Source organism: Rhea pennata, chromosome 2 (assembly GCF_028389875.1).
Source record: "Rhea pennata isolate bPtePen1 chromosome 2, bPtePen1.pri, whole genome shotgun sequence".
In the NCBI taxonomy this organism is placed as follows: domain Eukaryota; kingdom Metazoa; phylum Chordata; class Aves; order Rheiformes; family Rheidae; genus Rhea; species Rhea pennata.
In genome coordinates this window covers 138,168,978-138,457,335 of record NC_084664.1, presented here as the reverse complement: position 1 = coordinate 138,457,335, position 288,358 = coordinate 138,168,978, and the positions used below count along the sequence as shown (strand labels likewise).

The 288,358-nt window shown below is 42.4% G+C and overlaps 6 protein-coding genes and 2 long non-coding RNA genes across 12 annotated transcripts; 4 read left to right on the top strand and 4 right to left on the bottom strand.

Moving 5' to 3' along the window:
* Nucleotides 1-64,547: 64,547 nt before the first annotated feature.
* Nucleotides 64,548-82,573, bottom strand: RRM2B (ribonucleotide reductase regulatory TP53 inducible subunit M2B). 2 transcript variants are annotated; one of them, XM_062570452.1, is made up of 9 exons: nt 82,497-82,573; nt 78,485-78,640; nt 76,255-76,371; nt 75,164-75,297; nt 73,933-74,027; nt 71,526-71,659; nt 68,358-68,462; nt 67,256-67,369; nt 64,548-66,789 (listed from the first exon to the last, which is right to left on the bottom strand). In XM_062570452.1, the coding sequence occupies exons 1-9, from the start codon at nt 82,533-82,535 to the stop codon at nt 66,637-66,639; spliced, it is 1,047 nt and encodes a 348-aa protein (XP_062426436.1). In that variant the 5' UTR covers nt 82,536-82,573; the 3' UTR covers nt 64,548-66,636. The 2 variants fall into 2 exon arrangements, with proteins under 2 accessions (XP_062426436.1, XP_062426438.1); XM_062570454.1 differs by lacking the exon at nt 82,497-82,573 and adding an exon at nt 78,750-79,383.
* A 4,646-nt stretch (nt 82,574-87,219) lies between these two features.
* On the bottom strand, nt 87,220-177,231 carry UBR5 (ubiquitin protein ligase E3 component n-recognin 5). Its single transcript, XM_062570451.1, has 59 exons — nt 176,857-177,231; nt 158,467-158,511; nt 157,884-157,965; nt 157,585-157,661; nt 156,650-156,769; nt 153,116-153,305; nt 151,797-151,956; nt 145,085-145,234; nt 142,905-143,116; nt 140,105-140,221; nt 139,913-140,023; nt 138,984-139,138; nt 137,314-137,431; nt 136,280-136,464; nt 135,289-135,398; nt 134,020-134,132; nt 127,051-127,194; nt 126,849-126,960; nt 126,499-126,653; nt 124,797-124,994; nt 123,493-123,703; nt 120,766-120,892; nt 119,385-119,536; nt 118,884-118,979; nt 118,319-118,442; nt 117,877-117,974; nt 116,854-117,002; nt 116,348-116,439; nt 115,255-115,401; nt 115,040-115,158; nt 114,827-114,953; nt 114,598-114,727; nt 114,232-114,392; nt 113,370-113,609; nt 112,483-112,606; nt 111,609-111,720; nt 109,866-109,997; nt 108,685-108,942; nt 108,045-108,313; nt 105,973-106,184; nt 105,366-105,596; nt 103,875-103,948; nt 102,982-103,154; nt 102,769-102,882; nt 101,990-102,210; nt 99,491-99,611; nt 99,270-99,368; nt 98,719-98,962; nt 98,015-98,126; nt 97,366-97,510; nt 96,980-97,110; nt 96,373-96,433; nt 95,907-96,082; nt 95,300-95,384; nt 93,954-94,109; nt 93,443-93,556; nt 92,194-92,338; nt 91,256-91,341; nt 87,220-90,160 (listed from the first exon to the last, which is right to left on the bottom strand). The coding sequence occupies exons 1-59, from the start codon at nt 176,916-176,918 to the stop codon at nt 89,948-89,950; spliced, it is 8,397 nt and encodes a 2,798-aa protein (XP_062426435.1). The 5' UTR covers nt 176,919-177,231; the 3' UTR covers nt 87,220-89,947.
* Nucleotides 177,232-177,353: 122 nt separating this feature from the next.
* Nucleotides 177,354-202,213, top strand: LOC134136634 (uncharacterized). Its single transcript, XM_062568549.1, has 5 exons — nt 177,354-177,390; nt 177,637-177,872; nt 200,158-200,277; nt 201,055-201,123; nt 201,338-202,213. Exons 1-5 carry the CDS (start codon nt 177,354-177,356, stop codon nt 201,563-201,565), a joined length of 690 nt encoding a protein of 229 aa, XP_062424533.1. The 3' UTR covers nt 201,566-202,213.
* Nucleotides 202,214-205,235: 3,022 nt separating this feature from the next.
* On the top strand, nt 205,236-209,762 carry ODF1 (outer dense fiber of sperm tails 1). Its single transcript, XM_062570450.1, has 2 exons — nt 205,236-205,654; nt 207,246-209,762. Exons 1-2 carry the CDS (start codon nt 205,365-205,367, stop codon nt 207,556-207,558), a joined length of 603 nt encoding a protein of 200 aa, XP_062426434.1. The 5' UTR covers nt 205,236-205,364; the 3' UTR covers nt 207,559-209,762.
* A 7,538-nt stretch (nt 209,763-217,300) lies between these two features.
* On the top strand, nt 217,301-222,362 carry LOC134137459 (uncharacterized). Its single transcript, XR_009957705.1, has 3 exons — nt 217,301-218,442; nt 218,831-219,033; nt 221,753-222,362. It is a non-coding gene; the product is annotated as an uncharacterized LOC134137459 (long non-coding RNA).
* On the bottom strand, nt 220,675-226,418 carry KLF10 (KLF transcription factor 10). 3 transcript variants are annotated; one of them, XM_062570447.1, is made up of 4 exons: nt 226,296-226,418; nt 224,156-224,395; nt 223,153-224,053; nt 220,675-222,218 (listed from the first exon to the last, which is right to left on the bottom strand). In XM_062570447.1, exons 1-4 carry the CDS (start codon nt 226,398-226,400, stop codon nt 221,962-221,964), a joined length of 1,503 nt encoding a protein of 500 aa, XP_062426431.1. In that variant the 5' UTR covers nt 226,401-226,418; the 3' UTR covers nt 220,675-221,961. The 3 variants fall into 3 exon arrangements, with proteins under 3 accessions (XP_062426431.1, XP_062426432.1, XP_062426433.1); XM_062570448.1 differs by lacking the exon at nt 226,296-226,418 and adding an exon at nt 224,968-225,184; XM_062570449.1 differs by lacking the exon at nt 226,296-226,418 and adding an exon at nt 225,003-225,184.
* A 19,362-nt stretch (nt 226,419-245,780) lies between these two features.
* On the bottom strand, nt 245,781-272,326 carry AZIN1 (antizyme inhibitor 1). Of its 2 annotated transcripts, XM_062570444.1 has the most exons (12): nt 272,025-272,326; nt 267,043-267,180; nt 259,177-259,374; nt 256,988-257,161; nt 256,546-256,718; nt 252,318-252,452; nt 250,585-250,666; nt 249,289-249,363; nt 248,073-248,229; nt 247,374-247,492; nt 247,058-247,272; nt 245,781-246,452 (listed from the first exon to the last, which is right to left on the bottom strand). In XM_062570444.1, exons 3-12 carry the CDS (start codon nt 259,276-259,278, stop codon nt 246,341-246,343), a joined length of 1,344 nt encoding a protein of 447 aa, XP_062426428.1. In that variant the 5' UTR covers nt 259,279-259,374; nt 267,043-267,180; nt 272,025-272,326; the 3' UTR covers nt 245,781-246,340. The 2 variants fall into 2 exon arrangements, with proteins under 2 accessions (XP_062426428.1, XP_062426429.1); XM_062570445.1 differs by lacking the exons at nt 267,043-267,180; nt 272,025-272,326 and adding an exon at nt 258,109-258,279 and having other exon boundaries at nt 259,177-259,264.
* A 5,769-nt stretch (nt 272,327-278,095) lies between these two features.
* On the top strand, nt 278,096-280,871 carry LOC134137457 (uncharacterized). The gene is made up of 3 exons (XR_009957704.1): nt 278,096-278,247; nt 278,678-278,767; nt 279,350-280,871. It is a non-coding gene; the product is annotated as an uncharacterized LOC134137457 (long non-coding RNA).
* Nucleotides 280,872-288,358: the final 7,487 nt, after the last annotated feature.

The following is a 288,358-nucleotide window of genomic DNA, read 5'->3' as shown; positions in this document are numbered from 1 at the left end:
ACAAGACAAATTTGTCATTCACGAGATCATTCTTCTCTGTACATCAGCTGGCAAATCTTCGAAAAGAGAAGATGCAGGGTAAGCACCAGGGTGCTCAGTTGTGGGACCATCAGCATTTGTGCAGAAACACTGTAGTTTTCATAATAATCTTGCAGCTGTAATAACTGAACTTCAGAGACAGAAACTGCATGTTCCTGGTTTTGCTCTGTCTCCCTCTCTGTCTGGTGTATATTTGACTTGATTTGTCTTCCTCTTTAGAAACAAAGTCAAATTTGGTCAAATATGGTCAAATTTAACAAAACAATTTGAGAGCTACCAGCAGAACTGACCACGCATTTTCCCTATCCTCATCTCTTTTCTGGTTTGCATTCTCTCTCGAATGACACTTAATACTTTTTTTTAATTAATTAATTATTGGACTATTTTCTTTATAAACAAGGCTTATTTGACTTAATCAGGAACTCATTTTCACTTGTACTACAGAAGTCCAGTCCCAAAATGGCAATAGCATTGAGGCAGTAAGTCTTTAGAAAGAAAGAGAGAACAAAAATTATGAAATACCAGAGTGTAAAAATCCTGATCAACAGTAGCAGTTTAACACATAACGATAGCACTTTAAAGCTTGCCTGAACTGATGTAGTCTGGACCACTTCATTTATTTAGGTGAAGTTAAACTGTAAAGGGAAAAAAAAGATGTTCAAGATTTTTTACCAGTTTCCCTCAAAGTGTCTAATACTGTTTTGTGCTGTAAAATAGAGAAAAGCAAAGAGGTTACTTTTCTAACATTTTGTGTACGGCAGATAAAACTTTGCCTTGGCAAAAAAAAAATGACGGTATTGTTTAATTGCTAGAAAAAAAACAAATAATATATAGGAGTAATTGTGTACAGTTAGAGTGGCAGCACAGATACAGTGCGATGTAAAGCTGCCTTGAAACAGAAGTTCCTTGGTGGCACAAAATACACAATGCCATTTCAGTTTGTTCGCTATAGTCTACAGCGATAATTACTGAGTTAGCTTGGGAAAAGTCTTGCAAGACTATAAATCACTCTTTTTGTCTACCATAAGAATCAAATAACTGTTATCAAAGATCATTCATTCCCTGTCACATGGTGATTGCTAATAAAAAATAGCAGCCAAGATTAAACAATGGGAACTAAGAAAAATAAATTAGAAGATGTCACTAGCCCCTTCCAAAGGCGCTTTTAGCCAAGCTTGGGATCGTTCCTATTATGTGTGCTAGGTCAAGAGCATCTAAGCTTGACGAGTATTTCCGCAAGGACATCTGCAGAGGTCTTCTGCAGTTGGAAAACGCGGCGCTCGCATTCAGCTCGGAGCCCCTGACGAAGTTAAGGCTCCAGGCCCGGCAAGCTGCGCGGGGCGAGAACAGCGGGAGCACGCTGCGTGCTGGGACAAACACGGGTCTCCAAGTGCGAGATGAGAAAAGCCGTCGCTGGAGATTTAAAACACTGTAACTGCATTTCTGAAACGCTATAGGACACATACTGCATTTTAATAAAAATCATTTGTTACTTTAAACAGAAGCAAGCGCAGCAATCTGCTACATAATTAACATCGACGCTTTCCTCCTAACTTCTGGAGATAAACACTGTGTTACAAACAGTGTAAGTAAGTTCAGAATTTCTTTATTAAGCTGCAGATAATTTCCTCTCAAAATAAAATAGTTATGCAACTGCATTTTGTATCCCTGTTCAGGACCAACTGCTAGACTGAATCAGTGTTTTACACAGGAACAAGATGTTCTGTCAAAACTATTAATACCAAATCTTTCAGGAAAAGGTGGACTATTTTGGCAGCAAATACTCATTTCCAGTGGAGAATAGTCCAAAAGGAAGTCAAAGATCCGGACTCCAAATGCAAAACAAGGAACGCTTGTAAACAGTCGAGACATATTTCCACTCTATGGAGAGTGAACCTGGAGGACTTTTAAACTTTTTCTTCCTTCATTCATATATAATCATATAAAGGGCAGTCAATTAAAAGCTTAAAACAACAACACAACTCTTTTTGAAAAGTGCTCCTTACTTAACAATAGCCAAAGCGCCGGCTGCTTTATAGGCCAAGCGAGTTGCGTTAAAACGATCTGCAGGCACGGAGGCCCCTCCTGTTCCCCTGGGAGCTGGGGTCTTCCCTCAGATCCAGCAGCAGAGGATCAGGGGGAGCAATGCTCTCCCACACCCACAAAACCCCTGTCCTGGACACCAGAGACCGACGAGGATCTCTGTGCCGACTGCTGGTACGAGCCCCTGACCTCCTAATCAAGGACTTCTCAGAAACTGATACGAAGCCGGGGGTCAAGGGTAAGGCAGTGTACTGGAAAAAGTGCCAGTGGCTGCAGTAACACCACCACAAGGTTTTTTCTGAACAGCTTAAGGCACTGCAATGTTTTGGCCATCTAGGCTGTAGGGATGGTTCAAGCAGGCTCTTCCAGCTGTGACACTGGCCACCACCTCAGACACACCGAGTGGCTTCTCCATGGGTTGAGTACAGTGCCTCTGTCAATAAAAGAAAGTCCAGCCACACAGAGTCTCCACAGCTGACACCTGGACAGTTATTTTTGCTTTCCACAGGGGAAGGGCAGTAAGAGATCACTGCTGCATGTGAACACAACAGCAGGCAGCCAGCAGCTGGGTTTGGAGCACCAGCAGCAGGAGCTCAGCGAGGCTGGCCTCCAGCCGGCCACCGGCCGCAGCCCTGCCCTCTGCGCCAGGGACCTGGTGCCGCAGTGCAGCCTCTCGACCCGCTAGCGCTACCGAGCTGGTGTGCTGATGGCGAAATGTTGAGCTATCCTGAATGCAAAGGAGGGGAGGGAAGTTCTGTTGATTCCTTGCTGTCCAGCATCACTGAAGACTAGGTAATAAAACCTTATCATGAAGGAATATAAGCAATGAGAAAATAACTTTTTTATTTGCAGTGTATATCCATCCGTTTGAAGGAGCAAGCAGACCTCTGTTGTAGGCAATGGCTGTTCAAATGGGCAGAAGCTGGGGCATGTGCTGGATGCTGGCTTGAATGAGTTCCTTAAGACACGATAAATAAGAGGATTCTAGGTTTTGTGTCTAACTCCCATTCAAAAATCCCATGTGAGTTAGTTCTGGTGGCCTTCCAAAAACAGGAGATTTTTATGAAATAAACTGAGGGGAATTCATATGAAACAACCAGAGGCACTCAGCAGAAGATAAGGATGAGCTACTGTTGAGTAAACTACCTTTGAATTTGCAGCTCAGCTTGTTCTACCCCAGCTGCCCTAAGTCCACATTTTTGTAAACTCCATCACAAAGGCCAAGTCATCACTAAGGAAACATGAACAGTCTCATTAACCCTAAATCATTACTTATGTATCACGATAGCAGGCACTCTCACCCTGGCAACATATTTTCGTCTATTTCCACTGTGTAGCCACAGTTAACTCCCTTCAATAGCTCTAAAGAGCACAAAGTCATAAAATAACTCACTGAAATCATTCTATAATTTACATTGTCTTACTTCAGATTTGCACTGCTGCCTTTAAAAAGAGGAATTTTCCTGCTTCTTAAAAATACTGCTGTGTGGTGTAATTGCAGTGAAGCTTTGACCTCTCTTGCAAAAAGACTGGAGGAGTTTTGTTGCTTTTTCTTTGCCTTTTTTTTTTTTTTTTTTTAATCCAGTTAAAACAAATGCTTTTAATTTTAACATGTTAGGACACTGGAAATTAGACATCATCACATGGTGTTACTAACACATTTTGCTTTCCTCAATGAATTATAAATTTAATATGTTTATCCAGCACCTATGAAACAGGTAGATGTGTGAATTCATGTACATGTTTACACTCCACACTGCAGCCATGCTGGGAAATACGGACGCGCCTGCTGGCACCTTGTATGGCCCTTTCAAGAGGAACAGTGTTATGGGGGAACCCAAAGAGGTCTTCTGTAAGTCTCAGAAAGGCCACAGTTCATACACAATGCTGAAAAACCATCAGATGGAACATACTTTTGGTATTAATTTTCATAGCTTAGTGGGTGGCTTCTCTCCAGAAAGGCCCCATGTCCACACTGCTTATGGAAGAAGCTACTGTTCTGCTGCTCAGTAGCAAGAGTTGTGCTCAGGAGGTGCACAGCAACCCAAGGGTGATGGCACAGCACAGGTGAACACCTATGGCACCACTCTATTTCTGTTTTATTTAAGGACAGTCAAATGGAGCCATGCTTTTATTGTATCCTGGATGCTCAGGAAATATCAATAATATTAATATATCGTAAGATATAGTGATAGGAAAGGGAAAAAGGAGAACAAATGGATGCGAGAAAGCAGCCTGTGAAACTTAAGAAACTTTGTCCTCGAATGCACAACACGACAGGGAGACACCACTCACAAAAACCCCTGCTGCTACTGTGTCTTCTGAAGCCCATTTCATGAAGCAGATTTTACAGACAGTGAAGAAATTTAAAAGGTTATGAAACAATTCCAGTTCAGTAAAGAGACAGTTTCATGTTTCTTCCTTACTTGTAGGGCAGCCTACAGCATCCTCCTCTATCTCTGAGGACTCACTGTAGCCTCTCGTAAGAACCAGGCACAACACAGCACGCTCTTCCACCTCACCAATGCAGATCAGAGAGTAAATCTGGTTGGAGAGCTGCCAGAAGAGAAATTCAGAGAGGAAGAAAGTTGGTATTTCCCTTTTCCTAGAAAGAGAGTCACAACCAAGACCAAGAGGCTGAATGTTCTACCAGATCTGTTATTCAGGCTGGGGACAATCTGGCTTTTTTTCTTGACAGCCAAATCCCATTAGCCTGCTTTTCAGGGGAACAGATAAATGTGTGACAAAGAAGCCTGAAGGGGGAAACAGAAGTTGGGACCACATACAATTATTTTCTACTTGCTGATATTCTAGTGAATACCACAAGCAATTAAGATATCCTGCTTATGAAGCTAATTTCAGCACAACCCTTTTTTAGTGCTACGATTTCCAACCGATATGCTGCACAGTGCTTTTCTGTTGTGCCATACCTAGCATATTGCCAGGACGCCATGCGGAGATTGACCACAAATGTAAGCACTCTGTCAACAAAACAGCTCAGAATCGTTCCACCAGCAGGAAACTTTACATATTCATTAGACATTAATTCTAGTCATTAATTCTAGTGCACAGATATCACAGGCTTTGAAAAGTGAGTCTTCTTATGTCTCACTGGTTAGCAAATGCTTCTCTAGTTGGCCATCTCTTCATCAAACAAAATCATCGTATTTAGTGAAACAGAAGAAAGAAAATTGTAACTAATCAAGTCTAATTCCATGGGTGGGTACAAAATCAATTTATTTAATCCACTGTGGAGGTCATAGAGTCACACTATTAAAGATCTTTTCACAAAGTTTAGATAACTGTGCTGTTTGAAGCACAATTGATTCTCCTATAATTTATCAAGATTTGATTTATTTATTTAGGTTTGTAGTAGGAGTGCTGTTTTAGGAGCATGACAGAAATGCCTGTGCAGCAGTTGCAGACTGAAACCAGGGCAAAGCTGAGGATCACCAAGCACATCTGAGCACCTCCATAGAAGCTGCTGAGTCTAGCAGCTGCCTGGTGAGTGCATGAGAAGTACCTGTTCTCTGCCTCCAGGACTACTGGGAAGAGTCCCTCAACACAGAGGAAGGGAAAGCATATGCTGAGGAGCTTATAGCAACAGCTTCCATCTTGACTCTTCTTCCCAGCAGTGGCCAAGGTGATACCTCCCCAGGCTCAGGGCATACTCACTGAAAACATTGCTTCTGATGCTTAAGAAGCTCTTCCATTTCAGTCACTACAACGGTAACCTGCTCTTGACCTGTCCCTCAGCCTCACCAGCAGAGTCAAAGTCCACTTGCATAGACTCTCTCATCTAGCTCTCCCTGGCTCTCTGACTTGGCTGCACCCTCCACCGCCCCATATCCCTGTCCCTTGCTCCCTCCTCCTCCTCTTCTCCATCCTGCTCCATGTCCATCCCTTCTCCTGCTACAGTTCTCAGCTGCTCCTTCACCTCCACAAAACTTCTTCTAGCTCCTTGTCTCCTTTGCCACTCCTCTGTACGCAGTATATTTTCCAGCCCCTTGAGCCTCCCTGTAATCTCTCTGTCTTCTCAACATTTTCTCAGACTGCTCTCCCTGCTCTGAATCTGGGAGAGAAAGCAGGGCACTGGGGTGGAAAGGATTCAGCAACTGAGAGCAGGAAAAGTGGGGAGGAGAGAGGAAGGGATGAAGTTTAAAAATAAAATATCTGAAATCAGCAATAGCCACAGAAATTGCTGTTGAAGAGAAGGCTGCCAACCTCCCAGCCCTGTAACTCATGTGCTCTTATGTCAAGGCAGACCCTGAAGGATAAAAATCAGTTCATGCAACTCACGAAACTGCACTGCAAGGTGAGCACCAGGAACACAAATGGCAAGATTAATGTTCCCAATACACATTTTAACAAAAGAAAGGAAATGCCTGCCCGTGCATCATCAGTTCTATCTCCCTCCTTCACTGACAACAGTCAAAAACTGAGACCTCCTTCCAGGGCTGGATAAATGCTGTCACTTTATATCATGCCTTACACTGCTGCTCAGACTGTATTTGCACGTGGCTGTGGATTTTCATCTGTTGCAAAGACTAGCAAAGGAGGGGGATCTCACACGGGGGACAGAGTTGGGGGAAAGAGGGGAAAAAAGCAAGGGACATGAAGAATGTGCTGCGCTACCACATTGAGTCACAAGCCTGGTATTATATGTTTAGAGAAAATGCAGGAATACACAATCATGGACAAATCTGGCCAAGAGGATAAGCTTCCACCCAGTCCCATGCAGCCAGCATTTCAAATTAGCTTTTGGATTTCTGCCATTTTAACCTTTACTTTCCATTTTAATGTTGTCCTTTGGCAAGTCATTATTCAGATAAATTCAGAGTTGTGTAACAGGTTGTCATGGTTTACCTCTGGCTTGGGCCACACAATTCGTATGTAAGCACACCAAGAGACACCCGCTCATCCACCTAGCAGCGTAACTCTTCTGCAGCCCTCATGCTTGTAAGCAGGCATTTTTTTCCTGCTCCAGTCAAAACTGTCTTCTTTGCAGCTGGGAAAAGCCAGTCAGCCAAAGGACATTGGTATCATCACAGCAAATACAACAGAGCACTGCACTGATGCATTATCGCTTACTCCACATTTTTAATGTGTTCTGGACAACAACAACAAAAAAATCAGAATAAGACTGATGCACTGGAATGTAGGCGGTGACCATGCATGGCTTTAAAATTAAATGTATATATATTTATATACCTGTACATAATTTCCAGTCTTCTACAGTTCAACCTTAGGCACTATGAGTTTGTGTGCAACCCTCACTCAGACCTGGCATACCTCCATGATCTATGTTTTGGGGCAGGAAAGGCAGGGAATTACGGCCCAGTACAGGAAGAAATATATTGCAGAGTTTGTTCCTTCAGCTACTGGCAGGAGAGAAAATGTACCACCATACTTTCTTTCCCTACCTCTCTAACCAGGGAATTGGCACTCACTCCCACCCTTAGCATGCAGATCGTAACGGTCCATGCATAGTGAGTATGCATACCGGTCAAAGAGACGCTTTCAGTCTCACTGCAGAAATCAAACCTATTGCTGATGTTCCTGAATCACAGAATAGTTGGGGTTGTAAGGGACTTCTGGACATCATCTAGTCCAATGTCCCTGCTCAAAGCAGGGTCATTTTTTAGCAGGTTGCCAAGACCATGTCCAGTCAGGTTTTGACTGTCTGCAAGGATGAAGACTGCACAGCTTCTGTGGACAACCTGCTCCAGCAAACCTACTCTTTCAGCAAAAATCTCGTGCCAGTTTGTCAGCATCTCCCAAGTAATGAGGTATCCAAGTGGTGATTCCATTGGGACCTCACCAATATGGTATTTTTTCCAGCTCATAAAATTATGTTTTGTTTTGTTTTGTTTTTTAATTTGGGCCAAAAAATCCACATTTCCCTCAAATTAGAAATTCTGAAAAATTTCTGAAAGAGAAAGTGCGCTCATTTCTGTATGACGTATAAATGTGTATGTACGTAGTACTCCAAAATCATACTGGTCACTACTGGCTTGCAGACTCCTGTCTAATGTTGACTCCCGTCCTGTTGTCCCTGAAAGGAGCTGTTTGATGCATGACTCACTTAAAAGTTTCCTCCCTCTACCAGAATAAGCATTTCAAACTGTTTTCCACAGGTACCAGTTTGCAGCTTTCAGAAGTGAATCATATTCAATTTTTGGCCCACCTTTTAGTCTTATAATTTCTTTAGTACGGGAAAGCAATACTTACAGACTGTCATGTGAAAATTTGACTTTATAATCCAGCAAATATTTGTTTTTAATTATGACTAAAGATGCTAAGCAAGATCAGACTTCAGGCCCCTTGGCTATTCCTTGCAGCTTGATTCATTGTGAGTAATCACTACACATTGTTTACAATTTCTCAGCCAATTTTCAATCAACATGAAATTGCAAACTGCTCATATAAGAGCCAGTCTGAATTACTTCTGCAAGCAAAATTCTCTCAGATGCCTGGCCAAGTTAAGCTCTTATATAACTCAGTTGAGGCTAGTGGATTTATCTTAAGGATAGATTTGAACAAGTGAGTCGAATTCCAGAGACTGACAAATCCACAGAATCGAGCAACTGCCTCTGCTGCTTGTTGCGCCCAATTCAGCAAATCTTATTCTCTCCGCAACTGTCCCACACTGCCAGCACTGCTGGCGCAGCCTGCTCCTGGCTTGCGCACGTGCCCTTGCAGAGCCCACTGGAGCAGGCTGCCTGGCTGCTCTTCCTCATGTGCAGGAGCTGCTGCTGGCCAGCAAGCTGCCGTGCTGCGGGCGGCACGGGAGTGGAGAGCAGCGCAGCCTTCCCCTGTGCCTCGAGCCCTGAGCTAGCTCAAGGGGGCTGCCACAGTTGCAGTGCCATCTTCATCGTTCTGCTAAAAATAACCCACAGCAAATTCATTTCTGCCGCAGAACCTGCTCTAGTAAAACTAGTTTGCTCATACATTATGGTTCTATTGCTGCTCACAAAGTGTCTTCCTACTTTCCCCCCCGTCTCCCCGGTATTTGACCTGGGACTGAAGGCAGTGCTATTATATCAAATAATTTCTCAAGATTGTTCTTCTTTTCCTTTACTAATGTTAACATTGCTACAGGTTTATAGTTAACAGCCTCAATGTCTCCATGCGGTAGGCGCTACCAGAGATGCAGACAGAGAACTGAAAGCCTTCTTTATAGGGCCAAGTAATTTTCCTAGTTAATTTAATAGAGCCTTTTTTCCGCTTCAGCCTTCTTCCTCCTCTCAGATAAATGATGGACTCAAACATACCCTGAGCCCACTTTTACAGACCTGCCCTGAGGAGGCCCACTAGAGCAGTACTGCTCTGCCAGCTCTGAAGTACCTTTCAGGGAAAGTATCCCTTTCCTTTCCACTGGCCCTCTTCTTTTTTTTCCTGCAATTCTTTTGCAGCTCTTTTCTCTTCCAAAAGCCTAAGCAGAGTGTTTATCTTCTTTTGGTTTCCCTCACCCTTCTCCACTACCTTTTCTGGTTCACTTTTATCTGAATATCTTTGGGAAGATCTCAGCAGCATGACTGCCACCTTGTTTTATCCTTTCCACCTCCAGAAAGTGTCTAAACTGTCCTCTGCCGCTACTACATCTGCTTTTCTGATTGCAGCATACTTACTAGGATTTTGATAGGGCTGAAGCATCCACCCTATGAGGAAGAGCTGCGAGAGCTGGGCCTGTTCAGCCTGAGGAAGAGAAGACTGAGGGGGGATCTTATCAGTGTGTACAAGTACCTGAAGGGAGGGTGTCAAGGGGACGGGGACAAACTCTTTTCAGTTGTCCCGTGTGACAGGACAAGAGGCAATGGGCAGAAACTGAAGCACAGGAAGTTCCGCCTGACCGTGAGGGGGAATTTCTTCCCTGTGAGAGTGACGGAGCACTGGACCAGGTTGCCCCGAGAGGTTGTGGAGTCTCCTTCTGTGGAGATATTCAAGGCCCGCCTGGATGCAACCCTGTTTAATGTGCTCTAGGTGACCCTGCTGAGCAGGGAGGTTGGACTAGATGATCTCCAGAGGTCCCTTCCAACATTACTGATTCTATGATTCTGTGATTCCAAATTTACTATCTTAGACGTGATAAGTTTACCACACTGAAATTAATTTCTGGTCACCATTATCCTAGCTCATATTCTCAGGCATTTTCTAGAAAGAATTTACAGGTAGGAAGCAGAGAATAGTTTCATAATGCCTGTAACAATATTCAGCAGCCATTCAAGAATCAAGACCAATGATTTCAAGCGCCCATCTTGAATTTCTTTATAGATCAACTTTCTGAAAAATGAAGCCATAAAATCTCTTAAAGTCAATAGTCACTTTTGAAAATCTTAAATCATAACAAGTCTTCCCGACTATTCTCAAAGCTATTTAGAAAAACAATTAATCAAGTTACACAGCATTTCTTCAAAGTAGGAAAATACTATCTCAGATATGGAGATCATAAAGTTTCAGTGAATTCTCTCTTGAGTACAAAGGAAATATGGGACACAGAGAGATTAAGTTATTTAGCTCAGATCACAAAAATCATGGTGCCTTTTATTTAGCTATAAAACAATTCTTTCCCAATTAGTCAATGATCAAGTCCACTTTGGAGGGATTACTCGTTCTCTTAATGAAAAAAATCTGCTAGCAAAACTTTCCTCATCTCTGCTACAATCTTGAGGGTGTTTAATTTCTTTTTTCTGTTTTTACATATGATGCCAAAATATTTCAGTGCTATTTTACTGCCAGATTCTCTCCTTGTACTTGGAAGCATTTCTTACTATAGTTCTTCACTACCTCTTAAAGTACTTCATACATTAATAGCACCCACCTCCACCTATTTTTTCTCCTTCTTTGCTAAAGACAGAAAGATAGAAGTACAAATTTAAAAGCCCAAATATTTAAATCATGTAAGCAATGTAAATACAGAGTACCAACATATTAACATAAGCAAGAACCAAATTTCACCTAATAGAATCATAGAATCAGTAAGGTTGGAAGGGACCTCTGGAGATCATCTAGTCCAACCCCCCTGCTCAGCAGGGTCACCTAGAGCATGTTAGACAGGGTTGTGTCCAGGCGGGCCTTGAAGATCTCCAGAGAAGGAGACTCCACAGCCTCTCTGGGCAACCTGGTCCAGGGCTCCGTCACTCTCACAGGGAAGAAATTCCCCCTCACGGTCCGGCGGAACTGCCTGTGCTTCAATTTCTGCCCATTGCCTCTGGTCCTGTCACACAGGACAACTGAAAAGAGTTTGTCCCCGTCCCCTTGACACCCTCCCTTCAGGTACTTGTACACATTGATCAGATCCCCCCTCAGTCTTCTCTTCCCCAGGCTGAACAGGCCCAGCTCTCGCAGCCGTTCCTCAGAGGGCAGGTGCTCCAGCCCTCTGATCATCTTCATAGCCCTACGCTGGACTCCCTCCAGTAGCTCCGTGTCTCTCTTGGACTGGGGAGCCCAGGACTGGACACAGCACTCGAGATGAGGCCTCCCCAGGGCTGAGTAGAGGGGCAGGATCACCTCCCTCCACCTGCTGGCAACACTCTTCCTAATGCACCTCAGGAGACCATTGGCCTTCTTGGCCGCAAGGGCACATTGCCGGCTCATGGTCAACTTGTCATCCACCAGCACTCCCAGGTCCTTCTCTGCAGGGCTGCTCTCCAGAAGGTCAGACCCCAGTCTGTCCTGGTGCCTAGGGTTATTCCTCCCTAGGTGCAGGACTCTGCACTTGCCCTTGTTGAACCTCAGGAGGTTCCTCTCTGCCCAGCTCTCCAGCCTGTCCAGGTCTCTCTGAATGGCTGCACAGCCCTCAGGTGTGTCAGCCCCTCCTCCCAGCTTGGTATCATCAGCAAACTTGCTGAGGAGGCACTCTGTCCCCTCATCCAAGTCATTGATGAAAAAGTTGAACAGTAAATATTAGGAATTATATGAATATTAGGAACTCCAGCTGTTTTGTCCTGTACAGACAGTAACATACAAGAAACAAAAATACCTTTGTTGTATGATCTCAGTAACACTCCACTACTCGGACTCAAAAGACCAGTGTGTTACAGCTCCAGTTAAAGCAGGTAGAAAGATTTCATATGATTATAATGGAAATTAGGGGTAGGAGAGAAAAGAACAGAAGTCTAGCCTTTAGCCACCCCAGAATGTTGAGTGTCAGAAATTTTCATTTCAGCATTTCTAAGATGAAATATTTCCCTTCATTATTTGTAAAGCTAGTCTGACTCAATTCAAAAAGGCAATTTCCACTTAAAATGACCTTTAAATTATTACAAGGGGGAAAATTATTCAAAAGGAGAGAAAAGACTTTAAGAGTTCAGTGAAGTAGTTCACACTGCCTCAAAGTAATCTCTTTTCAGGTTTTCCGGCTGTTGAAAAAACAGAGAGAAAAAATAATCTCTTTAAATTGGAGAGGAATTACATTTTCCAGTTTTCCTTTTCTTTTTCTTTTCCTCTTTTTTTTTTTTTGGGGGGGGGGGGGGAGGGGAGGGGGGAGCAGGGCAGCTCCGAAGTAGTAAATCCATTATTCACCGAAATATTCCAGTTCTTTCTTCTCTTGTTTTGGGGAGGCCCTTGGTACTGCCTGAAGACAGACTTATTTATTTATCTCCTACCCTTCTGCAAAGACAATCCTCTCAACCCTGCTGCAACAACCCCCAGCCCAGCAGTGACACCTCCAGGCTGCAGAAACACCTCACAGACAGGCCAGCAGGTCCACAAAATTTACTGTTCATCTCTTCTGGAAACATGTCCAGGGAGTCAGATGGTCACGTATCTTGGGTCCAGCCTCGAATCTCACTACATCAGTTTGAAGAATGCGTATAAGTGGATGGACGAGATACATCTGGACTTGATCCCCCCCGCACAGTCCCTCACCAGCTCAGTGGTCTGAGGGATTCAGGCAAATCCTCTGAAGAGTCTCTCCCCTCCTTCCTTTGTAGTCACTTTATTTCCACTTTTCTGCCCATGTTTCTTCCTCCTTTCCTTCTCCTTTTCACTTCAGCTCTTTCCCTTCTAGGAAATCTGGCCATCTCCAGATCCGTCACTGATCCATTCCTTCCACCAGATGACCAGCTGGCTCTCCCCAAAGATAAGATTTGATTTTTTTTTTTAAGTGCCTGTTGCAGTAACCAACTTTTTTATTCCCCAGGGGAAGAAGGAAGGAGAGGATGGAAACCTTTCACGCAAGCAGATCATGAGGCCTTTAAAAACCAGTGCGTGCAAGGGCGCCTGCTGACACCGCGTGCGGGTTTCAGCCCTCGCATACGTGAAACCAGCAGCGTGTCAGGGCTCTGCAGCGGCTCTGACGTGGCGCGGCTGCAGCCTGGGATGGGGCAGCAGGGACAGAGCTCTCGGCCTCGGCCCCGGCGCGAGCCGTGCCTGCGCCCAGGCACGCGGAAAGCAATCCAGATGGGCGGCAGAAAGGTAGGTTGCGTCCTGACATAGCTAGAGAGAAGCTTCTGCACAGCCTGAAATTTCATAGGCAGATTAAGCCAAATTAAGACTCATAGAGATGTTTCCATGGTAACCGTATATAAAACAATTATTAGGGACACCTCTGGCCATGCTTCTATATCTAGAAACAGCAGCTTGCTTCACTCAGGTTTGTTTAATTCAATCACTAGTATATTAATAATAAGGAAAAGGAAGAAAAATTCACTGGAAAGGTGGTAGATGCAAACATCCTTCAGGAAAAAAATAGCCTGTAGAGAGGAATCACATCAGCAGAGTGTGTTCTTTTATAAAGCTGCACAAGCCTAGAGCAAGGGCAGTATTTCTTTCTTATCCTTGGGTGTTTTCTGAAAAGAAAAGATGCACTGCTTACATATCATTACACAACTTGTAATTAGAAGAAATGTGCTTCCAAAGTCTAATTCCTTCCTTGCATAAATGACCTATTTCAATCAGTTTATTTACTTGTTGAAAAAGTACCTGTCATCTTAGCACATTTCCTACAGTCCTTTTCTTATAGGAAGCTAGGGATCATGTGTGTTTTTATAAATTAACATGCTGTAATTGGCAAGGGTTTTTTAAAATCTATATACGATATTAGACTTTATTAGAAAGAAATCTATCTTCCTCCCACCACATTTATACTGCCGATGAAATCAAGGGACAGCAGCATCTCTGACACTACATGATAAAAAATGGTTAGAAATAAGGAATGAAATATTCCATTGAAACTACATAGGGAATTTTAGCTAAGGAAAATTGCATTACCAGGATACTAGGATATAATGTCAGGATCGTGGTGTGGAACGTTAAAGACGATTTGAGACTTCAGTACTGACTTCTTTTTTATGACCTCCCTTAATGACCATGAGAAAGAGCATATATATAACTAGAGCTACATAACCTTCCTGTAGGACATAGCGATCGGTATGAGTGGATAATTAAATTGTTTCCTGTGTATTGTTTTGCAAAAGGACACTTTCTCTTCTAAGCATTGGGAGGTAGCTTATGAACATTAATGAATAAAACTATCAGAATCTCCAAGTAGATTGTGTATGGGGGAAGCGGCTCAAATGCAGGGAAGTTAAGATTATTTCTGGAGGGTTTCGCTTTGTTTTGTTTTTTATTAACTGTCTGTAATTCTGGGAATCAATCTTAAAAGACTGATAACGACCTTCAGGGCTGTGAAACCCTTCTACAGCCGCTGACTTCAGCTGGATTTCAGCTCAACAGCCACTCCAGATCTCATGGCTGTTATTGATAATACAAATATGGAGACTGAGCATAGAGGCTGAGCATTCCTGAAAAAAAGATTGTGTCATCTGACGTCTAGCAGCTAGAATTCAAAGTTAATTTTGAAAAGCCAACCCTCATCAACCTGCAAAAGGTCAACAGGTACTCAGCAGCAGGAGCCGAGGGCCCCCTGCACAGCAGCGATCTGAAGGCAGTGCTCACCACCCGGTCAGCAGTCCCCAGGGCGTGAAAATACAGACACCCCAATACCTGACGGCAATATGACTGCATAGGATCTCCCACACAAACGCAAAGCTTCCACTTACCCGCAAGTGCCTTTTTCAAATCGCTCTTCTGACCAAAGCAAAAAACAAATTGGAGCATTCACTGACACCATTACTAAACTCTATTGGTACATTTGCAAATATAAGCGTACTTTAAAGATACCTTTTTTTGCACTAAAAACAGCACTCCCTTAATGTAATACTTTCTTAATATATCTCCTTGTACTAACATGTTACTTTAAGCTCTCATTTCTTCTCTTTAATTACTTTCTCCTAAGGAGCTTTGCTTGCATGAATTATATTTGAGCCCTTGACTATAGTATTAGTGAACTCAAAGTCTCTGGATCATAGTTACATCTTCTTTGGGTATTTAAGCAGCATGTTAGCATTACCGCAGCTCACAATAGGCACACACCAGCCTTTCTGTGATGCTGGAGCTATTTTTCTATCCCTTCTTAGCTCATCTTTCTTCCATTCTGTGCACCCTTGCCCTGTCTTCACTACACTTTTTCCTACTCTGCTCTTCTTCTCCTAAAGCGTCTCTTCCAGCTTTCTTTTCATGAAAGCATTTATTTCTAACAGCTCTGTCTCCAAGACAGGAACCTGCATGGACTGTGGTACAATAAGTCAGGAGGAAAAGCTGGACAGAAAGCAGCAAGATAAATAATGGGGAAGTGCTTCAGTGCTACCATATCCACGGGCTGTCTGCTATGGTGTTATACCCTTCCGTCTCTGAAAACTCAGCTGTGTGTGCGCCTATGAAACCTAAACTGTACCCATCCTTCTTCACTTCCCGTGATGTGGAAAGTGCAACGGGAATCCTGGCAAAACCGACACTCCGCGTGGACTGACACCAATCAGTACCAGATCTATGAGGCACTGACGTTCCTGCAGTACTGGGGCCTCCAGTCTAATACCTGCTAGTCTGCAGCACCTGAATTTTGTTATTTTGCTGCAACGATCACAGTCTCATTCGGGTGGGCAGTGGGGAAGGAGGCCTGGAAGGCATCTCGTGCTCTCCTGGCTCCTCAGTAGCTAGAAACATCCTCCCCAGCAGTGTGCCAGGACAAAGCAAAACTGCTTTGCAGAAAGGACTAGTAGCTCTGAAAGTCCCAAGAGGACAGTGGGTGAGGTGTGCTGGAACTGTTGGACCTGTAGCTGTCAGGTACAGGCTGATGGACAGAGCTGGTCCCAGTTCTTCCAAATCCATCTTGCATTGCATCCCCCATCCCCAGAAGTGGGCAGAAGCCCGTAAGAACATCAAACAGGCTGGAAAGGGGGAGAAAAAGGAGTGTAAAAGAGATCCCTGCCACTTCTCCTCACACTTCTGCCACCCTTTGAAACCTCTTGAACTAAGAGCCTTCATAAAATACCTTCTTTTTTCCTCCTCATATCACTATCATTAAGGACGCAAATGCTTTCTCTCACTTGTGGATACTTGTGGATAATTAGCACAACTAATTTACTACACTCAGCTGAGGAACTCCATCTGCTGTGATTTTTCCCAGAGGGGCCTTCCTGGGGTGCATTTCACGTTCAACAGGCCCCTGTTCTTTAAATTCTACTGAAATCACCACTGGGGGAAAAAAAAGAAAAAAAAAAAAAAAAAGAGAGAGAGAGAGAGAGAGGAAGAAGGAAAAGGCTGCCATGTAATTCCTAAGTGGGAGATACTGTCAACCAAGAAGCTTTGATAATAGGAAAGAATCGATGTAACAGATTCAAATTACAACCCCTACCAGGCATTGTGGCACTGTAGATAGATGATTTTTCCCCCGTTTTACCCAGTTCAATGAGCTGAACTATTTCAATGTGGAGCAAGTATTATCCTCCCAAATAATATGATCCTCCCTGCAAAATAAAAAAAAATAAAAATAAAAAAATAAAAAAGGAAAGGAAAACAAAAAAACCCAACCCAGATCCTTCTCAAAGTGTTTATTTATATGGCAAAAACATTTTTTGAAAATAAACCAAAATATCAATTTAGTGAAGAATTTCTTATTAGCTCTAACATTCATCTTCCTTCCAACACTATCACCAAATGCAGATAGAATTAAGTATGTACGAAAAGACTGGCTTTGTGATGGGCCAATGGCCACCAGATTTTGCAGTGATGATTTAATGCACAGCATGCAGAGGTCTGCAAACCTACAATGCAACCTGCAAAGTTGTAATTAGTATATCTCACCTGTATATTTGCAATGGTATAACTGAGGCAGAGATGTATTTCACTCACACAAAATCTGGACAGAGTGTTTGCATTCTTTACAGTAATAAATAAATACAAATGAAGCCATTAAAGGAACTGCAAATCCTGTCTACAATGGCTATGTTCTATTTCTTTTTAAATATGAAAGGCAACATTATCCTTCAAAGACTTTTTTTTAGAATTAAAAAGCCAAACTCTGTTTCTTAGCTGTCTTGATGTGCTGATGATAGCTCCATAAACCTGTGTAATTGCACAAAATTGAGTCCTGATGTCTGATCTTGAGTATACTATTACAAAGAAATATTATGGTACAATTTTTAAACATTCACTCACTTCTACCAGGTATGAGTTTCTGATGGACATATCCTTATGCTATTTAATTGACAACCACTTCTGCCTTGCTCCACAAGCCATCAAAGACCAAACGTCAAGATACTCCGTTGGGCCCCCATTCAGAGGAGTAGCCCAGACCACCACCCTATTGGATCAGCCTTCAGGCTGCATGCACATTTATGCTATTTCATGTTAAAACCCTACCAGACAAGTTTAGGTCTCGATTCAGTGAACTACCACAGCTGCAAGCAAATGGATTTATACTGTAATATGTGGTAATGGCTGGAGAAGCACCTATCTACTCAGGTAAATAATATCATCTGATGGATCTCAGTATCTACAGGCATGCACATAAAATGTGAGCTGATCTACTATTTTGGCAAATCATTGTTTTGATCAAAATGAAACTTATATGAATAATTTACTGCACTAGTAATATGTAACATGACATATGTGGTTTTGCCCATAGTGTAAGAAAATCCAATTGCATCTTTCTTTTTACAAGAAAACAGAAAGTAATCGAACCCATCCTTCATTTTACAGTGAAAGATATAACAGACATTAGTGTTAAAAATATATCCTGAGAATTGTCAAACTTCGATTCTGGACAGATTTCTTCTCATAAATGAAATTCATCCTAATTTAATCAAATGGTTTTCTGCCTCTTGCTGAAATTTTAAGGACAGCCAGCACTCCTTCAGCAGCAGGGTTTCAGTTCTGGATCCACCCTGCTCACGGAGTTAGGCGAAGTCGGGTCTTGCCGGACAGCGGCTGTGGGTCTAGCGTCCCCTCTGCCCGCTCGCGCTGGGGCAGCGCTCGGCGGCTGCTCCCGCCCGCCCGGCGGCACTGCTGCAGTCCTTCGCTGGAGGGCCCAGGTACAGTCTGTCTACTCTCTTTCAAGAGCATTTTCTTAGCAGCAACTTCAGGCTGCATATTATGCAGAGCTGAGGCGATGCAACCGGGGAGAATCACTGCTGTGCCAAAATATTGCAGACCGGCATGCTAAGTGGATGTGAAAGATCACTGTCAGGAGGTTTCGGTCTTGAGAGACTATGCGAAGAATGAGCTTGGGAGCGCTTTCTGCAGCATTTTAATACTAAAAGGATTTACACATTTATTTAAGAAATCCTTCCACATGAAAAATCCCCAGTGCCTTTGAGACAGGATGTCAAGAAACCAGTCTCCAGCACCTAGATATAAGCCTCATTTCTGACACAGCAGTTTTGCAGGAATTCGGAGTCAACAATCTCAGCACAAAAGGGGCGGGTTTGCTTTTTTCCTTTGGTACAACAAGAGGAGCAAAAAGAAATACTTGGGGCCAGGGGGAAGAGAAATACCATAAAACAACAGTAGATACTATTTTTAAAAGAGTTTGAAGGAACCTGTGATACAAACACTAAGCAGATAATCTACATTAGTTGAGGTAGAGGAAATATGGTTGCAGGAACACAGAAAATGGACTGTACCATCGTAGTAACATTTTTTACACAAATGTTAAAAACAGTGACTATAAGTAACTCTGTCCACGACAACAGGAGTATTCTATGTTCTGCACTTCAGACAGGTCAACACACACACAAAATCCCAAACCAAAATCCCGAACCAGTGCAGTCATTTTCTATTATATCTCTCCACTCCATCCTCCCCTCCTTCACCCACCATGCGTATTTTGTGAAGTAGCGTGTGGCACAGAAAAGAGCCCAAACCTCCCCCCAGCAGAGACCATGCTTTCTGAAGGAGCTTCTCCTCCGGTCCCCATCCCTGGTGTTCCCCACCCATGCCTTGTCGCAACTGATAAATGCAGCGGTGGCTCGAGCCATGCTGCATCCATGGAGGGAGAGCTAAAGCAAAGAAAAGCAAACGAGTACCGTAAGGTTCAAAAGAAGAAGAGAAGAAGGTAGCTGTCATTATTAGCGCTTCTGTGCAAGGCTATTTCACCTAGCATATGTTGAAGACACCTGTAAAGAGTTCGGAAGTTTCCACAAAGATCCCCGCAAATCTAATTCTTGTCTAGTTGCAGAAGCAGTTCAAACAGTTTAAAGCTTCTTTCAATATGTTCATTCCCAGATTAAAAACAATCTCACCGAAGTAAAAGAAAAACCAAGCACCTATTAAATCCATTCGCTGTGATGAATCTCTACATCTGTGTCAGGTTCCCTCAGTTTCTATAATCCCGGTACTTCAGCCTGTCATTCAGTGATCTTTTTTTCAATTGTAGCTTCCTAAGATTAAATGCAGGTTTATCCTATCCCCTTTCACAGACATGTTAAGTTTCTGATGCTCTCATTTCGGGGTAAACGGAGGTCAAAGCAATCACAACTGATCCCGTATATCCTAAGTATATATACTTACTATATACAAAGACTCTTCTCTCGTGTTTGGTAGCTGCACGCGCTGATAATCTGCGTAAGTCACCGGTGGGAAAGTCACCCAGTGCTGCCAAGGAACGCGCGCGGAGCGGAGGGTCCGCGCGGGGCTGCCCGAGACCCGGAGCCTCCCCGGGCGCCGTGGGCAGCCGCAGCTTGCTGCGCTGCTCTGTCTTATTGCCCAGCAGTAAGGCATCCGGCTGCCAAAGCTCCTCAGCCCGTTCTGCAGGGGCGCTTTTACCTAGTCCGTTCGCTAGTCCTCTGAAAAAATGGCTGTTGTGGAATTGTTAAACAGTTTCTCGACTGCAAACTAGGCTGTAGAAATAAAACTATTTATGCCCCTTTAAAAATTCCTGATTCTTCCGTGCTCAATGCTCTGTTGTAAAGTAACCTTGCAAATCTTTTATTCAAATGTGATACCTGATTCTTTGAAACTGCCAGGACAAAACCGTATGAGAATGGTTCAGGTCAATGCTGTTTTCTCACAATAAATCATATTTGGATATTTACCACTTCATTCACCCAGTGGATGCAGGGGACTGTAAACAACAAAATATTTTAGAGCCCTGCGCAGTTGCTATTATTTTGTCTCATCGGTCCTCACACCGAGTAAATTGTCTTCGTCCAGAGCGGTAAGCATTAAAAACTTGAGCTGCTGTACACTCAAAAATATAGCGATTTTTTTAATTAGCCATGACGTGCTCAGCAGTGCTGTCTGCTGGAATGCATGAAGCTGCCTAGCAACAATGCAGAAAAATCCTATAATAAGCCAGAGTGGATCACAAAGAGTCTGTTAAAACGGGTGATCTCTGCCATAGTAAAGTAGAGATGGTTTCTATTAAGGATAGCAATTCTCAACTTGTTATTTTTATGCAATGAACTAAAATAACATTCATGAAGTATAAACACAATATGAGAAGGCCATCCATAATTAGTTAAAGCTTTAATTTTGTAGTACACAGTTTGCCATTCACATCTGTAAGCCTTTTGTTTTGCTTAATGGCAAAAACATTCCAGTTAGGGCAGACCTACACTGGAGTTTATACAATGCAGAAATCTTAGCAAATAGTCTGGAACAGATCTCAAGAAATCATTTAGTCCATCCCTATGAACCAAGTCAGGAGCAAATATATATTAAATCGTTCCTGATCAATAACGCTTTGATTATCTGCTCCCAGAACTTCCAGCCAAGAATATTGCATTATATTCTTATTATATATATACATATATATATATATATATTTCTCCTCTGCTGCTCTGTTCAGTTGCCTAAATCTCCTAACAATTAGAAAGCCTTGTGAAATCTCTAAATCTCCCTTGTTCCAACTTTATGTCCACTACTTCTTACTGTAACTGAGCAGACATAAAGAACGATACTTATTTTGTAGCAGCTTCTTACGTGTTTGAAAATGGCTATCATGTTCCCTCAGACTTTTAAGTAACCCCAATTTTTTTCAGACTTTCCTTATATAGGCCATATTTCCTAATTGAATTGCTTCCTGTTTCGTTTCCTGATTTCTCCAGCCTCTCTCAATCCCACGGTAGCCCCCGTCTCATAATCTCACACTATGGCTTGCATACTCAGTAACTGCGCTCTCCTGACCCAGTAACGACAGCTCTCAGCTTCTATCCATCACTTCTCCAGGTATCCTAGCAATGATTTCATAAGATCTTGTCCTTTCCTTTCCTGTTCTAGCCTGGGTTCATCTCCGCTTCGCTGCTGCTGCCCTTCGTGTTACTGAGCAGTCATAGTTGGACTTTCTGAAGAAAACTGGAGCATAAGCAAGCTGTTAAAGGTGCATTAAATGGGCCTGCTCAGCAATGGATTTTCCTCGGCACTGATCAGCAGGCCAACTTTTTACTCAGTCTTTCTCTTACAACGCATGTCTCTTTCCCTTAGACTTACTCCCAGATTATATCTATCAATTCTCCAAGTCAGCTGAAGATATTTTTTTTAATCCATTGTTTTTAATTCCACTCTTCTCCCTCCCATAAGTAACTCTACCATTCCTTGATCACTCACACCCAAACTGCCGTCTCTTCACAACCTCAGCCAGAACCTCCATATTTATCACGCTCAAACTGAAAAGCAATTTCCCTGCTGCTTACTTGCTTCACAATCCTTGTCAAAACTTTGTCTCTCCCTGGGAACTTGTAGGACAGTTTTTGTGTCTTGCTGTATTCCTTCCCTAGCAGATGTTTAGGCTAAATTCCCCACTAGCCTAGCCCCGTGCTTTTAATAATTTCATAAAGAAACTGAAATATCTCCATGGGTCCATCTTCCTTATTTGGTGAGCTATAGGAGAATCCTGACCCCCTTGACACAGGGTGTCATTTATCAGAAGACATAAAACATAGAAAATCATTTTTGTCAGAAAAGCGCAGTGGAATACCTATGCAATGACGACTGGCACTGTACAGCTCAGTATCTTGTGAACTTCCACACCATTAACACTTCCGTAACACCTGGTAACCCGTAATAAGGATAAACAGCTTGTTTCACCACTAAACAGTGAACACTTTTGTGATACAAGGAGTAAGCTACCAAAGGAAGATTTGATGCTTGACTTGCCAGATGAGTCAAGATTTAAAGCTTTTGTCTAAGAGCTCTGCATTTGCTTCAGTGAGAGCAAAGCTCAGTTTTCTTTCTTAAGCCATTTAAAAGCCAAGAGGCTCTGGGAGACCAAGTTCACTTGGAACACATTCAGGAAGTGCTTTCCAGGACCTTGGCAAATTTTAAGCCTAGTAGGGTTCCTGAAGACTCGTAGATCTGACAGAGAGGAAGGTATGTGGTCATTGTTTATGTCAAGGATTTCCCCAAGACAAGTTAAAAGCCATCATGAAAATTGTTTCCACCACCACATACATCTACACTCTCGGGAGATGGCACAAGCTGCACTTACGTGCATATACGAATATAAGCCTACTAAATACATACCACAGTTGCTCACAGAAAACTATGCCAAAACAATATAGTTGGACTCTCTAGCACTGTGACACCGTGAAATGCCAGAATTGTCAATTCAGAATTAATCCATCTTAAGCTGAAAGCTGATTTTACACGACTGAAATGCAAACACACAGTCGGAGGCAATTGGTCCCGTATGTGGTGCAGGCAGAGCCTTATGCTGGGTTTTGTACCTAGCGGAGCGAATGTGGATCAGTTCAAGGTAAAGTCAGATCACAAAAAGCAACTACCCATTCAATAAGATTAACTGAGAGTGATTTTGTGTCAGCATGAGCCCTGGCCGTACCACCTGGTATCTCAGCCTCCTTTACCTCCCAGAGCCCACCACTGGCACTGCTTGCGAGTCTCCATGTTCCAGCCCTGGAGCACACAGGACTTTTCCGTGTGGGTCCCCGCTGGTCCTCCAGCTGCTTCAGTCCTGTGAAGGAGCTCTGTGGGCGGCAGCTCTGACCACCCCCTGTCTGGGCAGCACCAGCAGCAGCAGGAACCCTTGCCAGCCTGGGGCTCTAGCTCTGCTGTGCTTTTTGTTTCAAGCACATGGGAAACTTGTGGGAGCTCTTCTGCCTGCCTTTTGTCAGCTCAGGGCGATACGCAGCATGGAGTGGACAGAGCCTAACCTTGTCACGTGATGAAACTTGCCAAAAATGACAACATTATTGCTATTTGGATTTACATACCAGCACCTATTCTGCTTAATATCTGAGTTCACAAGAGGAATAAGCATACTGTAAATGCAGGAGAAATGCCAACAGGAGGAAAACTTCAGGACAGCCAAGGCAGCATTCCTAGAGATCTGTGCTGAGCAACATATCCTTTATTTTTTGTGCCCGAGGACAAACACGCTCCCGATTGTGGAGAATGCGGCTGCGCTTGTTACTTGGAAGCTGCAGACCCTAGATGCCCACCGCTCAGCTGATCAGCTAACCAGTTCAGGGTGCCGGAGCCAGCAGCAGCCGCGTGATTCAAAGGTTGCAGAGTCCTGCGTCACTTCCAAGTAATGGGCATAGGAAAGATCATAAAAGCTTTTCTCGCAGGTGGGCTCCTCCAGCTGTGCTGGTGCTGCAGGCGAGACGCGTCCCTCCCTCCTTCCCCGCCGCTGCTCAGCACAAAGGCCTCACTGTCCTCCCCACGGCGCTCGCTCCCGCGCTCAGAGACCGTCGCAGCCTCTGAGCCGCCCCCAGCACCGACCACCTCAGACAGGAGCACCAAACAGCCCCGGCTCCAGATGCGAGGGGCCAGGTAGGGCATCGAGTTGAACAGCAGTGCTAGTCAGCTTTCTTGGAAGACTTCCCAGGGCCTGGCTGCTTGCCCAGAAAATGACAAAAACAAAATGTCCCACAGGCTCACTGATTATCTGTGCTGGTGGCAGCCTGCTCTGTGGGTTTTTCCTGGGAACTGAGGAAGACCTGGCTGGAGCAGACCAGCCATTTCCCCAACCAAACAGGCCTCAAACACAGAAGACGCTGGTGTGTTCTGCTGCAAAGTCACCAGGGCTGTCCAAGGAGAAGGCAGAACAGTTGCTTCCTCACTACCTTTAAAAGATAGAAAAAATACCTGGTTGCAAGGACCTCAGAGGCTAAAGTAGTGAACCAACAGTGCATTGGTAAAGACACTGCTGGGATGGTGAAAGTCTACTAGGTCCCTGACGAGGACAAGTTTTCCAGTACAGAATTTATGTTAGACAAGTTTCCTGTACAAACTGAAATCAGCACTGGCCATTGCATAATCTGAATATTTTTGTAGTTTCGGCAGGGAGCTAGGATCCTTTCAGCAGGCTTCAGGATAACAGTAAGTGACAGTTCCTGATGCCTCTGCAAAGAGGTCCCAGGAGCCGCGTGCTAAGCAGGAGGCCACCAGTACAGGAACACTAGCCACAGAAGTGCATCTCAGCTCTCTGGAGGGCCCCGTTCATCCACGTACCCGGGGACCCGACACCGCAGCCAGCCCTGGGCACCGAGCGCACAGAGAGGGCTGCCAGGGCCGTGCACCACTGGGCTGGCATCTGCTCGCTGCAGAGGACACGGCTGTTGGCCTCTACCCCGCCGCTGCGGCGTGAGCATCAGACACGTTTTCAAAGACTTAAGATCAGACAAAGTGAGTCGGACAGGAAGATGTACCATCACTGTTTCAAATTCCATATAGTTTTTCCAAAGGACTAAGTCATTTAAGAAGCACAATTAAATGGCTTTTGCAATTGCATCCTGGACAAACAAAATCCCTAGTCCATTCTTGGAAACAATGAATCACTTGATTGATGAAGCAATAAAAGATATTGGATTCATGTAACAGATTAACATAAAAACTTATCTCATCTTGGCAGAGCTACAAGCAATGAATAAAAGAATCTAAGAAAAGAATAAGTAATAGATAACCTCAGTACCTGGGACCCAAACACTGAGAAAATTATTCCTGCATTACACAAGCTGTAACATTCAATCCTTTGAAATACACACTTGTGAATGTCACACTGAAATGTCAAAGGAGCAAATTAAATGTTGTTGGCCAGATGTTTACATTTGATTTACATCCTTAATAATTACCTGATAGGAGTTAATGCAGTAGTTTGAAGATGGGTAGCACAATATAAATTCTAGGTGTTGGAACAATTATGACTGGACATCAATGCTAGGTTTGATAAATTAAATTCCTTCTAGCTTCTGCATTGTCTGTACATAGCTAATTTGCAGCTGCAAAGCCAGCATTTTTACATGAAAAAATAATCTTCATCTTTACACCCTAATTTATAAGGGGCTCTTGCAAAACTGCAGTTATGAGTACAGGAATATGTACACTTTTGGTCGTATTTCAGATTTCATTAAAAAATCCACTAGAACTTTTATTTTCATCAGCTTTCTTATTTGATTATTAATTTGACTGATTTCTTACCTTTCTCTCCCCCCACCCCGTTCCTCTTACTGGAAATAGAGCTCTGCTTCTGTGGCGCGTTCCAGAAGCAACAAGAAAACGCGGTTGCTCTCCACGGTCTAAGCGCAGCGGTCTGCAACTCCCATTAATCGCTCATGTCCAAACCTTCAAATTTGAATGCAAAGGCCAAAATTTCTTACCTGTGGCCCTCTTTTCTCCTCTCCAGGCAAATACATCTTGATGTGCTAACTTTCGGTCTGCTTCTGCTAGCTTCTTTGTACTAACCAAAGCAGTATATTTTTTTTTTCTAAGCCTGCTTAAGCAATGGGTTGCAGACACAATTCTTATGCCTGCATGTTTATTACAGCAAAGGGAAGTTGTGTACTCAAGGGCATTCCTTTTGTCGCTGGCAACATAATAACATTTGCTTAATTGTTTTTTATTAATGTTAATATACCCAGAGGCTCAGACTCGGCCTGCACATTTTTTTGTAGATTGAATTAAAGGAAAAATGAATCAGAGTTAAAAGACAGCTGATTAATTTTATTCACTTGCTTCAGGGGTTTTAAGCCAAATGGTCTCCACATCCATTTTTTCTTTAGAAAACAGATTTTACAGCCACAGGGCTAAGAGAAACCTGTCAGTAAGCCATTTTCATTGCCATGTGTCAAGAAGGAGAGCTATTTAAAACAATAAGAGGCATGGACGTTAGGGAAAGGTACTCACCCCCTGCTCTGTACGAATGGCAAGGTTATACAGACGTGGTTTATCGTGCCTCCTAGATCACAGTTTTCATAAAGCATTTTTAACGAAGCTTTCAGAACACCCCCTGGAGCCTGTTGTGCAGGACGGGCAAGGACATAGGCACAGCACAAACCTGCTAGAAAAGATTCCAATTTGCAGAAAATCCACCTTATTAGCAGGTCTGTCTCAATGCATGCTGTAATTTAAAGGCCATTATTGCACTGTTTAATAGGCTTTCAGCTAGTCAGAGTAGAAATCAGTCCTTCAAATAGATTTCTGATTTGGAAATAAGCATGCTTCATTAGAGAAGGCTCTACTGGATGTGTATTTATACAAAGCCTAGGCTGAAATACCAGTATGAGTGCAGAGTCAGTCTATATTGGGATATAGGAAATTCTGTCTGTTTATGAGTTTTTCAGAAGGATCTGGTCTGAAGGATCTGGTCTATATGCAAATATGGCAGGAGTTTCTGGCAATTCTACTTTGAATAATTTCTTCACCACTGCTTACTCAAAACCAGAAGGCTGGAAGAAAAGCAAGGCGAAAAGCTGAGAGAGAGGATTCTGTTTAAGTGTATAGAAGAGGGTGGTTAGAGCCCCTCGGTGTAAGCAAAAGACACAGCAGAGGTCTCCAAGAATGAATGCAAAGGCATGTCAGGATCAGGATTCGAACTTTTTTGCATCTCTTTTGTCAGCCTCATCCATAAGGGCAAGGATTTCCACCGAGTCAGGCCCCAACCCTACGCACCAGGGCTGGAGAAGGCTCCTGGGTGGCACTGCCCACCTTTGCCCACATGACCGTGGACAAGCGCTCCGTGTTAGTACCACTATGGTCAACTTGTGGTGGTCCTCACAGTTCATCTTAGGTACTTCAAATGGCCCTCACTCCCTCATCCCAGGTACATCAGCAGTTAATGACATATGGGTAAGGAAAAATAAACCAGGATGAAGAAATATTGAACTTCTGAGAGTAGATAAACTGCCTATTACTCCCTCAAATACCTTGTGAGCCTTTTTTCGGGCTTGTTCACATCCTGTCTTCCAGACAAACTGTATGTACATGCTGTGGGGCCTCGCACCTTGCACACGCCAGGTAAATGCGGCAGCACACCACAGCACATGAGACCTCTTCGTGCACCAGAGGCATAGTAAGACCAGCCATCCACCAGGTCAGCAACTAGCTCCAGGTGCAGCGAAACGAGTGAAATTCCTGGCAGGGCTCCGTCCAGCGGTCTGCGGCAGTCTAACAGTCGTGGAAATCTAGGCTGCGTTTGCAGTGGACAGCGAGAGGCTGAGAGGAGCCCCTCTCCCACTGCCCCTCCAGCAGCTGAGGGCAGCAAGGTCCCCTCCAAGCCCTCCTTCATGCAGCACCACCATAGCGTCCTGCTGAAGTTCTGCACACTGCCAACACGGTCACAGCGTCTCCGAAGCCCCACGGGACGTCTCCGGCCTCTAGCAGGAGATGGGTTCTCACACCTCCTTTTCCCTTCATGGAGACACTTAAGGCCTCTCTTCTACTAACTCTCCTATATTCATTAAACTTGGAGAAATTTAATATCTTTGTGGTGATTACTTCCACAAAATTTTGTTTGAAGTTTGTCAACAGTTTCGAAAGTGACTGTGGACATGGTAAACACACCCATTCTCAAAGCAAGCAGAAACCAAGCTGAGAATTCAATACACCCAAAAAGGTGTATGGAAAAGAGTAAAATTCAGGGGAAAACTGAACTGGGAAAATACTTCCCAACTGCTTTTATACTAGTAAATTAAATGTGCCTAGGATAGTCTCTGGCACTGAGGTCAGCTGACCCAGAAGAGCTTTTACTGACGCATTAAGGCTTTTAAACCTGCTCAGCCTCCAAAACAAAGTGGTCATAGCTAGATGTCTTTTGGGACAGCTCCTGGCCTGTTGGTGACTCTGGGACTGTGTCCAGGAGTCCCCTGGGCATGGTCCAGGAGTCACCAATGGGTCAGGAGCCACAGCCAGGCCAGGACTGCACGAGCAATGACCAGTGCAGGCAAGGGGCACCTTCGCAGCCTCAAAGAACAAGGACTTTCAAGGAGCTAGAAGTTATCAGATCCAGACACCTTCAAAAAAAGGGAGGAAACGTTAATTTGTGACTCTTACTTATCTTCTAGTTTTTGTTTCTGGGTTCATTTAGATAATACAGTAAAGCTTTTCTTTACAAGTCTTTAGGAAAGAAATTTACTCTTTTTTTCTTTTAGATAATAAAAGCAGAGAGCCTCATGTATTCACAGGATTAAAGGAGGCTGGTTTTAAGAAGCAAAAAAATGCCAGATACTGAGAGATTTATGATGAAACTGCAAATGAGCGCCATTGCTTTTAACCTGAGGAGCAGTACAACGGTGGTGTGGGAAACAGCATTTCACCAGAAAGCTAACAGTTAGGTAGTCATGTGGGAAAAGACCCTTTTTCAAGTGTACACCTAAGAGCCAGACTGAAGTGAAGAATGTTATGAGAAAGTTTGCTCCAAATTTCCTGACACCTGGGAGATTTAAATGATAGCTGTGGCTTCCCATCATGCAACCTCCTATAAAATTATCTTTTATTGTTATGCAGAGAAACACAGGATGAAATAGCAAGCACATGTATTTCTTCATTGGTGGAGCTCATGCTCTGAAGACCTCAAATCCTATTACTACACACAAAAACATCTTTCTACGACTAGCGAAACGGCCTGCCTTTGCTGATAGAGCTGACACTTCAGAATTGCATTGCCAGGTGAGAATCTAATTGTTCAGCTCATTTCTTATTTTTGGCTAAGTCAAAAAAAAAAAAAAAGAAGAAGAAGAAGAAGAAGATTAGAATTCACCATTGTCTTCCACGTATCTCAAAAACTCTGCCTTGAAATAGAAAGAAGTATGAAAAGTTTCAGGACAGAAGATTGATTTGAAAGTGTAGCAAGAAAGCAAACCCAGAGGTTCAGCATGGACATGTCAAATCAACAGCACTTTAAAGGAACCATGTGCCATGCCCTGGGGGGCTGCCTTCCTCGGGTGTCCCCCACCCTGCTCAGGACCCAGCTCCCATTTCATCCCAACCTGGGGCCGTCAGTCCTTGCCCTGCAATGCCGGTCCCAGAGGTGAGGTCCAGCCCTGCTACCACCAGCCCTGGGGAGCCCCCAGCCTACACGGTGCCCTGACACGGTGCTTTATTTTAACACAGGAAAGTTTGGCAGTCTCCAGGGGTTCTTCAACATGAGAAGCAATGTGTGTCAGACCAGAAAAGGATTATCAGATTGCGATCCTATTAAAAGACTGCATTCTGTAGAGAAGCATAGCTAAGCTTACTGTCTGTCCAGTAAATGCAGTCTGTGAACAGATGATTACAGAAATACTAATTACAATACTAAAACTTAATGAACACGAAGCAAAGGCATGCAGAAAATCAAGAGTCATATCAGTGTTTGCAGGAAAATATGTGTTTTCTGTTAAAGTTTTTTCTGGGAGAAGAGAAGCTCCACCGTAAGGTGGCATTTGGCCAGAGAAGTCTTAAACTTTTGTTGCAGTAAAAGACTATGTAATGTCATCCAAACTCTTAATCTTTGCCTCATATCTTTTATCTCTATTGTGAAGACTAAGTTCAGCTTCATGTTGCTAAATGAGAATGATTTCCGTCAGCATAACTAGGGTCAGGGTTATTTAACAAAACCGTTGTGTTTGCAGATGTACTCTGGCATTTCATCAGAACTTTTTTTTCCCTTCAATTACATTGCAAACAAAACAAATCAAAATGCAGGAATAACATGCTCTGAAAGAACAAAAAATGCAGCAGTTGCCCAAGTGGAGTGAGTTCCTTGCAGGATGCAAAACCATGGAGCTTGCCATGGCCCAATGGAGGAGCAATATTGCACCCATCTGCCTCTGTGCCTTCTGCACACCGTAGCATAAAGGTGTCTTACTTACTTACCCAGTAATTTTCCCCCATAATGAATAATATAGGATAGAGAGATACATGATGATAAAAATCCCATTTTCAAAGCTAGAGCAAAGGCAAGCCAGGCTCGCCGCTGCCCATGGCCCACGCTCAGCCAGGGTGGGAGCAGATACACCTCCTTTTTATTTCAGTAAGAGCTGCTCTCCCTTGTGTTCAGGCTGAGCTTGGCCTGAAATGCCTGAAGCCACACAGGGGCAAACCACCAGCCGGAGACATTTCTCAGGCCCAGCTGGAGGCTGCTGAGGTCCACACTTGCAGGGACCACCTGGCTTCTGAACTCGGAGAGTCAGAAAGAGAGAAATAGCTGTCGTTTTGAAACAGAAGACACAAGTTTCTGCAAGTCCTGGACATCCATCTCCCATTTGCTTGTTTAAATTGTTTCCAGCTGAAGATGCAGTCCCCCTGACAGCTTCTGAGTGATGGGGACTTCGTGCTGAGAAGCCTATGTGAACTTTGGCAGCGTTCAAACAGACGCTTTAAAACTAACACAGATTTGATATCTCCTAGGAACAGCCTTAGGCATTCTCTTTACGAAGGGAAAAAATGTGTCATGACAGAGCTCCTGTGCACGCTCACAACGCTAATATTGCTCAAAGAAAGCACAAAGCGATATGCACGCGTACAAGCAATGTGCACTGTCTGCCTCGCTCTTCACTGAATCACACTGGAGCAGCCGGGCGCAGGTCCCACCCGGGACTATCCCGTATGTTCAGGGTGTTGCTTACAGCAAAGGCTGACAAAACCGAAACAATCAGCTAAATAACGACCTCCTTGAATTTACCAGTTAACGGAGATCTTGACAGGTTTTCCAGTCTTACAAGACCACGCTGCTTTCAGTTGTGTGCTGCGGAGCTCTGACTCCAAAACACCTTGTTCACCCAGCACCTTCAGCTGTTGCGTAGTGAGAAGCGCGGTCCCTAACGAGAATGAAATACAAAGGAACAGCAAAGTTTATTTCAGCTAACAAGCCAAGGTGTACACATGGTCCGGGAGATTACCTATACTCCATCCACATACCACATTAAAAATCCACTCTGAACACTGAGAATTTATGAGAACTCACGTCAATCTACACTGTAGAGCACCTCACTCACTTTTGATACTGTATTACAGTAATATGCTAAAAACATTGGTAACATAGTTCCTTTTAAGGCTAATTTTCAAAAATTAGATTTTATATTAATAAGCCCTAGGCTTTTGCAAACTACCATTACCCTAAGTAACTGCCTAAATACATATTTTAACAAGTCAAGAGGACAGGGGTTATGCCAACTGCTAAAGTAAAATATGACTATCATTACAACAAAACCTATTTTCAAAATTTTGTAAGCTTACAAAATTTTGTAATGCTGTTACAAATAGTCCATTGATTTTATTGATTGCAGCATATTTTTGATGTTTTGCATCTATGAACTGTTAAGGAGTTGTTACAGCTTCCTCACAGGGATCCTCAGGGATCAGGAACTCTTCCCACCGCCTTGCTGAATGTCAATGATGCTCTGCCTCACGCTCATCAGTGGGAAACACCTCTTCAGGACGGACACGCTGCACTATTAGCTCCCATGCTGACCCATTCTGGCTGTTAGAGGAATACCCTGCTCACTCTGAAATGCTCTCGACCTCGTACAGGGGCAGCAGGCAATGTAAGACTAGGCTGGTTCTTCTACTTAAGCTTCACCACTCTCTTAAAAACAAAAAGCTAAGGTGTCTGCTTCTCTGAAAATCTCTATTAACAGTAGACTAATGTTATGATAAAGCAAAGAATTAATTTACCTACTACAATCCAAAGATTGACAAAACAAGTAATTGGGTTAGAGTCATTTGTACTTAAATAACAGGCTTCACATACAGCTACCTATAAAATAGTTCAGCTCAAGGATTGCCTCCTTGTTTTCTCCAACTAAAAAGGTAGTGAAACACCTACACAATTCTCACAGCTGGGATCTTTAGGCAAGACAGTCATCTCAGGTGTGCCTTAGGGGGATCGTGATTTCAGGACACATCTTGACATGCCCATTTTCTCCCTGGGATTCTAGCCAGGTTCAAGCCTTCTGTATTTCTCCAAGAATTTCCTGTGATGCAAAAATTCAGCATGCAATCAGAACAATCTGGTTTAAATATGGCTTTCCAACGTTATTGGCAGCTTCCACCTATCTTCAGATATTACTCTCTCGGGCATGTCTAGGCAGAGCCACTGCCTTGTCAGACAGTAAATAAAAATTTCTAAAAATTGGTTCAATACTTCACTATAAAAAGAATTGTTCACCTGTTACAAAGAAACACTTTCTACCTCATGGTATGGTGGGGTTCAAAATGGAGCACCTGCTTGCATAGGCCCTGTCATGTATCTCCTGCAACCACAAACATTAGCGATCACAGTTCACACAAAAATATGCCAAAGAATGCTTATCAACCTGTGACGTTAAAGCTGCACTATACATCTATCAGTCATAAAGATCAATCCTGTGATATAATCTGCATTAGGTTCATCTGGAGCCATGGAAGTTCAGCATTTCCCTGTAAGGATGCAATACACCACAAAATAAATACTTAAACAGACATATCCAGTGTGTTAGCTGGTGTCCCACTTACCCCTAGCTGATGTTCTGACTATATTGTCTTGTTCTAGCAGTATAACACTAATCTGCTGCAGAATACTCCATGTGGAGTGAGAATTAGGGTCTTTAATCAAATTAGATTACTTTCTCCTGGCATTGTCTGCAATTAACTCTGATTCCATTATAAGGGCAGCAATCTCAAGCAGAAAAACATTCTCAAGTTTTTTTCTGGTTTGTTCACATATAGGATATTCTCTATAAGCTGTGCTCAAGCAAAAATATTCTGTGCTCCCTGGAGCAACTGTTGTATAAAAAATCAGGCTTCTTGAATAGATTCTTACAAATAAGTATAAATGCGCAGACAGAGATGACTAACACCACAGCTTTGTGACATGAGTCCACTCACCCCAGCAAGGCTCTAACTACTGCCAAGAGTTGTCATTATCTATGTCATCAATCGTCACAGGATGAAAGAAAAAAAAAGGAGAGAGGTATCATTTTTAATGATACCGAAATATATGCCGAAAATAGACATTGTTTGTGAGGGAGAATCACAAGGTATTAACAGATGCTTGGAGCCAACAGTCCAGAATGAAGACACAGATACGGAGAACATCTGAGTCGGAACAAGAGTAAGGTTTTCTACCATACCTCCAGATCTGCCCCACACTATTTGTCAGTAGAGGCCTGGCCCATCCCTGCAGCAGGTACCCAGCTCAGCAGGGAGCACCTGAAATGGAGCTATGTTCTCAGATTTGTCATTACATCAGAGAGCAGTGAAACTCCAATCTGTAATGAGTCCCAAGGTCCACAAGAACAAACCATCCTTGCCACATGTCATCATGAAAACAAAGATGCTGATGACATATCATAATTTATGGAGACAAGGTCATAGGCAAGCTGCTTCTCATACCTATTTAGCCTCTGATGTCTTGAACCTACGAGCTATCTACTGCAAGCAGCATCCTGAGCACAGGGAATTCGAGAAAGCATTACTGCTACTCTTCACAGCTTGAGTCACCTCTGTATACATTACTGTATGGTACAGATGTGTCACCAACTACCACTTCAGCCAGAGTTAAAATCTGGTCCCAGAAAGCAAAAGAGGTTATTTCTGACTACACATTAAATTTCTGCAGTTAGAAGCTTATGAGACAATTTATAGGTCCTTGGTTCCAAGGAGAGCTGCAGACTTAACGTATACAAACCCCATACTGACTGCAGTTCTCTGATTCATAAGAACTCCGGTCTGTCATTAAAGAACAAAAAGCCCCCAAACTACCATTTTCACAAGTCTATATTGATTTAATGGGAGAAATAAATGGTTTGGGGAAGTGCTGTAGGAAGTGGGGCTGAATGATGGAGAGACACTCACGTGGGTTAACGAGAAAGGCACCTAAAGGAGACGTGCAATAAGCTATCGAGCGCGTTGCAGTTCCGATCGATGCTGCGCAGAAGAGAGCATCCCTAATGCTCATCGTCCAAATCCGGTTGCTCAGCCCGTGCCTCACCCTGAGCCTGCCGCGGAGCCAGCGAAAGGGACAGCCGCCAGGCCCGCTTCCTGCCGGGATGTCTACGGAGCTCAGCTCTAGCCACTTCCATCTCGGCCTCGCAGGCTAAGCGGAGAGGCGGCACGTCGCCCCTGCGAGCGGAGACGCGCTCCCCACCCCTGCTCTGAGCGAGCGTCCCTTACAGGCAGGCAAGATGCTCTGATCTTTCCAAAGACGTTTTTCGCGTTTCCTCCCAGCTGGACGGCGGGACGAGCTCCTGAGGACCTGCAGAGCGTTCTGCTGTTTAAAAATGACACGTTCCTGGCTAGGCTCATGCTCCACAGTTTGAGTTCTCGGACTGTATTCTTCTCTTGCTTGAACTGGGTATTCAGATCGGTATAATTCCAACCAGATTCTTAATTTGCACCATTTTAGGCAAGAAATTTATGAGGCTACTTTACATTTCATTCCTGAGGCCTAAGTGAGGAACTGTGATTTGTGTCTTTTCCCGTGTTATGTCTGTTAATAATACTTTTCCTCTCAGTTTCTCTACCCTGTGACCAAACATACAAGTTTTGCAAAAGCCTGCAGATAGGAGAATTTCTTTATCCTTTGCCATGGGGGCACACTAGCCAAACAGCAAAAAGGAGCTTTTTTTTTTTTGCATTCCCTCTTTTACACTATAATCCTTTGAAAAAACATCATTTTCCCTTTTTCCTTTTTGTTCAGCAGTGCTAAAACTCTAACCACCCTAAAACCAGAGTGATTACTCTATGTGTGGGGCAGTGAGGCACTACGAGACAGCAGAAGGGCAGAAAACAGTCATTCGGGCCCTTTAAATCAAAAGCCCCAATCCACACCAGCACTGAAGGTCAAACTGTTTTGCAAGTCACTTGGCAGCTACTGCAGCTCAAAAAGCTCCTTATAGGAAGATGTTAATTAACTTTTCAAAAAAGCTGCTACCTTGCTGGCTCTGCTTGGTCCCTGTGAGCTGAGGACTGCTCCCTCGCCTCGGCCGGCACAAATCTTGCTCCGTTGCTCCGTGGCGTCGTCCAGCACCAGAAGACCTCAGGGCAGAGAGCACATAAGCAGGTGCTGCTCAGCCACTGGTCCCGTGCTCGGGGAAAGGCAGCAGGGAGTGGGAGGTAGGAAAAGGGAGGGAAGAATGAGGAAGGGGAAAGCAGGAGGCATTAATTTTCCCTGAGGGTGTGATTTCTCCAGAATCCTTCTCCAGAATATATTTGCTTTATAAACAAAGAAGCAGAAGTGCAATGGGAGGAAAGACCTTAGAGACCACAGCGCTGGGTGAAGTGAAGTTGTCTGGAGAAATGGAGAGGAGGAAAGCTGGGGAGAGGCAGGCGCAGCTGGGGAGCAGAAGAAAAGGGGGATCTTCCTGTGCGAGGGCAGAGGGATCTGCGGAGCTGAACGCTGCCTGTCCCACGGCCGCGCGGGCGCCCACCGCCCCAGGGCCCACCCCAGGGCCCTGCGGTAGCACACGTGCACACTGCCAGACCAGACATTGCAGGAGAAGGATTTTGCTGGTTTATTTAGCATGGTGGGGACTGGTTCTCTGGATTTTTTTTTTTTTTCTGGAAATATATTCCTCTAGCTCAGGGAAACAAAGATGTTGTCAGAGTTACGGGGCAGTGAGCGAGTAGCTGCGTTTGCTTTTAGCTCTACTTTTTGCATTCCTGCCTACAGCTGTTAATAACATACTGCTTTTACATGATTCAAGCACTGACAGGTACAGAGCTGCACATGGAAATACAGAAGCTTAGAAAGAAAAGTGATTTTTCAAGGCTGCTTGAGAAAGATAATTTTTATCATTTTCATATAGAAACTCTCTCATCATTGGAAAGAAAGAAATAATCATACTTAAAAAAAGCAATGTAACAGCTCGCAGACCAGTACACACACACCTGGATAATTTGAAACATAACTTATTTTAACGTCCAGCTAATATTCACTCTAAGAAAAACCAACTGAACAAAAAAACTATATGTGATCGGGTACAATTACTACCTATAGGCAGCCATTGCTATTTCAGTAGTTACTACCGAAAGTCTGCCCTTGCTGGTAACACCCAGAGCCGTCTTCTTACCTCGCCTTACAGGCAAAAGGCCTGCAGCTGGGGGGATACTGCCAAGACAATTTGCTTGATGCAGAGCGAATGTTACATGCCTGCGTGCACGAACACACACGCACACAGACCAGGTCGCTGGAAACCCAGGCTTGTCAGCAATCAGCAGCAGGAGAGAGTTTTGTTTAAATACGTAGCTAGAGCTATACTTTTTGAGGGATTTCAGTTTTAATACATCTCCACTACCTGTTTTATCGCACTGTCATGCACATCCTTCTACGGCTCCATCTAGTCCATTAGCCTTTCTCCAGCAGCAGGTCCGCAGCAGACACGATCTCTCAGAAGCACACTTACAGGACAGCCCTGCCAAAGAGGCATTTCCAGCTCTACTGCACCAAGATCAGACACTGAAACACAAGAACTTAGAGCTACTTGCACACAGACACATTCATCTTCACCTGTCAAAACAGGCCAGTATTTGCTATGATTTCGTGACAGCTATTCAAGGAAATAATCCAAGCTTCGTTTAGGAATTTAGGAAAAAAACAAGAGAGAAGGGGGATAAGCTGGGACTTTGCTCCTCCTTCATGCTCTAGGCTCTGCACTTTGTGGGTGCTGTAAATGTAATCTTATATAAAGCAACTACAGATACTTTCATCAAGGCTGGAAATACACAGCCAGATTGGGGCCTCTGTGTCTCATCCTTTTTTGGCTAAAGGATGCATTGTCACACTCTTTTGCAGGAAGGTTGGATGCAGTTTGCCTCCTGCAGTCATCCTTCCCCCAGTGCACCCCTACTATGCCCTTCTTGTACAGCTCTTACTTAGAAGTCCTACTGTTTTTTTCCAAAGAAATTTCTCCAGTCTTTTAAATCATTTTCACCATCTACATTGCAAACACCTGAAAAATTCTGCTATGTTTTTTTAGGATTGTGAAAACTGAGTATAGCACTCCAGATGAAGATTTCCCATGAATTCATATGCTGGCATGACATTCTGGAGTCTTTTCTCGCTTTTTGGTCCAGCTTTTTGCTTACTTTCTTAACATGTTTTCTCATTAGGACCTGGATCAGCCCCAGTCACGTAAGTGGGGATATTTCCAAACTACAGAAGAGACTTTTACTGATATGCAGCTCTACCTACGTGCCTGCCCACTTCGTGGTTACTGGCTTCAAGGACAGCAGTATTTTGTCTATCCAAAGCCTAAGCTGCTGCGCCGTTGCCTGCCCCTTCATGATCATTACTGGTGGGATGGAGGACAGACAAGAAGCCGTAATAATCCTGTTGGCATGATCGGGCTGTCAGATCCTCCTTCCCCCCAGATGAAGCAGTACATGCCTGGACATAGGTACCTCTTCCTTGCTGAAAAGCAGCGTGGCCAACCAACTCTCCCAATGCCTCAATAAAAAAAATGGTGAACTCAGCTACAAGAATGTCTGATAGCTGATCTCTGCTGCCTCCAAAACACAGAGCGCGTTGGTAGTGCAGCCTCTTTCACTGTCTCTTGCAGCTGCTTCTATTCAAGAAAAGAGTGTGAGGAAACACAGTCCTCGCATGGAGTTTACAGCTCCACCCAGGCGTCAGGATACCACAGCGGTGGGCCCTTCAGAAATAAAACACCAAATTGTTATTATTTCAGAGTCAGAAGCTACAGCAGACTCTTAAACCACCTGCTGAATGGGCAGCATGGCAAAAGTTGTTAGTTTCTACCGTTGATAACAGTTGTTCTCAGCATTGCTGTTCGCGTGACATGGGAGGGAGCAGTTACACTTTGAAAAACACGTTAAACTTATCAAGCTAAAAGAACACTAAAATTAAATTGCTTTCAAAGTTGCGTTTTTTAAGCCTATCTACACTAGCAAAGGCTTTTGAACAGTAGAGAAGGTATGTGACAAGTGCTTTATAATCTTTACAGCCACTCAGAAAGCATAACACATTTTTTCTTCTCTCCTGTTAAAATGTCCTTAATAAACTGAAAATCGAAATAACCATCAAATATTTTATTTTTGTTCTTGTCAGATGTTAGAAAACCAGCTATCCCAATCACATGCAGAGCTTTGCAGATATGGACAAGTTTGCTGTAAGCCATCAAAATCGATAGCCCTTTCTCTTTAATACGATTTTTACTAAATTGATATTTTCACGGGACTTGCAGATATTTTTTGTGATGAAAAACACCAGTAATCACTGAAGGCCTGAGCCTGCCCCAGAATACTTGGTGAGATGTCAGGGCAGAGATCAGCAGGAGGAAGACCTGGTGGCCCATTTGCATACTGCGGAAACTAGTCTCATTGCAGTGGTGTTGCCACCTCCATGGCTTTTTGGAACAACTTCTGGGAAGGGTTTTTCTTACCTCACACTAAATATCAGCCTTCAGAAATCCTCATCTTCCTTGAAAGACAACATACAAAGGTATAGGATGTCAAGGCAAAATTTGAAATTTGCCTACATTTAAGTTAGGGCAGACAGGATCTGCAGCATCAGTAGTACTGAAATATCAGATTTCACAACTGAGCAAGCTCGAGAGCATTTTCACTGGAAGAAATTATTGCATTTTTATGAAATTTTGCAGTGAAACTGTAACTATTTCTAGCATTACTGAGTAATCTTGGTAAAATAAGGAATGCCTTGAAATTTTATTGAAATCGTAGGAGTTTAGATTTCTCAGACTGACTCAGGATCACCATGTACTTTAGCCTGGAAACACAAGACTATTTTCATTAAGAAACCCAGCGGGAGCAATACTAAAGACAATTCCTCCTATACTGAGTATAACAAGGGTTCGGTCGAAGACTTAATGAAAAAATAGTGGGAACAGGCAACATCTCATATTCATGTTTATCATTATTTGTTCAGAACCAAACAGATCTAAAACCCAGTACTGAGTAGCAAAAAGTAACAATCAGCAAAGAATTATCTGAAAATCACTTGCATACGCTAATACTTTACAAAACCAGGTACATTAGTCAATTTGGATTAGCCACACATTGTTAAGAACTAGATTGAAATACTAATGAAGACAAGATGCCTTGAATTTGATTTAGCTCAAAAATATCAGTTTCTGCATCTTCATCATTAGCAGTCAAGGACCAGTGGTAGGTAGGTAGTTCACCCATTTCAGCAGCACACCAAATTCAAAAGCACATTGACATCTTCCAGTAGATTCTGCTTCTAGATTTGCCCACGAGCCAATCAACTTTTTTTGTAGTGATCTCTGAAATTTTCATTCAGCACCTAAATTCTACTGAAATTTGCACCAAGGCGTCATGTCCCCGCATTTCCAATACACATGAAACAACTAAAAGGGCAAACACCACAAGGCACTGGCACGCGCTTATGTGAAACAGCATTTCATCTTTAGCAATCGGAATAGGCTATAAGGAAGAATTGCAAAGAGGTAAGGTCAACACAAGAAGGCAAGAAGTCAGGAAAAGTGGTGGTTAGTAGGAACAGGGGGGAAAGCTGCCCTGTACAGTAGGCAGACCAAGCTGCAGGTGTTTTCATCCGAGGAACGCAGGTTACCAGAACAAACTTCATGAGCCCCTAAGTGTATTTCTGCATATCTCCAGCAGAAATCTCTTGTGGTTTGAATTTCTGCTCCAGAGGGAATCTAGCAAACCCTCCAGCAAAACTGCAGCTAACTCACTCTTCCTATACAAACAATATCAGAATTATGCTTTCATTTATCTGTTGGTCTGAAGTGACACTTTTCAAGAATATCTTTATTATAAAGACTGTGTGCTGAGGTAAGGACTTCTTCATTTGTTTTTTCTCAAAGGGAGCATAAGCTTAAAACTAATGTGAAACAGCATCTTTTAATTTAATCAATTCTGTGGCATTTGTTCCTTTAGAAGTAAGCTGGGTTTTAGCATATGGGATCAAGTGCAGGGCTGAGCTTGCAAACTGATGCCCAGCATCTTTTCAGCACAAACTGCATAGCTCACTAGTAAATAAAGTGATTACCCATCTAAACACCATTGTAAGCCCCAACTTACAGTGCCTTAGAAAAAAATTTCTGTCTTGGATTGATTGTTTTATAGTTGTTGATTTAGGACCTTCTTTACGCTGCAGACAAGACATTCAAACAGGGTATTGGTATAGCTGATATTAAATGTCACTCTCACAGATCCGAGAGGTGCAATTCTAGGCTTCTTTTCTAGGGAAATTTCAGTATATTCTGGTTTAAGATGTTTTATTTTGAATTGTTAGAGGACTAAGCATCTATCTACCCCTTTCTTAATTTTTTAATAACAGCATTTTATCATGGAATACTTGCAGAGAAAGAGCAATTAGTCAATAAGCTCATCATTTAATAAGTTTAATAAGTCAATATTACAGTATCAAATTGCAAAGGCCAGCTGTAATGAGGCAGGCACATGGCGTGTTTCACATCGATGCAGCAGAAAACCGAGGTCTGCGGTAGGTGGTGCTCACGGGGGCGGCTGCCCCCCACACCAAAGAGAGCAGCTGCTCTTCAGAGGGCAGCAGGGCCGGTGGGTGCAACGGGCCAGGCGCTCGGCACCCTGCCGAGAGGCCTCCTGCCCACGCCGCACGGCCGCTGACCCAAGGTTTACTCTATTTGAGTGGAAGGTGTTTAGAAAACCATCAACCAGGTCTTTAAAACGCCCTGGAGGAGATGCACGCGGGAACTGCTACGCAAGCACGGAAGAGGCAGCCAGAGGCGGATCACGCGGTGCGTGAAAAATAGGACAACAAAGCAACAAAAAAGAACGAACGGATGCAGGGAAGAGGAGAACACTGAGAAACCGTGTGAAGAGAAAGACACCAAAATGAACGTTCATTTACTAGAGGAAGGTAAAGAGGGAAAAAAGAAAAGAATACACAAGTGGAAGAGGAGGATGACAGCACAAATTGTCAGTGAGAAACATTAAAGAGTGCGAAGATGACATAAAGATAGAGAGCAAGAAAGAATGTAGAAGAAAGTAATGAGTGGGTGAGTGTGTGGTGCAAAGAGAAAATAAGCCAACTAGAGTAAGCAAGGACAGAACAATTTGAAAACTGGTGCTCCAGCTGGGATAATCTTACTGCTCTTCCAAAGTCCGGATAAGTTGTCATGTACAGGGGAAAAAAGGGAAAAATAGATTAAAGAAACAAGTCTGTTTTACTGACTCAAAAGAGTTCCAGCCTTGAGAAGCATTTCCAAACAAAACTGTCCAAAGAAAAATTGCAAAGAGTGTAGGAGAGGAATAATTTACATGCACAAAACCATGACACATGCTGCAAACAAGACAGTGCAATGAGCAGCTTATCTATATATACATCAGCCGGTTTAACATCTGCAGATCCCAGGGAAAATGCAGACTGAGTCCATACTGACTACCACAGTGAAAACTACTCTCACTTTATTAACCCTTTTTTTTTTCAGTTACCTAGCAGCATCAGTCCTCCAAGAAACATGTTTTCCAGAGACGTAGATAAGGAAAAGCTCCACTGAACAGAAATTATAGTCCAGGTCCCCTGAATTTGGGGTCTGACCCAGCAGTTAATTCAGTGTTCGGCAGCTCCTCTGAACAGCTAAGGTTTAGCTTCTCTTCCTCTGCACAAAAATCCCTAACAGAAGGAGCATTTTGTGTGTACATAGACAAGAAAAACACTGACACCGAATTTTAGACTGGGCAACACTGCTTCACAAGATGACAGTGAGGGCCATGGGAGCCTGACTCATTTCAAATGCAACGCACAGATGGGGCTCATTGCTATTGCCAGTCACCCTGGGCCGGGTCCGGCTTGTTCTTCCATATCAGAAGCCCCTGCATGCCACCAGCATGCCCATCTGTGGTTGCACGAGCAGCGCGGCACCTCCAAGGCAGTGCCTCCAAGGGCTCCTCGTCCTGCAGGTGACTGCCTGGCCACGGTACTGCATGCCCAGATCCCCACACTCTGCACGCTAGCAGGGGCTCTCCAAAGCTGCATATCTACAGAAGAGACTGGTTCAGTCTTGCTTGATCTTTGCAGCTTACTCTTCGGATCATGACCCATTGGGCCACTGTCTGAGGAAATTGCGATGTCCTGCTAATGTCTACAGGAGTTGCAGGGTTTGCAATGGTGTCTGTGGGAAACAAGTCTGGAGACTGCTCTGTGGCAGACCTCTGCTACACCAGCTATGTGCTCAGGAAGACTTTCTCTCATGGCTGACCCCCACCACAGCAAGATGTACTGGCGTCACCCTGGGTTAGGAGCTGTATTTTTGGAGCTCCATGTCTTTCAGACAGAGGAGAGGCCTGTGTATTTTGTTTGCTTATCAAATGCATTAACAAAGTGTTGCTCATCAGGGTGTGGTGTTTCAGATAAATGTTGCAAGATCTGCATCGTGCAAGATGGCTCCAAGATATTTATGTGACATTTTGCTTGTGTCAGCTTTACTATATCTTTCTTCTTCTCACTCTCCAACCCCAGAGACAGAGGCATCTGCTTCAGAGCAGTGATTAGTGCTGGATTTCCTGTATCGTTCTTGTTGTTACGTGCACAGCAAGGTCCAAAGTGCACAGATGGCTCTAGCAGACATATCTTAAACCAAGCTCTCCTCAGTTTGTAACAGCTCAGGTAGTAAGGTGCTGATGATCGGTCTTACGAGCCATGTCCAGCAAAGAGTTCAAACTGGACTAGGTGCAGGAAAAAGAGTGAGTAGGATTGTCAGGAGAGATTAAAAGAGATTGCCTGGCTCAGCCTAAAAGAGTGAAAGCCGAGAGAGAACAGGACAGATAGGTTTTATATACAGCCCTGGAGGAAGGGGAATGCCAGGGAGTGAGAAGAGCTATTAAAACTGAAAGACTGTTTCAGCACAGGAAGAACATGGAAATAAATTGGCCATAAATAAATCTAGGAGGGAAATTGCGTTTTTAATAACTGGAGTGATGAGGGTCTGTGTTGAAAAAGCCTGTGAGTGGTGGATGAGGCAATGAGGACCACCTGACTTGCCTGCATATTTAGGGATATACCTTTTGCCGTGGATTCATCCTGACAATTTAAATTCAAGGAAAGTAAAGGGGCAGAGTTGATTGGAAAGAAAAACTCAGCAATCCTCAGATAATATAAATGAAACTAATCTTCAAAAAATAGCGTGCAAAGGCAACTCCTGTGGCACGTTATGAGAGCGGGCGGACGGGGACTGGCCGCCTGAGGAGGCGGGAGGTGCACACGCTTCGCCCCTGCGAAACAGCCCGGTGTGAGCCACCAGCAGGCCTTTTCTGCTCCGATTCAAAGCAGAGCCGAAACAGCTCTCAAAATGTGTACGTGCGGGGGAAAGCGGGTAAACACTCACCCTTTTATTCACGGTGCAATATTCAAATTTTTGGTGCTGGGAGCAGCTGTGACGGACCCCAGGTAAGACCGGCGGACGTGGCCGCGGTCAGCGCCCGGCTTAGCGAGCCGTGGCCGTATCCTCGAGCCCGACTGCGGCGAGACCCCGAGCCAGCCGGCGCCTCCGGACGGAGCTGCCTCACCTGCTCTTTAAAACGCGTGCGCCGAAAGGCCTCTCGCGTCTGGAGGGGTGACTCGCTGCCGGGCAAGGCAAATAGCTGCTGCCTTTAAACAGAGAGGGGGGAAAAAATAAAAGAGTGAAATTGCTGGGCGGCTGGGCAAGCCCTTCCCGCCGCCGGGGGTGGCAGCGTCCCCGCTCAGCCCCGCGGAGGTGGGGGGACCCTTCCCCTCCGCTGCCCTGCCGTGACTTCTTTAGTGAAACGTGCAGCGCTCCGTACCCACGCATAGGTGTGAACATGCCGAACTTTTTTATCAGTCGCAGTTACTAACACAAGTCCTCCCTCAGGTGCATAACCGCCTAACGTTAAAGGAACTCAAGGAATAATATCAACTAGCGTGCCTGGAGATCCAAAACTCATTTGGCTTCTATCGTGCTTAATATCTTTCTTCGTAATGACGTAATAATTTCAAAACCAACTGTTTTTGCAACGTCCTTTTTCACCCCAAGAATAATAAGCTTACATGAAGATGCTCACTACTGCTTCCAGTTCTTCTGCCAACTGCTTTTGAATTTGCCTTTATTCTTTGCAAATATTTGAAGGGTAGCTATCTCTTTGTAAACAAAACACTAGGCTTTCCCTGTTTGCATTGGCCAGGATAACTGTGTTTATGAATGTAGCTAAATGTCTGCTTTATGGCTATAAAATTCCTGCAATATTCATCTTTCTGCTGATAAACACATTTTTTGCACTTGAAAAGACAACAGAAAGACAATGACAAAAAAAAAAAAAAGAAAGAAAGAAAAGAAAAGAAAAAAGAACCACTCCAAAGCAGCATCTTTTGCAATAACTTTAAGTTTCATATCACTTTGGCATTACAATATTTCCATTCATTTCTATGCCAAAAAGCAACTCCATGTAATACCGGTATCCTACTCGAAAGGTCAAAATATTTGTTATTAAAGTGAGATGATGATTCTTGATTTATAACCTATCATTCATGATCCAGAAGGAGGGACTTGCACAGCTGGGTGTATGGATGGGTATGGCATGTCGGCTTCACGAGGAGCGGTACGTGGGGTGCTCTGGTGTGCTGGGTACACAGGTCTATGATACGCAGGGACGCACCGCCGTAGCAGCAGCGGTGCTCCCCGTCAGGGCACCTGCCCGGAGGATTGCTGTGGAAACCACACTGCACAGTCCCATCCCCAAGAAACAAGGGCCACGGATAGACATAAACCATGCCAGTATGAAGCCTTTAGATTGCCGTGGCTACGTGCCCACCAAGGGCCGGAGCGAGGGCACCCGAGCGCCAAGGGCTCCGGCCGCATGCTGTGGCTGCTCGGACCTTGTGTGCAGCGGAGCCAGTGAACCTGCAAAGATGGGGAATTCAGTGCATGTCCCTGGCTGCTGCAGGACGGCTGCTGGGAGCTACCAAGCTCGGCCATCTCGGCCTCTCGGCCTCCGCATCTGCCAAGCTGCCAAACCCTTCAAAATGTATCCTGCTGCATTAACCCTTCTCTTTTCCATGGTGTAGGTATGGGTCACTTCTGAGTAGCTCTTTGTAGCAAAGATGTTAAGATGTTTCTGTGGTCTTTGGAAACGTAAAATTCAGTGGCTCTAAAAAAATTATCATTAAAAATATGAAGGGATAGCAAGTACAATATTAAAGCACATGCAAGGGCACATCACTAGCGTTTTTTAATGACACATCTCTGCATCTCTCTCTGCAATGCTGAATGAGATCACAACAAAAGCTTCAGGGACAAATCCAAGTTTGCTCACCTGAGCTCCTACCCACCTCCAAAGTATGTTATCTCCTGCAGCTATACACAGGGATGTCCTAAAATATCATTTAAGCCTGGCTCCTGTTTCCTATGAGCAACATACCTTCAGAGGGAGGCACTCAATTTATCTTTAAATGCTCATTCAGTAAGATGTCATTTATGTATTCAACAGTTAAATATCCCAGGTATGATGTAGCTATACATGATAACTTCAGGAAGAGCCTTGACCAAAGAAACAAAGGATGGGTAGGTTTTGTTCAAATCTGCAATTTAGCATCGTGCCGCCTTTCATTTAGAGCCTGGTTTCTGCATACCTCTGGGAAAAATTTCCTGCAGAGTCCCTGAGCCAGGGACATTTCCTCTGAAGTTCACCCTAGGGCAGAACATCTCCATTTCATTATTAAATGGAGCTGCAATTTCATGATGGTCTTTTTGATAGCTTATCGTACTGAGTGTGACAAAAAGCAGTCCCTTGGAAAGCAGCATCCGATTATTAATACAGTTCAGCTGGCTAATCTGTTAGGTCATTTTTGTCACTGCCTGTCACCTTTAACAGCAGGCTGCTGTTCTGCAGATTTTGATGAGTATGACCAGTAGCAATTGCCTGATGAGAGGCTATAGCATGTTAATGTCCCAAATGGCCTCGCTATTTGCAGCCTGTAATGGGCCTATTAGTCCTCTTTACATTTATCCTCCCTTGCACATTCGGTAGCATTTGGAGCTGATACCCACTGGGTTCATTCCATAAATCTGCAGCTGGCTTCTTAGGCACTATCCACTGAAAACGCTTAATGGCAAATGTTCCTGTAAATATTTTAAGAAGGAAAAAAAAAGAATCTGTGCAAACAGAGATGTGGAGAAAGCTCTTTTCTTGCTTGAACAGTACACTTGTAATTAATTTGTAAGTGCATGCAGCAGTTAACATTATAAGGTAGTTTTGCATGGAAGTATCTTCAGTCGATAGTCCTGGATTTACTTTTCCAACTTTCACCCAATCTGTTGTTTTACACTAGCAACCAAGTGTGTATGAACTAAAGAAAAAATTGAAACACAGTACTGCAGTCATTAAATTTTACTGTTACAGCTTTGAGTAGTTACCATCTAGGGAAGGGGAGGTGCTTAATCTAAGAACTGAAATTAATTTGTTTTACATTATCCCTCAAAATGGAAAACTACTTTGGAGTACCAAGATTATTATCACATTCCCAGCATGCACATAAATGTCGCTTTCTGAAAGGCAAAGTTGGAACTGTAAACCACAAAAATCCAATATTGCTACCACAACTTTTATTGCAGCCACGTATCTTTATATTCTAGTTATTGCAGTTACATTATGATTTCTTTACCCCTTAAACTTCTGCTGTGTGTTCAAGACATGAAAGAAGATGAGGTGTCTGCCTTGGGGGGGGTTACGTGTTAAGAGAGAGAACGGATCTCACTGGGAAAGCAAGGGAAGTGCGCTCTGGCTCTCGGGGTTGGAGAGGTTGATCGGCAGAAAGACTGCCCTGCTGCGTTTCAGCTATTCTGCAATAACCTGCTGCTGCGAGCACTATTTTGGAATAATGCTTACACAGGGAGTTATTCCAGAGTATTTCTGAGAAATTGTTCTTTGGAAATGGGTAGGCCGGACAAGTTACTTCTGCAAATTGCCTCTTCGTGTGTGTGTGTTTTGGAAGAGAAATAAGACTTCTTTTTGACCTAAGAATCTAGAGAGAATAGGAAATGAGACTTGGAGCCAAAATTTGACATCTAAAGGCCATTCATGCTCTGTTAGCTAAAAGTTGATGCATAAACATTATTTTTTCTTTATATACAAAACATCAAGAGGCATATGTGATGACAGGAGCTTTAAAATAAGATTTTGAGCTTAAAGGATGGAAATGACACGAGGGCTTTAAAACTGCTGTTCCTCGTTACAAGTCAGGTAACCATTAAAAGATTTTTTTCGTGTAGTGATTAAGACTTCTCTCTGCCATCCATCATTATTCACTCATACCGCTACACAGTGGTGGGCTGTTAACACAGAAATACCTATAATCATTTCTACAATGCTAGCAGGGTAAATCTGAAGCGTGTGGGATGAAGTGCTATGGAAAGTGTATCACCTAAATGGAGCAAGGTAGCACAGCAAGGTAAAAACGGGTTAACACCAAGTGCTTTAGAGAATCCTAAAATATGCTAGTGAAATAGCCTGTAATTTTCTGCAGTGCCATAATGAAAAGATTTTGAAAATGACACTGTTTTCTTAATGTTTAAGGTCTGCTTTCAATAACAGCTATTTTGATTTGGCTATGTTTGTCAGGCCGAAAAGAAAGGAAATTGCTACTAATTTGCGTTAAGGTAGAGTTACGGGAAAACTTTCACCTACTCAGGCAGAGTTATGTAGGATTTGTTTTTCTTCAGATCACTTGCCAGTTCCAGCAAACAAATATTTAGAGAAGTGTTAGGCTCTTTCTTCCCGGGCTGTTCTCCGCCCTGAATACTCCTCCTACCGTTACTCTCCACCGTATTTCTCCAGCTGGGTAAAGATGGGAGGTATCCTGCACCCTGGTTAAAAACAGACGTGCTCGGCCCACGTGGCCACCAAGCTGGGAGCGGTATTCGCCCGGGCACCCTACATCTGGCCCCGGGCACCGCGCAGCGCGAGGGAGTTTTGCAGCGCTGAGGCCCCATCTGCGTGCTGGCGGGCTGCATCTCCACGGCCCGTGGGTCCGTCCCAGCTCCCACCGTAGAGAGGTCCTCCCTGGGGCAGGCTCCTTGTGCTCCTGCCCGTAACCAAGGTGGGCCAGCATGAGCCACCTTCCCAGCAGCAGCGAGGGGTCCGCCAGCAGCAGGTTCACTCTGGAGCCACCGCTGATGGCAGCCACCTCCTGCCTCCGAGTCCACTCGCACGGACTCCTAGAGGCCTCTCCTGCCCCGTAAGGTGTATTCAGCAGGCTTCAAATCACCACGGGAGCTTCTGTGGCTATTTGTCAAGTTTCTCATCCTAGCCTGTCAGAGGCCAGATAATATCGTAAGTTCATAAGAGGCAATTTGCACTTTTTGAAAGGTTATTGCATGAAATGTAGATGTTATCAGTATTTTCCATACTAAGCTGGAGTTTTTGCTTCACGTGTCAAGCATTTAGAGACCTGGTCTCTAAAGTACAAATTCTGACTTACGCAAAGAAGTCCTTGACCTCAGTGACTGTTTATTTAAGGTAAATCACCTAGGAATGATCAAGCTGGAGAGGGGAGGCGGGCAGGAGGAAGGTAGAAAAGAGCAGAACAAAAAGACACATGGACAGGGAGAGAGGAGGAGAGGAAGGAGTAGGGAGGCTAGTAGGGAGGCTAGGGGAGAGCCTCAGAGATCAGAGAAGGCAAAGCATGATCTGCCAGTGTAGCTACCCGGAGACGGAGGGACTTTCAAGCCAAATTTGGGGGGCATTGCCCTCGGGGAGGGTGCCATGTTCTAAGTGGTCTGTGTGCTCTGACTTTCCAGGAAAGCAGCAGAGGTTCACAAAAGTTCGGTGTGAAGCTGTTACATCTGCTTACGGTTGGTTTGACAGTAAAATCTGTCTGAATGTGGGTTTATTTCCTTTCTTGCTTGTCCTTTTACCTCCTTTTAGGACTGACCTTCTAGAAGAGGAAGACACGAGGCCAACAGTAAAGGGTTGTTAATCTTTATGATTCCCTGTTTACGTGAAAGAGAAGAAGCAGTTTCCCAGCTCTGAACTTGGGGAGACAGGAAGGTAACTAAACAACACATCTCCTGATGTGGAACTTGGTCTCCAGATGAGGCTGAGATGAGGGAAAGCGACAGAGGACACGGCAATGTTCCCAGACACAGGCAGACTGCAGGGTCGGAGCACCCTTCCCAGGGCAGACCCTGCTGGGGTAGGCAGGACAACATCTGTTGGATAGGAAAGTCCTCAGCTCCTGGCAGTAAAGAAGACATGTCTTGTGAGGGGCTGTCTTTGAACAAGAACTTTTTCGTGTAAGCTGGGAAGGAAAGTTGGGAAGGTCAGCTGGTGGTCAGTGCTGTCTCACAGGCAGAGAGGTATTCAGTAGTGCTGGGAGAAGAATGTGGCCGTGGATTGCCCTAGGCTGTGGGTCCCACACAGGTGTAAATTGCACTTACTGCTGTCAGTCGAGAGCTGATTTAGGTTCTTATGTCTGACACCTATCATTTTTTTTTCTTTGTTCATTGCAGCACCTTCCAAAAAATGAATATTTATGCTCTTTGATGTAAAAAATTCGCTGTGGCTAAAGGTCAGTGCTGCAAGCGACTGAGTGATTTCGGAGAGGTGCCAAGTGCAAGACACATCAGTCTGGGACCAAGTACGCTGTATTAGCTGTCAGAGTCCAGAGCTGCAGCCAAGCAAAATGGCAGCATCCTGGCCCTCCTGGTCAAGGCTAAGCCTTGTGCATCAGCCTTTTGGGGGGCTTAATTTGAAAACATGAAAAATCTGTCTCAATCCCCAGCCTTGGGATATTTCTGAGTGTGCTGTCATCTGTACACCCACTGTCAAGGGTTCATTTGCTGGTCTGACTTTATGGGAAAATTCTTGCTTAGGTCTGTTCCCTATGCTTTGATTGTAACTGCAACTCATTTCTCTGCTACACTTCAGACAGCATTCAAGGTTTATACATAAACAGAGGAAACTGCTACAGAGCCAGGGGCTCGAGAATATGCAGCCGTTTTTTGTGTAGATTGGGCCATATGCAGGCAAAACACATTTACTGCACAGGCACCCAAACTGTGCCTGAAAATTAGGAGGAAAAAATGGAGGTTTAGTGAGAAGAATAAAGATAAGAGGTGTAAGACTTTTGGATGGAGCCCTAGTCTCTCTGCACCCTCCTGGACAGTGTGAGCTCAGAGACCAACGATGTGGCACTGTGCAGCCAGGGTTCAGCCCCTGTGCCCTTGCATCAGCCTCTGGAGAAGTCTTTGGAGTATGATACGGGAGAGCAAAGAATGAGCAGCATTAATCTGGGGATACAGAGAAACAATAATACAGGAAAATCCTGGAACGCATGAGGTAAATACTGAATGCAAAGCACAGAGGTGCCTCCCACTCTCAGAGATTGTATCTCACATCATTGTATTGTCTTTAATCATTACCCAGGAGCTATGACATGCAGTGATCTACTTCTTCAGCTTCATTTAGGACTTACATGACAAAAAGTCTTATCAAAATAGAACCCGCAGGGACTGCAAAGCAAACAATTAAAGCTGAGTGTTTCTAATTACCTCCACCCGGGATGAACACATCACAGTGAATGTCATTTCCAATAGTGTCCCTACAAATGACAAAACCAAGTGTCTGTGAAGGGCACACCCCACCGAGTACCACCATGCATGTTCCCATGCATGTTCCCAGAACCAGTGGTGGTTTCCATGAGACACATCTCCAGAAGCTGCTAGCAAACCAAACACAGCATTGCCTCCTCAAGCAGCACTTGCCTGAGCTGTCATCACAGCATGATGGCAGTTGTCACAGTCAGCATTATTTTGCAAGAAAAATTCATTGGAGCAAAAGAATCACAGAATTGCAGAGTGAGGAAGAAAATAAAAACAATTGGGGATCCATTGCATCTCCAGCTGAATTCAGTGAGGACGGTTGCATCCATCTCTGTAGGAATCAAATCAGACACTTGTAGTCAGAGGCATTTTGATAAAAATGGCAGTGGACAGAAGTTAAGATTTATGTGAGTGTATTTGTTGTAATGCCTGTTTATCAGTCATGCACTGCTTTGTGAAACTTTGATCTTCTAGACTGAACTTCAGGGCCACACCAGGAACAAAAGTTTATCTTGCATGAAAACTGAGGGAATGAAGAAGGAAATGAGTTGCCATTACAGAAATTAGGTAAACCTTTCTAAGCTGTTTTATAACTCTTTTGAATATCTCTAAAGCACTAATTTCCTTGAGATCTAATAGTCAATAGTGTTCTAAACACCAAGGAACAAGATACCATACCCAACATGAATGTCATTAGAAATCTAATTGCCTGAAAATAAGCAACAATATAATAATATTATAACAGGATGCTCTCAAAATCTGCTTTCAAGTTATGATTCTTGGTGCCATGCCTTAACAGAGACTGGTCTCCAGACAGTTACTTCTTGAATATAGCAGCCCTGCACAACCAGGAGTGGATTGCACTGTCCACAACAACTGCTTTCCAAGTTCAGAAATACTGCTAGAATACTGCTTTGTAGATACAGCTATGATGGAAAGGCAGATTCACTCCTCAAACAAAGCACCTTTGCCGCTGCAAGTGCATCTACACTAAGGAGCCTTGCTATGTGTATCAGCAGGTCCCACACTTCACACCTCTGACCCATAGTTATGCTAACAGAAGTTTATCATGGCTTTTTTGTGGCTCTGAAGCAGGAGGATGACAGAATGAGGAATATCTAAGTTTCCCCAAGTAAATTAAATGTCTCCATTCTGTACTAAGGAAGAATGCAAAAATATGAGTTAAACTAGCCTAATTTAGTGCACTGAGCTGGAATCATAAACTCCTTGTTCTTGAAAAATACAAGTGTGTTCATAGACTAAAAGAAGTGATTAGTTTGCAGAGGGAGGGAACTGAGGAATGCCTTCGGGGGGGAGGGGGGTCCCTCAGGAATTCTTCCAGATGAAAACCTGACATGATGTTTTTCAAAGGTAGCATATTTATCTGATTCCATTTATAAGGAAGTTGTGACTAAGTCAGCACTAAAAGACAGGAGTTAGCAGAGACTGAGAAACCTAGCAGCAGGGTGGTAATTGCTTTCAAAAACTCAAAAACCAGTCTAAATGAATTCAACTCCAAAATAGTTTTTTTTTTTTTTTTGAGGGGGGAGTAGAAGCTGCCTTTCCTCACTTGCACATCACAGATTTTGAAGAAAATGCACCCAAGCTGCTAGGTGCTCCCTTAGGATCAGCTCCAGAGTGAGGACATCAGGGTTGCTTCTCTGTGATTGCAGTAAGGGATCTAGAAGCCATGATCTACAAGGAAAGGCAAGACCACCAAGGCTAGTCAGCATAAAGAAGACGAGAGAGAGAGAGAACATTAGAAAATTATTTAAATGCAGAAGAGACAGTGGGAATGAGTTAACCTCATAGCATGTTTTTTATGTTCCAGGTGAGTAAATAAAAGGTTTTTTTAATTTTATGAAAGAAGATTTGGGTTAGCCCAGCAAACTGAAGCTAATGAAGCACTAGACTGAACTGCCTGGGGACACTGCATATTCTGGTGGGGGAGGTTGGATTATCATGTCAGGAACAGGCTGGATTATCATTTCAGAAATGACAGAAGCAAGCTTAGTCCTCCCTTGGCCAAAAGAAAGGACTGAGTGACCTCTTGAGGTCCCTTGCAGTCCTATTTTTCCATGACTTACAATTACTATTTCCTCCTGCCCATTTTGCCCCACTGAAATAAAACCTGCAACAGAGCTGGGCAGCTGTACTGCAGCATTCCCATTTCTGGAAGACCAGATTCCTCTGCACAGACTATCCTATTCATCATTTTTCATCTTAAGCTGATATATTTCTCCACACTAGTGCACTAAGATCAAGCCTCTGCTGATCACTAATTTGCCAGCATACCAGCAGAACTGGAGGGACCTGTACTGATTTATGTCATATTTGTACCAGAGATAAGACTTGCAGTAAGATATTTATAGGATGTCTGTATGCATAAGAATATTATTGTGCATTGAAAATAGATTGTAGTCCAGAATAAAACAAAACTCACATAAACAGTCCTTATTCAAATATCCTATGGCACAGTCACCCACAAGACTGTCAAAGAGGGCCAAACACTTTTTGCTTAGGTGATCAGTAGGCAATGATGCCATGTGTCTCTGCCACGAAGGCAGGATTTGACCCTCTAGGGAGCCTGGGAGCAGCATGGGATGAGCTCAGTGGGGATGAGCTACCTTGGACAGTTCCCATGGTCCTCCTGCAAAACCATACCTGAAGAGGACCTTTGTCGGCCATGGTAAATCTACAATGAACATTAATGCGTTCCTGGCACTCCACTTCATGCAGCGGTTGGTGGTCTGTTGAGATCTTGTTTCCTCATGTCTTTATGAATAAAATGTAATTTTCCTTTTTTAGTAAATTGGAGTAAGCTGCTAAACCAGTCAAAGTATTTGAGGAAAATATGTGCTAACCAAGGTTTTAAGAAGATTAAAGAGTAAACCTCATAGATCACTGTTTCTCAACCTGGTCATCTGGAAGACACCAGGTGTCTGCTAAGAAACTGCAAATTAAACACAAAAGGCACAAGTGCCAAATATATATGCAAAAATGTAAAACACGGGGAAATTCTATGACTCTGCAAGAAAAATGTTAAAGTGGATTACTTTGCTTGTCCCGGGGTTTGTGTAATATGTTTTTACACTAACCTTCAAAAAGAAGGGACATTTGGACCATAACCAGTTGTACCATAACGACTTTGAAATTAGTTTCATGTGAGCAGGAAATTTATTTGAAGTCTGGTGTGAAATTAAATTATGTACTGTTAATGCAATTCCATCTTGTTATCCAGTACACACAGCTCTTCAGACTTAATCAAATACAGATATTGAATTTTAAAAAATGAATGTTACTTATTAACAACTCAGTTGAGACTTCACTTGAAGCCACAGACGCTTTTTTTTATCTTAGAGCCCACCAGAAAAGGACCTATAGCTCTTAAATACTTTGTTGGTGCTGCTGTTTACCATAATCAATTTTCACAGGGCTTGGACTATGTAAAGATAATGAAAAAGACCGTAAAAATAGGATTGATTTGCACTGTCTCCAGCCTAGTGAGAATGAGGAAATGACCAGCTGAGGCAGCCAGTTCCTGGCTGTTAGAGACTCCTCTGTTGTTCAGCTACTGCCCACCTACCTCAGTCCCACTTCAACTTAGCAGAGCAAATAAACCGCTTCAAAAAATCAGAACATCATCAGTGTTACTGTGCATGCCTGTCAACAGCTGACGCATCCTTCTAGTCCTTGCTTTACCTCCTGGGATATTAGGAGGAGAGAGTGGACCTGGGAGGGAACGTGCAGAGATAAGAAGGATATTGGAAGAAAAGGATTTTTTGGATGGAAACAAAGCACACTGAGATTATAATAACAACCAGGCTGAAAATTCAAACACATATGAAGTGTAGCATTATAGTTTTGTAAAATGACCCTGTAGTAATGGATATGATCTTTAAAAAAAAAGTCTTGGATAGAGTTTTGATAGTTAAATGGAAACTTTGCTTGGAAGAAATAAAGTGCTTCCACTAACACTCCCAGCACCAGTGGAACTCTCTGCTGATTTATACCATATAGCCAGGAACAGTTGAATCCTAGCTGACTTCACTTAATTGTATTTTTCTCCCTCCACAGAATACTAACATCTCCATGTGCCAAGGGAGTGGAATGATTTGGAGGGTTCCCCCCCCCCCTTTAGAAGAGAGTGAAGACTGGTTGAAATAGGGATACTTAACAGGTCACCTGCGACAAAAGTTGCCTGGTACCTTTCCAGTACCAACTCTAAAGGAGCAATCCCAAACACTGGAGCTGCCAAGGTAGCAGTGCTAAAACACAGGGAAGCGTGAAGATCAGGAAGGGCTGGTTCCCCCCACCACACTGCAATATGCACATGACATGTGGAAAGTTCAAGCACCTAGTGGGCTTTCCAGTGATGAAGTCCTTAAAACCAAAAAAATAACCTCCCTGAACACTTTTCATGTACCGGAGCAAATCTTTGCCACACAGTGGGTCTAACAGACCAGATGAGGCAGATATGACAGAGCTAATAAATCAAGATGTGCAGTGGATAACTGGAGAAAAAGGCACAACTTGGAATGACGCAGAGTGGGGCCGTACTGTGAAAGGAGATTTTGGAGGAGGGAAGAGTTTAACCAAGTGGGCACAAGCCATGTTTTCTCTAATGAATGGAAAGAGAATGAACGTGCTGAACAAGCAATGCCAGTGTGATAGTTGTAGAGCAACCACAGTTGTGGTTATCTTACATCTAATACCTGTAGTTCTTGCTCAATATTGCACTTGGGAAACTATTTGTGATTCACTTCTGGAGCTTTCCTCAGAGCTCTGCTAAAAGCTCCAGAAGTGAGTTGCAGCTGACCTGCTCCCTCACAGCACTGGTGGGAACAGCGATGAGCTCTGCCAGGGGTTCTGCCTAACAGACTCAAAAAGCAACAGCACAGCTACTTCCTTTCTTCTGGCTTTGGTGGCAAACAGCACTTGTCTTCTGGCCAAATGAGATTTGTAGGGTCAAAGTTTGCTGTATATCCACTGATTTCCTGGCTTCCCTCAGGTTTTCAGAGCACTCCTTAGCCTGGGGGCAGAACCAGTACCCCGACACAGCACCTGGTGCTGGGAGCTGGATGTTGCACCAAAATGCAGAAGATCAGTTTGTACCCTAAGGGAATGTAAATTAATGAAGTGTAACCTTCCCCTGATTTCTCCACTTTAAACATTCCATGAATCTTATTCATCAACGGGTGCAGTTTACCCAAAGAACCTAAACTTGTGTTGCTGACACACAGTGGATTTGGAAGAGAACCACATAAGGAACCACATAGGAAGGTGCAAATTAAACTAGGCTACATTAAAATTATTCTAACTCATGTCTTCCAGTGCTTGCATAATTAGCTTCCACTGTAGCTTCTGTCTCAACATTAACCTATAGCTTTCACCATTTAGGCTCCTAATGCAAGATTCATGTTAATAAGCAGGTAGAAGTGCAAACACGGTTTGATAGCATTACTATACTACCTCAGCAGCCACCCATCAGAGCTGATCCAAATTAAACTACGGGCCTGCTTGTAGCCCAGTGCCATTGCAAAGCACACAGCATTGCAGAAATGCCCTCAAAGCCACTTCCCATGGGCTGATACTGGCACTCGCTTGATTCCTCGGTGGGTCACATGAGAGCCGAAAGCTAGCACTTTCATTCAAGAAGGTAATTCATAACCGACATGTTGGGGAAGCTGGAGGACAGCCCAGGTGGTTTCTGAATGGGAAGCTTTTCCTGCAGCATTTCGACAGTGCGGCACAGAGCAGCGGCAGGAGACGGCACTGCTTGGTGTCTGGGAGAGGCACGAAAGTGGGGACCTGTGTTGGAAGGCATGGAGGGAGGGAAGGAGACATCAGGGTCTTCTGTGGCTTTTTCCTTCCAGCTTTCACAAATCACCCCTGAACTGTGTTGGTTGCTGAACAGAAAGTGTCGCCAGCATCTCAGAGCTGCTGGCTGCCATCTCCGTGCAGGAGGCTGTCCAGACCATTTGGGCTGGAAAGTGTCCTTGCAGGTCTATTTATAGGTCCATGCAGGCAATCACATTCACTTAGCAACAGCCTGCTACTTAAAGACTTAGTCCTAGACCACAACACATTTGGCCACAGAGAAAAAGCTCTGAATGAAAACCCTTTTCAGGTGGAAACATATCACATATGCTCTTGGAAAATTTGTCTCCTAACCTAGAAAAGCTCTCAAATACAATTTATGGGCCTGTAAATATTCCCTGACATGGAAAGGGCCCCAGGAGCTGAGAATAACATGTATGAGATTTACTGCAAGTCTTTTTACTTCAGGAGCATGGGACTATAGTAAAGTGCTTTCAGGATCTGCAGGGAATGGTAGTGGCAAGTGCAGGGAGATTGAGCTGCATCACCTGCTGCCTCCAGCCCAAGTCTGCTGGGGCTGCATTTAGGCAGCAGGAGCTGGCAGCTGACCTGCCCCACAGAAATAAACATGTGCCTGGAGGCACTTGCCCCTCCTGAGCTGAAATGTGGCTTTCTCTCTTAGGGTCTTAAGTTTTTGCTTTTTGTTAGAGGAATCAGAGAGCGGTCATAAAATGAGAACAGCCATTGCTGACAATTAGCTACAGATGGGGTCTTCAGGAGGTTCATGGAGAAAGGAATTAATCCAGTTTAATCCAACATTTTGAAGCTCCTCCTTTGTTAATCTCTGCCAGCTCTTATCCTCTTGCCCTGCTCTATGGCAACAGCTCGATGAGGAGCAGTCGAAGTTATGCCTGTGCTTGCAGCGCCAGATCACCACCACTGGCGTGGGAAGGCAAAGCCATGCCCACAGCCCCTGACTCTGTGCTGTTGGTCTACATCTTCACAGGTTTCTGTTTCCTTTGAAACACTATTTTATGGTACTCTGGTGTACACGCCTCATAAAAAGCCACACTCCTAGTGTGACAGCTTCTTCATTCAACTCAGCAGCTGCATATAGTATTTCTCCAACACATTTATGAGATTTGTGTGGATGTAGTAGCTAGTGGGAACAGCAGGTAAAGCATCAGATCTAGTCTTGGGCCAGGCACTGGTGGCAGCTACCTTGCAGCTCTGTGCTTCCTGCAGGCAACGTGCTGCTTCCCCGCACACATACACGTGTGCACACACTGCTAGTCAGAGAGTGTAAGAGAGAGAAGGAAAGTAATGCAGGCTGACCTCGAAAACCAGAGTTGGGAGTAGCAGTGGCTTCGATTGTGAGAAAGCAGGGAAAGACCGGATGGGCTCAGAGGTAACCACGTGCCAAGACAGCGCAGGGTGCAGGGAGGCAGGGAGAGAGGGTCTCAGCATCCCCTCAGTCTCTTTTTCAGTCTCCTGTTAGGGTTATTACCACAATATGGATGTGGGCAAATTTTGAAGCCTTTGGTCATTTCCAGCGAGGTCTGGCGGAGGGGTAGAGGCTTTGCAGGCATTGCGTCCCCCACGAGCTCACGAAAAATGGAGAGGCTGGAGGCAAGGAGAGCCGCTCCGTTAGTGCCCCCCGGGAGGAGGAAAATGCTGCAGGAGCTCAACTCTCGTGGAGAGTGGAAGGCCACCACGGCTGGGGACTCCCCACGTGGGCTCCCTGGCATCCAGCACAGCTGCAGCCCCTCCAGTGTCATCCCACTAAAAGCCAAATGGGCCGTGACACACCAAAACCCTGGGCTGCCAGGCTCCGCTGGCTGCATGGGTCGCACAACAACGAGTTGATCACGACAAGCACTCGGCATCTCCCTTGCTGGCAGCACCGAGCTCCCACGCACCCACTCAGCGGGCGTCATGTATGTGCAGCTAACTCCTTGTTCACATTGTGGAGGTGACTCCAAACACAGGAGACTTCCTTGCTTTTTCCACAAAACGTGCTCGGTGCAGGGCAGCTGGGAAAATATTTTAGGCCCTGTCTCATGGTCAGTTTACCAAAAAAATTAAGCAGGCTGGACCAGCTACAGGAACGAAACCGTAGGAAGTGGGCTCTAATAACACAGGGGTCTTTGCAAAATGAACCAAGAAATGTTTTTTCCAAGGTATTCATGTGACACAGTGAATGCAAAGCCTGTCCACAAACAGACCCATTACTCTGCTGAGTGATGAGCAAACAGGAGAGTGACTACCATCGAGAATGAAACATCTCTACAAGGACTTATCCCAACACACGTTTCTGGAGCAGGCAGTTACACATATGGTGAATGAAGCCATTCAGTTAACACTCTCACGGCTCCATTCAGCCTGATGGGCTAGAAGTTAACTCTATTTCCCTTTAAGTTAACTCTATCTCCCTTTAACTTCAAGGGAAAAAAGTGAATAATTGATAGGCAAGTCTCTTCTCATGTGGCAGAAGCAATCTCTGTTGGAGCTGAAGAGCAGTATTCCCCTCCATCGTCCGTTCTGCTGCAGACTCCTGGAATGGGTGGAGGATCATTGCAGGCCCCTGCTGCATTATCCTTCGTTTTCCCTTTCCGCGGGCCTCTGAAGCAGCCAAGGGAACAGAGCTGCAGAACCGCCCCAAGGCGTTTGCTGATGGTGACGGCAGGAGCTGCCCCGCTGGGCCAGGCCAGGCTGGGCCAGGCCATCCTGGGACCCCACAGCCTGCTGGGCTCTCTGCTGCCCGCTGGCTGGAGATGCCATTGCCGTGCCTGGAGCTGGCCCAGCTCTGGAAGAGCTGCCCCACTGATGGTCGCCCGCCTGAGACCTGCTTGTGCTGCCAGGCTCAGGGCCCTTCAAAACCAGGAAAAGTTAACCTAGTAGTAAACAGGCTGCAAAGTCCTATAGAAATTACATGCTGCAGATATGATAAAATGCTCAGTTTAGTAAAGAATGAAATTCTTTCCAAAGCTGCAAATTATCCCAGAGACAGAATTTAAAAGCCAACAGCAGAGTTAAAGCCTGGGGAATACCTATCATTGCCTGCAGTGCCACAGGAAGGGTCCCTTCGAGGCAGCTGGCCAGAAACTCAGGTCTGAGGTGCCTCAGCAGAGTCATCTGCAGCCACTCGAAGCCTCGGGAAAGCAAGCGCAGGACGCGAACAACTGCCCAAGTCTGTGTGCAATGTGATCAAGTCAGCTGCCTGCTGCCCTCACTGTCAGCAACGCATCTTTCGCCTTTCAGATTCATCCTACCCAGAGGCATGTCCCCACTGCTCAGAAGTGCCTGACCTTCCCTGGGCCTCGCCTGCTCGCAACCTTGGGGCTCAGAAGAGCCAGGGATGATGGAGAGCCCCAAGAGACGTCCTAAAGTACTTTCCTGGAGAGCCCCAGTTCAGGCAGGGTGGCACAGCTCTGCCTGGCGTTTTGCACGCTGCGGCTCAGCCAGGCAGCAGATCACCGTTACTCAGCCCGCTGCGGCACCTTTCCTGGAGAAAGGCACAAGGCCCTTGTGCTGGGACGTCCCCGCAGGCGCCCACGCTAGACCCTCCGTGCCTCTCTTCAAGACGCACTTTGCTCTGGCGTGGAGCAGGACCCTGCTCAGTTAACCCCATACTCGTGTCCTGAGCCAACCAAAGCCCCCACCACCCTCCCATCAGTGCCGTCAATCGTCCAAAATGCTACCAATTAAGTGAATTAATGCAGAACCAGAAGTTTCATTTCTTTGATGGTATCCCATCTTCCAGGAGACAGCTGACACACAGCCTCAGTCTTCATTGAATTAACTATTCAAAAATGACTGTGCAAGTAGCAAACAGGCCAAACTCTGAAACCCCCAGGCACAGGCCAGCAGAGGTTGCCGCCACGAGCACGTGATGGGTGCTGTGCAGGCTGTTCGGCAGCAGACCTGTAGACCCACTATGAACTGGAGAGATTAAACAACCTCTTGCATTTTAATTACTTGTTAGCACATCTTCCATTTCCTTGTAAAACGACTTGAATTTGATCTGTTTTTAAATGCTTTGAATTTGAATGCTGTTTTGAATTTTGAAATTTTGTTTGACACTGCCTCACAAGGAAGGGGTTGGAAAGAGTAAAATTTGGAGCTGTGCTGAGAAACTTTCCTGGGCAGCCAAAGTCTTCATGCAGCTCTGAATTTCAAGTTAGCTTGTAGTGCCAGAGGCTTTCATCAAATGAGTAAAATTATTTGCACATTAAGACTTGTTCTTAACACTTTTCCTGGCTCTGCCAACTGATGAGAAAAAAAAATCACATTAACTATTCTTCTGCTTGCCCAGAGTCTGCAGTGTGGCTTTCCTCTCTGAAAGGAGTGATTTATGGAGACTCCGAGATAGGACCTTACCGGCAGAGGAAAAGCCGCTGAAACTGCTCCAGCCGCACCGGTGCACAGACTGCTGCAGCCCGGACTGGAACTGGCACACGTGGGGCTTGGCCCACGGTTTGTCAGCCTCGCTGCTGCACCGCAGGTCCTGCACCGGACGCCGTTCCCCGTGTGCTTCAAGGCAAGGCTGCCTGGAAGGCAGCTTATGGGGAGCCGAGTCCAAACAAGGCAGGACGTCAGCGTGAGACACAGACGGAGGGTCACTGTACCATCGAACCGGCCACCGTGCAGAGCAGGCTGAAAAGCAGCCGCCCAGAGCTCCGGGCCACATCCCAGCAGCTCCCGGCTCTGCGTGGCCAGGGGGCAGGAGGTGCTGCGTGGCACTGAGGAGGGGCTTTTAGGAGCAGGTTTTGAGCAGGTCACCTGACAGCCCCTCCAGCAATGAGCACTGGGCGCAGCAAAGACTTCTTTTGACATTCACTGGGCACCAGAGGGACAGGAGCAAGAGCTGGTCCCCACTGGTGAAACCCTGGAAGCATCTGCAGTACCTTCTTCCTATCAACCTGCAAATCCCGGTGCTGCCGGTTCTGCAGCGGGAGGAGCCCAGGCCACCCGTAGCGCTGCCGACCACCCTGCACCGCCGGCTCGGCGGGCGGCCCGTGCCCGGGTGGCGAGCCGCCCCGCGCAGCGCCCGGCGGCTGCCTCCCGCCCTCTGCCCGAGAGCCCGACGGAGCCGCTCGCGGAGGCTGCGCCGTGCCCTTCGGGAAGGGGCAGGCACCAGCGCGGTGGCCCCGCGCCCGCACGGGCCCCAGGGCCCCGCGCAGCCCAGCGACGGGGCCTCCCGGCGCAGTCCCGCACCGACCGTCTCACCCCTCCGTCAGGGAGAGGGTTTGATGAACGACGGCGGTCGCCTCGCCTGCCCTCAGCTCTTCCGCTGTAAGCACGTGCTGCGCTTTCATAATCGCGTACGTCGCCGTACGTTGTGTACGTGCATGTGCCTGTATGCAGCAGTCCCCGCCGTCGTAGCCGCTTTTAGTGCGAGCGTGGGACTGTCGGGGGAGCGCCTCTCCCCCAGAAGGAGCTCTGCGGAGGCTGGCGGCGCGGGCAGGGGTATTTGCTGACTCGAGGGCTCCGCCAGGAGGGAAAGCAGCCCCGCTCGGCCGCCCGGGGCTGGACGGGACGCGCTGCGTGGGACGAGCACTGCGAGGCTGCGGGGGCCCCGCCGCACGGGCAGTTTCATTCCTCCAGAGGCAAGGAAGTAAAACGTGCCAGGATTATATTTGCGCGCTGCCAGCTGCCGGGCGCAGCGGCCGCTCCAGGTATGCTCTGCGCTTCTTCACCCACTGTAAAATAAAATCTCACCAATCCAGCAATACAAACTAGGGGCTGTCAAGAAGAGTTTACCAAAAGCTTGCTGATTGCTGTTGTCTGTTTTTTCATTCCCAGCAAGAGCCGGGGCCAGCTGCTGCCCCTCTGAGCGCCGTGCGCTTGCACGCAGCGGGCAGCTGAGCGGAGAGCAGGGCTGGGCACAGAGCGTGTCCTCAGCTTGTACTCGGGGCTCGGGGCTGGTGCTCATCGGTATCAGCTTTCCCATAGCCCAAATTTCTCTGCTTGAATGAAAATAGCGGGAGCTACAGAGGCAGGTTTGGACCTTGCAGAAGCGTCCTCCTTCTTCTGCTAGCCACAGCAGGCACCTGCACAGCGAGCTCGGGCACCCACGTCCCAACCCACTGCCGCCCCGGAGCTGAGGCCGCACGGGGACGGGATGCGTCACAGCATGCGCCCCGTGCCCGGCTCGTTTTGCAAGGGTAGCAGCCACCACAAAAGATGCACAGAGCCAAACCCAGGTAGCATGAAATAGGTGCCCCGGGCCCTGCCAGCCTCGACGATGCTCTCTGGGTGACAGCCGCTTCCTGCCTCGGAGCTTAGCTGTAAAGGTATTTGTCCCTGCCAAGACCTGAGCAGCTCTGGGTGCCTAAAGCAGCACAGCAGAAGTGCACAGGCTCAGAGAGGCCTTCCAGTGCCTCGTACCGAGGTGATTTAGGAATTCCTGCTCCTTTACGTGCCGCTTTCCCAGTTGCTGCAGCTCACAGGCCAGTGCATTAGCCCATCGTGCAGGTCATCTCCCTTCTTACCCCGTCCAGGGCCACGACAGCCAAGGAGCAGGCGCCCAGCCCAGGGGGCTGAGCCCCCCGCTGCACATGGGCGCACCAAGGTGCCCAGCCCTGCAGCTGGCATCCTCGGAGAGGGTAACACTTGCAGGGAGGTTGTGCAAGTGCCAGGGGAAGACAGCAGTCCAGGCAGGCCCTGCAGAAAGGAGCTGGCTTGGGGCACACAGCAATACCTCACGGGAGACTGGAGGGTGCTGCGCCACTCTGCTGCCAGCCCACATGCCAAGAGGGATGGCTCAGGTGCCACAAACGCTATTTGACCTGTCCCTCCACCACAGGATGGAGTCTGCTGCTTCCCTCGGGCACCTCCCACAGTCCACAAGTGGCCACACTTGCATTTCCTCTCGTGTCTCCTATGGATTAGTGAGGTCCCTGCAGAGGAGCAGCTGCTTTTACGTGCTCTGTGCTACCTGCCAAGTTCACGCTGCCAGCTTCCACAGGCACCTTCGGCCTGCGCCCCAGCGGGCCACCACGGGTCCCAGCAGGCAGGAGCTGCCCCAGGGCTTCGCTGCACCCAGCCTCAGCCAGCAGTCAGGAGAGGCTCGGGGTGGGGTAGGGGTGCAGACACGAGGTACATATACACCTCACACATACCATGTTACAACTCCTGGCCTCCTAGAGAAGATCACAGCTTCAACCACCTCTGTCACAGAGAACAAGAACATTTTAACCCTGAACAACAGGCAACAAGCTTCCCAGGCCACTAACCAGGGCAAGAGGTACCAGCGTGCCCAGGAGGGGTAGCTCCTCTCCAGCTCCAGCTATTCAACAGCACCCAGTGAGTGACATTACAACTTTGGAGTGTTTCTTCTTTGAATCTAAAGTGCCCCCCCCCACACACCCCAAGTGTCTCCCTGACCCAGAAAATTGAGACAAAATTTTCTTTCAGTTCCCTACACTGCAAACCCCATTCCCCAGAAGAAGAAACCTCAGGTGGAGAGCGCATCGTGCAAGACAGAATATGGAGCACACGGGCCTTTCTCCCACAACCCAAAAGCTGTGAACTCCAAGCTACTCTGGCATAGCCTAATTTTATTTTAGATTTCACAATAAAGCACAGAACTAGCAAACAAAGGTGTTTTCTTCTCCATGTTCAAGTTTTATTGAAACTATATAAATATTTTACACACAAACGGGGGAATGGGATTGTTGCCACACTTTGGTATCTCATACACATTTAGAGAACCTGAGCACATTCAAATATGAAACTTTTACATATTTTCTATACTTTCATCTTAAGTCACAACACAAAAAATGCTTTTAGTGACTATAAACAGGTTCCATTTCTCCAACAGACCTGTTTACAACATTTCTGCCACATCAACACAGTATTTGCAAAAGGTGCTGGGTTGCCTCTCCGGTGTCTGTAGTTCTTTTGCAATTGCAGGATGTTATTGAGTGACACCAGTTCTAGCTTTTTCTTGTATTCTTCAGGTCCGCCTCTGCCTCCCAAGTACTTTACAGCAATTGAGGCAGGCTGCTCTCTAAACAGCTATCCTGTTTTTATGCTCATTAAGAAATCATGATCTTTTGCTCAGACCAAATAAAAAGCAAAGGTCAGGTTTGCTGCTTATTTTTACCCCAGGGACAACAGTTTACTAGGAACCATGCTAATGCGATGGACTTATTTGACGGAATTCAGACAGGGAAAGAGGACTCATATCATCCGATCACCAATAATCCTGAACTGCCAGCTCACTTTACACCACGCATACTGAAAGCAGCACAAGATATTTGGAACAAAATGAAAGTCACTTATAAAAGCTATGAAAAAACTCTTAGTTTAATAAAGTAGAACCTCTTGTCTAGCTCATGTACACTTTCTTCACCTTTGAGGGGAAAAAAATAAAAAAGTGAGCATATCTAATTGCAAACAATCCACCTACAAGAGAGTACTATCTTTTTCATCCCAAGTATCACTACAGCGTATTAGCCATTCTTCAGCTGCTCCATTTTCTGCACGTGTTATCAGGAAATTAAAAAGTTTTCAGGCATTGGAACGCACTGAAAACCATACGGCAATCATCTGTAAAATGCTGATAATCCATACTACTTCAAGACTTGTTTTTAAAAGGGTCTAACACCTTACGCCAAAACCTCTTCTGCAACATTTCAATGGTTCACATTAAATATGCAATTCTGAAAGTACCTCAGTACATTACGAGGTTTCCTTACAGCTCAGGTTGTATGCTGGTAGTACCTCAAGAGATAATCCCTGGGAATGATATGCCTTCTTACACCATCAACGCTCAGGTGAAACTGAGAAGAGGAGAATATCAAATCACCCAGCACAATGGAGAGAGCAAAGCCAACACCCAGAGCCGGCTGTTCCAGTTCCCGATGCCGACTGCAACTCAGCCCAGCCACAGGCTGGCTAATAAGGCACTTGCTAAAAGAAGCAGGAAAAAGCAGGCTGCACAAGTCAAACCATAGGATGTGTTTTTTCTCCATTATTTACAGGCTTGCCTTCTTAAGGGCAATTCAAGGTACTCTGACCTGCTTAATAACAGCTGTAAATCAAATATGAATGATTTCTGTCTTAAATTTCTATCAGTAGGGATCAGGTTGGCAATCAGAATGAAAACTGCTTCAGACAGAACCTAGGTTAATAAACTGTATCCTTGGGCTTAATAAGGTCTTATAGCTCACAGCTTATTAACATCTTTGCACATTCGCTTACTACTCTTTCTGCAGCAGGACAAAAGGGAAAAGTATTTTTTCTACATCAGATCTATAAACATGAAAATACAAACCACAAAAATAATTTATAGCAACATATATACATAGAGTGATACCTCATCTGGTTTTCAGAATAAAATACCATAATATGAGGCAAATACGTAGCTTGCTTTCTTAAAACACTAATGTAGTCTTTAAAAAAGTAGTAGTAGCCAGGTCATTTTTTAAAGGCAGCAATTACAGCAGATGTATCAAAGAAATCTTAAAAAGGCCATCCTTTTAAAAAGTCTGAAATTTTTTTAATGACCCTTTTTTAAAAAAAGAAACATGACACACACCAAAATATGTTTACTCTGAAGACAAAGACCATGAAAAGCCAGGAAAAAAAATCCCAATAGATTCTAATTCCAAGAGAGGAAGTAGAGACAACTTCACAGCAAAAAATAAAAGGAGGAAAGGGAAACTGTCACCCTTTCTTTGTCAAGGTATCAAAAATCTGCATCCAGAGTGAAAACATTGTCCATTGTTTCTGCCATAACAGCAAAACGTTGATATTCTGAAACCCGCTTCTCAAAGAAATTTGTTTTTCCTTCCAGAGAAATATTCTCCATGAAATCAAAAGGATTTTCTGCATGAAAGACCTGGGGAAGATATAAACTATTACACTGGTGATTCTGAAAGGGCAACTTCACAAAAATACTAGTCAGACTCTTGCAAACTACATCACCCCTAGTTGTAATATGCTGTAGAATTTATAGGCAACTGCCTAAGCAAATTCAGTACTGTCACTCCCCAGGAGCTTGGTCCACAGTCAAGTTCACTCATGCAAGGTGCTTATTAGCCTCCTAGGACTGCAGCACTTGAGAAGCGCATAAGTTTCCCATTACAAACCTGCAGAGCAGCTGAAGGGAAACAATGGCCTAAATTGTTCTTGATCTTTTAAGTAACGAAGCACATATATGAATGCTGTGGTTTCAGCTGTCACTCACAGAAGAGTGCAAATGCTGAATGTGACCTGGTCCCAGGCACATTAAGAGAGTGCTTTGTGCTGACAGCTTTCCTGGGTTGCTCAAGCAGGCCAGCATTTCTGGCAATTCCATCTCTTACCTTTGAGAACCCAAGCTCCATAAGTAATCGGTCTGCAACAAATTCAATATATTGTTTCATCAAAGTGCAATTCATTCCAATCAGACCTACAGGTAACGCCTCCGTTAGAAACTCCTAGAAGTTAAAACAGAGATGACATTCAGAGAAATGAAATCTAAGAGTGGGAAAAGGAGAAGACACCTATCCTTCACAGTAACACGATTTGTGATACTCCAGGCTCCCCAGGCAGTTGCTTGAATAAATAACTACCATCACTGAACTCAACAAGTATCTCCTGTTTTGTTTCAGCAGTTGCTTGTATCCTGCTTTATTTTTAGTATCCCTTTCTGAAAAACACACAAGAATTTTAATTGGTGACTTAAAAAAAAATTCCCAAGCTTCAGTGAAAGATTTACCTCCAAGTTCAATAGAACCTAGAGACCTTACCACTGGAAACAGAAATAGACCCAGAAATCTCCAGTTTTGCTTGGCTTCCATCCATTATAGAACGACAAATCAGAGGGAATAGAGATATATGAGCACTGAACCAAGTCTTGTACATGCTTAGGCACTGATGCAATAACACCTGTCAGTGCTATACAGCAAAGCTGGGGTATTCACCATCACTGCAGGAGTAGGATGACAATCAGGGGAAAGTAAGCTACAATTGTACAAAACACTCAGCAGTGCAGAAACTGGTAGTTTAAGACTGTTGCCATTTCATGGGAAAGGACCTGACAGTAATTTCAAAAGAAGTCAGAACACAGTCCTGTACATTTGGCCAGAACAAGCTCTATGCCCCCACTGAGGACAAACAGGTACTAGCAGGGAGAGAGAGGGACCCTGGAAGGACAGAGGTTAACAAACACTTCTTTCTTGTCACTCAGGAGGAAACCCTGCTGTCAGCTTCAGCTTCTCAAAGTTACTTGACAAATGTATCAGCAAGTCTCTGCCTTTTGTTCTCACAGCTAAGAGGGAAGAGATTATAGAAGGCATCAGGGATCCAGGCCTGAGCCAAGTATTAAATATTAGAAATTCCAAAAGGTAAAAGTTAGTTTATTTTTTATTTTTGCACATAAAATTCCTCCTGTGCTGCCCATGGTCCTGTCTTGGCCAGACTTACCTGCTCAATTTCAACTGCATTAACAATGATCTCACGGACCCTCTCTTCTGATGGTCGGTTCACCAAATAGTGGAACATCAGACAAGCAAAATCACAGTGTAGACCCTGAAATATCAGAGACACCCCCCAAAAAAAAATCATTTTTTTCCCCATCTCCATAGAGTGTTCTTATTTTGAGGCAGCCTCGTTTAGGTTTAAGCTTCCTACTCTCCTTCTTCATGACAGTCCTAATGTTATTGCATGCAGCAGACCCACAAAGGCACTTATCGTTTACTATCCAATCAGTAACATCTGAAATACCATGCGTCTATGCCAAAACAGCTATCACCATGCATTTTTCTCCAATTCATTCAGATAAATATTTTGAGAACTGCTCTGCTGTAAAGGATTTTATGCAGAGTTCTGCTCGGTTCCTGCCTCCCATCAGGGAGCTTTTGCAGAAAGACTCCTGCACCAGGACCTGCAAAAGTATCTGTCAGTTAACATAAGTTGTTTACATGGTCTCAGCTTTGAGATATTTATACAGAAATATTCGTTTTAAATTCTTTTTATAGCATTTCTTCCCATGCTTCTCCTCACAGCATTTTCAAAAAGATCAGTACTGATTACAGTAACCAAATTTAAGACTAACAAATCATCTCTCCACACAGTGTGCAGTTATTGACAATAATCTGCTACCACAATATTCGTAAGTTTGTAATAATTAAGGCTACAGTACTCCAACACAATGCACCAAACCCAAGCTCCTGCATGGAGCTCAATAAATTACATTCATTCCCAAGATTTCCAGAAAAGCCTCCAGCCAGGATACAACAACATGAGGGGTCTGAGGGTGGTGGTACCCTGTGTCCTCTTTACTACAATATGTTAATTAAAGCACCACAAGAGCACATTCAGAGCAAAAACCAGACAAAAGGATTTAGCAGACTAGGGGCAAAGAGATAATCCAGTGCTATCATTAATAACAGTTAAAACCAAGAAGCAAAAGCTTTTTCACAAAGGCTATGAAATCTTCATGCTTCAGGTCATAAAGAAGTCCAAAACAAAGTAAGCTGGGAAATATTCCCCCTCTAGAAACTGCATTAACTGCCCATTGCCAGGCTTCCTGCTGTCTCATCTGGGCAATGGCACCAGCAGGATCCAAGACTCAACTGGCTCCCTGTCCAGCGCAGCCTGCTCACTGCTGCTCCCAGCAGCTTTGGATCGTTAAGAATCAGAGGCTACACTGACTCAAAGAAAAGGCTGGGGAGAGGGTGTGCAGCTCAATAATACCTTGAGCATTGAACATTTATCTATTTAGGGGCATCAGAAAATAGCTCACTGTGTAGTTTTCTATTGATGTTTTTTTAAATTTAGTTCTGCCGCTTTTCTAGCGGTATTCCCTGGTTTTCAATGCAGGTGCTTTGTGCTGTATGTCTTATTCCCCATAATTAATAGCTATCCATTTGGAATTATGTTGCTGGAGCTCAAAAAAAAAAAAAAGTCTTTTGATGCTGGACACTACAGAGAAGTACAGTTACATTGCTGTGTAAAGGATTTTATATCTCATTCATCTGCAAGTCATCTTTCTAACAAAGAAGTACTTCCTCACTGGAACGGATCAGCTCATAGTGACTCACAGAAAAAGAAGACATAAGAGAGGTCAAGGCTGAAGGATTGTTTGGTTTTATTTTCCAGTCATAACACATTCTTCAATAAATGTCTTTTCTTTAAAGGCATCTTATAAGATGCCTCCTTGCAAATAGTTATCTAAGCCACAGAGATTACTTCCATTGAGATAAAGCTCTTTATTCTTTTAGACCAACTATGGCAAGTTCAACCATCATCATGTTTATACTGCAAACATGACTGGTTTTCAGCTTCTTCAGTGCTGACAGTGCCATAAATTGTGTGGTGCCTTATAGACACGCCCCAGTCATAAAGAACTGCTGCCAGTTGGCAGACAGCAGCCGAGGAAACAGTGGAAAGAAAGCACAAGTCTTGCCACATTCAGTGTACTGGCATGTGGCTCCTCTGACACATCACATCTTAAGCTAAAAAGCTCTCCCCTCCAATGCAGGCTTGTAGCAGCTCCATCCCATGAGATCACAGCAGAGTAACATAAGAACATGGAGAGGAACAAGAATTGCTGCTTCTCCAGTAACATGCCTGCAGCTGGCCAAGCAATGCAGAAGGCCATCTACAAGCCCTGGGACCCATAACTGGAGGGAGACAGAGAGTGGGACAAAGTGGTCACTTCAACCTAACCAAAGTAGCTAAGCCAGAGCCTGGTTCAGAGTCACAAGCAAGCCAAGACCTTGCCAACGCACACTCACATTACAGTTAGAGGCTGAGCAATTCCAAACCCAGGCTTCATGCAGCCAGGTCACTGCCTCCCTTCATGCACAAGAAAGCAAGCGGGAAAACATTTATTCCCTCCATTCATTCCACCTTTTTGATCACATTAGGAATTTGTATATATATTTCTTCCCTTTAAATATATACATTTCTGTTGAGGGACACAGAGTACCTAGATCATTAGTGATGAACTCATTTTTTCCCCCCCAAGTCTGCTTCTTCCCCCTTTTAAAAGATTTTCTGAGAACAATCTGCTGCTTCACAGGATTCTAATCTTCCTACAAGTCAGTAGTTGCAGCTCCTGTGTCAGGTTGCAGAAACAGGATCAGGTACTGCTCTGTGGAAATTAAATCTCTTCTCTGGGCCACCTAAGAGGTGACATTAAAGCCTATTCAGCAGGCTAACCTGCAGAAGTACTAGGGAGTCCACCCTGCAGTTCTCTGGCAGGGTAACCAGGACCTTCTCTCCCATTAGGGCAGCAAACCTTCCCTGAAAAACTCTGCTACTGACTGGTAGGTGCTCTGGTTATCAGAGAACTCTTGTGATCTCCCTGCCCTTCAGCACTGCCAATGTTATAAGAGCTCTGTCCTACCTAAGGAACATGCCCCTAGGCACTGCCGGATTCTCTTTTTCACTGGTTCCTGTCCCACCACTGCTTCTGCACCCACTCACCTGCTTTGTCACCCTTCTGGCCTGTATCAGCTTCCCTCTCACTCTGCCTGCCAACAGCAGTAGACTGTTCTGCCAGGACTGTGGTATCTCTATGAAAAATTTCCACTCTACTGAAAGCTTGCTCCCTCCCCAGACAGTATGCAGGACATGACAAATTACCTCATCTCTGCTAATAAGCTCATTGGAGAAAGTCAATCCAGGCATCAGGCCCCTCTTCTTCAGCCAAAATATAGCAGCAAAGGAACCCGAAAAGAAGATTCCTTCAACTGCGGCAAAGGCAACCACCCTCTCACCTGTTTAAAGTAACACATTTGCAGTTAGGCACAAAAGAGTATATTGCTCGTTACCAAAACGCGCCGTTTGTATCAGACAGACCAATACTGGAGGAGAGGTAAGCCCGCTGCAGCACCAGGTGCTGTATCTGACCACATCTTTCAGCAGATAAAGGCACACAGGGCTTGCACATGCAACAGCACTTAACCACACACACACAGCGAGCAGAACAGAAGAACCAGGGCACCCACCGAAACAGCCGCAAGAAGGTCAGAAGGGAAAGAGCGTAAGAGTACAAAGTGGCTAAAGCAATTGTACTCCCATATCTTTCTCCTAAAAGACAGAAAAATGGCTACGTCATTAACAAACAGAAAGGAAAAGCCAACTTCCTATAAAACAGAAAAAACACCTTAACTTCTGCTGCTTGGGATCCTTCGTTAAAAGCAGTTTCTTGTAAGAGTGGAAAAACATGGAACATAATTCACTGAGACACACAAATAGCTATTTGTGCTATTATCCCACCTTTCATCCAAGAAAAATCACAGCATTATTCATCCCAGTCTCCTCTAAGTTCTTCCTGTTTTCCTACATGAATGTATTTCTTTAGACAACAGGATCTATTTTAAACAACACCAGAAGATCCCTAGCTATATTCCAAAGAGAAAGGCTTTTGCATTAAGTGCCAGTGCCTCTTCCTCATGAGACTTGTAGATTCTTCTGTTTGTTTATAAATAAATAAATAAATATCCTCAAAAAACAGGTATCACACTTTAACGAGACGCAAACGCCATCTGCTGGCTCATCTGAATAAAACTCCACTTACGAAAACAGCATGAAGAGCAACGGTAGCTTCTGTGATACTTTTAAGTTTGTAGGGAAATAATTTACGTTAAAACACTAAAAGTTTCCCAGGTTACATTTGGAGACGAGGAGTAGAAGACTGCTCATACAATAAATGGTGAATGAAACACAATCTTGACTGACATTTCATCTGACTAGCTATCCCACAAACGCATTATGCTGAAACAAAATCTCCCATCAGCAGCATCAATCCAAGTGCAATTCGGGATCTCTGTGCATGCATCCACAAAACAAATACAGAAATCAAACCCTCAGCATAAGAAATGAGCCAAAGCTAGAGAAATGCTGCTGCAGTCCTGGTACCCTGTCTGGAAGAAAACTCCAAGCAAGCAAGCCAGTCACCTCCACATAACATATCTCATATTCCGTATTTGTAAAACCTTGGTCCTAAGAACAACTTAAATATGGAAACTTTCTCAATAAGATGGAAAAATACAAGAGTAGAAATGCACTTTGAAAGAAAATAATTCCAAAGCATTTGGATAGGATGCAGGACATTTGGGGGAACAATCGACATTGCTTTTTGAGTTAAGAAACTTTCTGATTCCTTACACACCCTATGCTGATGGGAGCTTAATGAAAGAGATGAAGAGGAGACTTTGCACACAGCAGGCAAATCCAAACTGAGGGGAAGGCTCCAGGACAGGAGAATATATGACTACAAAAGGAAACCCACTCAAAGAAGTGCTGTGAACAACAGATGCTGAGAGTGAGTGATACTCAGATGTATTTTGTTAGTCTGAATCTCTCCATCTCCTACGCATTCACTAACATACAGAACATTTGGTTTAGGAAATCCACGACAGCCTGCCTATTATTCATTTCAACTACAACATATCTTTTAGAGTTAGCACTGCAAACTGGGTGCAGAATGCTAGAAAGGATGTCCTGTACCAGGCTGACAGAAACTGAACCAGTGTGGCAGCTCTGAGGTGTGATATGATACTGGAAGCATGGCCTCAAGAGCAAGTCAGAAACACTGGAGAGAGATGATTCCTGGATTTTTCCCAGGCTCAGTTATACTGTTGCAAAAAAAGGCTAATGTCACATGGGTTTTGTCTATGGGAGTCTCCCATTTTAGGCTGGACTTGTAAGACTTCAGCCATGCAGTTCAGAATATTAAAGTACAAGATAGGAACCAACTGCAAGAGAGAATCAGAAGTCTGAGGAACAAGACCTACAGGCAAAGATTGAAAGAACTAGGGTGGTTTGATATGAAGAAAAAAATAAAGAGGAACCTGCAAGCACTTTTCAAGCTGTAATTCCAGTGGCCATCACCATTAGTATATTGCTTTAGTTGAAGAATATATCATATAAGCTCACCAGAAGCTATTTCTAGTCCTTTAGTCCTTTAATTAAATCCAGAGACCCACAAAGCCACTGCATCACCAGCTGCATGTGCAACAGGAACATCTTTTAAGAGGCTACCCACCGAAAGTAGATTCTCTATCTTCAATCCATTTCAAAGCCCAGTCTGCTTTCTTCTTGACACAAGGCATTGTTTCAATAGCATTAAACAAATAATCCCTGTAAAGGGAAACAAAAAAAGCATCAAAATAATCATGCAAAAGTGATTTGTCTCTACAGGCTCCAACAGGCAGTGGAACCCACCATGCTAGGCTCAGAGCTGAATCAAATAACAGACAGTCCCTACCCCAAACGGCATATGATCTCTGATAACAGAGGGCACAGGGAAGCACATGTGCAGAAAGGGGAAGGGACTTACCAAGGCCTCAGAGGAGGTAAGCTGCAGAGATAGGAAGAACTCAGGCCTCCTACCTATCCAAGAAGTGCTCATCCACCGGGCCATGCTGCCTCTCACAGTTCAGGCCAGACGGTTGCTAGTCCCTGCTCAAGAAGCTAAACCTCATCTTTCCCAATTCCATGAAAATATCTGATTTTCTTTTTTCCACAAAAGGAATTGGAAAAAATTCCCACAAGCTCAGTCTCTGTTCCCAATGCCAAATACCTGAAAGAAAACCCTGCAATTCTCCCACTACCCTCGGGTCTTGGGGTTGCAGGACAACACTTCATCACACAGGATGCCACCCTGGGAAACCAGGCTTTGCCTGACCATCACCATAGTGGAGTCTCTGAAAGGAAGTGCTTCTTTTCAAATGTATTATCACTTGGACTAAGTAGGTCTCCAGGTGATAAAGGTCTCCCCAGAGAACTCAATACTTAAAAATAACTAGTTCACTTTGTATGGAAAAGCACCAATGATTAAAAAAAAAAAAAAAAAAAAAAAAAAAAGGAAGCAATACATTGGTTAGCATATATTACAAATCTTAGTTGGGTAATGAGCACCAAATTCACAGAGACAGATCCTTTGCTGATGTGAGAGCAGGCACCTCAGGAGCAGAGTAACCACAGGGGGCTTGTCTAATCTTTAACAAGATTTTGCATAGTCCGCATTTCTCACAATCAAAACTTTATACAAATATTAACCCACATTCTCAACACTCTCACAGAAGTTTGTTGGTCAGTAATACTTGTCTCCTCCATTTTGTGGATCAGGGAGGCAGACCTAGAAAGCTTTAACCAACTGTCCCAACTCCAACACTACGTCAGTGCGAAACAAAAAGCAGCTGCTGCTGCCCAACCACTGTGCCCCTGGACTAGACAACATTTCCCATGAGTCTATAGCACATTCAGAGAATTACCTTTTCTCGGGATCTTTGATGTAAGTGTCTATAAGCAAGCTGTACATCTCTGAGTGAACATTCTCAATAAGGATCTGAAAGCCATAGAAACAACGAGCCTCTGGAATCTGCACCTCCTGACTAAAACGTGCCACCTACCAAAAACAAAAAGTATGCCAATGAATACAGTAATACTGATCCTGCACAACAGTACTTACAAGGCTAATAGGAGAGAAAACCGATCTTTACCATGGAGAAAGTACAGGGACATTTCAGCCATATTAACAGCTATGTCAAAAGTTAGGTGTGGTGCAGAAGAACTTAAAGTAAGCTAGCTGAAGGTAAATATAACTGCTATGCATATTGCATAAAAAGTACAGTGAAGCATGATAGCACACATACACAGGAGGGGAACAGCAAAATACTGCAGCACTAAAAACTTCACATTGAACAAAGCCTCAGACTCGTTACTGAAAAAAATAAATAAATCATATGACAAAGGTATGTTCATGTGATACATACAAGCACACTATGACATATTCTATGTGTTCTAGATGCTGAAGATCTAAAATGAGTATTTCCACTTGGATGCCAACAGTAATCTGAGGTGAGACATTCTACAACTCAGAACCAATTCCAACAGAAAAGGGAAATTTCCCCAGTACTTTAGTAGCACCTACTTGTAGCCCAGAAAAATTCCAGGCGCCATCTAGCAAGGGCAAAATAGGTTTTGCCAAAACAAAGAATGTTGAACAGGACACAGCTCAATTCCCCTACTTATGCTGTAGCACAATTACATGAAGAAGCATAGAGTTTAATTTATTCATTGAGAAATGGAGACCAACGCTGTCCGTCAGAAGGCTGGACTTAAAAAACTGTGTCCAAGAATAATGACATTATTTGAAGCCTTGCTGACCACAGTTGACTGAATTTAATCGAGACATTCGTCCCAGCAGAACAAGCTGCTTATTTCCCTTGGCAAAGGTGAGATGCTGCGAAGAAAGAATACATTCAGTAACAAAGTTATAGCACTGATACAAGATAACCAAAATGAAAAGATGCTAGCTAATAAAAATGAGCAAGCATTTAGGCTCTCTGCAAAGTTTTCTCACCAGGTTTTCATTTACAATTCCATCACTGGCTGCAAAGAAGGCCAGAACATGAGAGATAAAGTATTTTTCATCTGATTTTAGCTTGTTCCAGTGTGATAGGTCCTTTGATAAGTCAACCTAATGAAAAGAAAAAGAAAAACATTACTGCCCCTTTATGTTTGTAATTTTGTAAGAACAAAAGCAGCACAGTCAAACCACTGAGGCAGGATTTTGGAGCCCACTGTCAAATCTTTACTTATAAAGAACTTCAATACATGTAAAATGTGCAGATACTGCAGTATGCCTGTTCCTACAACTGTAACATCATGCAATTGCTTTGCAGCTTACACCGCTCTCTCTACAAACGGGTGTGAATCTTCTGAAATACAAACTGAATATAAAACCCTTTAGAGTTCCAACCCAAGAAGGCCTAAAACTTTAGCAATGACACTTCTACTGAAAAAGAGAATTTAATTTACTTTTACATAGCAGCTTCCAGCATTTTGGGAAATAATTTGGAATTTAAGCAAAAGTATTAATTTTTGAATTATAAATAAATCAGATTTTGAAAAACATTAATATCTCTTTGGCATGAGTATGAACATGCATCAATTAGTAGAGATCACTTGGAAACACTTTAACAGTCTACTTGCAGTGAATGCTGATACTGCAAGAAACAGATACCCAGGTGTACCAAAAGATGCACTGATGGCATTTCTGCCTGTGACAGGTGTCCACCCTCCCTCCCTCCCAAGAATGGCATTGAGCAAATGCTGTGCAACTGCTCTCCTCTAGAAGACTGAGTTGCAGCAACAGTAAAAAAACCACAACTTCCTTAGCATAGGCCTTTTTTGTTTGTTTGTTTGTTTTGAGGGAATTTTGAACCACAGCATCAGTTAAGTAGGGCCAGATGTGAAAATATAAACAGACCTATAAAATTTTCTATATGTACATATTAAATATATATAACATATATAAAATGTATGTATGTATATACATATCTGTGTGTGTATGTATATGCATGTACAGGTCTTCACATATGTAAGTATATATAATGCATAGATACATAAACATAGATCTATATAAATTTTAGATCTGTGTAGTTTTCAAAAATACTATATATATATTCATACTATATATGCACATACCATATATGCCCAGACATATGTGTGTATGGCATAAATATATACATACAGCACACACATTTAATATTCTGTACACACACACACTCTCCTATTAACTTTTCAGTTCAGCTGGGAATGTGCCGACAGATGGTAGGACAGCATGAGAAGAAACCACTAATACAGTAAAAGAGCGATGCTAATCAGGCAAGAGTTTAAATGCTTCTTAGGGCTTAAGTTAACCTCCAGTGACAAAGGACAAGAACTTTCCCAGGCAGGGAATGGAATAACACTTCTACAGACAAACTCGCTTCATCCCAGTATGCTTTCTGGCCTATTCAGCGTCTGTCAGCGATTCCGGATCATCCATCAGCAACTGGAGATCGCTGCTCATGGAAGAGCGAAGACCACCGAAGCTCTGAGCTGAAGACCCTGCTCACCTGCAGGGAATCGCTGTAGCTCAGCGTGGCATGGAGAGGCTTCCATGCTGCACCTGCAGCTAGCTAAGGCAGCACTCCTCAGGTCTGGCTAGCCAGCAGCCTCAGGGAAAACAAAGCGGCTGAACAGACAGTTTGCATTATAATACAGGGACAAGAAGCAAACCAGGGTGCTCTGGAGTATATTAGATGGATTTTTAGCCAGTGTCCCCTCCTCCTTCTGGAAAAGAAGTACCTAATACTAAAGACCAGCATTCTCATAAAATCGCTCAGAACATTTTATATGGGCAAGAAGGCAACTGCACTCTGAGAACCAGAAAACTAAGGTTCAGAGAACACAGCACTCTCTCTGTGTGCACGTGTGTGCGTGCACGCACGTGCATGTGCACACACATATACACACACACATATACAGATCCCCACATTTGTTTTAGACTCCTTCTACAGTCAAAAAAGTTTCCATTGAATGCAGTTCCACATCAGCCTAAACCAGTCACCAAAACCAGGTCAGCTGAATCACCCTGTGGAAGCACCTTTCTTTCCACTGGCCATGGAGCCTTCCTCAGGTACAGACACCTGATGTTCAGTAGAATTAATTCTACCCAAGGTTACAAAACACAAACCAGCAGCAAAGCCAAGAATGAAATGCCAGGATCTCTGTCCAAGAGCCACCCCACCGTCCGCAGAGCTCACCTCTTCTGCTGTCCAAAAAGAAGCTTGAGCTTGTTTATACATTTTCCATATGTCTGGGTACTGGATGGGGAAGATGACAAATCGATGGGGATTCTTCCTGAGAAGAGGCTCTTCATTAGGTTTCAAACCATTTTCAAGGGCAGCCGGAGAGGAGTTCTGCAGACAGAGTGCAGTTTTGATTAAGGGCACCATTACTGCCTTCCTTCAGCTTCCCTGTATCATGACAGTAGGACCTAAAAGCCGCGCTTGTCACGGAGACACTCACCTGCCCCCCGCGGGGGGCCATGTTACCTTCTCCTGGAGCGCTTCCCCCCTGGCCCTCCATGCGCGCTCTCTGCGGCCGGGATCACTGCCTTTCTGCCTGGCACTACCTAGCACATTTTAAACAAACTGTCCTCCCGCCAGGTGCCAGGAAGTGTTCGATACTTCAGTGCAAAAGAGAAAATCTTTCTACAGCAGGAGGAGGAAATCACAACTGCACTCACAAAGCCCAGGAAGCTGGCAGCAAACACTGCCGTAGTGTATACTGCGGGGACACGTGCAAGGTCACCTAGCACTAGCTGCAAGCCCACATCTACCCACAGTTCACTTTCAAGGCTGCCTCAAGTTAGTTCAGTTGTTACATCAAAGCTCTTGGTCTATATGGACTTCCTTAAAAAAAAAAATGTCATTTGGATCACACCAATCAGTCTTGTTTGATACAGGAACAGCCCTATCTCATAGGAGGTCTGTTTGCCTTTAGGTTCACACAGACAATACAGCAATTTACCCCACCCTAAGGTGTCCCACGGGACACGGGAAGAGCACAGCCTAGGCACTCGGTACCATTCTGAAGTCTGTCTGGTTGCTATTCTCCTTCCTCAAAATGCCACCCCAAAGCGAGGTGCTTCTCCTTCCAAAATCAGGCAGCACTAAGCCCCTGCGCCTGGAGCCACATACCCCCAGGAGAAAGCACATCCCCAGCATGCACGCTCACTCCCCAGCAACTCCTGCACACAGCACTCATTCAGAGAGCAATGAGCCCAGCAGGGGCTGGAAGGGGAAGGTTGACATGTAGGAGATACACCAGGGAACAGCAGCAAGAATATGGCCATCAGGTCCTGTGATCAGTGCCAGACAGCATCCACATGAGACATGCCACCAAATGCATACTGAAGACAGATGTGGTGATGAGCTGCCACGATAGCATGCTGCAACCTCCCCCAAAAGTACTGTTGACCTTGCAGTTATCAAGAGCTTAACCAGCAGGACATCTTGCTAGGTCACCTCTGAGATCACACACATACTGCTGCAGAGAATAACTAACAATAAATATTATACAATATTTATTGATTAATAATTACTAATTGATATTTATTATTTTTAAATAATATTGATATGCTCTGCTTAACATCGTGAGAGGGCATGACTTTTGCACTTTCCAGGAATCAATGGAGGGAGGTATCGCGAGGGGAGAACAGGGGAAAGTTTCAAGCATCGCAGGGGATGACATAGTGACTGAGTGTTTATGCCCTCCGGGCCTGACATAGCTAGTGCTTCCATCTATTTCTGCACCAGCTGTCATCCTTGTAAAAGGCTACACTACAGGTTTTCCTTGTTAGTCCAATGCTTCCCTGAGCAAAATCCTTCAATACTGCATGGAGACTACCCATTAACTTTATTAACTTAAGCATAAGAGGATGCACTAGCAGCTGCTAAAGCTAGTCTTGATGTTCCTAAGCCATTCAAAAACCAGTGTGCTGGGCCTATAACATACAGAGATAATTTGGAAAATATTCTTAGTGTGTAGAAGTAAAGCAGAGCGCAGAAAGAACAGAAGTTCCAGCATGGCAGGAAAAGCGAATACTAACATTGAAGCAAAACATATGTGATATTCCTTATGACCTTCAGCAGCCACTGTGCCACAGTTCACAGACAGAGGGGTCAACACCCACCAGAAATACTGTGCATAGTAAAGACAGAAAAGTAACAAAAGAAGAAAAGGTCCATGAAGCAGCACATACACCCTAAGAGAGAGCCCTGATAACCGGGAAGTAGAAATATGGCTTCCAGAAGGTGATTCAAAGGGATCTTGTGACCCTGAGAAGGGCCACAAGGCAGAACTATAAAGTGGTGTGGATTTAAAAAAAATATGTATCTGAAGAAATGGATAAATAAAAGAAAACTAAAAAGAAAGGAAGAGTCAACCCCTACCAGATACATCATTCTGGAATCGCCTTTCAATCCACCTCCCAAACTATATAACCCCTGTGGGAGATGGAGGAGAGTTCTGCATGCTTGCTCCATTTTAGCGTTGTTGTAGCGTAGGTATGCTGCTGCTCGGCTCTGAAGTAGGTATTGTCTCTCCCAGCTTCTACCCCTCTTTGCGAAGTTTCATCTGAGTAATACTCATTACCTAGGCTGTCTGTTAACTCAGCACATTGGTTAGTACAATTTATCCAAAATTTCATGGAAAAAAATTCTCCTTTAGTTTCAGTTTTTAATACACATCACGTTCTGATTGCTGCCAGGGTTTCAGAGCAGTCCTCAGCCCTCCCTGCAAGAGCACAACACAATCCTGGTCCTACTTTCCTGGTCACGAGAGCGTTAGCAGAGTTGGCCCCTCCAGTTTGCCACAATATTCAGAAAGACTATGTGCTTCCTGCTTCCATCTAGCATCCTGCATCTTTTCCTTCATCTTACCGCAATGCATAAAACAGAGCACTTGTCACAACAACAAGGAGTATCCAACCTTACAATGAAACCACGCTACCTTCTGTTCATTCAATGTGAGCCAAACATACATCTCATATTTTGCAACTACTGGACATTCTCTGCTGATGTCAGTAAAACACCAACGCTAAGACCAACCAGTGGTACTCAAGCTGTTTCCAAGAATTTCAAATTCAGCAGACTAGCATGTACAACCATCACCCCACAGCAACAACTGTCAGGATGTATCTGCAAGTACTTAAGCTACACGCGTTAGCTAAAGAACAGAAGAAAAGAAAGTGCTGGCAGAGCTGCTGCAGTGATACAGCTCACACAAACACACGCAAGGACCCTCAAGATGCGCGAGGGAGGACAAGCTCTTCTGCACCCAAGAAGGAGGGTGCAGGTGTATCCCAGGAGCTCCCAAAGGCTTCAGTCAGGCCTGTGCGGTATGGGCTTTGTTAGGAGCAGGGCTTTCCTTACCAGGACGGCTACCTGCAATTCAGGGCACGACAGCTTCAGCCTGAATGGCAGGTGATGGTGCTGCCCACCAGAGGGGAGGAAAACAGGACTGCTGTGTGTCTAGGGCAAGCCTGGTTCAAAGGCAAAGTGAGTGCAGGTACATCAAATCATTGCTTAAAGAGGGAAAAATTAGGCTGGCACTTAATGCAGCACACTCCAGTTCTCACAAGCTCGAGTACGGCTGAAGCTCAACGCTTGGGAAGACCCTGTGGGCTTCTCTGCAGAAGACAGCTTACAGACCCACCAATTTCAGGCTGAGCTTTGGAGAGCCTTACCCGGGAGGAGGGATCAAGAGGAGCTCAGATGGCCCCCAGAGGCAGAACTGCTGAGGCCCACCTGGGCACCGGACAGGCCCGTCTGACACCACCTGTCTGCTGACCCCCAACGGGGCGAGCGGAGCCCGCGATGCCGGCAACAGACGGCTCCGAAAACGGCTCTCGACAGAGGGGCTGCAGGGGACCGCGCAGCCCCTTCGCCGCCAAGGCCCACGACGGGCGGCGCAGCTTTGTGCGCGGGCACCGGGCCGCGGCCGCCCGCCGCCCCCGCCGGGCGGAGCCTGCGGCGGCAGGTCCGAGCTGCGCGGAGGCCGCGGGGCCCCGCCGGCGGCGCGGCGGGCGCGGAGGCCTCGCTCGCTCACGGCGCGGAGCCGCGGCCGCCGCCGCAGAACGAGAAGCGCCGCTGCCCTCCGCCGCCGCCGCCGCGCCGCCTCTCCCGCCGGGGCGGCCCCGGCCCGCCGGGCCCGACCGCGGCCTGGGCGACCCCGGCCGCCGCCCGCGCCCGCCGCCGCCGCCGCCCTCACCCGCTCCGGGCCCGCCGCGCCGCGCCGCCGCTCGCCCATGGCGCCGGCGACTGGGCCGCGGCGGTTGAAGGGGGAACGGCCGCGGCCGCGGCCCCTCCTGCTGCTCCTCCGCGGGGCGGGGCGGGGCGGGGCGGCCCGGGCCGGGCCTCGGCTGCCGCCGCCCTCCTTCCGCTCGCGGTCGCGCAGCACATGGCGGCTCTCGGCGAGGGGGCAGCGCCGGAGGCCGCTCGGGGACGCCCGGCCGTGCAGAGCCCGGGGGGAGGAAGAGCAGCGCGGAAGGAAGGACGTCTGTATCCGCGTCTCCATCCGAGGAGCCCCAGGAGCGGCGCGGCTGCGGGAGCGCCCCTGGCTGCGGGCCCGCCCGCTCCGCCGCCAGGCAGAAGAACCACTAATGGTTTAATTAAAAAAAAAAATAGGAAAAAAAACACCCATAGACCAGCCTAAGAGACAGCAAGGGAAGATGAACCTGTGAGGTGCAGTTATTTGGTTAAAATACTCACTAGAATGTACGGATTTGCACATAAAAGCGATAGCTTTAACGGTCACGTTAAAAGGGCGTGAGAAAGAACAGCCAACGTATGAAAAGAAAAAAAGTCTGCAAGTTCTTCAAGCCAGCGCTGGCTCACAGAGACACGAGAGCGCCTTCCAGCCCGTGCTGTAACTGGTGGGCTCCTGCAGCAACGCCTGGCTTCAGTGAAACGTCCTTGCCCCTGTCCCCGGGCCTGCCTGCACCGTCCCCCGAGCGCAAGCAGCTCCAGTGAAAGGACTAGTGAAATTTGTTTTCATCTCTTGGGCTAGAATCGTTTCTCACAAAAATTTATTGGAAACATGGGCCAGGGAGCAGAAAGCATTGGAGTTTCCTCCTCTTTCCTCATCCCTACGCTAGCCGGTCCCTTTAATTTCATTTCTTTTAGCCACACAGGTCATGTATCAGAACAAATAGTCTGTAGGGGAAAAAAAGCAGCCCTACACAACGGGGTAGAGCCTGGTTTGTCACGAAGGCTTGAACTCATGGACACAAATCTAAAACAGCAATAAGACCCCAAGGCATATAAGGACTCAGGACAGTCAATGCAGAAGTAGGACTAAGCCACCCTTTGGAGGAAGAGCAAAGAGCCCCGAGCCCGGAGGAGTCAGGCGGGAGGAGAAGGGGGAGTTAGTGCCTGGTGTCCCCCAGGCTGCGGGGAGGCCGCAGAGCCACGTATGGTCCCTGCCGCTGCTGCACTGTCCCGGGCCCAAAGCCGAGGGCTGCCCAAACACCCCGAGCGACCCGCAGCCATGGGAAGGTGCACGCCACACTTGGACGATCATGAGCTCCAAGAGGTCTCCTACTGTTTTCCAGAAATTTAACTATAGTTTTGCTAGTTCTATGGCATTAAGTTTTTTTTTAAATAGACTTCTTTTTCCATAGCTGCCATAGCATAACTGAAATCTCCCCTCTCCAGTGTAAAAGTTTTAAGCATAGGAATAAGCAGTTGGACCAGGTCCTCAACTCATCTGGACCTTGTGTGCCTGCCTGTGGCTTTATAAGTGCCTTCTCAAGAAGAGACAGGGACAGCAGCTTAGGAAAGTTCAGTGGTGAGATCCGTGCAGTGCAGGTAGCTGGTCCTAAGCACAAGAACAGCTTTGTTTTCCTTCAGCTGAGTTTTCTGATGAGAACAGAAACACATGCCCAAGCATCACATTACTAAGCAGCATACCAGAAACATGTTAACAAACAGAAAATGAGAAAACATAGTTTTATACAGATAAAAGTACCTGTCATTATCTGACTACTGCTTTTGTTTGGTCAGCCTTTATATTTACTATGTATTACCCAAGGATACACATAAAAATTTCTTAATTTTCCAACTCACCACAGTTCCATACTTTAGAGCACTGAATACTACAAATTTCATTTTTGGTCCAAAAATGAACTGCTACAGAGCAATTCCAGTGGAGGCATTAGCATGGACAGATCACCTTGGTGTGCATAGTCCAAGACTGAGCTATGGCCCAGGAGCTCATGCATCTTCTCCTTAAAAAAAAAAAAAAAAAAAAAAAAAAAAAAAAAAAAAAAAAACCAATTAAACCCGTACAACTCTAAAGTGTACTAATGATACTTACTCTTTAATAAAATTGACCTGGTTATCAGCTTTCTTAATTCCCTATCTCTAAGCTGAATAATCTGCCTGCCTGTGTGCTGTTTTGAAATTCTCCAAATAAGGAGAATTATCCTTTTGAGTATTTGTCAAGATTAAGAACTACCATTAGTGAATATAATTAACAACTGAATGGACTTAAGTATTTTGAGAGAGCTTGTTAAAAACACACTTCCCCATCTAGAGATGCAGTGTCTATTCATCTACTGCTTGAAGTTTAATGTTATTCTAAAATATATAAAAGAAAAGTACAACAAAGTGTACCATGAAAGACTGAAGGATAAATAAAACTGCAGTTGGGTGTTCTGGCACATCCAACAAAAAATCCACCAACTTGTTATCTTTGTTTTATAAACATTAATTACACAATGAGCATGATACTGAAATATGAAAAAGCACTTACAAATCTGTAAAAGAGGTAGTTTACAGGCAAAATAAACATACACACGAAATACAGCACAACACAGAGGTTTGCAGGGCATAAGACTACTCAGCTCTCCCCGTACTATGCTTGGAGCTCCAAGCTCCAAGGTGGATGGTGAAAGCAGTCTTCGAGCGCTGGCTCCCAGGCGCTTGCTGGTTCAGTGACTGGACGCGGGAGCGTCCCTGGGCTCCTATGGTGGGACACGTGTCCCAGGAGCACGGGGAGGCCAGGGTATTCCTGCGCGGCCAAGGACAACTCGGGGACCGGCTTCCCAGGAGCCAAGTGCCAGGCAAGGTGCTGCACTGAGCTAGAGAGCAGCATGGGTGAAGGCTGCGCTGCAAGTCACTGCACCGTGCCAAAAAAATTACATGATATTGGGGGGGGGGGGGGGGGGGAGAGGGGAAGGAAGGTAGAGAAAGGAGGGAGGGAGGAAAAAAAAAAACACACACAACTCTTTGCAGTTCTACTGCTCTTTCCCAGAGACACTGACACATTAACACTTGTGAAATACTGAACTACCACAATCTGCAAGATAAGGGCCTAATACCAGTTTTAAGCCATGGACAAAGAAGGGGCAGGAGGGGAAGAAAAAAATCTCATTTTTTTTTTCAAGCAAGACAGCAAACTATCCTCTTAAAAAAACCCAATCCCACAGAAAACCCTTCAAAGAAAAAAAGAAGAAGAAAAAAAAAGAAAGAAAAAAGCTAATGCCCTCTATGCTTCTCAGTTCAGCAAATCTATTCAATGATAAAATACTCAAAGTTGCAAATTAAGACAATGTAAATGATTTCCAGCTAGGAAAGGAGACATCAATGCTCTGATGAAGCCAGGAACTCCTGCCAGGCAAGGATTACAATGTGATGCAAGTTAGCTTTTGAACACATGCAGATTTTGGTTGTGGAGCCTAGTAGTGTCCTTTCCCCACAGGCCATGGGAATTTCCAGCAGTGCGAGCTCAAGACTGTCACTAAAGCCTTCATATGACCAATATCCATACATTTTTCAATTTGCGTGTGAACATTCAGACTTAGGGATAAGCAAACGCCACACACTGAAATCTAGTTAATTTGGATTTGCAAGATTCTATATTTGATTCTGGCAGATGCACTACTAAAAAGGATTCAGAAAGCTGAAAAGTTCAGAAAAAAGTCAAGTTATATGAAGTCTGAAAATAGAAGGGGAGAAAAACCCTAGGAAGTTAGATAGCTGTAGCTCGGCCAAGCAATAGGAAGTCAGAGAAATAAAAATCAGTGAAGAGTACAGATGCAGAAAAATTTTGAAATGGCATTTACAGAGATTTATATACAGAGACATAATATGTAAGGTATAATGACCTTAAAAAAAAAAATAAGTTAGATCAGCAGGTAAGCTTCCTCAATGGAAGTTATTACTAAACTACAGAAACATCTTTCACGTGGCGTGGAAGATGGCACCAAAGAGGTATTCTGAAATAAGCCTCAAAAGTGTGTACCCTACAAAGCACAGCTGCAACAGGACCACCGCTAGCGACTTGCATACTTCTCCCACCGGAATGACAAGCCAAGATAGAAATTTTATACTTTCTGCTCTCTATGCATTCATTTTTGGATGAATACATTAAAGTAAGCTTTTGAAAAACAGCAGGTCTATATACAATTGTGCACTTTTAAATTTAAATTTAGGTTAAGGAGTTAGGAAAATGTAATTTCCTATGCCTCCTCAAATGACTGCTCTTGTACAAGAAGGGCATTGCTTTTGAGTCACAAACTTTCCAGTGAATGTTCCCTAATGACCAAAGGATTAACTCCCAAACAAAACAGCTGGAAAATATCACTTTATGGGAAAACGCCATTTCATTTTTCACTTCAGGAAAACAGTAACAAAGCTGCAGCATGCAATTTAGCTGCTGTGTTGGATACAGTTAACTGAGTAACAGAACCCAAGGTTAAGATTAAAGCCATGGCAAGTTAGCACTAAGGTATCAGTTTTTCCTAGATTCAGAATAGGAACTGATATATTGGTGGTAACATTTTATTAGTAGCTACCTTTGTCTCCTATTTCAGCAATTATGAACTGCTGAAGATTTAACTATAAAAAAATTAAACATTACAGAATTTTCCTTTAACTTCTCTATCACATCTTTAAAATGAACTAACAGAAGGGCTTAAGTCAAAGGGAGATGAGGTGTATGATTTTAATAAACATTTTTCTTATTAAAATCTTGATATAGTTTAAATATACCATACAGAGGAAAAAAAGCTATTTATAAAGCTACATACACATTTCAAGTCAATGACAGCATAAACCATTCTAGGTTCCCTCTCCACTTACGTCATCAAAATGCCTTGTGTGTGTATATATGGTGAGCTACTGTGAGTTAACCTGCGTAATTTTTGTCTAGCTATACATTACAGGATTTTAAAAAATGTTTAAGCTATATACAGAAATATATATACATATAACATATATTTATATGTTATACATACACATACACTTATATACATATACACACAATACATATATATATATATATACACACAGTACTTTACATTTATATATGGCCTTTCATCCAAGGATCTTGGATATTTTTTAAAATACATCATTAGGTCTCACAAAGCTTTGTGAGAAAGGGAACTTTTATTTTACAAAATGTAGATTTGAGGCCTATTCTAAAAACAGTTTCTTTTTTTGCTTTCTACTAACTTTACACATTTCAGTTAAGAGGCGTTTTTGGTAATGGAAATAATTACACCAGTTAGAAATCCAGGCATAAGGTTTATGTTGCTTTGTACCTTTATCACTATTCTCTTTAGAATATGAGAACAGCTATACATACCAGTATAAATCTCTATACTAATACCAGCTGTATCTAGACTTGTGTAGCTGTACTGCTTTTTTTTTTTTTTTTTTTAAATTCATACTAGCATAATAAAACCTGATATAATTTTGAACTTAATATACACCAAAGGTCACAACAATAAATCCAAAATAGACTCTAATTCCCATACATTAAAACTAACCTTTGTGAGGACGATTGATTTAGGAAGTATCAGTACATGCAGAAATAATTCTACATCTGTTTACTTGATTTATTTGCAGTTTAACTACACAAGCCTGGAACAGTCACCTTTATTTAGAAAATGTTTTCAGGATCAATTTGGCAAGTGGTGATCAGAACTTCTGACCTGTACTGTACTGCCTATCTTTAGCAACTAAATAAATTATGAAATTTTTTTAAAAAACAAAACACAAAGAAAAAAAACCCCAAACCCCACAGTTAAGTAAATTCTGGACACCCCCAATTAGCTGACTCAGTGAAAAATCCAGTAGAGCTTTGGCAGAGCTGAATTCCATACAGATTTTGATGGAATCTTACTTTAGCTCTCCCCAACGAAAAGAAGAAAATCACTAACATGGACTTAAAGGGTTACAGAAGCAGAGAAAGAGGGAGATCACCACAAAAACCTTTAATCTTCTATACTGCAGTCCACTAAGCTTTCAGATTTTTGTAATGATATAGAAAAAAAAAAAAAAGCTCCTTCCTTTATCAATCACTTCCTAGCTCTCAAAAAACAAAACCAAAAAATCCACCACCCTCATGCATTAGGGAAAGCAAGTCCTAGGTTATGCTCAAAGACTGCCCTCCCCAAAACCAACCACTTTAAAAGGGAACATACAGTAGAACCCACTACAATGCAGTTAAAATTTTATTCTAGCCTAAGGACCTTAAGGTTTTTCAGAGCAAGGCACTTTCCCTTCAAACCAATTCTGTGAAAAGAAGGTGTTGCCTGGCCCATTTCATTCAGGATTCTCTGCTAACTGTAAAATGTGGGCTGAATGTCTTCCGCAGGTCAATTTTTCAGTTATAAAATTCAGATTTTTCATGAACTACTGTGTTTGGTGTATGCTGTTAGCTAAAGTATAAATGGCTAAATAAATAAAAACTATTGTTTCTTCGATATGACTTGGTATTTTGTCTGTAATTTCTTTATTAAAAAACTGTAACAAGATACTTAAAAAAGGCTAGATACAAAAGAAGTTAAGCTGCTCACGAACATTAAAGTTTTCCAAAATGTATCTTCAATATCATGATCTTATAAACATTTTACAGTTACCAGAAAGTGCCCAGGCTGAGTTTACATAGTTAAGATAACGTAATACAAGTGTCTGGTTAGAACTGGTAGTGGAACAATCTCCTGACTGTCTGTTCACTGAAATAGGGATACAAAAAATGTTGATTGTGAACTATGAAATACTGTGCATTGGCCTCATCATATGTACAAAAAAACCCCCACTAAGGTACAGATTACATGCAAAATATTAGTGATGGTATCTGATGTGCCAGAGTTCAATGCAACCAGAAAAAAAATTGCAATGAAAGTGGTTTCATAAGTGAATGATCCCAAGTCTGAGATCTGAGTTGCCAGGAACTTTTTACAAGTTCAATATACATGATACACAACTGCAGCCAACCACAAATTAAACACCATAAAAAAGTTAAAATAAAACACAGAACATACTTAATTTTTTATTTCGAAATTCCCTACTCCCTCTATACAAGAACCTTTGCTGAAACACTTTCCACAAAGGCAGCAGTGAATTTTCAGAACATTTTACATATTTTCCCTCAGCAAAAAGATAAATCACAGTGTAAATTATATTGTTCTGCTGTCATCTTTGGCTGGGGTTAGGCCAAGAAGTTATTGACTAGCAAACTGTTACAATCAGATATTGCTAGTGCTCCTTCAGCCTTTACGTTACAAATTTAGTACAGGAATGTTTGCATTTTATCTTTAAAGTACCACCAGGGGTATGACAGCATTAACTTTCATAAACTTTTATAGACAAATGGAAAAATCTACAAAACTTAGCTAGTAATATTACACAGCAATACACACTTTTTATACTCTACACAAAACCAAAATTCTTGGTCTTAATGGCGAGTAACAATTTCTGTTTCAAAATCTGCTTAGAGGAATAGAGCGGGACATAAAGGCGAGAAATGCAAGTGTTTGCTGTAGGAAGATGTTGGTCATCTGGTGGTCTTATTGTGATTGAAGGCATAGGTTGGAATCCTTCCTCACTGGCAGGCAATGATGGACTTGATGTCCAAAAGTAAACCTGAGAAAAGATGGCAAGATTTAAAATTTTGCAGGCTTATAAGAACTCACATTGCATACAGACAGATCACCATTGTGGCATAGGTGAAAGAATAGTCATAGTATGTTTGACCCTTTGATACATCAACTGAACTTGGTGGTTATGCTACATGCTTTTGTAATAGATTTCCTCATTTCCTTTCCTCAGCTGCTGATTATGTATTTCTATCAAAAACAGAACTCAAAATGATCCCATATCAAGAAATCCTCAGTAGACTGTAATGCTCCCAATTAATCTGGGAGCAGGGTAATTACCATTAACACAAATTACACCAGAATTTTTTTTTCCAAACTAGTCAGTGTCTACAGAATATATTACTTGTACAGACAGAAGTCACCATTGGAGAGTATTTTGTTGTCTCGTGTGAAATACTGACTTGCAGAGTAGAGTCACTACCAAAGTGTAACCGCAAATATTCCTTAAGAAATACGCTCTAGATTTTCCACTTTTCAGATTAGTCCTTGCTTCCTTTTAGCCAACAGAGATAAAGCCTTAAGTAGCAGGAAGCTGAATAGTTTTAAGAAGTGAATGCACAAAATTTATAGGCAGGTTTTCCAAAAATAAAATCTCCTTGCTCTTTTATGCTTCTCATCAGCTTTTTCGTGAAGTGCCTTGAGAAGGAGGAGATAATATCGTTATTGGTATCTTACAGAGAGGACACAGCTGTGAAGTCATTGCCCTCGGAATACACAGAAGCCAAGAGCAGCTGATCCAGGAAGGGAATTCAGCCTCAAAGCCCTACTAGCTTACAACACAGTTGACTAACCCCCAGTAACTCTGCTTAAGAGCTACTACGCCTAGACTGTAAATAGCTGTAATTCATAACAGATTTGTGAATACAGGTAAGGACACACCACATTCACTTTCAGTTGCAAGTATGTCTAGGATTCACACAGTATGTTTCCAGAACTGAAAGTCTAATCAATCACAACTTCCCTGCTCTGACACTTTACCTTTCACATATAAAGTCTCTGTATGCAAACATATTTAAAACAGTAACGATACAAAACCAAAAACAGTTCTTTCACACATTTTCACAGTGAAAGAATAACTTACTAGATCTTGCCTTTCTGTCATACTCATCTTCTCAACTATGGACCAAAACCAACGCTTGAACTGCAAAAGCTTCTCAGCATTTTCTCCTGCGGAAAACAAAAATACATATAACTCGGTTGGTACACTGGACAATAAATATTTAGAGATATGTTAAAAAAAAAAAAAAAAAAAGTACTGTAAAAGTTGAGTCTCAGCTACAATCTCTCTTCTTCTTAAAGCCTGACTGAACTAGTTTGGTCTCCAGTAAAACTAATATAAACACTTTTGAATGTAAAGGCCAATGACATGAATCAGGACAAATCGCGCACCCCCCCCATCCAAAAAAGCCTAATAGCAGCTAATGTAGTTCTAAAATTATTTAATCATATTTCAATCATAGAATCACAGAATCAGTAAGGTTGGAAGGGACCTCTGGAGATCATCTAGTCCAACCTCCCTGCTCAGCAGGGTCACCTACAGCATGTTAGACAGGGTGGCATCCAGGCAGGCCTTGAAGATCTCCAGAGAAGGAGACTCCATCACCTCTCTGGGCAACCTGGTCCAGTGCTCCGTCACTCTCACAGGGAAGAAATTCCCCCTCACGGTCAGGCGGAACTTCCTGTGCTTCAATTTCTGCCCATTGCCTCTTTCATATTTATAATTTTACAGTTAGGTTAAAACTTACAGAAGGAAAGACATGCTACCAATAACACAATCCTCATATTTAATGTTAAATGATACCAAAGTTGGAAAGTGTGTTTTCCTACATGCACCTTGCCCCTCCCAGCTGAAGATAAATATTTTTCAAATGTGTCTAAAAAGCAGCAAGAATTTTATTATGACTTTCAGTGAGTCATTAAGTGAAGTCAATTTGGAGACAGTTTAATGCTGTTAACTCTACCCAACACAGCACAATTATCTCTGCAACTCTGTTTCTAAATGAGTAAATTATTTCATACCTGACTCATCATTGAAAGAGGTGAAGCTGATTAGCATTTGCACATTTACTTCACCACAGCCATTTACCAGAAGTCTGAAATCTTCTGCTGTTAAATCTTCTAATGAATTCTTTGGAAGTACATCCAGGAGACCCTTCCTCATTGCCTTAAATGAAAACCACAAGATCTACATTGTAGCCACATCTCTTTCAGATTAATCTAAAATGCATTATTGAAGTTCCATATGAAATCCCCTATCAACTCATTTGTAATTCATTATCCCCCTAGCTGCTCTTTTCTTTCTAAGCTTTACCATCCAAGATGCAAATTCTCTGGAACAGAGAACTGCACCAATCTGAGGTCTGAAAAATACTGTGTTAAGCCATGGGTTAGTATTAGGCATACAAAAGAAAGCAGTAACTGTATGAATTCATATTCTACCAACCAATAGGAGCAGAAGCAAATGCACTTCCTGTTGCTGAAAAGTTCAGATACATTGCTGAGTTACATCTGATTACATTTTATCTGATAATTACAAAAATGCATCTCTCATATTACCATTATTCAGAACTGCAGCAGGAAACCAAGGTCAGCAGAAATGACCTAGTTTGAACATAGTATCACATGACAGAAATCTAGCTGCAAATTAAGCAGTTCTAAGCATTGAACTTTTACAAACTAACCAAAAACATCCTTTTTTCTGTAATTTTCACTTAAAAATGGCTTCAAAAAGCAAATTTAATATAATTTAATATAGTTTTACGGTCAAACAATTAAAAAAAGAACAAAAATGTATGCATCATAACTGATTTTTTCTTTTAAAGCAAGGATACAATCAACTCAGAAGTCCAAGGTGATTTATGTAAATATTCTGGGATTTGTTTTTAATCTTTTTTTATAAAGTTAAAAAAAAGTCAAAGGTGACAAAGAGCTCTTATGACAAAGTAGCTGCTAAACACAATACAAAAATCTTCAGAGGATGCCTATTATTTAAGCTCAAGAAATGAACATATGTACTTTACCAATGACATTGAAAGATTACTTCTTTTAAACTCATTCCATAAAACAGAATTTATTCAAATACTTCTCTTCACAGTACTGCATAAACAGCTGTACAATCAAAAAAAAGTTGGGAAATTAGGAAGTCTTTTTAACCAGGCCATCAGACTTCTAAAAGAACCTAATTAGCAATATAACCATGAGGAAAACAATTACAGACTGGAATTACTGGTGGAGTGGAGGGTTGTTTGGTTTTAAACCAAAGACTTACATGCAGAGGTTGTTCTGCTACTACCAGCATTCGGTGTTCTGCATATTTCCGGACATATTCGTAAACATTCTGAGGAGTGACTGGTATATTTACACCATTTGAAATTAGTTCAACCTATGGCAAAGCAACAAGAACCATTTTAAAAGGAAAAAAAGCAACAAGTAAATGAGATTATTATAAGAGATATGATATGTTAAATAGTGATTTCTAACTTAATAATGCTCTTTTCACTCCAAAAACAAGCAAAATTTATTCCTAATCCTACTACTATTGGTTGGCTTTAGAGATTCTTTAGAATCAGCTATGCTGTCCCAGCTTTATCATTGGCTCTACATCACATTCAAGGAAAAATATCTCACAATTCAATGGCTAAAGAAACTTCCTCACATTGAATACAGACAGGGTAGAACACTAGCTTTAGCACCGCAGAAGAGCCTGGATTACATGTACACTACCACATGCTTAAGTTGCCAAACTCCTAAACCACCTAGACAAGTTTAGCTCTACTTACCTGCCCTCCACCCTCCTCCTTACACAGGTCTATTGCAAATGCTAAATCCATTGCTGCAAACACTGCATCAGCATCTGTACTCTGGGAAGCGAGGATAAGCTGCCGAAGGCTTTCATACATAACTGGATCAAAAAAGGCAAAATCATGCCAGTTCACCTAAAAAAATAGAGAGAGAGATATTTGAAACATACCACTTGTTTAAAAATATGTTCAAAATTATACAAACTGTGCCTAATACATACACACTAATATAAGGCATTGCATTACACACAATGAAGCATATAAACACTTGGAAACAATGCCAGCCCAACTCCTACATTCAGCCTGCTTTTGAATGTTCATAATCAAAATATTGGATTGAAGTACATTAGCAGAATATAAACAGACCTGTAAAGCCTTTTCTGCTATAAAGTGCACAGCAGAGGTTATAGAAGCTGTCTAAAAATCCTGTTAAATTTCTGTGTATCACTTAAATCAGTACAGATTTGATGAACTTTGACTGAAGTTGGAAATAATTTGCCTCAGTGCTCCGAAACACTGAAAGTATGTTCCCTTCCAATTTCAACATACAGCAGCAGTATGTGTCTGAAGACTGAGGGCCCAGTAGTTGTACATTACAGCTTCCAAGACTTAGATTGCCAATGTCTACTTTTTGCTGTTTTCTGAAGTTCCTTGTTCCTATGCCCTTTATCAGACAGAATGGAAAGCCCACCATTCCTTTCCAAACAAAATGTTCTTTCATGTACCCAACATTTAAATGCAAGAAATATACATTCAAGAAAAGCCTGAAGGAAAGCGTGCAGATGGAATCTTTTTTGAAAGATATCAGGGAATATTTGAAGGCATACCTTTTTACCATTAATCCCTTCTCATGAAAGATCACACAGAAGTTGGATAACTGGCTACGTGATCAGCATTGATTTTAAGAAAGAACCAGCAATAACAAATGTAGTTTTAAGTCTGTTACATGAGACAGAACTCACGATATTACTAACTAACGTACGAAGCATTTGCTACATAATCAGCGCTTATTGGGGGGGGGAGGGAATCCTGAAGTGTTTTGGCCAAAAATTTAGGTAATTATTGCTCTGAGTTAAATTATGCCTACACCTAAGACAAAATTTAATTATAGCTTAATTCTGTGAGTTCTCTCAAATACTGTGAAAAATGCCTCTGGGTAAGCTGAGATGCCATTTTCCACTACTTTCTAATGATATCTCTCTGAAGTCTTCAGTCTCAGGAAGGAATAGAAAGGGGGCAATATGCTGCTTCTGAAGAGATTCAAAGGCTAACCGATTACAACACTTCCAGTGGATCAATGCAGTTAAAATCTATGTTCAACTTACTTTTCTTCCAAGAAGAACTTTGATTACGTGTCTATTTAACGTGATGGGACATAGTTCATTCTGCAACAAGCACAACCCTAGAATTCTGAAAATAAAGGTTTGGTTTTTCGATTTGCTATAACACAAATTACATTAGAGATCTAGCAAACTTACATTAAAAAAGCCAGAATATTCTAAGAAATAAGTTGCAACTAGTTTTCCAACCCCCCAAAAGTGAATTACTCTTATACATCATTTCACTATATAGTGTTATCCCACATCATCATTTGTCAAAGAAAAGTGGTAATTCTCTTTTCCCTCTCCCATCAGTAAGACAGAACTAAGCATCAACTTCTTCCTCAAATCCACTTCCAAAGATCATTTACTACAGTATAAAACTTGCAGATTGTAAACTTGCAGAGAGTGAAAAAAAGATAAACTGAAAATTTAACAGGAAGAGAAACCTCAAACAGCTATATACAAATTCCCCACTGGATAGCTCCAGGTGAGAAATAAAGAATATATACAGAGTAAATAAATTTTTTGTAGCTTGGATCTCTGACATTCTCCCGGGCATTTTGTATATTCACCTCCTACATTTTTTCAGAACAGTAAGTTAATAACATACCTGCCAATGTTTCTGAAACAATTCAGTCTTGCTTCTGTGTTTTTACCAGGTCTTGGTGTATAAAAGCCTCGTTTTCCAGGTTGGTAGAAGAGTGGTGCATTATCATCCCCATCATCTGTATCATCTAATTCCATATCTACTACACTGCGGCTGGAACCATGTCGCTTTCTATTTTCCTGTTTCAAAAGTCAAAATAGCAATTAACAAATCTACTTCTGGTGACTGACCAACATCAGCAAGCTCTTCGCTACTAGCCCCAAAGGTTCAAGTTTCATTAGATAACAAGTCCAAAAATATTCCCTAATGATAATGTTTTATAATTGTGTTACTAATAAATTAAAGAGACAGATAACTAAGGAAACCTTTGTCCTGCATGATCAGATAAGGCTCTAGATGGTTAAGTTCTTTTAATTAACTGGTACAACTAAATCTTAAGTAACTTTCAATTGGTGAACAAATCCCTTACCTGCACTTTATCTGAAGAGTCTAGTAACCCAAGATCCAATATACTGTCAGCGCCATTCTCCCTTGACAGGGAAAGACAGGAGAAGAAAAGAAAAAAAAATGCAAATAAAAATTAATTTCACAGTAAGCAATTGTCATATCCTGGAAGCAGATGAATTCATTTAAAATATGTAAGTTCAATTTCTGAATCCTATGCATTGTAATAATTTGGAGATACTATTCCTTTATGCGACTATATTCTTCACATTCCTTAATCACAGCAGCTACATAAGTATGCAAGCTATTTTAGTTTGGTTGTAAGAGCAGTTTTTGCTCATTTGGATTTTCAAGCCAATTAGAAATTTGATTTTACATTTGTATATAATAGCCAATGCATTCATGATTCTGGACTAGGCAGTAACCCTTGTTTCAAGGAGCTTACAATTCAGAAAGAAAAAGTATACTATGCGGAAAAGAGGTGCGTTCTTGCTTTTGTAATGGGTCAAAAGTCATTTGTCCGAAGAAAAAGTCTACAACAAGGCAAGCTGGATGTGTCAAATGTATCACAGTTCAAGTGCCTTCCCGTAACATCAGTTTTCATCTTTTATCAGAAACTTTAATACTTTTACCTTCCGTGTGCAATAATGAGTTCCATGGCTTCATCAACTCTTGCTCTAAGGGAATCTTCACTAGCTAGTAGGAGAAGCAGCTGAGCAGGAGACAATTCCAACAACATTCCTGTGATTTTACTTGCAAAAGCCTGGTAGTAAAGAATTGAAATGTCTTACTATTCTTCCCCAGTTCATTTGGAATGTGTTAAGAAATGCTTCAAAAGCTAAATGATAAATTACAGAAATAAAATTTCAAGAAAATCCCAAAAGCTAACAAACTACTCCTACATATTCAAATATTTTACCTTAAGTTCATCAACAATGGACATAGAAAAATCATTTTCAAATGGAAAGAAGCCAGGACTAACTAATATCATTAAGTATGTTATATAGATGAGTCTTACCGGTTGCATTGCTTGTACTCGAGGGTAGAGCCTTTCTCCTAGGGCTTGTCTATGTGCTGGAAGAGGATCAGGATCATCACTAGGATTTCCTTCTGATGCTGGTCTAAAAGGCCGTGTGTCAATAGAAAGTTGTCTTCTAAAGTCCCTTAAAAAGTTACAGCAGTTTATACTAAATTCAAAGAAAATATGCAAAAATCCTCTGAAATAGTACCACTCACAACAAGATTTAAAACAGTATTAGCTTTTATGCTAGAGCAGTAGCATCTCTCATAGCTGCCTGGAGAGAATGATTCAGAAACAGAGAATCAAAATGGACCAGGAATTTTGCCCCTAACAATATTTTGGAAACATCAGCCAGACATGCCATTAGCAATGGCCACGTCGTTTCTAAACCACCCAAGAATTTTACTCTAGTACACAAGTTTTTACTGCTGTTTTAGCTGACTGAGATAAAATCCACCAAAGATGAAATAAGCATAATTTTTCTTTAAAGATTTAAAGTGTATATTGAATTTCAGTTACCTTGTTACTTACTCTTGAAAGTGATATAAACTAGTACTTTTAATTTAGGAAATGTAAGGATCTTTTCTGAAGATAACCAAGGATATTTAACAAAACATCTCTGACGAATTAAAAATGGGTCACTTACCTATCCCTATCTCTCCGAGAACCAGCTCGTAAGCCACTACTTCTCCGCATTTCTCTCTCTCGCTCCCTCTCTCGATCTCTCTCCCCCCTATTTCGCAATCTCTGCATCAGACCTGAAGGAAGAGAGAACTCAGAAGCATACACACCTTCATACTTCTCTCTCCTACCTAAGTTTCAAAGCAAGGGGAACACACTTTTAGAAGATAGCTTGAAAAGTATTAATGAGACAGAACCACTTCACTTTAAGTAGTGGTTTGGGTTCAACCAAGCTTATGAGAGAAACCTAAAGTGTTTGCAAGAACTTAAAATAGCAAGTCTTCAGAGTTCATATACGCACGCAAAACCACTGAAATGTATTTGTGACAGTCTAGATGGAATAGTCATACTAAATGCACACACCTTCTAGCAAAAATGAGACAATTACTATCTATTGTAAGGTATGAGGAGAAAGAGGCTCCAAAAAAGCCAAGAACAGCTAAAGCAGTCTCCTGTTCTGAGAAAAGCAAGAGCCTCTCGTTCCTAGGAATGAAAAAAAAAGCACCTATTCACGCCCTCAGAGAACTAACATACACAGTTTTCTTAATTCTTGCAGTTTCGCTTGTTAGATCAGCACAGAAGTCAAACAACTGTAAACATTTCAATGTAAAAAAGCATCCAAGGCTTTTACAAACACTATCTGTAGATTAACTGCAACATAACACTTACTTGTATGGGTACCCTTGTTGGCATTCTGAATGCAATCTAGATTTGGCAGTTTCTCATTTGACAAAAAAGCCTGTGCAATAGCAGTATAAAAGCTTCGTGCTACACCACTGCCTTCTCCAGGCTCATCCTTAAAGGTAACTTTTACTCTGTGTACAGCCATTGGAGTGGTAGCACACCTGCGACCAAAATGATTGTTGAGTTGCCTCATGGTTTGTTGAATTAGAAGATCTCTGTCCCGATCAACCTAATAAAAAAAAAAAAAAATGCAAAATACAGTTTTCCTCTCTTTACCAATCATCATACTGAAAACAAAAATTTCAGTTCCACAGAAAATCACAAGGAAGTTGCTGGAAACTTCTGCATAGACACAGCAAATACCAATTAGAGTACAAAAAAACTGTAACGTAATTACAAAACAGCTCATTAGTAAGCTTTAAAACGTCTGCTTGAGGACCCTGAAACACAGGTTCTCCTATCAAGTTTGCAGTGTGTGATAGTTCAGCTTTTAATCAGTACAAATTTGGAAAATAAAAGAAAAAAAATTATTTTACCTCCAACGTTAAATCTCTAGACTGCTGGTTTCTAAGCTTTTCCATCTCTCTGCGGAATTTTGATTCCTTTACTTCAAAGCCACCTAATTCAGTCAAGATCTTTAAAAAAATAAGTAAGTAAGTAAATAGATAGATAGATAGATAGATAAAATTTCAGAATAATGAGGGAGGGTCACATTTCATTTGTGAAAAGTATTGTCCTTACACTAGGAAATACATACCGATCCAGGCTCTGCTCCAACATCTTCCATGAACACTCTACCAAACAATTCTAAAGAAAGGCGCCAGCGTCCCAGTAGCATGTCATGAGATATAACCATGCCCATGAAGCTACACTGTGGCCTAGCAGGAGAAAAAAAGATAAACAAGCAGAAGTTAAATTTCAGCCACATTTTGTATACTTTTACTTTTACTTATCCTCTGCCTTCAAAATAAGTTCTGTTATTTCTGACGCCTGGAACTGGAATATGCAGGACTTCTATGTGTAGAGCTCAAATGCCAACATTAATTTGTTGGTTATAAACTGTGTGAGATGTTAAAGATAACCTATAGATCACTGTCCAATATTGGTAAAACCAATAGACTTCTGCAAGAATTTCAACGTAAGGTGTTTTGAGACACAGCTAGGGTTTCCAGATACAAATTGTACGGTTTTTGGTCAATGTTACTTAGCTTAATGCAAAAGGAACAGACTAATCAGATCTTGTAGAGTGACCTTAAGTCTTTTAATGCCCCAGAGTTTGGCTAACTAAAAATGACTTTTGCTTACTGAGCATTAGCATATAGAAGAATCACTGATAACTTGATTTGCATTTAACCCTCCTCACACACACACATGCGCGCACACACAGAAAAATAAGCCTAGCAGTCTAAACCTTTCTACATATACATACTGGAGTATTATTTCTATATAATACATGCTGGAGTCATTTTTTGATTTTCTTTCAATAAAACAAGCAAACTGACCTCACATCTTGCTAAGACATCTTCTCCAGATAGAAAAATTCATTCATTTAAACTATTGAAATTATTCAAATTTAGCAGCCTTCTAACACATTAACATCAGAATATTAGCTATGCTATCCCATATTTTCTATCTCAAGTGACAGAGGGAAAAAAAATTCTCTACGTGCCTTCCCTTTTTGTACGCAGAATTGCATTTCATTAGTTCCTTTTAACAGTACACCAGAACCTCGTACTGCCAGTCGTCTATTATGAATCCTAAAAGCTTATCAGAAATTCAGTGCTTTTCAGTACTATGCTATCCCAAATAACATATCTCAAATCCTGTAAACATAATTCCCTCTTCCTACAGCTATATTACTGTCTAAATGACTATTTTATCTTAATACTGATTCATGATTTTGCTTATTTTTGTACAATCTCCAAGTTTTAGCACTTACTTTATATTTCCAAATATCAAAAACAATTTTTTAGCATTTCTAGGGAGTGCTATGAGTACCTTTCATTCAGTGGAAGTTTTCAATTTACAAAGCATAGCCAGTATGTATATATTTTACATATACTTTATCTTATAATGTGCATGAAATGTTTTGTATCAGAGTGTAATGAGGATCTAAAGTCTCAATTATTCACATGCACATAGGCATGTAGTTCTAGGGAAAGCAAATAAGCTTTAATTTCATAGAACTAAACATCTTCTTTCCACAATAACTTGCCATTTGGAGTTATTTTTCCTTCCATTCTTTATTAAATGAATCCTTATCATTATTTTTCCATTTTTCTTAATTAGAGAAGTCGAATGCGGGTTTGCTAACGTCAGTTCAAAGAGAGTATTAGTACAGCATTAGAACTACTCTAGAATTTCTCTTTTTGCAAAATTTATGGATGAACATCAGCAGGCCAGAAATCTTCCTAGCCAGCTACTTCAAGCCTCTTGTCCACAAATTTATTGTACAATGATTATGTTGTTCTGTAATGACATTTATGTCAATGGCATGCCACTTGCATCTGAAAACTAAACTAAAAACAAAAATGTTGATTTCAATTGTTTACACTGTGTATACATATGTAAACTGTAGAGGAATATTATCAGGGAGGGTAGGGAGGAGTAACTTGCTAAAAGTATTTTTTTTTTTTTTTTGTATATGAAAAGCAGATTGTTTTCTGTAGATTAGACTCTCTTCTTTGCTTTTAATAGACTATAAACATTTTCTAAACTGCAGATTACCTGCATCTTTCTTTTAATTTGTATACAAAACCTGTGTGGAATAATAAGAAAAACAAAATTACATGAAACTGCTTAGTTTCAGCCAAACCACAAGTCTTGTTTCCAATGAGTAATTTTTCTAAAAGCATGCAACTTCATTGCTACATGGAATTTACTATTATTCCTTCAATTAAGGCCTTCATTTTAAAAATCTCTAATTCAAAGTGAGAACAGTTCAGTCCCAAAATAAATAGCCAGCATCACAAAACACAGAGGTGGCAAGCTGTCAATTCCTACACTTGACTTAAGTCAAAGTTAGTCTGCAGCATGAAGTTAGGTAGTAAGACACACTGTAGTTTCAAAAACATCTTCTTTCAAGTCTATTCAAATGTTCGTTTTAACACCTACCAAATACTAGTGGCAAACTCAAACTAAATAAAACTAATTACCCTACCCCTCCCCAACACCAAATCCAAAAAACTTTCAAAGTCTCAAATATTCTTCTATCAGTTTGGCAATATTTTATAGCATAATTTTTAACTCCAACTACCTGAAAGATGTGAGAGGTGGCCCTTCGCTTTCTGTCAGTCCAATCTCTGCCAACAAGCTGCTTTTCAGTTGTGCTGCAAGATCGTGTGCTGAAGGCCCTGGCTTTGAACTCTCGGATTCTTCTGTAGGCACGTTTTGTTCCTCCCCTTCCTTCTTTTGCCGATTCTGCATGCTCATAACATTTTTTAAATTGGCTGCATAAGACATTTTAGTTGGAAGAACCTAAACAAAGAAGTAAAATTTAATTGCATTTTAAAATCATACTTTTGCTTTTTTGGGACATATAAAATTTTCAAACAACATAAAAATAAGCACTGTAACTGCTTTGTTAAAACACAATAATCTCAATGTTTCAGAATAGTTTTCCAAAGCAATACTCCTGTTTTGTGCTTGTATTTCATACTCATTCCATTTAATGTTTAGTCTATAGGCAAGTCAATTCTACTGGGCTGAGGATGTAATTATTTGTCATAAAAAGACTCAAGTATAATTGGTACATCACTATTACTGAAGACACTACTGTAGCCTTTAAAATATTCGCTGAAATTAGATATCAGATTAGTCAGTAACCATAGATGTCTCACAAATTCAAAATGGATTTAAAATTAGAACATACTTTCTCATAACATGTACAAGCTTTTGTATTTACTGGGCTCTCAGATTATCATTTGAAGAAAAACACTTAAGGACTTTTGAAGAGAATCACGTAAAGTGTCTTTTTAAAGGATGAAGATACTAGCTTCAGTTAACTGTTCGGAATAACAAAACCTTTAAATCTACCTCAAGGCAGTTTCTATCCACTGTTACTTCCATCAAGCATTTCCCACTGTTGGCAGAAGATGAATATAAACCCTGACTTGGTCGGCCAAATAGGTCTTCTTTGCGAGCATTTGGCTGAAAATTAACAAAAGCATTCTGGGTAAATAATATACTTCAGTTAGAAATGAAAAAGCAAACAGGAATTATCTTCCAGAACACAATCTCTGATGTCACCTGTAACAGATGGGGCTGGTCTGCCAGGGGAATGGCCTCTGCTAGAGGAACCTCAAAAGGATTGGGTGGAATGCAGCCAAGGAACGTCATAGAGTCTGACCGTCGGAAAAATGGATGATTTTGGCCAGTTTCTGCTGGGAGGGAGTCATCATCCTTGTCGTTGAGCGTAGCACCTAAATATCAGAGAAGGTTTTACTTCCGTTTTCACTTACAGTTACAAAAACCGAAAGGATTTAAAAACGTCAAGAATTAAGGAGCTTCTATCTTAGCTATCTGATTGGAACAACAAGAATCTCTGAAAGTTTCTCTCTGAAAATTTAACAGTTCTACACAATGCTCCTGTATTTTTATTAAGTCCTTAAAAGCTGCCACCCTTATTTCTTTTATGGTAACAAAGCCGGTTACAAACTGACAACTATCCCTCATCAGTGCTCCTCCAGTGCTGATTGATGATTACAACTGATACACAGGAATAAAGTGCGAGAGCAAACAAATGAGGGGGAAGAGAGGAGGGAAGCCAGGGACCTTATATTTTGGGGGATGGAGTACAGTACAGAGTGTATTTACTACCAGTTTCAGCAGCAGCTTCATCAGATCAAAAAAATCAGTTTAACTCAGATTCAAATTTTAAATTCCATCATTGTGCAGGACTATTAGCTAGGGCACAACTTACAATTTTGAGACAAAGGAGACAAAGAGAGAGCACCAGAATGAAAACAGACACAGACCAATGTTTGGTGAAGTAAGGAGGGTAAGAAAGTCTTACTAAAAGCCAGCTTTAAAAGCACATTCTTTCACTGGATTAACATAACACATGCAAGTAGCAAAATTTATTCAAAGTCACAGCTAACTCAAAGGAAAAAAGAGAAAATATCAGATCTTGGTATACTAACTTTGATTAGTGTCATCATCATTTTCATGTTCTGAATCTTCATTGTCCAGACCCAGTTCCAAAAGTTCTCTAGTTCTAAAAACAAAACAAAATTTGTAATGTAGCAATCAATAAAAGCAACAGTATAATCAGTAAGGGTTCCTGAGAGCTATAAATGCAAATAAGAACTCACACCGAAATCACTGGCTGTCAAGTAGGTATGTTCCACTAGGACATGGCTTTCAAAGCTGTGCAGTTTGCAAAGCTTCTCATTACATACTTACGCTTACCATTTCCTCTAGTTTTAAGGCAACCTATAGATATCTACTTCCAAGTTTTACCTGAAAAGTTACAGCTTCGGACAGTGATGGGCAGTTTTGTTTAAATATGCCAATATAAACAAACTAGGAACCTCAGATTAGGGAAAGAATCATATAGTGAATACCAGTCTAGAATTCACTGGTGTTGAGTTCAGTTTATCCTAGAAAAAATAGCTGCACTGACCATAGTGTAAGTCAGTGAGAAGTGTACTGAAGAAATTGATGTAATTGTTTAATAGAACAGGTCAAGAACTTTGATCAGTAATTATTTATGGCACTTCAGGCACTGTGAAATACATATGAAAATTAGATATATTCTGAAGTTGTAAGAGGTCTCAAGATATCTTTAGAATAATATTGGAACTAAATCAGTCTAAAATATAGATAGCACATACATATCACAGTCACTAAACTTTGTAGAGAAAAAGAAAAGGTAACTTTGTAGAGAAAAATCTGTGATACTAAAAATTCTGGGCAGGAAGGTGCAAAGATTTGCATTTTATCTAACCATAGACAAGGACTGTTCAGATAAATAATGGTGTAGACTATCAACATACAGACATGGCTGTGATTATTAACTGCTGCTTCAAATTGAAGGACATTAAAAAAACTCTGTGAGCTTAAACAGCTGAGTCTGTTATCTGAAGAAGTTTATAAAACTCAGGAAGCATGGAAATAAACTGAGCAATGCTAATCATTACTCTTTGGTAAGAAATAAAACTTAAAGGGTTATAGTTGAAAGAGTAGATTCTCAACCTAATGACATTTTCAACTACTGATTTCCCTGCTGTGCATTAAATAATCAGTTAAGTCTCAAGTACCCACAACTAAACAGAAAATACAACTCCTGCGTCCTTTACACTAAACTTCAAAATTCTCTCCATCATTCTTAACATGTTTCACAGAATTCTTATTTAGTCATTATCACATTAAATATGAGCAGCAGATTGTATTTTAGAGCTGATAAAATGTCCCAAGTAAATCTTTTAGAGGCACTGTCATGGAATTATACACCAAACTTAAGTTTCAGTGGTAAGAAAACATTTTATAACAGTCACCATTTGAATGAGACACTGCAACTGGCCTAACAGTCTTCAAACGTATGAGTTGCTGCATAACAACCCAAGTACTTGAAACAAAGGGCAAATGCAACTTCTTCAATACAATTTTTTTCTGTGAGTCAGCCTAAATACCTTTTCCGTTCCAGCTGAGGAGTATCCAACGTCGTCTGTTGATTCATTGCTTTAATCCAATAAATAAGGGCTTGAAAAACATATGCTACATGCTTTAGCGAACAGACGTCTAGAACAGGAAGAACATCTGAGTGCTCATCATTGTGAGAACGCATCAAAGACAGCGCATAGTTCAGGAAGTCACCACGTGCTGACATCATTCCCTGACGGGCACTGAGTAAAGTAGCACGTCTAGTGAAAGGAAAGAATTGAATAGAAAGATTAGGCACCAAATCTTTCACATATTAAGTCTGTGTGTTTCAAATATGAAGGTGAAATCTCAAAAACATAAAACGTAGTGTGATAACAAGAATAACAAATATGGTTTTACGCTTTACTGTGTATTAACAGCTCAAGTGCTAATAATATAAACAGTTAACACTCAAGATAAAGCTAGTAGTACTTCAGAGTAAATCAAATAGTAGCAGTAACACAGGAATCCATCTTAAATCAAAACAACTACACTGCTGTATTTAAAAATTAAATTCCCCAAATTTCAGTGGATAAAAGGATTTGATTGTAAAACTAGTAATTCATATCATATTCAACATTTCAATTATTTTCATACCTTCTCCCCTCAAGTGTTCTTAAGCTAGCTTCCTCACGGGCTGTCATCCTCTCCCTTCTCGCAGAGTTCTGAGATGCATGGAGAGGATGATTCGGATGCCCAGGGTCACCAGCAGATGCTAATGCAGAACCATAACGCAGTTGAGCTTCTGTAGAGTCCATGATACTAACCATCCAGTTCCAAGTGGGAATGAGCTTTTCTTCTACATAATTCTGCAGAAAATGAGATGAAAAGAACTTAATTGCAATATAAGTTCCACCCTGATTAAGTTCAGTCTAATTTTTGACATATAAAAGGGCTGTAAAACCACATTCAAGAACAACTTACAAACTAACTTCCTTACAGTTCTGCTGAGAGATGATTTACTGTAGGGGTACGCAGCTCTCATCATTTACATGTTGCCTCTAAGCATTCTCACCACCCTTCTTTTTGGATGTATCTTCTGCTCCTCACCTTATGACCACACATCAACTCCCATGTGTACACATTCGAGGGATTTTGGTCCAATTCCTGACTCTCTGCTGGCTTTAACCCTCATCCTATCCTGTTACAGTGTTCAGCATTTGGGTACTTCACCATCAGTACTAAGAAACTTATTCAAAGACGACGATAAAGTTAAGACCCACACAGAAAACTGTATCTGCATACAAAACTCTCCACCTGTTAGTTTCTTCTTTCCTGTTCCCAATATAGGCTCTGTAGGCTGCTGCTCTTGCCATTTCCTAAATCCACTGATCTGTTTATTTGATCTAACACCAGTCTGGCCTCTCCGTTCATCCACATTCTGGTTTTCCAAACATCCCTCTTCCTTCCGTATCTATTAAATGAAGCATGCTGTCTCAACCCCGTTTCTGTATCCAAGTAAAAAAATTCAGCTCTCAAGCTTTCTTAGGCTAATACAAATACTTCTACCTCAACTGGACAGCTCTCTTCTGTAGACTAAAATAGCAAAGAGTTAACCTTTGCAAAACATCTCTAGTCAGTAGAGAGAATCACCCACTAATAATCTCCCAAACAGAAATTTTTATACTAAATTCAGGCCGCTAATCCACATCTCCAGATTATTTCCCCTCTATACACTAACATTACATTCAAATATTTATATTTTTATATATATATCTTTTACAAACACTCAAGTTCCTTCTGTGTTATCATTCTTTGAATATTGCTTCTTCCTATACATGTCAGACACCAGTCTTCCTTTCCAAATAATTTCCCTAAAGATCTATTTTACACACACTTTCAAAAACCAATAGTCAAGAGTACTATCAAAAACGTGCAAGTAACAGGGAAAGCATGATCTTGTCTTTGAAACAGGAGATGGGGTACACTACCTTTTGGAAATCTTTTATCTTATTTAATTGTTTAGCCCTCACTAACATTCTTCTTTAAGTTCAGCAACTCAGTTCAAAAAACAGAGCAAGAGACAGTTCACTAGTATCTCCAAAGCAGTCAAACTTCAATTGAAGAATTATGAAATATTAACAGTCAGACTCGTTCAAATAAAAAAAATCCTTTTTGAAAGGATCTAGAACGAATGTGAAGAATGTGTATGAAATAGAAAGCATTTGAGGGAACCAGCAACTACAGCTATTTCATCTTACAGCATCTCTCACACTAGGAGAGGCTGGGAGCTGGGATTGTTTAACCTTGAGCAACAAAGACTCAGGGGACGGGGGGGGGCACTTATCAATTCTTTATCTGAAGAGAGGTGGAGGACGATACAGATTCAGGCTCTACTCAGTGGTACCGAGCGAAAGGGAAAGGGGTTATAGGCACAAATTGAAATACAGGAAATTCCTTTTAAACATAAGAAAAGCCCTTTTTTTTATTGTGAGGGTGGTCAAACACTGGAAAAGGTTGCCCGGAAAGGTTGTAGAGTGTACATCCTTGGAGATAATCAGAACTTGACTGGACCTCACCCTAAGCAACCTGCTCTAGCTAACTCTCCTTTGAGGGGGAGTTGGACTAGAGGATCTCCCAAGGTCCCTTCCAGCCTCCAAAATTCTATGACTCTACCTAAACAAACCCAATCATTGAAATTTTATCCACGAAGATTTGTACGCTCTTACCTGCAAGTTTACTGCATCTTGATAAGTCAGCTTCACTGCAGCAGGAATCTGGGAGTACACTAGATGATTGTACTTGGGAATCAGACCCATCAGATCAGATATCTGTCGTATCACAATACTGTATGCCCTTGCTAAGCTGCTTGCAGAAGTTAAATAGCTGCTTGCATTGCTGGCTTCAAGAGCAGCAGCTGCTGCTGCAGCACTTGTACTGATGGTACCACTCCGGCGCAGGTTTGATGGATCAATGTAAATCAAGCCTGCTGAACTTGCTAAACATAAGACAAGGTATGACATTAATAAAATTATTTAGCCTTTGCTACGTATTTTCTGTATTTACCAACATAATTCCTAGGAATAAACTTGTATACAGTACTGACATGACAACTCTGCTAATAAAAAACTATTTGCTCAAGTAAGCACATTTATCATCTCAAGAGCTAGAAGAGATGCTTCATTTTGTTAAACACAAAACCATAATTGGAACAGTCAAAATACACCATCTCTGTCTTCCTAAGACAAGTAGGTAACATTTCATCCTTAAGAAAGAAAAAAAGAAAAAGAAAACCAACACACACACGCGTGCGAGAGGAACAAAGCCAGAGTTAATAAGCATTCATGAATTCATTTTACTCAGACTTGCCTGCTGGGGCTGATGTACTAGAAGGAGCAGTGCTAGTAGTTCGCTGGTTTTGAGTATTACGAACAGCCCACTGCATTGAACGGGGAGCTTGGGCAGCACCATTGGCATGTGAGCTATTTGTGGTTCGTTCCAGAGGTTCATCAAGCATGAAGGTCTCCTGCTCTATGTCATCACTTTGACTGCTGCTGCTATCAGAATCACTGGAATCATTTGACTGAGAATCATCTTCAGAAAAGAATGCTGGAACACTGCTAGCTCCTATAAAAGGAAAATAAGCAATAAACAGCAACTGCCAACTGCTCTGGTGTACACAAATAAATGTATTGTGACATTGTTGTAAGCTTGTTCATGCAAACAAACTACACATGCTAAAAAGATTCAAGTACCATCGCTGCAAGTCTTTATCATCCTTATGACATATGGCTAGTTTTCCGTAATAGTTTCAAGAAAAAGCAGTCAGATTACATTTTAAAATTAAAGTATTTCTTTTTTTTTGAAAAGTCTTCGCTTATAAGTGAGCCTGATTCTGCACTCAGGCAATGACTCCTAAAGATTTGTATTTCCAAACTGGAAGGTACAGCAGCTGCTTTCAGATCTTAAAACTACTAGTTAGGTTTTGTATTAAACTGTATCCAACTTCCAAACTAAAAATGACTGAAAATATTTCATTTCATAAGTGTGCCAAATAATCTCTCACTAACACATGCAAAAACTCCCTAAAAATCAAATAAGTAGATAAGGTCTCATCTTAACTCATCTTTCTTGCTGAAAGTTCTGCATAGTTCTTTCCATTTACAGGTTCAGAAAAAGCAAAGGAAAAACAGAAAATGTGGGGAAAAATGGAGGTGGGACTGGGGAAGCAAGGTGAAGAGAGAAAAAGAAAGGGAAAAGATTACAAGTGAAAGGAATTTGTTAAGATGTCATGCCCAGGTAATTCTCCTTCTGTCCAACCTAGTCATGAAGTAAATCATTCCTCCAGTATATCTTTGGAATGCTGAATACAGTCCAGATCCAAAGGCAAAGGACAGTATCACTTTTTTTTTGTTTGTTTTTTTAGTAGAGTCAGTCCTGCCCTTGTTAAAGCTACATTCAAATCACTAAAAGATTTCTTTTTCCTGTACAACTTAATCCTAATACCTAAATTTAAACAGCTAGATTAAACACAAGATGATGTGGCATACCTGCTTCTGACCCAGCAGTAGCTGCAGTGACAACACTTCTGCGCCCACTAGCATTGTCCTGATTACTGTGGTTACTCTCACTGTCACTTTCTGTTTCAGCTGCAGCCAGCAGATCCAACTCCATATCACTGCCTATAAAAACAGTATCAAAAACATCTCATGTTTAAAAAGAGAAAGATTAGAATGACTGTAGTGTCTCAGATAAGACACTAAATCCACAGCCTCTTGCTACAGCAGAAAGTAACAGATATGCAGGGAAAGGGCATAAAAGCAATGCAAGCATACTTGCAGCATTCCTTCCCCTTTTCTAGCAGTTAGCAATACCTGACCTTCAGACTACATCTTCCTCTTTATGCACTGGATAACCCTTCACAAAAGTTTTCTTCCTTGAACTTGGCTAATCCTGAACTCCTTTATACCTCTAGCATTCACAGCACCCCATGGCAATGATTTTAATAGTTACACATCACACAGAATCACTTTCATTTGTTCTAAACCTGCCACCTAGCAGTGTCTTTAGTTACCTCCAGTTATGCATTGCATGTAATCAATCCCTGTTCAACATCTCTACCTAATTTTATATACAACTTTCATCTTGTTTCATACAGAAACCAGACCTTAGATTACACTTACAAAGGTTAGTTACAGAAAAACATCAAGAACCTCAATGCCATCTCACTCTGTACTACACATGTACATTCAACAGAAACACCGAAAAATAAGACATATTGAAAAATAAGACTTTATGAATTCACAATTAGCCACTCAAGCCAAAAGACTCCTTCACTTTCTTTGTGTACGTATATTAGGACAATTAACATTTAACTATTTCAAATGACTAACCAAGGAATATCTGAAAACTTAAAAAACAGAAAAACCTAATTAAAAAAAATACAGTTTCTATTCAGGCTTAAGTTTTGAGAATTAATGTTTCAAATAATCAGAAAATGAATTAACACTGTACTGAGAATGGGTTGACTGGAAACATGATGCATAGTTAAAAAGAGCAGAAGGTAAAATTTTTTATCATAACTTTGAGCCATTTGATCCCAAAGTGACAAATACCAGGTAAGTCACTGATGGCAAAAACTCTTACACATAACGGATTAATTCTGTCCATCAGAAAGTTCATCTACAATTTAACAGTATATGTATTTTAGTTGTCAGACCAATCAATGGCTCAGATTCCTTTTGAGAACATATTTATACCATAACTACTACTATAACATTAACCATACAAGACCTAGGTTTATTTCCATATCCTTCAAATAATGCATGTCAACAACATTTTAAAATAGCAAATACCAAAGACAAAACAGATATTGTTAACAAAACAGATGTTAACATCTGGTTTTTATTCTTTGGTACCTTAATATTTTCTCCTTGTGCACAGAGGGAAAAAAAAAAAAAAAAAAAAAAAGAGTTTGTGCCTGCCTACTATTATCCATAATTTTACTCATCTCTTTTCTAAGATGTGCAGCCCTATGGCCTTCAGTTCTCTTTGCTTATGCAGGTATCCTAAATCATTACCACTAGTTTACCTCTGAAGATCCCTATTGTTTCTACTGCACAGCTTGTTCATCCTATCAGTAATTTGCATGACTTATATTATACAATAAAACAGTTTTTATCTCATTCTTTAGGCATTTTAATACTGCCATTTTAACACTGCCATCTCTTGCCATGTCTGATTTCCTGATTTTAAGATAAAATCATTAAAGGATCATTACAAAATACACATACCATCTTCATCATGCTCATCGTGCTGTCCTTCTGCTTCAGCATTTTCTTCACCATGTTCTTCTTGTTCATCATGATGATCCTCTTCACCAGCTACCCCCTCAACTACCTCAACCTAGAAACAGCATTATAGGTTTATGATACTGTATCTTCCATATTTCTGTATTTCCAAAAACCCAACATAAGATTTGCTTTAAGAATTATGAAATCGGAAAAAATAAATCTATCTATTGATAGAAAAATCAACTTTTAGCTGCAGTAGTTGTACGTATTCAGAGAGAGCAGCTGAGGTATAGGATTTTATGTAATTTCATTTTACAATCCATAGCATTACGAAAAAATCCAGGGTCACAAATACCAGAAAATCTATGACATTAGACTTTAATGCTAAGGTTGACTAAAAACTTAAGATCAGTTTCTAGATATTGAAGAATCATCCTTCTGGTAAAAGACCCTCTTGTTCTCTAGTGGAACCCACATAATAGCAAACATATGCTGAAAAATTGTTAAAAAGTGTTTTAACAGGAATATAATGTAAGATTATATGCAAAACAGATGAGATGTGTTTATCAGTATTCTAAATCAAATTCCAATTCTGTCAAACTTAAGGCATTTAGTAATACTGAAATGATTAAATATTGTTAAATACTGTCCCAAACTACAGAAAGATAAAACTACGTTGATTATACAACAGAACGCGTACGGCACAGTCAGACTTTATGAAGTACTACAGTGCTATAGGGAATAGTCTCAACATCTTTGGTGAACTGAAGTCCTTGATGCATGACCTGCTGCTTCAGATGTGAAAGCACGTGCTAATGCGCTGTAATGTGCTGTGGCATTACATGCCATACTGAGAAAAATTAAGAAAGCTGACCTCTTCCACATCTGCTGAAACTATATCGTCTTGTTCTTCATCCCTGCCACGAACCGGCTGTGACTGGCTGATACGTCTTTGCTGAGGATTCCTTATGATGTAGGATGACTGAGACTGACTGGAACTTAAAAAAAAAAAAAAAAAAAAAAAAAAACCACACACACTTGTTATAAAGAGAAAAGCATGTTCAGGAAGCAAGTGTTCAAATTCCTTTTCCAAAGAAAATCTAAACACATGCTGAAAGGGTTAGAAGAACTAAAAGATTCTGCCAGGTTTATCAAGAAATTAGGATCAACTTCTTCCTAGATGGGAGAGTGGGAAGGGGTAATAATCCAGTGACAGCAAAGCTAAGTTGAAATGATCACACAGCAGAACTAGACTACCTAAAATCTGAAATTTTCTCAAAGCCTGTAAAGATACTCCACGCTTCCTGTGTAAGCATTTCCAGAGAGCAGATCACTTATATTACTGCTGGCAAAAACGTTCACTGTATACTTCTGAGAAATAGCCCCAAAAGAGAAAGGCAAGAGGAAATGGACATAAATTAGAACCTCTCATTAGATAAATGAAAAAAAAAAATTTTTCCAAGATTTTTTTTCTTGAGGGTGGCCAAATATCAGAAAGTCACCCCAAAGCCTTGTGGAATTTTCAGGCCTGGAGAGATTCAGAACTCAAACAAACAAGGTCATGAGCAACCAGATGCAATTGAGGAGTGGGACTGGATCTGATGACCTCTGAAGGTCCAGATCAATCTTAATTATTCCATAATTCTGTCAGTAGGAAAGCATTTCCAGAATGGTTGGCAGATAAATAAAAAGCTAACAGAAAAAAACAAAACCTCCAACTTTAACAAGGCTCAGTAGAACAGAACATATAGTGAAATTTACCTGCTAGACTGGTCAGATGACGGCCTAGGTGGTAGAGGCTCTACTGAAAACAGTTCTTCACTTCCCTGCATGGCATCTATACTAGTGCTAGCAAGAGTAAAGGGTGCTGTAGGACGTGCAATTCCCATCCTGACTGGAATAATTAGAGATTCTGCTACATTGCACAACTCTTCGACAGCATAGGGCAATAATGCCTGGAACACACGCTTACATTTTCCAATTGGCTGTGGAATAAAATTGCTGGAAGGAAGGGCAGGGAAAGAAGGAAAAAGAAAGGTCAAATATATCTTCTCTTCCAAAAAAAAAAAAAAAAAAAAAAAAAAAAAAAAAAAAAAAAAAAGAAAAAAGAAAAAAAAGAAAGGAAAAAACAACACACTTTGATATAACTAAAGTTTCTCCAAAATTCTTCATTAATACATACATATAATAAATAATATATACATGTATGCATGCATGCGTCTATGTGGGGGTTTGTAGTTGTGCAGTCTGCACAGTTATTTAAAAAGTCAGTTAAAAACATGAATTGTTCAATAATTTAAGACTAAAACTGTCTATCTAAATCTATCATTGACAAAAAAACCCTAAAATTTTGATAAATATGTAAAAAGCCCTACTTCCCGCAAACCTTGTAATTTTTAAACAGAAAAGTTCATTATGCTACTTTAAAAGAAGGTAAGCTTAACAAACACTATTTAAAAAGTTGCATGTGATATTAGCAGCTACTGTCCAATCTTAAGCTATATGCTTTTCACACAATGCTGCCCACAGCATTCAAATGGTTCTGCCTATTACAGATTAGCATCAACTCATTTATAGAAAGAACTAAAAGCAAAACAAAACACCCCCCAAAGCACACACTTACTTTTTCTTTTTTGAGGAAGCCATTTCCACACTAAGAATGACAAACACTCTTGCCACAGAACGCAGGAATCTCATTGTAACAGCAATAGCTTCTTCTCGACGTCCTGGTGTGTATTTGTTTTGCAACTCCTTTACCAAAGTACCCAGCAAAGTATCTAAAAGCTATTGAAAGAGGTGATTACAACACAATAAGGGTATGTAATTTATAAGCTTGAAACAAGCAAGAGTCAAAGGCAGATCATTGCCTTAACAGTATAATAATAATAAAAAAGTTAATTTGAAATTGGTCTCTTAAATGTACCACCCAATATACATTTTAACGTCACATTATTCAGAAACGTATTTAAACATGACTAAGAGTGCTTACCAAAATATCTGCTGTACACTTGACAATAAGGCAGTGTGTGAAACAGTCCAAGCGAATAGTTCCACTTTGCTGATTAAGGTAAACTTGTTCTTCAGGCAAAAGATGACCTATCCTACTGCTTGCACTAAGACTTGGAAAAAACAAAAAGAAAAGGATAACGTTTATTTAAGTGAGTAGGTCTCAAATGTCAGATCAAACTTTACATTAACAAGTATTTGTAAATACACACGGGTCTTTATTTTCCTGGGAGCCAAACATGATCATAGACTTCAGTGCATTCCAGTCTTGCAAAACACGTTCCAAAGCAAGCTGGGCAAATCGAGGAGGTTCTAAATCATGATCAGGCATATCAGAATCTAAAGAAACAAATAAAAAACAAAAAATGAGAAAGAGATACAGAAACACAGAATTTGCCCATTTGTACCAGTGAAACAGCTCCTACCTTCAGGATTTGCAGTTTTACGATTACGATCTTCCCTAATTCTAGGTGGTCTGTACTGGCAGTGTTCCACTGTTTGCCTGGCAACTGTCTGTACTAAAAACAGCAGAAGATGTTCTCCCCTATAATACAGAAATTGATTAATGGTGACATAATATACCATGTATTTTAAAATCATAAACATCATGTTGCCTTAGTCATTGAAAAGATTAATTTACCTGCTATTTGGCATAGTAACAAGATTTGTTGTGGTAAGCAGTCGATAAAGTAGATCAAGGCGAGCAGATTTTTGTCCTGCAATTAGTGTTTTACACTTGCACTTTTCCCAGCAATCACAGTAGGCTGTCGGGGATGTTCGTTTGAGCCTACAATATACATAAAAAGTAAGTTGCAACACTGTTCAAGTACAAACCAAGTATGTTATAAACAGGCTGAAGGTGTTTGTGTAAAATTAAGATTTCTACTAGAGTTTTTAAAGGCACCAAAACCTAGCTTAAAACAGACATTTTAAGTGGCTACACTTGGCATTTTCTACTCTATTTCTACAACTGATTTTATGAAGGTAGTTTCACTGTAGAGCTTTTCATAGTGTCTTAATAAATCTCAAAAGACTGTTGGTTTCTCCCCAAAATAGCCTCCAGACAAGAAAGTTAAATTGAAAATTTTTTCCTCATGCAATAAAATCTCAGTAATTCTTATGATGCCAGGAACATATTTATAATTTAATTTGTTAGCTTATTACAGCTAGGATACTATTGCAGCATCAGTTATACCCCGTAACAGGTACAAAACATCTGCAGTTTCAAAGCTTTGGCCACGTTGGGCAGAAACATCTTAACTGTACATTTGGTTGTTAGTTCACTTCTCCATCTATTATAGTTGATCTTGGAGGTGAATATGCTACACTTCTTTCTGAAACTTTACAAAAATGACCTGTCATCAGGGTTCATCGGCATCAAACTTTTAGAGGTATCCAAAATGAAATCATGGTATTATTTAACTATATATTTTTCAAAATAGTGTTTATTCATTAAACACTGAGGGTATTACAGACCACCTTATTCATATACTCTAACTCTCCAAAGAAAGAAGTACAAGATTGCTTCATATTACTCTCACCTTCAATCCTGACCTACAAAATAAATCTCACAGATCAGAAGGAAATGAAATTGACATATCTGAAATATTTTATTAATCTTTCGTTCTCTACTATCTGAAGAATTTAATGAAAAGAAAGTTATTAGCCATCAGTAAACAAATGAAACACCAAAGGATTAATTTTTTTTTTAAGAAACAGAACAAGATACTTACTTGCAGTCATGTCCTTTGTGGCAAACCCTTGCACATTCCGTGCAGCAACAAAGAGATTCCAGTAAGCCACATGTTCGGCACTCAAATATATCCTTAAATGAAAAAAGCAGTTTTACCAAAGATACCACAGTTTTCTCCCTGCAGCATATGCTATCTCACAACATTTAGAGTTACAATAAAATTTCACCTGTTCAAACTGATGGATTCACTTCGAAATAAATCAAATTTAGAGGGTGAAATTTTGTTGTTAGTTAAGTCTTTAAAAATACAGAATATTCCTCTCCATCAAAATTTTTGTCAAAGCTAGCAAGACAGAAACCCCCCAGCTATTAGTAGTAACATTTTGATATCATAGTCAGCTTCAAGAGTTAAAAGCAATTGAGGAAAGTAGTAACTATCCCAGACTATTAAAAGTTACAATCATTAAGATATTACAACTTTAATCATTTAAAAACTAGATTAGTAGACTAATATTTTACACAGGGGAAAAAAACTACACCCCTTACTTGATTAATATGTTCTGCACCAGTCCACGTAAAACTGCATGTATCATTACAACACAAAACATACAAAGGAGAATCATCTGGATTTGTACCAGAAGGACAAACCATTCCCATAAACACATCATCTTCTTTTTCACTTGAAGTTGCTTCAGCTAAAAGAGGAACAGAACACTAGTGTTTATTTAAAAAAAAAAAAAAAAAAAAAAAAAAAAAAAAAGGAAAGGGGGAAGGATCCCACACAGAGCCCACCCTTGACTGAAGTTTCTCATTATTCAAACTTATAGTTCTGTATGGGGTTTTATAAAGTGTTCTTCATATTCTTTTAATGAAAGTTTTCTGCTTGCCACATTACCGTTATTTCTTATGGAAGCAGCTTCAAATTCATGACTGTGAAGTACAATCAGCAGCTCTTCCTTAGCTATAAAATCACTGTTATTCTAATCAGTTCAAGGGATCACCATTTGGAAAGACTAAAAATAATTTACAGGCAATATTCTTATAAAGAATACATACAGTCCTACAGATCTTGTCATACCACCATTCTAATTTGGTCAAGTTTCTCCTCAAGTTCAACTTCACATATTTCCCTTATGCAATAAAATTTCAATAGTCATAAAATAGGTGTTCACAAAAAAGTCTTTACAGGAACAGGATCTAGCTCTGCAGATTGTTTTGTCAGGTCCTATTTTTTAATTCAAAGAAAGAACTTTCAAGATAATCCACTGATGTTTGTAAAGCAATGGAATGCTTAGAAGATTATGAAGTACACAAAAGCAATAATAATTACAGAACTCCATCTTTATATATATACGCGCTACACAACAGAAAGATACTGGATAATAGTAGGAGTTCCAGAACATGCAGCAGTAGACCCTGTTCTGGAAGAAGTGTTTACCACCATCAACAATTGCTCAGGCACACATAATTCCACATATAAGAAGTATAATTAATAATATTATTTATATATATTCTAATGTCAAACTTTAGAAGGAAATAATACACTAATAAATATTGAAATTTATTTACCTTTAGCAATTTTCTGCGCAGTTTCTAGAATTGTAATTGCAGCAGGATATGCCCTGCCACTAACTGCTGACATAAACGGCGTCATGCCTCTTGCATCCCTAGGAGGTAAAAGGAAAAAAAAAAAGAAAAAAAAAAAACAGAACACTGATTTTTGTTACAATAGGAAAAGTAGGAAACAAATACATCAGAACATTGCTGCGACACTGTCAGCCTTGTGCAAAGAGAAAAAACAGAGTGAATAAGCACTCTTTATTTCTGTGAAATACACCTACTTTAAAGGATGGCAGGACACAAACATAACCAGTAGTCAACATTTAAAATTCTCCACTATAAATAATATGCCTTTAAGTAACTTTTTTTTTTAAAAAAAGGTTTTTATGAGATAAATTTCAGGTGATAAAACATTATAAAGGACAGGGAGAATTCATTTGAAAACCCTTACTTGGCTGACAGCAATTCTCGAAGGTAGGGTTGTAAAACAACACTATCACATAGTAATTTCAGTATGAAATGAGCATTTGCCTTCCGATCCTTTGATTCCACTACAGATGGTTCAGTAGAAGGACCTGTAGTAAGAAAAAAAAATATATATATAAACAGTTTTCTCCAAAATGAGCATTTATTAAAAGCAAATAATTTTGCTTTTAATAAACTGAAGGGAGTGATTAATTGGTATCTTGACTTTTCATGGCTTTGCTAGTTTCAGCATCACTTCACTCAAGTATTTTAAGTTTCAGTTCCAAATTTCATTCTGAAATACAGGGATTAAGCCCAATTTCATAATGATTGTTCTATTTTCACATATATGTCATAGGTAAAAATAGGTTTTAAGAAAAATACAGCATACAGCTTTATGCACTTTCTGTACACTTGTAAAATTCTGTTTCAGTCCAATCTCTTCATTTGGAAAGAAGTGTTTGCATACGCAAAAAGTCCATATAAGCAAAGATAACTTTTGAGATCACTTTTCCTTCTGAAGCATAATCATGCAAGCAGTGTGTTCTCACCTGGTATAGTGGAGGTGCTAGGTCCTTGGCTGGTGCCAGTCGCTGCTGTGGTAAGAGATCCCACAGCGGGGGCCAGGATAAAATCAATGTCACCATCTTTCAGTAAACAGAACAGCAGGATGTACATCAATACATAAAAACATCCCTAACAACATGCTCTTTCTGCAGTGTCTAACACCCTGCATGTTTTCTGCAAATATTTAATTGGTACCCTTTCCTACAAACTACCTCATTCCTAGACTAACATCAGTGTAACCAGGATTACAAAACATACTTTGCAGAAGACTGGCAACAGCATTAGAAAGGTAAAAGCGCTTCTAAATCCAGAAAGTGAGTCTTCAGTCAACTCTTAAGCAAGTCTCACTGGCTCAGTAACATTAAATATTTTAGTCTCATGCTGAAATCTTAACAATTTACCTTAAAAAATCATTGGTACCTTTGTTAAGTACTGTGATACTTTAAGTAATTTTACAGTCTAGTTTGATACAATAGCAGACTTACCTGGATCCATGGCAGGAGGATCTGGAACCCAGCTGGGAGGAGCTATTGGAGGAGAAACTGGATCCTGGTGATCACTTGATGAAGCACTAGCTTCATGTCTACCCAATCCAGCAGCTCTCAAGGATCTTCTCATCATTTCTCTTAATCTCAAACTGATTAACAAAAATGAGGCAGAAATACTATTTAATTTTCATTTATAATTAGACAGAATACTAAAGCAAAGTTACACACTGAAAAAGGAAACCAAATTTATTTCCCACTCTCTTCAGCATAGAGAAGAACAAGCAAGGAGGTATTTTTCATTCCATTTTGTCACAACAGAATACACTAGCCTTTGAAGAACAGTCAGCTAACAGTGAATCAAGGCATATTTGAGCCCAGTACACATCTACTATTCCTCCTCCTCAGTCTTTCCCTAGTCACTCCAGCATACCCTTTGGCAAGAAGTAGCAGCTGATGGGCATTACCAAAACTATATACCTCAAACTTGTTGCCAGGGGAGTTAAACTCACACAAAGGGATTTGTTGTTGTTGTTTAAATTTAACTTCAAAAAGAGAATTTTATGAAGAAATAGAAAGGGACCTGAAAAATTTAGCATTGAAATGACTAATTTGTTTAAAGGTATGCAACATGAAAGAACTGCTTTATTGAGGATGGTCATAAAACAATGCTAAGAAATTCTTTATCATCATACTGGAGGGAAAGGTGGTAAGACTAACATAGAAGCAGAAGAGCTCCATGTGATACCAGCAAAGAGGTATAAACTCAAAGGTGTGTTCTGGGGTTTTGGTTGTTTAAGTGCACTTGCTCGTAAATAACAGTCAGGCCTCCTAGAGGACATAGCAGGGAAACCTCAACCCTTATCTCCTGTATCAAAAAGATCATTGGGATGAAAACTGTAGCTTAGAAAGGACAAAGATATTTCACATGAATTGCTTCAACTACAGAGCTAAGTTCAAGAATTAAACAATATTCTCATTCAGAGAGCACTGAACTGACAAGAACTCAGTACAGATGCCTTTAAGTTCTGTTGACATGAAAACCACCCAAGTTCAACAGCAGAACTTACCATCAAATTTCCTCCCCCCCACCCACTCCTCACCCTTACAGAGAAGTATTTCCGCTTTCGCCTGAGGAAGGAACCTCATCCACCCTAGAAAACCAAAGTAATTCAGAAACATCCCATTGTCGGTGGCCATGCCAGAAGAGGCTCAAAACACGCCCCCACCCACCGCTGAGGCCTCTGTCTGGTACTTGAAGATATGAAATCTGATTTTGAACTGGCAATAGAACCTATTCTTAAACTGACTGAAGGAAAGAATTAAGAGAATTTGGTAAATAATACTGAAACGAGCAGACAGAAAAAGTTAGTCAGTTTACCTTCTGCTGCTTGATGACCCTGCCCGATTTCCCGGACCATTACTTGACACAACTGAGATTGCATTTGCAATAGCTTCAACAGCTGACAGCCTCTCAGCAAATGTATTCCTTTCAGAGCGCTCTGCTTCTGAAAAATTAAGAAAAACTTTGATGCCAAAGTTTCATTTAGGAATAATTCATCACATCTGGACTCATAAATAGTCCTCAAAATAGAAACCCTTGAGAATGACCCCTCAAACTATGCATACATACATATATGTATGCATGTATATATAAAACAGTTCTTTTCAGAGATATTTCACCTATCATTTATGTAAACTAACTGAATTTTATCTATTCTGTTTATGATAAAGCTAGCATTCATTTTTGAAAATCCATCAACAGCAAATGCCCTGAGTTTAAGTGTAATTAGCTGTTTTGCTGCCTTATGAAATCTGCCCTAAGTCTTCAGAAAAAACTCAGTTTTATAGACATTCAGTAAAGATACTAAAATTTAATATCGGAATTCTAACAATTTAAGTTGCTTTAGACATGTCTTTTGAATCTGTCTTCTCAAAGATCCTTTCTACTGCCTACACTGAGCAAGTATCAAAAACCACAGAACAACAAAGCAACCCTTCTCTAGCTTTGCATGTTTGGGCCCAATTTTTCTGCAATTTCTTTATCCAACTCCAGGTGAGCTATGATGAAACTAGGAACAGGATCTCAAAGCAAAAAAAGATTTATCCATATCCTCAATATTCCCCTTCTGGCATTTGAGGAGGAAGTCACATGAAGAATGAAGGATCTCAGGCAGGCACTAGGTGAGAAGGGGTAGTAGGGTTTATAATTTTTAAGGAACATCATATCTAGAGTCTTGAATTGAACCTATTAATCCTAAAATTGATCTTCTTTGCAGTTTAACTTACAGACAGTAATATTAGTCACCACTGCCCTCCAGATGATGCATAGAAAATAAGTTTATCCTCCTATCAATTGCTAGCAGTTTCAGTGGAAGGTGAACGTGCTTGGAATCTAAGGATATGAATCCCCTTTTAAAAACAGCTTTTGTGAGGGGAAAGAGAGAGGCAGAGGGGTGTTAAGAGTCTATCAGGTTCACATTTTTCAATTTTTTCTGTTTTTTTGATTTTGAAAAGATAAATTACATCCAAATGAAGCTACTCAAAGAATGTCAAGGTTGCAAAGACAAGCACTCAAATTAGAAAAAGTCAGATTAAGTTTGCCCATGCATCCTTATGTCAGCTTCCTCATGCGCTTATAGTAAAACATAATTTTCAATTACATGGTTGGTTGGATTTTGTTTGTTGGGGTTTGTTTTTTGTTTTTTTTCTTCAACAAGACCCCTGCCTCAATCAGTGCACAGGATGGACGACACGCTAAAGATGAAGGGTTGTATGATGAGCAAGCCGTTTGTGCCTCATTTGCTACAACAGTTGTAAGGTGCATAGCAATGCTGCAAGAGCCTGGAAGGGAGAGGGGGAAAACACTGTCTTGTGTTTAATGCTACTAAACATCACTTGGGAGAACTGAATTCTATTTCTGTCACATCTAACAGCACACAACTTTGTGAAACAAGCTTTTACAGATGATCATGAGACATTTTACTCATTTTTGGACACTAAACAAGTACCTGACTCACAGAAATGGTTGACATTCACAGAACAACTAAAGTTACTATTAACTCAGCTCCGGAATAAAGTGTTTCAAAAAACATCCACTCAAAACAGAGATTAGACACTAGACTTCTCAAACAGAACTAGACTTCTCAAACAGAACTCTCAAAATAAGCTAATACTTTTGAATACATAAAAACTTCAAACTACAATACCCTCAAGAGATGAGCAAGTTGTAGCATTATCCTCATTTTATAAATAGGGATGAGGAACAGTTAGATCTACAAATGACTAAAATTCAACGACAGCATCATACAAAATCCAACAAGGAAGTTTATTCATTATTCATTGCAGGGTGTGTATGGTGTGCAGTAAGTAAGGAATGGGGCCACACACTGAATGATGAGGATAAAAAGAAATATTGAATAGCTACCCATTCGGTGAGCACCGTCCATCTTGTGCACTGAATGAGGTAGTCCTGTGAAAAAAATAGTATGACGGTGTAATTAAAGACCATATCACAACGCATACCCATGTATAGTACATGGGTAAACTTAATTCTGGTATTTCCTAATTTTTGAGTGCCTGACTTAGCAACCTTGATGTTCTGTTAACATACTTTTCACATAATAGTATTTAACAGACATTTTAAATGGTGTCTCTGCCTGGCTTAACTAGTTATTCGTTCACATTTCTCAATATATATTGCAAGTAAACATCTCTTAATGGAAGCATTAACTAGAACCCTTGAAAAATATTAAATATTCTGTTAAAAACTATTATTGACATAAAGAGGGGAAAAATACTTGCTTTCATCTAGAATTAACATGTGGATGTGAAAAGTTTGTCTCTTGCAATCAATAAAGATAGCCTAGTATTGATAAGTATCAAATTCCTATAAACTCTTGTGACAGTTTAAAAAAGAAAAAAAAAAGGAAAGGAAAAAAAAAGAAAGAAAAAAGTTGTCCCAGCACCTTTGAAAGGTTAGGACACATTTTAGGTGCTAAATATTAAGATACTCATATCTGAAGAATGCAGTCTGTATTTACAAAGTTCTTGAAAATGCATTAAAAAATTATTTTCAAGTTATTTTCATGACATTGTTTGAGCTCACCCTCTTCCTCTTTTGTTTCTTTGTTGCTAGTTGGAAAGCATACAGACACACAAGCATGCAGAATATTGCGGTTTCCATCACATCTGTGGCCAAGGAACGTCTGCAGCACTTGTGGATTCTGATCCAAGACAACTGCTTGCTCAAGATTCATCAGGTACTGTCTGCAAGCCTCATAGTCACATCGGAGAATATGCTGCATTAAAGTTTGTTTCTGTGCTCAAAAGAATAAAGTGATTTAACAAATGAAAACACAGATTGCAGATATACAAGTATCTTAAGTACTTTGAAAAAGGAATAGACTGGTCTAAATCTAGGACATTCTCTGGCAGTCAGTGCAGGATCTATGGAGAACAGTCATCATAATCTCAAATTATCTCACCATTAAAAAATGGAAAATAGCATTCAGACCCTAACAAATCAAGGAAAGGACATGCTTAAATAGCAGAAGCTATCAGGCTCACAAAAGCATGCCTTTCGCCTCACAGTTTGGTTCTTAAGACAGATTTCTGATTTCACGGCTACATATAAAATGGGAAGAATAGTACAATTGAAAAACTAAGATGTCAACATTAGCTTTGTTTACATATTTATTCTAAATAAATGATATGCATGCTGGGAAGCGAAGGAATAATAGCTCCCACACCCTCCTCGGGTCTGTGAGGCTCACCCCATATAACAAGCTTTCCCACAACAGTTAAATAGTCCACTGTGAAATAAATCTCAGTCTAACAGATACACAATACCTCCTGGTATCAGTGTAGCACAGAGCAGATGTAACTTATCTGCACAAAATCACTGACTGATTTATACAAGCACGATACATGAATTCACAGCACAACTGCCCATACAGCACCACAGATGACTACAGAACTTCATAGCCAATTTAAATGAAAATTGTTTCGCTCTCACAAGCATTTATAGTCAAAAAAAAAAAAAAAAAAAGACGTACAGAAAAAAGTTGTTGTACTCCACAAGTCCTGTTGTTGTACTCCTAAAACTTATATAAAACTATACACTGGTAGTATGCAGATGAAGACAATAGTTTTTAAAGTAATGTCTAAACTTAATATTAGTTAAAAGTCTGATCAAGTTTTATACTGAAACTACACGTAACCAAAACATATCTTTCATTTTACTACGTAAGTTTGTTTGTACTTTCATGTATATAAGAGACTCCTCAGCTGACACTAGTTTCTTTAAAGCAGTATAAATACAAATTCTAAACACTTATAAAACAATGCTTAAAAAAGCTTAAAGCAAGCAGCAAATGAGCACACTACGACGTATTAAAGAAAGTACTTTACCTCAACAGCCATAATGATTATAGCGGCTTTCTTCTTGATGGTTGAGTTAGCAGGAAGATTTGTTAAGGAATGAACACCCATTCCGAGACTACTAATAGGTGGAAGATCAAGCCAGTCAGGGTCTCTTATCCCACCCATGCAGTCTTTTGCCATTGGATAGATAGTACCATTTCCATCTCTAAGAATAATAGGAGATTCCTATATTTGGGGGGGAAAAATAACATTATATCTCCACAATTTATAAATATTATCCTTCCCAAAAGGTCCACTTCTGCTTGAATCCCTAAAAGGAGTCCAGTTTACCCAAAATTCTTGTTTATTCCTTTGTCTCCTATCCTTACAAATGGCGCAGCATAAGAGAGTAGATTCCCTTTCTCAAATGCCTGGAGCATGCTTAGCATAGTAAATACTTTTAAAAGTATCTTAATTGAAATTTCATTAGAGATGTAGGTACCTAATGTTTCATTATGACATACACTTAGCTTACTGAAATACATCTACAGAAACCTGAATATATAAGATGAAACTTACAAGCTGAGTTACTTTGCCAAAAATGTTCCCTTTAACTGTTACAAACAAAGAATATTGTTTATATGGAAGTTAATAAAATGACTTCGGTATTTATTCTAAATCCTCCTCACGTATGCCTGCACTGTGAAATCAGCTGTATAATCAGATAAAATAGGATGCTTAAAAATGGACAGTAGAAAGAATTGCACAAAACCTCAGTATTATTTTTAATATTAAATGCAGATTTTGGGGGAACATTTCCATTTGTTTTTAAGTGGGTCAAATGAATGTGCACTCTCTTCCAAAACAAAGATAGCAAGTTTAGAGTAACACAGGAACTACTCTGTCATATTTTTTAAACCTTTTAACCTCAAGGATCAAGACTTTGAATAAGATTACTACAAGTGTTTAAGTGAATTATGTTGCTACTCCCCTATGTGCCCTAGCAGGAAAGGCAGACAGAGGTATCCCGAGCTGCATTAGGAAGAGTGTTGCCAGTACATCAAAGCAGGTGATTCTTTTCCTCTGCTCAGCCACGAGGAGGCCACACCTGGAGTACCGGGTCCAGTGCAGTGCTGGGCTCCACAGTACGAGACACACGGAGTTACTGGAGAGAGTCCAGTGAAGCACTACTAGGATGATTAAGTGACTGGAGCATCTCTCATATGAGGAAAGGCTGAGAGAGCTGGGATTCTTTAGCTTGGAGAACAGCATGTGTATAGTACCTGAAGGGAGGCTGTAAAGAAGATGGAACCAGATTCTTCTCATGGTGCCCAGTGACAGGACACGAGGCAATGGGCACAAACTGAAACACAGTAAGTTCCATCTGAATATAAGGAAAACTTCTTCACTCTCAGGGTGACTGAACACTGCAGCAGGCTGCACAGAGAGGTTGTGTAGTTTCCACCTTAGAGATGCTCAATAGGGAAACCTGCTCTAGCTGACCCTGCTGGAAGAGGGGAGTTAGACTAGACGATCTCCAGAGGTCCCTTCCAACCTCAACTGTTCTGTGATTCCGTGATTTCCCTACCCCTTCTTCCAAAATATTAATGGTCAGTGAGTCTTTCACAACCCATTGAAAGAACTATTTTCTGCCAGTCTTTGGAAGAGCCTCACAAAAGCTGTACCATGCCATCTGAAGATGAAGGAAGTGAAACACAGTGAGGTTAAATGATTGAGATGCAGAACAAACCTGTCCAGCTGTAAAAATGGCAACACTTCTCTCATTCTGACCCAGGAACGCAATGCTGCTAGTAGGGAAATTATTTTCCTGTTCAGCCTTTCCTGTAGCAAGGTCAAATATACAGTATCGAACCCAGTTCCCAGTTTTCAGGACAGCATGCACTCCTTCAAAAATACATGAAGAGAAAGGTTAATCCCTTTGCTGATGGCATTCAGTAAAAGAACACCTAACTATTCACCTTTAAGGATTTGTTAATATCAGTGAAAACAGCTATTTATGTTAGTTTGGCAGCTGCAGTTTTCCACTAGGGAGGGAGGCAGGTAATAAAGAACACAATGGAATATCTTAGTCTCACTTACCTTTTGAATCTACATTTACTGCTAGAATCTCTGTTTTTTCAGGAATACATAGCTTTTTAGGAGTCCTTTGAAAACAGTCGGGAACTTTTGGAGTTCCACCAGTCTTTACTACCTAAAAACGTATGTAAAATTTAATAGGCAGTTTGCACGTAGTGCTAACACTCCAAAATACTGCTTGTTTTCAAGCATTTCAAAGACATACCTGCAGTTCATCTATTCTGAGCAGCCTACAATCTTGGAGAAGAGAGGAAGGATCAGGATCCGAATTAGAACTGCTCTGACAGCTTGCATTACTGGAGGTGCCTGGAAATTTCACAGCAACATAAGCACCATCCACTTTTAGCACCTACAAGCAGAACACAGTACAGTTTTACTAAAAGTTTTGAAAAGAGACTGAAAATAGCTTAGGCTGATTTGCTTCAAAATAATCCAGATCTTTGTCAGGAAAAAATAAAGTTTACAAAAAACAGTGATAAGATTCTACTGCTCTTTCTTGGTAGCCTTGTTGCTTCCGCTGATATCATTGAACACTTAGAAATGCAGATTTCTTAATGACTTCGTGAGCATCCTGAATCTGATCAAACGTCTCTCCAGTTCATCATTCTACCTCTAACAGGAATCCTCACCAACTGCTAGAGAAGCTCATACTGATACCTTCCTGATACGTCCTTCCAGCTTTCACCTACTAGAAACTGCAGGACAACTTTACACTTAATAACCTGTATAGACTCTGCTTTTGTCTGATCACTTTTTGAAACGTTGCAGCAATGATTTCCAAACATCAGCAAACATTCAACTAAAAAAAAAAAAAAAAGAACCTACACTGAGCTTCTAACTTTATTAGGTGTTATTAGTTCTTATATTACAATAAACAGGAAATCATTCTTTATTCATTTTTTCCTATTTAAGAATTTTTAAGCCTCTATTGAAGTCTTAATGCACATTCCTCAAGATGAGGATACACAAAGTATTGTTTTATGGATCCATTATCTATTCCTTACATTCAATGAAGTTCTCCACTCAGTCCCTTAGGATCACAGGATACAGACACATATCCAGACATTTCATGTGCGTCTTTCCATCCTCAAAATAGAAATGATTTTTTTCACAATCGCTTGAGATTCTAAGCATCTCTAAAGAGATGTTGTCACGTATACCTAATCCAAACTGTCAAAATGAGTTTCCTTGATATAGAAACATCTTACAGTATCACCAAATAGCAAGGCCCTTTGAGGTACCGGTTAACACCATAACTTCCTCAAAACATAAGCAAAGCTAATAGAGGGGAAAGGGCAAAGACGATGTTTTAATTTTGAGAAGGAAAAGATCTTATTATGCTCTCAAGTCTTGCACAAAACTAGACAAAAGCAACCATCGACCTTGGTTAGGCCTTCGTTTCTCAATAATCTCTAAACAAAAAGAAATAAGTAATATTAAAGAACTAGATGTGACAAACTTCATTTCAGAGGTTTCCCATAATAAAAAGCAAGTCTTCAAAATGTTACAGGTAACAAACATTCAGTCATTTCTGTGTTTTCTCCCAACTTCTCCAGCTAGCTGTAGCCTCAAGTCCTCTAGAGAAGGGATGTACTGACAGATGCGAAGGTTATTAGCTGATTTTTGTAAAAGAAACAATACTGTAGATTGAGTCAGAGAACTTGCTCCCCATACACTGGAACTTTACTCTAGTAGCAGAGTTTCTAGTGACATGCGTTACAAACAGCTGTAAGAATATTGCCTAAAAGTTTCAAAATTCAAATCTAGTCAAGAGATTCACAAACATTAACTCTGATCTAGAATATACAAAGACAGATTTGTATGGAGGTTTACAAGACAATATCCTAGAGAAAAATACGTTTTGGTCAAAGCAATACAATCAAGGTATTTCTTCCACCACTACCCCCATCAAGGCCATCAGACTAATTTGTAAGCCTGTGATCGCATGTTGAAGGTTCAACCACAACTCCTGGTCTGACATGGAGAAGTTTTTTTGAAGTGACTAAAAGCTGTTGGAAAAGCCTTTTAAATCTGTGTGTCTTCTGAAAACAGATGATTCTAAATGGTCAATGTTTAATAGGACCTATGAAATCTGCTTTGTAAAGCTTCAAGTTGATAAACAAGGTAGGGGGTGGGGGGAGGAGGAGGAGAAAGGAGAAAAGGAAAAAAAAAAAAAACTTATTGCTAATTCAAAGTGTTTTCTACATGCTTTCTGGCTGCTGTTAGTGTCGCTACCTAAATCACCTTTCCCATGTTAAAAGAACCATGGTAGATTCCAGCCCTTAAATTCTGCCAGCATTTCTTTGAAGATGCACACACTAGAATTGGTTTCATTTTTGGTTAAAATAATATATATATATATATATTTTAAGAATGTGGCAAGCAACTAGGAACTTAAATAGAAATTTGATAGCAACTGCAGAGAACACAGACTCAAAGGCAAAGATGCGTTGTAATGGGCTGCCACTAAACAAGATAAATGAGCAGCATTAACATTCCTCTAACTGAAATGTACCACAAGTCTGAATTCACTGAAAAACACATTAACAAGAATAAAGCAGAATAAAATACAACACAGAGCTTAAAGGATTTAGACACACCAGCTTATAGAACCCATGTGCTCGCACTGCTCACATTGCTAATGCAACTTTTCACCATCTGTGCACTTTCCAAAAATTTCAGTTAGAAACAAGCATTTTACACTACTATATAGGTAAGCATTTGCCTTATCAGGACCAAATTAAAAGAACTGAAACAAATGAACAACAAAAAAAAGTTTAGCATCAAAGCAAAAGTTTAAGTCAGTTTTTCCAAAAGCAAAAAATTTTACAGCATTTTTCATTACAGTATAACTGTATCTTATCTTTCATTTTAATGGAAAAAAACATGTATTGATAAACAAATATCTGAAAGATGAGTGTATTCATTATTTCTTCTATCTTCACTATCTGTTCATCGCTATATTCCTTTAAAGCATTATGCAAAAGCAAAATTGAAAAAACAAAAATGTCACACTGATGGGCAGAAAGCTTTCAAAGAAAGTTCTTTCCTCAAAATCAAATGAAGACAGGCTGTGAGCCCTGCTTCTCCTCCACCATCTCCTCTAAGGTTCTTTCTCTAAAATTACTTTAATGATAGGCTGAGTATCCTCTAAAAACAAGGAAGATTACTACCAACATTTGAACTGTTTTTAATTAAACTCGTTTAGATCTATTGATAAATTACAGAATTTTTCCCTCTCCAGAATCACCGTATTTCCTCTCAAGACATGGCAGCAGAAGACCAAGAAGAATGTATGTTCACTTTCTTATCTTCTGCTTGTTAGAATAGAAATAATTTTAATACTAGAAAATGTTTCTACCTCTACTCTCAAAGTAGAATGAGCATTTCCAAAGAAATATTGACAATTGTAAAAACAACTCAGCTTCAAAGGATTAAAAAAAAAAAAGAAAAAGAAAAAAAAAAGAGTCCTACAAGAGATTAGATAGCTTTTCTAGCACTGTGACTGCCTTGAGCTCTTTCAAGTCATCCTTTTGATTGGAATGCTTCAAACTCAGAGAAATGAAACCAAAAATAAAAAAATCAAGTGACTGACTGAAACAACATATTCCAAAGTACAAGTTAAGGAACATAAACCATTCAATCCAACTTGTGTTGCACAAAATCCATAGGACTGGGTAAGATTTCCCAGGTACAGGAACTTCAAAATTGATAATATATGGAAGTCTCACCTGATCCAGGATAACTTTGATGAACAGAAGCAGTTTGGGGAGGCCTTGGACACTGCCAATGGAAAGCCTCTGACCAAAACGAACCGCAGCTGCCAAAGAACAAGAAAAAAGCAGCTCCAACCCAGGTCCCCTACCCTTTTTTCTAACAGTGGTTCCAGATACCATTTTTAAGTCATTCCAGAACAAGAAATCCTGAAGCTAACGTCATTAAGTAGATATCCCAAAGTGCATGGGACAGGCACAACTATCTTCTATTCCTTTGGTATCAGCTAACAGTAATGAAGGCTTATTTCAGCCCATGCCTTTCCTAAGCTACACTGGAAGACGACAATTCCTTCAGATTTCTCAGAGCAGCCGGCCTGTTTGTACCAATGCAGACAACAGAAGAGACAAGTACTAGGCGTTTCCGCTCCAATAGTCTTTCATTAGGTGGATCATCTTATAATCATTATTTCCTCCATCTAATGATGGACTTGAAGGAATAAAGGCTTGGTTTTGTTCCAAGTCCATGAAAGTATTTAAATTGAAATGAGATCAGAAAATACACTTCAAAGAGAAAGATGACTAAATCCGAGACTTTATCTGGTAGGCTCTTCAGCTTTCTTGGCTTCTTTCAAGAATACACCAATGTAAGCATTTTCACCACCCTCTGGGCATTTGTTCCTTTGGCACCAAACAATCTCCATCTATGATGCAGTGTGTAAAATGCTGGTTGTACAATCTACTGGGGTCAGAATTACCACAAGCACTGACCCTAGAATTCAGTGGAGGGCTGTCAATATATCAGGCTAAGTACAAGTCTAAAGAAAAAAAACAGTATGTTAAAACTTGAGACCATGTACTTGCTTCACAAACGGAACTTCAAAACATTTGATCTAGGAAGAATCTTAACTCTCTAAGCACCTTCTGGAGTCTTCATAAAGTTTTCACATACATCTAAGACTAGAGGAACACAAACTTTCCAGAAATAGTTATTTTTTGAGATACACACTGAGCTCTAGTAAGTTTCCAGTAACCTCCTATCTCTAAATTCCATATCCGGAAGCATTAGCTGACATTTCTATCTCTGTACCACAAAGTATTACTGAAATACTTTTAAAAGAGGGTAAACATTTTGATAAAAAGCCTACGGCTATTTCACTTTATTCTACATAATATAAACCTACAGAATTTCAGAAGCTCTGGCCGCAGGTAAGAGGACAGCAATCAATTCTTTGTTCCTTCAATTACTATTTCAGACTTGAACCATTATGTAAGGCAAGATTTTTGAACTAAAAGATGAACTATTTTAGTACAATTCACTTTACACTGTGGTCAAAGTACATCTGCCAAATTATCAGCCAGTATTTCTCAAAAGAAGTCTCATTATTCATGTGGTCGACCAGTATTTTACTTAACGACAGCAATCTCAGAGAAGCTAACTATTGTGCTTTCGATACAACGCCTTGTAACATGAAGTACATAAAATTCAGAACAGTGCTTCAAACCCTTTCCAGTTTTCGGAGATGCCAAAGGTAACAAACTCCCAGGTTACATGGGAAACAGTATATTGTCATGCAGGGTTCTCAAGCCACTAAGGCAATCCATAGTGAAATATCAGAAATGTGAATTTTTATGAAGTCATTCAGTAACCAGAAGTCATGGAATATCAGATGAAAGTATTCTGGAGTGTTCCCTAAAAGGTCTGGACTCAACCCAGGAAATTTTAAAACTCTCAAGCCCATTTGACTATGGTTTTGCAGTATGAACATCTGAATATACTCAGAAATTACTTACGCAAATAACAGTTCAGGTTGTTCAAAAGTCAAATCATCTTTCTGTTCAATTTGACTTAAAAATAATAATATTAAGCTAAACTACTAACATAACTGTTTCACAATGAACAATATTAGCTGTTCTGAAGGCCCATAAGAGAATACTGAGAACGGTATCCTCTCTGTAGACAGCAGCTCCTCCAACCTTTTTCATATAATGGCAGCACTGAACCAAAGTACAAATAGAATGTATAAAAGGGTATGAACTGTATTTCTGTTCCGATCTGGACATCACTAGGTAAAGTTTTTACAGTTCTGTGTGCTGGATTCTATCTGAACTTCAAAGTTAGTAAAGCATTGCAAAACTGTAACAGGAAAAAAGTAAATGACAATATACATCACTGGAAAAGTATAGCACACTTTACGAACGACAACAAAAACATGCATCTTTGTCATAACTGACTGATACAGAATAGATCAGAACTAGTAATGCATTCAGAAGACAGCAGTATTAGCACTTCAAAGCACTGCATGAAAATATTTGCATATCAAAATTTAAACTCATCTACATTATAGTAGTTATTCTTGATGCAGCCCACTAAGCAAGACACCTTTACAACTGCACACAAAAGTAGTAAAACAGTCCCTGTCCTGAAAAGCTTAGGATCTAAAACAGGAAGGACAGATAAGGATAACACTGCTTGCCCAAAGCTGGTGAGAGAGGCAGACGATTATCTCGGTGACATCAACTAGATGTTAAAACCTCACATATAGATGAAGTGTTTTGGCAAATTAAGTTCTTCATACGCCCCTCTAAAGAAGTGACCTAAACAAGATAACGAAAATTCATTGTGGATCTCCTCCCTTCAAAGATGCTTTTCTGTTTTGTTTTTAAATCTTCCATGAATGAAGTAGAAAGCAACCTAACCTTTTCATTTCCTAGAAAAACTGTGCTGGATTTCCTATTTTTGAACAGCAGGGCATTTTGACAGTATTAGGTCTAGATGACCTAATCCCTCCTAATATCACACAACAATATAGAAGGAGAAATGGAGTTTGGAAAAGATTTGTCTTCCTCCATGGCACTCTTAGTCATAGCGAAGGCTTACTAGAGAGAAAATCATGACTTTGAGGACCAAACAAACAGACTTTTTGTATTAATTAAATCAAATACTTCTACATTTATATTATTGGGGGAAAAAAAAAAAAACCACTAATACTCACCAGTAAGCACATTATTTAGGTCTAATCAAAATATTCCTGTTCTCTGATTGCAAGATTCACCTAAGCATTCAGCTGATATTTGAAAGTCACAACAGGTAACCCTCCACAGTTTCACTGGACAAACATGGCAGCTATTGTTCTTGTCACTGAAAAGCTTTTTTTTTTTAATGTGAAATCACATCTGGGTTTCATAGCACCACATTTCAACTTAAAGGAAAGCTATTTTTAAGATTCAGCATATTTTACTCAGAACATACTCCCTTGATTGCTATCATGTTGTTGCACACACAAAAAAACCACAAAAAGGGTCATACAAGTAAGAAACAAGACATGCTCAGGAGTCACCCCAAACTAACAGTTTACAATTTACAACGTATAGTGTATTGTATGCTTTACCAATGAGCTTAACTAAAAGGAAAAATTAATACAGCTTTAAGATGGTGGGACAGAGTATTTTAGACAAACCTTGCCAACAGGAACATTCTTAACATCTTCCACAAACACAACTTCCCTCAGAGACCACTGCTCTTCATTCACTTTCTCCTCCTCTTTTGGGGCAGGAGTAGATCGTCGTCGTTCTGAGACAAAAAAGTAATTAGAAAAAAAATTGCACTTAGAGTAATTGTGATATAGTAAGACGTGTTTCAAAGACATTATCTGAATAGCAACTACAGCTCCAAAACTCCAAACCACTCAGGATCAAAAATTAAATTCATAACATGCCTAATTTAGCATAAGAGAAGATCTTTAATCTCCTAAAATGAGTTTCTTTAATATATTATCAACATATTTAAGGAAAAAAAAGCAGAAAATTTTTCAACTATCTGTGATGCTAACTTCAAACAGTAGCTCAAAACGCCAACCAAAGTTAAACATAGGGAAGTTATAGTTGAAAGAACTACAAAACAGAAGGCCTCAATATCAGAAGATTTTACTAATATTATAAATCAGTACTGCACATCTGAGTATAACAGACTCTCATTCATTGAATGAGGCCAATTGATTCTCTAGCTGAACAGTTTTTAAAACTGCAGCATGGGAATAACTACAAGGTACAGTGCCACAGACAAGACTCCTTCAAATGATGCTACTGTAATAAACCCTTTATAAGATGTACACATTTAAATGGAAGGGAAAAAACAAATGAACAAAAACACCCGAAGATGCATCAAAAATCAATTACATCAACTCAGGGCTCAGGACACAGAATTCTAATATAGCATTTTAGATCTTGAAGACCAACTTACACTATAAAAACTTTCCTGACTACTTGTACATGCCCAGTAAAGAATGTTTGGTTTTAGATACCTAATGTAACAAGGATGACCAGCTACTGCTTTGCTCCACTGAAACTGACTTTTAAGGCAAACTGTGCAAGAACATCTTAATCTTGAAAGGAACTTTCCCAACAAGTTCAAGTTGGGTTGTAAACAAGCTCACTATCGCATTCCAGTTAAACGTTAAAAAAAAAATTTTTTATCCTGTCTTACTGTTGATCAGCTTCTGACTTTGCACAGAACTAGGCATTATGTTTACATAGTTACACCCTACATCAAGTAGTCACTACTTTTACACTTAAGTTCCTTTGTATATATATTGTGGTTCATTGTGAAAGGTCAAAAAGGATTTTTACCTTCCTCCAACTTCTGAAATTAATACCATATCGTTCTAGAACTGTCATTTTTTAAAACATCTTATCTGCACAAATATTCTACACTATGAGCTATTACTTACTATATGGCATTGATGCACTGCTTGCTATTGAGGATGCATCACTACAGGTAGAAGCTGGGGATGGAGGAGGACCCATCTCAGTTTTCACTGGTTCTTGTTTGCTTTCAGGCCTAGAATAAGAAGTGTTACTAAGAATAAAGAAACAAGAAAGTGAAGTCTCTTCCACGACAACAAATAGACTATCATTACGTCCAAGCAACCAGACATATTTCACAGCCTGATTTTTATAACAGAAGTATTTTTTTTGGCAAATACTTTAATTAAAATAACTTCATACTTTGGAACAACTGTCCTAACCAACAAGACTATACATCCCATATTTCAAATGGTGTTGTACTACTTAATCAGGGATTAGCTTTGTAACATTAATGGAGCATAAATATTCATATTTTATTTTTTTATATACATATATATATACATATATATATACATATAGTTGCTATGTTTGTATGTCCTCAGATGTGTTTTAGCTGAAGACAGAAAGAATTACTGGTTTTATATAGTCATCTGAAATTTTGAAATATGTAAACTTTAACCTTTACAGAAAGATTTAACTGACAACTGTCAATCCAAATGATTTTATTCAAAGTATGAAGGGGCTGAAAGATGTCTCACAATACTATGAAGAGCTTGAAAGCAGTTAACTTCATGAACAAAACCACTTTCAGTATACTCAAATATGAGAGCTTGGAAACACTATGAAACACTGTTGGGAGGTGGGGGGGAATACTTAAGTCTTCCTCTAATATTCCTCTTTCAGCTTAACATTTCCATAGTTATTTCAGACAACTGAGACACCTTTCTTGCAGTAAGTACTTTGCACATTTAGCAGAGTTTAGGAGAAAATTAAGAGCCTATCAAGTTTCAGAAAGCTTAAAATAACAAGAAAAACCCTTCCTTCCATTTTTTTAATCAATCAACAATCAAAAAGAATATTAAACACGTGTTCTGTGGGTGTACACACGCATATCTTTTCATTCAACACACTTACTTTGCCTCAGTAGTTTTGCTAGCTTTCTCCATGTTTTTCAAGCTCTCTGGTGACCGAAGCTGAAATCGACAGCTATCATTCATGTTCCAAACAGATTCCATTAAGACACCCACTTTAGGAATTCCAGCATTGATTGAAAAAGCAACTGCTCCAGCATGATAGAGGGGGTTATTTCTTAAACACACCTAAAAACAGAAGTATTTATTTCTACGAGAGCACTGGATTATACTGAGGAAAATCATACGCATGCATTTTCTTGGTGAAATATGTAGCATTTAGAAAAAAGGAAAAGAAAACCTATGGAATTGGGCGACAAGGAAAGTCAGCATGATATACTGTGCACTTCGCTAGAAGATAGAGGCTGTTGTACAACTGGCATCTGAAAACAACAGCTTTAGAAGTGCAACTGTTTAATATACAGTATATAGAGGCTCAGTTCAAAAAGGAACAAATCAGCTAAAAATGAAGACTCATCCCAGAGTGGATTAGAATGGACTGGGAACCAAAAGCAGCATGCTCCCTGGAAGGGAGCTGTTTCCACTCATACTAGTCCTAGTAATCATCACAAGAAGAAATAGACTTGTTTCAGCTATTAATGTTTTTTGGTAAAGAATTCTAACCAAAGGTCTACAGTCTTGCATGAATCAGTCTCAGACCCTAGTCTTGCAAGCAGTTAAATGCCAAGTAATTTACAAAGCTAAATGCTCTTAAGAATGTCTCTATACTTTCTCGAAGTACAGAACTGGTAGGAAAGATGCAGAAAAGTTAGAACAAAGGTTTTTTGTATGAGTATGGTTTGTTTCTCCATGTTTATAGTACTAATTACACTAATAAAAGATTAGATACATTAACAATATACATCACTTTATTGTCATATAATTAAAATGCAGTATTTTAATTCCAGATTATTTAGAGAACTCCTATGTATAACAGGAAAGGAGCCTGAATTGTTCTTAAACAAAGAAAAAAGAGTTACAAACTGTAGGTTCATCATATAACACTATAAACATGTCACATACAACAGCTGAACTTGCCTGTGTTCCAACAGTTATGTTTGGCATCGAGGAAATACCAGCACTAGATTTGGGCTTTTTATTTTTTGCTCTGGCCTTTTCTAGCATTTTCTTCCTTTGGCTGAAAGGAACTACTCCCCTGTGGAAAAATACATAATATTAACAAAAGGCTACGAAAGAAGTGCAGTGTTTATACCCTTGAACAATTTATTCTTTCTGCTTAACATAGTCATGTTTAACTATACAGCTCGCTGTGTAACCTTCACCAAAATCTCAAAGCACTGCAGAAGTGACATCCTTTTCCATATTCATTCCCCACCTTCCAAAATTCATCTAGCTTTCTAATTCATAAGGAGAAGGAGGAGAAAGGGAGAGAGCACATAATGTCACTGCCAACCGATGACTTTCGTTCTCGTCTGAAATGCCTTGAGACCTGCCTGAACCAGAGAGTATCTTTGCTATCACTATTGATAACTTCCAGATTTTGCTGTCTTAGATTCACTACTGCCCAGGATAAGCTTTTTTTTTTTTTTTTTTTTTGGGTGGGGGAGGTGTTTAGTATATTAGAGACCACTGCACCTAAGTATATCAATAGTAATAGAAGCGTCTATCTACAACATCTGATTAACATATAATCACCAATACTGAAGTTGGCACCATCCCAAAAGGGACTTGTTGGTTAAAAAATAAGTTATATTCAAAGATTACATATGGATGCTAATAACCTTCTTTATCGGATCGATTACTCTAAAAATGATAAAAACAGAAGTGTCAGGTATACAGGTATGTCCAATGTTATGGCTTATTAGTTTCCATACCAAGTAATTATTCTGAGTAAAGTATGTCACCATTTGACATAATAAATAAATAAAAAGCTGTAATTTTGAAATTTCAAAATTTTTAAATAGATTTTAGAATTAAAAAAGGACTAACTTTACACGCCTAGCTACTATTCTACTTAAATATTTTCTAGACAGTTATCAGAATATAATAAGAAAAGCTCTTTCATAGACTCCATTTTTAGTGCTAAGATTTCCAACAACAACAAAAAAAGCACACTGAAGGTACATTAATAATGCTCAATAACTTCACTCGTGTTAGATATGCATTTTGAAGCTCTTTTGGAAGTGTTATTTTTGAGGGGCTTTTCTGAGCACAGTTAAAATATCTTGACATAAAATTTGGCAATTAAGCCTGACATTTTAAATTTTACAAATGTTTATGCATTATGTATCTTAACAACAAGCTCCAGAACACCTGGTGTTATTTCTCTCTTATTTAGGATTTAGACCACAAACTAGCAGATCAGACTTTCAAACAGACCCCAAGAGGAGAATGGGGATTTCACAGCTGGTTAAGTTTGTTCCACATTTATAATCTACAAAAGGCCTGAAAGGCTTAAAATGTACTAAGGTTACTCTGTGAAACAGTGCAGTACTGAAATATCTAATCACTAGAGCATTCACAAACATCTCCTATGCATAACTTTATTCTCTTAAAGATGTCCTGATTGGATCTAAAATCTTTAGGCACAAAGAAAGAGTATAAACAAACTTTTAAATGGTTATCTAAGCTCACATGCAGTTACAGAATTCGGAAGAATTATAATTCAGCCATTTTGCAGTGCTTCTCAGAACAAACGATATGAAGATATCCATTAATACTACATCGCAAACACAAAATTTACTTACCACCAATATAAGTTGTTCTCTAGCTGAGCACATGTATAGAGAGCACAACAATGTAAGGAAACAATCCGCTCTCCCTGAAGCTCTGAGTACGTCTGTGCAGTGTGTTCTAATTTAGAAGCTACTGAGCTTAAAGTTTCATCCACCCAGGTAGCAACCTAAGGGAGAAGGGAAGAAAGAAACAGGAAAGGCAGAAAAGAGTAGGCAAAATAAGAGGAGTGGGGGAAGAGAGAGTTGCACCTTAAGTTTAACATAACATTTCCTGTTTTTGAAAGAAAAAAAAATACAGATATTTTCATACAGCTCAGTAATCCAGTGTGTGATATTATCCCCTACCACCTTTTCTTCCCCTAGAACTGAGCTTTGGGGCACTTTTACCCCATTTTCTAGTCACAGACAAGAAAGAAGACAAAATACAGAGAGATGTTCTGAAAGTATTTCAACAAGTACATACAATTTGCCAAACCAAACGTTTCAGAGTTTCAAGTTCACTCTTGACTGGACAGAAAACCTTATATAAATAATTTACTTTACAGTACTGAAAACTTCAATGCTGTTAGTTTTTTCATTAATTACATCCAGAACATTAACAGACTCCTCTAGCCCAATACTAGGGTCAGATGCTAGTGCATCAGTCAAGCATTTCAAATAATCAGGTAGAACAGATATCTCTTCATGGTTTCAAATCCAAATCTGCTGCAAATCTAAATATCAACTTTTTCATTCACTTTTTTTCCACTTTTTATATATTGTAAAAATAAGATTTAGGTTTTTGTTTTGCTTTTACATTTCTATCAAAGAAAAGATGAAGAACAAGTGAACAAAAATTATTAGGTTCTCTTACTGGCAAAGCTTAAGAATCAACTTCACTACAACACATGTAGCTGAAAAAACAGCTTTATTAGATTGGGCAACCACCACACATCTCTTACCTTGTTATTTTCAGTGGCAACAGTTGCTCTAATACTATTTGCAGAAAGAAGTACTATCTTTTCATTGGTTAATCCCAAGAACATGGCTCGTGGATGATGTAGCGAAGGATTCTTTGAAAACAAAAAAAACCCACTTTGAATATTCAAAGTATATAAAGCATTCTTAAGGTAACATTTAAGGGTGTACAGTACCTGTGCATTTCTATAAGGCTCTGATTCACTCCACTTCCATTGATAGAGTTCTCCTTTACTGCTAACTGCCACAAGCTCAGAATATAGAGCTCCAATAGAAACAAACTTTGTTCCATCCTACAAATACAGAAACACAAAATCTAAATCAGCAATATTAAAACTTAATTTCAAACTTAATACAACAAATTGTAATATATATTAAAAAAATGAACTTTAAGTTTTTTTCAGTGTCAAATAATTTCGGACTTTGAAATAAAGATGAGCTTGCCTTAAGCTCAGCACATCCTCAAACAAACAACAAGTAGTATTTCTTCCAGGTAATTTAAGAACAAAATACTGCTCTTAGAATTAAAGATGAGAAGACCTCTGACTTGTGATATTTTTAAAAGAAATGTTTCCCTCAAAAATTCTAGTCTTCAGAAATGAACAAAAAAGTAACCTAATTGCACTGATCTTCAGTATATTCACTAAGATATCTTTCAACAAATTTCAAATATACTACCTCAGTTAAAAAAATTTCTCAGGCCCTCTCTCTTAGATTTAGCTGTATACCAATGTTGCAGCACCTATTCAACAATTACAATCTCACTTTTCCAAATTCCTGTTTCCCATTGCACTGACAAGAATCTCAAACTACAAATCTCTGGATTTGATAAAATGTTTCCACTGAAGGAAAAATACAGCTTAAAAAATGCTAAATTACATTAGCATAATCAAGTGTTACAAAATATGACAATTATTTCCTGGAATACCACCAGCTTTCCAGAAGTTCCATCCATTCCTGTCAGACTGTTATTCTACCTCCCCAAAACTGCAAGTTTACTGTCTTCATCATGGACTACTACCATTCTGTTTCAAAGAGCTAAAAGTCAAAACCACTAAAGATCAAAAAAGAAAAAGATCTTGCAAACAAGAATCTTCGATTTCTCAGTGCTTCTTCATGTACTTTACTCTCTATAGCAGCTTACTGTCTCCTTCCATTAACATCTCGAGATCTCCTTCTCTGTTTTCAATACAGAAAGAATGTCTGAATTGCTCTCTCAGCTAGATCATCTCCCTCAGTATTTACCTTACAAAACTTCTGTTAGATAATACCACCAAAGCAGCCTAGAGTGGGGCTATGGCAAGAAAGAGGCAACAATTCCAGGTACAAACGTTCTGTTGAGGGAAAGGACAAAAAGTTTATCTACTCTTATCTACTTCTTGAGATGAAAGGCCTCTCCCACAAGACATCCTGTTTTACCTGGAAGCTAGGGTATATATGAATGCAAATGCTAACAAATATTTTAGAGGAAGAAATTAAATATATTTAAGGCGAGCAGGGATGCAAACGGATATCACAGCAAGTTAACTCCATAAAAGAAGTCCAATAAAAGACCGCAACAGAACTTCTGGGGTAGAACCTGCCAAATCTGCAAACAAGAAAAAACCATCCAGGAAATAAAGCTAATTCAGTAATTAACTTATTTGGGCCAGAGAAGAATAGTGTCAATGGAAAAATTATTGCTTAAGTAGTGGGAGAAAAAATGAAAACAATAATAGTAATAATGTTACCAAAACACAGCAGTTGACACACAAAGCTAATTAGTAGTCCCAATCTGAACTACATTTTTTTCTTCTATGCTAAAGCCCCAGAACTCTCTACCCAAGCTAGATGACTCTTTCCATTCTATCGTTTTAAAAAAGTAAAGGGGTCAAAAGCTGCCAGCTCTCCCTGACATAAGAGTTCAGAGTTATTAGTTCAATGAAATCGTGCCTTAGACACAAAGTCTGGCTGGAAGGCCACCTATTGGATAAACATTTTTTTTCAAATACATGCATTACTTAATTTGAACCACAGAATTGTGATTAAAGTGGTCAAAGGTGAGCTGCCATAAGTGGAAATGAGCTTTTAAACTCACTTCCCTCTTCAAGCTCTCTGTTTTATTCCTTTCTGACTAAATACAGATAGAGATATATTAAAAGAAAGAGTGAAAAAAAAATCAAACAGTAACCAACTGATACTACAAACAGAAATGGGAACACTAGGAAGAGATGTCCTAAATTCATAAAATTTGGCCTAATGAACACTAACTCTCACTTCCATTTCTGCAAAGTATTTTCTTCATCCATTTCACTAGGCATCTAGATAATTCATCAAGAGAATAGCTACAAGTACACAGCTAGCAACATACAGCTAGCATTCCATTATTCTTAGATCTTGTGTGGGGAAATTTTTCAGTCCTTGAAAATGGAATTAAGGATGCTAAGGAGTCCAGCTAATCATGGTCAAAGGGATTCTTAAGTAGCTGCCAGAACTCATTTATATGATATTTGTAGTCCTGTTCTGTGTTAACCAATACATGCCAATTTTCACTGCTGTTTTTTAAAAGCCTGTTCCAATCAAACTGAAAGTATCCGGGGGGGGGGGGGGGGGGAAAGGGGGGGGAAACGCTAACCAGAAAAGTTTTCTTTGTTTCTTGTACAGAAGGCTAATTTAAGCTGTCTCAAGAATTCCCTATTGCTTATTAAATTCTTCAAGCATCTAAGTGAAAAAAGAAACCAAGTCTTACAATCTATAGTGGTGGCTCCAAAATACATGAAGAAAGAAATTAAAACAAAAGTAATAGGAACATTATGAATAACTAATTACACCCTTATAATCACTGTTCTGCTAAGTGCATAATAAGCATATGCTACTTATGTTACCTCACACACACTAAATTGTGAATTTCAACAACGAAGTAAAGAGCATTTATTTGGAAAACACACGCGGAAGCCTATGCACCGCACGCAAATAAGACACTTAAATTTTCAATACCTTGTCCGGCCACCACTGCAAGTCTTCTCCTAAAGAAACAGGACTTTGAACTGGTGTATTCTTCTTGTCCAGGTTTGGTTCCCCTTCCTTACTTGTAGAGCCTCTTTCATTATCAAATGAGGCTCCGTCAAGCCACCTTCGTTCACGCAAACGTAAAACGGACTCACGTTCACGCAACAGCTCAGAGTCTCTCTCTAAGGGAAGAAGGAGAACTGGTATGCAATTGGGTCACACCAGTGGGATAAAAGTAAGCCACTCTCTAGTAAAGACCCTTCAGGATGCAACTAACAGCAGTTATAACTACTCACAAAGATTAAAAATAAAAGTCCTGACATGCAACATTCAATATATTAATCCTTTCAAGCATATGTACTTTAGAATTACTAAATATAAAAATAACAAGCTAGAAATAAAGAAGTCTTACAGTTTGCGTACTACTAAAATGTGAAAGCGTATTGCTTACTTTTCACTTAAAATTTTAAGAGGCCAAATGCATTTAATATAGCAACTTAAAGTTTTATAGTACAATATCCAGAGTTTTGTAGTACTGTTTTATCAATCTAACAACAACAACAAACAAAAAAATCCTAAATCTATACCGTCTGTTAGATACATTTAAGCAAACCAAAAAAGAGTATTTATTAGAGAGTTTCATAACAACTTTCCCAAAAAACAATAATTTGAAGATGTTAAAGAAAACAAGCATTAAAAAAAAAAAAAAAAAAAAAAAAAAGCTCTTGTATTAAAGTTTGATAATCCAACCCCTTTCGTTTAAAGCAGTACTCTATAGGACTGGATTTAATAAATTAAAGTTTATCTGTTTTGAGAGATCAAATGAAAACTTTTCAAGAGTCAGACAAGTTTTAAAAAGGATCCTTGTAGGAAAATGTTCCTTACCAAAATGCTTCCCCTCCAATTGGCCTACAAACTGTCTAAAGGCAGTACTCTGCAGTTCGCTCATGCAGATAAATTTTTTAAATCAGGTAATCAAACTAACTTTCCAACAGTCAACTATGCATGGAAAATAAGGATTATAAAATTCGTGGTAACGTCTTATATAGAATAACCTTAGGAAAGGAAAAAAAAGGAGGAATTTAGAAGGAGTTATGTCAGATGCTTAATATTTGTACATGCACATAATGCCTTTAACGTATTAAGTACTTCATTTATGTTCACAAAAGTCGACTGGAATTACACATATGAGATGACCACGTTACTGTATCATATTCTCAATAAATTACTCCAAGTCTTGGGTCTTTTACTGTACTAGACAAATGGGAAAGCTTTTACATAAGCCAAAAAACAACAGCTTATCTTACAAACGTATTTCACATAATATTGTACTTACTATCTTCTAGCAAACATCACACTGACCTTCGACTAATAATTTTGTAACAGGCACTTAAGCATTCAGCAATTAATATAACAGGTTCACAAAAGGCAACAAAACTGTACTAAAACAATAACAGCAGAGGTTGGATTAACAGTTTGTAAATACTGTGGGCATTTGGGTAATAGCTTCAAAAAGCTAAGAAATTGCTGCATGTTCTATTATAAATCTCCAAGTGTAATATGCTTTACAAAAACACATAAAACACCTTAACATTGCCCAAGGTGTTCATTATCAACTGCAAACGGTTGTCCTTATCCAACTATAAAAAGTATAATACAGATTTCTTCTTCTCTTATATCTAAACATATTTCTCCTCATTCCATAAAGTTAATTTCTGTCATGGAATACATTAAGAAGATGTGAAGAATAGTGCATAAAGAGCAACCTCCCTCCCCATCTGATTAAGAATGCTGCATGTCATCACTTGGTACTGATTTTTGAGCAAAATTAAATATTCCTAACGCAATATAAGAATTAGTAGGTACTTATACTATACATTTTAAAATAAACTTATCATGCAAAAACATTACAACACTTTGCAACACCAGTGATCAACAACTAGATTCAAAATCCATGATTATCAAGGTTCTTACAAGAACTTACCTGCTCACATTCAGAAGTCATTAATAATTTTGATAATAACAGTCTACTTATCTAGTCTATATCTTTGACAACACATTACAGTCTACTTTCACATTAAATCAGATTCTAAACCACTAGCGTGTGCTATCACTAATGTTTGGCACAGAAAACTACTTATTACAAAGAAAAAAAGGTGCAAAATTACCTCTGGATGAGCCTAGCCTGGAAAGTGATGAGCGCCGAAAGGATGGATAACCAAAGTAACTAATATCTTCTGAAAACATAGCATCAGCATCAATAATGACACTTGGGTGAGCAGAATGTATGTCAGCATCCAGAAGAGACATAAGATCCTCTATAAGAGGAGACAAGGGTCTTAAGTAAATAATCAGCTGCTTAAAACATCAGCTAGAGAGACCATCAACTAGACAAATATCAAAACAAAACAAAAAAAACCCTATCCATTAATTGAATTTCTGCTCTTCAGATTCACCAGTGCAAACTGACGTTCCTCATCCATATTTACAATCAAGCACAGTCAACTAGTGCACAGAACTAGTTTCCCTGTAAGAACTGTTCTGTCACTTTTCTAGCCACGTTTCCTAAACGAGTCTTACCTGAAACACATCTCTGTGACCCAAAAATTCAAACCTTAGCCTTCCACTTGGAAGAAAGGAGTACTAAGATAAAATAAACACACACATATATGTGTGCTCATGCTTATGCACATATACAGAACTCCAAAGATGACCTAGATTTAAGGAGGGTAAAAATTGATGGCGAAAGCTGCCCTCATAAAGCCTCATCTTTGCTATCAAAGACCGTACGTTCCTCCGTGGAACGTTTCTTTCCAAGAATGACACTGTTCAGTTCACAAGCTCGCAGCCGCAGCTCTCAGCACAAAGCTTTAAATGGCAGCAACATCAAAAACAACAGTTATCTGGAAGAAAGTATCATTGTTTTGATACAAGGATGAATTTAACTATTGTGACAATCCTGGCCACTATTAAAATAAATAAATAAATAAAAGAATTTCTCTGAGATACTACCACTGAACATCTCTGAGCTACCAATATCCTTCTGCGCAGTAAAGGACAGATGCTACCTGCATGCAGAAGAGGCTACCGAAAATTCACGCAATACTTCAGAGAAACCAGGAATACAGACTGATAATACAACTAAAAGCACGCTACCACCTCGCTGCTACAGAAGAGGACAGTCCTATTTCCTTCCTTCATCCCTATGGCAAGGCCCCTCCTTTGAGGAGGGTGCGATGCTCGCCTAAAGCTCCAGCCAGCCGCTTCCCGGAGCTGCCGTGGCAGGGCACAGCGGCCCGCGGGGCGAGGGGCAAGGTGGCACGAGAAGCACCCCGTCCGCAGCAGAGCGCCTCGGGCCCACTTCACCGCGCGGCCAACCAGCGCTGCAGAGGTGCCGCTTCGGCCCAAGGAGCCGACCTGGCCTAAAACGCTCCTGCTGCCAAAAGGGAGAGTTCTGCCCCCTCCCCGCAAGCTCAGATAAGTTTGACTAAAAAATAGATCAAACCCCTAAGCTTGGGTTTCACCTAACCCACGCAAGTGTCCCTGCCACACGAGGGACGGGCAGGGTAGCTCCCTCCTGCTGCAGAACAACCTCATCTGCTTTAACCACTCGCAAAATGACCGCGAGGCTCTACGCCACGTTCCTCCAGAACGTGCTGAAGGAGCATATTTCAACACATCCAGTTTTCTCACCGTCAACATCATCATAAGTTTTAAAATAATTGTGGCCACAAATAAAGATTTGCTGATGTCAAATAAAAGCATTCTTACCACTGGAAATGCATTACTAATGATCTTTTTTTCCTCAGTGCCTGCAGTAGAGGAAATTAAACAAAGGAAAGTGTATCCAAAAACTGAAAAGGAGCCAGAAGTCCACTCCCACAGCCACTATTAGTTCACTTAACTGTTTCATTTATTGATACTGAAAGCATCAGAGACTCAGTCACTCCGATGTTTTCTGGGTAGAATTTAGAAACCTAACACATCCCAACTACAATCAACTGTCCCCAGCAGAAAGGAAGTTCACATAAAAGCAGTGTGATAACCAGCAAGACATAGGGATTTCACAGCAAGCAAGACCAGTAAGTAGGTCAAGCAGTCCTTTCGCATTACTATTTATTTTAAAATGCATTATTATTTATGTAAATAAATAATCCACTAAAGTGCAATCTGTGGTTCTAAAAGCATGCAGTTCGGGGTATAATGGTCCATGCAATAAGTTTTAGAAAGAAACTAGACAGGCTACTTGGAAATCCTAAGAAAAAAAAATATATACTTACTTGGCAAGAAGGCTATGCCTTACTAAAACTTTTTAGATGTCACAGGGTGGCCTAGTCCTGCCTATTTTACTCATTTTCCACTGACCTTCTGCAATACTGCATCAGCAGTATCTCTCAGCTTGGAGTGCCAATTTCCAAGTAGCACACTTTTAACAAGATGTAAACGCAGCTGAGAATCTACTATATGCCCAGATAGTCACTCTGCTATTCTTCCTTCCTGCCACATTCACCACTTCACCACTTCTTCCTCTCTCCCTAGGGAAACTTTTGAGTTCTCCAGCAAGTAACAAGAACAGTCCAGCAACTCATCCTATTGTTTTTGTCATTAACCAACTAAAGATTTCAACAAATGATACTTAGATTTCTCTTAGGAACAGAACTGGTCAGCACAGAAAAGAACTCTCCAGCCTCGTTCAATGCGGACAACGTTTTTTTCTGCAAACCTAAGCCAGAAATGCTCTCTAGAGAAAACACTGTAAATTGGAACACATATCCTTTCATCATCTTAATCACCTTGTGTTTCAAGTGTTTCCAAACAGGAAAGTAAAAATTTAAAACATCAGCCCCAAGAACCAAAAGTGCATGTATTTCTGGCTATTTTTACATCCAGACAAGTGAGGAAAAAAAAAAATCAAAACTATCTTCTTTGTTCAACTTCAAAACAGATTTTAATTTTTCTTCCAATATTTCAGTAAGAGATCCCCCCCCCCCATTCTTCTATCCTCTATAGTAACAAAAAAAAAAAAATGCTAAAACTAGTGGGGACAGAAATCAAACACACTCTCCTTCCAGTATCATTGGCTTTTTTTAATTCTATGAGACTACAGATACTGCAGGGCAACATTAACTATCCAAGTAAAACACTTTTTCTGTGATACTGTTCTGCTCTTCACAAAAATCCTATGAGACATTAGCATTCATCTCTTGTGCACTGTCAGACCAGAACCACATCCCTTAATTGCTCAATTAAATGGGATGATTCTGATCACCCTGTTTAGGTAGGAAAGAACCTTTGATTCACTAGTAACTACCAGGGTATCTAGGGTAGAGGAAGGGGGAGTACATAAACAGCAATCCAAATACTGAAATTTCTGTTTTCAGTAGTTGCATGACTAGTGTTAGCACTATTTGCTACAGATTCATTAAAGATTTTGCCTGGATAGATTCTGATCTGAAGTTGAGCTCTCATTATGCCCTTTCACTTAAGGGGGAAATCATAAGATCTCACTCCTCTTTTCACATACATATTTTTATGAAATGTTCACGAGACTGATGCCTTCAGTATCTCTAACTCTGTCATGTTTGGATTAAATTGGCAAAACTGCAACAGTGAAGGGACAGAAACGTTCATTTTGGTATGCTAGGAAACCAAACAGAATACCACCACTCATTTTTGATGATATATGTTATTCAAAATACTACCTAACTAAAAGCATATCTTCCAAAAAACAAATGAGTAAATAAATAAATATATACACCTAGTTGCTTTCCCAAAAGAAAAGCCACTGAACATATGGTTTTAAACTGATCCCTAAATTATGCTCTGGTTCCCAATTCTCTTCCATACAAACCAACAAAAGTAGTGCTGCAATGCAAAACCAGTCTCTCCTCTCCTTTAAAAAGGATTTTAAACAAGTTTATCTCAGATTCCCAAAAAATAAAGTTGTCTGGATAGTCTGGTTATTGCCTAACCTATGTTTCAAAAGTTCCCTCAGTGAGAACCAGTTATATGAAGAAATTACTGAGCAGACATGCACAAATCTGAACTATAAAAATTATTTTAAGTTCTAGAGAACCACAGAAGATTAACAGAAACAGAAAGCCTAACAGCAGCCTCCAATACAACTTAGTATGGGCTAGAAAATTAATCTAGACACCTGGAAGTCTTCCCTATACTAAATGATTTTAGTTTATGGAATTTTTACCTTATTTTCCTCATGCTATACATCAAATGAATACAATCTTCTTAGCTGACTATTGCAAAATGAAAAGAAAAAGAAAAAAAAATCAAAATCAAAGCAAGAAAGCCTCTAAAATAAAAGCAGAGACATTTATTAAAGACAACCGATACGGAAAAGAAGAACTGTAGAACTTGTGCTCTTCACTTAAGGTATTTTGAAGATCTTTGAGAGAACTGAAACTACTTGGGTCATCAAAAAAAAAAATCAGATGCATAATTCTCATAATACTGAGATTATCACAAATGATACATTAATAAAATGACAATGTATGAAACAAGAACTTTCAAGTTTCACAGCAACTGGAAAGTAACTTAGTACTTTTTTCCCCCTTTTAAAAAAATCAAGTACAAATTACACTGTGACTAAAAAAAAAAAAAAATAAAAAAAGCTCTCTGCTTTGAAAGATTTAGAGGCATAACCCCTAAATTTAAGGGTCACAAAGCACCAGACATGCAGAAGGGAGCCAGTAAAAATTAGCATATCTTTTTAATCAAAAGGCAAGAGTCTCAGAAGTCCTGAAGCAAAAGTAGTCCTGTCATTTTCTTTTTTTTTTTTTTTTTTTTTTGTGCTTGAAAGGAAGAAAACCAAAAAGTTTTAAAGCATTAGTTTATTATCATATATTAAAAAAAACACACATACACACAAAAAGATAAAACCGCATAATAGAAGTTTTAATCTTTCATAATCACTTATAAAAATGAGTAACTGCTGTATACAGTCAATTCCTAATAAGGTTATCTACAGTTCTCTCTCATGAACTCTAATGTTACAAGTTCAAAAGAACATCCAGAGGCAAGACAAGTAAAAATAAGGAGAATGCAAAGTTCTTGGAGCAAAAGATTTAAACGTTGTTTCTGTGTAGTTTGAAAGGACAGGATGTTGCTCTTTTTCCACAGTTAAAGGCAAAGTTCTCTAATCATCACACTTTCCTGAAATCTAGCCTGCATGACTAAGCGATAAGGGCAAGAACTGCTAAATTTGTACTATTTAATATACCAACGGTAGAGTCATAACAGCACTGACCACTATTCAGCTAGACTTCTCCTATGCTTTGGTCACATTCTGATTTTGCTGGAATTCATTTCCATGCAATACACCTAGTTATTTTTGTCCATAAAACTCAAGGACAGACAAGACACAGAAGGCACAGCACGCTCACCAATTGTGAATTACATCTTTGAAGACAAGATTGAGACATAGCACATTTCATTTCAGTTATTTCCTCTTCTTTCCATGCAAGAACTGGGGAAAAGTTAGCCCAGTTTCTCCATAGAGCAAAAGGATAGTGGAAAAAATACTAATATTGGGAGGCTGCAATCTCTTATAGGAAAGATTAGCCTAAAAAGGGGAAAAGCTTTAAAAATTAAGCCAATGAGAAAGTGTTTCCTGGGCAGCTGCTCAAGAAGCTCCAAGAGAATAGTAATGCTGTAGAGAGCTGGTTAGTTTTGGTTAAAATGAACTTTCACTCCGAATGAGTACTATTAGTGAATTATCCTCTGAAGGCAGTTTCTGGAGGAATGCATTCTGGTATACTTAGAGGAAGAACTCCTGCTTCAAATAAATGGCAGAGCTAAAAGAATTTATTTCCTCCAGTGTATTTGACTAAGGCTATGAAGCTGATCACTAAAAATAAAGACTGAAATTAAGGATTTTTCACCCCTGCCTACAAGTTCAATCAGAGGATTCTCGGCTCTAGAGCAATACAAAAAAGCTTGTCGGATGCAACTGAAACCAGAAGACGTAAAATGGATTACAAAGCCTCTGCTGCAGAACAAAGAAACCTCTTTGTCTAATCACATGATTGACAAGATAAAGATGGAGGAAACCCATGAGCCTTCCTGGTGAACCGGATGAGCAGAAAAAATATCTATTAGAAAAACATTACTCTGACACCCAAAAAAGGAAAGCTAGTATGCAGTCAGAGTTTAGATGTTTTATTTTCATACATTGCACCTAACTAGAAAAATGCAAACATTACACTTGGCTACTAGGTTTTCAAATAAGTAATCTGACTCTTGCTGAGTAAACCTAAGTTATTTAACCAATGCAAAAGACTGGAAGTCTTTTTTAGAAAAGAAATTGCATGAGACACACACTATTTCAAAACTACTTGACTTCAGTAACAGTATTATACCTGTATTGCCAGAGTACTATAACATCTACTTACGAGGGGCATTTGAGATGAGGAACAAATTCACAGTCTAACTGTAAGAACTGTGTGCTGTTTTACTCTCACTTGAGGCATTTTGATAAAAAGCTGTATTAACTTTTACTCTAAAAACTGTTGTATCTTAAGAATACACTAGCAAATATACAATTCACTAAACAATTCTAGAATTAGCTTTTATGAGCAAGCCACACAGCAGTCCTCATTAAGCAGCGAAATATATATGCAAAGCTGATGTTAAAAAGCCCAGGATCATAAAAAATTCACTTTCACACCACCCACAGATAGAGTCAACAGTTATTCTTTAAATGCCTTAACTAATTCCTCCGTAGATCCCAGGGTACCTTTTGTTTTGTGCATCTTTACACTTCACTCCTATAAGCAAGGGCTATCTTTGCTGCATACCTTGCACAGCACGGAACATGGAAAATAAGAACACTTATGGTTTCTTAATAGTTTGCAAGATACAAACCTCCAGGAAGGTATGATTCACTTGCTGTGTCATCCCCATCATCTCCATCTTCATCATCACGACTCAACAAATTATTTACAGCGAGGTTTACATCAAGATTTGTTCGCTGGAGTTCCCGAATAATAATACTTCTGGACTTCCCTTGTAAAACAACTTGTGCCTGTAAGAGCAGAGCAGAATTGGTTACCGGTCATTCTCAGCTCACTGACACCACTCTCAAGATAAGAAAGCTTAATTCTAGAAGCAGTTTAACAAGAGTGTGACTACTGATACTGAATCAAACACAGTACCTGCAGGCAAAGACTCGCGTATATTTTTCTAGATAGCTTATACTAGATACTTAACTTTTTCTCAACTTAAGTTAGACCACTGAATTTCAGCTTTGAGGCTGAATTTCCTAATAGGCATTACCTTGCCTCTATAAAGGTAGAAGCTCCAGCTTTTACTGAGTTTGGAATTCAAAAAGAGAGAGGAACTTAAAGTCACTTTGTCACTGATGTGTCTAAAATACTATGCTTTCTAGTTCCTGTCTTTCGTCAGCTATGCGATATTCCATCCCAAGCATACGAACAGCCAATCTTTGGCACACCAATTACTGGTTATATTCCAAATCATGACCAGAAATTTGTTTTAAACTAAGAATTAAAATGTATTACCTTGTTACGTATTTTGAAGGTATTATTTTGTTAGAACAGTATTTTTCTCTATGTTTGAATAAACTCCATTGAATCATACAGTGTAAAAATCCATCAGATTATTTGGGCTTTGGTTCATTAAAGGGTAAAAGCAGAGTAAAAACAGAGTAATTTATGCCCAACTATCAGCTGCATTTACTAAAACATTAAGTAGAGGTATCCAAGAAGAAAAATTATTAGCATTTTAAAGAGATTAAAAATATTTAATGATTTTCATTTAAATTGAAATGAAATCACTCCTTTCATCCAACAAGAAAAAGGACATGAACCTGCTCCCCTCCTCTCTTTATACTCCTTCAAGGATCCTAACTTTATAATCTATATACTTGGTAAGATGCTCAAATATTTTATTTAACTACATTTGCATCTACAAATAAACAATATATGACATTCTTCATCAAAATTAAGGAAGAAGCTTGGGAAATTAAATTCTGGAATCCCAAAAAATTTATCACTCACACCACAGATTTCAAAATAAAAAATTCAGCTACAGAAAGTCAAATTTAAAGTTATATGGCATAATTCCTTGTAAAAAAATACACTGCTATTACAACATTCTCCTGTTCACTTTCTATGAGAGGTTGTCAAAGTCTTTTGGCACTAAGAGGCTTACAGCTCACATACCTGTGAAATGAGTTCCTCTGGAATGACTGATGCTGGAATCACTGGTTGTGGCTGACTCCCCAGCAGTCCAGATCCCCTGTCTCGTCCTGTGCGTATAACTCTGGTCTGCCTTCGGGAATCCCGAGCTCCAGCAGATGATCTACCAGAAGATCCTCCTCCACTTCCACCAACTCCTGAACTCCAGCGGCTTCTAGAAGATTAATTTTTTATTTTTTTTTTTTAAATAGCAGGATACTTTGGGGACTATTTCAAAAAGTATGGCTTCAGTTTTATTATGAATATTCTGTAGACATTCTCTGAAAGATACTACATATTGGCTTCATAAACAAATGTTATGAAACTATCTCTCAAAACTAATGAGAACAGCATGAAGCAATTGATACAGCTCTGAACTACACAGAAGAAACATGAAATATGACTCAGATTGAAAGTTGCATTTTTTCCTATTTGTATAGCTGTGTGAATGTATACATACATACATGCACACACACACGCGCGCACACACACACAAAATTCCTGGAGTTTCCAAAAGCAACAGTAAAAGCAGCATAATACCTAACACAACTGTTACCCTTCTACTATAAAAGGTCATATAAACAGCAGCTCCATGAACAGTGAACTGTATTTGACAGAAGATCACTATATTCAAATGGCTCTTCTCAGATTTGAGATATGACTTACTATAAGCAACTGCTTATGATTACACTAGAAAAATTATATAGTCTTGATTGCAAGATAAATATCTACTAACTTTAAAACTAGAGAACTGTTCCAAGTGAATCTATTGTGCAAACAAATCAATACACTCCGTGGTCCTGAAAGGCTAAAAAAGACTCTAGTTTATTCCTCAAAATAAATTAAATTTTGTTGCAGAAACCTACAGTAAGGAATACTGCCTATGGCATTATGGTAGATCATCAGTATCAGCAGAACTTTTCTGCTGTCAATCACCCTACCCATCAGCCTCCTTTTATGAAAAATAAGTTAAAAATAAGATCTGGCATCTAGTTAGTAAAGAGGGGGGGGAGAGTACTTTCGCTTAAACAATATCCATCGAGATGCAAATAAAAGTTCACTTTAAAGCGTAACTTTCCTATCTGCAGGTGGTAAAGAATAAATCTTATATTTTATGTTTTGATTGCTGTTTTGTTTTTTTTTTTTAAAAAAAAACAAGACCATAAAATTAAGGACTAGCTCAAGCATCTGTTTAAGATGATGCTCCATCTCGGAGAAATCTGTATTTCAGGATCCTGGCCAGCAACTAAACAGACAATGACCCAACACGAGACAATAAGCAGCTCAATGACAGCTTCAGCATAAAGGCTTTGTCTCAGGAATTAGCTCACAAAAAGAGAGAGAGAGAGAGAGAGAGAGAGATATTGGTGAACACTAAAGAAAATAAAAGGTGTGATACGCTAAATAAAATGAGCTGATTTGTTTCTAAAGATGTATTCTTGTTATTGGGAAAGGAGCTGAGGGGAAGCTAATTCCTACAGAGAAAAATTTTCAGTTCAGCTCTCAGTATAGAGGACGTGGAGGTGTAAAGAGAAGCTACGTTATATTTTATCACTGACACATTTTTCTATTTTAATTTATAAACTATCAATGACAGACTTGAGAGGGATCTAAGAGTTAAAGACATTTATATTCTTATAAGAATTAAAATATTACAATTGAACCCTAACTTAAGCGTTAAAAGGTGTCACAGGATCATGTTCTTTAAATTCATACTACACTAACTGTATATTGTACTAGTACAAGTTAGATCAAATTTGGGGGAACCCACTGGTTTACCACACTGTCATTATTTTTAGTATGACAACAATCTAATTAAAAATGGATTTTAATGTGTTCTTTCAAGAAAAACTCAGAGTAACACATTTAATACTCTTAAAAGGGTTAGGCCTCATTCCCTGATCTCTTGGTAATGTTTAACATGCATGTCTTCAAGAGTTCTGAAATCTACTGATCAACTTTGATACAAAGAAAAGTTATCTTCATAAGATTCATTTCCCAAATGTTCATAAATCTTTCTTTTTCAGTTGGACTCATTTCAAGTGGACTTAAATTCACTTCAAGTGCTACAGTCCCTCTGCCAGATCACTAACTTAGCTGTTTGAGAGGTAGATCTGTTATGAAAAAAAATCTTAAGGACACAGTTATTTCTACTAAAGTTATTTCAACCTAGAATAAGTATTAGCATTGAAAGGAACTCTTCTGCTCATTGCTGCTTACCCACATACATCCACTGTCCACTAACATGCTATCAATTTTTCAAATCCAGTGATCTAGTCTAAGGACTCCAAAGTTCACATGTTTTAAGATTCAAATAAATAAGTATTCTTTTCTTTTAAATATACCACTTAGCATCAACTTTAAACTCTACTAGTTTGGTGAGTTTCAATAATCCATTTCCAAACTACACATTCTTCAGAGGTTGGTTACACATGGCTTCGAATAATTTTAACTGATTATGCTCAGGTAAAAATTAAAAAAGTCAGTATGTTCTTAGTCTGAGGAAAAAAAAATCTTACACTTTTCACAGCAAGTTTTTAAGCATGACACCATCAGTTTGTCTTTGAAGTCCACCACACAGTTTTAGGTTGAGATGCACCAAGATTTCATAAAAGATTAGGGTGGAGGTAGGCAGATATTTCATGCAACTAAATCTCAGATGAAATTAGCTCATTTGGTGACAAAGAACAAATTCCTTTTTTTTTTGGGGGGGGGGGGGGGGGAGGGGAGGGGCGCTGACGTTCTTCCCCCTTAACAAAATGTTCATGCAAAAACTGATGTTTCTAAAAGGGAATCTCCTTAATATAATTTGTAACCATAGGAAGCAGCTCTGTTCAATTTCTTACAAAAGCATATAATGAAAAGTCTACTGTAATTATGTAATGAAGATTAACTTACGTTGCTATGTAAAGGGACACCATCAATTCTAAAGCTGATTACTAAAAAAAAAAATTATAATTTGAGTTTGTATACTGTTTTTTCAAGTTTCTTTTCCAATTTTAAAGGGTCTGAGTCACAACTTTTTCCAGTGTTTCCTTCCTGTTATTATGTATAACACCCTAACAAAAAGCAACTCTTTACTAGGGGCATGGGAGAAGAGGGCACAATAAAACTAACTACATGAAAGCCTACCAATACATGTAGTAAAGATTTTTCCTGTAAAAATGCACTCATTTTACTTCATATTACTATTCTATTAAATTGATAGTGTCCCTCTAAAAAAAAAGTTTTTTCAAAACTGAGGAACTAAACATTCAAAAAAGACAAAACAGCCAAACCAAGTTATTCTTCGCACATTTATCAGAATGTATGAAGAATGCTCCATATCCTAGGTACTCAAGGGTCACTTGTATATCTGTTATTTTAACAAAGCCAGTAAGGTTTTTGTTACACCCTTCCTATACAACTGCTGTAAGTATAGGTTCCCTTACACATACTGCATACAATTTATATATGTGTATACACATATACTCAAATATGGAACAAACAGATTGCAGCCTCAATCCTATCAAAACTTACCCAAGGGTGTTGCCTGCCAGTCTGCCCAGAGTTTCAGAACCAGACAGAAACCATGGGGAGTCACTAGTCCTGCCTGGCCTGGATGTCCTTCCTGCCCCTGAGCCACTGCTCAACTTTGAACTGAAAGTAAAAGATGGTAAATCAGTCACAAAACAATCCCAAATGGGTTAAGAACAAAACCTGGAATCCCAGGTCTAAATTCTCAGGGACTTAGTCTGGTAACATACCAGCTTAAGCAACACCCTTGGGGAATATTTCAAACTAATCTAACTGTGTTAAGATGTATGCTGAAAAAATAAAATGGAAAGCATGCCTAACAGATCTTACTTACACCAGCAATCCATAATAACATAGTTTCAAATGCACGTTAAGCTAATCAGTGATTTGAGATAGTCACTGCACTAAGTGTTTTCAGTTAGCGTATATGTACAAATTTTAATTGCCAGGTGTTCTACCTGTAAACCAGAGCCTAAGTATGCTACTTATATTAAGAAGTTTTACATTCAAATATGATTAAGTAGTCCTAATAAGGAGGACTTACCTGAACCAAAGATAACAGATCTAGAAAGTCAGCCCCTCCAGATGGGACCACTTCCAGAGCAGATTCTATATGGGGCTTAAAAATATAAGCCAGTTTCTTTCATGAAAGTTGTTTGGAGGGTAGGGGGAGGAGGCGAAGGGGCATTTCTTTAATTTAAAGATACCCTGTATCACTTCTTTTAGAACCACATCTAGTATTTATTCTTACACTACTTTGTCAGGCTATGCTGTTCAGCTGCATCACCATAATCACTACATATCAACTTCCAGTACCCATTTCAAAGACATTCTAGTTTAAAAACAAAAAAACAAACAAAAAAAGCTAAAAAAAAAAAAAATCAAGCTGCTTATCCAGTTCAGAAAAATGATGTAATATAAAGAAAAGTATTTCTTACCCATCATTATTATCAGGTTTACCCAATTCCAATCTGTCTGGCTGAACTGAAAAACCAATCCTGCAGACTCTACCATCCTATATTTAAAACAAGAAAACCAAGTGTCCAAAATTGAAATATAAGACAGGATTACAGAAAAAAAAAAAAAAAAAAAAAAAAAAAAAAAAAAAGAACACACACACACACAAGTAAACAGGTCTTCAGTTGCTGAAGAGTGTTGATCGATTTGATGTTAAAAGAATTAGCTTTAACTGTATGATTTTAGGTTTGTTATCTCAACAGATTTTGGAGTAATTTACCTCAAGAAGAAATGCAGCATGATTTGGTCCCACCACACACTGTTTAATAGTAGCCTGTTCCAATACATTCAAAGGGGGGTGGCTGAAAATAAAAAGTGAGCATGTATAACATTTTTAAACTTTCAAAGTCTGAAAAAAAAAAACAAAAAACAAGTGGCATACGGAAGGAACAATGTGCAGCAATGGTTAGTGATATAGAAATATTCAAGAATGACTTAAAGATGTACATTAGTTGAAGCAACTATGATATAATTTCAGTCGTTAAGCACAGAAAATGCAGAATAAAATCTTAAAAAAAGATAGAATTTATTTTCATTTTATTCAGTCAATAATAAGCAATAGGGACTATACATCAAAATTAAGGAGTTGGTCTATAAAATGGGTGTTTAATAATAGACTGTATCATGATTGAAAACCTAACATTTTCTTCCTTACACACTGTCTTATTAAAAGCATTTCTGAAGTTCAGTGTTAGTATTGAGGCTTTTTAAGGCTTTCTCTATCATGCAATCCTTTGTTTCCTATTGGTATTAGAAAAACATACTTTCCTAGATGGCTTTCAGCAATGCCTGACATGTCTTACCTGTTTAAATTATATTTGTTCAGCTTCTCTGAAACTTCCCTTAATCTGAAACAAAAAGAAACAAAACTGTTGTTTGCAAGATATCCTCCACTGTACGCAACATTCACTTAAGCAGCATACTTATGACATGATTTTTTTCAGTTGGCAGGGATACTTCAACCTCCTATACACTGATTGAACTGAATACCTAATCCCAAATTTAACTATTCAAAGCGCAAAACAACAATATCATGACACTACAGTAGAAGACAATTACAAAAACAACTTACCAACATATTTAATGAAGTTTAATGCAATTACTAATAGGTGTTGGGAGTCTGCATCAGAACTGGATAGTGTTCAACTTCAAATCAGATTTTTGTTTTGAAGAGTATTTTTTACCAGGCTACTCAACCCATGTTTTCACTTCCATTTCCTCTTTTTCAAGTCACTATCTATAAATATATATATACATACGTATATATATACACGTACATACACACATGTGTGTGTGCATATATATATTTATATATATAAAAAAAATCACTCCTGCTTTGTTACTACCATTTTCCAACATTACATACAAAGAGATGAAACAATAAGCGTAAACCGTAGACATATTTGTGCTTCTCAGTATAAATTTGAACACAGTCTCCCTGAGCAAACAGGGAAAAAAATCATTTTCTAGGGAGTCCAAACATGTGATCTCAAATCAAAAATATGACAGTAAGTTCCCCAAAATGGACAATATAGGAAAACAGACACACAAAAAAGCCAGTGTCAAAAGGAGCAAAACAACCAACTTCACTGAACAGAAAAAAATAAGCCTGATAAAAGTCACTATCATAAACGATGTTACCTAAAATATCACCCTTACTGAAAGGGAAAAAAAAACAGTTTCCAGTTTCCAAAAGGTACCTCCATCTCCATGCCACCTAACCAAATGGAGAACCCATGAAACACTCCAGCTTAGTGGGTACGGTGTCCAAAAATAGAAACCAACACAGGCATTTCTGCTTTTTCACCCCCTTAGAAAAAATCCTCTCTAGGCAGCAAAGACACTCTCATAATACCATGTAGGCAGTTCAGGTAAACCATGGACTCTTTTCTTCTGAAAGATGACAAACAATTTGAGGACACCCCTAAACAGTTTCCAAATTTAGTTAGAACATTTGCATTACATTAAGAAATAAAACTGAGAGAGATGAATCTTGCAAAAATAATTCAAGGTCTAATTAAAAAAAAAAAAAAAAAAATCTAACTTCTGTACCATATTTATCCTAGCATTCCACAAACCACCTTCTTGATTAGCAATACCCTTCTAACCTCAGCAAAAAAAAAGGCATTCACACCAGCACTGTTTTTCTTCTGTGTTAACACATATTTAAACCTTAGCTTTTCATTTGGTTTTACTCAATTCATTTCATTTTCTACAGACAGACTGCTACAGACAACAGACTTAGATTATTTGCAACCCCTGAGCATGAGAAAGAATACAGATCAGCAGTCCAAATGTCCAAGTCTTAACGCTATCAGTTTGTTTTCAGCTTGATAGCACTTACTTGAAATGGGGGAGCAAAAGGGGGGGAGGAAGAGATGCACATCTATTCAGGAAACAAGATGATTTATACTGATCCAAACAACTGTGTCTGATACAAGCACAAGAAGAAAGGATAGCAGGAAGGAAGCGAACGTGCTTAGAATTATCATTTTTTGCTACGCAGGCCAAGCTGCTGCTTTGTAAATAGGCACTCTCGCAATCCCCGTTTCCAGCCACAACTTCACAGGCCAAGAGCAAACACAGCGGCAACGCACAGGAGGAGAACGCAGAACACAGACCTCACAAGCTACCTGCGTAAAAGGCAGCCGCGCGAGCGAGTCGCTGGGGGAGAATCCCAAATTAAATCCCCACGATAAATGACGTAGTCCAAGGCATACCGCAGGACTCTCTAGAAAGCGAGTAGGAATCTGCTGCATAATATATGATAAATAAAACCCCTCTAAAGTTTCATGTCTTACGTATATCAGCTAACATTTTCCCACAGAAATCATGAGTAGTTTTCCACTAAAATTTCTCCTCATGGCAAGCATGAGTAATAAAAGTAGGTTTTCTGTTATGTAGTTATATCCACTGAATTGCCTATATGAAAATCTGGTGGCAAATGAGGTTGTACTGTATCAACAGGAGACTTTTTAGTTTACCAGACTACTCTGAGCAACGTTTCCTCGAGTCTTACATGACAAAAAACTAAGAATATTAAAGAAATATTTTCCATTTTGTAAATATCATCTTAATCGTTTTTCACTTGTAAAAAAATAGGGAAATAAATGCACAGAAAGCTCAGATTTGCATATTCTATGAATCTACTAGTAACATCAATCTCAGAAAAGATCTATCCACAACAAGCATAAATCAAAAAGATTCCTAACATAATCGAGAAGAGGCTGCTGTCAACATTTAAGAGAGAGAAAGATACATGCTATGATTCTGAAAGTCCTAAGTTTGCTCTCTCCCAAAGAAAGACTATCTGATCTCCCATTTCTCATACAACTCTCAAAATAGTAAAATTACAGAGTATTGCAAAATAAGCTTAGAGATCCAAGAAGTCTTTAACTTATGAAGAACAGCACTGAGTGGGGGGGGGGGGGGAAGAGTAGTTCTCCGTGCTGGGACACTCATTTTAACCCCACTCCTCCCTTTCTTGTGCTGCCACCAGCATTTGTGTGAACAACCAAACTACAAAACCAAGTCAGCTGAAAAATAGCAGAATCAAGTAAAAAAAATCGTTTGTACATTCTGTGCAGAGAATGCACTTCTGCAAACAAAAACTCAAAGAATTTGACAAAGAAGGTTCTTGCAGCAATCTAAGTCTTTCTGCTTGCACAGTTGCATGGTATTGTGGTACAGACCCTCTAAGGGAAAAATACTCGATGCATATTTAAGATTAGGTTAATTTAAAAGGAAAGACAGTTCTGGAGGAAGAGGTACAGAAGGGAAGATTTACTGAGTCCATGCATTAAGGCAGGCCCACACTTCTACTGAGACCTTTTACCCAGGGACTTACTGAGACAGAATGAATGCTGCTCCAAGTTGACCAGACTACAAGGGAACTACGTTCACACTAGGCAAGGGAAGATGCTCCAGGTCAGGGCTGCAGGAGCTCACACTCCGTAGGCGATACATTTCCTGATTAATGTATTTTCTCTTAAAGTACATTTATGCTTCCAGAAAGGTTTAACTAAGTATCCATCCTTCCACTACACTTTATTGCATAAAAAATAGTTAGGCCCAACAAGAGAGGTACAGACGAAACTCAAGTTCAAAATACTGATTAATTTACAGAAAGGCTAAATTTCAGTGAATAAAAAAAAGAAATCAACTTATTTAAACAAGCATTATATTCTAGAATCTTAAATTTACATAAGCAAAACTATTTTACAACATATGCTTTCACCCAACTTGTAAGAATGGAAGTCTTGTATTTTGAAATAGGCAGGTTGTCCCAAGAAAGTGTAACACACTCTGGCCTTCTATTATAATTGCTCATCATGCTCACAGTTTCCAAGAGACATATTTAGCCAGTCACCCTTCAGGTTTTCCAAGAATATTTCTGTCTTGCTAGCAAAACATAACTACAAATAACTAGAGCAATATGCAATTACTAAGCAAAATTTTCATATTGCTCTAAGATTTTAGAACAGTTGAATGAATTTTTCATTGCTTAGTTCCCTAACATAGGGATGGGAGAGAAAGATAACAGTTTAAAAAACCACAAAATTATCTACTCTCAGTGAACATCTGGAAGACCTTCTCAAGGAAGCACGTAAGATGCAAAGCATGGTACACTGCAAATTGGAATTTAATCTGGTAACTACAAGATTCAGATAATTTACTTGCTGTTAAACAGAAACAATACAGGTACTAAAATCTAATTTAGTATGTTTTGCAGCTCTGGTCAAATAATAGCATATATACCACATTTACTTAGAAGAATTTAAATGATTTGTGCTCAGAGATGGATTTTACTATATAAACTACGTTAAAAAAAAATTTTTATGTGACTTTAAGCTAAATTTAAGTGTCAGCTAGATTTTTTAACAAACACACAGTGAAACTCACTCAAATGAAACAACCCAAACATTTAACTGCAGAGGTGCAGACCAAAACATTTGCACGTTGCAGGTCTCCAGAAAGACGGAAAGAATTCTTGCCTGTCCAGCAAGTAACGCTAGAGTCCCAGACACAATGATCGTAAGATCCATTCTCTTAGACTTCTTCCGCTGAAGTTGATCCTTTACAGCCTTAAGTTATTTGCACACTTAAACAAAGCTTATGTATCAGGCAGGAGTCTCACCACAAGAACTTTCCTAACTTCAGCACCATGTAGTGACAATAAGGGTTCACTGGAGGAAGAAAATTAAAGGTACATTTAAAAAACGGTTTGGTCTAATAAAGAACTTCAAGTAGAAAAATTCAAGATGAAATAAATTTAGGCCTGATAGGTTTTTATAAGTGATCAGGCCTCTCTAAGACAACTTTGTATGGCAATGAAGTCTGCAAACCAACAACCTTATGTTTTCTACCAGAGCAGAAAGAAATACATGTAACAGAAATATCAGTTCTTACAAATCACATGTAAGAAATACAAATTTTTCAAAGAAAAGTTAGGAATAAGCAGATATCCAAGGGAAAAACCCTCAAGTATTGGAAGATAGTATTGACTAACATACCAATCAACAGCCAAAAAGTAAATACAACCTTTATTTTCATCCCATGGTTGACACCATGAAGTGTCACAGCTCATATGGGTCAGCTCCAGCAAGGCAGCTATATAATCAATTACTGAGTCTTTTTAAACCCAGCAGAGCTGTATAGTTTCCAAATCAAAGCCCCTTCAGTCCTGTCTATCTTGAATTGCAAGTCAACTCCTCTATGTCTGCAAGTGTTATGAAAACTAGAGTCTCAGAAATGTACACAGTGGGTACCAATCACAAGCTTAAAAAAAAAAAAAAAGTTTTTCTGTCCTGATCTCAGGATGTCTTAAATACTGGACACTGTCATTGATGTAAAGTCACATCCAGATGTCTTGCATGCCCTAAGACAGCATACTAAAGGATCCTTCTGCTATTACACATCCCGACTGCCACGGCAAATCTTATAATGGTGTTTCTGGAGAGTCAGCCTTCCGTAGTTCCTGTACCAAACAACTTTGTCCCAATGGAATAAATGAAGAAATAAAGGGGGAGGGAGGGAGAAGAACTGAAAAACCCCATTCCTTCAAGAAGATGAAAAGGGGAGAAGAGGAGAGTTAAAGTTTGTGTCAAGTATTAAGTCCTTCTGAAGAGTAAGAGTTGTTGGCCATCCACAAAGAACTGCAGAAGTACCACACAAAAGCAGGCAATAAAATGACTGCGGAAAACAAAGGAATGCACAAAAGAAATAGAAAAATCTCCAGTGCAAATACAAAAGCATGACCTCCAAGCAAACCAATACTAATCAACAATGAAGTGGGCTGGTGCATTCAGACTATAATACAGTTCATTGAAAGAAATAACAAGACGAAAAGTAGTCTTCACTCAGGAAGAGTGACCAGGTGGAACCACGTGTAATTCATGCTACATCTTCTCCTCTGTTCCAAGAGGTACACCTTGGAACTGGAAATATTTAAGGAAAAGGCAACAATTAAGTGGGCTGGACCCAAAGAACATCTAAGGAGACTGGGATTCTTCAAACTGTACAAAAATACTGTTGGAAAATGAAGACACCAGGCAAAGAAAGCATAAACAGGGAATGACATTTCACTGTCTCTTCTAATACAGGTACTGGGGGCAAGAAATGAAACTAGCAGTCGGCAGGTACAAAGGACCAAAAGGACTCAACACAGGTAGTCAAACTGTAGAACAAGCAACACAAGATGGGGTGGGGAGGGGACAACAGGACATCAAAGGCTACTACTAAGTCAACACCTCAGGCTGAGGAAAGCCCTGAGCTGTGAGTTTTTAGAAGCTGGAAGAGTATCATTACACATTTGCCCCATTTTAATACTCTTCTCCTGTCAGTCAGTACCAGTCACCGTCACAAACAGGATGACAAGACAGACCTCTTGTCCAACTAACGGAAAACAGCTCCCAAGCTTGAAGGGCTTCTATGAGATTGCCTGTTTGGCTGATAAGGCTACTCTGACAATTTAATAGTCCTCTTTGGAACAATAATGACATGGTGCTGAATCAGGAAGCTGCAGCATAAAATTAAAACAGAAATCAAATAAATCAATCTTTTTAAAAACCAATTTTCTGCAATCACTGAAAGTCTTAAGACATGGTTAAGGCAGAAGGACAACAAAAACTAGCAAAGACTACAGTGGCAACAACATTAGAAGATAAGATAGATGCCCACCAATGCCTAACGTTCAGCATTAAACGCATATTACACAGGCGATAGAAAAATGACTGAACTACTACTTTACCCTACAGAAGAGATAAGCACATATTTAAGTTTTGGTATTCAGAAAGCAAGGCAATTTGGCATCATTGTATAAGAGAGTGTTTTGCTTGCAGGATGAAACCTCTATACTTTTGATTTGGAGGTTTAGCAGGAAAATGATGATTTTGCCTTTGAAAAGCTAAGAGATCTTGGTTTGGTATAGAATCACTGTAAGGGTAGTGACTTGGAAAAAAAATGCATTGAAGAGTCAGGAAAGTGTCTGAGTAGTATAATTTTGCCATTTAGCAAAAAGATTCATGGATATTAAAATACCCAGGTGGAAGTATTTCCTTTTGTTTCTCTAGCACAAACATGGCACCTCTAACAAAATCAGGGAACAGACACGTATAGGACTTGTAAAATACAGTATTAGCTTTTCTAGAACTAAATGCCTGCAATAAATGATAAACCTGAAGGGGTTTACATTTTGAACTAGGGGAACTAGCCAGTGCTTAAACATCATTAAAGTGAGACTGAAAACATATCTTTCTCAATGAGTGAATAAATAAAACCATACAGTGCAAAATATAGCCATAACCTAGCTCAAGAAGAGGGGTTTTTTTAAAAGAAATAGCAATTTTAAATAAAATGTGTCAGCAAAAATAAAGTCAATTGTACTTTTTTTAAATAAGCAAACACTCATATCCTAAAATAGCTGTGACACATTTAACACCCATTTTTATTATTTTCTGGATGCACCCAGATATCCTACTACTGTTGTGCAAGTCACTGTAAAGTATAAGATGGTCCCTGTCCTGAATACAGTTGTAATAAAAAGACTGAGAACAAATAGGAAGAAATCACAAGCGAGTCCTGATGGGACTAGTACATAGCAGTTAAAGCGTACCTACATATGTTTTGTTATTTAGAACAATGTTCAGGGCATTTGGTAGTAACATCTACAACCACAGACTGCCTTAATTCCTAGTAGTTTCTATAGAAAAGAAAAAGAAAGACTCATGCTACAAGAGAATGAGTCAACCTCAATCTGACCTTACAGTATGACAGCAGACTTCCAAAAATACGGGTCCCAAATTCAAGCAGTAGAAGACAAATCTATTCTCTGTTGCAGCACGCATCAACTCATCGTTCGACATTTTCAGATTTTGCTTAATTGCACAAAGTTCTTGCAGTTCAAAAGAATTCCTGTTTAACATTTAGCATAAATGTACTTCTTGAGCCAGAAGATCACTAAAAGCTAAGCAATTGAACCAGCTATGTCAGTTGGATGCAGGTTATGAATCTTAAGATAATGTAACTTGTAAACTAGTTAAATATCCATCATTTCAGTAAATGTTTCCTTCCCTGATAGCAGAATGTGGATGATGGGAATATAGAATCCCAAACATAGCTAGTTGTCTTCAAGGATCTTGAAGAATACATAAAATAACATGAGTCAGTATTGATCTGTTGAGACATGAGTGCTAGCTGCCAAAATGTAGCTAGGAAGCTGTACGCTCTACACAGCCACTTGTTCAATTAGAACGGGTGAAGCTTGCAAAAGCCTCCATTTAGGCAACAGGCAGGCGAGGGAGTTTTCTGACCTTTTTACTATCGAAGTCTCTGCTGTAATAATTTTACTAAAAACAATTGCTATCACAATAAAAATGCAACCACTGTAAAGTCTTAAGCTCCTTCCCAAGCTAACTATGTGCCACCAGGGAGGTTGTGTATTTAACCAGCACATTAACTTAAAGCCAGGAGACCCAGGTTCTGGTCCCAGTGGAAGCTACTGCGGGAACCCAAGTCTCTCCACAATTTTCCCTTTCATTCCTTCTCTAAACTCTTGGAAGCCATGATCACTACGTGCAAATAAAATGGCCTTTGTTCAGAGCATCCAAATGTTACAAAAAATATTTTAAAAACCAAGTAAGGATTTTTAAGTCATTATGTCGTGGCTAGTGAAAAGAAACAGTATATTCTGTACAAGCAACTTTTAATTAAAAAGAAAGCATAAACAACCTACTGAACAAACAAGCTACTTTGCAAAAATGCCCAGCATTCTTATTCACATGCTGAATTAGTTGTAACAATAGGGAAAAATCATTTAGCATACCCAACTGATTACTTGTCAACTGTACTTCTTCCTTTTACTTGAGGGCCTGAAGTTTTTGGCAGAAACTGTGATGCTGTAATATTATCTGTGGGTCACTTTCAAATTTGTTAAAAAACTGCTTTTTTAAATACCATAAACTCCTCCACTCCTCACACTGTACTCTCTTTGAATAAATGAATATCCTTAAACTCTCCTCTCAAATCCTGCATATCTGATTTAGGGAGGAATGGAATAAGACCTGGCATACAGAATAGAGAGCAAGCATCATGCCAACAAAACAAGCAGCCAAATCACTTTGTCAGATGCATACTGTAGGCAAAATAACTCAAAAGAAACCCAGCTTTTGAGGTACACAGCTCATCGCAATACTTTTTAAATTGTCCAGAACCAAATCCCCTCTTCTCCATCTGTCTGTACTACAGCCCCAAAACTCCAGGTGCTTCCCCTCAGCATAACTAGTATTCTGGTTCCTCTACAAGAGCTCATGAGGTAGCATGTTGGGGAGCTCCTGCTTCACACTTTGCCTACAGGCATACTATTTCAGGCAACAAGCCTGCCAGATATACATTCTGCACCGCAAGAAAAAAAATGAAGCTTTGGCCATTCTAGCACACACCTTATTAATGATCCCCCTTGCCCCCCACGCTCCCAGAAAGAGTAAGGCAATCCTAGCCATATTCTGTTCTGCCTCACTAATCTGCCCCCACGATGACCAGACGTTATGATTTGTGTAGCTAGTATGTTTTATACCTTTAAATCTCTTCCCTGGAGACAGATGCTTTTTGCAAAAATCAGCAAACTGCATAGATGTGGAAAAAAAAAAAGTATGAGACACATGAGGGAAAACATTTTACTGATGTTTTAAGTGTGGTCAAAGATGAAGAAAAAAAGTGCCAACAACCTGAGAAAGACCTTCATTAAAGCTCTGACAGCAACAACGCAGTTTTACTAAAAGTGAAAAACTGTTAGATGTATTAAAAGCCACAAATCCTTGAAAGGGAAAAAAAAAGAAAAAAAAAAGGGCAAAAACTCCACACAAAACTACTTGACATTTATTAGAGGAAAAAAAAAAAAAGCAATGAAAAACCAATCTCTGTGCTTATTCTCAGGCCAGATGCAGAACAGTAAACTTACATATTATAAACAAAAGAATAAAGATAGAAAATTCATCTTGTAAATTAATTTTTTCAATGTAAGACAAATAAGAATAACACCATTGCCTTTCAAAGAGGTGAAAAAAACAATGACAGTAAAATAAGGCATACAGTTCTCATTCAAATGCATTCACGTGGGTAGGTATTTTCCAATTAAGGTTTTTAATAAAAATATTGTAGTACAAGTATTTGTTTATTAAGTCAATGCCAGACTTCATGTTAGAAACTATAAAGTGAAATCATAGTCTGTAGCAGCATCCAGAGGATCCAATCGAGATCAATTTCATGATATCAGGAACTATACTTATGTATCTACAAGGATAATCTATGTCCCAAATAACTTAGTATCATAAAATGACAAAAAAGGAGCAAAGGAGAGTTTGAGGGAACCTAAAGAAGAGGAGAATGAAGTACAACGATTGACTGTAAGCTAATAAAAAAATGCTAATTTAACACAGGTTTTGCTCGAAGCAGTCAGCTCTTTGTGCCACAAAGCATATAAAAAGATGAAAATTACATACTATAGATGATGTCAAGCAATACTTGTGTATACAGCACAGAAGTTCCTTCTAGGCTATTTTATCATGAATAGGAAATCAGCAGCTGTATAGGTATAATGGTCCTAGATTATGCAAGATATTCCCAACTTGCCCACAATACTGATTACTTTGAGTAAACAATAATAAGAAAAGGGTACATGTTTTTTCCCTGAAGACACAGATTTCATAAGATTATGAAAATCCCCAGCAGCCTTCATGCTTTCATCTGCTGAGTTACACTTCCATTGTCACAAATTCAGTTGGCAGACCTCACCGCTGGCAACAGAACAGAGGTAGTAGGTAGTTTCAAAATAGTTGAATTCCAAAACAGTATTAATTATCTAAATGTTTTCAAAGTATTTAATCGACATTCTTTAACAAAACATCATAATGTAAAATTAAATCAGACACATAAGGGCCAAAGCTATTCTCAGGATCTTCTCTGATAACAGATAGTAACTGGAATTGTTTAAGAAACAGTTTAAGAAAAACTGCCCAAAGCAAAATTACAGAACACCTACATTTTGGTTCCTTTGTGAATGTAAAAAACTTCAGAAATCTCTAAAAAACACCTTATAGCACAGTATCAATGGACTTGAGTTTACAAAAAACAGCCAATGAGACAAAAACATATGAAATAGTATGCTATCTTGAAGGTCACTTTCAGAACTGCAACAAAACAAATAGTCATGCTGTGGTGTTAAAAAATAGATGTCAAACTAACATTCAAAGCTTTTCTGTATCAATAGGAATTAGTACTGTAAAGCACACTGCATTTTAAAGCACAGTAGCTAAAATTTGCTGGAAAATAGGGTGAAGCACATTCACTGTAAGAAATTCCCTCTGCAAGTGAGAAGTAGCAGCAATGAGACTTGTGAGTGGAAGATTAAGTTTTCAAAGAAATTCAATGCTTACTTCGTTCTTCAATTGGATTCAAACTGGCAATTTTACATATATATAACTGATTACAACGTCTGTGCCTTACATCCCTCTACTCATTTTTTCACAATGTTTGAAGTGTTCATAAGAGGCATACACTTCATATCTTTGTAATCAGTAAGGTGGCATAGGTTCTCTCTCAGATGGACCAAAAAGCCCTTTAAATCAAAACAAAACGGCTTTTTTTCTGCAGGGGAAATGGCAAAAAAAGAGAAAGAAGCAGTGGTGACTGACATTTTTTATTTTTTAAAGCAGAAATAGACTTTTAAAAAGTAGTGTAGAGTTTACTGACAAAATAGTACTATGCCAAAAAGATAAAAGGCTTAAGATCTGAAACCTGCAAAATCTTTGCTGCAGCGGACTAACCAGTGCTGTGACCACCCACATTTATGCTGACAGGCTTACAGTATTGCACAGAATACATGTACATCTTGAAAAACTCTATTTTCACACTTATTAAAATATCTTTTCTCCTAATTGTTGCTTCCTAATTTAAAACCCTCTGGCCACTATGTTAGGCCTTGTCCCCATGCTCTCTCCAGGAACATACTGTAGTCTTCTACATGAAGTTGCTACTAACAGACAAATCCTTATTAGATTTGTCAGAGACAAATAAATAAAAAGTTAAAGAGTTTATGCAACTGGAAATCTAGCACAAGTAGCTTTTGTGTATGGTTTTCCTTTAAGTAGCTGTAGGGCTGATGCAGGGAAAGACAAAACAGCAACTTTTATAGGGAGCATCTTGCATACGAAACTACCTAGATTGCTGTTAGCGTAACCACTATGATAAAAGCTATCCTGGATTCCCCCCCCCCCTTTTTTTTAAGCACATAATTGACAAATATAAACTACCATATATTTCATTTAATCTGAGAACACTTGACCAAGCTGTAGTTGTAAAAATACGGCTACAATATACCAGAGAGCTAGTCATGTTTAGATACATACACACCGCTTGAGAAGGACAACTGAAGATAAGTAATTTTTCACATAAATGTAACTTTTGGGGTTCTACTGAACATAGTCTTCTGAAAAACTCTTCAGAAAGAATAAGAAAAAGAAACAATACCCTTCACATCTATTTTAGGATTTAATTATGAATTTATGACAAATATCTTGCTACAAAAGTATCCTATGTGGCAACTACACTATTTACTAAACACATACTTACTGCATCTAAATTATCCTAGAGGTATACTATTGATTATACACTAACTTTTACAAAGAATTAACACACAGATATTGTTCACTCATCTTAAGCTTTCTTAGAATTTGAAAAAAGCTGTTTTCTGACAGCTGACTCATGTCCCCACCCTTAAAATATGGCCATTCAGAAGTTATTTCATTAACCTTATTTGATCATTGATCTAATCAACATAAATGCCCAAACCTCATAGATAATTTGAGAGAGGAGAAGCAGCAGCAACATTTGTGTCCAGATTACTCTTTTACCAAATCCTCATGACTCCAGTCACAAATATCCTTGTCCCAGATCACATTCACAGTACAGTTTCACATTACGGTAGCCAAAATAAACTTGCTGCTTTCAAAATGGAAGAAACTCAATCCTGCTTCCTCTTCCTTGTTCTTCATTCCCACTCCTCCCTCCTACAGCACCTTTCAAAATCCGCTCCTTATTTATCCATCTATTCTGATGCTCACCTGACATGGAGATAAACCAGCTCAATCCACTAATCCACAAAAACACATGCACTTCACTTTACTAAGGTTAGTTTTATATCTTTTTAGCAAATTGAGTCAGTTTTCCACGGGATCAGATATTCGTCAGTGCAAGGAAAGCAGTGGGAACCTCCTCCCTTAGCAAAAGCAGTTACTTTGACTTATGCCACCTCATGAAAAGTTTCAGCAAGAACATTCACAGTCAATTAATCATACATACACTCTCTAAGAAGCCGGGTCTGGAGTGCAGCACCTAACTGTAACCAGAATAGGATCCTGGCAAAGTGAAGTCCATAAGGACAGAAACTATTGGACTGTATAGAAGAAACTTTCACTTTCAACCAGATGCAAAAGGATGTTCAGGCGTAAATTCTGAGCAGCTAGTCAGAAATTTGCCTTGGAAGTTACGAAGTACGCATAGATGCAATTTACTTCATTTAAAACTGTTTCAACAACAAAAGTTACATTAGTTAAAGAACAGAATAAACTACATTCTTATTTGCCAATCAAATTAGAGTCAGGTTGGCCCAAGGCCGAAAGTCTGATCTCAGATTTCTTACATTCTTTCTGATCTACAGTAAGAAACCATCTCACTGTACATTTAAGGCAATAAATCATGTGCAGGCAGAACTTTCACAGAACTTATTTTTATTTATGAACAAAGACTATAACAAATTGGACTAAAGATGATGCTTAGCTTCCCAAATTATCATCCTTAAACAACAATACTGAATAAATAGATCAAATCCTAACGAATTGGTTCTCAAATTATGAACAATGGTCTGCAGAACCATAAATGGTGGCATAAACTGCTTCACACTGCTAACACCTTTTACTAGGAAAGTATTTCTAACCAGAAGTTGAATAATAAGAATGCCATGATAGCTGTCACATTCCCCCCACTGACCCTCTTCTGAAACAGGTGAATTTAAAACTCTTCATGCTTTTGACAAATTAAATCCTAAAAATGAAGTAAATATATCTGCTGCTACTAAAACATCATCAAGCATCTCTAATTCAGGGAATTAAAGTATTACATTAGCAATGGTTTCTCTTTAATTGAACCATCTATTTCTGTTTGAGAGCAGCTAACTTTACTTTTGCTAAATTAGATTAGGAAACAGTTTAAAATGCACCAAACTAAATCACACAAGCTCAAATAAGTATTCACAGAGGGCTGCAGTACCTTATTTTCAGTATGCAGCCTGCAGGTGTTCTGTTAAAAAAAAAAAAAAAAAGAAAAAAGGTGACCAATGCCTCCTTTCTCTCAGCTTTGAGTAGCAATGCAGATTGTGTACATTACACAAGCAATAGCAGGGAAGTTTATGCCAGGGCTGCCTGCCTCTTCAGAAGAGGACAGGTGGTCTCCCAACGCGCCCGGGAACGTAGGAGAGGGAGCTCTGGCCCAGACAAACCTTTGTTTTATCAGGAACTCCCCTTCTCAACACACAGCTCCTGCAGACACTCAAGGCCAGGACAACAGCTCCACATCCCTGTTCTTTCCTTACCATACCATACCCTACCGCCAGCTCCCTCCCCACAACATCTGCTTGGGATTTTTAACCAATTTGCTCATCGCTAAGTACAGAATGGGTAAGAAAATCCGCCAGAGCAACAGTCCACATATCCACTGATTACTTGCCTATTGCCTTGAAACAACGTTTTCATGCACGTAAGCTATGAGGTTACAGACACTGACTAAAACTGTATATTCTTGCTAGGTACTTTTCCATGGAAGTTGATTATCAGGGTGAATAATACGGGCAAGGTAAAGTACACTAGTTAATTTTTTAGTTTATGCCTAGTCTAAAGAAAGTGACGTTCAAATAACAGAGGCACTGAATATATTAAGGAAAAACAAAGTCACTTAAGATCAAAAAGGACTCCTTTCTTCCCCCGAAGTTTTTACTTCAAGAAAACTTGCTACATAATACTTCTTACCACTCACTCTAAATTTTTGAATACTCTATTTAACTAAATCCACTACATACTATCTTCACAGGGAAATGGAATAGCACATTAACAATGCATCAATGATAACTTCAGAAATGGTAACTTATCCTGCCTATGCCAGTACTTAAATGGCTTAGCTGACAAAAATTTGCTTAGGATAGAGCAAAAACAAAGACGAAGCTTTAAGACAAATCCTGTCCCTAAAGGTAAGTTCACATATGGAAAACCAAGAAGCCTCATACAAAGTGAAAGACTCCCCTTCCCATCCCATCCCAAAGACTAGAAAGTTAAAGTAGTTAAATTTAAATATTATGAAACCTGTGAGGTTCCATAATAACCAAGAAATGGTTATTTGCCATTTTGCCACCCATTCTTCCTTCTCTCCCTCTAACACAGTATTAAGTACTAACAAAAATTCACTACAATGGACCTATCTACTAAACTGCGCACCAGACTTCCTTCACAAAGCACAGAGTCTCCAGCCCTGAAGTACTTATGAAACAGGTAAATAATCAATAAATAAAATATATTTAACATCACCTGCAATAGAAGCTGGGCATCTCTTTTTCCAAAGATTAAAAACATTAGTTACTTACATCTCAATACTTTATGGAGTTATTTCTTAAACTGTGGGCCATACCTGATTTTTCTCTTGTTTAAGCTTTTCACAATTCATTTGTGGAGGAAAACAATTGCTTGGCAAAAAACTTTCAAGTTGCTTCCCAAATAAACTTAGTGGAAAAAACTTAATTACTTCTGTTCATCCTAAACAAAAGCTGAGCCTATTATCCATTTTAAAAATGAATCCTAATGCATCACGAAAGTAAATATAACCCTGTATTCCATTAGTCTTCTTTACAGCAACCAGCTTCCAGACATCTAAATAAGTATCATGGAAAAGCTGTCATTGCTTCAGCTTATTTGAGAGGTCTAATAACTACCATCAAGGTACAACGTAAGTATTTTCAAAAAGGCTAGTTAAAAAGTTCTTTCAAATGATGTGTGCATGTGGTCAGGACTCTTCTCAATCATTTGTGGTTCCACAGTTAACATTTTACAGCAGCCTACTTTAAGAGACAGATAGTTTCTAAATCACTGCACTCCTTTCATACATTATGCTTAATAATCAACATGGGCATATCAACTATTTTTATTATAAAAATCCAAAACTATCAAGTATCCTGAACACATAAGGGCTACACTGATAAATTCATTGTGTTTTAAAACATGATTAGTCCTCAAATGCAGAAGACCTAGCTGCTCATGAATACAAGTTATCATGTTCTATGTGCATTAGTAATGAAAGCATGCAACACAGAGTTATAATCCCAAAAATCAGATTGAGAAGTGTTGATTGAGAGGCAATTACCATTCAGAATGGCAAAAAAAAAATAACTTGGGCTATTAACTGCTGTTCAGAGCACAGATTCAAAAAAAAAAAAAAAAAAAAAAGCCTGTAAAGTGTGAGAACAGGAAGAAACACAGTAGATACATGAGATGTTCCAAGGTTCTAACTTCCACGAGTGTGTATATAAAAATTTATTAAGCTATTTTGATCCTGATATATATTGACAGAATAGTAATAAGCAGCTATGCTACTGATAAAATCGAACTGTCAGTTCCAGTGCATACATATGCGCCTCAGCCCCATTTATGAATCATTCTGATTTTACCACATTACAAGTTCTGATACACAGCTACCACATTTCTAGTAAGATTATGTTTCTGAAGTGGAAATTTATGATTTGCAGCTCAGATCAAGGAGCCACTTGATTTTTCAGAGTAAGTCACTACTCAATAGCACTTCTGCAGCTTTCTCCATATATTAATTACCACATTTTATGAAGCTTCCTGTATCAAATAAAAGTTGTAAGAGCTGCTGTTGCTGTGGTGAAAAAAAATAGGAAGCATTATGAGGACTGAACGGACATCATATTTAACATCAGTAAGTCAACAAAACAGGTGACATATTAAAGGAAAATCAGGTGAGCTCTTTCATTCTGAGCAAAGTGTGATAATTACATGATAAATGTTTTCTAAGTACCTATCAACACAAAAAAATGGAAAGGAAAAAACACTGAGGTCCTTCCAAGATCAAAGTCCCAGATCTTATCCTAAATCAAAATAGTAGAATGAAAAAGTGGAAGCACTCCTAGTGCAGCGTTATCTCTCAGAGTTTGTCACTCTAAAGGAAGAAGCTGTATGCCAAATTTGAACGTGTTACTGTGGAGAAAGCCAATCACTCCCTTACGAACGGCTAGGTCTCCTCCTAGGAAGCATATGAAAAATGAAGTCCTGCAAAATGTATCATCAAGTTATACATATAAAAAAAAAAATCCACACTAACATGGTTCAGGTCACAGACCTATTTTACCATTAAAAATATCTTCTCTCTGTTAAAGGATAGGGACGATGCAGTTTGGGATAAAATTTCATCTTTACAATGACCTATTTTCCTCCTCATAAGCCCTTGAACCTCAGCTGTGTTTTAATAGAAGTATTTCAGCAGAGAGGTCACTTTTCCTAGCCTAAACTACAAACAATAGTATGGTGAGCTGGACACTGATCTAATCTCTAACCTGATAAGAGCAAAGAACAGAGAAATAATCAAGAGCATATACATTATTGATTTATTAATATTTATAAGTGCATTTAGTATTTAAGAGTATTTATCTATAGAGTAAAAAAACTTAGGTTTCTATCCAGTGGTTGATAAAACGTCTTAATTTATTCACACAAATCTGTAAGAAATTCAAAGTGAGAAGATATATATTTCGTAGGAACTGACATGTAGAAGTGCGCAAGTGAAATTTACTAACTAGAGCGTATAGGATTAGTAAGTGCTACATAAGAAATATTTGACAGCCACACAGACAGCTGTCAAACACACATCAAGCAGCAAAGCCTATTTTCCCAAGCCTTTTAGCTTCTCCCCATCTGCAATTTCTCTCCCATAAACCAAAATAAAGTTATCTACGAGGTTTCCAGAAATACCGTGCTTTTGTTCTATCTGTCATTCCAAGCTGAGCCAAACCACACACAATCAGCGCTCTGAAGATCAGGCCACCCTTCTTAGTTAAGGAATACGGCAATAATAAAGGAAGGGGAACATAAAGCAGACTCCGAGCACGCGTACGCGCCGCATCCCCCACGCACGTCTCCACCGCCGCCCCGCCGGCGCGCACACGCCGCCGTCCCCCACCCGCATTGTCCGCCCCGATCCACCGCCGACTGATACGGACGGGCCCTCGCCCCTCGCGGCGCCCGGCGCGGCAGCCGCCATCAGCCGCTTCCCCGGGCGGCCGGCGGGACGCCGCGCGCGGAGCCCAGGCCGCGCCGCGGGCCCACGGCGGAGGTCGCGGCCCGCCGCCCCCTCTCCCGCGGGGGGCAAAGTTGACGGCGCCGGCGCGGCCGCAGCGAGAGGACGGGGAAGGCGCCGGGGCGCCGCCGCGGGGGGGGGGGGGGGGGTGCGGCTCGCTGCCCGCCGCCGCTGCCCCGGGGCGCCGCGCTCCGGCCGCCGCCGGCCCCTCCCCTCGCCCACGGGGGCCGAGCCGCGCCAGGCCGGCCCCTCCCCTCCGCCCCCCGCCGCACGGGCCTGCCCCTCACCGGTCATTGAGCTGGTCCTCGGTGCCCGGGAGCGGGTGCACCACGAAGTGGATCGAGGTCATGTTCCGCGCCGCCGCCGCTGCCCCCCGCGGCGCAGGGAGGCAGGCGGGCCGGGGCCGGGCACACAATGGGGGCGGGGGGGCGGCGGGGGGAGGGGGCGCTCGGCGTCTTTCCCTCCCCCGCGGGCGCTCGTGGCCGCCGGCGGAGTCCTCGGCTCGCCCGCGGCGACGCGGGGCGCGGGGAAAGAGGGGGCCCGCAGCGGAGCGCCGCGAAGAGGCTCAGCCCGCACCGCACTCACACACGCGCCGCCATCTTAACTTCCAGCGGGCCCTTCTCCCTCCCTCCTTGCGCCGCGCCGGGGAGAGGCGGGGCGGCGCCCGGCCGGCCGCGATGCAAGCCGCGCGCTGAGTGGTGCGCCCGCCGCCGGGCAGCGCCCCTCCACTAAGCGGGCCGCGGATTGGCCGGGCGGGAGGGGCCTCGCCGAGCGCGGTGACGTCATGCGCGAGGGACGTGAAAGACCACGTGCTCCCGAGAGTAACTCCCCGGCGCTCCCACTTGCCGGCGGCGCGCGCGCGCGCGCGATGGGGGGGGGGGAGGGGTGCGGGCGCGCGCGCGCCGCGGCGGGGGGCGGGGCCGCGGCGCGCGGCTCCCTGAGGCGCCGCCCGGGCTGCGCTGGGCCTATAGCGGCGGCGGCGGCGGTGGCGCTGCTGAGGGCGGGAGGCGCCGCGCCGGGCCGGGCCGGGCCGGGCCGTCCTGCCGCCGCGCCGCGGGCTCCGCGAGGGCGGGTGAGGCCGCTGCCGGGCCGGCCGGGCCGGCGGGGGCTGCCGTTGCCCCGCCCGTGTAGCGGAGAGGAGCGGCCGGGCGGGGGGCCCAGCTGTGTCCCGCGGCGCCTTCCCGCCCGCCTCCCCAGTGACGGGCTTCAGGGGCGCTTCGGCTCTGTAGGACCTCGTTGCGCGAGTGCCCTCGGAGGGGCTTTCCGAACTAGCTGCCCTTCGCAGCCTGCTTTTCCAAAGCCGGTAGGGTGCTTTTTAGTTCCTAGTTAAGACTAGCCAGTAGTACAGTCAGTCTTCCCTGTAATAGCCCAAACTTCCCAACCTCTTCCAGGCAGATTTGTGGTGTTTCAGCATAGAAAGTTGTCCCCCAAAAACATGGAGTGCAGTACGCCTTACTGGCTGTGCTCCTGGAAAGGATTTTATCATACTTTTGAGAAGAGAGCGTGCTTTGAAATTAGGATGGTTTTTAAGAAATCAATATCTAAAATTCTCTGAAAGTTGAACAACAAAGCCAATAAAATACTCATTGGTTTCTATAGAAACCAGCACCTTTACTGGGGTTGTACTGACCATAGTTTTGACTGGAATTTACTGTCTTTGCAGCTCACTCTCTTGCTTATTTGCAGGAAATCAGAATTTTAGAAAACTGACTTGCAGATTTTTAGCATGTGAGGAATGCTTGCAATCACAAGTACAAAAAATTTTAAAATCTGGTTCACTGAGTTACATTTTATTTCTAAGGCTCTGCAATCCTAATCCCTAGAAATCTCAGTTTGCTCTTTCCCTGTTTAATCTGAGGTGTATGTGTCATTTTGACATTTGCCATCATCCATTCTACTTTCTTCCTCAAGGTCTTTCTCTAGCGCAGCTGAAATGAGCTAATTCAGAAATGAACTAAAATAGCTGTTTTCAGCCCAAAGATACAGGGAGTTTGTGAAGTTTTTTTCAATACAGTTATTAACATGCAGGAGTGTGGTAAAGAGAACAAATATTAAATTGACATGTTCCGATTTCTTATTCTCAGATGCTGTTTCTCAGTATGTTCTGTTCTCAGGCAGAAGTGACATTCAGATAGATTTGAGAGTACAGATAAGTAATGTAGGTAATTTAGCTTATGCTTTAAAACTCCCTAATTTCAGGAAATAGTCAAGGAGTCGAAATAATAGTAATTCTGTTCTGTAGTGACACTGCAGCAGCAATACTTCTAAGAAGAGGGTTCTACCTTAGTTGTGTACCTGTTTTACCTCTTTTCTGTTATGTGAGAGCTAATAGTACTGAGATACCTTAGTTCTGCATTTGATCATACCAAAGTTTGTTAGCTTTTGTTGGTTTTGTTTGTTTTTTGTTTGTTTTTTAACATCAGCTTTTATTTTCCCTGAAAAGATCTGTATGGTTTACTGCAGTGGAGAGTTCCTCTAAATTGTCTTGAGCTCAATCATTGTATCAGAGTGACCTGCATGTTGTCATAATCAACTGATAAACTTTGCATCTCGGTTTGATTTCCCCCTCACACCCAATACCTGAATATTTGCCTTTGCGACAGTCATTCCTCTATTCCACTGAACTGTAGGACGTTGGAAGATGGATGGCATGAAGCCCTTCCATGGGTCTTGCTGTATCTTTTAGGGATGCTTTCAGGAATTTGAAGGTTTAGGAAGCTCCAAATATTTATGTAAGCTCTCAAGATTACAACCTGCTTCTCTAAAGCATTCATGCTCCCAAATACCGTGATTTGTTCAGTGGTGTTCTGTTAAGAACTAAACATAATGATGAGATACCAGTTGCTTGCTTTCTTCTACCTGTCACATACAAATGTTAAAAGTTAATGAGTTGTGGAAACCTATTAGATAAACAACATGAAATGAGCTCAAAAAGCCCAAAGAGAGCAGATATTTGTTAGGGCTCAGCAGTCTACTGAAGGTATTTCTTAGTGATCGTTTTCTCTAGCTTTGTTTACATTATGACTGAACCTCAGGTCTAGCCATTGCCTATGACTGTGCCAGTGCAAACAGTCAGCATAAGCAAAAAGGGAAAATAGTTGATTCCACTGGAACTTATGCTTGTAGCCAGAATAAACTTTGGTAGTGCAAATTCCAGCTTTCATTGTTCACACAATGAAAGAGTTTATACTGCTGTCTAAAATGGCAGCTAATCATAAGTGTAGATGAGAGGACCTTGAATGTTTAGCTGACTTATTTGTTATTCTGACGGGGATTTGGAACACAATAGAAGTTCCACGTGCTGTTAGAAGCACCCAATACTTGCCTCATTAGGCTAAAAGAGTGCATCTCACTAGTTCAGTTCTAGTGTACCAGTACATGATAATACATTGAGTGCCTTTATTGTCCACTGATGTATTTCTTAGAAGAAAATCACATGGACAATGGTATTTGATGGTCCCTTGAATCATCTGAAATGCCTCCTAATAGAATAGCTTTCTAATTGGGGATCTGCTTATTCTTAAAAGTTCTGTTTCTTAGGACTTGAAAATAAAAGATTTTACCTAATGACAGCTTCCAGGAATGAAATGACTTAGTAAATGCAAAATTTTAAATGCCATGTAAAAATTCAGGAACACAACTAATTTTACTTCATTTCAAAATGTGTTTAAGACAGGACATCTGTCTTGGCCTAAGAAATTTAGTTCTCTATGTTGCAAGATTCCTCTGTGTATAAATGTTGCTATTTTCAGGCCTACTGATAAGGAAGACGCTTCCCTGTGAAGGTGTAGCTATAAATATACCAACAACCAACCAGCAGAACAAGTTTCTTGCTGGTGTACTTGTCTGTGCTAGAATTTTGCCAGCTTAGAAATACCTTATCAAATAACTCTTATGAGTTTGTTGCTGTCATGAGTTTTGATAAATGTCAATGCTGTCCTACATTTTTAGAATCATGTCATTTGGAAGGGGCTTCTGGAGTTTATCCAGTCCCGCCTCCTGCTCCAAGTAGGTCCAATTAGAGCAGACTGTTCAGGAACTTTTCTTTCAGAAATATCCTTTCAAAAATATGCAACAGGTCAGACATATTCCCAGACAGCTTGCTAAACTCACTCAGCTGCAGGCCTGATGGATTGTATTCCTTTCTGTTGTCCTGCTTTCTATTGTCCATTAGCCCTAAAGGGAAGGGGGCCTGGTAAAGGTGAGGGGGGGTTAGAGCAGGAAGATGGCAGGGTATTTGCATTGGAAGCAGTGTAAGCAGATGCTGGCAGATGTACCACAGGCAGTGTGGCTATGCCTGATGCACAGGGTAGAGGCCCTGAGCAAAAGGCAAGGCTTCAGGCATCTAAGGGTGCCTCGTGCATTTTCGAGGCTGTTAACTTCATGTGTCAACGCAGGTGACATCATAGACTGGCAGGATAGGATGATATTTTGCTGTGGAAGAAATGAGGCCGGCATTCCTAGAAACATAACAAAAATGCTATGTAGAAAACTGTAGCTTCTAGATTATTCCCAGGACCAAACAGAAGTTTATATGTTGATCAACAAAGTACGCTGCAAAGGAAGAAATTCTGTTTCCAGCACCTTGTGCCCCAAACCAAAGAAAAGCAAGTCCCTCACTACCTCTCACTCTCCCTCTATGCAGATGTAGTATAAGAGTAATTTGGGGCTGGGAACATCAGGCTTTTAAACTGCATCTGTGTGTTTAGCAACGCTTGCATAGTTTACAAGTACAACTTTGCAACACAGTGTAGTTTACAAGTTAACACTAGAAAGCAAAGAATTCCAACTGAAGAAGACTGCACTGCCTGCAATTTGCTTTTTGCTGTCATGAGTTATGTTTTTGTCATGTTCGTGTTTTGGGTTGTAATAGACTGATTTTTTAAGTACATTGCTGATTTATGATTGCTGAAACTTGATGCAAGAGATGCCAAATGTTTATAATCTTTTATTTTCTGACTTGCACCTGGCTGTAAATTAAAGAGGTTGCCTTAATAGATAATTCATTTTTCTTGTGTACAAAACACTGGTCTTGAGGAATTGTGGTTTCAGCACACACAAAGCAGGTGGCTCTGCAGACTTCAAAGCAGAAGAAATCTTGTTTCCCGCAGATTTCTTTTTTATTGTGGGTTCTTCAGTGTCTAATAGTGCCCAGACTATCACTGAAACATTTGTAATGTCTCTCTCCTCTGTGGATTCTCCAGCAACTAAAAAGGTTGAGCTCTACTGCAACCTTTCTGTCACCTGGAGTACTAAGAAGTTCTTCTGCCTCTTCTTTGATACTTAGATAAATGAAACCAGCATTGATCTTTGAGACCGTAACCTTGTGTCAATTGGTTTGGGACTTGTATTCACAAGTTCATATGGTGAGATAGGTGCAGTGACACACAGTGTGCTCGTGCGATACTTCCTACAGGCTAAAATACATCCATTTTAAATCAGGTAATGATGCAGATACCAGATCTCCCTTCCCTTTTCTTGTCCAAGCTGCTTGCCATTTCCTCTTCTCTGGCTCTGTAGTGAAGAACGAGATTATAAATTAGGATTCTGCATCCATTTCCTCTCTCTTTAGTATACTTCAAGGTTACTTTTTCCTGATTAGGTGAGGTTTGCTCAGTATAGCTGGGATCGTGGTGAGGTCCCTGCCAAGTATTCAGTACAGTTCATATATCCACTGGTGCCTGGCAGATTGAAATTCTGTTCTCTGCCTCTAATCTTGAGGCAGATCACTCGCTTCCCATCACTCCTCACCCTTGTAATAACCCCTTATTTGCATTCTTCCCTGCCAGCTCTCATGCTTCTTCCTTCTGACTACGTATCTAGGACATCTCTCTTTGTCCAGGTCTGGTCACAATGTCTAAGAGATGGCATTTGCTTAAAGCCAGACCTGGCCACTCACAAATGTGACTGAGCATGAAAAGAAGAGGAGTTTACCTGGCTGCCCCCCAGGCATTTTACAGGAGGTGAAGCTTCCTGACAAGGGTGGCGGTGGACACTGGCATTGTGAGACTGTTCCTGGAAGACAGTATAGCAAGGGCACATGTACAGAATTCATATTGGGTGTATTTCTGAACTTTTATGTCAGCTGTGTTATCTGGGCAAGTATTCCTATGCAGGCAACTGAAAAGCAGGGCTTTGCTAGTTTACATCAAAGTGGATTTTGATAACTAAGGTTAGAATTCATCTGAACTAACTTTAGTGATCTAAAAGTTTGATGTGTAGCCTAAGCAGGTTGTCCAGGTTCTCTCTGGAGTTGCTTTCTGCTCATCTATCTGCAGACCAAAAGGGAGTGGCTGTTCAGGAGAAATTTGGCCTGTGTAGGAGGGAGCGTAGACAGAGGCAGCAAATTCATCAGCTGTCCCAGAATAATTCTTTCTTGTTTTATCAGTCAGATGCTTCGATCACAGGCATCTAGGCATGGTTTTGAAACAACTCTCCAGAAGTGAAGACTTCCTCATCTCTTGGACCACCCCGTTCTCTTTAAATGCTGGACTTTGCTTTTAGGAAGCATCTCACTGTTCTGCCTACAGCTGTGCGGGGCGGGGGGGGGGGGGGGGTTGTTTGTTTGTTTTCCTTAAATCACTGAGGACATTTCCATCAAACAGGACAGGTGTTTTTTAAATGTTGCTCTATTTCCTAGTAGCATATTCCCAGGCCAAGGACATAATTGCACCAGGTCATCACAACCCATTGTAGAAATGACAAAATGACAGAAAAATAGATGCTGACTGCATGTGAAGAGAGACAGCTCTAACAGATGGAAGTCCCAAGTTCTAGGATTTTTCTGGCTGTGGAATTTCAGTGCCGAAAAGGGGGAGAGAATGCAGCGAGGGCAGTAGGCAGTAAGAAATGCTGTACTCAGAGACCAATACTAGTAATTGCTTCTGTATTTAACATTTAGCTTCAGTGACACTTGTGGAATAAAGAAAATATGAATAAATATTTTGAAAGTTCTTTCATTGCAGTGTGAGGGGAAAGGGACACGGTTAACTGATAGATGAACATTTTATTGTGGATAATAGTAATTACAACATTTGTCTGTTGTATAAGCCTGCATATATGTTGGTGCATGTATTTATGTTAGGTAGATTTGCAAATACAGACTTATTTGCTACTGATTGTACATACAGGTGGTTTCACATACAGTAAATGTTGTCTGGCGCTATAAGCTTTGATGAACTGGGTATTTACAAAATTTTCAGGCATTAATTATTTGGGCTGAGATTTTTAATACTACACATCTGCATTTGGCTATTTTTTAAAGGACGTTTTAACTACAAAGTTCAGCTATTTCAAAAGGTGAGGATAGAAAAAGATGACCCTAAATAGTCTTTGAAACATTTTACTAAAGGCTTAGCTTAAAGGAGGGCACTGGAATTATCACTTTCTTGAAAGTTCACCCAAATTTGAATTATGAGCAGGAGACCCCCCCAAAAAAATTTTGAATCAAGCATGATTGGAAGAAACTTGTTACCATCTGACAGCTTGTTCACCAAGGACTGCATACATAACCTTGTCATTCTCGCAATGCAACTTGTACATGCCACCTAGACCAAGCTAGATTTGCCTAAGACTTTCCCTGAAACTATTCCCCTGGCTGGCAGGGGAAGAGGCAGAGGCCCTCCTGGCCTTTGTTGCTCCTCTAGGCAAAGTGCAGGAAAAAGAGGAACAGCCTAACTAGAACTGTTAGAGATGAGAACTGAAGCAAAGGGGAAGATGTTTTCTGGTACTGCCTAACTTTTGAGATTGCAAAATCAAGAGCACAGGTGTATCATCATGAGCTGTAACATTTATAAATCCTGTGAATTTGTAAAAAAGAAATTACAAGTCTCTTGCCCTGAGGAATTTACAGAAGTTTACAGTGTGTAAGGGACTGTGATGGAAGTTCAGATATGGTTCAGTCATAATGACAGGCAAGTTTTGAGTTAAATATGTATCTTTTTATTTGGCTTCATTTTTAGCATTTATTCTGCTGCTCTGATAAACTATGATGTAAAACATGCTAAAATGTCAGTTCCTGCTAATCGCCCATTCTCCTACGCTGAAACACAGAACTACAAGTAAAAGGCACTGTGCTTTGTTTCCCAAAGGAGAGCGTGAACGAGTGAGAGGGTCAGGGCTCAACCAGTAAAGAACTCATAAACTGTCAACTGAACTAACACTGGGAATCAGATCCAGACAGCAGACATCTAAATTTAGGTGTCTCATCTCCCTTTTAGTCAGTGGAGACCTAGTTAGTACAGTCAATGGAGCCTGGAGTGTGATTCATCTGACCAAATGTAGGTATCCATTCTCCAGTGACCTGCATCACTGTCTCCAGACTGCCCCATGGCAGTGGGAGGTTGGACATTGAGCTCACACACCTACATGCAGCCACCTACAGTGAAGCATCCAAAACCTGGAGATAAGCACATCTCCAATAGTAATGTACTTATTATGTGGATTTAGTCTCCAGCTATTGGCATTATTTCTCCAGCTTAATGCAGTGGAGTTTGAAGTGCTATAGCGTGGTCTAAACACAAAATTATTAAAGCTCTGGTCCCACAGTCAGTTTTGCATAGGTCAGATGGTATTCCCTGCAAGCTGTCCTGTGCAAGTCGGTGGGACTGCTTGGGGCAGGGCTGTGCAGCAGCCACCGAGCTAGCTGGGCCGGGGCTGCTGAGCCCTTCAGGTGGTCTGAGCACCGCAAGGCCAGATCAGGCACGCTTGTGCGGTGTACGTGAGCATATTAGACCTTACGTAGGGTAGGCAAAATGGCACCGTGAAAGAACACCCAAGGCTCTCCAATAAAGGAACAATCTGTGTAAAAACTATTTTAACAGCCTCCAGTGAAGAGTTCAGACAAATATACTTAACTGAACCTTCCAATTCTATGAAATGTTAATATCTCCAATTATTTTTGAAGCTCTGGTTTAGATTTTATTTTCAAGACAAAAGACTCATTTAAAATTATGCAAATAAGCTGCCAAATACAAGGCATTATGCAGATTTGTGGTGGCATGCAGCAGTGTTAACTCTTAGCGTTACAGCTCGCTGCAGCACGCTGGAACAATAGAACTCTGAATTCTTTCCAGTCCTTGCAGGCTTTAATTACTGATTTCTTATGACAGGACTTGAGGTATGGGGCTAACCCTTGTGCATACACCCAATTAACAACAAATGTTTTTAAACTGATAGAGGAGATAGGTTGCTGAAATGCTCACCTGCACTCCTGCCCAGCATAAACTATACCTAAATTCAGCCTGGATATCTCAGAAAGGGCAAGCATCCTGGCTCTTGGCCACTGTTTAATACAAGTTGTTTCCAAACTATTTGTAGTGACAGAGGCAGTGTCAGGAGCGATATTAAATTGCTTTTCAAATGGCAGCAGTGCACGAGCACTTTGAAAACAATTGACATTGTCAGTTAGAAGTGCTCCCAGCTCTCTGAATTGACTGTTGTACATAAGATAGAGTAGGAGCTATCACTTTCTGGAGAGGAAGGCTATTTAAAGAGCTACATGTTGTGCTAATTTATGGGTCCAAGTAGCTCATTATCCCATCCAGATATAAAGGTGGTGGGAATAACTTTCAGCCAGGAACAGATGGGTTTTGATAGAAATCCAAGGCCTGATACGCTTTGGAAGTTTGCCCTAATCTCTGCAACTGATGCCAACAACTGACATAGCTGCAGTGGTGCAAACACTAATGTTTAAGCAAGAAATACAATGGTTTATAGCAGTGAAGTATGGCAAATGCCAGAATTTGGGCAAATTCCCAGTGTGGAGATGTCTGATGCTGGAGTAAAATAATAGTAACGGCAGCCAAGCCTGAGGAGAAAGGGGGAGATTTTACATAAGATGGTCTTGGAAAGACTGTTATTGTGCCTCAGCTGTATCCAGGTGGGACAACAAGCTCCATGAATATACGATTTGTTCAGGATCAGCTGGGGATGGTTCCTGATGAGGGTAAGAATGAGTCTGGCTACAGCATATGAGGACTTAATTTCATATTTCCTCTTGAACTTCAGTTGTGTATGGCTCCCAGCAAGAGAGAGATCACGGAGCAGCCCAGGTGCCAGTCAAAACACTGAGGCATTTTGGCCAGTTGCTAAAGCATGGGAGGATCCTTTCTTTTTTCTCTTGCTATCTTTGGAGGTGTATCAATGTATGTAACAAGTGAGTTCAATAACAAGTAGAATCTCGGTGCTATTTTAGGAGACTGGGATAATCTGGGTTTCTTTCCTGCATCCCTCTTATATCCAGACTCATTTGAATTTATTCTGCTCACCAAACTGCACTTTGCTTTTAGCTAAGGGTGTCGTTTCAGGTAGACTGAGCCAATACAAAATTCTGAATTAGCACTTCAGTGTATTCAAGCCTGGATGCTATCAGTGGATTTACAGATTGAAATCGAATCTATGACCAATTTTAAATTGAATACACATGCATCCATACAAAGCTTTGCAAGGTTTAATTACTTGATTTTGCTTGTTTTTAAGAGGGCTTTTGGCTAAAATTGTGATGTCTCTCACATGTGTAGAAAAAGTTGTCCAAAGTACATAATTTGTGTTAGCTTCAGAAATGCAGAATGCACTTAGCAATGATGAAGAGGTCAGAGAACATACTGGTCCTATGTCTTCTTAAAAAAAAAGGATAGATTTGAGCTTTTCTGTTGCTCAGGACTTTGAGCAGTGGTCGGTGATGTGGTTAGAGAAAAAAAGGAACAAACCCACCTTTATTAGTTCAGCTTTTTGTTAGTTTTGGTGGGAATAGCTGAAAAGGATATGAATCAAACACTACTGCTGCTGTTGCATTTGTCTTGCCAGCTAAAAGAACAAAACTAATTTAAATAGCCAGAAATACTGTTTCATGATAGCCCACATCTCAAAACAGGTTTGAGCAGAGAGACTGTGAAAGGAAGTTGCTAGGAAACCTCTACAATGCATTCGTGCAGTTTTGCAGTGAATGCACCTGTAAGAGAATTATAACCACTTGTCAGTCTGTGTATTTCCCTAAAACCAAGTCCAAAATTGTAGTCAATGTACATTTCCTTAAATGAAATGCCTCACAGACCACTTAAAATCAATGTAGCCTCAGGGAATTGTAAATCATTCCCAGAACTATCACTAAAGACTAGATATTAAGGTTCTAGCCACACTACAGCTAAAACCCAAACATCTGTATTCAGGCAAGGTTTGATCATGCTGCTTTGCTAGCACTTGTCTGCAGTCATCTTAATGAGGTTCTTAGGAAAGATCCTTGTTTCCATTGGCCTGGGAAATTATGCTCTACCCTTGCCAATGCTGAGATTTAAATAAGGTATTTTTTACCCAGCCTAACACTTTTGGAGACAGGAGGCAGTTAGTCTCAGTGTGGTCTTTGCCAGCAGAGATTTCATGCAAGCATATTGCCACTTCATGCATTTTTTCTACTTGGGGACACTCCAGAAAGCTAAGGTGAATCTATTAAAAATGGTAAAGTTACAGGTCCACAGTTTCAGTTGCAAATGTTGATGTCTTTTTTTTTCTGTATGAAGTAGCCGTTGTTGTAATACCTGAATTGTCTTACTCTTGATTTCTTTCCTATAGCTACTTCATAGCTGAACATGCCACTCAAACCTGTTTTTACAAGGAAATAGATAGCTAAAATATTGGGGAACCAGCAAGGACACAATTTTTCACCTATCAGTATAGCTTACCTAAAGACATCAGACATTGCAAGGATTGCTTTTCTTTACACGTCCTCAATAGCCTTTTTCAAGAATGGGAGATCTGAGGCACAGTGCTATAGTCATGAGTGCTGTAAACACCACGAGCAGAGCAGGCTGGCCATGGTCTAAGCACCTCCATAAAACTCCCTCTGTGTGGGAACCCTCTGATGGTGCAGCACGGACAAATTCCTGCCTGCCCCCGCCCCTCCTCGCTACCTTGTGAAAACCCTGCCAGCACATTCCAGCCTCCTTGGTGCTCAGGTGCTGATGTGACCCATCATAGCTCAAAGCTATTAGCACTCAAAGGTCGACACTGGGATCTCCACTCCTTCAAAGATGTGCAATAAGTTAAGAGGAATCAGGAATGTGTGTTAAGCCTGAGGATGCTCCTTTGAAGAGAGCTTCATTTTAAAACATCAGGATACCTTACGGTATAAGGGAGGTGCTCTGGAGAAGATGTGACACTGAAGTGCAATGCTGATACATGAAGTATAGCTGTTACAAGATTTTGCATTCTGGTTTATCTAGTCCCTTGACATGTAGAAAAGGAAAGATCCAGATCTTCAGTTTAACTTTAAAAAAGCTGTTAGGAAATCCTTTTTTACACAATGTATAATTAATGTATGGAATCAGCCTTGGATATTACTGACAGGTTTAGACTAGCTCTACACTGGATGGTCTAGCAATGTTCATTAGTTGTGTGCCTGCATGATGCTGGGGAAGAAGGACTTTAAGACATTCTACAGTGGCTAAAACTCAGCTATTAATTAAAAAAATAGTGTTTATTTTTTTGATGTGGTTTCTGGAACAGGAAAGCTTTCTGAGAGCTATAGCAACATCTGGAGCTTTCTCAGTTCAGACAAGGCTTTCTGAGTTTCAAAAAGGATTACACACATTACGCAGAAAGCATTTTCTGTGGTATTAGCTAGAGTAAAATTATATCCAAAGACTATCAGTTCCCACACTTTGGGGCATGAAAGGCAGCACTCACTCCACCTGCTTTCACAGTGTAAACCCCACCTCCAACTATCTCTCTGCACCTCCTGTATAGCCAGTAGGGAGAAATGGGCACCAACCCACTTTGCTGTAGAGCCAACGACAGGATTAATCATATCCTGGGAGCACTTACTTTCCCATCAGGCTGCAAAGGAAAGCTAGGCGGAAGCAGATGTCTTCGCTGTGGAGGTGTGATATGAACACCCCCAAAGCACGTTGGGAGCAGGCTGCCCGGCCCTGTGCAGAGGGCAGCACTGATGCAGCTGGGGCTCTGGGACACACAGTCCTGACTTGCTATAAGATGGCCAAGGCAGTTCCCTCTCAGGGCCGTTTGCCCTGCTCCTTTGACAGACACAATTGCCTTGAAGTAGTAGTGTAATCCTCCCGTGAATCCTGTCCTCGACCACAAATTTTCATGTGTCACTACATGCCTGTAGGATCCCTGCACTCATGATGCACCCAATGCCATATGGAGCAGAGCAGGATGCCGGCACGTCACACTGCCAGATATGCAGCTGCTAGGTAGTGGAGAGAAACAGGAAAAGCAAGTTCAAACACAGGTGTGACACAAGGAAAAATGTGACTGTAGTAACACTGAGAGGGCAGTCCAAGCAGCTCCTGTACATGGTACGTGCAGCCAAATGCAACCCACAGCCACGTGCAACCTGGAAGTCCATCTGACTCTCCAAACAAGGACAGACTGCAGCAGCAAAAGGTTATCTTCCAGTTGGGCATCGGAAAGGGTCTTCTGCAAAGCATCCACCAGAGCAAACCCAACCTTTGCTCATCACCAGACCACCATCCATGTGCATAGGTAACATTACCTGGTCTCGAGCAGCAGCCCTTGCAGACCTGACTCAGAGGTGCAGGACATCACCCAGCCCAGCATGGGGTTGTTTCAGTGATCACAGTGTCTAAAGTAGGGTGTCGTATGGTTCATCAAAGCACAGGCTTGATTTTAAACACCTCAGTAATACCAGAAATTGCTCCCTGACCCTATCTCATGTTCTAACAGTGCTGCCAGAGAACATGGAAAAGAATCAAAATTTGGCAGAGAAGCACATGGAGGGATTCAGAGATCGTCTCAAATTGAGATGGTAAGGACAACAGTTTTATACTGTATTTGATCCTTTGATCTCTTTCACAAACAGAGCCCTCTGGATGCACTTAAAGAGCACTTACATTGTGAACTGGGATTTTTATAGTCATAGGTGGCTGGAAATGCTTGTCTCTCACCTTCTTGCATTTCTCCAATCTGCTTTATCGTACAGTTAAATTACTGTTCTCACATTATAAGAGATGGCTTCATAGATTTCTTAGGAAAGAATACTAAGCTCTGAGGCTACTTTTTTTTTCCCTCTTTTTCTAAAATCTTCATTCTTAAACCATTTAATTTGATATTTACCCACCAAGGAAGAGAATCAACTTGAACAAATCTTGAATAATAACACTACACAATTATATTGGGCTCTTTCTCCTCCCTATGTAACTGCTGTTTAGTGTTATGTTTACCTGTGATATCAAAGGTACTCTAAAGTTCCAGCCCTCTATGGTGAAGAGACCCAACTTCATCACGTAGCCTCGAGAAGTTTACTTACACCTCCAGAACTGGCTGCATTTGAAGATGATGCAGGCGGGTTTTTTGGTTGTTTGGTTGGTTGGTTGGGTTTTTTTGCGTGTGTCCAGGTGTTCCCAAAACTAGAAGCCAGCAGTGGAAAAGAAGAAAGAAATGATGAAATGGAAAATCTATAAATTGAGAAATTTGGTGTTTCACAGTGCTGAAGTAGTGAAACGTTTCTGCAGAGAGAACCATTTCAGGACACACCAGGCGCCTTCACGTATTTCCCAGGTTCAGATCCCTGCTCTGATCTAGCCTTTCCTTAAGCTCACCACTGTTGCTAGGACTGCAGAAAAACCTGCCAGAAGCTCTTTGATTTTAAACTCTGGGTTATTTACATCTACTGTGAGGAAATTATAGATAAGATCCCTAAGGCCCTAGGATACACTCGCTGGAAAAAGTAAGGCTGGTACAGCTCCCATTTCACGGCTGCTAAAGAGGGCCCATGCTTAGTGGCGTGGAGTAGGACCTGTACTGCTGCACCGGTCGTCCTTCCCTCCCTCCGTGGCCACCATCCTTCATCCCTGCCCTTGCCACAAGGACCCTGGCTGCCTGCGGGCAACAAGAACTGCTTGCTCATCCCTCTCTGAACAGGGAAGAAAACCTTGAGAGAACTAAGGCAAAGCTAGTTTTTCTGTCACGGCCAGATGCCATGCCTTTCTCTATCCTCACAGAAAGCAGCTGTCACAGAAATGACCCCAGACTAGTGGTGAGGACAACTGACCACCAGAGAAACATATCTTTGGTACTCTAGGAGTATCCAGCAATACAGATTTATTTAGTAAGTAATGTTTCATTAAAACTGACTGACTTTTTTTTTCTAGCAGATGGGAATGGAAATTTTTCACAGAACCACTAATTTTATTGATATATAAGAGAATCTTCAAGCACTTAATTCAGATTTTTTCTACTGAATATGAATCCCTTAAATATTAAAACACCAACATCTAAACAAAGGACTTCAATAAGCTTATTTTGATATTTTCCAAACAACATTTCCATTATGTTCTAATTTGGAAGGAAGGGAGATCTGAAATAATCACGTCTCCCAGTAGAACGTGCGTACTGAGACTCACGCTGCTCTGCGCAACCTCGCATAAGCATCAAGTAGCACAGCAATTCTCGCTGACAGACAAATCTCTTTTCTTGATTAGTGATATTGAAGCCGGTCCAGCAAGCCTGCCACAAGGGAATTTGCATTTACCTCTTCCAAGGGAACAGCAATGACAGTGTCAACATAGTCTTTAGGGGAAATACTTTCTTAAACACACTGATTGAAATGCAGAGGACTTTATCAGCATTCAAGTAACCTTGGCATAACCCCAGCCCCCACAAGGGGGGAGGCCTTACCTTCATCACTGGCAGAGAAGAAAACAAAAGGTGGCCTTGCACATACAAACTGTTTTCTGTTGACTTGAACGTGGTTGCTGTAGAAATAGCAGAGCTAAGAGCACTCGTTAACAATATCCCTCACATTGCACCAGTACATTCCTTTCTACATCTTCAGGAGAGCCAAGTTTCACTTCCAGAGGATTGTATACAATCCTTAATAGAAGTGGATGTCAGACTATTAATCAACAACAGATTTTTTTTTTTTTTTTTGGTAGAGAATAACACTTTGTTCTTTATTCACATTAGGTAGACAAGATACCTAAAATGCAAGAACAAGATCTGCAAAGAGACTAAAAGTACTAAACCACTCAGGGACCAAGGGCCCTTGGCACTCATTTCACATCTGAGTTCATACCTTTCAGGGCCAGGTGTGCAATACTCACTGCGCAATACTCAGATATTCATTCACCTGATAACTGGAAAGAATAGAGAGCAGTTGTCTTCAGCTGCTCCACAATTTAAATCTCTTCTAGGTGCCAGACTTGCACAATTTGCTGAGCTGTTTGAAATAAATAGGAACAGCTGGAATACAGTAATGTTGGCTGAAAACAAAAGCTGAAGCAAGGGAATTGCCAGAGTAACTTCAGGGTATGAAGACCACTGCAGTCCATTTGTACTATAGAAAGGGGGTGAAAGTCCCTGGAAATGATTCAGTTTGCGTCAGGGAGAAGAAATTTCAGTCTAAACAGCAGGCTGTTCTCAATTAAGCACTACAGCAGCTTTCAGACACTACCTTTGGGAAGCATGGACTGGCTTGACGGAGAGATATAGGAGCTCTGGGTACTCCATAGTATCACCCTCCTGCAGCTCTGCATGATGTGCTACTGAGAAGCAATTGTTATGTATGCGTCTTCCAAACAGACCACGCAACCATCCCCTGAACCGAGGGAGTTGCCACAGCAGAGCTGCTGCAGAGGCCGCGATGCAAGGCGAATCAGTGAACAGGCAGGAAGGCAGAGCTAGTGAGGACATCTTGGGATGCTTTGGAGATAGAGAAAGGTCTAGTAAGGATAAACTCAGTAAGTACCGATGACATGTCACAGCAGGCATGCCACTGTCTTTTGCTCTCCAAGGAGCACACCATGGTGCTGCAGGGTGTTTTGAGCCAGGATGCTCTGTACAAATGGGATAAAGCCTCACTAGCAATGATGCTGGATTCTCTGGTGCTCTGAAATGTGCAGGAGAAAAGTCTGTCACTGCTTCAGTTGTATTCAAAGATGCAAAGGTAGAGTGAATAATACTGTTAGCAGTTCAACAATTAATGAAGTGTTTTGCTATAAAAAAGGGAAAGGTAACAATTGCTTCCTTCTGTCTGGCCTATTTAGATCAGACCTTGTTTGGAACAAGAACACATTTATTTAAAAGTAAGAAAGTGCAGCCCTGCTCTCATGTCCTTGCTACTAAGCGCCAGTGGGAGAGCAGAAGTGGAAGAGACAGCAAGGTTTCACAAGAAGCATTATTTGAAAGGAAGGTTCCTTAGGATAGCACTAGTAAAGCACGGAAAAACCCCTTTAAAGTTGGCTAAGCATTGATGTGTCTGAGCAGCAGTGAGAAGTAAGTCAGTGTAAAATACTGAGCCAGTTGTTTAAATTTGAATTGAAGGAACTATACTGCTCCATTATGAATTTCAAGTGGAAAAAGAATTCCTTGAGGAAAGACATAAAACCCAGTTATTGATATAACACAAATGTCTTTTCCCATGAAGGTTAAAGAGTGTTAAATATGTTGGTAAAACCAAGAGGATATCAAAGGATTGTCTCATTTACATAAACAGTGTATTGGGAATCCAGAAATAACATCCACAGGACTTAGTTCTAACAGGCTTTGTATGGGAAGCCAGTGTTGCTTGAAAGGAGAGGAGGCTGAGCTTGAGAGCCTGATTCTCTGGGTCTGCTCCAAGCCCTTCAGCTATACTTGGCTGGACACATACGTACACGGTTACACAGCTAATTACTTCCGTCATATATGGAAATTAGGAGAGGGGAAAATGATCGTTATTATCCATTTGAGGTCATGGTTACCTGATTTCCGTGTGTGGCTGCGGTATTCTGTATGCAATTGTACTCTCAGTTAAACAACATCTTGCTTTCTGCAAGAGTGTCAGTCCAGACTAGGATAAAAGATAAACCTTTAAATCATACTTCATAACACAGCTGAAGTTTTAAGAGATTCTAGTTAATATGCATTAATCAATATGTCAGAGAGACTGTTGAAGACTGGTAGGTCTGAAAATATATTGGCCAAATTCAGTACTTGCTATACTCGATCCTGTTCTTGCTCAAAAGGGACCAAGGGATGCTTTGAAAAAAAACAGGCTAATTCAGCCATTATATTTGCAAGGGCAATGAAGGCAGCAGTGTTTCTAGCCCTCAGGGTTTGGGGGATTTTTTGCAAATCTTTGGAGCATCTTAAAGTCTGTCTTTCTGGCAAGACTCTGAGTCTCCAGCTCACCACTGAAGACAAGGAGAGGCAGTAATACCTGACAATATGCAGTAGTCTAAAAGACATCTTCCAATTTCCATCCCTTCACTCTGCTTTTACCCGTTAAGTATAAGGTTCTTAGCTTCATAAGTGTCAGGAAGATCTTGAAAATCAGAGACCCTGAAGGGCCTAGAAACAGAAAAAGAACTTACACGAAGTTTGGCTTATCTGTGTTAGGATATTGCTCTTTTTAATATGATTGTGAGACTAGGTTCAAGAACAACTACTTGGATTGCCAGTGGTCAGACCAGAGATAGATGCTGTGGTGTGTGTTTGCTCTTCGAACCTCATCCTCCTCACCCTAGGTTAGATCTGACTGTGTGGCCACCCTATGAATACAGCAAACTTGGAGCTGAAAGCAGGAGAATGTATTATATCATTGTAGGAAAAAATAAGTTGAAACAAGCAGCATTTTCAAGTTAGGCTTGAATGATGAACCTCACTTACTTGAAAGACCCAGATACATTTCAAGGCCTGATCTTAGCAGAAAACAAAATTCACCTTGACTCCCCTGGACAAGGACTTGATTAAGCTGAAGCATTCATCATACCATAGCAGTTTTCACCTGGTGATTCTTCACATCCCAACAATGAACAGCAGTCAAATATCAGCATATTGTCAGCAACTCACACATGGCATTTACAGCACTGCATCACATGCGGTAAAGGAGAACCCTCTTTCTTAGGGGGAGCATGGGAACCATTCCAGCAGCTAGAGGAACAAACTATGCTGTAGAAACCACACCAACCCATAGAGGGAAGGAACTCAGCTGGTTCTTTAACTGGTAGAGAACAGGCCTTCAAGGCAGACTTAACTCGTTCTTTAAGCAATTCCCATCCAGCCATATACCTTCACAGCTGTGCTTGATGCCCCTTTCAAACTGGGCCAGCTAGGCATGTCAGCAAGAACCCGGGTGCCACTTCAGCAGCCACTGAGAAGTCATCAGCTCTGCAGCACGGATGTAGGCCAAGTCATTTACACGCTGTTCCTCCTCCAGTGTCTGCCCATAATTACCCTTCTGTGCCTAGAAGGGCAGGCAAGTTCTCCTGCAGTTCAGAGAAAATAATTGTAGAGTAGCTCACCTTCCTGTAGCAGAGATCTTCCTAATGCATCCCAGAGGCACTGGCAGCTCATACGGCAGCATTAGTCATGACATACGATGTTTTCCGGCACAGATTCTCATGCCTCAGCTTAACCGTTCAGCCCACTCACATCTGGGGCTGATCAAGCCTGGGTAGGTGCCTCACTGCTGAGGAATTGAGGAGGAAGTGAAGGAGTGGACACAGGCCCTGGCTGTGTGGGAGCAGCCCATCAAGAAATGCTTGTTTAACACACAGCAGATTAGTTTGCCCTAAGAGTGAGTTGCTTCTGTAAATTAAACTGCTTTTCATGAGTCAGGAACCCAGCCCTTTATTAGAGTTACATGTTTTCAGAAATTGCTGTAGAAGAAGCAGACACTTTGGAGAAGCTGTTTCAAACTACTGTAGCCCCACTTCTCTTTTACTTAGCAATGAAAGCTGCTTGCCTGTTCCTGTGCTTCCTCCACAGTTCACCAGCTCCATAAATGGCTTTATAAGCACATGACCTCACCAGTGTGCCACAGCCTCTGGAAGAGGTGCCCTCCAACCCTGACCACACTTTCCTCCCCTGCCCCCACCTAAAAATGAATGATCTGCTGCATCTGTGGGTCCTAAACATAAACTAGATCCCTGAAATAAGCTGGATTAAAGATAGCCCTGAGAGAAATGCATGGCATGAAGGAGTGAAGGGCAAAGGTTGGGGACCTCTTATGCCAGCTTTGCTGAAGAGATACCTTCTTAGTAGCTAGGTTTAAGATACTTTTTATTTCTGTTCTGTCTATTCTCTTAAGCTGGAAATGACAAAATATCCCCTTCTCAAATCTATACAGTATGCAGGACAGTCAGATGTCACATCTCTACCCAGTGGTGGCCTTGTGTCACCGGGGGACATTACTGACATCAGTAATGCAGGGTTGTTTACTGCTAATGTTTGCTGGATTTTGTAGACAAGGCAGAGGTGGGATCTGATTCCTCTGAACAGTTCAGACCGTGGATTTCTCTAAGTGAAGTCTGAAAAGACATGCTGGGCAACCTAGCCACTATGCCATAATTTGCCAAAGGAGAGAGATCAGTCTTTCTCATCTGAATGCTTTTGAGGTCCTTTTCCTAAGAAAGGCATCCACAGACTATGTGAAGGTACTACTGGAAATCAAGGATCAAAAGCAACTGAGACAGCTCTGAAACTAAATTTACAATACTCAGCTGCTATAAATTGCAAAGGTGCTAAAATGCTAGAATGAGTCAGCAGTGGCCTCCAGGAATTGGTTAGAGGCTCTAACAAGTACCTACAAACAAGAGAGTCACTTACCACAGCCAAAGCTGTGGCACCCTTCTGCTCAAAGCTGAGGAAGTAGGTTATCGCTATGTAGATCTGTATAGAAACATCATAAAGCATAAGATGAAAAATAACTACTAAGTTGTCTTGCCAAGCCAGCCAGCCATCTAAGTGCAAAGTGACTGATTTGTACAGGGAAGACCAAAAGTTTAGAGTGTTTTTTTTTTTAATGAACAACAACAATAGAGGCATGAAAAAGCACACTGCCAGGATACAAGTCTTGCATAGCTGATGGCTGTAAAAGGAAACAACACTACAAATTACTTTCAGCACTGTGTATTCGCTTTTGATTTAAAAGCTACAGCCCAGTTTTCAGAGCATTAAAAACATCCTGCCTGCAGATAATCTTTTAAATTTTTAAAGATCGATTGAAAATTCCAGTAAAGATATCAAACTGGTTTTTTTTTTGTGACAGTTCTGGAATATTTACTGCCCTTGGGGATGAGCAGTTCCAAGCACAGGTTTTCCAGGAAATATTTATAAAACAGTATTGATACCTCTGTGTTAATTGATTTCAGAGAGAGCACTAGCTGACACTGCATTTCATCTACTGCAGTATTTCCCTGGAGCTTTCAGGACCTGGTAAGATAAGAAAAAGCAGGTATAATCCCCCAAGCAGAGCCACTGTGTGTCAGGAACTGTGTGATGTATTGCGCTTCAGCCAGTGGTAATGGGATAGGAAAAGGGCAGAGGAGAGCTCAGCAAACCTGTGCTTGGATGGCTCTATGTCCTCTACACCCCTGGGGAGCTATATAGGATGTGTAGTGAGCGATTCCCTCAGAGAGCTGGTTTTACACGTGGGTCCCTCTGCTTGTTATTTAGGGTTATGGACCCTGACTCTGAACCCATAGCAATGCTCTCCAGAGAACTGCAGGTCCGAAAGAAAACTGGAATACACAAAGGTCTTGCCCCATAGGTGAGTAGGGCAGCAATGGAGCTGCCCTTACGGTTCCCTGTGGCTTTGGGCAAGTGGCGATGTGACTAGCTAGGAAGTAGCCTGCTCAACTTGCCTACCTGATGTCAAACTGAGAACACTGTTGCAAGGGATATGTGGAAGATGTGGAGCAGCAGGAGAGCCCTGGCAGGGCCTGGCCACTTCATGGGGCAGGTGAGAGTACCCAGTGCTGCTGGGTAATGGGAGCTCACGTGTCCTTTCCCCTGCCATGCCCACGAGACATCATCCAAGCATGGCCACAAGACAAATTGGATCTTGAATGCCAGCTTAGGTGGGAGCTTGCACATGCTAGAGAGGTGCCCCTGCACTCAGAAGGTGGTGTTTGCAGGTGCTGGCAGCAAAATACTCGCTTCTGCCCAGAAACAACAATACACTGTTGTATATGGAAACATATTGGAAGTGCTGGAGGATATTTCCATTGGTTCTGGATGTCTCAGCTGCTAAAACCAGCTTCATCAGCAGAAAAAAACTGCAGGGGAGTGTAATGCTCAGTCTCTTTTATTGGGATTTGAACATCTTGGACAGACCCCAAACTACCAAAGTGAAGGACCGTAAACTATCAGTCTGAAGATGATGTTCACCAGTCCTAATGCCAGCAAAACTGCCATCTCACAGGGTGCTTCTGACTTTCAGTGACTGCCTGTTGGAAAAGCAGCAACTCTGTTCATGTTTTGTTAAAGAGTTTTATGTAATCCTTTCAGATGAGTTAGCAGGAGGGATCATAGTGATCTGCTATTGTAGAGTGGTCTATGAGGCCAACAAAAGGTAGCTGCAGAAGTCTGTCTTCGGTTGCTTGCCGTGAGGCCCATTGTATTTTTCTGTCATGGCCAGCCTTTCTTGGTGTATCTCTCCCTGATCTGGCTTCAGCTTTTCTCTTCCAAGCTCTTCCTTTGCTCTAAAGAGCACCCAGTACCTCCCCACAGTGTGTCTGCCACTGGTGGCACTTGAGATGGAGATGCTCGCTGTTGCTTTATTCTGCTAGCTTTTTTCATTTTTCCCACCATGTAATTTTTAGATGATTCACAGGTCTTTTGAGAGCCACTAGAACTTAAAAAAAAAAAATCAAAAAATTTGAAAGGCCTGTAGCTCTAGGGTCAAATCCAGATCAGTGTAAGTTAGGAACCTACTGACTTCAGTGGACCTTACTGCTGTATGTTTGCAGTTTGAACAGTTTGTGTTTTTACTGACAAAATATTAAATTAAGGAAAAGAGGGTGTGAGGACAGTAATTAGAATCATGAAAATTCAGAGTTCGATGACTCGCAGTCTAACAGGTCTCAAGCAGGACATGCCATGACATTGGCAATGCCTCGCTCAGCCTTCCAGGGGCAACCTGCAGTTAGCAGGAGAACCAAGTACTTCCAGTCTGACAGTTCTTTCATGGCTTTTGTCCAAACCTGAATATCAAAAATCTCAAACTCTGGACAAACATACATTTAATTTCCTGTCTCTCTCTCTCTCTCTCTCTCTCTTTTTTTTTTTTTTTTTTTTTTCCTCTGTCTGGATGAGGCTGCTACCAACAGTGGAAAAATATCACTCTGTTACAGCCCAGGAGAGACTCAGAGGGGAACTGACCATGATCTCACCACCGTTGCCACTGCTGCTGGGGGTGGTCAGGGTGCCCAGCTGGCTGCCCGTGCCCCCCTTTGCCAGGTGGTGGGTTACTGACCGTGGTAGGGGTTGGGGTGAAACACTGCTCCTTTTTCACATCTCGGTTCGGATAGCAAAGCTCAAGTCCTCTGGCATAAGGGGGGGATATGACATTCCCCAAAGCTGTAGAAGACTTTAAGGTACATTTGAAGGAGATTCCCCCTATACAAAAGCAAGTCCACATTTTGCACAGTCAGGACCTTCTTTATTAAACCGCATTTTGCATTGCTAGTTCCTTACTATAGCATGGACTTCAGAATAACAAATAACTATGGTTAAAAAAAAATAAAAAGGGGATTATGTATACTTTTAAAACCTGAAAACAGTACTCATGACTCAGTCACACAACACCTCTAACACATACTGATCTTAATTCATTTGCATGTGCCTAGGCCTGGGAGTCCTCATGGCGCCACTTGGCTGCAAGAACCAGGCGGTGGTCAGGGTCCTCTCGTCAGCGCCAACCCGGGACCAGCGGGACCGCCAGCTGCGGTAGCTGCCAGCCTCCTGAGGTACAGGCCCCTGCCCGCAAAGGGACTCTCGCAGGGACGTGTGCGTGGGTCGAGGACCACCACGGCCAGTGGCCGCACAGGGCTGGTGGGCTTGGGCCCCGTGGAGGTCTTCCCTTGAGAGGCTGCCAGGTCAGCCCCCTCGTGGGACTGTTTTCAAGTCATCCATTTTCATGCACAAACACAGTGTTATTTCATTATTATGCATGTTTTGAGTTCTGTTTCCTTCCTTGAAAATGGCTTGTGCTGTACGTACCCCTAGGACTCTGTCAGGAAGATTTAGTTTGATACTCACTTTGCATGGTCTGCTCCACATCTCGTCTCTTCAGATGTGACTTGGCACACAAAACTTCCTCTGCGAAATAAATGATTCACGCTCTTACCATGCAAGAGAGACCTCCTGAAAGACTCTTTCATGTGGAGCCAGAGAGACTTGAGAGTGTCAGAGTTTTAAAGACAAAATATTCCAGTCAGAAAGGTATACAGACTTCATACAGGAGGGACTGTTCACACATTGGCAGTCTTTGAATTAAGCTTTTAAATAAAAGATGTGTCTTGAGACCAAAAAAAGTGATGCCTTTTATGAGTAATAAAGCATAAAGCATTTTTTTTTGGATGAAACCACCATTCAATATAAAATAAGATGGCTCCTTTGATTTATTGAAAAGCCAAGCTCTTATTTCCCCTTGGGACAATGACACATCATACTGTTCAGCAGTTTGCAGATGCCTAAGAGACATGTACGTTGATGCTGCTGATTGATTGACTTTTGTGTCACAGGACAAGCGGAGGAAATACGTTCATGTCTTGGGCTACAGCACTTTAGAGATGATGGGATGGAAGCTGATGGTGAGTATCATAGCTGGAAATTACGTTTTTTTATGAAGTTTTGCCTTATAAATATGTATGTAAGTATTTGGCTTTTAACACAGGTTTTTCTTTGCTGGTATATATAAATATAGCAACTGTTTAATTAGGTAAATATAAATCAAAGTTACCTTAATGTTTGAATTTATACCTGTGTGTGATACACCAATGTTTTAACATGAGTCATGTCCAACAGGAGCCTCACACGTTTTTGTGCCACCTGAACTGTGACCTGCTCCTCTGCCACCATATCCAGCCTCCTCCAGGCGATGAGTGGACAGCCCGGAGCTGCAGCCCGGGACCCCCGTCACTGCCTCCCACCTCGGTTCTGATTTCCCCAATTTTGGCTGAAGGCACTTTGGAACAGAGGACATGTCTCTTTCTATACATGGCTAACAGGACAGATTTTTGGATGATCCTGTAATAAGAGGAGCAATACGCTTCAACCATGGAAAACCATGACCTGAGAACAAAAGATTTCACAACAACGTCGTAAACAATGGGAGCTCTTTGCACATTTTGCACCACACCAACACTGTCTTTGACAAGGGCCTCTGCCCGAATAATAACACATCTGCCTCAGAGAGGCTTTTCAGCTGCACGGCGTCCCAGGCTTCAGGGAGATAGATTCAGATACCACTCTTCATTCCAGAAGGAAATTTTCTAGTCTGAGGTTATTTTGGCTTTTCATTACAACTAGCAGTTGTCAAGGGGGGAGATATGTTCCATGCCGAATTCCCGGTCAAAGCTGGCCACTGAGAGTTCATCTATGCCCAGTGAAAAAGAAGGAGGGCCCGAGGGAGGAAGGGAGGGAAGGAAGGGAAGGAAGCAAGGAAACAAGTATGCAAGGAGAGAAAGAGAAAGAAAAGAATCACAGAATGACTGAGGTTGGAAGGGACCTCTGGAGATCATCTAGTCCAACTTCCCTGCCCGCAGGGTCGCCTAGAGCATGTTAGACAGGGTTGCATCCAGGCGGGCCTTCAATATCTCCAGCGAAGGAGACTCCACAACCTCTCTGGGCAACCTGGTCTAGTGCTCCGTCACTTTCACAGTAAAGAAGTTTTTCCTCATATTCAGGCAGAATTTCCTGTGTTTCAGTTTGTGCCTGTTGCCTCTTGTCTTGTTGCATGGCACCACTGAAAAGAGTTTGTCCCCATCCCTTTGACACCCCCCCTTAAGGTATTTGTAGACATTGGTAAGATCCCCATTTCAGTCTTCTCTTCCCCAGGCTGAAGAGGCCCAGCTCTCACAGCCATTCCTCATAGGGCAGGTGCTCCAGCCCTCTGATCATCTTCGTAGCCCTCCGCTGGACTCCCTCCAGTAGCTCCACGTCTCTCTTGTACTGGGGAGCCCAGAACTGGACAAAGTACTCAAGATGAGGCCTCACCAGGATTGAGTAGAGGGGCAGGATCACCTCCCTCAACTTGCTGGCAACAGTCTTCCTAATGCACACGAGGAGACCATTGGCCTTCTTTGCTGCAGAGGCACATTGCTGGCTCATGGTAAACTTGTCATCCACCAGCACTCCCAGGTCCTTCTCTGCAGAGCTGCTCTCCAGCAGGTCAGCCTCCAACCTGAACTAGTGCATGGGGTTATTCCTCCCTAGGTGCAGGACCCTGCACTTGCCCTTGTTGAACCTCAGGAGGTTCCTCTCTGCCCAGCTCTCCAGCCTGGCCAGGTCTCTCTGAATGGCAGCACAGCCCTCAGGTGTGTCAGCCACTCCTCCCAGCTTGGTATCATCAGCAAACTTGCTGACGAGGCACTCTGTCCCCTCATCCAGGTTACTGATGAATAAATTGAACAGGATGGGACCCAGTACTGAGCCCTGGGGGACGCCACTAGCCACAGGCCTCCAACTGGACTCCACGCCACTGATGACAACCCTCTGAGCTCTGCCTTTCAGCCAGTTCTCAATCCACTTCACAGTCCACTCATCTAACCCACACTTCTTGAGCTTACCTAGGAGGATGTTATGGGAGACAGTGTCAAAAGCCTTGCTGAAGTCAAGGTACACAACGTCCACTGCTCTGCCCTCATCTACCCAGCCAGTCATTCCATCATAGAAGGCTATCGGATTGGTTAAGCAGGATTTCCCTTGGTAAATCCATGCTGACTACTCCTGATCACCTTCTTTTCCTCCACGTCTGGAGATGACATGATGAGCTAGAATGAGCTGTTCCATCACCCTTCCAGGGATGGAGGTGAGGCTGACCAGCCTGTAGTTGCCTGGGTCCTCCTTCTTGCCCTTCTTGAAGACTGCAGTGACACTGGCTTTCTTCCAGTCTTCAGGCACCTCTCCAGTTCTCCAGGACCTTTCAAAGATGATGGAGAGCAGCTTGGCAACAACATCTGCCAGCTCCCTCAGTACCCGTGGGTGCATCCCATCTGGGCCCATGGATTTGTGGGTGTCAAGTTTGCCTAAAAGGTCTCTAACTCGATCTTCCTCAACCAAAGGAAAGTCTTCCCTTCTCCAGACTTTCTCCCTCACATCCAGGCTCTGGGCTTCCTGGGGGCTGCCCTTAGCAGTGAAGACTGAAGCAAGGAAGGCATTCAGTAATTCTGCCTTCTCTGTATCCCTTGTCACCAGGCCCCCCGCCCCATTCAGCAGTGGGCCCACATTTTCCCGAGTCCTCCTCTTGCTGCTGATGTATTTGAAGAAGCCCTTCCTGTTGTCCTCGACACCCCTTGCCAGACTCAATTCCAGCTGGGCCTTAGCCTTCCTTGTCGCATCCCTGCATACTCTGACTGCATTCCTATAATTCCCCCCAAGTGCCCGTCCCCTTTCTGCATTCTGTGTATTTTCTTCTGTCTGAAAGAACAAGAACAAAAGACTTTGGGTGGATCGTATTGGAGGTCATCCAGATAGGCAGGCTGGATCGCCCCACGCCGTTGCCTCGCTCTCGGCTGCTGACACCGGAGCGGCCCCGGGGAGGTGCTGGTGCCAGTTACCAGGCGCTTGGTTTCATGGCTGCGGTGCAGTTCACTGGAAGCGCTCTGACCGCAGCCGGTGCAGGCAGGATTGACCGCGGGAAGCCAGGGCCGGGGGCGCGCGGGAGCACTGCGCCCGGCTGTGCCCCGCCACGGCCCCACGGCCGGCCCCACTCCTGGCACTTTGCAGTTTTAGACCCGAGACCTTTCTGCATAAACGCTGCTCACGATCACTTTAAAATACAGGTGTCCTTCGGGGAGGGGGGCGAATCCGCACATGCTGCCAGCATTGCTGAGACCAAACGCCGCACAGCAAAAACCACCACAGCAACCTGACGGGAAATCCATGGCTTCGCAAGTCCTCGAGGCATGAGCTGACGACTCACGCACACCTCTTCTGGAGATCACCGAGCAAGCAGGCGTTAGCCAGCGCACACGAGATCGAGATCGGAAAGGGTAAAACTGTCAGCTCAGGTAAGTGCTGCTAGCCGTGCTCTGAGCGCGTGCGGTGCATAAGCTGCGTCCTCCTCCTCGCAGAATAACGCCAGCGTGCAAAACGCTTCTGCTCTCTTCTCCTGACTGAAATCGTCGTGTCACCTGCTCCTGCCCAAACATCACAGCTTTCTGCCATGCCCTCAGAGCTGCAAAGTAACATCTGTAAGGCTCCGCAAGGGGAGACGAAAACCTGGGCCCGCTTTTATTACCTTGTTTGTTTAATATGGTGCGAGAATAGGGACAAAAGTATCACCGAAGGCGCGCGTTCTCCAAAGCGCCTGAAGTGCGGCTATCCACTGGAGCTATCAAGGGAAGCCTCCGCTGCTGCTCGTTTCCAGCGTCCCCCACGCAAAGCAGCGAGGCCTTTGCGCAGCGAGGGGTCGGCGAGAAAGCGCCGAGGGCAGCGGCCGGTTTCGAAGCCGCGTTTCGAAAGCGGTCCGGGAACCGGGAGCAAAACCTCGGCCGGGGGAGGGGCTTCCCCCCCGAAGCAGGACGCGGCAGGGGCAGGCGGGGAGCGGCGCGGCGCGGCCGCGGCGGCCGCGGGGCCGCGGGCGCGCGCGGGGCTCGGCGCCCCGGGGCGGGGCGGGCGGGCGGGCGGGCGGGGGGAGGGTGCCCGCACATTGTGACGCGCATTGTGACGCGCGCGTGACCTCACAAAGCGCCCGCGGGCCGCCAGCAGCGCCCGCGCCTGCCGCCGCCGCGCGCGCCGCGCCGCAGCGCTCCCGGCAAAATTTTTTCCCGCGGACAAGTGCACGCCGGCCCGGTTGTACTTGTACACTAATATGGTTTAAAGCGCTACCATGTCTCTGTGCAGTCGCTTTTTGGAAGACGCCAAGCGGGACCTGAGGAGGGCGGACCGGGAGATCAAGCGGCAGCTGCGGGTGCTGGACCTGCGCCTCCAGCTGCACCGGCTCTGCGACGAGCTCCCGCCGCGCTGCCCGTGCAGCTGCCGCCTGCACCCGCTCTGCTGCTGCGGCCCGCACCTCTGCCCCCGCTGCCTCTGCGAGCCCCTCTGCCGGGCGTCGTGCCTCGCCGCCTGGGAGAGGAAGCTCCTCCAGGCGCAGCTCGACATGGAGCGCGAGCTGGCCAGGTAAAAGGGCCGCGCGCAGGCCGCCGGCGGGGATTCGCCTCCGCTTAAGCGGGACTGAGGGAGTATCGGGTCCGTGTAAAGCAAGAACACATTATCATCTCCCTCGCTATCCCGGAGGGGCCGGTATGGGGCGGCGCGCCACAGCAGCGTACCCGGCGTGGACGTCCGTGTTTCCCCAAATACTGAGTAGGAGGGATGAGTTTCAGCTTTCCTAAATTTCCATTTTGGCCACTGCGATGACGATGTTATTTTGTCAGTAGAGTTGCAGATTGACTTTAGCGTAGATAAAAATAAAATACAGCCCAACAGGAAGGGGCTGGTTAAATGGTAAAGCCTTCCCATTAGAGTTAAGACACAAGCAGATGTTCAGGGAGCAGAAGGGGTGAGAGATCTTTTGGCAGTCGGATGCTGGTGGAAGCCTGTTACTGCACCTGCTCTGTTTTGATTCCCTACCCAAAACTCAACCCAACCTCACTTCTGTTTGAGTTCTGTTTTGTCGTGCCTGGAGATGAGACCAGGAGCTTGTCAATGAAAAGCGAGACATTTTTGTTACCCGTGGAGCGGCACATATCAGCCTTAGGCTGCTGTGTGTGTTATCTAGTGGGTGCACAGAAGTTAGAGGAAAAAAACTGATCCCAGGTTAATTTTACACCAACTTCAGCAAAAACAAAGGTTACTGTGAGGTTACTTTAAACTCATCTGCCGGCTGCAGCTCATGCAGGGCTGCGGGACAGCTCGCAGCTCAGTGCCCCACGTATCAGCACTGGACAAGCTCAGCATCCAGCTGCAGAGCTGCACGCCCAAATCTCGGCCGGGTGCACGGGAACTCTGTCTGCCCCGCGGCTGGAGGGCAGACTGGCGTAAACCTTAGTAACGAACCACTCTGGGATTTCTCACCTTGGTGGTCATGCCTGTTTTCCCATTTGTTACCCCATTTCCTCTTCCTTCACCCACATTTTCTTTTTAATTTGTTGCCTCGTGTCCAGGTTAGCCTATTATAATTGAGGTTGCCTTTCTATTATATATTTTACAAATGGTTTGAAAAACAGCCATTCTTCTGGTTGAACAGAGTTGCTGTTTGATTGTATTAGAAACCATTTTGATCAGTAAGCTCCAGCCAGATCAGTAAGCCTCCAGCCCAGCTTTGCATGAGCATTTTTGTACTTTTTTTGCCAGGTGTATCTGTTATCCACTGATCACTTTAAACAAATCGGATAACTGGAAAATATAACTTATTGTAGCTATCCATTGAAAATTTAGGACAGGGCATAACATGGACACACCTGGTTTAGTGGACGTGTTAACCTGTTAAAGAGAAGAAGTGGCTTCTGTATATTCAGATGAAATAACTTTTCATCTTCACAGTTGGCCCATGCCAAGAGTGCACAGCAAAATGCTCCTTATCGCTGAGGCATGCAAAGAAGCATCATGTGTTCATTTTGACAGTGCAGACAGTTCCACCAGTGCGGTGCATCCGTGTGCGTGTGAAGACAGACCCAACAGTTTCCTATTTACTTCTCTTGTCCTCAAGGGTAACCATCCATCACTCTATTAGTTGAACTGAAAGATTGTCTCCTTGTTTTTATTTCAGTACACGAAGAAGACTTAATAAGATGTTGAACTCCGCCCATGATCATAAGCTTTTAGCTTTGATGGATGTGAAGGGTTTTGAGCCTGATGAAGTTACTGTGAAGGTGAAAGATGGAAAGGTTAAAGTGTTAGCTGAGCACGAGGAGGAATATAGCACCGTAAGAGGGAAGGAGTATAACTACAAAAATATCAGAAAGGAAATCAACTTGCCTCCTGGAGTGGACGAAGATGAGGTGATGTACTCTGTAGGATCTAACAGTGTCGTGAAGATTGAAACGCCGCGTAAGTGCTACCCATGTCTCATGAGTCTCTGAGCGAAGGCAGGGAGCAGCAAGCAGCCGCAGCCAGATAGCACGTGGGCACAGCGTGGGTCAGTCCACCACGGCTCCCACGGGGTCCGGGTCTGAGCGCTGAGCACGCACCAGCAGCGCCTCTGGCCTCTCCCAAAACGAAAGAGAGCATTCCAAAAAGATGTGTGAGAGTCTCATTTCAAAGGGTTTTGGTGATCAAATTGGGGGGGGGGGGCAGCCAGAAAACAGGAAGATAGGAACAACTTTGGGAATACTTGGTCACTTGCTAGATAAAAGACACTGCTGTAGGTGGCACAAATCAGCCCAGGTATTGCACTTGCTTATGGATTTTAAAAGCTGAAAGAAGCCATTATGATCGGTCACATTTCTATAATAATGACTCTTCCCTCAATTGCACCGCTTCCTTTTGAGCTGGAGGGTGTTTTCTAGGAAGAAAATCTTGATAATAAAGACTTCAAGGAGAGGAAACTCCTTCCTAGGCAACACCCTTGAGTTAGCTGTGCCAGTGGTGAATTACTCGTGCTCTTTGGAACATGTGCCTTCATTTCTTTTCTAAATGCGTCTGGGTCCACCTGCATCTCATCTTGTTCCTCCCTGGGAAAAGTCGTCTCTAGTAGAAATCTCTTCCCCTACAGTGGTGACCCAGTCACTTCTTAACCTTCCTGGAGAGAAGAAAAAACAGTAGGGCCATCTCCATTTCCTCATTGGAAAGCCAGTTTTCCCAGTCTTTAATTATTTCTTGCAGCTCTTCTTTGAACTTGTTTGCAGTTCCCAACACCCCATGTGAATTCCAGAAATAAGCAGCATTTTTTGGTAGTGATCCCACAAACGCTGTGGCACAGACGAACTGCCACCCTGGCACAGCTCAGGCTCTCCTGGATAGGCATATTTCAGTCTCCAGCACCTAGGAAAGGTGAATAATAAGCCAGTCAAGTTCCATCCCTAGATTACATAGGTACCAAAAGCCTGTTTCGTTCGTTCGCATACGTGTTTACCATTATTGTGTACAGGATGCGCTTCGGTATTCTCCTGCCTGTCGCTATCCTGCGCACGTTAGTCCCCAACAGAAAGCTAGGGCTTGTCAACGCTGTTTCTCATCAGAGAGGAGGAAAAGCCTCTGAGCACTGAAAATGAGCCCCTGGGGAGCCTGCTGAGTTGTGGTGTGGGCATCGCAGGGCCAGTTTTCTCTCAGCAGCAGGGCTCCTGGGTCAGGCTTTCCCCTTCGTCGTGAACGAGACAGTGCGACCAGCTAAGCCGCAGGACCACCAAAGCCACGCGTTAGGTAGCTGGCCAGGAAGGCAGGAGCTGAGTTGCCACCCAGCCTGTGGCGAGTGCTCTGCCGCCTTTCTCTGACTGACAAACCTGAATCCGGAGAGGTTACCAGCAGTTTTTCCAACTACTATTTTTTGTTCCTGTGAGGTTTCCCTGTGCAGCCTGTGGAGAAGGGTTTCTCTAAATGAGCGTAGCCTTAGATATGGAAATGCTCAACGCGGTGTGTACTATCCGCAGTGCCACAGCCAGCATCCCCCCAGCTAACTGGATTTTTTCCCAGTGTTGTGCAGTCACAGCAAAGGAAAACGGTCAAGATCCCCGTCGGGGACCCAGCCGCGCCACCCAGAAGCGAGAGAGTCTGACCTGCGCGGCCCCGTCCTTCCTCCTCGCCTGTAGCACGGCGCGCTCGTGGCGAGGAGAGAGGTGCTTTCCGGTTCCCTCGGGCGGGCACGTGCGCGCTCCCGGGGCTTCCCTGCCCCGTGCCCAGCTCCCTAGCTTGCCACCTCCCTTTTCCATGGAGTGGAGAGGCCCGCAAGGCTGTCGCAGCACCTGGAGACCTCAGCTGCCTTCGGCTGCTGTAGAAGGGTGCAAGCCTACGGCTGCTGCCTTCCTCTGCCCTTTGGGGGGCCTTTCCCCCGTTAGCAGGATCACGGAGGAGAGGAGCGGATAGAGATGTTACAGAGCTGTCTCTCCCTTACAAATATTGGAAAGCAGTAAGTGAAAAAATGAGCGGTGCCGTTTGTTCACCCCATTTGCTCCTTAGGAAAGTTGCGCTGCTGAGAAGGACCGCGAAGCACGGAGCGTTTCTTGAGAAGGCATCTGGGGATATCGCAAAGCATTTACCAGCAGATGAGGGGATGACTAAAAGCATTTCCTATCAGAGCGTAGGGCAGAATCAATAGCTCAGAATTAATAAAACGTTTTTCGTGTTGAAAGAGGGAGGGAATTGTCTGTGTCGTTTCTTCAAGGAAACGTTAACGCAAAACTTCAGCCAGCCGCTGCAGCACCGCCGAAGAGATCTTCGGCGTGACCCAGCGCGCCGGTTTGCTGACAGGCGCGCGGCCGCCGCCGTAGCCCTCCCTCGCTCGGCCTGCATCGGGGCCACGGGCGGGGTGACACGCAGGGACGGGCGTCCTGGGTGACTCGGCTTAATGCCCGTTTCGGCACTCGCTCCTACAGAAAGCAGGGCTGTGTTTCCGCTGCAGCCCCTTCCCCAGGGGTTGTGCCAGGAGAAAGCAGCGTTCGCTTTCACTCCGGAAAGGCACGCAGCAGGGAAACGCACCCGATCGCTGTGTTTCCAAGCTGCGTGACCAAGCTGCCTCCCCAAAGAGCAGCAACTGGTTCAGGCGCCATTCGCCGCGGGCCGCGGGGCGGGAGAGCGGCAGCCCCTTCCCGGTGCTCGCCGCTGGCAGGGGAACGCGCTGCGCCGGCTCGCACTGGGGCAGGAGCGGACCCTGAGTAACTCACCGGGCAGCGGGAGCGGGCGGGCAGCCTGCGGCGCTGCTCCGCAACCGCGCCGCGCGCGGGGAGTCCAGGCAAAACCCCCTCCGGGCCGAGGCACCTGCCCTCTAGCCGTGACTCGAGACTTGCAGAACGTATAGCATCCTGCGGGGATCACAGGGCAGCTGTGACTGCTCTTATCCTTCCTGCTCAACCTTTTAACACGTACTATTCACGCTCTGTTCCTAAATTAGGCTCCTAAAAGCACATTTAAACTTCCAAACAGCATGACTTGCTTTACAGCTATGTTTTTATCCCTGAAGTTCAAGACTGGAAGGCACGGGCAGACCATCTGCCCTAATCTTCTCTCATGTTATCTTGCACCACAAGTAAACTGGTCAAAGCGTAACTTCCGGAAAGGGATCTAGTCTTGATTTGAAGACCGTAGGAGACAAACTCCACCACTTTTATTTGTGTTTTGTTCCAATGGCTTAATACCTTGTGATTAAAAGCCGTGCCTTGTTACTAACCCAGTATTGTCTGGCATCATCAATTCATTTTTTTCTCTGCCGGAGGAAAAAGAAAAATCCGTAGGAGCTGACTCTGTAGCAGCATAGCAGTAGCTGTGAACATCTATATTGTAATTAAGTCACGTTTCAGTCTTGAAATTCTAAAGTTTCTCAGTGCAAGACCTGCTTTCCAGCTCCTCGATATTTTTAGGTCCTTCTTGCGCCCTTTCACAAGTTTTCAACACCCTTGTCAAAGGTGGGCACTAGCACCACACGCAGCACTGCCGCATCCCGTTCATCCGCGCCGGGCACGGAGGCAGCTCCTCGCGCTAGCACGCAGTGCTCTCTCTCTCACATATATCCCTCTCTTCCACAGTCCTTCCGAGGTGGAGAGACCTGCCCGTCTGCCCGGCGCTGCGGGACGCGAGGGGCTTTGCCGGGCGGCCGCTCCGCCCCGCAGCCGGCCTCTGGCTGGAGGGGCTGCCCGTTTCGGGGCCGCAGCCGGCGGGCACGGCCCGCGCCTCTCCTTCCCGCCCCGCTGACCCGGACGGGGCGCGCAGCGCAGCGTCAGAAGGGAAGCACGCTGCGGTCACTGCAACAGGACGAACGTGCCTCTTCCTTACAGAAACGAGCCACGTCTTTTGCCATTGATTAGGACTCCCACCGTTTACATCCGAATGTGACTTGAAGGCTGTGAGACATGTTAAGGGACATCGTGAAGAAAACTCCTAATTCATTTTATATCCTGTGAAACGCCAGGCCAGGCTGGTAGAGCACCACTAAGACCTTTTCTGTAGTAGAAACAGATCACTCTACCCACATGCTATACATTGGGATATACCCAAAAGCGCCCTTGAAATCTGTCCACTACAAATACTGCTTAGATGAAACTTTACTGAAAGAAAGCACCTTTGGAAAATACTGCTAACACTGCAAGACCTGCTCACATTGCCATCTCCCTGAAAGAAATTACTTTGCCACTAGGTGGCAGACGGGTTTATTTATTTATTTATCGCTGTAAACATCTTCTAAAAGCAAAAACAATAAAGGCGCTATTACTCGCAAAGCAATGGGGCCGGTGTGCCCCGAGGCTTGCACATCTGCCCGCAGCGCCGGGACGGCGCGGGGGAGAGCGGGCATTGGCGTGACTGCGGCGTGCGGGGGCCGTCCGGACGCCGTTAAGTTCCTACGCCGCAACGCCTTGAACTCTGCTCCTGCGACTCCGTTTCCCTTGAGCAGACTCCCCGGGGAAGACTTGGCTCGTTGCCTTCAGCAGTCTGCCTGTGTCAGGACTCGTAGCCCCGAGAGGGACTCCCAGGCGTTGATTTTATTGCGTTCCTCAGCATATTGATGCACAGTTGTATTTTGTGGGCTCATTTTGACCATCCTCGCAGAAGCAAATACCCTCCTGGAATTCCCTGGCACGAGGAAGACGCCTGGGACGACGATTTGGCTTTCTAGTCAGAAACGTCACTGCATTCTTGAACTCTAGCCTTATCGGAGCATTTATAAATAAACACGGCAGTAGGAATTTGCAATGGGAGGTCATCTGAGGATGCTAGCTCCAGACCTCTCTTCAGTCATGTGTTTCAGGGAGTTTTCCTACAGCCAGGCGGTGCTCTGCAGGGTTATGTAATGCAGAAACCTTATTTCTCTCCCAGCTATTGCAAATTTGGGGAGAGTGGGAAGGTGTGAAGAGATGCCAGCTTTCCTCTCCCAGCTCGCTGGTGCGCTGCTCTCCCAGCGAGCGCTGCCACGGCCCTGGGAAGGCATCTCGTGCTTTCCAGAAGAGCTGCGCCAGACCCGGAGGGTTATTTTTGCAAATAAGCAAACACCCAGGAGAGTTATTCCAAGCTGCCATGGCCAACACCACCCTTCACCCCCTGGTTTCTTCTCCACTGAGCACTGGCAGGTAGAGGCTTTTGGATTTACTCCAACCAAATGGGGGGACTGTGCAGGTTGCCCCGGCATCCCCCAGCACTGACAGCTCTTTACTCCTGTGCTCCTTCAGCACCCCGACACAGCAGCTGCCTTTGATTGTTTCCCCTATGGGACAAAGATGCGAGAAACTTAATCTGCTCATTTTATTTGTGCCTAAAGTCAAAGTAACCGTTGTCCCTGTTAACGCTTTTGGCACCTTAATCTCTCAGACATAAACTTTCAAGGCGTGTTTTCCATCATCTCCCATGGAGAAAGCATTAATAGTTTAGAAGAGAGAGCCGGAGCTCACAATTTCGAGTGTATTTCTACACCAAAGACTTCTTGGACTTGTTGTCATCCTGGACTCTGCACTTGTCACACCATTAATAATCTTACGTTAGATTTAGATTAGGAGTAAAGTGATCCCTCCGGTGCTCTCGCTGCGGCTGCCCCGAGGTTGCCCCGAGCGCGGGACACGGGCCCTCGTTCGCCGCTGCTTCAACTCGCGACTTCCCTCTCTGGTCACTCGTCAGTGACTGTTCCCAGCGGCGCGGTCGCAGCCCCGGTTCCCGCGGGCTGCCGCCTGCCCCGTGCGCTTGGGACACCGCGAGGGAAGCGTTTCCCCTTGCTTCTCCCAGGACAGGGCGCCCAAGCCCCGCTTTCGCTGCGGCTCAAATCACGGTCACGCGAGCTGACTCAGAAAACCTCGCCTGGCTCCGAGCTTGCCAGCTCCAGAACAGGTATCACCTGCTATTTTTAGGTGTTGTGAAATTATGAAAACCATAGAATTGTTCTTCTCCGTTTGCCTGTTCCAACATGAATTTTAAGAAAAGAGGGTCTCCAGGCTCCTTGGTTCCTCGCGCTGTCTTTGAAGGCCTGCAAGCAAAAAATAATCCTGCAGTTAACACTGTAAACCATGGGTCAAATGACAGGGAGGGACGCGGGCGGGCAGGCAGCCCCGGGGAGGCCGGGCTGGGTCCGAGCCCGGGCACCCGCGCTGCCCGCGCATCCCCGCGGCGCTGCCGCCGCTTCCCACGTGCGCCGGCGGCTACGGGCCCGGAGCTCCCCGCCGCGCGCGCCTCCCCGGGGACGCGCTCCGGACGACGCGGGGATGAGGATACGCCTGGCCTCGGCACACCGACTCGGAAATAAAGCTGGTCTCGGACCAGAACTCCCGGGGAAAAGCGAAGCGCACGTTTGAGGACATTTGGGGCCTCCTGTTGGGAGATGCTGCGTCCCCAGCCCGCCCGAGGACCGTGTTCAGTACCTGTCTCCGCACGGTGTGGTGCAGAGGGCACCCTTCACAAAATGTATTATTTAATCTACGGGGAAAAAAATGAGCAAAACATTAAACGAGTAAAGACTAGCAGTTTCAAACAACTTTGGGAAGCATCAGAGTGCTGGGAAGATTTAAACCAAAAACATAAAAATTGCACGCAAGGGGGAGAGCTCACTTGGGAGAAATGTAAATAGATGCAAATAGATGTAAAAGAAATGTAAATAGAGCATGCAAAGAGATCCCAGCCAGACTGCACAAATAACTTACCCCCCAAACGTCCAAGCACGGGCTTTGGAGTACCCCGCAAACAAGCCTGGGCTGCGCCTGACGTGCCTTGCTGCTTCAGCGGCCGCTCCCGACGAGCGCGTTGCGAGGCCGCGCAGCTTCAGGCAGCCCCGCGGGTCCAGCGGGCCCCGGCCGCCTCCTGCGCCCCAGCAGCGCGCGAGCCACGCGGCGCCGCAGCGGACACCACGGGCAGCAGCCGGGCGCGCGCGCTCGTCTCCGCCGCCCCGCGTCTCCCCGTTAGCGCAGAAATCTCTCCATTATTATTATTCTCCTTTGACCACTGCAGAAGGAAGGTAACTAAATCTGTCCGAAGAGGCTCTCGCCCTTGCCCAGCGTCAGCGTAAATCTGCCTGACATTATTTGCGCTACTTTTCTCCTGGGTATACAGGTTTAACTGGATTTCAAGCATTATCAAGGAGGCTCAGAAGGTAAAGGCTAGATATTTTTGCTCTTGCTGACTGAAACACTTTTTATTCAAGCTCCTTGACTGTGATTATAGAAACACTTCTTGCTCCTTGAAAACAGCGTTAAATTCACTAGTGTTCACAAAACCGTACAAAATAATTTACTGCACATCACTGAACGTCTTTAAGAGGCCCAAAACAGCACTAGGATTTTTATAGCAATTGCTCATATAGCCTTTAGCACCTACTTTACCTGTTCTTTTGCTCCTGCATTATATTTATGAAAAACACATAAATGCTGGCGAAGATGTGCCCAGAATCTCCTAAAAGAGCTAAAGTCAGCTAGCACGGACTTTCACTTTAGCTACAGCGAGACATTTGAGGTACATGAAGAGCTGGGGACCCAAGACGCATCATTATAAATCCACCTCCGCTGACCAAAGTAAAGCCAGATACTTTTGGCCACAGAAGCCTTGAACCGCTTTACATCCCGCTCGGGTAGATTGCGGCAGGCGGCACGCAGAGGACTGCGGAGAAGGGGCAGCTCAGCCCGTCGGCACGTTCGTGCTTGGATTTTAAATCAGACACGATTCGCCGAAACAGAGGTGGCCACCGCCGGTGTCACTGATCCCAAAGGATCCAGCTGCAGAAAAACTGAAGAATAAAAGGAGGCTGCATAGACTCGTGCTTCCCGCCAGCCGCAGCAGCGAACGTCACGGCAATTCAGGCTTGAAACTCCAAGATAGTCGGACTTTCCAATTTTTCTACTAGCAAAGTAATAGTGAAAGAGTTTCGTGTGAGCTAATATAGCTAGTGCAGACAGACGGACGCAAGGGGACTGGTGGATTGGCACCTTTTTTTTTTTTTTTTTTTGCTAAAGTTCTTTGGAGGTTTAAAAATCATATTGGCAAATGGATTTTTTTTACTTTATCCCCTGACATTCCCTCTGATCAAACAACTTATTTTTCTCTTCCCTGTTTTTCCGCTTGTTCGCTCTGGGGCGGGCCCTGCGCAGAACATCCATCTCCCGTGAGAGGGGCTGCAGGGGCAGCGTCTGGGCCACCCGTCGGCGGAGTGGGGGCACCCGAATCCCGGGGGGCACCCAGCCCCCTGAGAGCCTCCGCGCAAACCCCTGCGCGCGCGTGCGCGCCAAGGCCCCGTGCTCCGCAGTGCCTCGCTCCCAGCTGATCCCCTGGGCGCCCTTGGAAACCCCAGGTGGTGGGTAAGGGCCAGGACCAGGCGCCCGGATCCTTGGCTCCACGAACCGGGGCGACCTTCTCCCCGAAACGCCGGGGCCACGGCCGAGTTCAGCATTCAGCCCTTCGTTTTCCAATCAACGTATTCAGACTCAGAAAAGTTTTAAAAAGGAGCGGTAGAACTTCTCAGAGCAGCTGCAGGGACTGAAAGAGAAAACTCCCAGATTTCTCAGCAAAGCAGTGTTTTCTTGGCTCTCCCCTGAGCTACCTCGAGCACTGCCATTAGCACAGGAACCACTCCGAATTTAATCAGATCAGTCCAGACTGCTGAGAATTGCGATTTGCCTTTCTAATGCCAAAAGAAAAATTAATACAAGCAGACTTCCTCCAATTTTTTTTTTTTTTTTGAATTGCAAAATAGAGCATCACGTGGCGAATTTAATGGCAGGAGGGAGGGAGGGGGGCTGTCGCTGATCCAAACCCCACGCTCGGGGTTACAGGAGGAGCTCTGAGCTTGCGGCAAGGCCCTTCCTCAGCAAGACGTGACAAACAAGGTTTCGCCTCGGGAGCCGCCGCGCCACGGCCGAGCCGAGCGCGGGCTCTGGTCGCCCCGCGGGGCAGCCGGCGGTCCCCACCGGTGCACCCGAGCACGGTCTCCCTTCGCCCTGAGTCAAAAGCAGCGGAGTGCTGAAAGCCGCGTCGGCAAAGGCAGAGTTACAAGGCCCTAGAAGACACCTCACGCGTCTTACTCCGTCGTGCAAAATAGTTGTCCCTTCAGGCGTCTCCTAGCCGGGAGCTGGGTAAGCGCTTGTTCTGAATGAAACGTCAGGGCGAAACCAAAACTATTCTGGATTTTCTGGATTTTTTTTTTTTAACAAAAAGGAGCTGCTGTATGTTTTCCTCTGAAATACAAGCCGGCTCAGGCAGCGCCGACTCTGCTGTGCGGGTAGTGTCGGCATGCAAAGCTCCTCCGGTGAGGAGGTCTGCCCCCCGCCAGGAAGGCTGCAAGACCAAACCCACTGATACTTCTGCAGAGCTTCAAACGATGACAGCGGTGCAAACTATTGAAACAGCCTCACAGCAACATTTCTGTGTTTTTTTTTTTTTTTTGGGGGGGGGGGGAATTATGCATTAACTGTACAGCAGCTCTTCCCTCCTTCCCGGGAGTTTCTCCTTCCAGGGCCTGGGAATACACAGTCCCGCAGAAGACATTAGCTTCACATCCCAGATCTAGCTGCATCTAGAATACATTTCCTTTCTTTCTTCTGCACTTTATAAATAGTCTAGTCTTCCTGCAGCTTTTTTTTCCTGGCCTGGTGACTCATCATAGACTCATCGGATTTGTTGCTTCACTTAAATAGGGAATTGAAAAGTCTCTTGCATAAATGGAAAAGAGCCCCACCAGCTGCAGAGCCACAGCTAGCTGCTTAGGAGGTTTTCCTATGGAAAGACTTAAAATACTTCCTGCTCTCCCGTGGCTGTAAGACTGTGGTTAAAATGAATCTGTGCAGGACGCATGCAGCACTAGCTAGGCCAGCGTGGGTCCTTTCCACTCACCCCACCCGCTCCGAGTGCTTAAGGACAGCAGCAGCTTAATTTTCCTTCTTCGTCCGGCGACGACTATTTCTGATTTGTCTGTTGGCCTGGGAATCAGCCAGGGATGCCAAGTTTCCCCGTCGTTTGGCTAAGGTGGCTTCCCGGTGAAACTGGACAGAGGTGATGGATCCCTCTTCAGAGGGACGCGACGCACGTCGGCACGTCGGCGCCGGGGGCCAAGCGGGGCCGAGCGGAGCCGAGCAGGGCCAAACGGAGCTGAGCGGAGCTGAGCAGGGCTGAGCGGGGCCGAGCGGGGCCAAGCGGAACCGAGCAGGGCCAAACGGAGCCGAGCGGGGCCGAGCGGGGCCGAGCGGAGCCGAGCAGGGCCAAACGGAGCCGAGCGGGGCCGAGCGGGGCCGAGCAGGGCCAAACGGAGCCGAGCGGGGCCGAGCGGGGCCGAGCGGAGCCGAGCAGGGCCAAACGGAGCCGAGCGGGGCCGAGCGGGGCCGAGCGGAGCCGAGCAGGGCCAAACGGAGCCGAGCGGGGCCGAGCAGGGCTGAGCGGGGCCGAGCAGGGCTGAGCGGAGCCGAGCGGGGCCGAGCGGGGCCGAGCAGGGCCAAACGGAGCTGAGCGGGGCCGAGCAGGGCCGAGCGGGGCGTCCAAACTGCACTGTCCTGATGGAGATTCGGAGCTACTTAACGCATTTTGCGTTCCCGTGACGTGGCGCACATCACAGCGCAGCAGGCGCGTCGGCAGCTTCGGCCCGCGCGCTCTCCCGGACACGGGGCTGGAGAAGCGCTTCGGCCTCGTCTGCTTGCTGCTTGCGGGTCGGATTTCCTCCCAGCGAAGGCAGCACGCGTCGCCGACCGAAAGACCCCCGGAAAAGGCAGCGCGCGAGCGCGGGACGAAGCGCTCCGTCACCCCGCCAGGCCCGCGCCGTGGGTCCATTCGGCGAGCCCGTGATGCAGGACCCACCTCCGGACCCGTTCTGCCCTGCGGCTTTCCTGGGGGCTTGCAAGCGTTTCCCTGGCTGGGTAAAATCAGAGGTGTGTTTTTGTTTTAAAGGGAAGAATAAGGGAAACATAATTCCTAGCAGAAATCTGGAGATATTTCAAAACAATTTTTTAGCCACTCACCACCACCACCAAGGTTTCCTACCATGCAACAAAATCTGACTGCATGAAAAATTCAGCAGTAAAAAGGTGGCTAATAATACTGTCCTGGCTTTCATTTTGCAGATTACACTTGAATTAAACACTTGAGTAACTGGTTTAATTTCCAGTGTTTGCTGCTATGGTTAAGCTTTAAAAAAACTGTATGCAAGCTAGATTCACAGTTACGATTCTGTCCTCAGATGGAACTAATCAAAGGTGTATTTCCTCACGGTTAAATTCTGCATTTAAAGTGGTAAATTTTACTCTGTTCTGTTCACAGAAATGCCTTGGATTCTGTAAGCCTTTTTCTGGTGAATAATTCCACCTCTGCACGCAGTGCAGAGATCTGCCATCAAATATTTCACTGTGCTCAGTGGGTGTTTAATTACCATCAATTCACTGACTTTAATAGACCGACATTACCTGAAGACTTGACCTGACACCTTTACCTGAGACAGAAGACGTGCCTGTTTCGGGAGCAAGGTAACACACCAGCTGTCTGCTGAGCGCTTGGTCCAGTATGTTGTTTGGGTACATGGACAATCCAAGGGGTAGAAATGAGTGTCTACATACTGGGGTAAATTAATTGCTTTGCATATATTAGTCCTCATGAAGGGCCATCTGTGTTGCTAGCTCTTCCTGTCTGTCATTACAGATTTTGGAAAGGGTTTGAGGGTTTTGGTGCTGTTCAGGCCTTCCTCCTGCTGTTGCTAATGCTCCAGCTCCACTACTAGCAGTAGAAACACACCAGGGCGCAGAGGCAGCTTACATGACATCTGCAATGTTTAAGCACAAGTTTTGGGACCTAAGTCGTACCAGCAAGTTTGTGTTTGTGACGATTGTCTCACCTCCGCTGGAAGCAGCGAAGTCAAGAAGTCTTTGCAACGCTGCCTTGATAGAGTTGAGGCTGACAGGATGCTGCTCTTCGTCTCGTTGATCTGAGCTGCGGCTGTCTTGTACAAAGCAACTGTGCCCACACAAGCGAGGGTGGGCCCTGCTGAGCGTTACTGCCCACGAACTGGCTGTGCATCAGGATTTCCCACCTTTCATTTCTTCGTGTATCAGTCTTGACAACTGAGCAGTTCAATTCCTCGTTCATGCCTGCACTTGACTGGGATCCAGAAACAGGCTTTTTTCTGCCAGCCTCCTCAAAAGGTGGCTAATCTGTAGGTGCTTCCAAAGCCTGCCCCGCACACTCCTCCAGAGCCAGCTGCCACACGGGAAGTGCCAGCAGCTGCTTTTTCTGTGGAGGACACAGGCAGCAGAGACGGTCATGGTGCAGAAATTCCCTTTTTTCACCATTTAGCCAACAACACAGTCTAGAGCACTTGCTTGGGAAGTCAGAGACGTAAGTTCAGTTCCCTTCTGAACCTGAGGAGGTACAAAACCCACAGTGCGCTCTGCCTGTGGGTCTACTGCAGGCAGGATGAAGATGGGGGGAGGAGGGATATGGCACTTTCTTTGTGCCATCCTTATGAGGTGCCACTGTACAGAACTAAACTCAAGGCTCATTGTACCAGAAAACAAGCTGAAGGAGGGACCTGGCTTTGTAGCTAGATGGTTAGCACCATACATGGGAAGGGCTTCAGACCCTACTTCCAGGGCTGTTAAAACGCTTTATCTGATAACTGTGAAATAAAAAAACAGGAAGTGTTTGTAGCAAGACAGCTGACCAGGATCACACACATGGAGAAGTGTCTCTTGCATTAGGCTACGATGTTGCATCCCCTCTTGGAATAAGAAGCAAGTGCAATGACTTGAGCTCCTCCTTACACATGGCACTGCATCAAGCAGAGGTAAGGAGTGCCCCGGGCCAAACAGGGAACAATAGTGAGTCAACAGCCACGCAATCAGGAAACATGGGAACCCCCGCAGGCAGGGGAGAGAGTCACATCCGGACATGGAAAAGCCCACATAAACACTAAGCAATTAGCCACTGCATAAAGTCAGAGGCAGCAGAAGGCAGAGAAACTGTGAACCTACCTCCTGTACTGAAAAGGTTAAAAAAGCACCACTTCCCTGCTCTGTTTCCTGAGGGAATTATATACAAGCTACCTTTAGGACACAGCTCTAGGAGAGGATCTTCAATGTTCTGTTACAAAGAAAAGGGAAGAGAAGCCCATATTAAAGAAAACTTTTTATTGTAAACAAAGTATAAAGTACAACATAAGAAATGTGCAAGTCTCTTAAGTAGTCACAAAAGCGTGTATCTAATACACTATTTTCAAACTGTTCACTTTCTGATATGTGTCCTCAATATAATATGATAAAATAGAAATAGTGAAAGTTGATGCATTATTTACCGCAAAATCTAGTTTTAATTCAGGGCTGGTGTCCTTACTGCCTCATTTTACTTTTCAAATCACTTTACTTTCTAATTTAATACAATACAGAATACATCCATATTCCATCTCTAGTATTAAACCATCAACCACCAAGAATTAACACCATCAAGAAGTGTAAGATTCTTGTTTTTCTTTCTTAATCAACCCAAGTAGTTTACTGTTACATTTTTTTTAATTAAAAAGTGCACTGTATCTGTTTATGAAAAATGCAGTGATACAGAATTTTGAGGTTTAAAGCAATCCATAAGCAACACAAAAGCAGAAGCATCACATGATGCCTAAGTATAACCAATTGTAATAATCACAAAGCTTTCCAAAGAAGCTGGGAAAATATTACAACAAAGCTAATGAGGATTCAGAAACTTTCTCTACCCTCCATCTGTCCATATGGCAGCCCTTAACCCCCATTCAAAACCCCCTTTGGACAGCAGGATAAAGCTGGTATACTTGATATGTTAAACACCCTACACAGGAGGTCTAAATGCCCAGGAGTTTAGCACCAAATCATGCCTCATGACTGGATCTGAGAATGCAGGGGGAGGGATGGAGGGAGGGAGGTGGAAATCCTACCAAGAAAAGGTGACAAAAGTAGGAAAACTGATTTAGATTATCTTATACAGGTGTATCCTGGACTTTTAAGCGTGCACCTGTACATTGCTGTTTTTCTAATCTGCATTCAACTGAAGATCCACAACTGAAATTTAAAATTTGAGTTGGTCTCAAGTATCAGCAGCAAATGCTCAATAACCTTTATACTGACCAATCTATAGTATATATGAATAATTCGCAAAATTCAAAACTTGCACAGTGTGCTGTTCTGCTCTAGAACCTTCACTTTTTCTCTCTCTCCTTTCCAGTGCAAAAGACACTTCCTCTTCCACAGTCAGCCACTGGTTCTTTCAGCAACACTTTTTGTGACCAAGCACAGACTGCCTTTGCCTCTCTGCTGCAGTGCCATCAGCAGCTGGCACTGGAGAATCACAGACCTGGAGCAAAAGCCTATTTTTTAACTGGCATATTCCAGTGACAACAGTTAATACCACCATCGTCAGGGTAAGTTCTTTCACTATGCAGTTGCAGATGGAGGCGGTACAGCAATATCATTTAGCTTGCTCACTTCCATTTGCCAGTTCGGTAACTTCTTAGCTGATAAGTGGCGACGTGCATGCTTCGTTAAGTGGTCGCTCCTCATGAACCGCCGCTCACACATGGGGCAGGCAAACTTCTTCTCACCGGTGTGTGTTCGGCGATGACGAGACAGTTCATCAGAACGTGCAAATCTTCTGTCACAGCCTTTCCAGCTACAACTAAAGGGCTTCTCTCCTAAGAGGGGAGAGATGAAAAAAAGTGTCATGAGTACTGAGCAACAATACTATTGCCTTGAATTTTGATTTTTTGTAAGAAGTTTTATTATGACAGTTGAGCCAAAGATCTACACAAATGTTATTTTTACAGATATATATAGTGAAGCAGATACAAATAAATAGATATGCAATGTGGAAAAACTGTGTTTATATACTTAGATATAAACCTGAAGACTCACCATCAAAGCTAGGTAGTGCAAAGGGTTAAGCATCCTTTGGAAAACAAAAAACTTAAGACATTCTTTATGTCTCAAAACAACTAAAATTTCACCCTGAGCTGTACGTGTGTGGTAGATTATGATGACTTAGCATTACCAAAATGACCTCCTGAAATCAACCTGTAATAACACTAGTCCCATTTTTATGTAACAGAGCTCTGATAGTGCACTCTAAGCCAATGTGAAAGCATACACGACTCCTTTTGCTACTGTGTTTAAGAGTTTAAGTTTGTCTGCTTGGAGAAATTACTCTAAAGTAACCAACATAGGAATAGTTTGGAGTGGATATTTACATTCTTTCATAAGATAATCTCTTTCCTCTGAAATTTTATCCACTTCTGACAAAGGCAGTCTTGTGGAGATGTCTGATAAGCTACTATGGAAAAGCATGCACATTTGCACAAGCCCTTGCTTCCAACACTTTTAAGGCAGACTACTGAACACTTTCTGAAGCATAAGAATGTCCAGCATAAATAAACTGCTGAATCAACTTCCCCTCTGGGAGACTTCCTGTCAAAGATGAGGTGGCATTACAATGCGCGCTAGCAGAAGCATTTCACTGCTGCTTCATGATTTGTTCCATGAAGAAATCCTGTAATGACTAGAATCTTAACAAGCAGTGTATAAGCCACAGCTTTCTACACAAATCATTAACCTCCAGCAATAGTGACCAACCTGTGTGTGTTCTGACGTGAGCCTTCAGATGGGAGCTCTTGAAGTAGGTTTTCCCACATCCTGGGTAGTTGCAAATGTGACTTCTTATTCTTGAAGAATCAATCGGATGAGTGACTTTTGCTGCAGAAGGTACGAAGCCAGGAGCAGGGGCAATAGGAGAGAGTCTTGTGCCACTGGGACTAATAATTGGAGCCTTTGTGTTCTGCACAACTGGCTGGGGCACAACAAACATAACCGCACCTTTGGGAACTGGAGTACCCATGAACACCATGGGCTGGCAGAGAGCTGGCTGCTGGCTTGGCGTCGGGTTGGGCACTACTGCTGTCACAACAGAGTTGTTTGTAGGCACGGGGACCATCTGGCAAATTACTGGCACAGGGGGCACTCCACTTCCTTGGACAGGGCATGGCGGTGCCACCACTGCTGACTGCTGTGCTGATCCCGAAACAGACTCGGCTCTACTGATTGCAGGCTTTGTCAAGGGCAGAGGACTGACGGCTGGTTCTGCAGTTTTTCCTTCTACAGTGGGTAATTTACTACCTTCATGACTCCCTCTGTTAGGGGATGCAGCTGAACGAACCAAATGCTCGGCTTCATTGTTTGTTTTATCACTTGCTTCCCTTGAAACACTGTCCTGGTACTTCAGCACACTAGCTGTTCTCACTGGACAGGTTTTGCGGTTACAAAGCTGAGCATCAGCAGTATGGCGAATGACACTTGTTGCTTGAGCTTTCAAAGGTCTCGGTGCTGGAGACCTCTCAGACTCTTTATGAGGGGCAACAAGAGCAGGCTTTGTAGTCTCAGCAGACGATTTGCATTGCACTGTAGATGGCGCTGGTGCCAGCGGATAAATTGTTTGAGACATCTCAAAATCAGAAGGGCTGTAGGGTGGAGTCAGGCACTAAGCAAGGGAAAGGGGGAAAGTTGGGGGGATATTGTTATCAACATATTTTCACACTGATTCTTAAAGCATGCACACACACACACAGGATTAAAAACTTACAAATGCTGGTATAGTATTGAAGTCTGCTGCTCCAGGAAGTAAAGTCTCATCGCTCTCTTCTGACGTATCAGATGCTGGAGTTATAGGTCTCATTTCTGCATATTTTTTTAAGTCTGATTTCCAATTGCAACTCATAGATATAAGGGCCTCTACAGCCTCATAATCACTTTTTTCAGGGGCATTGTTCCAGAAATACCTGGTATCTCTCTGTTTCTCAGTCATCACCTCCATTTCTTTCTCCTGTTTGTATTAGAAGAAAAAGAACAAGAAAAAAAAAAAAAAAAAAACTTTGAGCTTCACCCCAGGTTTCCATATTTCACTGTCATCTGAAGGCATCATGAAAGAAACCCACCACAACCTGTGCAAGACACACATGCTTGGTAAGGTTTGGTATTTCTGCATTTTCCTGTCCCCTTTCTTCATTATATAATATTTTTATGAAGTTGGCGGGAAATATGGTCATCTGGTAAAGATTACAAAGTTTCTTCAGACAAAAAGAACCACCGTCATGCTTAAGCAGTTTTAAGTTATTCTGTATTGCAAGTGTGGAGTGTCTGAAAGTTCTTCCTCAAAAATCTTCAAGAAAAACCTAATGACTTCTTCCCCCCTTCTCCCCTCTTCCATTTTGCTTAAAACACAGCCCTCAATATTGTGCTTATTTTGACATATGAAAAAGGGACCATACTGAGACTGAGGCACGTATCTTCAAAAGCTAACAGCCTCCGAAAAAAACTTCCAGAAAACACTCAAAGCTCGCACACACTGACGCACAGGGAAAACCACCAACATGGAGGGCTGAAGCACGCACGTACGTTCGCCATCTGGGTGACCTCCTCGTGGCACTAACCAAACAGAAAGCCTCCTGTTAAAGCTGCACAGCTTTTGATTTCAAAGGAACGGGGCGCCCCGCCGCTGGCGACGTCTCCCCCGGCCTGGCGAGAGCGGGCGGAAAAGCCGCGTTTCTGGAAGTTCTGTCTAAGCCGCTCCGGTGGAGCCACGGTTAAGCCGCATCTCCGCGCTGGCGCTTAATCATCCTCTGAGTAATTTGGGAGGGAGGCAGGGAGGGAGGCCGGACCCGGCTCTCGTTACCAGCCGCCGCGTTCCCGCTCTCGGCTCCCCCGCGCGCGCGCGCGGACGCGGCGGCAGCGCCCGCCAGGCGCGGGGGGGGGGGGGGGCGCGAGGGGGGGGGGGGGGAGCGGGCGGCCGCTGGCGGTTGGGCGCGCGCCACGCTCACCTCGGCGCACCCCGCCGCCCGTCCAAGCCGCCCGCCTCCGCGCCGCCCCCGCTCGCTCCCATTGGCTCCCGAGGCCGGGCCGCGCCGGCGCCCATTGGCTGGCGCCGGGCGAGGCGCGGCCGGGGCGGGGGCATGTGAACAAAGCGTGATCAACGGCTGCTCGGCAAGCGCGGGGAAACGTGAGCGGGGCAGCGCCGCGCCGCGACCTTTCACCCACTTCGTGGCGCGCGCGCGCGCCCGCCCCCGCCCGGAGGGAGGCGGCGGCAGGAAGGGAGCCCGCCGGCGGCAGCGGGGCACGGCCGCCAGCCGCGCTGCCCCCGCCGCACCCACGCGGGCGGCGGGCCGGGCGGGGGAGCCGCCGCGCCTCGCCGCGCCTCGCAGCCCCCACCCCCGCCGGCGGGGCCGCAGGGGCGGCGGGCTCAGCCGGCGCTGGGCGGAGGGCTGCGCCCAGCCCGGCTCGGCTCGGCCCCTGCCCGCCAGCCGAGCCGGCCCGCCGCCGCCCCCGCCCGCGGGGCCCCGCGGCTCCCCCTGCCCGCGCCTCGCAGCCGCCGCCGCTTCTCACATGCCCCCCACCCCGAGCCGGCAGGGCGGCCGCGACGCTCCCCGCTGCAGCCGCCCGGCTCAGCGCGCCCAGCCGCGCCCGCTCCCACGGCGCCCGTCCCGCCCGGCCGCGCCGACGGGCTCCCCGCGGCTGCCCTCCCCGCCGCGGCTGCCCTCGCCCGCTGCCCCCGGCGGCCGGCCCCCGGCAGCTCTCCCCTCGCGGGCTCCCGCTTTCCCGGAGCTCGCTCCGCAGCTCTCCCCGCCGCAGCCCGCCCCGCGGGTGCCGCGCACCCCCGAGCGCGCCTCGCACCTCCCGCCCCGCGGATGCCCCCTGCTCCCGCCGGGGCGGGGGCGGCGGACGCTCACCGCGAGCCGGAGCCGGAGCGGCGGGTGCCGAGGCGACGCGGGCCGCGGCGCGGGCGCTCTCCGGCCGCTGCCTTTATTTTTCCCTTTTTGTTCGCAGCTCCCCATTCAGGTGGCGGCTCCGCCAGCCCCGCGCGGGGGGCGGGGCGCCCGCCGCCCGCCGCCAATCGCCTGCAAAGGTGTGTGCGGCGCCGGCCAATGGGCGCGCGGCGCCCGCGCGTGATCGGCGGCTGCCCAGCGGCGTGGCCGGTGTGTCAGCGCGGCGTGTGCGCGGCGCGGGCCGGGCCGGTCCCCGCCGCCGCCATCCCCGGCGCCGCCGCCGGCTGAGTCAGTGTCGCCTTCCCCTCCCCGCATCCGGGTGGGCGCGGCGGGGGGCGGCCCGGCGCTTCCTGACACACGAGATCACGGGGGGGGGGGGGGGGAGGACGGAGCAGCAGCCGCCTCGGCCCGGCCCGGCCCGGCCCGGCCCGGCCCGCTGCAGCCCTCGGAGGGCTGGAGCCCGTGGGTGCCCTCCTGCCGGGTGCGGAGTTTGGGCAGGGCGATGCTTTCTCCTCTGAGGGACTTGGCGGCATAAGCGGAAAAGGCGGCGCTGGCGGCGGCGTCTGAAGGGCAGGACGCGAGGCCAGGCCGTGCCTCGGCCGTTGGTGCCGTTTCTCCTGCTCCGGCAGCGCTGCTCGTGCTTCCCCGCGGTCCGGCTCCACTTTTCTGTTCATTCAGCTTCACTTCAGAGCTCTCCCTTCCTCCCGCTAGGCAGCTCTATCCCCAGTCACTCAGCACGTTTCGTCGGTGTTACTCTTCCGCTAAAAAACGTTTTCTTCTCTCTCCCTCATCACCGGTGTCATGGTCTAGCACATTTTTTTTTCTGCTTCGCTCTCCTTCCCCTTGTTGGCAGGTCCCCATGGACACAAGGGGACTGACAGTGGGTTATGTCCTCCTGTAACTCGCTTGGAAGCCTCCCAAAATGCTTTCATCTGTCTGAAAGTGAAAAATACTGCAGGAGTGGCAGGCAGACAGTTCCTTCAGCCTGAAGGAAGAATGAGGATACAGCTATTGCAAAAATTACAGAGTTAAAAACTAGTTTAAAACAATTCTCAGTCGCCTAAAAATCTATTTATTGGCAGAAGAGTGGTAATTTTAGTCTCCAAGGAAGACACATTTCTCAGGTATTGCTTTGAGTCTACGTTTTCCACGAGTGCGTTGTACAGACGCTGTTCACATGCGTGTCTGGTGGGTCGCTCTGCTACCGAGTCCTTCCGTGCCTCGGAAGTGACAGCAGGATCCTTCTCCCCTCAGCGCCACTGCTCAGTTCTAGCAGCTTCTGCTGATGTAGTATCTGAGAAAAGTGTCACCGCCTGACAGTGGGAAATCTGTGTCTGCCGTCTTCAGTTTGTATTATGCAACCTGAAGTTGCACAGAGCATCTGCTTGCCTTTCGGCTACATTCGTTGAGCTCCCCTGCCATGCTTGCAGGGAAACTGGTTGGCTTGGCTGCCTTACCCAGAGGGAATTCCCAAAAAAAAGAGAAATTCAAGATGATCCAAAGCCTTTTCACCAATGGTAGGAAACAGTTGTTTACAAATGATTTTGTGCCACACCTCTAGTTATCTTTTAGCAGGAGAAAGTGTGCTTGCTATTATCATCAGGTGTAGTGTTTTCCCCTCAGGAAATTCTTCCCGGGGGAAGAATTCTTGTTGAAAGTGGATGCTCGACTCCTGCAATGTACTCTGCCTTGCCTAAAGGCTTTACCATCACATGAGGCATGTCTGGGGAAGGGCTTCCAGACCTGTGAGTGTATCTGTCTGCCTCCGCTCCAAGTTGAATAAATGCTGTGAGACTAATACGGGAGATCTTGGTGAAATTCTGTGGTTTCTGTTATAGTGTGTTCTGTTACAGTTTTTGTGACGATCGTTTTTCATCTTAAAATTTATGAACTATCTTTCAAAGCATGTTATTGTTCTTAGAGCTAAATCTGTAAAAATTGCACCAGCATTGCATTACATATTATTTTTAGGTAATAAATCCACTCACAAAATGAGTAGCTTTTGCCCATATCTCAGCAATGTTTAAACATCCCCAAATAAGTAGAAAATTTTAGCTTTTTCAGCCTTAAAGATATGTAATACTTATCCAGAAAAATGTTTTGCTAACAAAGTTAGAATTTTAGTGGTAAAAAAATTCCAATTGTAAACATACACTAAGAATCTGTACTATTAAACTTTTTTTTTTTTTTTTTTTTTTTGGTCTGCTTACTATGACAAGATTGGCTAGTATGTGCTGGGACTCAAAAACAGTATCTGTGGAAGTTAAAATGGTTCTGTAGTGTTTTTTGGAGAAAACAAGCTGCTCTTTGAGGAAAACTCAGAAGGATTTTCATATAAAACCAAAAGAAAACTCAAGAAATTAGTATAATGATGTTTCTGCCAGATCAAGTGCCTTTTCGAGTCATCGTGAGGGTTCCTGTTACTTTCAGGGGACGCCAAACCAGGCTGTTGTATTTATTTCAGAGCTGTGGCCATATCTCTGTCAGCTTGTACAGTATCCAGCATGACATGATGCAACTCTGGTAAGTACCTCTGGACTCTGCTATGGTATAAATATGAGGAAGAACAGTAAGGGACTCACTCATGTTTTCAGGTATCCTTTTAGGTGGCTTATTTAGTTTTATTCTGTTTCTTGCTCTTTTTCTTCTCTCTTCCCCGTCCTTTCCTCACCTTTCTTGCCCATATTTGCCTTGGCCTCCTGTTAATGCCTCCCACTCCCTGCCTTCTCCTGCCTTTTGTTTCTGCACGTCCCACGGGACTGAGGTTCCTACTCGTGACACCTCTTCCAGTGATGTTTCTCCACTTGTCCCGTGGCGTTTACCGTTGCCAGCTGCCAGTGGCAGGTGCCCTTTGCACCGCTCTCTCCCTGGCACACCTTCCCCGCTTCCCAGCGTAGCCAGGCTGCTTTCTCAGGCTGTCACGGCCTCTCCCAGTTGTTCTTCCCAGTGTGCCTGTCCTAGCCTGCTCTGCACCACCTACTGCCATTCGCACTCTGCTGCCTCCTTAGTCATTTCTAGATCCTCCCTGACTGACACCTACAGCCACCCCATCCCAAAATGTACCAGCTACGCCTTCCCAGCTGCCTTTTTTCGTCTGCTGCTTCTAACCAGCTCGTTTCATCTTTAATTTCCAGAGTAGCCCTCTCCAACTGCTATTCTCATCAGTCTCTGCCCTTCTGCTCCCTTGGTATAAACCTCCCGCTTACCCTCCATCTCCCAGTCTCCATCTCCTGGCTCCCCTCTGGGGATAAGTCCCACCACCTCAGTGCTTGTCTTCTGCTGCCACCTTTGGATTTCAGTGCTATTTGCTTACCTACCACAGTCAAAGTGTGTGGAGTGGTTGAGACTAGATTTGCAGATCAAAATCTTCTTACAACCCCGCCCCCCCCCCCCCACCAGGCAAGATCTTTAAACTAGGTCTCCAAATGAGGCCTGGTCTGGGGGCAGGATCCTGATTGTGGTGCTTAGCAGCAAATCTGGGTTCTGCAAAAGACTGCCTTGCTGGCCTGGGGGCAGTAGGGATGCACCCAGGATTTAGAGACTTTTGGGGGAAAGAGAGCTGACCTTGTGTGGAGCGGGATGTCTCTGCTCCTGTCCTCCACAGACAGGCTCAGCTGTCCTGTCGGTGACGAGTCCTCTTGCAGCAGCTCTGGCAGCAGGAGTTGGGGCTGGTGCAGAGCAGCCCTCAGAAGTGGGGAGATCTAACCGCTCCGTGACTCCCATGCCCTACAGCAGCCTCAGCACGCGCGCACGCGCGCACATGCACGGTCCCTTCTGAGTGCACACCCCGAACATCCTCGGGGGGTGAAGCTGCGTGGGCTTTCGAGGGGTCTCGCGGGTGGGCTGAACTGCTGTTCCCTTCCCCCTCCTCCTCCCCGGCACCAGCACCCTCTGCGCCGTGCTCTGCCTGCGAACTGTATGGTAAAACTGCAAAAACCACCTCTCCCAAAAATAATCTCTGCTTCAGAGGCTGGAAAATGTGACAGCACATTTTCATATGCAGAGCAATGCAGTGGGTGTCCGAAAACAGCTGAGGCTGAGGGGTTGGCGAGGGAAGCGGCTCTGAAATGGCAGCAAAGTGGCAATCAGGGAATATGAGAGGAAGGAAGGAAGGGAGCAAACTACGAGTGGGGAGGGGGCCGGAAGGAGGGCTGGAGATAGCAAAAAGTGAGTTAAGGGCAGGAGAAGGTTGCGCAGCATGGGGTGGGTCTCTTTTCCCTGCCACATGTACTTCTGCTCTCATTCATTTATTAATAATTGGAAAAAGTGTATCTTAAAAGACAGCAGTTTCAGAGCTTTATATACCACATAACTGGGGGAGGTGGAGCACATCATTCATAACGAGGCAGCTTGTCTCCTCTTTTGTCTCCTGTGAACTCCCTTCCCTTCCTCTTAACATCCCCTTTTTCTCACACATCCCAGCTCTGGGAAAACATTCTTTATCCTGGTTCTAGAATTGCTTATTAAAGTACCAGATAAAAACCAGACTGTGTTTGTTATCAACATTAAGACTTAAGAAATTTAGTTTATTTTACTAGATGAAGTAAGTCCTGTTTTGGCTGGCAGCACTGTGTTCTTCTCATGTTCTACATGATACCAAACCTAGTTACTGCGTACGTGTGTTTTACAAAGTATTGCTCATGGCCTCTTTCCTCCAGAGCACTTGTGGCTGTTCCTGAGTCACAACAATTCTAGTTCTGCCTTGCCTGCTCAGTGCTGTTCTGACCGCCTCGGGAGACAGCACGGCAGGGGGAAAAACCCGAAATGCCCCTTAATGAAGCCTAACATAGATAAGGTATACTTCCTTTTTGGCAAGTGAGCAGTTTTCAGTAAAACTGATTTTCTTTAGGAATCACTGGAAGCATCTGAACTATCACTGTATGTTCAAATTTGGCTGTATTTTTCATTCGATTTCCCTGAGAAGCCTGGGACATGATTTTATGCCACTCGAGAGAAAAGTGACATTTCTTTTTCCCCTTCTGAAGAGGTCTTGGAGTTTTGACTTTTAAACACTTGTGGGTTGTTTATTTATATATACCTATTACACTATATCTTAAGTTTAAATTTCCCAGGAAACCATGTATCCAGCCTGCAGGTCATATTCTTTTGATGTGGAAAACTAAATTGCCATGCGATCAGGAAGATAAATTAGAGGAAAAAAATGACAGTATGGCTGGTAAATCACTGGCCAACTGTGTAACTCAGTCTTGTCCAGCAGTCCTTAGGCAATTTCACTCTGCTCCAAAGAAATATATCTCTGTTATCTGTGGCTTATTATGGCTTTGCTATGCAGAGTTAGGTAGGAATATTAAGTTGCTCTTTTATCCTAGAATCTTAGCCTCTCTATGCTAATAAGTAGGAAGCCGTATTCCTCTTTTTTTTTTTTTTTTTTTTTTTTTTTTGATAGGACACCAATGAGTATTTTTAACATCTGGTGTTAAAGATGCATTTTTCATAGAAACTGTGAAATGGTTATTTTAGCCAGAGTAGAAGGAGCCTAGGTAAGTAAATAACTGTTTCAGTACCCCCTAAAGATCTTGAGAAGTCTTATATTCATTTATTGTAGAGCAGGATCAGGTCATACATTCACCAGAACTTCCCTCAAGTCCTGTGGCTGTCACAAGAATTGTGTTTCTTTGCAGGATGCAGGACAGGATGATGGTGCCAGCTACAGCCTTACTTCCCATCTACCTTCGTGGAAGGGCAGCCAGAACTCTGACATCTGCTCATGTCAAACCAGCCAAGCCGCATACACTCTGCGTGTTATGATTCAAGAAATCCTGTGAATTCTCTGTGGTGGAAATCAGAGGTTAATACTGGGATGATTTCTTGATTCTTTCCTTGTAGGTCACAGTTTATATTTTTCTGTGTTTACACCGAACTGATGGTCTAACTCCATCAAGATACTGGATAAACTGACCAGTTTCAACAAAGTAGATAAAAATATCCAGGCACAGTGTGATCATGTGTTTACCTCTGTTTGGTAACTTGTGTATTCTTCCTTCACTTGCGCAATGCTTGTGGTTTTGCTGATATTAAAGGGCAATGTTGTTGAGTCCTATGTGTGATGTGAAAGTGTCCCATTAAAGAATGTGGATGCCTTTGAAAAGCTGTGGAAGAACATAGAGAAGTGGCATTGCTTATTTGCAGATAGAGTTTGAAAAATCTTAGAACTCACTATTAAAAGTTTTTTCTGTATTCAGGGATGACATACGAGCCTGGGCAACATTTTGAGTGTATATTTATTACATTCAGAGTTTTCCTGGTGTCATGATTTATTTAACTATTTATATAAAGTACAGTTGATCAATTTGAACTGCTGTTAACAAAGTGAGATCCTTAGCAGCTGAACTGTCAGCCAGTAAGATGAGAATAAGACAGCCTCTAAGCAGTGTAGAATGAGCTTGTATAAATAACAAAGCCACCTGCCCATGCTATGATCAGACACATGTTTTTCCAGATGGAAGTGTTAGGAGCACACTTTGTGAGCTTTTCATATCAAAGCAGAATTTAGTTGTTACATAATGACTTTGCAACTGCTGCATTTCAGGAGTTCCTTTTGGGATAAATCCTGGAAGTATGGAAGATGGTGACGTGGCTAGGGCCTCTCGTTTGGTGTGTTCATTGAATATGGAAGCCAGCAGGGACAGTTCCACCTTTTCTCCTTCTAACGTAGGTAACGGAGCACTTCTGCACTTCTAAATATATATATATTTTGATAGAAGTCTTGTGAACAAAAGTCCTGCTATTCTTTTCTTTAAGCTTACCCATTTTTAATGATTTTTGAACTATTGACTAGTTTGAACCACATATGACAGATGAGATAGAGCTATTAAGGACTCCTACAACATTAAATTGTTCTACTGACAGTTTTGCTCTCTGATACTAATACTTGATCCCACCCTTGCTGCATATTTACATTTGAGCAAGTAAATAATTTCTGGTTAAGGAAACACAGTGAAGAAATGCAAGTAACATGTTTTACATACAGTACAGACGAAACTGCACCCACTTTGGTTCTCTGCACCCAATTCACTCCTCCAGTACGTCCCGGCAAGCCTTCAGCTCTCCCATATCCTGCTGCTGTCTCTTGCCAATGCCTGTGCTCACATACCGCGCCCTTGGCATCGTGGTACAAAACGCACTGCTGGCATGTTGTTACACAATCATCTCAGTAACAGTAATTGAGATTTATTTTCTTAAGACGGCAGAGGAGCTAAGGGAACAGGGGACACTCTAGCGACCCATGGAGATCAAGGCCTTGAATTTCATATACAGAGACGTCATACAAGTCACAACTTTGCTGCTCAGATATTCTCTTGGCAGCAATACAAAGATTGAGCAATACTACTTCAAATTTCAAAAAAGGGCCAATGTGAAAGCCTGCTTTGGTGCTGCTTAGCATAAGTATTTGTGCTGTTTCAGTTCCGTGTGAGATCCTGGGCCACAGAGTAAATCCCTGTTTACCCTCCAGACACACAGCGTGCAGATCGTTCTTCACCAGAGACCTATGGGAGGGAACCCCCAGCAGGGCGATTGCTTTCATGACCAGAAGAACTCACCCAAAGGCTTTTCATCAAGTGTGCCAAACCCTTGGACTTGGCAAATACAATTCAACTCCAGGTGCTTTCTTGCAGATAACAACACAGAAGTAGGTTGGTAGGATTTGGAGCAGCAATGATACTCTATGTGGGGAAGTGCAGTGGGGAGGTGTTTATATCTTTGAGTATATGCCAAGCCTGCTGGTTGTCTAATGCCACAGGCAGAGGCAGGCTGGAGGACCCAGCCTTGATATATCCACTCCTTGTGGAGCGATTTAGGTGGCAACTGCATAGATTATGCGATGTGCAACCTATCCCAATACCCTGCGTGGCATCAGGGTGCGGGTGTCTTGCCTCTCCCTCAATTTGCTGTGCAGCTTGCCACTGGAGATATGCCCCTTGGTCCTGCAGCTCACCAATAGTATCTGTGCTGCAGACTGAGCCCATGAAGCAAGTTATGGTATCCATCAGTCTGCAGTGATTGATTACCAGTCTCCAAAGGGCAATGGTGGTTCTCTTTTCTGTAGTATCCAGTAAGTGGTGTGCCTGGTAATGAGAGGGGCCAGTTTTCCTGCTAAACACCCCTTTAATGGCCTCAGCAGTTTGAACCCAGCTGTCGCTGTTTCCTCCTTGGTCCAAAATTTCTCCATGAGGGGAAGAAGGGCTGAGCTATGGTCAGGGACCTGAAAGGGTGTAGATCTCCATGCAAGCATTTGTATAAAACAGCCACTGAGGGGTGTGGGGTGTAGCCTACGCTAGTGAGCGTGCTGGCAGGGAAGGCTGAGGTGGGCCAAGGAGGCCCAGGGTGGTGAGGAGAGCTCTGGCTTCGCTGCCACACAGCAGTGTGCTCCCGCTCATCTCGTCTCTGGATGCCGATCGTCTGCTGCGAAGGACACTTGCTGTGAGCAGTGGGAGGCAAGCCAGTTTGCACGGGGACCAAGGTTGCTCTCTTCTTCAAATAGCAAAGCGAATGTAAGCATACTCAGAGTCGCTGTGGGTGGGGTTTGTCTAAGATTAGGTGCTTATAACACAAACGTCTGTCTTTATAGCTGTTTTTATAGTCTGTGGACTGTTAACATAACTCACAGGGCTTGGGGTTTCTTTTTTTCTCTAGTGTGAGATGAATTGCACTCTGAGCTCTATTGACTTCATCCCTGGTGCCAGCAGCGGGAGTCTGGACACACACCAGAAGAAGGAAGCTGAGGCAAATCCCTGTGTGAGCTCCTGGGTTTGCTGGCTGGTGGGTGCACAGGTGGCCAGTGGAGACTGGCATGCCTCCACACCAGCCATAACACCCACCACCCTTTACTGCCAAGAGACTTGAGTAAAATGGGTGATATTGTGGTGGGGCACTGGGGGATAAAATTTAGGAGATGTTGAGGAAGCCAGAGAATGTTGCAGGGGGACCAAGGAAAATCTATAGGAAACCCGCCTCTCTCGGGCCCACTCTTCAGGGAACAGCTTGTTTGCCTCTCGTGTCAGAAGCTTCAATTTTCCCGTTTGCTCAGCGATGTAGTCTGCCAGATATGGCTGCAATGGGGGGTATTGTCAGTAGAGAAGCTCTGTCTCATTCGCTTTGTGGAAATGTGCCTGTCCACCCAGAGCCACCGCATAGCCCCCTGGGTCAGCCTCTTCGGGTTGGCTGCAAACTCAGTAGCTCTCAGAGTTGCTGCAGCATGGCAGCTTGGAAAAGCTTCAGAGGAGGCTTGCCTGCAACTAGAGACATTCTCTCAGGAGAGAGCTGACATTCATTTTTCACAGTTTCCAGAAATATTTGTTTTTATGAAGTTGGATTTTTTTTCGCTCCCTTTTAATATTTTTTCTAGTGTTTTCCTCGATGATGAGTTAATCTGGAGTGATTTTGTGAGTAAGCTCTGTTTTTACACAGAGATGAATAAATGAAGAGGACTGATTGACTCGTTCATTTTCAGCAGTCCACTGAGCCTTTTCATGGGTACTGTCGAAAGATAACTGCCTGTTTTGCAGTAGTGGTGGGACAAAGTGAGTCTTGCAAAACACCATTTCATCTCACTGAGAGACAGGAAACGCTGGTATTTGGTGGAAAGAAGGAAGGCATGATTCTGCAGTTGTTGCCTCCAGTGCAGTGAGTGATTTTGAGCAAAAGACCAAACAGATCACTAAGGATGGGTCTCTACTAAAAGAAAGATTGTGTCCCGTTCTTGTTTTCAGGAACCACTGTTGCAGACCATTTTCACTTAGTTGGTGGTACTAGTCATAGTGGAAGGAACATCGGTGTTGTAATGTCTGTGTGTGTACACGTGTTTGTTTTGCAGCTGGAACGGTTTTAGCCATCAGTCAATAAAGAGCTACATCCCACGCTAGCTGGTGAGGACCACGTGCTTACCAGGAACTGCCCTCAGGTCCTTTCCAAGCAAGGCCAAGTCCAGTGCGAAGGTGAGTGTGGGTGGAGCAGGCGGCTCAGAGGACTCTTGTGACTCACCTTATCTGACAAAGCCTGCTGTGGGCTCATTGTCCACATTTTTGTTCCGCTGCTGTGTGAAGCCTTTCAGTGCAAGCATCTGGATGCACAGGCAGTGAGATCCTCATGGGTCTCGCTGATGATCAGTCAGCGCTGGCAGGGACCAGTGCCCGAACACGAATTCAGACAAAAGGAGGACAGGCTGAAGTTCTCTGGTTTCTTTTGTCCCGAGGACATTAACCTCAAATTCAGTTCAACCTCACAAGACCAAAAGATGCTGCGTACAACTGTAAGCTGTAAATGTACAGAGCTCTGGAGCAGGCAGCATCCGTAAAAATTCTCCAGGAAGCTTTGTCTGCTTTCTTCTCAGACAAGGCATTCTGGAAGCAAAGTCTTGGGAATACCTAAAGCTGATAGGATTCCCCAGCTCTCTCCTGCCCTGGGACTTTTCTGCTTTAGGTGAGCTGTGTTGTATCCCCTTTTGTCAGTTTGTTGTTGCAGTTTAGATCTGTTTTCTCATATGCAGTAAATTAAAGGATCAGATTTCACATAACAGCAATTTTTGGGCATTTTGTGTGCTTGCAGTTATAGTGAAATCAGTGATGTAGTATCATCCTGGTCAGCATACCTATGGAAGGCAAAGCTGAGAAACTAAAGTATGTGTATAAGTAAAATAAAATCACGCCTGAAATGTTTCTTTTAAACTAAAGAAACACAGGGGAATGACTCACGCTGACAGGAACTTTATTAAGCCATATTAGGATGACACAGATGACACAGTGAAGCCGCAGTTGTTAGGAACAGACCTATGTCCAGCCCGATTTGCACAGAGCCTTCTCCCCTGTTCATGGTGACTATTAATAGCATTGAGTCTGGCCAGCTCAAACTCAGATAGCATGTGGATTTGGTTATTGCGCTGCTGTTTGGCAGTGGGGGTAAATGCCCTTAGATAATCCTACTGGCACTGTGTGTTAGAGTGCTAGAGGCTTTTGAAACCTTTTGGTCATATTTACTCTTGTTAAACAAGCAATCGGTATTGATCAGCTCATATGACAGACTAGCCAGGCCGTTTTTCTAGTACTGCAACTAATTGGAGTCTATTTCTACAAACATATATCCTCAGGATCCTTAGAAATAGTTGTTTTGGTGCAAGAAAAATGAAATGGTTAGTGTTCTAGTCATACAGTTCTCTGTATTATTATATGCATGGCCCTGTGCACGTGGATCGGAGGGTTTTCAAGGATGCCTGGCAGATTTGGATGCTCATTTTGTTTGTTTTAATTGGACATGTGAATCCCTTAGGCAGATTGACAATCTCAGCCATAATTCTTTGTTTATTTTAGTACATCAGGGCATTAACTTTTCCCTGTTGAAATTGTTTCGAAGTACTCCTTTGTTGCGACTACAAAATACAAACAAAAGTGTTTAACTGGAATTTAGAAAAACATGTTCCTCTGAACACATCAGTTTGTCTTACCCATTCGCTGCTTTGTTTAGTGGGTAACTTCTTAAGATACAATCTAAATTTTACATTGAGTAGGGTAGCAAGGAGGTTGTCAGAACTGAACTATAAACGATCATGATAGTAAAGGGCCTTTAAATTTTGATACAGGTTAAATGTGCTGAAAAGTTTTTCTCCTCTTGAATCCCTCAGCAGTATGAAAATATACTTGGCCTCGGATATATGTCAGGAGAACACCACACAGCTCTGCCAGCTCCGGTGTATGCACACACAGAACGGTATTGGCTTGCAAGAGAAGAAAATTGAGGACTGAAATGTGTCAACAGAGTTTTGTAGGTGAAAGGCAGCAGGGGCCACGTTTACTATGTTTACGCGCATCCAGACTGGGGAACTATCATGTTGCACAGGCAGTTTTATTAAAGCAGGAGCCGGAAAGTGCTGCTTGTTGCAGTGCCGCTTCCAAAGGCAGCTTCTTCCAGTGATCCCTGTGGCCCTGCAGGCACCGTCAGAAGCACGGAGGAGCAGGAACCGCGAGCCACAACATGCTGGGTCCTCTCCGAGCTCTTGGCTGCTTCTGATCAGCAACCAGCAGAGGAGTCACCTGCCTGCGGGGAGGCCAGGGCAGGAGGAGGCTTCACTAAGCGCCTCTTCCCGGCCATCTCCCACGCGCGAGCCGCTGCGGCAGGGCAGCTGCCGGGCGCTCCGTGAGCGCCGAGCGGTGCTGCTCCCACGGCGGCTTGGCCGCGTTGCTTCCCGCGCTGCCTGCCACGGAGCAGGTCAGCGCGGACGGCAGCGCGCTGGAGCAAGCCCGAGCGTGGGGAAGATGCATCCGTGACTGGGCCTGACGTGGACCGTGCCACTTCTCTTAACATCGTTTTGACTTCTGGTTTAGGGTGACATTTGCCTCTTTTTCTCTCGCCGAGTAGGGTTTTTGTTAAAGAAAATGGTCATAGATGATTTGTCCTTAGCAGTTTATCAAAGGGTCTTTTTTCTCTTTCCCTCACTGGCTTCAAGAACTAGGGCCTACGAGTCACCGTGCATGAGACAACCTCTGCCGCAGGCTGACGGCTCCTGCCATCGTCGCAAGTGGCGGTTCGGTGCCCGTGCCAGTCACCCTGCCGAGCACCTGCAGGCGCAGTTACTCGCTCAAAACTCACGCCAGCTCCAGAGAGACCGAGGGGGAACAGGCAAACCACCCTTTCTCCTAAGCTGTTTGCTGGTTTTCTGTGAGCATGTGACAGTCTGGGAGCCTCTGTAAAAGGATATTTTGGAAATCTGTTGCAAAAACCCATGACCACTGATCAAAAAAAAAGAAATAAATCTTAGTTGTCATATTAATGCAGAAAGGGTGAGTGGGTGCAAACTGTAGGGAATAAAAAGAATGACCCATTTCTTTAGTGTCTTTCACATGGATGAGGGATATGCTCCAGAAATGTCTCTGCTACAGGACTGGACAAAGCTAAACACTGTTTATATGGGTGTAGACTATACACACACACACACACATATATATATATAAAATATAGAATATATGTGTGTATATATGTGTGTGTATATATATATTTTATATATATATATATATATATATATATAATAGAGAGCTCTAATCTTGCAAGATAACCTATTTTAAGGTGAAATTGTTACAGGAAGAGACAAGCCCCAGAAGGCTGAAGGGACAATGTCTTACAAGTTTTGGAAATTGTAAATAGTCACCGGAAAGGCAAAAAAAAAAAAAAAGTGTTTATGAGTAGAAGGGACAATCTGCCCATTCTGAAATGCCTAACGGAGGTGGTGCCAGCCAGCCCTTCTCCTCCCCCTTGGTCCCCAGCACCCATGGGAGCCCCCAGGCTGGCGTGGCTGAGCTCTGCAGAAATGCCCATGCAGGCAGCATCCGTCGCAGGTTTGCACTCAGCTGACAGCGACACCCCCCACCCCGGCCTCATGCCGGGGGAGCCGCAGCGGCCCCTTCGAGGCCGGTACAAGTTGGCCGGTGCCAGGGTTGTGTCCGGTGCCGGGAAAAGCAGGTGGCTGCTGACTGCGGGTGGCACCTGCAAACAGGAGTTGGGCACCTTGACAAGGCAGAAAACAGGAGGGTCCTTGCTGCAGAGGGACTGCAAAACGGAGCAGGAAATGGCACCTCAAAATAGGCTAAGCTGAAACAATTTTGATGTGCAGATTTTTTCCTTTTTTTCCACAAACATCCAAAAGAAAAGCGTTACTTTGCTTGCTGAGCTGAAGGTGGGGGGTTGCAGTGTCCAAGTGGCAGGTTGACCAGGTGTCCCAGGTGCCTGCAGCTGCCACAGCCCTGCTTCTGCCTTCCCGTGGGGAAAGGGCCCGGCAGCGCACAGAGCCAGTGCGACTCCCCTTCTTTTTCCATCTGCAGTGGTTTGCCTGGGTGCAGCGCTCGGAGCGGGCGTAGCGGCACGGACACGGTACGCGGGCAGGAGCTGCGCGGGGCGCCCGGCACGCCGAGAGCCGCCGACGGCGGAGGCCGTGCCGCCGACCTTGAAACCGCTCGCGGGGCTGCGGCTCCCGCTGGCGACGTTACTATGGAGAAGCAACCGAGCTTCAGCGCCTTGGGTCCAAGGCAAACTGGGGGCGGAGACGTATGTGCTGCTCGTCCGTCTCTCGAACGTCTTAGGGCAGCTTAGTTCAACAGCTGGAAGCGGCGGGAGGCCCCCCCGGTACAGCTGGGTCTTGAAGACCCTCCAAGGACGGAGGCTGCAGCACCTCTCTGGGCAACCTGTTGCAACGCTCGGCTAATAAGGCTAAACTGCTTCCCGTATTTGAATTTTATGAGACCTGTCATAGCATGTGAAAAAAAGTGTGTGTAGGTTGCAATCTGTGCAAGCGGGAAGATAGTGATGAGAGAGGACAGGGAGGACGTGGCCTGGTTTTCACCATGTTCAGGAGGAGCCAGGGGCTGGTTGTGGGTGGGAGGGCTGGGAAGGGGGAGCTGGTCTCGGCTGGGGACCCCGCCAGCGGCCTGGCCACGCGGGTGCAGAAGAGTGGAGCGGGTACCCTCGGGGGGCTGGGAAGGCAAAAGTGAGAAAAGAAGGAACTCCAGTGCAGTATCAGCTTGTTCTCCTTTCCTTGCAAACTTAGTGATGAAACCAGATGCTTGCCTTTTTTTTTTTTTTTTCCTTTTCTTTTGCTTTTTTTAACGTACTCGTGCGCGTTTGCCCGCGCGCTCACCGCGGGCCCGTGGTGCGGACGGTGCCTGCCGAGACCGCGGCCAGGCTCGGGGGTTAGGGGTGCGGGCTGGGCTGGGCTGGGCGCGCAGCGCCCCTGCCGCCGCCGGCAGCGCGGGCCGGGAGGGCGGCTCGAGGCGGCCGCCAAGCAGACCGCGGGAGAGGCGTCGGTGCCAGGATCAGAGGTCGGGCTCAAGCAGCGAGCGCGATACAGAGCACAACGTTTTTCCGTGCCTGCCTCACCCCCCTCGCCCCGGCTGCTGTTGCCCGCCTCGCTGCCAAATCCCCCGGACGGCCCCGGGCCGGCGCTAGGGGCCGGAGCGCCGGGCTCTTCGGGAAGCGCGGGCACGTAGCCGTCCCCGGTGAGCCTGGGCGAGGCGCTTAACCAAGCCGGAATTTGGGTCCTGGTAGATCTGCAGGGCTTTCGCTCTCAGCGGAGCACCGCGCGCGGCCTCGGCGGCGGCCCCGGAGCCTGGTGCCGCGCTGAGGCAGCGCAAGGAGGACTGGGGCCTCTAGTGGAGAGCGGCGGGGAGAGGAGCGGGCGGGCGGGCGGGCGGCGGCGCCCCGGGCCCCCGCGCTGCCCCGGGCCCCCGCGCCGCCCCTTCTCACTTCGCCCGGCCGCGTGCGCCAGATCCCGACGGCCGCCGTCCCACACGCAGCGCTGCCCGGGCTAAAGGCCTCGGCTGCGGTTTTCCGGGCGCTGCAGTTCGCCCCCACGGCCCGCCCAGGCAGCGCTGAATCGCGCGAAGCCGCTCACGGGCGATTTCTGTTCCCAGTCGGCTCAGAGTTACGCGGCCGAGCGCGCGGGCGCGGGTTTGCGCAGCCCGGCCCCGCCGCCCCCAGACCAGCGTGCCCCCGGCGCTGCGGCCCAGCAGCAGCGTCCTACAGCAGGTGCCTCCAAGCGGGTTTTATTGAAGGGAACTCACAGGGTGGCACGATGAGCAGCGCCAGCCCCCACGCCGCTCCTCTGCTCTGCGCAGCTCCGGGCAGGCGGCCCACCGCGGAGCAGGCTGCGCTGTCCCACCTCCTTCCCCGCGCGCACGGCCAGCAACGCAGCGCTGCCTCAGGCAAGAACCCAAGAACCACGTAGCAGAGCACTCTCATGGATGTTTCAAAACCTTCAATTTAACCCAAGAAGTTAGGTTAAAGAGCTTTATACACTAAATTATTGCCCATTTCTCTTCATGTGAAAGCAAACAGAAAAACAGGCCATAAGCTCCGTAGTAAGTGGGCACCAGATGTAGCATGTTCAACTTCAGCGCTAACAGTTGTTTCTGAAAGCGTTTTAGCAAGCAGAAATGCTTTGACCTATCCTACGCTTCCTGAAAAAGCTCCACTGTTTTTCCACCCTAAGCAGGTTTGGATGTTTCGGTTCTCAGGAGCAACAAAACTTAGAAGTCACTTGTACATTCCTTGCTGTGTGGAGACCTGAGGCCAAAGATAGCAAACTCATGGCCTAGACAGCAGCAATTTGCCCCCAGCACTACTATGTGACCTCTTAACAGCAGATATTTTAACGAGAAGTGTAATAGATTTGAGACAAGAGTGAGTGGTTTTCTTAACAGTACGATGGACATTCTGTTGGTCAGAGCTTGAGTAGATGTACAAAATACTACGACCAGGATCCGAAACTGCCTGGTACTCAAAGACCATTAGAAATTCCTGGACTTGATAGCAAAAAATACCATTTTTGTTCAATACTATCTGTTCCAAATTAAAGTGGTATAATGGACAGCTGCCATCACACACATTTCAGAGGTTGCAGCCTGCACTGCTGCCATACTGCAGCAACTCCCGTCAAGGGGAACAGCAACATATGGTCTCCAGAGAAAAAACATCTGGAACAGCAGTCTGCCCAGTCTCAGAGATCCCAGGAAGCAGCCTTCCTGAAAGCTCTCCCAACTTACACTGACAAGCATAATTAGCTTTGTCCTAGGTATCTGGCTGGGTAATCCTATTAATATATCTTATTAAAAACCATACAGCTGCAAAGAGATTAAAATGTGAAAAAAGCTTGTTACTGTAAGAATATAATCTTTTATTAAAGGGTTCCATATTAATTTTGCACTGTTACCACTTCCACTACCACCCTGTCTGCTAGGTCATCAGGGCAGACAGGCATGCATTTGTCTTTCAGTAAACAGCCCAGCAATATTAGAAGTGCAGCCTTGCTCTGCAAGTTCACACGCATTCCCTTAGGGCTCCCATTACCACCACTGCAATTTTCAATTTTAAGGGAAAGAAAAGTTCAGACAACAATCAGAAAGTTAAAAATCAGCATACCGAGTTTCCAGCAAGGAAGAGCAAGCTGTAGGTGTCTAGCACAGGAAAGCTGTTCTTCCACTGAATGAACAGATGAAGTTTTTCCTCCACCACTTGTCAAACCAGTTGAGACAAATCAGTCTTAATAACCTGTTTTTTTTCTCATAGCTCCTGGCAGTGTTTGGCACTACTTGGCATAACCAGCACCCCAGGCCTGCTACTCCCCTCCTCTGAGCTAGATACAGCACCACTGAGTTGCTGTAGTTACAGAACAACCTACCTACATGGGTGTCCTTGCTTTTAAACCATGCAAACACCCTCAAGAGCGCCACCACTCTACCCTCCAAGCAAGAACAAGACCGAACATCTGTTCTGTGCCACACATGGTCAGGAGTGAAAGAGCAAACCTAAGCTCATCAAGATCAGGCATTAGACTAGCAAACACTAGTTACCCAGCTATAAAAGTATCAGGTGTTTTCCCAGGAGTGGTGCTACAAATAATTTCTGCTTCATGCTGGCTTTTAAAGCAACTGCTTCCTTGGTGTGTGTGTGTGTGGGGGGGGAGACACTTTATTTTTCTTAAACACTGGATTCAGTTCTGTGTTAATGTGCTTAGGAGTAGGCTGTATAGAGTCCACTGCCTCCCCGCCCCTAGAAAGCGGCAAAGAGGGTTAGAGTATGTCCAAAATGGCAAAACATCCCATGACGGATCCAGGGCACTCTCAGCCAAAGTCAGTCAGCTGTGACTGTGACAAGGGAAATGGGGTGTTTTTCTACTACTCTGGGGCCGTAACTGCCAGAGCATTAGCAACAGTACTGTCAAGTTACAACCCTGGGTTTTCCTTGAGAAATGGTATGCACAGATCAAAGGACCATATCAGGGTAGTTCTTATTAAAAAGAGATGGAGTTTTTTTAGGCAAGAAAAGTAGATTATGCACCATTGTATGCTTGCATGTAACAGTATAAAAGAAATTCCTGCCACTACAGTTACAATTAAATATACCAGAAGGTCTGCAAGAGCAGTGTCCTCAGCAAAGAAGGTAGTTACAGGTGTGTATTGAGCATAACAAAGCTACATTACAGTTCAATGTATTATATAGAAATCACTTAGCATTTACATTTTCAATTTCTGAATTGCAAATACAATATAAACAAGTAGCAACACTTACAGCAAATCAAACTGAAATACATATTGTGTTCAAACTTCAGGTTGGTTTTAATGGCAAACTTGTCTTCAAGTACAATGGACATTTCTACTGTGACTGCTGTATCACTTGAAAAAAATCCTTTATAACTGATTTGCAAGTTAACAGAAAACAACTCTCCAAATTTAGACTGCACAACATAATCCCATTGAATTATCTGAGGCAACCGGAGTGGTATTTTATAGTCAAAAACCTCAGTCTAAATATGCCTTGTAGGATCTAGAAGACTTCAGCTGGTAGACTTAAGCATATGACTTCTTGAAGCAGAGATTGATAATAACTAGACTTCATACACCAAGTTTTCCACAATCATTACTCCCTTTTTCATTCCTCATTTATTTCTAATGATAAATATTTCTTAGACCTGATCTTCAAAACAAGCCACCACTTAGGTTGGCTTGTAAATCTGACAAGCTGTCAGTGGTTGAGTTAAAATTAAAAAGCTTATTCCATGATGAACCTTCTCCACTTTTGAGTAAAAGTGCATCAAGTTTTATGAAGTCTTTGCCTTACGGAACTGAAAGTTAAGATTTCCTACCAGTTGGCACTTATGTAAGATACACTTGTAACCAGGAGGTAGAAATTCCACTTCCACGTGTTAGAAGCAATCCCCTTTTGATTACAGGATCCAGAACATAGTACATAATTTCAAAATCTTAACAGGCTTCCCCCTGCCCTCAACCTTCAAGTTGGGGAGATTAAGTTAAAATGAGAAAGTAAGAAAAGGACCTAGAAGAACTTAAGAGGTTCCAACAACAGAACAAGCAAATCCACCGAACAGTTTCAGCGGAGTTGTTAGTGCAGTTAAGAGTACACACTTCTGGTAGCGTGCTTCACCTCTGTGGATATATTTAAAGTACAGTGAAAGAGAGCACTGAGGTTTCTGAAGACACATAGCCCTTCTGTTACAAGTTTGCACTATACAGAACTAGTTGAAGTTGACTCTTCAATAAACCCCACCAAAGGAAGAAAAACAAGCTAAAGGTTCTGCAACAACCAGCAGAGCTGTATTAACCCATGCTGCAATGGGATCACTACATGCACACTAGCTATAAGACTACTTCTGTGTACATCTATCTATTGCAGGTTTGCTATTTTTAGTGTTAGAACTGGTAAACTAAGGTCATACTCTAAGAAATACTACAAACTGCATTTCAACCTTCCAGGAGCTTATCTGACCTTAACACAGGTTTAAAACTAATTTAAATTATTCATTACTTAATATTTTACTAACTTAAAATTGAAGCAATGGGCTAGACAAAAGAAGGCTTAAAATAATCATGTATACACCTATTTTATAGCTACCTCTTCTGCCTAGCCCCTCCCAAAGTTAGCCTGAAAAAACAGTAAAATCTACACAAAGTTTTATTGCAATCATACACGGGGTACATCAAGGGTCAAATACAACAAATACTATGATGCAATTTTACATTTATTAAACTACAGTTCAAAGCACAAATTTACACATTCTAAATACACTAAACATCTAATGAAGTCACACCGGTCTCCCACTGACATCTGATATCTGGGCAAAAGACAATAACTTTACAAGACTTTTCTAACAGGAATCCTTAGTATAAAAACTGTGTACTTGTATGTAAACTGTTGAAGAACCCAAGTGATGGGTTTCCATCTCCACTAAGTCATCCATTTTGTTGCATATTTAAACGCTCGGGGTTGAACAAACTTAAGTTTAAATTTGGATGCCATTATCTAACCCTCCCACACATCCTGGTGAATTGTAGCTGTAGCTGGTTTTGCCTGGTCCCAATTAGCTATTACTATTTTTTCAAGTTTTGAAGAGAATGAATTGAATTCAAGATTGTTCCATTTCTTCCACATTGGAATGCTGACCAGACAAACTACAGACTTGCAACTGCAGGTCTAAATGAAGCGTTAATGCCTGTTTAAGCTGCAGTGGAAAAGCGGTCTTCTGAACTCAGCTGAATGCCAGAAGGCACAAAGAAGAAATTCTTCATCAATGTGTCTGAAGTAATTCCAGCATCTTGCATTTCATCCCTACAGCAGAAAGGGCAAGTTAATCAAAAGTCCTCATACAATTTAACACTAGAAATCAGCATTGACTTTAGCATTTGAAGCCTACTGCCCCCTACACTAGGGCAGCCTTAGTCTCAGCACCAATGGAGAATCAACTATGTCCATATTTGACAGACATAGGCTGTGACTCTCCATCAGTGGAGGCTTAGTGCCTCTGCTACTTAGGTATTACTCAACTGTCACCAACATTTTCCTTTCCTGCCTGCATACAATATTGGCATCATAGTTGCAAGTTGCAATGACTCCTATTAAGAAACCTAAGTCAACATTAAGTAGCAAAAGGGTACAAATTGTGAACAAGTATCACTGAACTCACAATTCACATTAGGAACTTCACTTTGTCACCCCTAAAGCACGGGGTCTATCACAATTCTCATTTTAATCTTAGTGAAGTCAGAGCATAGCAACAACAAAACAAACCCAAAAGAGTTCTTCTGCCCAACATTCATTTTAAATCAAACACTGGCATCTTCTTGTACTTGCCATCAGAAACTTCATTTATTTGGCTGTATGTGCATTCTTGAAGGGAATAAAAACAACCTCACATATTAATACAATTTTCTTACCAGTCACTGAAAGACATCATGTAGTAAATCAGTGGCCTCTGATAGTCATTAAAAGTAGACTGTTCACCTAAGGTACCAGAACCCATATTATCGAAGATCAGCCAATCTCCAACGCTCAACTCAGGAAGAAGACAGCTTTCCACAATTTGATCAAGCTCATCACAGGATGGACCCCAAAGGCTGCTTGTGAACAGAGGCTCATCTTCCTTGTATTTCTACATGGCAATGATCCAGACAAATCAGACATTTGTTTTGGAAAAAATTCAAGTATATATAAGGATAATTATTTAACTTCATTGAAAAATAAAGAACTCACCTTGTGAACCTCCGGAATAGTATTCAGTTTCTCAGACAATTTACTTGCAAAAGAACCATAAACACCATCATTTATGTAATAGGTAAATACTGGTTCATCATCATTCCTGGTTTGCTCCACTGGAAGGAAGAAAAGATGTCTTGCATGTTTTGTTTGGTTTTGCTCAAGTAAATAAGCATTCCTTTTGCAATCTAACTCAAGTCAACACCTTTCTCCTGAAAATACTGAAATATGCCATATACACACTGAAATTATGAGCAGAGTGATGACTATGAGACCAGATCATCAGTTTAGATGCATCATTAAATGCAAATGCTTAATAAATTAACTTTTCAGTAACAATCATCAAGAATATAAATCTAGTATTTACTTTAGCATACAGACTAGCTGCTTTCTCCCACATTCTTCAATACAGATCCTTCTAATAAATTTTCTGTAAACCACATAACATAGGGTTATGCTTGCAATGTAAGTTACTGAAGTCAAGCCTAATAAGGAAATAAAAACAAACATCAAACAGTTGTTACAAGGAAAAAAATGCACAGAGAATGGTTAGAACCCTAAAGGTGGATTGCAACTTAAACATATGGCATGTATTATATATACACACACAATGGCAAACTAGTCCATCCTGATTGAAGTAAATGGGCACTTATCTGCACTGATTCATAGCATGTGAAAGGTGCATACATCGCTTACCCCCAGAAGGAAGAAGTTTATCAGTTTTCTTTGCAATGACATTAACTGCTAGTGTAAATGCAGAAGAAACATAGTAACATCCAGGCTCCGCAATCACATTAACACCAGATTCCTTAGGAAAATAGACATCTAGCAGTGGCCTGATGACATGATTAACCTACAAAATTGAAATCAGATTAGATTTATAAAACTCATTCCATTGAAATATATGTATTTCTTGAAATAGATGTTTGACTGACAGTTTGGACATCCCAAGTTTCCTGTCAGGAATACACAGTTCTAGTAAGCATGCCACAAGCTTTTTACTCCTCTGTTCTTTAAGAAGTGCCCTCATCAGGTCCAAAATTCAAAAGCAGTTGAAAGCAGAATGTTCAGTTAAACACCAAAGACTGAAACCATGAGTCTGAGCACGATGCAGTCCCTGCTTCCAAACAAAGCTCAAGTTGTGGTACACAAGATTAGGCAAGTAACTTCAAGTTTTTCTAGCCCATTATGATGTAAAATTATGTATGAACCCACAGGACCAAGGAAAGGGCTTGTTGTGATCAGTTCTGAATAATTTCACACTAGAAAATGAATTTAATATTGGTTATCACTGAATTTCTCAAATCTTAAGCCAAATATTTGCTTCAAGGTTAACAAGCAATTTAGACAATAGTTGGAACTAACAAAAACTTTTTATTATCGTAACTTTACTGAATAAGTTGACTGTCCTACTTTTGAGTTTGTCTTAAAGACAACACAGAAGAGAATAATTTAAACTATTATGTAGTACTCCATACTAAAAATAGCTTATGCCAAACCAATTATGAAAGTTTTAAGGCTAACCAATGTAGAGATAAGGGCAAAGCTTTTTGTCTTCAGGTCTAAAGTACCAAGAATGACAGTACAGTAGCAATATGATTTATGAACCAAAGTACACTAATGATTCATGGCTCAAACAACGCAGCAGAGCACAAGTCAACTGCAAAAGTTAGTTTAAGCCACCTTAACAGCAGTAATTTAGCCCGAGACCATAACTTAAGACAACATTCATCCTATATGAACAGAATTAAAGAATAACAATCTCCAAGTCACTGCACTAACCATGACAGAATATAAAACCAATTATTTGGATCTTACAGATATGCAATTATTCTAGAATTTAAAATTTTATCTATCCATGTTAATTGGAATTAAAAGGTTAAACATAACTTTATCTGAGTTTTCAACATACCTCTTCCAGCTGAAGTTCAGAACCCGTGAAGCCCCCACCAATATCCAGTATGTTCATCTTAAAGCCAAATTCTTCCTAAAAATGCACAAGCAGAACTTAAGTACATATACAAATACAACTGTAGAAGTATTTTTGCTGCTCCTTACTGTAGTAATTTTCTGTAAGCTTATACTTTTGCATATATTTAGCAAAGGATAGTCTAGTGAGGGAGTTACATCACAGCAAAAATTAGTATTCCCGCACTAGTAGTAATAGTATTGGGATATCAGAGGCTGGTTACACAAAATCTGCAGTAAAAGTCCTACTGCAATCTCAACTCTTATTTTCCACTAATTGTTATATTCAGGCAGTACTTGCTACCTGATGTGGTGCATTGTGACAAAGTAATTTTTTTGGAGTTTACAGGTATGTACAAAGCAGGTCATTGAGACAGCACTTATGTAACAAGACTGCCAGATTGCATTTGTACTAATGTGAGAATTCAGTTATGTCGCTCTTCATGTGTAACCAGTCATAGTTAATGCACGAACTGCAATAAGGACAATAGTTTACTTGATTTCTTCTATATTTGGTTTGTAAGCTTCTCATTTATCTGCTGAGATGTTTTCAAATAGATTTGATTGTGATATGGGAACTACATATAGAACAGGCAATGCATTTAAATGAGTCATCTTAAGTATCCAAAAAGAAATCCATTCCACTTTACCCCAAAAGTGAAATCTTTACTACCTAAGCATTGTAAGAAATAACCTAAGTCACAAGTTAATATTTCTATCAACATAAATACCAAGATACAAATACTTAACATTTTAATACAACTTAAAGCTGTGTATTTATATGATTGAGACTTAAATTTCAAGAAGCTTTTAACAGAAGTGGAAAACTATTTTCATTTGAAAGTAAATACTAAGTAGCAGCTGTTAAAGCGTTCAGTTTTATTCTTCATTGGACATAGGTCATCTTGGCAAGTATATTTTCATTCTTTTTGACAATACTGACACTTTTCCCCTATGGTGTCTGTAAATGTTTACTGCTTTATAACTACTTGCATACTAAGCTACTGCCTATCAGTGGGACAGTATTCATTAGCTTTTCTGTTAATTTGTTTTTTTGTCCAGCACTAGAATTGTGAACTTTGTTCAGCCTCTGCCACACATCTTAGGAGTACTCTGCCAATTACTAAAGATCAGTTTCCTACACTAACACAATGTATTTTAGAAATGTAGTTGGCTTGTTGGCATGATTAGAATAGAACCAATCCTCTACTGAAGCACTTGCACACGTTTATCTACTCACAGCCATGTCAAATGCACACCGAGCATCAGATATAGCATGAATGTACGTTTGCAGTTCCTTGCAAGTGCTTGAAATGTGAAATCTGAAAGAAATAAAGATGCAATTAATACACAGAACCTCAGTTTTCAAACTAAACTACCTCTCTATTCACAATAGTGGGGAAAGCAGTTTAATCCTAAGCGGCAAAAGGTGAGTCTGTATGATATACACTAACTGTATAAAGACTGCTCAGATGATTGCTTTCTACTCCACTGTATCTGTGCGCATGTCACATTAAAAGCAAGACAGGTGTTAAGTGGCCCACAATGCCCTAATCTTTAATAGTGACAAGTTTACTGAACCTTTCAAGCTTCTAGTATCAAAACAGTTTTCTTTAATGCATGCCAAAGCTAACAGTACCTGTATAAAGTCACCCCTGTTTTATCCCATCTTCTTTGCATTGCCTTGCTTGTGCATCCCCTCCCCCTGGGCCATCCAGCTTTTTGTCAAAGCTTGGGCTGTACTGTACATGCTATCTACTCACTCCAACATTTAGGCAAAGAGCTTGTCCTGCTGCCATCCTTTCCTGAAGCCTCTTCACCAACCAAGCCAGATCCTGGTTTTACAGCAAGGAAAAGCAGTCTAGCAAAGCTATGTTGCCTCCCCAGCCTGAATCCACCCCCCAGCTCCTTGCCCAAAATGTTATGCAAAAGCATTGGCATTCTCCTCAACCCCTAGAGACTGGCATGGTCTGCTGGTTCTGAATACATCATACACTTACCTAATTGAGCCACTAAACTGTCTAATCTGTTTATTCACTGTAAAGAATGACATTGAGGCAAAATTTGAGCTACATTTACTTTTTAAACTTATTTGTATGACCTAAGTTTGAAATTTAAAATGCACAGACAATCTGTTACTGGTTAGAGTTAGTTCAGATACTGGATAAAAAAAGTACTATTTCTTAATGTCAAATACTTGAATGTATTTGTCATTTGCAATGACTATAGTACTTTTGGTCTTTAATGTACCAATTCCAAATAGAGTGAAGTTTAAATACAATTGTTTTAAACCCTCAAAATGTGATCTTCATTTGGCATGTGTCTTTTTAGTCTGTTTTTCCTGATAGAGGACCCACACTTGTTTTTGCTTGATTGCTTTCTTAAAACATTCATGAGTACATCATACGTTAGTGTTTGAAAGCAGACAGAAGACTTGTGCATGCATTTTTGCTCCATACAATAAAACTCTTGTATATCTAATTTCAAGTTAAAACACCACAGATTTGGAATCTCTCAGAACAGTCAGGTAGCATTAACTTCTGCTACCTGCAAGTCAAAAACTTATCTGAATACTGCCTCTAAACATGATTAGAGGTAAGACTTTGTTCTGAGAATATTGAACCCCATGTTTGTCTTGTTCAACCTGTCCAAGCCAGCTTATGCTACACTAGCACCGTATTTGTTCATCTCTATTGCTAGAAAAATACAAGCCCAGTTATCAGGGAAGTTCAACAGCATAGCCAGAAAATAGCTATGCTTAACTTTAACCACAAAGATTTTTGATACTCTTTCAAATTACTTTAACACTAGTAATTACTCTGTGGCATACTATTTGCTTGCAAGCAAAAACTGACATAATTTGAAGTCTTTTCTTAACCAATGCTAAAACAATAAGAAATCCATGATGTAGTCCTAGGTCTTGAGCATATCATACAACCATTTCAGCCAGGAGAGAACAGTAACTTTACTCACTTAACACCAACTATTTGGATTCCAAACTCCTTAGCACATTCCATGAGGTGCCTACAGTTCTTCAGGGTGGTACCAAACTTCATATTCATCTCCTCATCAGCAGTAATGTCTTCTGTGGCAATGTGCAGTAAGAGCCTAAGAGAAGGGGAAGATGATTGGGGCAGTTGGTTTACATCATCAGCACATGTGAAGCCTGAAGACTGTCAGAAGTATGTTGATTATGTTGTCAATACTCCAGCTCCATCGATGGACGAGTCAAGTGAACCTAATATAAACAATCCTGTACAGAGAAAAAACTAGCAATTAGGGGCTAAAACATGGAGCCAACAAGGATAAGGGCTTTTGAAATGCAGCAACTAAGACTCTTTTGTAGCAGCAAGAGTCTGTTGAGTGCTGTAATAAAAGAATGTTACCTTCTAGTATACTTTCTCATAAAACCATTAATGACTGTCAATATGCTTTTCCTATCTCTGTCCTCCTTCAACTGAGAGAAGGATAGAGATTCCCCCTCAATCACATACTAAATTGGTAAACATCTGGAGAACAGCACTTTGACACATACAAAACACACCCTGGCCACATCTCTCTACCTCCCCTCTCAGCTAGTCACAAGGACAGGTAGGGTCCATTTTCTCTTCTTTCAGGACACTTGGAAAGGAAATGCAATGAATACCAGCTCTTTACAGCTTTATCATGTAGTAAGGTAGCTTCCTCCTTTAGGTTAAAGCCTAATTCTACAAGCGTTTGGCGAACAGGACTGTCAGCTGTTGACTGTTTTACACTAAAGTAAAACTTGAGTTTGGTGAGGACACACTCAAAAGCCTCTAGGAACTCCTCCCCCCACCCAAATAGGTATGAACTGCTGTCCCCTAAGAAAAAGATCACTAGCTTCCCTTTTCTCCCAACCATAAAAATAGATCGTTTAATTAGCCACATGGTTCACTAAATGAAAGCTGCATCATGATATAGTCTATGTACAGCATATTACAATTAACTGAGATCAAAAGCACATGTGGCAAGAGCTCTGCATCTGAAAATGAAGGATTGAGACATGCAATAAAGTTTAGATAGTACACAATACAGTGGAATAACAGCTATCATGACTTCTAAAAGTCCCTTCTGAATGTCTCAGGATGTCTTCAAAAAGATTTTTGAAAGAGCAAAGATCCTAAACCTCTCACATACATTACCTGGAAATTTGTTGTCAATTTATACCACTTGAGGAACTCAGACTAATCTCTCATTTCCTGGCTTTCCACTAGTACAGATACCTCTTAAGTCTGTAGTCAAACAGTACTTTGTAAAAGATTTGGAAAAAAATACTAGCTATACCAACACATAAGTAGTCTGTTAAAAACCAAGTTCTTTAAAACATTAAAAAAAACCCCACAGTACTATTGTCTACAACCTCAGATTAAACAATAATACTTAAAGACATCCTATTTTAAACTTTGAGTTTTCAGAGCAGCATTATAAATTGAGATTTACCTAGTGAAAACCACTGTACAAGTAGTGTTACTGTGATTTGTGGGAATCTTCTAATACGATTCCTCCTGGCCTTGATCAGAACAGGAATAGATGATAAATTTGTGCATTTAATATGCTCAACTTTGGGGGTTTGTTTTTCTAAAAAGCATTGATTTTTATAAGCAATTGCTTATAAAAATATCTATTGGAGATTAGGACACCCTAGAGCTTAATTGTTACTTTTGGATTTTGAGGCAAATTATTTAAGAAACAAAAGGAAGCTTTAAGTACTGCTTTCCTCATATCTCCCCTTTTCTAAAGTTCAGAAGTTTAAATTGAGTGATTCTGAAGATATAAACATCTATTCTTGAATACTAGAGACCTACCCAATAGCAATTTCAGTGCAGAACATTATGAAAAATGAAGAAATTAGGAGTAGCAGAGCTATAGCAGCCTAAGCAGGATTTCCTCTGCTAAAGCAGTTAGCTTTGTTCACAAAAAGATAACCTAGCTGTAACTATGACAGGCAGTAAGAACAAAGTTAAAGGCTTTGACTTTTTCAAACTATGCCAAAGGAGAGAAAGAAGCACCACTGTAGCTGTTACTTCATTATCAAAGTTTGTGACCTGATTAAGAACATAGTAATAAAAACCCATAAGCAAACAGAAACCTGATCTCCAGGTCTCCAAGAAAATTTAGATATCAAAGTGCAACTCCTTAACAAAAGTTTAATTTCTTGTCCTTTGTAATTAAGAATTTAAGCACCAAACTGATCCTTAAAGTAGTTTGGTTTCTCTAGCTTATACAATTTCTGTATCCCATCTCCTTGCTTAAAAAAAAAAAACTTTATAAAGTTTTTCTGGTTCAAGAAACATCTGTATTCTAACTTCTTACTCTGGATGTTAAGATAGAGAACACCTAAAAAGCTGTTATATTCAAGAACACAATCAGCATGAAAACTAGTTTTTGGAAGTCATCTTTCTCTTTACTGAAGGATCAAAACAGAAAAGGGCATGTTGTCTTTTACGTTCTTTATTCTCGTTTCTTCTGCTGTCAGACAGATCCTTCAGAATGCCCACTGCCCAGCTCTCTTCAGTTAAGTGGCTATATAGGTATCTCAGATGGTGCTTTTCCACTCTTATCACCCACATTAAAGCAACAGTCCTCAAAACACCAGCTCTTGTTCATGTCTTCCTGAATTAAGATGATTTTTCTAGAGCTTCTCATGCTAGGAAATAATTCAGTCAATGAAGTCTCAAAACAGAAAAGTAAGTCTCTGCTTGGCAGCTATGAATATCTAGGTTGCACAATCTGAAAAACTAAGTCTTTACCCCAAAGACTTGAGATCTATCACAGCTATCTGAAGAGTCCTCACTCCAGGCAAGTGTCATCCCAACAAGCAAACAATGGATGGAGCACAGCACGGGAAAAGGCATGCTTTAGTTGAGCAGCTTACTTGTCTGATCAGAAGAGTTGTGTAAGCGAACTGCTGCTTATCAAGAAAACATCTACAGCCAGTTCTGCATATTCCTGCATAGTACTAATAAGGCTAAGCTGTTGACCAAGTGAAACAGTCAGGTAGCACCTGTATAATTTTAATTGCCCATATCTATGGTAGTTAATTAGCACATAAATCATTAGTGACATAAGATTGTTTTAGTTTTGCTAAGGCATACAAATGCATGAGTACGTCAAGCCCAACATTATACACAATTATGTATCAGATTACATTCCTTGCACAGGAAACACTCCCCAGTATGCAAAGCACTGACAGGGTTCAATAAGAATGAAGCATAATTATTTGTAATAGCAGTGTGAAATCTTGAGGTGTCTTAAAGATAGTGGGTGGGATTAGTGTCTCCCCAAATACTCAATTTTGTAGACTCTTCCCAGTTCTGTAACTACAGCTTTGAGAGAAGACATGATGCTTTGAGAAGCCTAAAACCAAGGGCTTTGATAAGGTTGTCAGGCAACTCATTTCTCAGGGCACCCTGAGAGAGTTTACACAGAAACTACATTTCAGTAGTCACCCACAAATACTTAACATTCACTTCAGGCACAGATTCCAGTATTTTAGAGATGTGGATCACAAACTTTATAAGGAAGGTGATGCTTAATGAAGTAAGCACCTATCAATCTAAAAGAAGCCCCCATCCTGCACAGATACTATTGATAGCAATAGAATTCTTATGTATTTAAGAGCGAACATAGAAGCTTTAGTAGTGTCTGGGCAAACACTGAACCAACTCCAAGAGGAACTATAGTCAAGTTCCTCACTGTTCTGTAAGTGGGGAAAATATCCGCAGGCACATTTCAAACCAGCACAGCACATTCATGCTCTTCATGGGACCCAGAATATGCACTTATTTGCTGATGGTTTCTGCCCAGACTGGCAGAAGCCATCAAAATCAAATCAGACATCCTAAAAGAAAACACTGAGGTCACAAAAGCAGAATGAAGATGTACTTGGAGGTAACATGCCAGAATTTTGGAATCTAACCAAAACCTTTAGAATTTATGTATCAAGATCCACCCTGCCAAGCCAAAAGACATTTCTCTCCCAGAAGGGGCTTAATATCACATAAGGAAGCTATATGATGGGAAAAACCTTGCACAAAAACTATCTTCAGAAGCAAGAGAAGAAAAAACAGGTAAGTGAATTGTATTAAAGCAGCCACATCTCTTGCAACTCAACCAACCCAGGAATGCAGTCAATTTCCTATCATATGAAAAGCAAAATACCCACAAAGTTGACACTTACTTAGCATTTGGATGGCTACGTGCAATTTTCTTCAGCTCAATATCATTGTCGCAGGTCATGATGTTTATCCCAGCTTTTGCTGCATACTTTATCTGAGAAGCTTGCTTACAAGGATTTGTATATATAATATTTTCAGGAGAAATGCCCAAATCTTGTATCAATGCCATTTCAGACTGAAAAATAGGAACATAGTAAGGTTTCAGATACATAAATTCAAAGGCACTGAGTTTATACTGAAGGTACTCTAGTACCATACAGAATAGTCCATATAAGCTATAAAGAAAACTATCTGCTCCTTCCAGCATAGGAATATGAATATGTAATAGCTAATTACTTGTGAGTTTACAATTTAGATTATATTACCATGGGACTTAATATCACAAGGCTGATGGACAGACAAAAGACAGAAGGGAAAAGGCACACATACAAAAGGAACACTTACTTTATTGGAACATGCAAATCCAATTCCAAGAGTTCCCAAAATTTCAAGTACACCTGGAGTAGAATTGCATTTTACAGAGTAAAATGGTTTTATCGGTGCCATCACATTCTGCCATTGTATGTTTTTCTTTACAAGCTTTCCAAGATCACCAACATAAAATGCTCTTTTTCCAGTCTAAAAAATAAAATTAGGAAAATAAAATGTCTGAAATTGCAGGCTTGCTGTCAAAACAGAAATAACCTATGAAGTGAAATCATAAAGGATTATATATTTTCTGTCCTGTTATTAACTTTTGGGTTTAATCTTGATCAATTCATTTGGGTTTTATTTTTAACCTAGCAATCCTAGCTTTACATCAAAGAACACCTACCACTTCAAAGACTGAATGTTATTTAGACAATATTCTGAGATTCCAGGGCAAAAGATATTTAAATGCCAAATACCAGTTTTATCTAAAAATACAGAAAAGGTTACAAATCTCTTCCAACTTTATTTTTAGCAGTCCACAATTCTTCAGAGGAAGAAAATGCACTGGGAGAAAGTTTCCAGTCTCAGCGTAACCTGTAGTTTATTATACAGGAAGTCGAATGCACTACCATTGTTTCAGCATCTAGCTAGCAACTCACATTTTACTGAAAATTTGGTAAATATTTTAACTGACGAAGTCAAACACTGCAACTGTTTTCCACTTTATGAAGCACAAAGGTTAAACAAAAGTTAAAGAACTAAATTTAAAGTATTAATATTGCAGCATCAAGTACATGATCTTTAAGAAAATGCACAGAATTTTACGGGAACTGCAACAGTCTCCCTTCTGCATTCGTTACCATAGCCTTGCTCAATATCAAGTCATTATGAATGTGGTAGACCCAGAGCCAAACAGATCATTCTGTAGTTGTTTATAGTGTGCATTCAGTGAAATTCCTGTAAATGAATAGCCTACTGTACACCAATTAAAGATCATCACAGAATACAATCAGCATTAAGACCACACATTAGATGTTAATACTAGCACTTGACTTTCACAGATACGAAATTCTGTTGTGGCTTATAGTATACAATGTCTTTATTTCTGTTTAAAAAACACGAATAGAAATTCCATCGGGTGGAAGCATACTGACCCCCTGTACGGGTCACCAGCAGGAATGGGATCTGGAGCTTTAGATCCATGGCACAGGCCTCTACCCCTTGAGCTAAAGGAGTAAATGAAAGCAGCAGGAGGCAGCTATCCTCTGTGAGCCAGCCAGTGGTTGGAGACATGACATGTTGCCAGTAGTTTACCTATTTATTTGCTAGACAGAAAAAGAATATTAGGAATCAGGATTTGGGAATCCTATACTTGACTGTAGAAGGCCATGGGATTTAGCTATTTGCTGTACTATAGCTGAGCACTTGCATCTAACACTAATTCTGACAAACCATAGAATAAAGTGAGCAACTCATAGGTATAGTGTATAAGGATACAAGACTTGCTTAACAGAAATTCATTTTTTATGAAGTTCTTCCTCTTTATAGCCATCTGTAAAGAAAAGGTTAAAACATCTTCCAGCCTCCTATGAAACCAACGAGGCCTTATTTAATAAAATTATTTTTGTAAATACAGAGCAAGTCTTTTTCCAGGGGATGGTTAAAACTCACTAGCTCTTAGACCAGTTTATTTTCTTGAAAGAAAGGAGTAGCACCTCACATTATGTCCTTGTTCCTCCAACCTGCATTTCTAACTTGGAACAGACTTATGGGAAGGCTTATAACCCTATGAGCATGACTGACCACAGAGGTTTTAAACATCATTTTAGTCAGCTGAGTCTATGAGTTTGTCTGAATTTCCATATATTTTCAGGGAAAGAGGAAAAGAGTGTTTAAACTTGGCACTATCAACTTGCCTAATTTCAAATTCCTGGTCTAAAAACACAATGACAACAAAAAACTCTTCAAGGAATGAATTGGGAACCTCTATTTAATAGAGCAGCAAGACTTTTCCTTCTAGGTAACAACTGTTGCCCAAATTTCCCCAACAGAATTCAGCTGAGAAACAGGAACAACAGCAAAGAAGGAACTGGAACATGAATCTAATTTTAAAGAGTTTTAGCTGACTGTTCCTCTGTTGCTGTCAGCTCAGTGCTAAATACTTTGACTTTGCTTGAAGACTTGAGAACTAAACAATAGATTTGGAAAGTTTAAAGACTTACCTGAGTGTGTTCATAAATACAGTTGTCAATAACATCTGCAAGAGTTGCTCCTTCATCCAACAGGCCAATGGAGTAATTTGCATCCTCCAGAAATCCTTTCATCTCAGCCGTATTCCACAAAGCCGACAGTCATAAACCAAGAAACACAAGGGATGGACTTCCAAGCCTTATATCCGGGTCCTTAAATTATGCAACAAACTGTACAAAGAAAACAAATCCATGGATAAAAAGAGCACAAGGCATCCCAAAGAATTATTTAAAGATCAGGAAGAGCTTTCTGCATTTGATGTGCCAAAAACAGAAGTAAAAAATAAGAAATTCCCACATCCTTCCTCTATTTGTCAGCAATAATAGTATAATTTTTACTAAATCCAAGAATAAGATAAAAAAGTTCACACTTTAAATCTGCTACTAAACCTTAAAGGTGAGTCAGAAACTACTGATGCAAGGCTGTTCTTGGAAAGAATCAGACTGAATACACACTGAATTGTATAGACATTATGCACATTTAAAAATACTGCAGATGTAGAATGCTTGTACAAACAATCTCAGCTATTCCAAAGTGCAACATCTTAAGTGACATGAGTATTGAAGCACACCATGAAAGACTGCCTGTAACAAAACATTCCTGAATTCATGAAGGAAAGCTTAGTTTATTAAATACTAGCATTAATATTTAATAAATTCACACATTTTTGCTGACATGCTGCTTTGTTTAGATGCCACAAATTTAACTGTTGCCTGCAAACATCAAATTCACTGAACAGTTGCTTCTGTTCATAGTTACCTACCATTCTTAATTACTTTAGCTAGTAACTTCTGTTCACTTTTAAGTGGAGATTTTAAAGTGACAGCTAATCTCAGGAAACAACTAGTGTTAAAAAAATTAACAGCTATAGTTAATTGCTTATCTTCAAAGCTTTACTATCAATTAGACATTGTTCTACAAAAATAAACCTGAATCAACAACAGCTAAAGATAGAAAACAGTATGTGTATATATATGTATATATAAATATATGTGTGTATATATGTGTATATATACACACACAAATAATATACAGAGTCTTAGAACCCAGATGGAAAAGGTGTTTTCAAGATTGACCTCTAAGGGATGTGAATGTCTTTTACTTGAAACTAATTTATTCATTTGTAATAAATGATTAATCAGACTTCACTTTTTTCTTTTAAACCTCACATCTTTACAAGAAAGACAACTGATCAAAACTAGTTAACTAGCCTCTATGTGAGCACCTCAGACATTTTTTGGAAACACCTGGACAAAGTTGCATGGCAATTATTAAAAAAACAACAGGTACTTGCTAAAGACATATGGCATTTGGCTTTAAAGTAATAAAACATGTTTTTGGTTACAAGTGCTAATAGGAATCAAATGTTTCAGCTGATTTCAGTTTCACCAGGAAATTCTAAAAGCTAAGATGATTCAAGTGATCACAAGGCCATGATATTAGTGTCTCATATTTCTTCTTCCACCTCCCAACCTGTCAAAAAATATTTTGCAACATAACTTTGGTCAACACTGTTGATATAAAAAAAATACTTTCACTTAAGTTCACATTGACAAAGACAAGCAAGGACCAGTTTTCTGTTTTCTTGACATTTTAACTAGTAATGGAGAAACAGACAGCACAGCTAGGTATGCCTTCTGCATAGATCATTTCAAGTATGCCATCTGTTTCCTCAACAGAAAATTGCCGACAGGTGACTAACTCAGTGGCAGAGTATTTTCAGTTACACTCAGAAAACAAACACTAAAGGCAAGTACACTTCTTATCCAGCATACTAGTCTCATGCATAGTCATATGCTTAAATGTACCCAAAGATGCAAAACAATTAAGAATAATATAAAACCTGACATCAATGTGATAACTTAGTAAATTCTGGTTATAAAAACAATGACTAGGCAGTAGAAACTAAAATCCAGGAAGAGTACCTTCACAATCACATCTCAATTTAAGTTAATGACAGTTAAAATTCCATTAAAATAACTGTAAACTAAATGTTTTAAAATCAGTGAAAGGAAAAAGAAACTTGAAGTCATGTTTACATAGCTACTGTCATGCTCTGATCAGGTACTTCCTAGCTAATTAGCACAAAGCCCTTAGCACATTCACCTCCAAATATCCATGCTATCCAGGATCAAAAGTACCAAAAACCACTCTTTGATAAAGAAAAGCTGGTATCAACATTTCATCAAAAGTTTGAGAAATTCTGGACTATACAAACATTGAAGGTCAAGAGGAAGGAAAACTATGAATATAGTTAAAATGGTGGCAGCAGACCAATTCTTTTAGCATAATTTTTTTATACTGTGATTTAAAACAGCCTAATGCTTACTAGATTTAAAAATACTTCATCCATCCTCAGGAAGTTGCTGGTTGTGTAATAAAAATATTAAACTTTCTGTAATAATGGAATCTTTTGTTGTTCTGTTACAAGAAAAATAATGCCCAAAGAGAGGAGTAGCACAGCAAAAGCAAAAGGATTTCAATTTTCAGCAGATTATTCAAACATAGCAGATTAAGTTAACCATTCAAAACCCAAGTTTCTTAAAACTCCAAGTCAAAAGAGGATTAAAGGGGAGGAAAAAAAGTCTTGTTCTTTTGCATCTATAACATCTTCTCTACACACCTAATCTGGCTTATGATTTTAGAAAACAACTTTAACAAAGCTCATTAGCCATGTTTTGACAGGGTAATTCTGTACAATATGAATTTCCACATTCCCAGTTCCTCATTTTCTCTCCCCACTTCGATTAGTCATTCATTTGCTGATACTTAAAGCTATACGTAAAAGTAGTGACTGGGCTGACAAAAGCCTCATACCCGAGCTTCTTTATATTAGGTCACATTGTTGAACGAATTATTTATCATTTACAATTCCCTGTCATATTTGTACAAACATGCTAAATAGTCAGGAGGCAAAGCTAAAGTATCTTAAGGAATTACAGTATACACCTGGGAGCAACTTAACTAGAATTTTCTCTTTTAAAGAAGTTAAGGAGGGAAGACAATAGGATGATGTTTCTCATCTACAAGAGAAGATCTCCACCGGTACAGCAGATACTTTGATTGTCAGAATTATCCATTCTTTGTCACTCAGTGCCACATGACACTTCCTAGACTCTAAGAAGTACAGATGGGCAAAAAAATTCCTCCACTGTATTGATCCATACCTCCACTCAGAGGAAGCATCAATCTGCCCCAAGAACACCAGTCATGAGCACTGACTAGACTTTAGACTATCCAGGCACACACACAAACATCCTGCAGGCTAACTGCTGGTGCATCACAGCAAATGAAGACACTTGGTCTAAACAACAGCTGGGTTTTTTGTTGTTGACAAGTCTTATTCAGATAAATGACTTGCATGGGAGTGGATTTAGGCTAATTTTGTAATACTCTGAAGAGGTTTTTCCATAGTTAATAACTGTGTTTAATTTTAAGACAGATTGTATAGAAGAAATCTTCAAAAGCTCTTTTACATTTATAGAGATCCCAGGAGATGGGGAAGAACTGGTTTAAACAAATCACAAGAGGAGGGAGTCTTCTTGACCACTAACACTATGAAAACAACAACAAAAATGAACATTTATCTGCCAAGCTAAAGCTTACGGGCAAAGATTTTAGAAAAGATATGTTTCAGAGTAGAAATGAATATATTCATTCCAGATGAGTATACTGTTCTATGAAATAATGGTAAAGACATTTGGTTTTCTGTTATATTAACTCCAACTAATCAAACACATTAACTTTTGCTGTTTTTTAAAGTTGATCAGACAGTAGAAGTTTGTCAACTTTGATGAAAGTCATTTCCTAAAACAGATACGATCTTTCATAATTCATTAGTCAAAAAGCATCCTGTGGTCAAGAGACAGGGACAGAAAGGAATCAGTACTAAGTACAGATTTAACTTGTGAGAAATCAGAAACCACCAAGTATAACCACTCTCAGGCTGTTAAAAAGTAGTTGCTTTTTCCAAGTATGTCTGTGACATCTAAGCTTTTCATTTTGTAGAACTGATCTAATAAAAAGCTACCATTAGCCTACCAACTTCTGTCCTTAGACAGTGACAGCTCATTCCTCTCCTCCCCAATTTCCCTTACTCAGGAAGAAATGACATCTCTTCAGTCTGGTTGAGAGCAAGATAGGAAGAACATCTGACAACTGAAATTACCTCCAGCACCATCACAAAATGTCCCTTTAAGGTCTTAAGGTAGTAAGACTGATTTAAGAGTGCACCTTATTCTGTTCCTCCCCACTTCCATCCTAGGGAGGAAGAGTGATAAGATTTGTGAAAAATTAAATATATACAAAGGAAAATAAGAGAATAAGTCTTAAACTATTAAAGTCTGTAAGAAGAGGCAGAAGTCATTACAATACAAAGCTCAGTCCTTGCTGGAAATGCTGACTTATTGAAAACCAGTCTGAAAAAACAATGTGGTAGCACCACCCAGTTTACCCCCTCAAATGTCAATCTGCACAAGGCTCTAGCACACACATTTTAGGGCAAACAAAAGCTGTCAAGTGATAGGAGATTTCTACATAGGCATGCAATTGCTTTTCTTTGAAGCAAGCATTACATACCCAGGCTCTTTACAGTTTAACACAATGTCTTTCCAGATTAAGAGCTTTATCTTAGAGTTTAAATATGTAAACACTGTAATTAATGCAAACATCTGGAATACAAGAAAATTAAAATGCTGAGAAGGAACTAACACATACTTTAATATGCAAGCATCCAAAAACACATGGTTTACATTGTTCTTTACACTTCCAGAACTACACATTGTCTTGGGAGGTGGTAACACCCACCTCTCCCATTAAGAACAGCCTCTGCAGACCAAATAGGTACCCTATAATGCCTTTCATCTGTCTTATCACACCAAATAAATATTTATGAGATTAGGATTTCTGCATCAGCATAATTGTTAAAGAGGTAGAACATATTCACCTCATTCCTCACTAACAATTCTTCAGGAATAAGAGATCAAGAAAGTGGAAGCATTTTGTCATTAACAGAAGCAAATATACTAAGAAAAGTAGAAACAGTTCTCTGCTTTCAATGCAGGAAATACCTATTTATACTAAGCATATCTTAAATATTGCAAGATGCAATTTCATCAACTTACATCCTTATCATTTAATTATTTGAATGCAATCATAAACAAATTGGGGAATGCCAAAGCAGGTGTTTCTATTTACATTAACATTGGGTATTTTGCATTACCCAAGTTGCTTCTCATTAGAGAGCCAAATAGGACATAGTAGAATGTTTATACTACTTAGGTTCATTTAATCCTACTATTCTTTCAGGACTATTTCACATGATTAAATGAGCCACGTAAAAGAGCATTTCTGAAGAATAAAGAGAAAATACTCAAAGATAATGTCCTATTTGACACTTCCTCCTGCAAGAATCATGCTCTCGAAAAAGTTTTCTTGAAGTCCGCTAGCTTATCTGCTTTGAATAATGTATCCAAATCTTACAAAAATTAATGTTCTCAAGTATATGGTATCACAGAAGTATACATGCTAGCATTTCTCTTTCATGATACTGCTAAAAGTTACTCTCCCTATACTACCTTCTTCAGTCAATGCAAACATTAAGCCTCCCCATCATGACCCCTCCTCCACGCAAGTCCCCTGTTCTGTCATTGTCCCTGGGTCCCATTCAGACAAGAATTCGAGAGTATTTAAAGCTAACCATTCCAAATTACTACTACTTCATAGTAGTATAGCTATAGAGCACAGACAAGGCAAGGTTAATAGATCAGATTTCCATCACTAATTCCCTCCATTTCCTATGAATCAGATGGAGCAATAAATAGAACAAATTTTCAAAGGAGCAGTACTTCTGATAACTGCAGCCTGACTTTTTGCTCAGGAAATCAGAGCTTGAAGAGTAAGATTGAATTAAGCTTCAGTAAGCTCTTCCTTGGCCAGCACAGTGCAAAGACAAAATAGAGAGGAAGAGAATAGAAAGGAAGCCAAGTGTAACAAGAACATAAGTACACCTTCAGATGTAAAATTTGAGTTCCACTGAAACATAAGATTAATAATTATATTTAAGTGTTTGATTGAACTTCTCTCTCTTAAATCACTTTACAAGTTGAAAAGGACTCAAACTACCAATTAGCTTGCTAACTTAAGTATATTTTAGATGTGTTTGAGGCATTTAGTCATGCCTCAGTACACCCAAAACACAAACTAACATTTGCATACTAATGCTAGATACATCACCATTAAGCTACTCATATTTTTCTATGTTATTACTGAAGACATAATAGATCCTAGCACAAATAAACACAGCATTTGAAAGTTCAGCTACAAACACAGCAAATTCAGTGGCATTTCCACTTCAAGGCACATGTAACTTGCAGTATTTACTACAGTACATCAGTCCACCAGTAAAAGAACAAACAATCTCTGAAAATATGGAAATAAGCTTCTCCACACTGAAGTATAAAACAAAGCCAGAATTATTTCAAAACATTTTAAAACTTAATTCCTTTAAAAGTAGTCTGATATTTTATACTACGTTTACTCCTTCCTAGCAACTCTTCTGCCCTTTGTGTAAGTACTTACTTTATTCTTGTTCAAGTGCAAAGTGTCATGCAAGGTTCTACCCACATACAAAAGGTAGCTGAAACTCAAACATTCTTAGATGTTTTCCTCATCAAAAATCATGCATAACCTACAAAATACCAGAGACACTCAGATAATTTTCAGTGTTAGCTATATTCACTTGAACAGAAGTCATCTACATAGATCCAGATATATTTGGTTAACTCCAGTCCATTTCAAAGCCGAAAGAAAACAATCTCTCCAGATAAAACCAAAAGTCAGGATAAACCAAGATAAAACTCGCTCTGTGCTCTCCATACTGCAATGTTTTCAAAGGACAGTCATCTACATTATGCACCTTATGAGGAGACACTTAAGCTCTTTGTGTTTAAAACATACCTGGCTGTGTTAAACAACCATTCTCATTTTAAAATTTTAGAGAGCTCTATATTATAGAAAGTAAACAAACACAAAATATCTTCATATCTTTAGACTGAAAAAAGTAATACCATCTAAAATTGGCTTAACTCAGATGTTGCAAATTAGTTTAAAGCTCTTGTTAAACAAAGCAATTGTTAACAGGATAACCACACACATTTCAGAATTTGAGATCCTTAAGATCAGCTATGGGTATTCATTTGTTTTCAGCTACCATGTATTTTTCTTCAAACTGTTTGCCTTTTAAATTTAAGGGCATTTATAATTAGTATATTACTTCCATCCAGCACTAAACTCTGCATTCTACTGTAGCTCAGCTACAACTATTTGTGGAAGTGGACAGCAATTAACAAATAATGGAGACAGGCATCTGGGAAGGCACACCCTTCACAATCAGCATTAGTTACTGTTTACAACAGCAAGTTTAACTATTTCAGTAAAAAGCCTCAAGAAATCACACAATACCAAGCAAATCATGGTCTGGTGTTAAGTTACCCAATGCCAACTCATGACTTCAGAATTGAAAGTTGTTGTATTTTATTTTAGCATTCCTGCAGCCAACAGCTTTAGTTCAGAAAAGTAACTATTTATAAAGTTTACTTACACATTCAAGTCCCACTGAAATTAATCACAACTCTGTTAATAGAAGTATTAGGTTAGTAAAAGCTAGTGCTTTCTTGAGTGAAAGCCCAGAATATTACACACATCACTATTTTCAAACTTTTGGTAATCCACACCAAGACATTTATCTTGTTTAGATAAAAAAAAGACAGTACACACTGCTCATACTTTCAAAAGTGCTTATCCTTCTGCATATAGATGAGAAGGGGAAAAATACTTACATGGACAAGTTAGGAGATGGAACCCTACTATCATCAGCTAGGTTCCCAAGGTGGCTCAGCGTTGAAGTCGAACTGTTCTCTATAAAGCACTTCTCCTAAACCCTCTGGATAGTTGTAAACCTGATCAGAGATTTTGCCCTGTGGGAAAAGAATGCATACAAAAACAAAAATTGGTAACAATTTCATGTGCCTGTCTTTCATAGTCTGAACTAGAGGATTTGCAAACCTAAAGGAGCTGTAAGCAATCCCGCTTTACAGAAGCAGATTTTAACATTTGACTTCCATCATAGAAGTACTTCTAACCCACTGAAATTTCCCCCCCCCATCACAACTTCCTCTTACTTCTTTGCCATATTCTTTCCTTGCAGTGAACAAACATGATGTGGGTGAAAAGTCCTTGCAGGTGGAAATAATGCTTTATATATATATTGAGGCTGAACACCATATAAATTTTTCAGTTTTGCTCTTCTCTACATGTTTGCCTTTAGGAATGAGGGAACATTTCAGCTAGTCCTAGTACTGTGTTGCACAAAACACTAAACGCTTTTAAGTACAAGGCTAGTTTATTCTAAGGTAAAAAGTCATACAAAACAATACAAACAAGAACAAGGAAATTTTAGCCAGCCCTGCTGACAAAAAGTTATTCTTTCTAAACAGACCTGTCAGTATGTTTAATTCCATTAAAATCTATAGGACTCATCAAGTGTAAACCCAAGACACACCGCAGTTTTCACAAATTCACTGCGGTCTATTGTCATGAAGTGCTAAATATTAATTTAAATTAAAAATAAACCTTCACTGTTGTCATTTAAACAAGACTACACAGGCAGACTACAAAAACCTGGCTTCTGGGAATCACCCAGCCCAAACAATCAGCAGTTTGCTTAACTGCAGCATGGTTCAAAAGATGAAGTATATTTTTTCCAGTTATTCTTGCTATTATAAAGCTAAACTAGAATACTCTATACAGTACTAAATTACCGGCAAAGAGAATGCAACCTGAGCGCAACTGTTTTGCAGCAAGTCCACAACACAATCTCTTTGGCTTTGCCATATAAATTAGCATTCTGTAGCATAATATTAAATAGAAACGTTAGTGCTCCAAAATTGAAATACTAAAAACTTGTCAGCTAGAGTTAGTATGTGTGCAGTATATTTAATTTTTCCCTTCACCAAAGCTAGTCAGTAATCTCATTTCCAGACTACACATACAAGTTTTAAGAGCAGACAACATTCTGCTTTTGTAAAATTTGCCAGCAATTCCACTATTTGCTACTGCTGTTCTGATTATACTCAAGAACTCAAATAATTTTCAGCAAATGTGAATTAACTTTACCTTCCTAGCAAATTAAGTCATTAAAAACAGTGCTTCTAGGGGGAGCACATGACATTCTGCACAAAACTTGAGGTTGTTTCAGAGACACATAATCACTATTACCAGAAATATTCTCACACGTTCCAAGAAGAAAGTGCAGTAGAACAGTTCCCTGGAGTTGGAATGAAAACTGATCATTTTCTATAGTGATAGTTAAGTATAAACCATTCCAAGTTCTAACTGCACTTCAGAATTTTTTAAATGGGAAGTATTTATCTGAAGTCTCTACACAAGTGCATAGAAAATAGCTTTGTTTCATCCAGGTTTGCCAATATTACACATTCAGAGATGGAAACAGTCTGTTAAGCCTTTTAATTCATAACCATTTTACTTTGCAAGGCAAATAATTTAAAAAGCTAGATTGCTCTATTGAAGTAGAGCAAGACTACCATTTTAATCAGTAGGTACCTAATATATGCTCATAACTCATGCAGACAATCTCAATTTTAAAGTAGTTGCCCAGGCCACACTGAAATGCCCCATTGTTTAAAGATCTTAAAGTAGGTTAAGAGTGTTCTCTGCTAAATAACAAGCTTTAAGTTGAGACTAATCAACAGGCAGCTTTGTTTTAAGTTTCAAAAGACACCTCTATGTATTTAGAGTATATATATATATATATATATATATATACATACACACACACACACACCTGACAAACCCTATCAGAACCAGGGCCAGGCCCTTCCCACCCTCTCAGTCTGAGGGACAGGCCCAAAAATCTCCGACTATAGATTAATTTTCTTTGACAAGATGATCCACTATATCTCTTAGCTTCTGAAAAGAGACCTTTAGTGCCCTGAGCCAAAATATCCATGAGCCAAACCCTAAAAATCTGCAAGTGTAATGACCTCGTATTTACACCAACTGACAGTCTCAGAGGCACCAGTTACTCTGGTTCACAAAAACCCCAAGCTATTCTTTTGTTACAATAGCTCTTTTCTAGAACAGTGCTAAGGTATTTTGGTGAAGCAGTCTCTGCAGGACAGCACCGGTCAGCTTGCTCTCCTGAAGAGAGCATAGGTCTGCCAGAAATGCTCCCATCCACATTACCCTTTCCCCAGCACTAGATCAACAGCACTTTGAGTTCAAACTTACCTATATCCAGATTAGTCCATGAAGTGATTAAATTTCCCTTCAGGAAGGGACAGTCTTAACTCCCTGCCAGAGCAGACTGTCTCTCCTTTAATTGGAGAAATTGAATCATCTCCAAATCATGCAATCCAGCTGAGCATTACTCCCAAAACACCTGCACCAACCTTTTAACACAATCAGCACACCAAACTTGCCAAGATGCAGAAGCTGCTTGCCTCAGGACAAGCTGCAGCACTGGAAGGTGTGGTAAGTCTACCTCTCGCCTTGAGTAAAACAGTCTCCACCAAAGAAACATTAACATTACTGTGTTACCACAGAACACCCTCTCCCCGCCACACCGCTGCAGAGACCCCCTCTCCGACCCAACGCCTTCCTCCCGGAGGTGAGGGCTGCCTGCTTCGCTTCCGGAGCAAGGCAGGGATGGCGGGCAGGCCGGCGGGCTGCTGAGGCTGTGGGGGGCTGGAGCCGGGCTCGGGGTGCACCGGACAGAGCAGGGGCAGGGAAGGGGCCCCCCGGCAGTCGCCACGGCCTCCCGCGCGCGGAGAGGGGCCGCAGCGTCACCAGCATCAGCGGCGGCAGCAGCATTGTTCACACGGAGACCAGAGGCGAAGAACTAGACTGGACCAGTCCAGGCTGGAACAAACCCCTCCTACCACCGCTGCTACCCACAGCCCCCCACCGCCCCGCCAGCGCTGCGTCTGTCACGAGAAGAGGAGCGAGTGCAGTGTCTTCAGAGCCGAAAGCCCACCAGCTGGGGCGGGGGCAGGGGCAGAAGCGGGGCAGTGCTCCTCTGCAATCACGCAGCAGAGGAAGCCCAGCCATGCCGCTTGTTAGCTCTCCTTTCTTTCCCTAACCAGCTTCACCAGGCACTGCACTGTGTTTTAGTTCAGGGCAGCTATATTCGACTGGGACTACACCGTCGAATCATGCTCAGTCACCAGACACTGCTGCAGAGGCCTGAAACGCAGTACTTCTGCTGACACACATTGGCTGTGCAGGATTTTTACACTGCAGAAAATACACCTTAAAGGCTTGGAAGATTTAAGCTTACTTCTCTCTTTAGCACAGCTTGGGTCCACCCTAGCACAGACACACATCATCTCTGGCTGTGAATGAGTCTAGACTACTCACTGAAAAAGATCTGCAGTGCTATCTAGCAGCAAGCTCCACCACGTCAGACACTTTTTTCCTATGTTTGAACAGTCCTCTTAACATACACAAGAAGTATTACTGTCCCTGACTCCCATACCAGGCTCACAGCTCCTCTAGGCCAGTGACGGGCTGCTCCTCCACAGACCTCACAAACCAGGTAGAGAACCATGGCAAGCACACACACAGAGGGGGATACCCTGGCATCCACACACTTTACACAAACATGCAGCCGGCAGCTGAGCTATGGCTCTACCCCCTTTTCTATACTTTCTGAAAGCCACTAGTATGACTAACAGGTGGCCAAATGGACCACAAATACCAGCCATGGCAGCCAAATCGAGGAGGCTGAGACTCGACAGGAGACTTCCAGAAGAATTAGCAGCATCAACCCTGCTACTGATTCACTCTCCCTTTGGTCAGCCTGTTAGTGTAAAACTGTGTCCTTGAGACAACCAGAAGGAAGGGAGAAACACCTCAGAGCAAGGGAGATTGCTGGGCAGGAGGAGGAAGACCCCACTTCCTGCCGAGCTCTGCTGGACACCCCTGCTACCTCTATGTTAAGGCAACCTGCTCCGTCATTCCAGCTCTTGTCAGAGTCACTTGCGCAGCTCCCTTCCAGGCACTGTCCTCCCCGGAGCCCTGTCCGCCGCCGGCGGCAGCCGGGGGGCTCAGCTCTGCCCGGGGCGAGCTGCGAGCGCTCTCGGGCAGCGGCGCAGGTGAGGGCGCCGGGGGGAGGAAAGCGTGACAGCGCAGGAACCCGGATGGATGGCCACAGCCACGAGCGCACAACATGGCCTCTGAGCAGCGGGCACGGAGAGCGCCCCGGCCGTGCCGCCGCCCGCCAGGCCGGCCCGCGGCGGCCCGCTCCCGCGACGGGGCCCGCCGGGCGAGCGGCTCCGCGGGCGAGCGCCGCGGGGGCGATCCTGGGGCAGGGCACAGCTCTCAGGCGCGCAGCCCCCTCCGCGGGGATCCGCCATGTTCGCGCCGCGGCCGAGCCCCCTCCCCGCGGGGCCGCTCCCGGCGCGGCGGCCCCGGCGGCCCCTCGCCGCGCACGGGCGGCCGCCATGTTAGCGCGGCGCCGCCGGCCCCGGGGGCCCGCAGTCCCCCGCGCTGCTCTCCCTCTGCCGGGGCTCCGCGGCGGCGCCGCCACCCCTGCCGGGCTCACCGCGGCTCCGCCGCCGCGGCACGCTGCCCGCCCGCAGCCCTCCGCTCGAGGGGCGCGGGTCGCCCTCTCCCGGGCCCGCCCCCGCCCGGCCCGCATCGCCGGCCGCCCCGGGCGCGGGCGGCACCGCCGGGGAGGCCCGGGGCGCCCCGCGCGGGAGCGGAGGGCAGGAAGGGGCCGCTCCCCCGCGCCGGTACTCACGTGAGATAACGGCCCGAAAGATTTGGTAAATCGTCTTCTCTTTTTAGGCGGAATTTTTAAAGAGGGATGTGGGAACCTACAGCAGAAACACAGGCGGCGGCAGCGGCGCCTTCAAGGGCCATAGGCTGCGGGGGCGACCGGCGGGGGAAGCGCTGCGCAGCGCCGGGGCAGGACGGGAGGGCACAGACAGAGAGAGAGACGGGCCGATCCGGGGGCGCGGGGCTGCGGCAGCCGAGGGCGGGGGGCGCGAGCAGGGCCACGGGGCGGCGAGGCGCGGCGGAAGGAGAAGGGGCCCCCGCCGGCAGCGCTCTTATAGGGCGGCGGCGGCGGCGGGCGGGGCGGGCTGCGCGTCACCGCCGGCCGCGCGGGCGAGGGAGCATGCGCGGGGCGCAGCCCGCGCGGCGGGGCGGGCGCCGCCATGGCCGCGGCGCGGCGGGACGGCTGGGGGCGGCGCGGCGCGGCGCTGCCTCTCCGTAGCGGCCTCCGCGAAGATGAGGGCGGCCCCGGGTCGCTCGGGGCGGAGGAAGGCCGGCCTCCCTGGCGGCCCCGGGGCGGCGTGCCGCGGCGGGGCTCGGCCGTGACGGGCCGGTGTGAATGTTGCTGCGGGACGCGGCGCTCAGGCGGCGCCTCCGGCGCGCGTCAGCCTGCTCGTGGATTCCTGCGTCCTCGGCGCTCCCGGAGGGGAACGTGTGGGCCGGAGCACACCGCTGACCGCTGCGTCTCGCCTGAGCGCCGCGGTGTGCTCAGCGCCTCTCCAGCCTTTACTTCTTCCCATAAAATTCCCGCGAGGAAGCGCAACTCGCGCTGCACGCGGCAAACGGCCCCTCCGGTGGCTTAGCTGGAGATGAGGAGAGAGTTGGGTGGTGGAGCTGGGCTCTGAACCCCCCAAATTAACATACCCCATCAGGTACATTAATTTTACCAAAGCACATAGGCCTGCTTTTTTAAAAAAACTCATTCTGGTAGTCATAGTTGTTTCAACACACTAAAATGCAAAATTTTCCAGTTCACTGAGACCACCAAAAGAATTGGATGAAAAGTAATTGTTCAGCTGAGGGCACATTCATATTCTAGAAAAAAAGTAGTACAATTACGGAGTTTTTTCTTCCAAAGCGAAGCTGGGTTTGTTTAGTTTTATAGCAGAGTTTACAGAAGTGGACAACAGATGCACACCTGTCATCTCTTCAGAAATAAAGCGCGGCTGAGCGCACAGTGATGAAGTTTGCTCCCTCTCTGAATCTTGTCATCTTCTGTCTTGCAAGTCATTTAAATGAGGAGGAAGTGAACTGACAAATATACCGCAGACTCATTACAGTGTCTCATCTCTCCTGATAACAGTGCTGGTAGATTATGAATGAAGTCAGTAAAACCAGGAACACTGATCGGAAAGCCAGACATACCACATCCTTTTGCAGCAAACGCTGCATTCAAGAGTACTGGTGAAACGGTTTGCACTGCTGTTTTCTGAGGCGTGTGCTGTAGCCCTTCGTCTGTGACTTACCTACTGCTTCGAGTTCCTCTTCCAGGATGCAAAAGCGGGAGAAAGAATCAGAGTGAAAAACAAAGTTATAGAGAGAGAGAAAGAGAGATTTGGGCAGATCTCAGAGAAGGCATAGTGAATGTGAAACATTAACAGACAAAAAAAGAAGGAAGGGTTAGGGAGGAGGACAGGTTGCAATGACAGACATGCAGGAGCCATTCAGAAAGTCATATCCAGGAGTGATTCAGAAACTTGTATCTTTGGGAAAGATAGATTTTTTTTTTTTTTTAGGAAAAGGATGTGGCTGGATGAAAGCTTGGAGGAGTTTAGGTACAGCCGAAAAGTCATCCAGAGAGAAGAAAGGTAAAGAACAAGTCAATACTGGCACTGCAGTTTCTGTGCAGAACTTTCTGGTTTATCTGTGTTCTTAGACTTCTCCTGATGGTCCTGCCTGAAGATATCCCAGCTGTGCATGCGTGATGGTACTGCATGAGTGACCTGCCGTATCAGGTTCATTTCTTCTATTTATCTTCCCAGATGAGAAAAATGCTCGTTTTTTCTTTTCATAAGTTTATTTTGCTCATTTTAGGAGTGGAGGGTGTTTTTAATATTTATGCCATGATTATGAAAACAGATAGAGCAGGAGGGGAGGACAGTCACGTAGGACAGGAAAGAACTTCAGTTTGATATGCAATTAATTGGGGGCACTGTCAGCTATTTTAAAAACGTATGGGGGGGAAAGGATTTCCTGCTCACATGGAGGAAGGAACATTTGAAAGCAGAAATATAAACTTCATCCTCTCAAATCTCCTAAAAAAAGTGGAAGCAGCACACTGTTTGGGGGAGTACAAGACTGGACTGTGAAGTCATTGTACAAAGTGGGAACAAATTGATGGATGAACACTTTATGCAGGGTTCCTACTTCCAGAGGTGAAGGAGAGTTTTCTATTTCTAAAATAGAAATAGAAAACGTGTTACAGCACAAATACATATACGTTTTTAGTGTACTCCTAGACAAAACAGTAGTCCTGTTTTGTCTGGATAGCTAGACTGCAAGAAAGCTACAATAAATTTTCCTCCTGCCCTATTAACATTTCTATTTGCTCAATTTTAATACTTGGATTCCTAATCTTTTATGGCTCCATAATGCATAACATATTTCATAGGTTACTGGAGTAACAGTTCAACCTTTGTTCTCCAAAGATAAAAGCACAGCAGAGCACAAACTACACGTACAGCCCTAAATTCCGCTCACTCCCAGTTGTATGGCATTACTAGCACGTTTCCTTTCTTTCCCCCTCTCATTTTCTTTTCTGCGCTATTCCCGGTTGGATGTAGACAAAATTAGGTTTGAGCCAAAGCAGCAGATAAACAGGAGCAGGAAAGACGCTACTCCCCACCTCTTGTTTTGGAGAGCAAAAAACACTCCCCGGTGAGGTAACGCAGCGGTCAGGAGCACAGGGTTGATTTGGGCAGATGTCTGAGCGCTGTATAGGCAGCCTGATGACCTTCCCCACTAACCCAACGTGTTTCCTTCTCTTTATGTCTTCCTATGGGGCTACCTCTTCTCCCCGCCGGCTCTGCCGTTTCCTTCCCCTCTGCGAGGGACCCCCTATCGCCGGCCGTCAGCAGGGCCGCCAGGTTCCGCTCCCGCAGGTGAGAGCAGCAGGCTATTTCCGCCTCCAGCTCCTCTTCCTCTTCCCCCACTGCTGCCAACTCTTGCAATAGTCAGTGTGCTGTTTTTTGTTTTGGGGTTTTTTTTTCCTGAAAGCCTCAGGTGCAGGAATTATGTGATGATGCAGGAATTTCATCTCCCATTGAGGATAAAATATCTTTAGCTCCAGTGGTCCAGAGTTTGAAATGTGTTTGCTGAAAGTTAAAAACAACAGAAGACAAATAAAAGTAAGGGTCCACGTTTTGGTGGAGGGAGAAGATTAACTCAGTTTTGAACGCCTGAGCTTGGTGATACAGCCTCTCTCGCGGCTGCTCTTGCGAGCAGAGGCAGCCGGTGCCAGCAATAGCTGACACTGTAGCTGTCTAGCGGGAGCACCTGAGCCAAAGCAGCCGGAGGAGAGAAGCAGCCCAAATTTCATTTATGTCTCAGCTGCTTGGGGCAAGACCTTCTGTGCATTCAGCGAATGAGGAAAGGAAGATGAAGGCTGTGACAGTCCAGGGTCCCTTGTTCCGATGGTGCTGTAAAAACTGGTCTAGAGGTCCAGCAGTCTCTCTCTTTAGTAAAATGACCTGTATAAAAAGGACTTTCTGGAAGTAACATCAATTTGCTACTTTAAATTGTTGGACCTTTTTCATCACTGCATACTTTAGAGGTATCACTGTTCCTGTCCAGTTGAAAGAAATGTTGATAACAGGAATGATTCATCATTATTAAAAGCACAGAGATGGTGGGAGGGAAGACATCTCTGCCTTAACACATGCAGAGCCATCACCTCTCATCTATATTTACTGAATCATTTGTTGGAGCAAATGATTTCTAGGGCAGAAATGAGGTCCCGACTTTCTAGGGTGAACTTGGAGTAGCTTGGTTTCAGAAGAAAAGTATGTGTAAGTGCAGCTGTACAGTGAGGAGTTGCAGAATAGGTGTCATTCTTGTGCTAAATCATTTGCACAAAAGAAACATTAAAAAGGAGCATATGCCTGCCTGTTGTTTTGACTGACATAGCTTCTATAAATGATGGTGCATGTGGAAAATGATTGGAAATAGTGGCAGAAAGCACTATATAAGGATACCATAAGTACGTAACATTAAACTAGGCTTGTTCTACAAAATCAAAGGTAGTAGGAAAGAGCAAGAGAAAACGTAATCTTGTTTTAGTGGTTAGCAATAGGCTATAAGCACAATTCTACTTTTTATAGCTACAAACAGTCCAATGCTAGAATGCTATTCATCTTCTAAAAACTTAGATGAGATGCCCAGAGACTGAAAGGAAATGAAGTAAATATCTGAGCTATTACATATGGACTATTGAAAAGAATATTCAGATATGAGCATTATTTTAGAGTCAGGTGACCTGCCTACACTCACTGTGTTAACTAGTAAAGAGTAAGAAGTCTCAAAAGCTTTAAGCATAGGCAATATGATGCAGACTTTTTGCTTTTAGGAAACATGCCTAAATACAGTCCAGCTTGTAAGATCGTTACGTGATAGATACCTAGTTAGGTATTAGTCACTCACACGCTAGTTCCCTGTATCCATGTATCACAGGTCATCACTGAAACCTGAAGGCTCAGCCAGAGGCTGAGGACCTTTGCTCATAACAGGTATCTATAGCTTGGAGAAAGGGAGAAGTTTCCTGGTGGGGTAAATAGGAGGCATCTGCTCCCAGAACAGGGAACTTGTCTACTCCAATAAGACTATATCAACTTAAAAACACAATAGTCCAAACACTATAATGGGATAAAATGGCTTGTGCACCATCCAAGACTGCTAAAGGTTAAAAAAATATATATCATGTGCCATTTTTGGTGGTTACAGAGTGGAGAGATTCCTTCTGATTAACTCTTCTCTAATAAGTGTTTTCTTCATTGTTGTTTGTTGCATTTACAAGGCCTTTTTTTTTCCAGAAGTTTACTCACAGCCCTGTAGTTTTTGTGTAGGAAGTCTTCCCCACATGTGGCCCTGTGATTATTCTTGAGTAGCTCCATGCAATGATTAAAATTGTTTCCGAGCTCCTTTGCTGGTCAGCAATTCCAGGGGGCGGTGACCTTCCCCTTCTCCAAACCTACATGTTATCCTCGTGTTTTCCAGGTGCAGAGTCGCCCAGAGGCCGCAGCCGCTTCGCCGAGCTTCCCCCGGCTGCCCAGACCTTTCGCCAGACACGAAGTCCGTCCATTCGCAGTCTGCAAGGAGCAAGTTTTCCAGCTAAGCCTCGGAGCAGCACTTCCCACTTGCCGGTGTCTTTCCTGCCCTTGGCCCTGTGAGAGGCCATGGCAGTCCCCTCGCCATGATCCGGAGCAGCGGTGCTCTCCCGAGCCCTGCTCCGTGCAGCCCGGGCACCTCCGAGCGCACGCCTTGCCTGCTCCGCCGAGGAGCAGCGTTGCCTGCCGCCCTCGCCGGCCGAGGCACCGCGCGCCGAGGCGGGGGCCTTTCCCACTAGGGTGAAAGGGGCAAGGCTCTTCAGGCAGACAACAAAATCCTAGCAAACTTGCAGTGTTTTCAAAGCAAGTGACAACACACTTGAAAGAAATATTTGAGCCATTTAAGATAAATCCTGTTTGCTTTACTTGCATGAATAGATTTGCTCATGTAAGCGGAAGTCAGATGAGCAGAATGTGGCAATGTTCATTGCATTTGCAATTTCTATATTGTGTATTTTTCTCTTAGAGCTTCAGGCAGAACTTTTTGAAAATAACTCCTTTTTTTCTTCTGTGACAATCAGAAAACCCGCATATGGCTGGGTGGTGACCAACACTGGCTGGCAGTGGTGACCAACATGGAGTAATTTGTCCTACAGTAAAATTAAGAGCATATAGAAGGGTCTGCAGGATGTGTGTCATGTACATTATATTGGCAGGAATTGTAAGGGTCTGAACATCTGCATTTTGGTGCAGACCACTGCAGTAATGATGCTGTTAGTAGTCAGGGCTTTTAAACAGGGTGTCTACCAACAGGGTTTTGAGTTCCTAACTGTATGCAACTAAGCTTGATTTTCTTCTCTAGGGAGCTGAGTTCATGGCTCTGCTACTCTTTCTGCCGTGGGACTGACCCTTAACTCTAAATACATGGTTTGTAATTTCTTTTTCTAGGCTCAGTGTTTTTGTGGTCCTCCACAAGGGGACGGAAATCTCTTTCTAATTTTGTTGCCCTTAGGATCCCATGAGCCAACTGGTTTCATTTAGGTCTTTCACTGTGTCCTGGATGCAGTAGCTGTGGATATCATGTGCTCAGGATACTATGTTGGCCTCTATGCATTGCCACTGCCAGGCAAATGTGCAGAGCCAATAGGAAAGTTAAGCAAAGCCAAGTGACAAGGGCTGGGTTATTTTTATTACATGCCATTTCCTCATAGCTGGCCAAAATAGTCAGAACCCTCCAAATTGTCAAATTGCAGACCAAACACAGACGAAAGCTGAATGTGAAGGAATTAGCAGGCAAGGCCGAGGCAGTACCATTTCGTTAGTGCCTCATCCTCTTTTTCTGTTCCCATTTTGGCAGCAAGAACATACAGCCCAGCATGCACTCAACGCAAGAGATAACAGGGCTAAGCCAGATGTCAACTGCTTCAAACAGATCTCAGACCTCGAGGTGTGCCCTCAAACAACCACATCATGGTGGCTCTTCCTTACTGAATTGTCCTGCATTTGCTTACAAAAAACATGCAAACTAGTTCTCAGCTGCTAACCTTGCATGGCTCTCTAGGGATCTCTAGGGATCACCAGATCTTTTTTTGTTAAAGATGGTGTAAAAAGGGGGCAGGTAGTTACTGTTCATTCTTGCAACCAGAGGAGAAACAGTGGTAGTGTTTGCCAGAATACATTTCTTTGCTTTGAAAGATTTCAAGGCACCAAATCATTTTCTAAGGGATATTTTAAATAGAAAAGTAGAGGAAGAGAGAAGGTTGTAGAGACCTCACATAAGATTTCTGTAAGTCTCTGCAGTGACATGAAAAACTACATCACATTTGCAGCATAGGAACACATTCCCTGGGTCACATAGATATTTTCATAAGTCCGCTCTGCTTGGCAGACAACCTAAAAACTCCTTTTGTTAGCAAAAATGCTACCATCTTCTCTTCTTTGCTAGTATCTACGCTCTTCTTTTATTTCTTACTAAGGATAATTTTCTTTTGTATGTTAAAATTTGTTTCCTCTCTTCCCCGCTCTCCAGAAGGCTACGAGTGGTTTGGGACAGGGACTCGGCACCGGGTCAGGGAAGCTGCTGCAATCTCAGAGCTGAATGGGACATCGCCGCAAGGACCGAGCCGGAGAGCACGTTTGAGCCACAGTAGCCGAGCCAGAGGCAGCTCCATCTCCGGCACTGCTGGAGCTGGTGCAAAGGTGGCTACAGAAGTGTCATCCACTGCTGGAAAGAGATGTACAAAGAAGACTGCACTTAAGGTCAGGCAGTTACCACGTCCCACATAGTACTGTTGCTTTCCTTTATTCTGGACGTCTCACTCCGTAATAGAAGCAGGTTTACAAGAACTATAATAATAATAATAATATAGGGAGTAAGTTTCTGAGATTTTATCACATGTAAGCAGAATCTTAAGTGTAATCAATTTCAGTCACTTCCTTTTAATTCTCGAACAAAGTTTGCTTTTAAATGCCACACCAGATTTGATGTGGCAAAGATAAATGGAATGCAATTAGTTCTACTATTTGCTTTGATGATATGCTAAATTATTTCTTACAACAAAACATTTATTATACAAAGCTAAGAAGTTATAATTCAGCTTTTAACACATCTATTGTGAATCATAGCAAACTGATAACAGTTTAAAATTGATTTATCAAAATATGAAAAAAGTTATTCCATGAAACAATTCCATCAATGTGTAAGTCGAAAACCTTAATTTTACTGCCTCTTACTGATGGCTTTGATCCACATTCACTTAGTGAATAAACATGTTTAAGCAAAATGTCTGGATTTAAATGTTCTCACAGTATTTTTAACATAATACCCTCCATATAGTTAATAAGACCTTCCACAAGACTTGTTTTCACCAAAGCTGAGCCAGCCATTGCATTGAAGTCATTGAATTATTTGAATACTCATGCAATTTACTGAAAAAACTTAATCAGAACTTATGCAAGAAGCCGAAAGCTGTCAGTTGGTCTTATCTCTATCATCATCCCCTCTAACAAAAACAAATAAAGTAACAATAACAAGAGAATCCATACACTTAAACCAACCCTCTTGTCTATGACAGGAATTCTTCAGTGCATTTCTTGGGAATTTGTAACCAAAATAATTATTAATGATTTTTTTCCTGAAATTCATCATGAATGTGTCACAATAACTGCAAATTAATGAAATGAATGTGCTCTCTGAAAATACAAATATTTGATCTTATGAATTAAGTGTTAACATTTAATATACAACATTGCTTTACTGTTCTGTACTCTGAATTTCCATTATCAGTCCTGTCCTCCAGTGCATGTCTTGTTAATGTGGACCTAACCAGATATAGAATGTAAAGGCCATGCCTTATAAAATAAAAACTGAAAACAAAGGTAATAGTAGAGCACCTGATCCCAGAAATCATATTTTGACTAAAAAACTAAGTGTCTAGATTTAAGGAAAAATGACTTGCCCAAATTTTACCATTTTTTGCAACATATTAAAGCTACCTTGTGAAGGTCAAATTTCAACAGTTCAATGCCTGGTAAAACTCCATGGTGGCAAAGTCAGGGCATATGGACACTACCAGATCTCCAAGACTTTGGAAAGCCTTGTGTAGAATTAACTATCCTAGCAGAAAGACTATGCAATTTTTTAATGTGTCACATTACACTGACAGCCTCAGCCATAAAAAAAAAAAAAAAAGGCCACATAAAATTACCATAGGAGCTTTTAAAAAAGTATTAACATTTATGAAAAAAATCACATTTTCACCTGTATTCAGAGTTCAGGGACTTTAAGGGACACCTATCACATCTTGATTTGTTTTACTGCAGGTTTAAAAGAAATGTAGGTGCAGTAAATTCTAGTTACCTGTTGGAGAAAAATCTTTCACTTTATAACATGAGGAATTAGAGAAGGGGGCATTTAATTTACCTTTCGGTGGTTATCTTGCTTAAGATGACCAGCCAGGCCTTGTGCCACCTGCCCTGTCCACTTTCTCCGCACACTCACAAGCTCCCTCCCCAAGCCCCCTTTGCTCCCGTAGCCCTTCCTCTCTTCAGGCCGCTACATGTCCCCCTGTGCACGGCTGCAGCCCATCAGCCATACCCCTGGCCTTATACTCCCCCATAAATTCCTTTAATCTGTTTCTTTTTCCTTCCCTTTGTCTAATTCCTCAGGGTGTTTTGCTCATCTTAATACGTTCCTCCTGCTTGCTGCTTCTACAGTCTCGTTTTCTGAACTTCCATGAACTTCACCTTGTTTTGCAGAGGACTTTTCTTATCCACAACACATGGTTTCAACCTTGCTGAAAGCAACTTAGCAAGCAACTTAGCTGGGTTTGTGACAAAAAGATGTAGCCACTTTCATAAGGGCAAACTCTCATTTAATCCCATTGAAATTAAGAGGAAGAGGTGAAAATTATGGATAAAGGCAAACTCAGAAAATGTACAGTTTTTCAGGATAAACACTTAAAAACATCCCAAATACACAATATTTGCAATAAAATCTTGAAAATTAGTAACCATGTGTTGTCCCTTCTGCCAAGTAATAAGTAGAAATGTTGACATAAACGGCGTCATATCATCTGTCGTGGGAAAAAAATTGATGATCTAGACATTCAAAACATTCTTCCTATTCTGCTGTACATATAATGTGTTCATAAATCTGTTCACCTTGAATAAAAATGGCAAACACAACAGGAAGATTTCACATGCATAATCCCACTTGCAGAACCACAGCTAAGACAGTGTTGTGTTTGGTACCCTTTATTCTAAAGCACTGTCTCGTTATTGTCTTTTTAAGCTGTCTGGTTTCTAAATTATGATCAGAAGAATATTCCCATCACTCAGACGACATCCTGTCTCCTGCCAACCCTTTAGCTGGGATAACATTTCCTTGAGGTTCTCAGTCTGGATAAAAGAGGCCTCAGCAAACTATGCATGACTGGGCTAGGGCTGCTTGAAATAGCAAGCTGCAAACTCAGCAGCATGTATTCATCTCCCCTACCTCTCCCATAGCAATATCCATAAGGATTTTGACAGACGATGCTTGACTTTTACACTTTGGTTTCCCAATAAATATCAAAAGAGCAGTATAAGAGCTTTTTTTCTTCAGTTTGAGAGAAGGCTATAGCTACTGACAAAACCACTACAGTACGTTATTACAATAAGGGCAGTTCATCATATTCACTATCTGTTCCCTTCAGCCGTGATGGGATACAGCTATGTGATCCCAGCTCTCCAAAGTCTGATTTTTTCCAAGGTAGCACCTGCCTTTATTTCTAGAGATTCATGTTAAAACTCTCACCTGCAGCAGGTCCTGGAGGCCATTTTTTCCTAAGTAGAAAGGATTCAGTGAATAAAGTCCCTCTCTTCTTGTGGGAGGGGGCTGGATAAAACTCACATTTTGCACATTTTCCATGCCTTCTGCAGCCCAACTAGCTGCTTATATCAAGATTAGCACCTCTGAATGGTAAAGATAGAAGCAAGAGTTCAGTGACCGTTTGCTGGGTTCAGCCCGTTTGGCTGTCCAGCCTGGACAGTAATTTCTTGGAAGCAGCCACAGCCTACGCTGCCTCTTGGTTGGCTGATATTTGGCAGGTGACTGGGGATAAGAGGTGTTACGGGGAGTACTTGGGGCTTTTGAGAAGGAAGGAAAAGTGTGGGGATACGCTAAGGTAAGCAAGGATTTTGCAATATGAAAATCAAGGCACAAATCATAGGCGAGCAGACATGGTTCCTGCTGCTGGTGGTGGAACAGATTGTCTCATTTGACCACAGTCTGGATGAGCTTATATGCAACAGCAACAGTACAAAGCTATGGGGCCAGATTAATGTTTTGGTTTGCCAGAGTCCTGCATGTGTGATTCAAATTATGCATTCCCGTGGCATTCTCAGTAAGCAACTAAATGTAATATAAAATAAAGGGAATACTTGCAAAACACAGAAAAGAAATCACTTAGAATATAACTGATTAGAAGTGTGCAGCTATGCTTCCCGCAACATGGGGGTTGATTTCTTCTGATTGCAGTACCAAGCTGTCACTGCCGTTTCTTGCTTTAGCATGAGATGCCAGCTGCATGATACCATTAGCATTCCTCAGACACCTCATCAGCCACGGTTTATGTCTCTGTCTGAGCACAACTTTGGAAAACCAGGTCATTCTCTTGGCTCATCCTCCTCTGATAACTCATGTTTTCTTCCACTGTTCTGAAGCTGAGGACAGTATAATTAGTTTTCACTAATGTTCAGTTCTATGTGCAACTGCTTTTGACTCAATCCAAGAATGAAATTTTCACATACTTTGCATTCCCTAATAGGAGAGAAGCTTTAGACAAATTTGAGAGGCATCAATTTTCCTTATATCATAATGGTGCGGCTGATATTTTACAAAAGACCACAGAGAATACTAATGACATGTTAAGTTTTCAGTACTCCCAGAACAGAGAAGAAACAGGGGAGATTCCAGAGAAAATATTAAGTTATATACCTATCCATGCCAGATAACAATTTGTACTGCAAGGCTGTCTCTATAATGAGCAACCTGATATCATGCCCTTAAACAGAAAAACTGCCTGGAATTTTATTTAGCTGCTTTGGGTTAGCAGACAAAGTAGAATCCTGATATTCCAAAGAAGATGGAAGGGGAAAAAAAGGAAAGCAAAAATCAACCCAAACCCCAAATCAGAAGTCCAGGTTTTCATAATAAGACAGTGCAAATGATAGCTTTTTAGCCTGGTAGGAATATGTTTTGAGAAGATTATATGCAGTGTGATACACTGACATTAACCAACAAACCTCCTCCAAAGGCCAAGTGGTTTCATGCTATGAGTAAATAAACAAATTGAAATATCCATGAAGAATTATCTGGATGGTACAGTATAGCTTGTATATTGGCAGGGTGACTGTATCAGTAATTGAAGCTGCATTAATGTGCTTGAGCGATGCTCTGAAAGTGTCACCACAATGGCAGTCACAGCATCAAGTGAACCAGCAAAGCAGTGCGAGGAGGAACTGTGAGCTGCATATGGTCCTTGCCAGGAAATGTGCTCAGGGGTTGGCATGCCAGAAGACTATTAAAAATAATATGATTCAAATAATTAAAACAAACAATATTACTAGTCACTACAGTAATTACAAAATCAACAAAATTGTATGCAGTATTTCAGGAGATAAACTCTGAGGCAGTAGATACAATATTAGCCATTCATGCCCCCTCATCTCAAAGACGATCTCTTTCCACAGAAGCATTAACTTTAATTTCAAAGAGCAACACCGTGTTTTATGTATTTTGGGAGGCTGGAAAAGATAAGAGGGACCCTGAAAGTAGAGTAGGAATTGATGGCGCTGGAAAAGTCTACGTTCCTCTTTGGCAATGTCTTAGGTTAAGAAGTCCTAAACATACAAGTGTAATCTATTAAAACTCTGCAAAGGAATAAGCAGAATTGCAACCCTGGACTTCAGGAGAGTGGACTTTGGGCTCTTCAGAGACCTACTTGGAGGACTCTCATGGGTTAAGGCCCCAGAAGGAAGGGGGGTCCAGGAGAGCTGGCTAATATTCAAGCATCACTTCCTCCAAGCTCAAGAGCGGTGCATCCCTATGAGTAAGAAGTGCAGCAAAAGGGGCAGGAGACCTGCATGGGTGAGCAAGGAGCTCTTGGCCAAATTCAGACAGAAGAAGAAAATACACAGAATGTGGAAGAGGGGACAGGCTACTTGGGAGAATTACAGGAATGCAGTCAGAGTATGTAGAGATGCAGCGAGGAAGGCTAAGGCCCAGCTGGAATTGAGTCTGGCAAGGGATGTCAAGGACAACAGGAAGGGCTTCTTCAAATACATCAGCAGCGAGAGGAGGACTCGGGAAAATGTGGGCCCACTGCTGAATGGGGCGGGGGCCCTGGTGACAAGGGATCCAGAGAAGGCAGAATTACTGAATGTCTTCTTTGCTTCACTCTTCACTGCTAAGGGCAGCCCCCAGGAAGCCCAGAGCCTGGACGTGAGGGAGAAAGTCTGGAGAAAGGAAGACTTTCCTTTGGTTGAGGAGGATAGGATTAGAGACATTCTGGGCAAGCCTGACATCCACAAATCCATGGGCCCAGAGGGGATGCACCCACAAGTACTGAGGGAGCTGGCGGATGTTGTTGCCAGGCCGCTCTCCATCATCTTTGAAAGGTCCTGGAGAACTGGAGAGGTGCCTGAGGACTGGAAGAAAGCCAGTGTCACTGCAGTCTTCAAGAAGGGCAAGAAGGAGGACCCAGGCAACTGCAGGCTGGTCAGCCTCACCTCCATCCCTGGAAGGGTGATGGAACAGCTCATTCTGGATGTCATCTCCAGGCATGTGGAGGAAAAGAAGGTGGTCAGGAGTAGCCAGCATGGATTCACCAGGGGGAAATCCTGCTTAACCAATCTGATGGCCTTCTATGGTGGAATGACTGGCTGGGTAGATGAGGGGAGAGCAGTGGACGTTGTGTACCTTGACTTCAGCAAGGCTTTTGACACTGTCTCCGATAACATCCTCCTAGGTAAGCTCAGGAAGTGTGGCTTAGATGAGTGGACAGTGAGGTGGATTGAGAAGTGGCTGAAAGGCAGAGCTCAGTGTTGTCATCAGCAACGCAGAGTCTAGTTGGAGGCCTGTGGCTAGTGGCTTCCCCCAGGGCTCAGTACTGGGTCCCATCCTGTTCAACTTCTTCATCAACGACCTGGACGAGGGGACAGAGTGCCTCCTTAGCAAGTTTGCTGATGATACCAAGCTGGGAGGAGGGGCTGACACACCTGAGGGCTGTGCTGCCATTCAGAGAGACCTGGAAAGCTGGGCAGAGAGGAACCTCCTGAGGTTCAACAAGGGCAAGTGCAGAGTCCTGCACCTAGGGAAAAATAACCCTAGGCACCAGTACAAGCTGGGGGCTGACCTGCTGGAGAGCAGCTCTGCAGAGAAAGACCTGGGAGTGCTGGTGGATGACAAGTTTACCATGAGCCAGCAATGTGCCCTTGTGGCCAAGAAGGCCAATGGTCTCCTGGGGTGCATTAGGAAGAGTGTTGCCAGCGGGTCGAGGGAGATGATCCTGCCCCTCTACTCAGCCCTGGTGAGGCCTCATTTTGAGTACTGTGTCCAGTTCTGGGCTCCCCAGTACAAGAGAGACTTGGAGCTACTGGAGGGAGTCCAGTGTAGGGCTACGAAGATGATCAGAGGGCTGGAGCACCTGCCCTACGAGGAACGGCTGTGAGAGCTGGGCCTCTTCAGCCTGGGGAAGAGAAGACTGAGGAGGGGATCTGATCAATGTGTACAAGTACCTGAAGGGAGGGTGTCAAGGGGACGGGGACAAACTCTTTTCAGTTGTCCTGTGTGACAGGACAAGAGTCAATGGGCAGAAATTGAACCACAGGAAGTTCTGCCTGACCGTGAGGGGGAATTTCTTCCCTGTGAGAGTGATGGAGCACTGGACCAGGTTGCCCAGAGAGGCTGTGGAGTCTCCTTCTCTGGAGAGATTCAAGGCCTGCCTGGATGCAACCCTGCCTAACATGCTGTAGGTGACCCTGCTGAGCAGGGGGGTTGGACTAGATGATCTCCAGAGGTCCCTTCCAACCTACTGATTCTATGATTCTGTGTGTATTATTTCATTCAGTTAGGTGAAAGTTACAACTCATTGAGCAAGAAATAGCTACCAAAAAAGTCTGAAGATGGAGTTAGTGGGAATACTTGTGCTTCTACAGAAGGAGACACATTTTGAAAAAATTGTACATAAGGATGGGTGATCCTGTTTTTTCAAATAGAGGGATTTTATAGATGCTTCAAATACATTAATTTTACTATCACCATTATTCAAATAGGATTTGGCAGAGAAGGCCACAAAACGATTAAGCTTGTCATAAGTCCAAATACAATAGAAGCACAAGTTCAAGATATTCTTCATATGTGCGGTTCTGACTGCAGCAATGATTGTCTTATTTTTCCACTTCACCTCTTGCAAGACATTAGACTACAAACAGATCACAGACCACTAACTAATTTTTGTAAGTCAGATCACATATTAGCTGTTTTCTGAAGTAATTAATTTAGAAGAAGTGTCCACAGTCAATACAAACATGCTAATAAGTTTAAACATCTGGAAATCACATTACCGTGAGCATCCACACTGCATTAAAACACAGCTTTGGTTCACAATGGAGCAATCAGAATTTCACATATATAGAAGTCTAATACTGAGGCTATGATTACACGTGATGCACAAGAATTAATTAAAAAAACCCTAGAATACAAATCCTTCTTTGAAATATTTCCAGATTTGAATCTCAAATCTTAATTACACTTAAAGTGTAATTTGTAACAGAGAACACTTTACTATGACTGGACTTTTCTTACACGCTGCAGAAAGTAAGGTAAAGGAATTTCTGTTCCACACTTAGGCCCATGCTCTTGCAACCTACCTTCTTCAATGATACTGTGACTACACAAATATGGCAATATAGGCATTCTTCTTATCTGTAATGCAACTACTGAACTTTTAGGAAGAAATTTATAGCTTTCAGTTGTCTCCATCCATACAACAAACTGTGCCTTCTCCATCCCCTCTGGTGCAGAGTTAATACCTTCTATTTAGATCCCATACTGAAGAGGACTGCAGTGTAAAAAGCCCTTGTCTATGAATAAACTGTGCAAATAAAAATATGCAATAAACTACAGACTTTTTGAAATGTTTTAACACGTATCTCCAGGAAAACAAAAAAAGTCTGTATCCACAACATATTATTATGAATGCCCTTTTCAAACCATTGCATAAAACGTTGTAATATTTCTAGGATGAGTTACTATTTCACTGCACCCTATGATTTTCTTTGCACAGGGCAGTACATTTCTTGGCAAGTGGCAGAGCCGCGGCAGGGCAATGGCTAGTGCAGATGTGCAGCATGCAGATGTGCAGCACTGCGCCCTGCTGGAGAGCAGCAGGTCGGCAGCGCCAGCCTCCCCTGCCGTCTCAGTGCCCCTCCTGCAGCGGGTTTCAATCCCACCCCTGTAACTGCCTTGGACACTGTATGTAGCGTATGTTATCCA

Bases quoted from the DNA above. Each gene is read 5' to 3' on its own strand.
- AZIN1 (XM_062570444.1), bottom strand. From the start codon at position 259,278: ATGAAAGGATTTCTGGAGGATGCAAATTACTCCATTGGCCTGTTGGAT. The intron at 256,719-256,987 runs GTAAGTGTTCCT...CCTATTTTTCAG, and splicing joins GATTTGCATGTTCCAATAAA to TCTGAAATGGCATTGATACA. The intron at 247,273-247,373 runs GTGAGTTCTTTA...ATTGCCATGTAG, and splicing joins CTATTCCGGAGGTTCACAAG to AAATACAAGGAAGATGAGCC.
- LOC134136634 (XM_062568549.1), top strand. From the start codon at position 177,354: ATGCGCGAGGGACGTGAAAGACCACGTGCTCCCGAGA. The intron at 177,873-200,157 runs GTAGGGTGCTTT...GCATGTGCCTAG, and splicing joins AGCCTGCTTTTCCAAAGCCG to GCCTGGGAGTCCTCATGGCG. The intron at 200,278-201,054 runs GTACAGGCCCCT...TTTGTGTCACAG, and splicing joins GTAGCTGCCAGCCTCCTGAG to GACAAGCGGAGGAAATACGT.
- KLF10 (XM_062570447.1), bottom strand. From the start codon at position 226,400: ATGGGGAGCTGCGAACAAAAAGGGAAAAATAAAGGCAGCGGCCGGAGA. The intron at 224,396-226,295 runs GTGAGCGTCCGC...TAATACAAACAG, and splicing joins CGCTCCGGCTCCGGCTCGCG to GAGAAAGAAATGGAGGTGAT. The intron at 224,054-224,155 runs GTAAGTTTTTAA...TCCCTTGCTTAG, and splicing joins TCAATACTATACCAGCATTT to TGCCTGACTCCACCCTACAG.
- ODF1 (XM_062570450.1), top strand. From the start codon at position 205,365: ATGTCTCTGTGCAGTCGCTTTTTGGAAGACGCCAAGCGGGACCTGAGG. The intron at 205,655-207,245 runs GTAAAAGGGCCG...TTTTTATTTCAG, and splicing joins ATGGAGCGCGAGCTGGCCAG to TACACGAAGAAGACTTAATA.
- UBR5 (XM_062570451.1), bottom strand. From the start codon at position 176,918: ATGACCTCGATCCACTTCGTGGTGCACCCGCTCCCGGGCACCGAGGAC. The intron at 126,961-127,050 runs GTATGTCTTTGA...ATACGTTTTTAG, and splicing joins TCAGAATAGATGAACTGCAG to GTAGTAAAGACTGGTGGAAC. The intron at 102,211-102,768 runs GTAGATTTAAAG...TTCTTTGTTTAG, and splicing joins TGGATAGAAACTGCCTTGAG to GTTCTTCCAACTAAAATGTC.
- RRM2B (XM_062570454.1), bottom strand. From the start codon at position 78,809: ATGGAGGGCCAGGGGGGAAGCGCTCCAGGAGAAGGTAACATGGCCCCC. The intron at 78,641-78,749 runs GTGAGTGTCTCC...CTCTGTCTGCAG, and splicing joins TGGCCCCCCGCGGGGGGCAG to AACTCCTCTCCGGCTGCCCT. The intron at 76,372-78,484 runs GTGAGCTCTGCG...TCTTTTCATTAG, and splicing joins CTTTTTGGACAGCAGAAGAG to GTTGACTTATCAAAGGACCT.